At 46.1% G+C, this 244,460-nt stretch overlaps 4 protein-coding genes across 6 annotated transcripts; 1 reads left to right on the top strand and 3 right to left on the bottom strand.

Annotated features, from left to right (window-relative positions):
• Window positions 1-16,042: 16,042 nt before the first annotated feature.
• LOC135377694 (5-hydroxytryptamine receptor 4-like) lies at window positions 16,043-148,648 on the bottom strand. 2 transcript variants are annotated; one of them, XM_064610292.1, is made up of 3 exons: window positions 148,589-148,648; window positions 133,508-133,590; window positions 16,043-17,362 (listed from the first exon to the last, which is right to left on the bottom strand). In XM_064610292.1, the coding sequence occupies exon 3, from the start codon at window positions 17,221-17,223 to the stop codon at window positions 16,060-16,062; it is 1,164 nt and encodes a 387-aa protein (XP_064466362.1). In that variant the 5' UTR covers window positions 17,224-17,362; window positions 133,508-133,590; window positions 148,589-148,648; the 3' UTR covers window positions 16,043-16,059. The 2 variants fall into 2 exon arrangements, with proteins under 2 accessions (XP_064466362.1, XP_064466363.1); XM_064610293.1 differs by lacking the exons at window positions 133,508-133,590; window positions 148,589-148,648 and adding an exon at window positions 26,274-26,357.
• LOC135379931 (carboxypeptidase M-like) lies at window positions 32,335-33,693 on the bottom strand. Its single transcript, XM_064612487.1, has one exon. The coding sequence runs from the start codon at window positions 33,691-33,693 to the stop codon at window positions 32,335-32,337; it is 1,359 nt and encodes a 452-aa protein (XP_064468557.1).
• LOC135377693 (T-box transcription factor TBX20-like) lies at window positions 60,134-168,638 on the top strand. Of its 2 annotated transcripts, none has more exons than XM_064610291.1 (6): window positions 60,134-60,153; window positions 143,729-144,086; window positions 163,332-163,605; window positions 166,546-166,710; window positions 166,970-167,046; window positions 167,802-168,638. In XM_064610291.1, the coding sequence occupies exons 2-6, from the start codon at window positions 144,064-144,066 to the stop codon at window positions 168,355-168,357; spliced, it is 1,095 nt and encodes a 364-aa protein (XP_064466361.1). In that variant the 5' UTR covers window positions 60,134-60,153; window positions 143,729-144,063; the 3' UTR covers window positions 168,358-168,638. The 2 variants fall into 2 exon arrangements, with proteins under 2 accessions (XP_064466361.1, XP_064466359.1); XM_064610289.1 differs by lacking the exon at window positions 60,134-60,153 and adding an exon at window positions 118,929-119,367.
• A 66,748-nt stretch (window positions 168,639-235,386) lies between these two features.
• Window positions 235,387-236,421, bottom strand: LOC135379773 (uncharacterized). Its single transcript, XM_064612480.1, has one exon. It carries the CDS (start codon window positions 236,419-236,421, stop codon window positions 235,387-235,389), a length of 1,035 nt encoding a protein of 344 aa, XP_064468550.1.
• Between the last annotated feature and the right edge of the window lie 8,039 nt (window positions 236,422-244,460).

Raw genomic sequence — 244,460 nt, 5'->3', positions numbered from 1 at the left:
TGTTGAAGCCAGGTAAATCGCCATCGCAGCTCTCCTCCTTTAGACCAGTGAGCCTTGGAAAGTCGATGGACTGCATGGTACTCGCCAGACTGGAGTGGTGGCTCGAACATCGCTGCGTTTCCCCGCAAGAAATGTCAGGCTTTCGTCGGCACAGAGCAGCAGTAGATTCCGTTCTGGATTTAATCACTTCTGTGGAAGGGGCAAAGGTGCACAAGAAGACGGTGCTGGCAGCCTTCCTCGATGTTAAGCGGGCGTACGGCACTGTAAGCCACGCTTCTGTCCTCAGTGGTCTTGTTGATGCCGCCCTACCTTCCGGAGCACTCTCATGGCTTACTGATTTTCTCCATGGACGCGAACTGTTCGTCCACACAAGCCAGGGTGATACAGACCTTGTCACGTTGGCCCATGGTGTGCCCCAGGGGAGCGTTCTGAGCCCCATCTTGTTTAACATTGTTATGGCTCGTCTTCGAGGTTGCGTCGGCAGGAAAGTGTCTATATCCATCTATGCTGATGAAGTTTTTAATGCTCCACCCTCTCTTCACCGACCATATTTGTTACTCTTATTCATTGTCACTGGTCCGCCTAGCGCTCGAGAAGAAGCCCGTGGATAGGCCTACGTACTCCATAACGGGAATTATACCAAACACATGTTTACACCAGCGGCAAATCGCGTCCTGCCCTCCAGCGACGCCTCCAAATCGATCTCTACGCTATTCAGCAGTACCTGTCACTGGCGGACTTGGACATCTCTACAGAAAAGATAGTAATACTCCCTTTTACGAGGCGGAACATGCGGCCCTTCCAGCTTTCGGTTGCTGGCATACCATTGAAGCACGTGTCTCATCATAGGTTCCTCGGTTTTACTGTTGATGCTGGGCTCTCTTGGCGAAAGCACATTGCAAACTTGGAGGTCAAGATCCACCGTTGGATTGCGATGATCCGTCGCTTGACAGGCATGAGGCAGTGACACGAGCTCTCTGTTGGCCGTCCACAGGGCTTTAGTTCGAGGGTCGCTTGCGTGTAGTTCGCTGGTGCTTAATGGCCTCCCGACATCTTCAGACCATGGGTTGCAGTGGCTCCTGGCGCGAAGCGTTCGTGTGTGCATTGGCGTTCCCCGAGCAGCAGAGACCCGAGCATGCAGTTATTGCTGAAGCGAAGGAGACCCCGCTGGACGTTCTTCGCTACGGTGAGACCTGCCGACTTTTCCTCCGCCTTTTATCCCATCATCGGCGGCACCCGCTCGTATAGAAGATTTTGAGACGCAAGCACTGCAAGGTCCGCCCGGTGATTGCTCAGCTGAAGCCTAGCGTTCCGCGTTTCGTGATGAAGACAGTGGCTCGCAGTGCCCCTCCATGGTCTCTGCAAAGCCCAGTCACCCGCCTAACTGTTCCTGGCCTGCATCCCACACAACCATCGATGTCCAGAAGACGTCCTGAAATGGTCAAAATATCTTTGTCAGAAACTGACATAAATAGGATATCTTCTGGATGTCTATTAGCGATGTCCCTTGTGACAATAAAATCATACGTCCTGCAGATATCCTACAGTCATCCTGTGGCCGATGTCTCATGTCATACCCGAATTTGAATTTGAATTGAAATCATGTGGTATGAATTCCCTAAGCACGTGGTAGGTGTAATTCTCTTCCGTCTTTCATGCCACATTAAAATACAATGTACGGTATGTATAGCAAAAAGACAAAATCGCTTGAATAAATGAAATCTATCCACAAACAAAATTGTATGTGTCACATAATGGCTAAGCTCTATTGACATGCTACAGAAATATTTTAATAATTAGCCAAGACTCATTTTATTTCTGATTACTTGATTTTATGTTTTTACGTAGTCTTACATATGGATCTCTTGGACGATTCATTCTTTCTGGCATAGATCACGGTGTCTTGCCTGAATCGGATCGCACTGATAAATGATTTCACACTAATTGTGTGTCGTTCCAGACAGCACAACACACGTACGACAGCATATTACAATGGTTAATGTCAGGTGCATCGTCGTATGAACTGCGGTTGTACAGTTCATTGGCAAATTTCACTGCAAGATTTCTGCAGTAACATCTAAACAGACAAGTCGAAGTTACACGGGGAGTGAAGCGTTCCTCGTGTCTCATTGTTGGCCGGCGTATTGTGTGAGATGAGACAAATAAAAGGCTGTCAAACACTCTTCAGCACAGTTAGACAGCTCGGATATCAAGTGACTTCAGTTTTCCACAGCCTTAGGGGAATTCAAATACTGCAGTGATTTCGCTTTATCAGGTTTCTGTGTACTCAACACACTATTTTCGAAACTATCTAAGTTGCGCAAACGTGTGCAAATAATTCATGCACATAAAAATAAATAAATAAATAACGTAATAAAACAAATACTATAATAAAATAAATATACAACCAAAAGTTCACGAAGTTGTGCACGCAACTCCACGTACCTTAGTAGGTTGCAAAAAATGATTATGCAATAGTTCCTACGAGTTGTGAGCTTTCCCGGTCTTTCAAACCGAAACTAAACATAGCCACAGTGCTCTCATAGTTATATGCGACCAAGTAGCATCGGCATCAACTCGGAGTCTGTTTTCATCTTGAAAACGTCCGAGCGTGTTGGCGTCTACGCAGCCTGTTGAATTGTGTTTCCTTCTGTCTTGCAATACCTCAGACCTACGTGCTCTGACCGCACAAGAATGTGAACGGCTTTTTATTTCTGTAGTGAGATGCTCCATTATGCATTTTGTTCCTGAAGTCTTGCACGGGCTATGTTACGACAATGGGCAAGCAGTGTGTGTAGGACAGTTGAACTTCAAGTCAGGTGCAGTAATCACCAGATACTTCTGACTCTGACTTATTACAAAAAGACCTCGATACGCTACTAACATGGTGCTCCACGTGGCACATGGAACTAAACCTCGGAAAGTGTAAGCACATGAGAATATGCCGCAACAACGAACCTTGTCATACATACATGATTAATAACACTGCATTGGAACGTGTTTCTACATATAAATATCTTGGCATTTTCATATCTTCTAATCTATCCTGGAAACCACACATCGAGTATATAACCAAAAACGCCACACGCACTCTAGGGTACATCCGCCGTAATTACAGCCTTCGTCCACTAAATCTAAAACTCATGTTATACCGAACCCTCGTGCTTCCGAAGCTGGAATACGCTGCTTCTGTGTGGGACCCGGGGCAGGCGACACTCATTGCTCAAGTGGAAAGTGTACAAAACTGGGCAGCACAGTTCATTCTCGGTAATTATGCCAGGACAGCCAGTGTTACCTCCATGAAAGCTAGTCTTAACCTATCTCATCTCTCACTTCGACGCAGTGTTACTCGTCTTTGTCTATTTCACAATTTATTTTATCATAACGATATCCTCCGACACTCTTTAATTTCTCGTCCGTCACATATCTCTTCACGGCTGGACCTGGACCATGCACAGAAGGTTGGCATTCCCTTTTGCACTACTAACGTATACTTTCAGTCATTTCTGCCCAAAACCTCTCTCGAGTGGAACCACCTTCCCGGCTGTATTTCATCCATTACTGCTCCTTCATTATTTAAGAATGCTCTTTGTGATCATCTGAACGCCACATAGTGATTTCTTCTTCTTTTTTTTTGTCTAATTTTTCATTGTTTTGTGTTTTCTGTATGCATCCTCTTATATTTGAACTTATTGTTACATACGCCCCTCCCATCGCTAATGCTAATAAGCCCTAAGGGTACCATAAATAAATAAATAAATAGATATTTATCTATAGTTGTAATCAACTGCATTCATGATGTGTAGTCGTGCACCGCTCAGAGCTCTTAAAATCTGTAGAACTTCCAACATTATCTTGCCATGTTTATCTGATGCCATTTGCATTAAATGCCCATGTTCTGTGTACACACTTAGGAAATACTGATTTGCATCGCATAGTTTTAGTCCAACTCGTAATCTCTGGAACAGGAGCATTGTGGTACTGGTCAGTTATTTCTATTCATACATTTTTGCTATGCAGAAACTGCTCGAACTATAGGTGCTATATGATTACATGAGCTCAAGTCCAGCGCCAAAAGTTTTCTGATTTTTTTTCTTTTTCAGATTAGGGGGTAAAACTATTGGTGTCATTAAATTACATGAGCTCATGATGCCGAATACAATAGATGCAGGAAACCTCATCAGACCGCGAGGACACCATCAGTCGTCCGCATAGAACAGGAAAAGTCTAAATTTTGTGTTGCATGAAGTCAGTGGCAATCTTTTTTGGTTAGTGCGATGAGCTTTTGGAACATTTCCAACTTTCAGGTTCAAGAGCTTGCTCGGCTTGGGCGCAGTGAAGTAAAGCAATCTGCACGAAAAATACTTGAGCACCTTCTGACGGACTGCGTTGCTGCAGAGTTCAGATGGGCTGGTCAAAAGGGCAAGCGGAAGTTTGTGTGCAAATTTGTTTCAGTACAATTGCCTACTTAAACTATGCTCTCAACATTCCTTGGTGGCAGTTGCTGTTTATATACTACATGTCAGCTCTACACTGTAATATCTTCATATTAGGGTGGGAGCAATTTTCATATTTTTTGGCGTACCGAAGTATCTGGGCTAGCTTGCTTCTATATCCCGTTTTGTTGCTTGTAACTTAATTATCCTCTTGCGTTTCTCAGGGTAGTCACACATTTGTCTCGTAGATCTAGTTGCTCATTCAACGAACTGATGTTGACATGGTACATAGCTAGCTCGTTGCCAGGTGATATACAGATGAGGTACTTGTGTGGCAATGCAGAATATTCAATAAAATTACTATTCACTGTGAACAGGCTTGTGTGATGGAGTAGTTTGCATTATAAGATGTGCATACAGGGTGCCCAGAAAACGTGTCATTGAATTTTAATTAAAAGAAAAACTACGCCACATAGAATCATGCGGTCAACGGCGTTTGTTCTTACTAGGTTTTTGCCACCTCCTGATGTGCATGTCATGTAACCTAAGTTTAATTATATAAATTTTTGCGAACTGAACTCGGAAATTTGCCAAGTAAAGGTCACTTTTTTACCCCGCCAACGCGAAGAGCGTGCTACAGAACATACACGGCCCTCAGGATGTCCCCACAGTATCATCGTGTCCTCGTCCTTGGAGGTGTGTCCACAGAACGTCCTGAGGATGACACTCGCGGAGTGTCCGTGAAGAGTCATTCAGGTACGTCCTGTGCCCGTCCCTGTGGGTAGGTAGCGGGACGAGAAATATTACTTTCTTTAGTTTACCTGCTGAGACTCCCTAAACACATTTGTTTTGTTTTTTGGGGCCGATCCTTGGACCCGATTGACATTCTTCTGAAATAAAGGGTGGTCCAGCGTAAAATTATCTGCCTCCAAAAAGGATGACTGCCTATGATACATGGAGCATTTCTCGTGGAAAGGAGAGAAACGCGCGATTCTGTCGCACTGCTTTTGACTTTCAAAAGTCCTACCTGAATGCCTCAAACCAAAAGGAGTAAGAAACATAGACTTTGCAGTGATACAGAGCTAATACTTCAATAAGTTCCTCGCTTTTAGCATTTTTTTCATTGTGTAATCGAAGGAAACATGGACAGCTCACCCATTGTTTTGTGACGCAGACGAGGATGGCTCTCGAATTTACGGAGGGTCGCGTAATAAATAGTATCTGTTTCTGCTTCGGAAGAGAATTCTATTACCTTTCGGAGTGGGTTTCTTGGACTTTTCCCTGTATCTTTTATAAATCTCTGCTTTCTTTTTAAGCCGCCGCTCTTATTGTCCGTTATGGAATGTACTAGAAAGGAACAGCCAGAATTATTGTGACAGTTAACCAAGATGTATGGAGTCAGTATGCAACTGTTTTCTGTGCAATAAAACAAAAAAGACATTGATATGGGTTCTCTGACGAGTTAGGAGCTATTTTATAAGTGTGCATACTGAAAAAGGGATATCAATATAAAAAAAATAGTGCATCCCAGAAGTCATTCTTGGGTTTACCAGACTCGTGCTTAAAAGAATCCACCTGCACTATCTCATCTATTTCCCGTCGCCTGGAACTGGTGTAGATGCGCCGTCAGACTTAAATGGAATGCGCTACCGCGTAGCCCACGCCGGCCTTAGCCTGGGGTTTGAGACCCGGTCACGGCGTGCATGCACCGCCTCACGATAGCATGCCCACTGACGCCCATATCCAAACGGAACAAAACTTCCCGTGGTGTTCCTGGAGATATCCTTTCCCGGAAATGCGGATCTCCGTGGGAGACGGACATTTTTCCGACAGACGTCCCCCGCATCTCCGAGTGGCCACGGTTTGGACTTCCCACAAATATCTGTCGTTTGTCCTCACAGGAAGTTACACGTAGATGCCGGGACGTTTGACGGACTTACTTGCGTACGTGCTCAGGGCCCTGTATTTTCTCGTTATTATTGATACTGTTTATTGAGCTGCTGCGTAAGTGGACAGATTCTTACTAGGCGTTTTTTTTTTTCGGCCACTTTGCTTCAGCTCCGGCCACTGCATCTTTCTTTCTCAGTTGCTTCTCTTTGTTTCTGTCTAGTATTTCCGTTACGGACAATGCGCGCGAAGTTTTAAGAAGCAGAAAACCATGAACTTAGAAACGCAGTGGCATACCTTTCCAAAGCGAAAACGTACTATATAATGCTTGTCTCGGGAGCTTCCACAAATTCGAGAGTCATGTTTGCCTGCGAGTCAAACTAAAGGGGTGAGGTGTGTAAGTTAAATGCGATAGCGGGTACTGATAACACTGGACTGAAGAACAGCTTGGCGTATTAACTCGCTATAACGATAACGTCTGTGTTTCTTACTGCTTTTGATTTGAGGCATTCAGTTGGTTCAGAGAAAGTCGAACTCACGCCGCGACACACTTTGCTATGTTTCTCTCTCTCCTCTGATAATGCTCCATGCAACATCCCGTCAGGGACCCTATTCGGACAATTCTTCAAACGAACGTTGCGGTACATCCTGCGGATGTATATGGTTAGGGACGTCCATTCACGTAGCTCCCAGAGATGTCCATCTGACATTCATTTCAGGACATGGACGTTAGGATCTATTTCGGACGTCTGCAGGAGATAGTGTTCTGTCTGGGTACTAGTAGTATAGTACAAAGGCGTCATAGTAGTAGTAGTAGTATAGAGAGTCAGTGGGCATATCCGCTTATCTCATATGCAACCATACTCGGCTGTGCACTCCCTTTCGGTGGTGCTACATGCACGATCTCACACCCATCGGTAGGCGAATCGCGGCGCTAGCGCGTTACGGACAAGTCTGACGGCAGCTCTACATTTGCGTTGCCTGTTGGTCTCATTACATTAGTGGCATACATTGGTGACAAAAGCAAATTTAGCCACCATTTCAGGCATTATTTCATCAGTTGGCAGCTTACCTGTCTAGTCACGTGATCTGTTTCTTTTTTTTTTTTTTTGCGCGCGCGGCTTGTAGAAATGGTTGCATAGAGACACTCGGGTGTGTGTGTGTGGGGGGGGGGGGGGACATGTATCGTGCTATTTTTCTCGATTCTCCAGCCTAGCAACATTCCGGCACAGCGGCATCCTCGATATGTCTGGCTCATCTCGACACCGTCCACTTTTCTCGGTCAATAGAGTTCCCCGAGAACTACGTCATTGTGACGTGATCTGCCTACTGGGGGGCAAAACAAACACACGTGATTATATACGCCAGCACACGCGAATAGTTCTACGTGCGACCGACGCCCACCACTGTGACGCTTCAGTCGCTGCAATGTTTACATAACACTGGGTGGTCTATTCTTTCCCACCAGCTTCCGTGGCATAGTGGCTAGGATGATCGCTTTCTATGCCGATACTGGGAGGTGAGGCGGGTTCGAATCCCAGCACTGGTCTGAGGTTTTCCCTGGATTTTCAGGGAGACTTTCCAGACGAACGTCGGCACAGTTCCCCCTGAAGTCGGCCCAGGACGCATACTAACTTTCCTGTCCCCCACTCCTTCCTGCTGCCCTCTCTCCATCTGTCCATGTCTGTATGTCACTCGTAGCCACAGTTGCTTCGCGGCGCTGACACGGAATTTAAAGAAAAAAGATAATTCTCATGCGGCGGCTAGTATGAACCCTTCCGCTGTCTAGAGTGCACTTGCAAGAATCCGCATTTCGTTAGAGAGAACAACAAAAAGAAGAAGAGAAGACGAGAACAAGATGGAGTATGCAGACCAGCCCTTGAGCAGTAATTAAGTTACTTGTAACTTAATTAAGGAGGGAAACTATAAAGCTACGTTCCCACAATGGGCGACCGACCGCAACGGCGCCAGTAAAAGCAGAATCGGCGCTTAGTGGTCACTGGAGGCCTGCTTTCCTGCGCCGTCCAAGCAGTCGCTCCTTGCGCGACTCTCTCGCTCTCGTTGGTATATGCTATACAGGGTGTGCCAGTTAACTGCGAACACATTTAAAAAAAAATATATATATCACTTTTTCTTAGATGCAATCAATTGCAATATAGCATATGCTGAAGGGCACTCCTCAGGAGGGCATTAGCAAACTCCTAAGGTAATGTCTTAATTAACTTCCAATAATTAACTTTTTAATTATAAAAGCTACGAAGTTGTCCCAATGAGAACATCTGATCCCTTCGGTTACCTGATACCGGAGCCGTTTTCAGAATAAAAATCCGTTCAATAGATCGTCTGCAAAAAATTGGTGAAGGAACACCATTCTTTTCTTTATTTTGTTCATTGCGCATCTTCGGAGACGCGTCTTTCCTTCACCCCCAATGTGAGAGGGTGAAGGAGCACAGTGCCGCCTACGTATATACGCAGCACATACGCATTTGTCTCATTCATGTAAAGACAGCTAGTAAGGCAGCGCGGGACAGGTCAGATGCTTATGACAACCAATGAGAATGTCCGTATCTCTCGGAATATGACGTCAGAGCTTGACGCGTACGTGTGTTCAAGGGTTTATGTGTATCTTGTCAAGTACGACAGGTGGAAGAAATAATATTTCCACAATAATCTGCGCGCAATAAAATTTGCGCATTATGTTCCGAAGCACATTTATCGAAAGTGTTCTTTAAAGGAGCACAGAGGGCCATCCAAAAAAATTTCAGATTAAGACATCTGATGAAAGTGTGTGTGTCATTATACCGAATAGCGCGAAAGGTTTTGATGTGTGCAATTTGTTTCCCAGAAAAAAACTCACATAAACATAGCTTCGCGCCTTCACCCTTAACTCGCCACTCCAGCTATAACGAGGATGAGGAGGTATGATGGCACGTCACCGATGACGGCATAAGGAGACTCGTTCTGGTTTGCCGGTCAGTGGGGGTCAGCGCCTTGTCCCTTTGCCGCCGTAAACCTGTTTTGCCAGTTTTCCCGGAGAATTGGGGAGAGAAGGAGAGGCCGAAGCATTACCGAGCAAGGAGAAAGGCTTTATCAGAACCCCGAACAGCCGAGTAGCAGACGACAGCGGAGTAGCAGACAACATTTCTCTAGGCCAATCAGCGAGCGTTCTCCTTATAGCGTCAGCGCGAGGTTCCAGGCAGATCACAGGCTGGTACTGCTCTTCACCAGGGTTGCGCACGGTCACTTTTTGCGGCGTATTTTAAATTCAATTTCTGCGATAATTATGACTCCGTGGTGTAAATTACTTCGCATGGTGCATCTTACTGGCCTACTTAACAGTTTTATAGGAAGAAAACTGGGTCTTAAAAATGAATTATGTGCTACTTTAAAGGGACTATAGCATCTGGAAACGTGTATGAGACCGATGCGGTTAATGTTCGGCACGGCTTCACAGTCTACTTGGAACGTGGCCAAGTTTCTCTTCCGAAAACAGCTCACATATTATATAAACGAGTTTTAAAGTTTCGCACTGGCTCTCCAGCTAATCCCAGCGATAGTAACATCATGATAACGTAAGCCAGGCACACGATTGGGAGCGCAGCTCAGGCGATTATCTCCGAGCTCGTCTGCTTCGCCTTCACAGCGCAATATACTGTAGTCGTGTTCAAGAAGGAAAAGGAATCTAGTCCGTCAGCTCTCAAAATATTACATTATTACATAAGAATGGCTGGACACAGAGAGGTCACGCTCCCTCCTGTGCCAGATAATGTAATCCATCATACTCACTCTGCTTCTGTATTCGCTGTCAAGACTGGTTACATGACGCTACGCTGTGGCAGAAAGTGCGCTTTGGCGGCTGATGGCGCATGGTGGCGATGCAGTATTTGTGCTGGCACGCTATAGCATCTCCTTATCTCCAATGGCATATGTAGTTGACGGACTAGATTTCTTTTCTTTCTTAAGTTGAACACGAGTATAACTGAAAAGTCCTCGGTAAATATGCTGACTTTCGCTTACCAGAGTTACCAGTGAACATGGTGTTGTGCTCCTGGCTCGTACGAACACGTCCGGCGCTAACCCACAAGTGACATTCCACAAGCTGATCACAGACTCTCCGCGACCTGCAGACGCCCTCCCGCACGCCCGCCGGTCGCCAAAGACCCTCCTGCCGCTCCCTGAACGCGTCCGCGCCAAAGGGCGCTCCCTGATTGGCCTTGTCTGAGTGACGTTTTCTCCGATTTCCAGAGAGGGAACTCTGGCATACTCTCAACATCCATCTTCTGCTCTTGCCATGCATTACAACAAATTGCACAGAAACTGCTCCACTAATTCGCGTCGGATTTTCGGCGTTATTGTCGTCAGTGATGAACGCGGAGTAAAATGGCACTATAGTTTCGGAATGGACCGGGACGGGTGCGACAGTCTGTTTAAGAGCACTATGTAAGCAACGATAAACAGGAATTTAGTGTTGGGATACAACCCTTCAAATCAGCAGTACAAGATACCGGTAAAAGAGGCATGAGAGAGCTATACCAGGGCTGTTACGGGATCCGCCGTTTTACTATTTGCGGTTACCGGTAACCTTACAGTTGAACTGGTATTTTTTTGGTTTTCTCTAGGATGTGTCTGCAGGCTGCGTGGATGTCGCAAAATGAGCTACAAAATGCAAACAGGTAAAAATGAACATATTTATCTGTTGCGCTTCGAAAGGTAGGTGCAGTGTTATCTGCCAGGTCGAAGAAAGAGTGACCTCTTTCTTCGACGCACTTTGCCCGTTTGCACCATCCCCCGTAAAATAATTTGTTGCGGGCTCTAATATCTTGTGCACATTCATTTCGCTTGTGCTGTAACAAGCAACAAGGCAAGAAAAACTGCATCCGTTCAGCGGTTAAGCAAACAGATGTGAAACAAACAACGTGGAATGCTTCGTGTCTTAAATGATCACAATAATACAGTTCATAACTCATAAGAGACGTACGCAATATATGTCATACGATGCGTATGTCATCCGATTATGAGTCCAAGTGCATAAGATGGTATGTTGTCTACACAACTTCTGAATGAGAGACCAAAGGCGAAGGCGAAGAGATCTACTTTAACAGAAACACGTACTACACCACTAATCAGAGTTGTAAAGCGATACAATATCGCATCCAAATTTGTTCGCGTTCACGTTTGAACCGATTCATATGTACCGGTAACCGAAATTACATTTTACAGTTCAGGTTACGGTTTCAGTGAATTACCGATGGTGAATTGCGGTTACGTTCCGGTTACGGTTCTTGAAAAAAATTGGGTTCCAGGCGGTTTTCAGTTCCGTTCCGGTTTCAGTCCCTGCAGGGAACATTGGGGGTGTTGTTTACGACGCAGCCCCCAATAAATGGATCATTAACAGGGTTCTTCGGCGGCCTAACTGTTAAAACTATCGGTTTTAAGCATTATGAACTATTAAGTGTCGGATAACAACTAACTGAGCGCTAAAGCACTCTGACAGAATCCCGATTGTCGCCGCTGCTCCTACCAAATCAGCGACCAGGCGCAAATCAACAAAAAACTACGTGTATCAAAATCGGCACCACCATTACATGATCTTAATGCATATGCAGTTACAAACGTTTTATTAACTGCCGTATCCCCAACGTTCAACACTTTGAGCTCACCATACCAACCATACTTCGAGCTGCTTCGAGAGCTCGAAGTCGGGCCGCCGTCACCGCGAACGTATCGCGGTCACGAGGGTCCTTGGTTGCCGCCGCCGTCGCCCGCAGAAGAGCGCTCTACTTCGCATCTCTATTTCCCTTTCTCCCGCTGTCTCCAGCCATGTTCCCCAACAGAGCAGTGACGTCATCTGGGGAGTGCGCTGTTAGCGCCGTTAAGTGGCGGCGCGCCATGTAGTGATGGACCCGACACAATGGCTAATCCTTCTATTCATCGGAGATAATCCATCTTTTGGGGGCTGCATCCTAAACAACACCCAAGTGTTCACCAACCCACGATTGGATGGTGACAGCTACATACGCATACCTACATAATAAGGACACAAAAGACCATGTAATTAAATGAAAAACGAAAAAGAAAACAAACACAAAACTTGCAGCCATCCGTGGATGCTTTTTAAAAACTAATTTGCTAAGTCTATAATGCGACTTCTATCTGCATTCATTTAATTGCCAGCTGCACGATGACAATGTATTTGGTTGTCATGCACTTTATTTCACTTTCATATGTCAGTGTGCTCATTGCATGGTGAAAGAAGCACTGGCTAGAAAGCCCACTACATTTGTACTTGAGGAATGTAAAACAGAAAAATGGGCCCTAATCACGCAATGCGAAATGACTTTGCAAGCCAGTAAAGTACAGGGTGGGGTGATATTCCTCTCGGAATATTTAGAAAGCATATAGGAGTCGTGGCCTCAGAACACATCATCAATGATCCTCGAAGCGCGTACGACATGCTAGGTGCCATTATCTCCAATCAAAATCACATATTACACTGATTCAGCAATACATCTCCAGCGCCAGGGTTTATATTCTTTGTCTGTGACGAGTTTGTGTAGATTAAAATTATGAGTCAAAGTTAATTAACAAAGTTATATTAAATTACTGTGGCGATTCTTCTTATTTTTTCACGGCAGGGTACTTTCCCTTATAGGGAATCATTAGAGTTAGGTACTTCTTACGGAAGACCTTTTTGGCTGCATATGACCAAAGGTATGATTGGAATTACGGTGTTGTACACGCAGGGCGACTTTCATAATTTCAGCCACTTCGCTATATCTAATAAACGAAGGAGCAGGAAATCAGTTCGCACACACAGCAGTTTGTCCGTAATAAGGGTAGGGGTGAGTCAACTTTTCCTGGGAAATACGAAAACGTATCTAATTAGTAAAGATACGTGACATAACCTTCTAAATAATTGATAAACATAATATGAAGATAAAACAAAACTGCTGCACGCGATAATAGAAGTTCTAATTGCCAAAGCGAATTTTCGACTGCCTCAGTCTTTTTTCTTCCGTTTCCTTAGAGCGTAAAATGTCAACTTTCTGTGTTGAAGGCAGTCTTGTGCAGTTGTATGACTGAATATATACTAGCATGTTTGGGCATGTAGGCAAGTTTTATTTTCATTGGGCGCTATAGCTTCGTTTTTGGAAGCGAGGAAATGGTGGACAAAATGTCGCATGCACATAGTTGTTTGCTTCTACAAATGGTGAAGGGGGTCCTCTCATTAAAATGACCCTGTATAGTAGTGCTATATCATCCAGCAGAAAATCGCTGTTGTTAATGTACAACTAACTCCGTGGATTGGGTCATCATTGTCTCAGCTAGAAAAAGCTTGCTAACCTAAGCCCAGACTTGTACGTATCTTGAGTACGTACTCAAAATACAGTATTTTAAATACTTTTTCCGGTATTTTGGTACTCTACTCAATACTTTTTTGCGACAAGTATTTTTAATGTATTTAAAATACTTTTTTCGGTATTTGCTACTCAGTACTCAAAATACCTTCCTTCCTCGTCAAGCCATATCCAGCACGCTTCCCGCCGTGCCGAGATTTTCAGCTCACTGGAATTTAACCCCCTTTTTCTTCGTTTTCTTTTTTTCGGGAATTCGCGAATCTGTCATTTATCCTCTTGTACAATAGGCTGGTCCCAAGCCTGGCCTTGCTTCTCAATAGCCAGCTTTGTCAGAAAACCGTTCCTATTCATATTTCCAGGTGAATCACCAGGGGATTAGGTACAAGATAATCCCGGTATTTATTTCCTTGGTCATCAAAGCAATAAACACGTGCCAGAGGTTGAAAGACCCGAACCGACATACAGGAGGGATTACGAAGTTTTGGGTCAGAACATATCAACAAAGTTTACTTGGGTTCACCAAAGTTCACCAAACATTACTTGACACCAAGACGTTGCAAATGAAAGATATGCATGACTGATGAAGTTTATTCCTTTCATTTGTAAGGCCACGTTCAGAATACGCGTTTCACTTACTGCTAATACTAAAGTAATTTAAATAGTATCTTAAATACTTCTTAGAGTATTTAGTACTCTACTCAAATTACTTTCAGTTTTGAGTATTTTGTACTCTATTTTAAATACTTTTTCCGTAGAGTATTTAGTATCTTATTTTAAATACTTTTGCGCAGTATTTTGTACAAGTCTGCCTAAGCCTGAGTAAGTCACGGGTGTAGTATTCCTAATGTTCCGGAATTGGGCTTTTAGGTTTTCTGTTCCTTATTCCCATGGTTTGCTTCCTTTCGGTAAAACAGATTAGTCATACCTTTCTTTCTTGTTTTAGTGCAAGCAACAAGTTGATTACAGCATTTTAGTAACTCTTGTCAGCCATTAACACTGTCGATGAATTACTCTCATTACTTTTGCCCAGAGACGTTTCAGCTGTGACGCTCCGCAGTAATCGATGTTTCATTTGTTGGAAGCACACACCATCGGGAAGTTCAAATGACTGCGTATCATCGTTTATGCATCACACTTTGCATGTAGGCTATTTTCAGCGCACCTTTAAGTTGTGCTGTTCGATATATGAAAACCAAAGACAGTTTTAACTGGACGGTGGTTACGTCTCGTACCGGATAGGTTTCATCGCCGAGCCCGAGCGGAGTGGTGGGCAGGAACAGGAGCCGTTTCGAGGGGGCGCAGGACGGCAAGTCGAAGGCGCAAAGTCGGCAGTAAAGTTACTCAAGGCAATCTAAGGGCTCTGGAAGGCAACTGATTCGCGGCTATTGTTGTACCGTTTTCGTCTTTTTTTTTAGACCGTAGTCCCTAAAAGCGGGGGGTTGGGGGGGGGGGCACTTCACGCTTACCCTGCCCCAGGCGGAAGTTCTCCTCGGAACGGCTCTGTGCAGTAAACAGCTTTTTGATGCGCGTCCCCGTTCGCACTCGTTCTCAGCTGAGCGTTGTGCGAATCCACATTCACGCTCTCATTAGTCCGCTTAGGGGAGCCAGCCGTAGACACGTACAGCTAAAACTGTCTATTCTCAGTGAACGATGAAAATAAACACGTTGTTCAAAAATTTGCTCTCGTAATACGGAGATTGTCTCCTTCAGTCAAGGGTATATACCAGGACGACAAATACAGATGTATTCGGAGTGACAGCACACGTCTAGACATTACAGCGCCGTTCGCAATACAGCACATATGTAAATTGGGAGGGGGCGAGGGTAGATGTGAAAAACGTCGTATAATGCATGAAATGAGTTGGGTTGAAGCTATGCTCTCTCTATTGCGGACTATCGTCGCGGGCACGAAACGTCACCGATGATAGTCAAAATGCTACTCCCGGTTGGGCAACGAAAGATGCTTCCGAATAGCTTCAGTTCAGCGTATAACGATAGTCATAGAAGACGTGGCTACATTACAGGCTCGTTTTATCTTGGCTTCACAATGCCACAAATGCGTTGGAGCTTTCACAACTCAATCATTGTCAATAATAAGGAGCAATCCTAACGTGCACCACTCGGAAGCTACTGTTCAACGTAATATTGTGAAACGAAGAAATTTGGGCTTGACTGTGTATATTATGTAGTCTGCTCCACGAAATGACCGTGGCCAGTACTGCGCGCTGGCAATGTCACTTGCCCGTGATTTACAGCGATTGATTTTGAGGTTTGCCATTCGTTGGTTGTCTTGTTTGCCTTCTAGGTCTTCTAGGGTATCGACACAGAGGCACAAACATAATATTTTGTACTCTCCGGAGGTACAGAAAAGCGCTAAGTCATAAAAAGTCTTCCTCGATGCGTGTCCTACAGGCTTCGCCACCCGCGGCAAAGCTCAAAAGTCCCATTGTTGCTGTCTTTGCGTAGCGGTGCCTACGTTCCCCAACGCGAGAGTCCATGCCGTGCACACGAACGGAACTGCGTTCCCTCATATCCCCGACAGGAACTTTGCTAAATTCAGGATGGCTTTTGCAGCAGAAGTAATGGAGCAGGTACAAGAAGCCTTGCCGGAAGGCATCGTGCGAAAACGCGTAAACGAAGCCACACACAGAGCTGAAGCACTGAGCTACGAAGATGATGCTTTCTAGAGCTGAGCTCCGCGACGTTGCATTTCGCTCGGGTGGACTGATAATAACAGTTAGCAGGAAGGGAAGCCAGAGGAGGAGAAACAGTAGGTAGGCCATAGCATTCGTTCTCAGCAAGCTACGCTGCAGAATCTCTTCCCGCGTGGCAAGGCAGTTTCGTAGTTCCAAGTTGTAGGTGTAATCTCGTTGCTCGTGCATCGCCTTGACAAAGACGACAGCTGTCAGGACAAACGGCACAGAGAGCGCTATGAGCATTTTACTCTCACGCATGTCCCATAGGCACACGTCCATGCCTCCAGTGACCAACATGACTACTAGCAACCAAGCTATCGCAATGGCCCATATCACTGACACCAGGAAGACTACGAGCTTTGTGCCACACACTGAAGAGTACATGTTCGAGTCCTGGCGACAGGTACGCACATAGTTTTCCGCAGCAATAAAAAGAAAATTGAAAACAGATGCATAAAAACCTAATAAAGTAGAGTACCACTGCCAATGACACACGAACGTCTCCTGTTGGGTGTTGGCGAGGATGGCCACAATAGTCACTGGGAAGCCGACTGATGTTACAAGCAGATTGGCAAGGGCTTGATTGGCTAAGAGCACGTTTCCTCTACGTCGCAGGTTTTCCTGAATCATAAGCGCAGAGATCTGGAAGATATTAAGCATAGTACCCACGAGCGAAAACGTTCCATATAACAAGATGCTGATGATACCGTTGTTCTGATATGGCATCCACAAAGGTAGAGCATCCGTGGCATTGACGAGCGTGCCTGTGGGCGTTATATTAGCTGGCTTTTGTGGAACGCGCTTCAGCAACTCAACAAAGAAGGATGCTGGAGAAGAGGTGCCCATCCGAGTTACTGCGGTTGCGGGACCAGGCGGGGAAAACGACCCAACAACGAGCACAAAGAACTGAAGAAGCTTTTCCTTGCTGCTGGCCACTTGGATGGGTTTTCTCGTGCCGTAACTGCTCGCTAGCACACATTGTGACCTGGAAAAGGGAGAGAACATACACTCATCAAACTTTCGGTTGCTTTACGCTCGTTGGACTCATCAACAATCACTGCATGTAGTTAACCTACTTTCATAAGATACGCCTAAATGCTATAACTGCAACGGGTACTTTGCAGTGACGAGATTTGAGGAAGCTTTACGTCTGAAGACAACAATGCTCATGAGCTACAGTGGTCGATCCCTGGATTAATTTTGTACAGCTGAGAGTTGGGTCAACACAGGGGTGCCGTGTGAAAAAGAGAGGAATACAATATCGTACTTAGAATTAGCTTTCCTATAACACTGTTCTGACCAGCCCCGAACGGAAGTTTTCACAGCTCCTTCAAATATTTGCAACGACATGTTTATTGAAGGAACAAGGCAGTGACAATTAGCATTGCTCGAAACCCTGTTGCATTCATCAAGCATTCTATCAGGAGCCACCATGTAAAATATTACGCTGTGCAACGTATTATTACCGCGCAATCAAATTTACGAAAACACCCGGAGAAAGCAGCAATCGGCACGGCCCGATTTCCTCGCATGATGTTAGCAGTGCTGCGTGGGGAGCAGAAGGGATTGCAAGCGTCATAAAGTGATGTCGACTTCCCTTGTTCACTTGCACTCTCTCTGAAGGAGTGGAGGGTTTCTAGAGGGTGTGCACTAGAGCCCTGCACGGGCTGGGCCGGGCTTGTTATTGGCTGTATGCTCCAGGCCGGGCCGGGCCCGGGCCGACAAACATGTTTCCGAGAGTCAGGCTCGGCCGGGTCACGCAGCTAATTCCGCACAATGAAGGACTTCATGTCATCACGTGCTTGCGTCATTTCTGCGCATATATTTGCAAAAACAAGCAAAGAACACTGCATTATGCGTATGACTCGACCCTTTCGCGGACTTTCTCAAAGCCACTTCACATTGCTGCTGACTCCTCACGTATTTCACAATCACGTTCGGAAAGCTTGGTTAGTGGGGTAGGGATTTGGAGAAGTAGTTTGTCGACAGCACCCTCTAGCTAACCTCCACAAAAACTTTATAGTGTAACAATAACGCCCTTGACCGCGTGTGTTCTGGATTTTATTTGGGCTCGTGCTGTTGCGGTTTTAAACCGCTAGCACTTATATGTTTGTGGCCTTGTCTGCTGTTATTATAAATTTACTTATAAGTTTATTTGATTTTTTTTTGCTAGAAACGCGTACGTCACGGCTGGAAATACTAAGGCAGGATCTACTCGCCGCCTCACCGGCCCGGGCCGGGCTCTATTCGCTGAGTTACCGGGCCGGGCCGGGTTCTACCCACTGAACCACCGGGCCGGGCCGGACCGTTCCTCATAAAAACATGAAGGTCCGGGCCCGAGCCGGGCCGGGCCATTTTTCGATGCGCCCGTGGCGGGTCGGGCCCGGAAAAGTCGGCCCGTGCAGGGCTCTATTGCATAGCAGGGGCATCTCTCTCTCTCTCGCACGCGCTACAGTTCAGCTGCTCTCGTCGTTCTTTCGCAAGAGCTCATGTTATTTGTTGCACAACACGTCACAGCCAAATATGAAACATTTATTGAGTGACATTTGTCACTCAATGTGCCACTCAATTTGTCACTTGAGTGTTTGAGTGACATTATTGATGCATTTCACTGTTCTTTTAAATACTCTCAAAACACCCGTAAGATGTCGCCTCGCCGCTGCGCACTGAAACTACACTCTGTGCTCACGCAAGTAAAATCTAAGCTCATCAAGACTTAAATGTCAATAATCAATTCCGGATCCATTCCTTTTCGAAGAGAATGCTACGTTTTCAACGACAAACAATGAGAGCAACTGTATCGAATTAGAATATCGAAAAACGCATGTTTAAGGCGTGTAGTGAACAATGTGCGTCTGGAACAATTCTATGTGAAAAATAAAGATTTTGTGTCATACATATCTATAAGAACAACAGTGTCATTGATTGCAAGTGCAAAATATATTGCAACAGGAAGTAAGTACAGAATAGTTTTTTTGTGTGCAGTGCCTACGTGCTATAAGGGCTCGTTGCTAGCTGTCAATCAATACAGGAAGACTTCAAATCGCAAACGGTTCTTGTCGACTTGCGAGCGTTAGTAAAGTTTGTGACTGTACTGTATACAGAGGAAAAGATGTGTGATACCTGCAGGAAACGCGTTTATAAATTTAAGGATGCATACACATCAGAACATTAAATGAAGTAGACTCCTTTAGAGCTATATTTAGGTGTTATAGATTGGCTACCTCCTTCCTACCCTCCCATAGACGCGAAGTAGTCGCCATGCCAACCGCAAATATTGTATGTGCTCAGTGAAGGTAATCATGAGAGGCGGGTGAACCAACACATTTGAGTGACACGTTTTTTCTTGTTTTGCAGTGATATGCATATGGTACATCGAAAACCGTGCACTTAACATATTGTAAGAGTTCGCAATTTTACTGGTTTAATAACTGGTTACTGTTGGAAAATACCTTGGTCAAATATCTGTTAGAATAGAAGACCACGAAGTTCTCGTTACATTCACCGCGAAATGCTCTCCGTTGAAATAGGAAGTCGGATATGTGAATCGATTCACAAACGCTCTGTGGTAATCGCGTTGAATGCTTTGCTTTCTCCCCGTGTTATTTTAGACAGCCTTTGTGTATCAATTAAGCGACTCACATCGAATTTCGACAGCAGTTTTTTATTGCGAGTGTGACATTATCTTCATAAGCCTTTCTTTCCGTATTTTTCGCCGGGACATTTTCCCCATAATTTGTAGTGAAAGTTCTTGAAATGTTGAGTGTTGCAGTGCAACTGCACATGTAAGGATAGCTTCCAATATTGCTTGATCCGTAGCTCGGATGCGTCGTGTCGTGGACGGCGCCTCAGGCCGCTCCACTTCACTCGGGGAATGGTTGTCATAATCCCAAATAAATAAACACACAATTCAAGCGCAGCCATAGATCCTCGATCGTTGTGCCGACCCCAAAGCGTGTCACATTTCTGCGCTGTGCTGAAGAGCCCCAAATAGGACGAAAGGACCGCCCACAGCTGGCACTGTGGGCGCGCTCGATAAATAAACACATACTTCACTTGCAGCCATAGAGCTACGGCTTGCCTTTTTCTTGCTTATATGTACTTTCCGGCTTTGCACTGGAGCCTACACAGGTGGTGTTAACACCGTGGAACACCGATATCTCGCTGAAGCACGCTGTTTGTGTCGACCCTAAGGCTTGCCATGGGGTAACTTCGCCGATAATCCTGGCGGTACCGTGGCACAGGGAGCACCCCAATGAAGGCTGCTGAGGGATGCTCGCATGTTTTCTGTGGTGGGTAGTTCTCTTGGACTACCCAAGTCCCAGAGCAAGAGGGGCTGCACATCGCTCCCTATCGTGTGTCACCATCATCTCTCCCCTCCCTCTTTCACCCTGCCCTCATCTCCCTCCCCTGGGTGCACCGAGCCGCCACTCTAGAGCAGGCTGACCGCACCTTCCCCCTACATCACCCCACCCCACCCCACCCCACCCCACCACCAAAGCTTGTCACATCCCTTCGCTGTGCTGAAGAGCACGGAATAGGGCGAAACAGTTGTACGCAGCTGAGTTTGTGGCACGCTTGATAAATAAACACATAGTTCACGTGTAGTCATAGAGCTTGGGCTTACTTTTTGCTTGTATGTACTTTCTGGCTTTGCACTTTGGCCCCCACAGGTGGTGTTAACACCGTGGAACAGCGCTTTCTCTCTGGAACACATTGCTTGTGCCGACAGTAAAGAGTGCCACATTCCTGCGCTGTGCTGAAGAGCCCCAAATAGGACGAAAAGGCCGTCCAACAGCTGGGGTCGTGGCACCATTGACAAATAAACACATATTTCACGTGCAGTGATAAGGTTTTGGCTTACTCTTTTGCTTGTACGTACTTTCTGGCTTTGCACTGGGGCCCACACAGGTGTTGTTAACACCGTGGAACAGCGATTTCTCGCTCGAGCACAGTGAACACAGTGGACACAGTGAACACAGTGGTTTTCTCGAACACAGTGCTTGTGCCGACCCTAAAGCGTGTCACATTCGTGCGCTGTTGTGATGTTTCACACACATTGTACATATTAATTAAGAATTATGATCGTCATCCACTGCCAGCTTACGGCTTATGTGTGTGCTCTGGCTTACTTGTGGGGCACGGATCCGGTATTGTTTCGCCCCACGGGGAGGATCAACGACGGTCGACGAGCAAGGTTGTCTGTCTTCAGGGAATGAATGGAGACCCGGGGCCGCGAACTTCGGGCTTACAACAAACGTGCACTAGCCAGAGCCTCCGGCACCAGACAGTAATACAAGATTTGAATGACAGCCGTCCAGCTGGCGTCGTGACGGATCGCTCGACGAGGACACGAAGCAGAGTGGACAATTAGGGAAAAAGGGAGAACCCGTTGAACCAAAGTCGACCGCTGTTACCAGAGCCTACAAGAAGGTCCGGGGCCGACATCGAGGGGAGAGAAAAGAAGCAGCGACAGAGACAGCGGCTGCGTTCCAATACCCCGGTTAGTCGACTGCCTAGCGGTCTAACCGGAAGTGCCGCCATGTTACGTCTCGTTTCAAATCTCGCCAAGTCCACTATTCAGTCGGCTACCGCCTAGTGCGCATCGATGCAGTCTAGTTATACGCCTGACCATCTGACAGCCGGGATGGCTGACAGCGGGAAACGCTAGTACCTGCTGCGCTTGCGCCGTACGCTTCTTGCGTGAGCAAGCCTGTTCCAATAGTGACAAGCAAAGGGCTCTACTTAGCTGCCTAGTCAGGCGGCTTCGCGGGCGCGAGGTATATTGGAACGCAGCCAGCGTTATATAGTCTCACGACGCGGTGGAGGAAGAGGCCTTGGTTTGTTCGGCTCGCATCGGAAGAAGCTGTCCACGAGTATCCGCAACCTAGACTTGCGACGTGCAGGCCCTTGGATCGACCCGGACACCAGCCTTCCCCCTTCTACTTCTAAAGACGCTCGCGGCGACAGCAATGAGGCATCAAAGAGAACCAGCTTCCGAGTCAGCTTCCCAAGTACCAGGGAACCACGGAACAATCACCGGAACCAAGTTCTGCTGGTGAGTCCAGAGCGCACTCTGAGTCAGGTCTGGTTAGGGCGACTAGCATTGTAAATAAACAGTTCAAGTTTACGAACTGCGTTGTCACTTACTCTTGGTCTTACTCAAAGGCGGATTCACTAAATGTTCTAAACTTCTAAAATGGCTCAATGCACTCGGGATTGGCGACCTTCACACTGTGCTGAAGAGCCCCAAACAGGACGAAAAGACTGTCCAGCAGCTGGGGTTGTGGCACCCTTGACAAATAAACACATACTTCACGTGCAGTCATAGAGTTTTGGCTTACTTCTTTTGCTTGTATGTACGAGGGGCGTTCAAGTCAAACCGGGACTTTTCATTTTTCGCAAAAGTAAAATGAGCTTACAGGCGAGAAATTAATTTTATTTTTCAACGTAATCTCCAGCTGGCACTAATCCCCTTGTCCCAGCGTTTCACGAGGGCTTGGATGCCAGCAGCGTAGAAATCCTTACCGACGCGTAGCAGCCATGATCGGACTGCATTCTTGACCTCATCGTCGCAGCTGAAGTGGCGGCCCCCAAGGAACGCCTTCAGTGGCCCGAAAGGATGGAAATCGCTGGGGGCGAGGTCTGGACTGTAAGGGGGATGTGGCAGCAACTCCCAGCCAAGTTCCTGTAAGGTGCGTGTCGTGATATGCGCTGTATGCGGGCGTGCATTGTCCTGTAGGAGGAGGACTCCTTTGGTGATGAGGCACGGCCGCTTTTGCTTCAGCGCCTTATGCACATCCCTGAGAACCTGGCAGTAATATGCACTATTGATCGCACTATATGCACTATTGATATCGAGACATGTTATCCGTCGGTCCTTGAGGATCAGGCGCTCCACAAGTTGGATGTTCTCAGGAACTCTGGGCTCTGAGCCGCCCCGGGCGGGGTCGTCCTGCACTGATGTACGGCCGTCTCGGAACCGTTTGCACCACTCAAACGCTTTGTTGCGGCTACGTGTATCGTGGCCATACTGAGCCTGAAGTCTTCTGTGAATTTCAGATGACTTTACACCTTCATTCACGAGAAACTTCGTGACAATTCGCTGTTCGATGTGCGTGCTCACCTCGTTGTCGGCCATCTTGTCCAGCACGTGCCTTCTGTTTTGCACAAACTTTGGACCACCACATGGTGAATGCGGAGGCCTGTCGCGTGTGAAAATGACGAAAAAGAAGTAGCGCAAGTCATTTGTACACTCAGGAGACAGAAAGTCCCGGTTTGATTTGAACGCCCCTCGTACTTTCTGGCTTAAGGCACAAGGGCCCCCACGGGTGGTGTTAACACCGTGGAACACCGATATCTCGCTGAAACACTCTGCAAACCCTAAAGCCTGTCACATCCCTTCGCTGTGCTGAAGAGCACCGAAGTTTAGGGCGAAACTTACCAGAGCTTAGGGCTTATAGGGCTTACCACACGGGACGTAATTCGTGAGAGAAAAAAAAAGACATAAGAAAACCTCCTCAATTATTTCAACTTGAAGTTATGTTTTAAAATCACTACGAGGCGCCTCAAGATGAATCACGAAATACAATCTGTATGTAAAAAAAAAAAAAAAAAAAAAGCACCATTGCTAATCATGACGTGTATTGGGGATCTCGTAGAACAGTTTCCCCTGGACAGACCGTCTATTCCCCGCCCATATATTGCAGGGTAGAGTTAGGATCAGCTGTTGGAACCGCAACCTGTTGTGAACCATAATTATGGGCTTGTCTTCATGTACTGCTGCATCATGTACCAACTAGTCTGCGCTCTCTCCCTTCTATCGAGTACTGTCATCGACGGAAAAATACTTACGTTTTATTCGCCATATTCCTCAAGTTACCTTGATATGTCCTCAATTTGGGAAATTTTATATATTCCAGTCACGCACTAAAACTGTATACTTCTTTGATTATTGAAATTTCAGTTCAGTTCAGCTCAGTAAGAGTTTAATTCAATGCGGGTACAAAAAAGAAAAAAAGAAAGAAAAGCAAAACGGTACAGGAATTAATAAACTTGGCTAAAAAAAAAAAAAAAACTAAACCTGCCAATAATACGTCTATTTGTATGCTCCCACATGTTAGGGGAAGTTCATGTAGAGGCAGCACGCGTGCGATACTACGAACGTTCCTCCGAAATGTCCATATGCTCGAGATGGTTCATTATGTATTCATGGCGCTTGGATCCTTATACCGAAGAAGGAGGACGTGTCACTTTCGTTGTTCTCGGCCATTTCCCTTCTTATGTACGTGTCAGACAGAAGTGAGCACGCAGTCAATCTAATTCGCATTTGAAACAAGTTCCGAATGTGATCGAAAACGGTGAAATAAAGCCATTTATCGAACGCGGGACATCTGCAGCTGTACTGAAAATAGTAACAAAGCGCGGAGAAAATCTATAACGTCAATAGGACGCGGTCACGACGTTTCCCTGTCCTTTATATTTCGCTGAATGCCAGCCGTCTCTGTCGAATCTTGGGATGTCGACTGCAATAGACGATTCGTTTCATGCGCGTATCTTGCACAAGGCGTAGAATATAAGGTTAGATGCTTGCATAAATAGGGGTCGAAACTAATATGATCCGTAGACATTGGGCGAAGTGGATGAAGTGAACGTGTACATTTAACAGCTACACCACTGATTCCAGGGCTCCAGTTTTGAACAAAACCGGCGGGGTCAGCATTTTGGCGACATGGTACAACTTGCTGAGGTACGTCCCCGTCCGCGAGAGACACAGAAATGCTTGGGCGGAGCGCCAACGTCTCACCATTACAGAACTCTCAGATGGCAAACATGGAGTTGGAGTTGGGAATTAGAAAAGAAAAACAAACATAATTCATTTATTCACTAACCATTGCTGTAGTTGTGAGAACCTATCTGCCATCGGCGGACTGTTCCCTTGGGAGCTTCTGCGCCATTTTCTGTACTAGGAACCATACCGTAACTGCGTATTGCTTCTTTTTGTAGCAATCATAGCGACTCGGAAATAAACTGCTACAGTATACACCTTCAGTACACGCTGCTATACAACAGCACGTCTGGTACCGTTGTGTAGCACCGCGCAATCTCGTTATGTATTATGCGCAACCACATGCATATTAAAATACTGTATTCAACGCTGTGCGTTATGGATGTATAAATGTTAGGGCCATTTTGTCCCGTAATCAACCACCTTCTGCAATAGAAGATATTGCTCCAATTTCTGAAGGCCGCGGGCCCACAGTGCTCTCATGAGGCCTGCACAACTGTACATATCCCCTAGTGGAACATGTACAGTTGTACCCCTTTTCTAGTGGCTATATCTTCGGTACAGAGAGTATTCAAATTATCCTGTCTTGAGACAGGGTAGGCGAGGCGCAGAGGAAAATTTTTGGAAAGTGACTTTCTTGCAGAACAAGGTAGTCACCAAAACGCCGCCACGAATTCTCTACATTTCGTTTATGTCCAGTAACACTGAGGATGAGGGAACGTAAGCTTAGAAATACAGGTCAGTTTAGTAGAGGAAATTGCCTACCAGTATCAGGGTAATATGAGTTACACTACAGAGATGTTCTTCAGTTGTTCAAACTGTATAACATCGCTAAGCTATATTTCTCACAGTGTCTGCCGTCGGTATACCCCGGAAAATCACGTCACAAATAGAGCAGAGGGACAGATTTGTTTAAAAAAAGTCCGAACATATTCTGGATATACAAGTTTGTGTAGAATTAACACAAGTACCACACATATACACAGAAAAGCTAGAAAGCTTGTTTACGTAAACCCACGAACGCTACAAGTGGAACTCGTAACAAACTTGCTTGCGTTATGCAGTGACGTCGTTTCTAAGCGGAAGCATGGTTCACGGCGTCGCTTACCCTTTCCGAAGCACCAGGACATAGCTCCTACGTCCGTTCCAGTGCCCCTGGGCGGTGTCAGACCTTGTTCTGGGAGCGATCGTAACGCCGGCTCTGTTCCGCACGCGCGTGCGTGCGTGCTGCCGCTGAAAGCCTTGCCGAGCGTCGTCGTCACGGCAACAGATAAACAGCCTCGTGGCACTTGCCACTTCAATAGTTTACATTTTGCCGATGCTCCGGCTTCGAAGGCCTTTTCCCCCATGGGTGCGACGACAAAGAAATTGATCTCGCTAAAACCTCGTTAAGCATCATTACTTCATTTTTGAAACAACAGTCCGACAGCTATATACATGGGTCCGTCCAACTTCTGCCGATATCGTTAGCCGAAATAAAAAATACGCGCAAATAAAGAGGAACATTTTGTACGTAGACGACGCACATGCCTCTTGAAGGAGCCTCGAGAAGCTTGACTCATAGTACTATATCATTAATTCTGAGTGAAAATAAAATATAGAAACTACGTAATTACGTGTCGGCATTGTGAGAATGGCCTTCGTTTGCAGCAAATGATTAAATCAGCAGTACCATAAACCAAATTCCACGGCAATTAATTATCATTACCACGCAGGATATAATAAAGTGGTCACGAGAAACTGTTATGTACGTACCAATCGACATTAGCACTGTCATGTGTGAGCAAATGACGTTTATGGGATGTTAATCAGACAGTAACCGCCGAATTTATAACGGCACAGTGGTTCGAAGCAGGATTTCAAACTCTAAAATGTCAAACGCGTTGCTGGAGTATCATCATGAATTGATAGAAAAATGGGCTCTTCAAATCATTGGCAGCGTTGAGGTCCCATCCTCCCACTTGCCCCTGCTGCGCCGTAGAAGACATAGATATCTCCCATCGACTCCTCCACTGTCAGCGTCACCATCATCATCGGGCTGTGCTCTGGCAACGCCCCTCAGAGCTTGGGTGCACCGACGTGTCCCTCGCAACACTCCTTGGCCACGTGCAGCGAGCTAGCCAGTGGAGTGTCACAAAGGCGGTGCTCCACTTTCTGCGTGATACGGGCCTCCTGGGCTCCCTGTGAGCCGGGTTTCTTTTTCATTTATTTTTCTTTTTTCTTTTACTTGTTTATTTATTTTGTTTTATTTTTATTTTTTGCTTAGGGAATAGCAAGCCGGGGTGCTGCATGGCTGACCTTTCCCCTTTTATCTTTCCTTTTCCTTTTTTTCTGTCAATAAATCCCCCCCCCCCAACCTCCCAATAAGTGCGTTCGTTGTGATGAAAAAGTACTTTTCGCTAAGAGCCTAATTTTTTAAAATTCTGTGATAGCCCCGCGAAGCACCTGTGGCTATGAATGGCATACAAACATGGACAGATGGAGAGAGCATAGCAAGGAGCGGGGGACGGGGGTTACTATGCGTCCTGGGTCGACTTCAGGGGGAACTGTGCTGTCATTTGTCTGAAAAGTCTGCCGGAAAACCCAGGAAATACCCCGACAGCAAAGCCGGTGATAGGATTCGAACCCACCCCTTCTTAGTCTTCAGCACGACCTTGGCTACCACAAAAGAGCAGATGCGTATACCCACTCGAAGATGCCGCTGGTGATGATAGCCAAATTGGTGCACTGGTTACTACACGCTGGGGAACCGAAGCAGGGAGTAAACATTGGTCTACAGAGTGAAGGATGAGAAGAAGGCGTTGGCAACAGTGCAAAACTTCTTATAATATTCTGCATTCAGATGGAAATGAGAAAAAAGACCGCCATGAAGTTTTACGTTTAATTCCAGTTTAACAGACCGTCGAATGCATCTTCTTAATTTCGCCAGCTCACAATTTCCTCCAAGTCTCACTGCAAGCCATGAGAAACAAGTGATAGAAAGGGTGAAAGAGAAAACCCGGCGTACGCCCACAACGTCGCCGGTACACATGAACTGAAAGTTTCGTCTCGATTGCAAGTTGACAGTCGACTGACGTGAAGTTGTGAACATGGACATATTTTCTAGGTTTTCCTGCGGAGGGTCACCTCGAAGTAGATGATGTCGTAAGCGAGCGTAAAGACTGAAGAGAGAACAATCAGAACAAGCGAACGGAAAATGTTTATTGAAAATCACAGAACGAGCTCACGGTCCGAGCCACGGAACGCGGTCACGCTCGTCTTTACCCTGACACCTCCCCTCCTTTGGAGAAGCGTACCAAACCTTCTTGCACCTTAATGATCTGTACCATGTAGTCCAGTTTCCTTAGTCTGCAGAAACTCCATATCGTTGAGGTTTCATAACAATTCTTTCTAACTGGCCTTCACGAGGCGATTGGGTTAGACCTCCCGCAGATGAAACCTTTGATGTGGATATGCTGGCTCGGCCTCACGTTGCCTTGTGTCTACTATATGGAGTGCTACAGGCTATATACAGGCTATATATGGCTACTGGTACACCTTGTTGATCCTTCCATTGTATGAATGAGGTATGACCTAGGGGTAGAAACGCGCCCCGTGAAGGTGCCATATGTCGCGGCACCTGCCAGGATTCTTATGGTGGAGCTGCTGGGCATGTTGAGCGGCCGTTCAGAGACTCTGCGCCGTGAGTCGTACAGGGACGTTTCCGCTGCCTGCATCCCGCGATACCGCTTCATATCTTCTGATATGGGCCCACAGTGGGGCAAGGCTCTGGAACTTGCAGCGACGTTGGACTTAATCCGTCGACCCATTAGAAGTTCCTCTGGAGAATATACTCGCCCAGCCCGGGTGTCAATCGGTGTGCCAGCAGCAGTGACGGATCCAAGAAGGGGGGGGGGACGATCGCCCCCAACACGCTAGCTTACACGTCAGTTTCCTCCTGTCCCCTTCCTAGTTACGCGCTTCGACAGAGAAACCCCCAAACCGAGGGTCTGGATCCACTACTGGCCAGCAGTGCGTCATGGTTGTCGGGAACCTTCGCCAGAAACGCTTTTGCTGTTTGCACTGTGCGCTCGGCTTGCCCGTTGCTCTGCGGGTAATACGGGCTTGACGTGACGTGCTTGATCCCATACGTGGACAGGAACCGATTGAACTCGTTCCGACTGGGAGGTGGTGGGTTCGAAACCTACCACCGGCTGTGCTGTCTGAGGTTTTCCATGGGTTTTCCGAAGACTTTCCAGACGAATGTCGGCACAGTTCCGCCTGAGGTCTGCCCAGGACGCATACTAACCCCTCTGCCCCCCACTCCTTCCTGCTGTCCTCTCTCCATTTGTCTTCCTCTTTACGCCGCTCATAGACACGGTTGCTTCGCGGCGCTAACATGTAATTAAAAAAATTACGGCAGAAATCGCTGTGCAGATCGTCATTGAAATGCGATAGCATTTAAGAGCTCATCGCAGACGTTCTCCGACGATGGACAGTAGAGGTCTATGGAGACTGAAGTAGCTGACGTACTTGGCCACCACTAGCTTGTCTATGCTCTCGACGAAGGCATAACCTATAGCACTTTGCGTACGGGTTGCGATAATGTTATCGTCACTGGCTAGATGCAAATCGAAGCCTTCCTTCATAAAGTTTGTGAACCAGTTGTTCCGGGGCTTCTTAATGTCCATATTGAAGTCTCCCATGACAATCATGGGCATATTTTGCTCTTTCAAGTTGTCTGCGAAGTTGTTGCTTGCAGATTAATTAAAGATGTCAGATGTAGGCTAGAAGGAACCACTTGATATTGCCTTTAGAGGATCCCGGTGTAGTGTACACCAGCACGATGGGGGTCGGGACATCCATGAATAGTCCAGTTCTACGACGCATAGGTGGGATGTATAGAGCCCTGCACCATCCGCGGATGGAAGCGGATATCCGCAAGATACATGCGAATTCGAATGAAAATTTAGCGCTTTCTGCGGTGTGCGGATCGGATGCGGATGGCGCGAGGTCGGATGCGGATCGGATGCGGATATACCGCGTGCTGTAATTTTTCCACCAGCAATTTACTAGCTGTCAGCATTAGCTGCTGAGTCTGAGAATTTGTCGTCCGTCCTTCTTGTTCTGTGACTCTCGGTCCCCGACAGCGACCGCATGCTCGGGTTCATTTCATTTCATTTCATTTCATTATGAGGAGAAGAGAGGTTGGCCATGCTCAGCTTTGACGATGCACGGCAAAGACGGGAGAAGAGGCATTCTGGCATCTCGAACCGCGCGAGCACCGACGAGGTAGCGTTCCACGCGTTCCAGAAGTCTCTCTTATCGCGTTTGTTGAAAGGTTTACCTTTGCTTGTTGTCGTGAGTCCTTCCATGACAGCATGGAGACATCCGAAATTATACCAACATGCTTCCGGCGGTCTTTACGCATCCTTCGAAGCGTGCGGATTTTGCGGATCGGATGCGGATGTAAACTGTTGTGTATGCTGCGGATGCGGATCGGATGCGGATGACGTGCGCGCGGATGCGAGTCGGATGCAAATGCCAAAAATCTCATCCACGCAGGGCTCTAGTGCGATGACTTCGCCAATCATCCCGGCGGTTAATTACCGCGGTACAGAGAGCGTCCCAATTAAGGCTACTGAGGGATGCTCGTACGTTTCCTGTGGTGGGTAGTTCGCGAATGTCCTATTCCCGGAGCAGGAGAGACTGCACACCGTTTCCCTCTCCTGTACCACCATCACATTTCCCCTTTGTCTTTCACCCTTCCCTCTTGCCCCTCGCCTGGGTGCATGAGCCGCCATCCACGAGCAAGCTGACCGCACCTTCCCCAAACATCATTCCCCCTCTCTATGCCGCATACGTCACCAATTTCGTCTGCAGCGGCTAGGTGTTCTACCTTGTCTACTTTGAGAGTGACTATCTTGGTTGCTAAGACAGTTTCTTCATTTCTCGGGTAGGTGGCGGCACCGGCTCTTCGGCTGTCTTCTCTCATGGCAAGGGAAACGCATCACAAGCCTTCATATGTCTCCCTTTCTTTTTCTTTTCTAATAAATATATCCTCCCCTTCCATATGTCGCGGTAGGGTGGTCCAGGCCTCTGAGAGGGCGAGGATGCTTTACCAGTACCGGGTCAGTCGCTATGTCGGTAACATGTGCTTGAGGCTCTGGACGTTAGGGGCCTCCATGTTGCCGTTCTCCCTGGCCCGCTGCACCCTTTTTTCGGAAATCTCGAGAGTAGTAGGTAGCTTTTTGGTTGTCTACCGCGCGGCCCGCTTGCATTGTAAATGGAGCTCTTCGTCGTTTTCGCGAGACATTCTGTCGTTCTTAGCTTGTCGCATTTCACACAAACGCGCTTTGCGCTGGTCTGAAGTCTCCCTCGTACGCAGTTGTCGCTGCGCCTCGACTCGCTTGAACTGGATAAGTTCCTCCGCCGACAATTGCTTCCACCGGCGTGGCGTCGTTGCATCCACGTTATGAAATCTGAAAGCGCGCCCTCTCTGATTGCGGCTTTGTAGCCACGCTTGAACACGCATGGGAATTTCCACCCCAAAATCCCACGTGGTTCCCATGCCGACCCGTCTTGCCATAGCCGCAGCCCCACAAAACAGAGCGGCGTACAAGTAACGAACAACAACATGTTTATTTGCTTATATGCAATTCTGCCGTGCTTGAGCCGTGCAGTGTCCTCTGTCTGCTCCGCGCAATGCTGCTCTGTTGTGAATGGGTCACTTCTTCTATACTGCGTCTTCGTGCTGCCGCGTTTAACGGCGTCGGAGTTTTTCCACATTTCGTGGCCACGTTTGTTATCACACGGGAACATTTTGGTGTTATCACCACACACGTCATCTCCAAGCAGCAGTCAATGAGTGCACGCTTCGAGATACCCTGCCTCAAGAAAACTCGGTGGGTTCGCTTATAAATGCTATCGCATTTAAAAGTAACCAAATCTGCAACTTTTTACTTCGCTTTGCGGTCATACAGACGGGGCAGGGCTGTATCGTCCCGCATTGTGTACACATAAGAACTATTTGAGTTGATGTCACCATAAGATTGGCGTGATTAGGAAACCCAAACTTCGAAATTAACACTTAGCAATCTCACTTTAATTGATCAAACGACAAACAGATTCATTAACCGATGCAGAGGCATTACGCGGTGAAATTGGCATAGAATCAAAATTTAGACACGTCAATAATCGTAGTCCATTGATACAACCAGCTGCAGGAGTGCGATGACAACGATAAACTTACGACGAACGACGAGGAAACCTGCTTTAGACCCCGATGGTGAGGGATCATCTTTTTCGGTCGCAGTTGTGGGATCCAGCGCCATCTGAGGCGCAGGTTTTACGTTCACAGGAGCGTAGGCTTCAACAAGAGTAACAATTACGGGTTCAGCCCACTTCTGACTGGGCACTCTGAAGCTACTTTTTGCTGGCAGATAGCCTTTCGAGGCCACCAGTGCGACGTAGTCACCCGGGGGTAGAATGCGAAAGAACTCTCCTTGGTCCGACGTCCAGAAGGCCACGTTTCTGCCTTTAATGGTGATCAAAGCCTTAGCTACCAAAGTGCCATCCGTTGTCTTCACGTAACCGCGGACGCCGTGGTCAGCTTGCAGGAGAGAATTGAGTAAAGACTCTTTGTTTTCCTGCCAAAGTGCACTGAGATTGGAGGGAACAATGCAACATGAAATCGATAGCAATATTTCCAATGTCCCCTCAGAGGTGTATGTGTATTCCTGCATGGTCATGGAAACGTGCTTTCGCGATATTGGTGTCGATGTTCGCCCTCTAGGGCAGGATTTGTTCGATTGCCTCATGGCTTGGTTGCTATCGACGTAAGCGCTCGAAATTTCCGATAGCACATCTTCGTCAGGGGCCGGCACTGGTGCTCCATCTTTCTTGTTGCTAAAACCGTAGTTCACCGAGAGTTCATTTCCTGCGTGTAATGCCGCACCTAGGAGAAATCGCTGACTTCGAAACCAACGCTTTAGCAAACGAGCTTCTGGTTGGACGGCTCCCTGCGACGCTTCGTCAAAGTCCAATTCTAAAAATTGAACGTGATAAGTTCCGTCGTCTTTCACACACTCCTCATTAGATGCCTCTGGTATTTTATAACCATGGAGCCAAAATAAGACATGAACTTCGGTGGTATTCAGCAGTTTGGCGACCTCTTCGCTTTTGCTATACTCGAACAAAAGCGAAGAAGCGAAGTGGATTAAAATTTCCGAACCTGCCGGAAAGTCCGATGCAAGACGCACACGTGGCATGAGAAACATCCTTCGGTGAGCCTGCTTCGACAGAATGAGGGAATACACAGTAGCACCGCTGACGTTTCCTACGAATTCTAGCCTGGCAAGTTCTGGAAAAGCTTCTACAAGGCCACGTAGAGCATTCCACATTTGAGACAAGGTCTTGTACTGAAATTCATCAGAATTAGTTTCTGTGGTTCCAGCGGAGGTTGTTGCAAACACAACCACCCAGAAGTGCACGATGACGTGCAGGAAGAACACGACACTGGAAAGTCCATACCTTCTCCCAGGCTTCATTAGAGAAAATGGTCCGAAGCAAAGGCGCTGTCGAAGACGAACATGTGGACAAAATTATCAAGTATCTTTTTCTCTTCTTCCTCACTCTCTAGCCATTATCCTCATTCATCATCTTTCTTTGAGACGCGGACACACACTCAGACGAAAGGAAGAAGTACTCTCTCCGAATCTAACTTTTCTTTGTATAAAATGGAAGGTAAGTAAGACATTAGAAAAACATGGTAATACTAGCACTATGTTATTTAATTGACCTCTACCTGTTTACAAACAAATGACGTCAGATAGTACAACAGCGCCACCAACTTGGTAGACTGGTACTACTATATCAAACAATCAGTAAGTCACAAGAAAGCCACGTTTAAATGTGGCTCCTCATACTGTAAGATTTTTATGGAATTCCTTACACATTATTGTTTGTATGGCCTTGTTCTGCTGAATTCTACCGGTAGCCCTATCTTTTCGGTAGCCCTTTCTAAAGATGGCTACCGGGCTCTTCCATCTTCTGGAGCCTGAAGGGCACGAGTTTCTCTCGGAGAGCACGTGGTGCCTCTATACAAAGCAAGCGCGAACTAAGTCGTAGTAACAATTGCCACCACAAGCAATGACATCAGAGAAGCTTGAAACACCATTCCCATTGGTTCTCAGAAGCACGCGTTCTCGTCACTGGCGGAGCAGCCCGCTCTGATCTTACAGATGCATCAGTTTCGGTATTCGCGCGGTATTCTGCCTTTTGGTGGTGTTAAGCGTGACTTGAGTGCCTTTTTTGAGGAGCTACCCTGTTGATGCGCGCTCCAGATTTTTATAACTCTTGTCCTTTGTGTTGTGCTGTTATGTTATATAGTTCAGTGCACCATCCAAAAGGAACATTTTTCCGTCACAGTCAAAAAAAAACAAAAAAAAAACGTAATGTCCTATGCACTCACAATGCACGATTGCTATGAAAAGTAAGCGGATACTTACATCACAACCCACACCCTTTATTTTTTCAAAATAACTAAAAACTTGCGCTAAATTCCTTGGCTGCGATGACGATAACCAGGCTTCGTGGAATGCTCACCATTATTCCTGTAAACTTCATTCGGAATCTTGCTCCATTCATCTCGCAAAGCAGCTGCTAACACAGCCTTGTTTCTGGGGCAGACCTTAGTTACCCAAAGGTCCAGTTCTGACGTGCTCCATTGGACTGAAGTGAGGGCGCTGGACTGGCCAAAACAAGTGTAGAATGCTCATCTCATGAGACATTCACGACATGACCTTTGTAGCATGGAACGTTTTGTCCGCTGGCACTATAGGTATAGGCCTTCTCCGAAGTACTGCCACAGTGCTCGCGATGTCCCGCTCTCTAGAGTTTGAACCGTCAGCATTAACTCTCTGATCCAGAACCACTAACGGTCCTAGACCATACCACCAGGAAGGAGCCCTATATCATCAAACTTCACCAAACTTGGATTGGTTATTCGGGAACGTCGCGAGACAACTATACCATCCCGTATGAAAATGGATTTTTCCTTTCTGCAGACTTCTTGTTTCCTGTCTTGACAGTATGTTTGGTGCACCAAACTTCACTGTTGAATCAATGCACGCCTGCTGGTGGATTACCCTGGCATCCGTAAGACCCGAATGCACCAGACCGACTGAAAAATCGTGAACCAGAACGCATCACTCCAAAGGACAGGCCTCCATTGTTCTCGAGACTAAACAAGATGCGCTCCTTCCTTGCTGCAGGCGACGCGACGGCGAGCGTTGCTGGGTTTGATGAAGGTCGCTTGTGAACATATGCATGGCCATAGGAATTCACGTATTATAAAGTCCTTCGCAGTGTGCTCAGTGACGGCCCACAGGAATCCTTGAATATCTCAGCGTGCTTCCGCGCATCGTCGTTCAAGTAGCAATACCCTCCGAATGGTCCTCTTGTCACGCTCCGTCAACTTATGACGTCTTCCAGGCTGCTCTGTGACGGTTTCAGCGCCAGTCCTCTTCCACTTCTGAAACACGTCGCTCACGCTCAACCCAGGGAAGAGCCATATATTAAAAGGGAATCTAGCCATTGGGAGCCTAAAAAGAGGCTAGACCTGTCAATCACAATTGGTTTGCTTGTTGTTGGCTCCTCTCATTGGTTTGCTTTTTACCACGGGGGCCGCCATGACACCTGACTGCCACCCAAAGTGGCGGCGAAGGCAAACACGGTGAAGCAGGAATTTCGTGACAATTTTTTTTTTAAAGAACTACTCTGATTTTGCGCCAGCAGATGCACATCCTCTTATAAGTTTCTCGAAAAACAGTTTCAACTTATGCTCGACTATCTATATTTAACAGGAAATAATATGTTTTGTCGTCGTTGTCAAACCTCGTGAACACTCTGGTCACAATGAAATAATAAGAAAAACGGCACAATTTTGAATTAAATTTCTGAATTTTATGGATGTAAACATTCTTGCCTTTTTACCCGATCTAGTATTGGTGTTTAATTTAAAGAATCGTACCGACGACAAGATGTGCAGCGGAACAACGACGGATGACAGACGGCAAGTCCCGACGTACCTTGCGCCGTCTAGGTGGCGTCCATCCATTGGTACCAAAATCCACTAGTTTTGCAAATCGCAAGATGTATCCACTTCAATCCTATCCAATCCATTTGCCAACTTAAACTACGCTTATTTAGTGACTGCCCATGTAGGATAGGGGGACAGACAGTAAGGATGAGCTGATTGATAATGACCCGTATTCCAAGACGTCATCGATCAGACAGCTCAAAAGGCGGGTGAAGCTTTAGGAATAGGCAGCTCCCATTAATGGCCAGACTTCCTTTTAATATATGGCTCTGACCCAGGGCTTACTAACGCGTTTGAAATATGACGAGCGGACTGGCTGCTGATGTGACAGCCGATGATCACCCATGCCGGAACTCCAGGCATTTCGCGCTTACCACCTCCATAGAATGGCGAGGGAGGCATGCAAGTGTATTTATCAAGCAACGTACGTGAGAATGCTGGCAATTCCCTTGCCAAGAAGACGCACCGAAGGTGTAACCAGGGTAAAATCCGTGACGCATTCGAATGACGGTTTCCCCGAAGGTTTTTAACCGTTTTAACCAGAAGGAATTTCGGCAAGTCGCTCGCCAGGGGATTTCATCGGCTACGGCCTAACCTTCCGCTGCCACCGATGCATATACTACGATTAGACTTTCAATGAAACTTGAAAATACGGAACAAGAGGGGAGAAAGCAACACGTTTCCATTGGGAAAGTTCAATCAAATTTCGCCGAGTGTACATTGGATGGTCTTCAAAGTTCGACCTTGGGCCACTTCTGTTCTTAATATTCATAAAATGGTTTGTCAAAAATCTTATCACAGAGTACACCCTATATACAGAGGGCATTAATATATTTGTCGATGCTTAAATACCTGAAACTCTATTTTCGGAACCCCCCGAACCTACACTCTTAAAAATGAACTTCACCGCATAGCACGCTCCTAGCCAACCATCATCTCAAATGATATCGTTATCTGCCCTAATTTGTTGAAAACGGGAGGCGTACGCCTTTTTTGTGACACTTATGCTGTTCATAATTGTCACAAAAAAATTGTCCCGTTTTCAACAAATCAGGGCAGATAACGATATCATTTGAGATGATGGTTGGCTAGGAGCGTGCTATGCGGTGAAGTTCATTTTTAAGAGTGTACCCAAGCAGCACAATGTACTGAAAGTCGAGTGCAATAGGGGTGGACGGGTAAGTGGAAGGCCTTGAACAGACTCGTGAGACTAAAGAACATTGGTAAGACACGTACCGTCCACCCCTATTGCACTCGACTTTCAGTACATTGCGCTGCTTGGGCAATTCTTAACAAACTACAAATCTGGTTGTCGTTGAATAAGTTGGCATGTAACTTTACAAAATCTATCTACATGTTGCATCATTCCACCCCTCTCAGAATAGTTCAATGTAGAGGATTTGAACGTCTACTTTTGATCACACGTACAGCCACCGTCAGACGTAACCATAACGATCGAGCGCGTGGCCTGCGCATCCCGCCAGCTCCGCGGAGCGTTGGCCTCTGGGCTTGTGTCGTTTGTAGCTTTGTACTGAAAGTACTCTGATGTAGTAATTAATGTTAGTTTTTATTAAACATATCATGTTGATAGATTTTGGTTGACATACACTCATTAGATGAGTTTATTTTGGTTTTCGTATATTATACGTAGGCATATTGGACTAGAGCACTGCACGGGCCTAATTTTCAGGCCCCTGCCCGGCCCAGGCCCGGCTGCTACAGCCCGCACCCGGCCCGGGCCCGATTCCGCCGGCCCGTAACCAGCCCGTACTCGACTGTTTCCATGCTCTGGCACGGTCCCAGCCCACCTCTGCTCTATGTGTTCTCGAGGCCCGGAGGCGTATTTAGATTTATTACAGAGCACAGCGCAGCGAGGAAAAGGAGGCAGCTAATTGGTGGAGAGTGAGGAGGTACACTCGAACGGTGTGGCTCTGTTTCTCTGCCGGAAAGTCGCCTGTGCCTGGTGCTTGCTTGCTTGGGAACTATGGGAAGGCAGCGCGCAGCGACGCGTGGGCGATATGTACCTTGCGGTTCAAGAGAGATTCATCTCCGCTCTATTCGCTCAGAGATCGAACGGTGTCGGCGAGCAGCGGAGAACGGAGAACTACAGTCGTATGGACGCGTCGCCTGCTTTTACACGTTTATTCCGCGTTCAGTGCGGTAGGCGGTGGAGCATTGGGGAACCGAACAGTATCGTACCATCGCGGCACAAGTGATCTTCCGGTGAATATACACAAGAATTACGGAAAAGAACCATCAACTCCGAACATCGGCCCGCGTGTTATCCACACTAGAAAGGTGATAGTGTCGCACCCTATAGGTCGATCTCGCAGCGAATTGCGCATGCACCGGTGTTAGTTCCCCTTTCTCGAACTCTCACGCGAACGAAATATGTCAGAACACCTAATCTAACTGACCTTCGTGCCGGACTTTCACGCGAACGAAATATGTCAGAACACCTAATCTAACTGCCCCTCGTGCCGGACTCTGACGGGAACGAAATATGCCCCAACACCTAACCTAACTGACCCTCGTGCCGGACTCTCAGCGCTCCCGCCATACCAATCGTCCCCAAATGTGTGTGAGTGCACGTGTTAAATCCAGACTCATTACACGAAATAAGCATGATCACATATAAAAAAGTGATAGTTCTCAGATGAGAATACGATGACATCCCATACCCAATGAAAAAAAAAGAAAAAGTGACATGAAAATTCAGCTGTCCAGTCTCGTGAAATATGTTCGCGTACATGGCCGACCATGGCCGGCGTTGTCAAGCCCGTACCCGGCCCGGGCCCGGTGGCTGAAACCCGAGCCCGGCCCAGGCCCGCATAAAAACTCAAAGCCCGGCCAGGCACGACCCGCGGGCCGGGCTGGGATCGGGCTTTCGGGTAAGCCCGGGCCGCTGCAGTGCTCTATGTTGGACTGCCTCACAGGCTAAAAATCGCAGTCCTACATACAGTGCAAATGCGTGCCTTCAATAAATTTGATAATTTTTTATAATATAAGTTTGAGGAAGGAAATGAGGAGGCGTTCGTTCAGCAAGGCAAGCAGTCTGACGTTATCTCTAGTTCTCTTGGTTCGGTTTTGTCTGCATAGCCATTCAAAGGGTAGCTTCAAACACGGCCACGTGGTTTCGGAGTTCCTGGACAGATATGCCAGTGTCCTATCAATGTGCCCCCCCAAAGTGACGTGTGCAAAGCGCCCTCATAGGCCTCCTCAGGTAATGTGACACTTGCAAGACCCCAAAAGAGCAAAAAAACCTTCCTTATTCCGTCTCTTCCCCCACGCTTTTCCCTCGAACGTTCACGGCACTCTATGCGGACAGAGCCATTTATAGGCTCTGTATGCGGAAACATCGAACGGCCATCTAGGTCCAGCTTAGGAAACGAAGGCACGTAAGCGCAAACGTGCCCCACAGATGGCGGGATGAGCCCAGACTGGACTGCGCTGGATGTTCGTCAGCGCCGTTCCTGCCCATTCCCATACCCCGTACAGTGTTCTGTACAGCGTTCTGTGCCTGTAAGAGTAGCAGGCCTGCTGAGCATGGCCAACCTCTCTTCTCCTCCTAATCAAACAAACAGTGTTCAAGAGAACCGAAGGTAATCAGGGCTCGAACCAGCGCCGGCTCTATTGTTTGAGATTATCCGTGGTTTTCGTCAGAACATTTGCGGTATAGTTCCCTATTAATAGGAGACACGGAGCTTCCCCAAATCAGCATGCTACAATATCGACAGGCATCTACTCGGATAATATGGCTATGCCATCACTACCGGCAGCGAAGTTGTTCGGCGGCGCGTTGTACGTTTGCTACGAGACGTACCGCAGTCAATGCTTTCTTGAAGAACGAAACAGCGATGGAAACAAAAGCCCGGTTCACGAACTCACGGTTCACCATCCAGCCTGCATTTTATGTTTTCTCCGTCTGTATTTTCACGGAAAACACAGTTCTGATTAGTTGACGGACACACAATTTCAAAGAAATTAATCGAGACGCCACGTGAATTAATGCAAACACAAAAAATAATCCACGCACCACATGAATTAATCCGTGCGAATTCGATTTATCCCGCTTTTACATACATGAATCGTTAGTGGAGCTAGCTTCATCGAACATTTCCGTTGATGGAAGTATAGCCTTACGTTTTCATTTATTCATTCATTTCATTTATTTCACCTTAAGTGCCCTTGCGGGCTTTACATTTTGGAAGCCTAGTCACGACTACTTTTCATCTATGGGCAACACTCACATTTTTCGCGCTTCTCTCATTTGCTTTAACGATTTTGTAATCCCTACATTGTAAAACTTGACATTTCTCGTTAGTGCCTGGCGCAATATGCTCAGCATAGACCATATGTGGTGTAGGTGCTGTCCTATTTCTTCTACTGGTAATACCACTGGTAGCAATGCAGGGTTATAAGCCTGTATATTATAAATTACACCTTTGCCGATATTTCTGGTACAGTAGTCTTCGTTTTTGTGTGTTTCGATGTGAATTAATGTGATTAATTAGATTAAATCTCCATTGGGATCTCCTTGGCTTCAGCTATCACCATGCGCATCACAGCGCTTCGCGGCACCCCAAAGCAGGCCCGCAAACTGCGGCAGTGTTGTACATAGCGCCTCTACCGTATTCGCTACGGAGTAGCGATCCCGCTACATTTTAAATTGGTAACGGAAAAAGTATTTCCGCTGCGTACGGGTAGCGGCGGACTCTTTTTCCGTCACCGCCACTTTTCATAATATGGAAGACGTGGAACACAGAGAAAAAAGCGAGGTAACGGCGAATCCTATAGTTGTTCCTTTTTGGTTACTTATTAATTAGGCATTACTGACATGACGATCTTCCTCAACTCCAGTAGCTCTCATATGCTAAGCGCAATCGAATATTTAGGAATATAATTTGTATTATTCTGTGCATTTTTAAAACTTTTCTAGCTCACTTTTAGGAAACAGAAACAGGTATGTATAACCAGTGATTTCCCCAGAAATTCACTGTTGGGGGGTTGCGGAGCTTTCAAGGGGTGGGGTGGGGGGGGGGGGTATGCTTGGTGAAGGTTCCACTTAAGGAATTTTTCTTAGACACGGAAAGGATCGTGGCACAATGGTGACACCCCTGCACAGCTTTCCAGTTTTATTTGTACATGTCATTACGTTAGAACAATACAGATTCATTCTGAACGGCATTTCCACATTAAGATGCATAATCACACGACCGACAAAGAAAAAAGACTAGCACCTTGTCTCACGAAGCTCAATGAATACCTAGCACACAGATTGGACAAATGCATTGGATCATCTGCATGACTGTGGTCCTACAGCCCAAGTGTGACAGTACAGGATATAATTCGCTGCGCCGGACTCTCTACCAGAACGCGTTGGTGGCCGAGTTGGGTGGGGTCACCTGAGAAATTTCAGGGGGGGTGTTGCAAAAATGCAAGGGGGGGGGGGTGTAGGGAAATCCCTGCGTATAACATACCGCATACTATGGGCTACGAAGCTTGTCTCCGTCATATAATCAGTTGCAAAACTATAGTGTGAGCGTGTTCATATTGTATTTTGCAGCTTTATTGTTCGGAGCAGATAAACAAAGCGTCCGGTCACTTGGAACAGGAATACGAAATATATATCGGAAACGCAACGAGATATCGCCATGTGGCCATTGCACTCGAAACGTACCGCCGACTTTGCGGTTTTGGTGCTTGTGTGCCGACTTTGGTGTTTGTGCCGCAGGTGAAGAATGACTAGCAAGATAAAATTACCTTAGCTGACACGGGCTGCCGAACGCGATTATTTTCTACGTTACACTGTAGGTACGTGAGACACACAAAATTAAGAAATAATAATATTATTCGGGAGTCAGTGGGTGGCGGTACACGGGCGATTAACTTAAAAGCAATTGATAGCATACTGCGTTTGACATGTTTTGGGAAAAGCTCTATAATATATATTTTTTTTCCGACGACGGAAAAATAGGGGATGTCAAGTTGCCGGTGATGAGTAGATCAAAGAGTGAAATTAAATGGTAGGAGCAACTTATTTATTTACACATGGTAACAAGACTTTCGTGCACGAGACTGCACTTCTTCAGGTTACAAAAATATGAACATCGTACAGGAACATATATACAGTTGACGAAGGAGTTTTCGTATGAGAGGGTAACAAGGTGATGGAAAGCATGTAAATACCGGTAAAAATACAAACGAAGGGGTATCAGAAGCGCAACATAACGCGAATCCAAAGGCTTTTACACGGGAAAACCCGTGTACCCGTTTACCCGTGTAAAAGCCTTTGGACTCGCGTTATGTTGCGCTTCTGATACCCCTTCGTTTGTATTTTTACCTGTATTTACATCATTTCCATCACCTTGTTACCCTCTCATACGAAAACTCCTTCGTCAACTGTGCATGTGTTCCTGTACCATGTTCATATTTTTGTAACCTGAAGAAGTGCAGTCTCGTGCATGAAAGTCTTGTTACCATGTGTAAATAAATAAGTTGCTCCTACCGTTTAATATCACCCTTTGATATTTTTTTCCCGTTAACGCTTCAATATGAAGGGAATGTCACACGGGTATATTCTGAGAACTCATACTCTCGGAAAAGGCGTATTAAAAGTTGTTCGCATATAGTCAAGCGCTTTGCAAGAGAAGCCGTCGTGCGACTGAAAGAATGGAAGAATTGGGTAGCCAACAACAGGAACTCCTACTTCCTGTGAGACCTACACTATATATATATGGAATGGTGCAGTATGCCAACAGCACTCAGAAGGGTGCCTATTCTGCTTGGAGACGTTGCACCTGGCGAAAGCATGAGCAAACATTAGGTCATTCGTTTGATATTTTTACCACCTGGCAGCTACTTATTGATGACTCCATGAGTGGTCGCTTATGATGGCAGTTGCGCCACTTGAGCACAGTGAAAACTGATCAATCTGTTGACAGTATAAGCAGACGGAACAGTTTGAGGTTGAGATTTGCGGATATCTCGAACAAAATACTGTTGTTGCAGAAAAACAGTCCGAAAAACATACTCTCACGGGAAAATTATTAAATGCACGTTTGCGCTACGTGCATTAAATTATCTCTTAAATGCGTATCATCTCAAGGCTAATATCAATGTGAAATACTATATCTTGGCTGTAAATAGTAGTATGCTTTATGCTGCATGCTAGCTATGTGAGGGAATATAAATATTGCACCGTCTTTAGACACATTCGGCAAGGTGATGATGATGATGATGATTATGATGATGATGATGATGATTCGAGTTTTTGTGGCGCATGGACAACAAAGGTGCGCCAAAACATTGGTTAGGATGCAACTACAGTGAAACCTTCCTATGTTGGACACCTGCGGTGCAGCAGAAGCGTGTCCTACTTATAGAGGTGTCCGAGTTACAGAATATGAGGGAAACAAAAAATGGAAAAGATCACAGCTGTGTTGCCAGAAATGTCCCCCTTCTTCAATTTATGGTCCTGAGTGGTACCTGGTGGCAGTGGTACCTCTACCCACTCTTCACTGATAATTATTACTGATTTTAGTAGATTCAATTTTGTTCAGATTCCACTCAATGGCATTACCTCTGGAGCTTTTTGAGCAGCGATGACTTGTCTCTGAAGCGTCAGCCCACTTTTCGTTGCTTTGGTGCAGTGTGCGTTCAAAGGCTCTAGACAAACCGAAGACAAGTGCTCACACAAAGAATTACGATGTACACTGACAGCACTTGTTTTTGGACTCGGATAAACTAAATCAACAAAATTCTGAGACCAGTACAGGGAAAAAAGGGGCGAAAGTCAAGGCCACTGGCTCGTTTTGGGTATTTTTGGTGCAAAGATGGGCCGATATGGGCCGGTAATTTGGCCAGGGTTTTGTCCGACTTAGCAGGGAAAACCCTGTCCTACTTACGAGATAGGGAGGTGTCCGACATAGAGAATTTCGTCCCCGTGTAGTTTCAATGGGAGCCTGCCCGTGCAATGAAATCTTGTCCGACATGGGGAGTTGTCCGAGGTAAGGAGGTGTCCGACTTTGGAGGTTTTACTGTAGTTAAAAATAAAGAAATGCCTACGGCAAGACGTTGCCTAGAGAAGGGTGAAAAGCAGCGGCATAGTATTTACGTTACTTTTATTTGGTAGGAGTATCGCGTTACTTTTTCAAATTTGTAGCGACACTAGTATTGCGCTACTTTTTTGTGGAGTAGCGGGTAGTGGTATTCCACTACTTCGTTTCGGTAGAGGATACGACACTTGTGCCAGGATACATCGAAGTTTGCACTCGAATGCCTGAAATATACCAACAGGTCAGCTATATATACAGGGGTGGACTGGCCGTAGACCTTACCGGGATAGCTCACGGTGGGCCGCCACGGTTTGACACGCGTGGGCCGTCCAGTAAGGTACAGACCAGTATGAACCGCTTGTCGTCTATAGCTCAATTATAATCAGTTCAGATAAGCTGTCTCTGAGCTCTACTAACTTTCGCATAGCTGGCATGCACCCAGGTCTAGATGACACCTAGAAGATAATAATAACAGTAAATGGATATACGCTAGTGCTTGTATGCAGCAAAAGCACCGTGGTCCAATATAAGACACGTGCAGTAGACCAATATATACAAAAACACTTATTTGCAAAGCTTTATGACTAACAAAAAAAAAAAAAACGTACATGAGCATACAGTGCTACTCAGATTGCTCTTAATCCCATCTCTGCACTTCCCAGCAGTATACATATGAGTGCAAACAGCGACATCACAGAACGAGGCAGAAAGTTGCATGCAGGGGCCGCAGGAACCACATTTCAATCACGTTTTCCCCGCAAAGCTTATCAATGCGCCTGCGCCCAGTGCCACAATTCTTATTGCGGCTGAACTTCATCTACATCGTGACAGTTGATGCAACGATGACACAGTTTGACGAAAATTGCATCGGCCCAGTCGATGCGGTAATCCAAATTCGGCAAATTTCTCCTACCCCATATAAGCCTCCTGTATCAGAAATACCGGGACTGGTCTAATTTTTAGTTTATGGGCTGATGAAAGCGCATTGGTAGCAGTGAGAGTTTCAGATCGATGACAAGCATGTTGTGACGAAGCTTCCAGAATGCAAAGTGATTTTGTATCGGCATCAGCGTACAGTCACAGTAACGATAAATTCATGTCGTAGCCAGATGAAATCACATAGCATTTAAGTTAATTCACATGACACCCAGATTAATTTTTCCGAGTTTGGATTAAGTTGCGTGACACATGAATTCAAAATTTGGCCTCTGGATTAATTAATGTCGTACCACATTAAAAGTAACATGCAATTGAATTAAAAGAATCACACAGTGATTTTTAAGGAAACCTAACTTATTTGCATCGCATTTTAGCAAAGTTTTTCCCGGTAACTTTCCTGCTGGTGGGTCTTATCTCAGTAACAAATGTTTAGGTGATCATTTTTCTGCGCACACTATCAACTTGGATGATGTGTTAATTGCAATTAAATCGCTGGTTCAGACGGAACCCCTGCTTTCGTTGTGAAGGGATGTGCTGATGTGTTTGGGCAGCGGCTTGTCTATATTTTAGAGCGCAGCTCTTAGGCGCTCGTTCCTGCGTCCAGCGGCGTCGGCGTTGTAACCGGCAGAGCGAACGAGGAGCGAAGCGAAGGATGAAAGTACGGGAGAGCGTGAGGAGGAAAGCGAAGAAGGAGGGCACGCTTGGGAAGCCGGAACGCATCTTTCTTTCTTAACTTTCTTTTTGTTTATTTTTCAGTTTCTTTTTCGGAATAGCAAGCTGGCAATCCTGGCTGACATTTCCTTTTTTCTTTCACTCTATTAAGCATATCCCCCCCCCCCCCCCCCGCGGAACGCATCTGGTTGCATTTCGGTGAGCTGGGCTCCAAACTTGCGACTGGAACCGTGGCGGCCGCACAATCGGGGCAGTTACTTCACGAACTGGGATAGGAGTGCTACCTGAAGAAAGTACTGTGTGTGGAAAATAAAAACTAACTAAACATCTGACTATCGTAATCGGCCAGTAAATTTTAAATTTATCTTTGAATAGCGGTGTTTATCCAGACGTTGGAAATATACCATAGTGCTCCCAATACTGAACGATGGTGATCCGTGTGCTATAACTAACTATACCGACGTATATCACTCTTGTGTGCCTTCTCTAAGATACGAGGGGTGTTCACGTCAAACCGAGACTTTTCATTTTTCGCAAAATTAAAATGAACTTACAGGCGAGAAATTAGTTTTATTTTTCAACGTAATCTCCAGCTGCACTAATGCACTTGTCCCAGCGTTTCACGAGGGCTTGGATGCCAGCAGCGTAGAAATCCTTACCGGCGCGTAGCAGCCATGATCGGACCGCATTCTTGACCTCGTCGTCGCAGCTGAAGTGGCGGCCCCCAAGCAACGCCTTCAGTGGCCCGAAGACATGGAAATCGCTGGGGGCGAGGTCTGGACTGTAAGGGGAATGTGGCAGCAACTCCCAGCCAAGTTCCTGTAAGGTGCGTGTCGTGAGATGCGCGGTATGCGGGCGTGCATTGTCCTGTAGGAGGGACTCCTTTGGTGATGAGGCCCGGCCGCTTTTGCTTCAGCGCCTTATGCACATCCCTGAGAACCTGATAGTAATATGCACTATTGATGGTGGTACCACTGGGCAGAAAATCAACATGAACAACGCCAGCCTTGTCCAAGACAACCGTGGCCATGACCTTACCCGCAGACAGGGTGCTTCGGAACATCTTGGGAGCTGGCGAGCCCGGATGCTTCCACTGTTTTGATGCGTGTTTAGACTGAGGAGTGAAATGGTGCACCCACGTTTCATCGCACGTGATGATCCGATCAAGGAACGGCTGTCGTTCAGTGTCGAAATGGTACCTTAGCTCTTGGGAGATTTCCAGTCTTCTTTGCCGGTCAAACACGGAGAGCTGCCTCGGGATCCAACGGGCACTAACTTTCCGAAACTGGAGGTGTTCATGAATGATAGTGTTTAACGTTCCCACAGAAAGGTCCGTCTTTCGAGCCAGTTCGGGACATGTTATCCGTCGGTCCTTGAGGATCAGGCGCTCCACAAGTTGGATGTTCTCAGGAACTCTGACACTGGGCTCTGAGCCTCCCCGCCCGGGATCGTCCTGCTGATGTACGGCCGTCTCGGAACCGATTGCACCACTCAAACGCTTTGCTGCGGCTAAGTGTATCGTGGCCATACTGACCCTCTTCTGTGAATTTCAGATGACTTTACGCCTTCATTCACGAGATACTTCATGACAATTCGCTGTTCGATGTGCGCGCTCACCTCGTTGTCGGCCATCTTGTCCAGCACGTGTCTTGTGTTTTGCACAAACTTTGGACCACCACGTGGGGAACGCGGAGGCCTGTCGCCTGTGAAAATGACGAAAAAGAAGTAGCGGGAGCCATTTGTACACACAGAAAGTCCCGGTTTGACTTGAACACCCCTCGTATTTGAGAAGGTATAATCTTCGTGTCATTATGTCATTTTATGCAAACTAAAATTTGTGAGACCCAACATGGATTTTTGAAAAGGAGGTCAGTTAAAACGAACTTGTGTTCGTTCTTGAACAGTGTTACGGCACATATGGTGGACCGATCTCAGAGGACGTAATATATTTAGAATTAACGAAGGCGTTTCAGTCTGTAAACATTGAATCATTGCTTCATAAACTTTCGCATTTTGGTCTTTGCCCTAACTACATAAAGTGGTCTCGTAATAATTTAGCAGGTAGGACAAATGTTGTAAAGCTTCGTGGTGGTGTATCGGAACCTTATCCAACGTTATTAAGTGTTCCCCGGGGATCTATCCCTGGCCCCTGGCTGTTTCTTGTGTTTGTCAACGATTTGCCGCAATGTTACTAGGCACAGCAAGGTACGGCTTGGAACAAAAGTTTACGGAACAAAGCACTCTCGTATTTCTTCATGGGAGCGGTCCCCTGCTAGCCATCCGGAAGAGATCAAATGAGAAACGCGTGACGGGCTATTCATATTCTATCCATCTCCCAGTATGTGTGCCCGCTCCTGTTCGCTGCTAGGATGTCGCACCAATGGAGAAATGCGACACCCCGGTGTTCCGTAAACTTTTGTCCCAAGCTGTACTTCAATACGCGGATGATTTAATTTTTTTTTCGTTCAGTTACGTGTATTGGCGATTGTTGTCTATTGCAAGAAGATATTTCTTCTGTACAAAGATAGTGTGAAGCGAACACCACCTGCCTGATAGTGTGAACCGAACATCGACCGCTGTGCTACCATTCGTGACTTGGGAGTCATAGTCGATACTGAACTCAATTTCAAAGTCAATGTTTTTAACTTAGCGAACAGCAGTATGAGACCATTTGGCGTCATATCGCGAATTACTCGTGATTTTCGCATACCTTCCTGTTTTATTCGGATGCACTCGTTCGACCTAGGATTGAGTTTGCGACCTAGGTTTGAGTTCGGGGGGGGGGATATGTTTATTAAGAAAAAGAAAGGAAAGGTCAGCCAGGTGGAGGTCGGCTTGCTATTCCAAATCGGTTGTCTGGAATTTTGCTTCAGAGACAAAGTTAATTAGAATTAGAAAAGGTGCAGAAGAACCATGAAGAAGACCGAGAGACACGGACACAGAAGACGACACACGTAGGTTCTCAGAGAGAACCTACGTGAGAACCTACCTGAGAACCTACGTGTGTCGTCTTCTGTGTCCGTGTCTCTCGGTCTTCTTCATGGATCTATACCAGCTAGCCTGCACCCTTTCCCTTGTTTCTTTAGTGCAGAAGAAGTTTGTGTCAATGTATTACGATAGGTATGTTCATCGTAGACCTTATTACACTTATGACAGAATACTTAAGCATCTTATAGGATTCAAACTTTGCATTGGAGATCTATTTCCGACCTTTTGTTTTTATACAAGCTGTTAAATGGTGCCATTAACTGTCCTGATATTTTGGGGGACATTACTTTCGGTGTCCCAGTTATTGTAACTGTCAGTCCTTACTATATTTTATCCTAGTAGCAAGTTCACCCTTTCTGCCGTTATCCGAATGCAAAAACTGTACACCAAATTGGTTGCTGTTAACGATGCTCTCGATATCTTCTCTAAACGTTACGACTTCACTCAACTGATATGCGAAATGCTTTGTTAGTCTAACTCGTATTTGTGAATCCCGCCTGTTCATTTGTTTTGCGTATATTGTATTAATGTTGCCGGTGGGGGCTCTATTTAGCAGGCTATGCCGTTAATAGGCCTACGATAACAATAAAGGAGAATAAATGTACGTAGATTTCATTGTCCCGAAAACGTATATTTTACAATGATTGGTGAAAACGAAACTTGCACGAAGTAATTGGTGCAGATAGCGGATATTTGCTTGCCTGTTTGCTTGTCCATAGCATATTAAAACTTCCTTTCTGAAAGTTCCTGGAAAGAAAGTATTGAAAGTATAGCGAGATTATAAGAAACTAATCCCGTTATTCAGACCGCTATAACGCGGCAGGAATGAAACGCGCTACTCAATAAATACTTGTGACAGGGAAGTTCTGAAATTCCCGTGCATCGTACTTTGTCTTGCCTGTATTTTTGTAGCTCAATCTAGTATATAGTAGGCCAAATCCCATGGTTTGGTTAGTTTTTTTTTTTTTTTTTTACATTTCTCACTAAAAGACGCCGTTCTACTTCTTTGCCGTATAGAATGCCTGCGTAAGACAAAGCTCTTCTCTTGATGGTAAAGGAAGTGACACCAGTGCACCCGATGACCCCGGGGACAGCAAACAGAACTGGCACAGTTCGCATACGGTCACTTCACATTCATTCCAGACTCTTGTAATGGATTACACACCGAGTAAAAACATCAAGGGTGCCCACTATACTGTTATTTTTACGCAACTTCGCTAACTTTGGCCATGGAAACAGTCGTCGTTATATGCATGATGTCTGTGAACTATAGGAGATGGAGCTTCTTTCTTATAAAGCTTTTATATACTCTCTCTCCCAGTCCCAGATCTGCTCCTAGCCTCTCTCGTTAGGATTTCCGTACTACGGTATATCTACGTACTGCCGAGACAGGCACAGTATACAGGACGAATCGCAATACGATACCTACCAATACGCGAGATCAAGAAAGCCAAGTTCTCATTCCTCGAATACTTATTTCGGGGAAAGAGAGCTGAAGGGTAGAATCCACGATAGAAATAAAGAAAACAGTACGGGGAACGAGCCACGGTAATTTGGACGGAACATCGGTCACTGCTGCATTTTGACTCACGACAAACTTTTAGAACCAGTATTTTTGCAAGCTCGTCCACACCGACATCCGATTCTAACCCCCCCCCCCCCCGGCCCGATTCGCTGGCCGCCTTAATCGACAAATATATCTATGCAGAATGTAACACCAGAGAAATAACAATGAGTACTTTAAACCTTTCCAGTAAAACGTACCTGAATATTAATTTCTTAAGTAATTCAGAATATTACCACCAGTAACGGGGTAGAGTATCTCCCCTAGCGATGAAACTCCCACATCATAATTATAAAATGAAGTTGTCGTTGTTAATACGTCAATTTAAACCCCCATTTTCTTCTTCTTCTATCACATCACATCAAATCCATTTTTGCTGACGTCGCAGAGTTAGTTAGCCAAAAATGTGTGACTCGAATTATCATTCTCTTCAAGAGCGGAAAGAAACCCACGATATCGGGCATTATCGTTCGGCGACAGGAAGCATTTTACCCGATATTATACCAGCGGGTTTTCCCACGGTTGAAAATGATCGGCTTGAGCAGTGCCCAAGGCCTGGAGCGCTTAATGTGCTTTTTTTTTTTAGCTCACTGCGTTTGTGCCGGCCAACCGCTGCCGCATTTTTCTGGGTGCAGGTACGTATGGCTGCCGTCAGACTTAACCGTAACATGCGAGGGCTTCGATGCTGCTCAACCTGGTCAGTTACCGATAGAGCTGTGAAGTAACTAATTACAATAATTAAGTAACAGTACTTACTTACTTTCAGAGTAATCAACTATCTACTTTCAGGAGTGAGTAACTGTCGCTGTGATTTAATTATAGTTTGGCTGTAGCCTGTACTCATATGGCACAGTGACTTTCCGCTGTGTTTCTACCGAGTTAGCTGTAAATTTCTGTTTGCAGTACTTCTTTACAAATACTTTTCTACTGCGTTCATTGCATTTTTCTTGTATCTGCTGGATTTGCATGCATATTTTAGCATTTATTTAGAAGATGTAGTATACTCAAACGAGGCGTGAACAGCGTAAGTGGACAGTCATCTCACCAAGTCAACGGTGCAATCCTTTAACTCCTGTGTTCTCATAAATTTAATTTCTGAAAATCCCCCACTCTCGGAGTGAAGCCCGTCCGTTCCGCCAACGAGAAAGGCGCAGACACCAACCAGCTCTGCGAAAACTAAGTTTAATGAACTATTACCAGCATTATTATTAATGCAACAGCATTACCGATCCGCAATTCTCTCCTCTTGGAACAACCAGAGATCCTGCACGAAAATTCTTCACCACCGCTCCCGAACCTAAGAGAATGAGAAGTCCCTCAAGCTGCGGCTTGCTTTCCTTGTTGAAGGAAATTTTACATTACAAATTACATTTTAGTTTCACTAACTTTTCCTGTACCTTTAATACTTTCAGAGTCATGTAACTGTAAGTTCATTACATTTTTGGATCACAGTTGCAAGCAACTTATTAAGCAACAAGTTAAAGCAACGAATTATGATTACTATTAAATACATTTTTGCGTGACTTACATATATCTGGTTACCGGTGGTCTCTGAAGAGGTGCATTTGAAAATGATTCGTGGTGGCCTACGACTCGGCCATTGGGGTCATGCCAATATTTGAAATAAGAAAAAGCTAATTAGCGTGAAATTTAATTAGGCAGGGACTCATATTTTCTTAGAAGTCTTTCCTTCTACTTGACCCACACTGACAATCTAAAATCTATTTTTCGTTAGTCACGTTCTTAGAGTTTTAAAAATTTTCTGTGGCGTTCCCTTTGACGCCATGAATAATAGAGTCACAGTAAGTTGCAGAGCCACTTTTCTCCATTATTGCGGAATTTGCAGGACATTCTCTGCACGTAACGCGCACGATACGATGCGAGGTCGTCATAAAGTGACGACATCTTGGTGCAAACGCCGTTGACCGACTCGAGAAGTAATATAAGCCAGAAAGTGATGCCCCTGTCACACGGGCAGTTTTCAATGACCATTGAAACCAACGGCCATTGAACATGCCCGTAGCGCCACCAAGAGTGTAATGTGTCAACCTGTCACGGAACATTGGATCAAACGCTCTTTGAGAAGTTGACGCGCTGTGCGCTTGGTGGCGCTACATGTTCAATGCCCATTGGTTTCAATAGTCACGGAAGATTGCCCGTGCGAAAGGGGTATAACGACTACAAGACGAACAGCTATGTGATATTCTATTCGCTTCGTGACGCGGAGAGTTGTACTGTTTCACTCATATACTAGTAAGTTCAACATTTCGGAAACAGAGTAGTTTCATATACGTATAGGAGAGTGGTCTCCGCAAAAAAAGAAAAAGAAAAGAAAGAAAAATCACAGGACGGTTGCGTAACGCCAATTTCAGCGCCAGCATCGTCGGGATTGGGCCGTCATTTTAACCATGCAATTCTAGTCGAAGCAGTGCATGGCAAGTCAACGGCAGCGCTGTAAGATCATCCTTGAACCACAAGCGATCGCATACTGAACAACTGTACCCAAATGGGTTCTCCCTGAATAGCCTAGTGAAGCCCTTCGTGGCTCCTTCGGCGTTCGCTTGCCTCTGACGCCGCTTTGCCTCCACTTCGGCGGCACGTATTGCAGGTTCTTGCCGCTGGATCTGCCTTGCCTCTGCTTCGGCGGCACGCACTGCTGGGTCTTCTGCGTCTGGGTCTACTGCGTTGTTGTGCCTCAGCTTCGGCGGCACGTACTCTCTTGCTTGCGGCCATGGCTGCACGACGAGCTGGGTCTTCGAGGGCCGTGCACTTCCGTACGCGTTCTCGGGAATGCCGTAAGCCTTGTGTGTCAGCAGCACCCGGTATCATCTCTAAGGGCGTTTTTTTTTTACTCAAACGCCATAGCCATGCTAACATTGTCCTCGTCGTGTCGTTTTGTCGCTGCGCGGCAAAATGCACTGACCAACCAACAGTGCAAAAGTAAAGACGGTGTGGAAGAAATCCTAATTATTATGGCAAACTATAAATGAGGTTGAAATGGGCATTGCCCTGCACTGTCCAGAAAGAGTAGTAGTGCTTTCAGGGTAGAGCGTCGGTGGGATAGATTTGACCATGGACCAAGTAATTTTGTCATAGTGAGAGGGCTATTGTCTATAGCTGATCTGCAGATACTGTGAGGGTGTGGTCCTGGAAGGTTGTTCGCGAGGGCAATGGAGAAGGATGTGTTCCAGATTTTCGAAGCCCCCAAAATGACGGCATCTTGAAGGAACTACTTGTCACAAGCGGTATCGACACTGAGTCGCATCCGATGGATGACGCATCCTGACGAGATTGTATTATGTAAGGTCAAGATATTTGTCTGTTAGCGAACCATCTTGCCGCAGCGTCACTTAAATGACTTGGATGTCCCCAAATATTGCAGCGCGTTTTGTAATAGTAGAACATATCTGGCGTAAAAGCTAAAGTGAATCGGAACTCCGTTGGCAACGGGGGCAGATCCAGATCCTCGGTTTAGAGGGGGGGGGGGGGGTTTCTTTGTCGGAGCACGTAGTGGGGGGGGAGAGGGGGAAATCCCATGTATAAACTGACGTTGGGGGGGGTGATCGCCCCCCTCCCCTGGATCCGCCCCTGGTTGGCAAACAGTTCGCTTGTAAAGCACACAGAGTGTGTTATGAATAAAGTTATTCTACAATATAATGTGAATACCTTAGCATATAACGAAATTTTGTAAACTGCACTGTAATATAGGAACACTATTATTATTATTATTATTATTGTTATTCATAGGCAGGGAATAGGATTACGGGATATGAAAACACATAGGGAATTAGCATAGGATGAGTGGCGGCAGTTTTAGAGAAAGAGAATGACACGTTTCTGGTAATTACATCTGACACTCTATCTACTGTAATGCCAGCGGCACTATAGTTATATCATCAAATAAGTACACAGAATGCATAAATAAATAAACATGTTGGGTGAGGGGATAAGTGTCATTATTACGGAGCTATTTGCCTGCACGGTATGGCGGATAAGAATACATAGCCTCTCCTTTTTACCATGACAGCAAAGAAGTCTCTCCACAATACAGTCGAATCATTTCTCTGCGCTCTTTTGTAGAACGCCTTCAAAAAAAGAAAAAAAGAAAAAAAAAAGAAAGCAAAAAAGAAAGAAAAGCCCCTTGGTGCGCCGTGTAACATCCCTTGTCGCTCCTTAATCGCTACGTGTGCTTCAGCAAAGGGACATGGGAGATCATAAAAGGGAAACAATGGGAACGAAGCACGCGAAGGTGAAACATGCTTTTGAGGAACATGAGCCGTTGTCGCAAGTCAAACAATAGCAACTGAAATTTTTTTTGCGATGCATGGCTAAACACGCCAAAACTGGGTGTTACGGTGGTGACTTCAGGCGTCGGTAATCGCGCCTCTGTGGTAGCGTAATTGAAAGAACCTCATTGTATTTGCTCAGGGAGGAAGTCACCTCACATGTGATGCTCACCTCTCTGATGATCGTTGGGCACACGACTTGACGTGACATACATCAATTGGACTGAGATGCTCTGACTGCAGTAATTGAATTAGGAAATAGCGGTTTCGTGTTCTGTATTGGCTAAGGTCTTCCACAAGAGAGAAAAATGGCACGATACATTCATTGGCCAGTTGATGGTCCGGGAAGGTAAGTGGGCGGGAGATTATTTATACAACCTCAATATTTCCTCCCCGTGCAAAGGAAGTGAGCAAGATGGAGGAGCAAGTTTTCAACATTTCAGTCGCTGATAAGGACCTACTTTTTTTTTCTGGCCATGTCTTCAGAGATGCATTGAAAATGAATCACGCAGGTTATTTTTTTAATTAAATCCGCCTGAGTTGCAGAAAAAGGTGAAGGTGCTACTTAGGTAGCGGAAAGCTACTGATTGAGCACTCGGACGGTAGCCGTACAGAAATAAAGAATTTCACTTTCATGTTTCAGAAAAAACCAGGGTAGAGTCGACGTCCAAGAGGTAGTAGCACAACAAGGTAAACACAGTGAACTGTGTGTACCTTGTTATGTTTCGGAAAGACAAAAAATAAAATAAAAAAAATCCTGGAAGTTATTTTATCTCGAAAAATTAACCAACCTTACTTGTTCGGAGGAAGGTCTCTTTCCAAAAACAACGGAAGACTGTACATCCTTAAAACAGCGGAACATTGGTTTACTCACCTTCGCGTTTGACAAGTTACGATCAGACTTCTTGAGCGTGTGCTTTGTCCTCTCTTTACAGCTAGTTCACGGAATCATGTTCACCAACTACCGCCCCTCCGAGGTCCTGGTCCCCACTAAAGGTACACAAGACAGGAAAGGCTCGACTTGGAAGTCGTGTGGGGTCTGAATAGCCACTCCACGGAGTCAACACTCGCACAATGAAAGAAAGTGGACAACAAAACGCCCTCTCCGTATTACTGAATGTTATTATTCGCGGAGTGTGCTCGAGAGTCAACTCCCTGCTGATACGTTTTCCTTCCTGCAAAGAAAGGCTGATACCCGGGAGTCGTCGCGCCAGGTCTGTTGCCACTATTGTCCCCCTAGTACGTCCACAAAGACGCCCATCGTCGTTGTGGCGGCGCCAGATTCTCATAGAATAATGTAAACTATAAAATCCAGACGCCCAGTAGACGAGGGACAGGAATGGAAGATAACGTTGGGCCAGAAAGCGCTCGCTGATTGGTAAATCTGATAGATTTGTGAGGAGTCGCGGAAGAAAATCAGTTTTACTTCAAGGGCTATAAAGGTAGAGCTCTCCTTTCAGCACACAGGCGTGAATCCGAGCCGGACGGTGACGGACGGGTAACGATTTTATGCATGGCGTCAAGTCGTGGACGTACGGTTTACTACTTCACCGCTGCGAATATTGTTGAGCTGAGCAGATTATAGGTGGGACGCACCTTCTCTTTTGCGTGAAGGGTTTGGGAGAGGGTTCCAAGAGTATTGAGGAGAAAAGTTGTTATTTTGTTATTTTCCTGTTTTTTTTTTCTTCTTCACGTCTATACATTTATAGATGCAGCACGATAGTCAGTGGACTTTTCTGCCGTTTAGATTGAACACTAAACGCAACTTACATCTATGATTGATTGGCTTTTCATCTTCTATTTACTGTTGGTATCGAACCGCGTAACATATAAGTCAATATTCGGAGTCGTATACTGGAGCGGATAGGATCAGAAATCGGTCTTCGATCCCCAGCATGTGTCACACCTATACGTAGCCCTGTTAATAAACTTTTTCTGAAGACGCTTCGCTCGACACCGAACACAATCTGAAATGGTCGGCCACCGCTTGCGATTCTCCGCAGCCCTGGACTGCTGAAGGGGCGACAAACAGCACATGCAATAATCACTAACCTACTACTAGTACGGCAGCTGGTGTATTGATTGCCTTAGCTTAGTTACTTTGTCAAGTTATGGGGCACCATCCCCGTACTTTGTTTGAAACCAGTGCGTGCACAGTAGCCCCCGTACTTTCACTTTGATACCAATGCGTGTACAGTAGCCTAGTCCCCGTACTTTTACTTTGATACCAATACGTGCACAGTCCCGAGGAACAAGTTTCTCCTCTGCTGATCATTCTCAACATCGCAATTTTTTTAAAATTCCGTGTTAGCGCCGCGAAGCAACTGTGGCTATGAGCGGCGTACAGACGTGGACAGATGGAGAGAGGACAACAGGACCCCAACAACACTGAATATCCTCTGGATGTACGAATAATGTCCTGACAGATTTGTACGTCCGATGGATATCTGAGTGATAACCATCGGACGTGCGAATCTGTCAGGAAATTATTAGTACATCCAGAGGATATTCGGTGTTGTTGGGGGAAGGAATGGGGGACAGGGGGGTTAGTATGCGTCCTGGGCCGACTTCAGGGGGAACAGTGCCGACATTCGTCAGGAAAGTCTTCGGAAAATCCAGGGAAAACCTCAGACAGCACAACCGGCGACAGGATCCGAACCCGTGTCACCTTTCAATCTCGGCGTGGAAAGCGATCATCCTAACCACTATACCGAGAGAGCTGGTCCAAATCGCCAATGATTCAGATATACTTGAGCATACTTTCACTCGACCCATGACATTCCTCGCCGATTTCCACGCTACGCGTAAACGCCAGAAATATTCGTCGCCATTCCTGATACAATTTACCGCCCATACACTATTGGGCCACAACGAGCCACGGAATGCGTGCTCCCCGCAGAGCAACTGTAACCCCCACATACAGAGACAGATAAAAGAAAGTAATATCTGTAGTGTACGCGCTTATGCAGCATACGTCACGACATCTGGTGAACCGCCACGCATAAGAAGCAGAGTGTGCATTTCGTCAACAAAAGCGGTCCCTACTATGGATGGCCGATGAATATCTACGGTCAGATCGCCCCAGAGTGGCAGACCTCGATGCTGACTTTTGACACGTTTAAATGGCACTAGCGTAGCGATGGGGATCCCATTTGACACGGAAGGGCCCCGCAGTTGTGACTGACAAATAGCGGCGACGCCTTTGTAGTTGACTACGGGGCCGATCGATGGCTCCGATAGAGGGCGACTTCCATGCGATGTTTATCGCCATGAAGCGCACTGAACAATAATTGACAGTCACCAATAGTTCGGTGTGGAGAGATGGAGCGAGCAGATTAGCTTCACAGACCTTCTTTTACGTTGCTTTTGCGCCGTCCTATGCTAACGCTAGTTAAACGGTTTTTGACACTCTTCGAGGACTTCTCTTATCGCCTTCGCCGATCGAGAAGCTACAAGTCGTGTCACTTCTAACGTTGTTAGGACGGCTGAAAGAAGTTTATGGAGCCCCCAGAGGTGTATTTTTCGAGGGAAGGGATTGCGAATAGTCGAGAGGACAGTAAATGAATTATTTATTGGCTGCTGGGCTCAGTTTCACACAGCTTAACGTTGTTTGCCTCTTCTGTGCGTAGTATTTCTTATTATCCGTTTGATATACTGCACTGCATTGTACGATTTACAATTTCCAGCTGTCGTTCCACGACAAAAAGAAGTTTGTAACTGAAGTAAGGACTCCTCCTCGGGGATGTTCATCTGAAATTACCAGCGGCATGGTCAAGCGGGTTAAGGCGCTCGCTGGTGGTAGCCAATGTCGTGCTGAAGATTGGGAGGTGGTGGGTTCGAATCCTATCACCGGCTGTGCTGTCTGAGGTTTTCCCTGGGTTTTCCGAAGACTTTCCAGACGAATGTTGGCACAGTTCCCCCAGAAGTTGGCCTAGGGCGCATACTAACCTCCCTGTCCCCCACTCCTTCCTGCTGTCCTCTCTCCATCTGTCCACATCTGTACGCCACTCATAGCCACAGTTGCTTCGCGGCGCTAACAAGGAACAAAAAAATCATATGAAATGCGTAAATGTAGTAGCCGTGCAATGTTCCGTGGGTTGCAATATCAACTAGCAATCAGAGCTTTAAGATCCATCTCGGTATTTGCCAGTTGCTGATGGCATATGTGTGGCTCATATGCATGTCTCTTACCGCAATGCTTTCTGAGTTACCCGGCTTTACTAAACGTATTACAGGAAATACGATTGCATGCGCGCAACCAACGTGGTAAAAAGACCATAACTATTTTTTTCGAACAAAGTCTTAAACTCGTGGGCGGGCGTCTTTCAGATCGTCGCCTGGGGCGTCGGTGAAGCTTAAATGGTGGGTCGTACTACTTGCTGTTCGTTCTGCCTCTGAAAAATCTGATTTATTTCCAAAGTAGGGTACCCTCCTTCGACGATATTTAAGCCACCAGTATTTCATTTATAGGATATTTTATTTGTTTTCCGGATTTCCGGATTTTTCGGAGTTTCCTATTCCTCCTCACAGTTTAGGCGTTGCGATGAAGGAAACTTTCCATCAACAACGATGAAATTGTACGAAAATACTGATGAAGTTTTCCAAACTCGAAGCATCAGAGAGATCATCACATATTGAAAGGAAAAATTGCACTTTCCGGGACCTACATGCAGTCATGTTTGCGTGAACGTTTTCATTTGAGATATATGTATTTTACCTCCACGACAGTTTCAATTAGATAAATGATAATGAGATAGCGTCCACATGTCGTGGTTAAGAGGGAGCTTTCCAAGGACCTGGACTTGTAGTCACCGAGAATTCTACAATTTCAACATTACTGTTTCAGTAGCCTTTTCGCGACGTCTCCATAGCAGTCTTGTTGCAGACAGGACATAGTTACTGTCGCAGCACGACATACACGTCCACAACACACATAAATTACCAACTAGCTTAAAAAAAAGATGGAACAACCAAATGTTGCTTTTGACTTTCATTCCTATATTTTTATCACGTCAAGTCACGATGTTTGTATTTCAGAGGTTCGTTAACTGTCACGAGTACTAACATAATCACGATCAAAATTATCGACTGCACCCAAAGGACGGGGCACATAAATGGCAATACTAATCCTTCGTTTCGCGTAGCAGAGGCAGCGTTAGTCGGGGAAATCGAAACACGCCGTTCCCCGCTGTGCCAGACCTTTCCAGAAGTCTTTCGAGTGAATTGAAATCAGTCCGAGTCACTCTGCGGGAGTCACTTGACAGCAGCGAAGCACCTTCTATACGCAAGCCCGATGATACCACGTCGACAGCTTTCGAACTCAGTTCACGCAGGGACATTCTGCCAAGAAGGAATGTGGCTGTGAATTTTATTCAACGCTGCTTACACGTGTGACGATCAAGGTTAGTCGTTCTTGACGATTTATAAACGATTCGCGTACAATTTGCGCACGCTATATAATTAACTCAGTTTTGTGACTTTGTGACATTGCGAACGTGTGACGACACGTAGTTCTATGAATATATGTGCAATTTAATAGAATAATGCCATTGGAATAGCACAACACGAGTGGGGCTTATGTTGCTACACCCTACACATTTACGTGAATGCTAAAAACCTGACATATGATGTACCGATTCAGTTTGAAGAATGCACAATCAGATTGTCTGAAGCTTATAATACTGGGAGCCGTCACAGCACTGTTCAGAAGCGAACCGTGTGCGTCCTCGCGATGCATCAGGTTTGTGTCTACACAAAACAGCACGGCGTATACATAAAGCGGCGTGAAAAGCGGCGCGGCAGCACCAGCCTGCCCTTCAATTCTCGACGCGATTAATTCCTGATGATGCTCACACGTGTAGACATGCGCAGAATAGTTATACAAATCATTTCGCGGAACCTCAAAGGAAGCCGACGCCGCTCTTGCCTTTTCATTAGCACCCAAGCACCGCAAGCCCTTCAGGCATGAGTTCACACTTCTTAAGAGTATGACCCAGGCATTAAGAAATAAAGCCCACTCTCACGTGGAAAAAGAAAAGAAGAGCACAGTAATGGACCACGCCTCTTTTTTTCACCTCCGGCCGGAACACACACAGGCACTGGCGCTCACCAAGCGGAGAGATGCTATACACCTGAAACGCATCCTTGTGGGATAGATTCCTGCCTAGTGACTCAAGTGGCGGATCTCCAGACATTCTTTCTTTTTTTCGTAATGGGACTCGTTTACTATTCGGCGCGGTGGTGTTTAATGGATCTTCCCGTCTCTTTAGCGGAAAGAAACTAAGGGACCGATAGTTTACTGTTGGTGGAAATGCGGGGATTTCACAGCATCTGATTTAGCCGGCCGAAGAAACAAAACATGTCGGATACTCTCTGTTGTATTCCTGCTGGTGAAACTTATTTGAAGTGCTAATCGCGCGAGGGACGAACTTTCGGAATAGGTGCGGTTAGATGTGCACCTGTGTGTTAATATGCGACTGATGCGGACCAAATGGCGGGTAGTATACTCAAGTCGTTAAATGCCTGTCCACAACCTTAGCATGTTTTGGAGGTGAAACAGTCCCGATCCCACATAGGTTTTGAACCTGGAAGCTACAGTCGACTATCGCTTGCTAAAATGTAAAATAACACCACGAGGATATGGTATAGTCGCTGTATCTTCGGCTGCGTTCGGGTAAAAGGACTTTTGAGCATTCTTTCGAACTTAGTCTGATCGACACCTATAGAGGGCGGAGAGCAGCTGTCTTTCACGGGGCTTGCATTCACATTATTATAGCCAGCGGAATGTTACATGCGTTGGAAGGCGTGTTGTGTTTTGAACATGTTGCAAAAGTTCATAAATGAAAAGATACTGTCACAAAAATGCGATATTTATCGGTCTGAACTTTAGCGAACGCAGTATGTCATGTAATCAAGCAAGAACGATAAACAGTCACGTCTAATCTAATCAACTCTCATTGCAATTCGCAATAAATCTGCGTCACAAATCGTGATGACCCACAAACACATTTAGTAATAATCGCCGGTCGTCTGCACGTTTCGATGTGATTATCTTTCTTGCTGCATACTTGTATTCTCGGATCCCGTATGAATAACCACGGTTTGGTAACCAGCGTTATAGTCAGACCAAAGAAATCCACAAACCCCACAAACCCGTGCTTAACTCTTTTAACTGATCAGATATCTCGCAAACAATTACTCTTCCATAGGTTTCTTTCGCTGTTTGTGCTTATTGACGATAATTATTGAAGTGTGAAGGTTGAGATGCAAAGCCGCCATTAAGGCGCATAATCACATCGCAATCTTTACCGTTAAGCAAATATACATAAAGTGTGCACTTTGTGATATTGCGTGAGCTATGATCATTAATTCGTGATTTTTCCTAGTCCAGTTATTTTTTTTCGTTCATATCTTCATAGGCGGTCTTATAAAAGACAAATGAATAGATCGGAATTTCGGGTCGCGACGTGAAGTCAAATTATACCTGATATATCTCGAAAGTACAAGGCCGTTTAGTGCCGCAGGCTGTGCGATACGCATACTCCTTGCGTCTCGCTAATTGATAATTGGTCAGTTGATAGGTTGATCGGGTTTTAACGACGCCACACACGTAAGGTCATGAGCAACGCCTCAACGCAGGTGTGGCTCAGCAACTTGGCCACCACAGGTTTTACCAGAGGTACGTTGGTGTGCGGACGGTGAACTCTGTGCAACGTCCCAAATCCACCAACAAAGCTTTGGTGGTTCCAATATTCAACGTGATGCTCCAGCTTGTGTTCGTAACAAATGTTATGATCGCTCTCGGTAAGTGGGCTCGACCAAACGCGACTTGTATACCGAGAAATTGATGACCCAGGGATACAAGGTGCTACACCACGACCAAAGGATTTCGGGGCAGAAAGAAAAGCCTTTATTTTAAGGAATCCATGTGGGAATCCGTGGACCATGCGAGACAACAGCACGGAAGTTCAATTTCTTTCCCCAGTTTTGGGCCTGGATGAGCCATTCTTCTAATACAGTTCTGCCACGGCAAACTGTGACTAGACACTTTGTGAACCAGCCAAGGCTGGATTTCAGCGGCTTACACCCGCATTGGGTTCTGCGTACACACTGCAATTTTATAGCCAGATATACTGTCAACATGTTAGAGTCGTGGATTATCTGACACGAGAGATACCTGGAAACAATGCTTATAAAAGGCAGAACGGCTTACTTCTGTATGAGTAGCTGGAATGAGGAGTGGCCGTGCTAATGTTGGCAACAAACTGATTGCACTGGGTTTAACTATTGAATTATGACGCTTTGAATCATACTTCTGATGCGGTAGCACGGTGTCGTGCTCCTTGGCATAGTCCCGTGCCAAACATCCCGAAGGCGTAGCTCATCCCCTTCAAAGATCCACGAAAAAGGCAAAGACCGCCGTAACCTCGATATTGTTGAGCAGAAGTCCCGAGGTTCAGTTAATTATAGTCGCGAGCCCACTGAAGTTTTGCTAAGCGACACAAACGGTGTTTTGCGTATTACGTTTCTGCAGTTACATTAGGAAGTGTAGCGATCCATCAAATATCATCATCAAAATAAAGTTGCAGTTGTAGCAGTGCTATTTTGTGTATCATGTCAGACCTTGCTCATATCTGATGAAATCGTACAACACGTTTTTTTTTTTTTTTTGTTAGCCAAAAGACGATGCAAGTGTCGACGCGATACGATCTGCAACCGTCAGCATTAGCCTAGAGCGGAACAAATCCCTGTGGACGTTTCTCATTGCGCATGGACCAAGAGCATGCAATAAAGGCCGAATATCAAGGTGTTCTTTTGTCCCGCAAACATTGATTTAGTCTGTTCCGGCAAAAACGGGGATCACCATCTCCAGCTGATTGCTACGTGTAGTTTGTGCACAGAGCGATGGTAGAGAGGTGTACCGAGAGGGAAGACCTTTTCAAGTAACGCAATGATTGATCATTGAAGGCGCTTTTGTACTCCGCGGCCATTTTCGCATCACTCGTCTGTCTTGCGAACATCTGACAGAAAATGACTCCAGGTAGTCCGGCACGCAACGAGCTTCCTGGATACATCCTGGTATCGCAGATTTCTTTGCAGAGAGCCAATCATTTACAACGTCCGTTTGTGTGTGGCGCGCCTCAACACCAGTAGCGGAAAGCTCCAACTAAAGAATCGATGGTTGGGAATTCGCAACGGGCGTGCGTGTGGTGCATAGCTCTCTTTTTCCGTTCGCCCCTCAAACCGATCTGTGTGAACGCAATGACTTAATTCGTCAAAAAATCTTCGACATGATAGCAGTCGTTCCTTTGTATACTGGCATGAAGACATTTTTCGTTTTCGTGGATGAATCGAGGAGCTTTGCGTCAACGGCTTTTTGTTCCCACTACAGTAATTTTACTCGTAAAATTACCCAGACAGCGCACCAATATTGAGAATTTGGATTCTAATATATTATAATGCAATTGTGTAGTATGATCTTTGTTGCTGTTACCCTATACTACCAAGGGGTATACGGGTGTATCGAGGTGCTATATATATGCAGCTTTTTTCTGTACTTTCTATTTCATTGGAAATAAAGAATTGATTGTCATCTATGACTCGAATATTCGACCATTCAGGGACCGATATCCGGGAGCCGCCTAAAGATCGACTAGACTGGTGTGAGTGTTACAGGGGCTACGAAACGTTACGTTGAGCACAAATTGAAAGCGGCCACTCTCTAACCATGTGAACGTTTACATGCTTTATACGCTTACAATAGAAAAGCGGCATCCACTTTTTCTTATACTAACAAAGACATGCCATAAAACGGTAGTAATTTCACTGATAGCATGCATGACACAAAAAATTATCGCAATGCGGCTTCTGATCGGTTATAATGTTCCTTTTTTTTCTTCAACCTCCAATATTGGAACTGCGGCTTCTGATCGGCGATGTTGTTCCTTTTTTCCAATTCCCAATATTGGGACTCCCACCCCGAGCAGCGAGGCATCGTCTGACAGAGACAGCGCCTGGGAAATACGTACCAAGAGTCACGTCCACTGCGAACTCTGCCTGCCTTGTGCGGGTTCGTAATCAAGTAGGCGTTTTGTCGTTTACCATATAAGCCGCTGATAAACGTCATAAATTTACAGGTTTGTTGCATTTTTGTGAAGGTTCATACGTGCAAATTACTTTAATAAAAAGGTTTAAGTGTTTCATAGAGGAAGATGGACTGCGCTTTGAAGTTACTGCGCAGCAGTAGGACATTGTTTCAGAAACTATAGCAGATGGGCTGGCCTTCTTTAGTTGCCTTCTGAATAATTGAAGAATCCATTGCAGAGAACCGTCGTTTTGGTACTTCTAACGTAGACTACGCTATTCTACTCTGGGAGGAGGGACGTAATCCATATGATTTGTCCCGTCCCGTAACAATCTTCTCTGGTGCGTCCACCCCCAAATGGTACGTGGCGTAATCATAACGAGCAACGTCATGCCTTCGCTCGTGTTCCCATGCGCTGACACGTGACTATTAGTGGGGTCGTGTTCGCTTCGGCAAAACTTAGAGACTAACATTTCAAGCTGTGCGTTGTAGTGAATGTACTTCCCCTTATGAAGTTAGCAATACACAGTTCGTTTAGCTGAAATTTTTGCACCTTCAAGTTAGACCAAGAAAAAATATTCGGGAACGCTAAGCGTTCCTAGAGGTCCCGTCCGCGTGACGTGGCCGGTTCCTACTAATCATAATAACTGGGAGCAATGACAACGAGTGTCTCGTTAAGTATTCTTGTCAGTTCGACTTCGTCGCGTCTCACATCCCCATTTTTCTCTGTATTACATCACCATCACCATTGAAGATTAGTCATGGGTGAAGAAAGATCACAACCGAGCTCAAATATATCATGGCGGCTTCGATGATGTCGCAATTTGCGATTTTCCACTCCCTCACTGTCTACAATTTGTAAGGCTAATTACAAGACAAAGTCTTGTCTACCTTCTTCCTTTCGTGTGTATGTGACACTTGCTGCGTTTACATTTGTTACTATGACGTACCAACTACCCCGCTTCAGTACTTCGGTTAATTACGAAACTTCCGTGGATTTTCTTGTAATTGAAGAGTTAGCTTAGCTGTAGGTCTGCCTCGTAGCCGCTACCGGAGCGAAGTAACGAAATAGTGCTACTTCTCACTTCAATCGAGAGAAGCAAGGTGTGCCAGGTAGGTACATACTCCTTCTGTGGTACTCCCGATGCACTGCGACAAATGTACATGCTGCTCAGTTTGTTACTTTTTCACATTTGCTCGCGCGGAACCCTGGATCTGGACAGCCCCCCAAATGTTTTAAAGCACATCCTGATTGCAATGTCGAAATCCTCAAGTCGTTCGGTTTGCTTCGAAGTTATCATGACAAACAAGGAAACGACGTTTCTTCGAAATGAAGTGGTAGCAGGTGAAGTATCTCGTCTCCAAAGAGATAAAGTATCTCAGTTGCTACAACTTTTTCTTCGTCTTTTGGAAGGAGGGAAGGACAGGGACATGATGGCGCCACAGGTACGCCGTTGGCGGCTGCCCAGTCTGGATGGTCATAGGTGGTGAAGCTCGGTGTCAAGATGTTTTGCATAGAGAGGAAAATCCTTGTCAATGGGCGCTTTAAATTACGTGCCACATACAATATGTACCGGAAGTTTACAAACCCACTGAACTATTCGAAATGCTTGACCATCACCTCCTCCACATAAGAAATGTAACAGAGAAACTAAAGCAGGTACTGTACACTCTGAAAACACAGTTCTGGCGCACTATAGCCTTAGTTGTTTGTGCGCCATAAAACCTCAATCATCCTCATCCTCATCCTCATCATCATCATCACCACGCACACACACTCTGAAAGTAGAACTTCACCGCATAACACGCTCTGCGCCAAGCATTGCCACGATAGATACAATTCTCTCTTCTGACTTGAGGAGATAGAGGGGCGTACGCCTGTTTGTGGCAAATAACGTATATCTAAATAGCCACAAAATGGCGCACGCCACCCCGTTTCAACAAATCAGGAAGTAGCTAGAACGGTAGCATTCTGAATCACGGTTGGTTCTTGGCGTGCTATGCGGTGAAGTTCTGTTTGTAGAGTGCATGCACTTTTTATGCTTTGACGCGACTTCAAGGATACCGTAGGATAATTTCTTCGCTTCGACATCCGAGCAGACTGCGACGGCATACACCCAAAGTCTTACATTACACCTAACCGCATTTGCCGAATGTCCAGCGACCATTAAATCACCACCACAGGTGGTTGGCTCGGGGCGTCATGGGAAGTCGTCTCTGCACAAATATGCTGACCTGTACAGCAGTGTCAAAAAATATATGCTGAGTACTGTAGCAACGGTTCAAGGGGCACCGCGCAATTTAAGAGCTTCGCACTTTGCAAAGCAGGTGTGTAGTATTTGCATGAGCAAACAGACTGAACGCGAAAAGACTGAATTATGGATGGAGAACTGACGGCCAGAATGCAACTAGGAAAAAACCGCTACAAAGTAAAGGAAACTCACGGTCATGGGTTAGCCATGAGGAAATATGGGGCGTTACTGGGAAGACAATGTATTTCTCTCATAATCAAATCAAGCATCACGACAGCGCATGGGAATGAGAGTAGGTGACTCAGCACTCAGGAACGCTTGAAGACATGGCAAGCCAAAACATTAATATAGAAATTAACTACATGTAAAAGCAAAAACAAAAAACCGCTTTATTCGATGCGTGCAAAATCACGTGAGTCCTGGGGCGGTATAAGGACGTACAAACGTCGGGGAAATTTAGCTTTTGAGTTTTGAGTAGATTTACAAACATACAGTAAACCTCGTTATAACGAAATCGTTCTTTTTCCCGAATTATCGCTTTATTCGAAGTCTCACGCTGTCCCGACCGAAATACATGCGTTTCAGACAAGATTATTCGAAGTGGCCTATCAGTCGACCCACTTGAGTGCGAAGGGCGAACCGGGGGTAGCCCGTACAGCGAAACCAACTACCTAGTTATCAAGGGTACCTTCTCTTTTTCTGTTTAAAGGTACTGTAAAGCATCAGGCTTACAATTTTATACTCCTATTTTAACTGACAGCATGGGTGCTCAGTGTACAAACGCCACAAATTTCGTTCAAATCCACGTCGTAGTTTTTTAGAAAATTCAGATTTAATATTACGGGCCACCCAGTGTGTAAGACCAGACACGAACTCCGCAGTTCCCGCCATGTAGGGCGGCGAACATAAACATGCCAATAACAATGGGAGCATGCAGAGACATCTATAGACCGCTACCATCACCCCGCCGGCTCGCCGGACGTGGTGCATTTTTGCGTAGGTGACTCTCATAATGATCCTGCTGACAGTTTTGTTACTCATTTCCACGATGTACCAATGTTCTTGCATTTTGAGATAATATATGTCAGGAACTCTCTCGTTTGAACAGACTTTTCAAATAAAGTTCAAGGAGCCGGCTACTTAGCCCATGACCCCATGACTTAGCCGATAGAGGGTTGGGGACATGTAACACTGTTGCTCGACGAATGGGCGATTGTTTCCCACCAGGCGTCGCCCTGCGTCTTTTCACCGCTCCTTTTCTGTTCAGTCATGATTAAAAAATATTCAGAGTTTTCTGTCACGCATAAAATTTGCAGTGTGGGTTTCTTTCGGGAATGAGCTTTCAAATGCCGTTGCCAATATTAACAGCTTGCCCGCTGCTTTACAGTACCTTGAACTAAAACGTTGCGAAAGGTGCTCACCACCAAAGAATATCACATTTTTTTAAAGGCTGCCGCGGTGTTTCCGATCCTATACTCTCACTGTTTTTGTGGAACTCCTGCTTATATCGAACGTTTTTCACGTCCCGATGACTTCGTTATAAAAAGGGTCTCCTGTAAAACAATGTAACGTGAAAATCACAGTCACAACGTGCACAAACACTTTTTCATCAGGTGAAAAAGTGTTTGTATGTTAGTAAGAAAGGTAAGAGAACAAAAAAGTAAGAAAAGTACACTCAAATATTTCAAAGTAATACAACGTACGTAAAATGTACGGAAGTCTCGAAGTTTGACTGAAATTTTTGAAAGTATAAACTTCAGCCTGGGATCCCAATGACACCACACGATCGAGACTCACTTTCCGCGTTGTTGTGCTCGGACCACAGTGACCTGGCGCGGGCGAAACTTTGGACGTCTCAAATATCTTTTGGATCTTCCACTAACGTCAAAGGTGTTTAGGACCTACTGGGTAACATGATAAAAACAACGCAGTACGTCCATCTAGAGTGCTTCACAATTTCGCTAATTACACCTTTTAGTCGCCTCACTTTGATGCGGAATGAAGAAATGCTTCTTGCTCTCAAGCCCGACCCTTATTACATAAGCTGTCTGAAGAAAGTGCTAAAATAATGAATCGCACACCTTGCCGGGATAGAAAGACAGAAAAGTTATTCTTAGCCGAGCTGTCATTTAATTACTTTATCCGGCCTTCTAAAACATCACCACACCGCGGAGGTTGGTCTGAGGGGGAAAGGGGAGGCAAGATGCACTTAAGAAGTCGTGAAGCATTAAACCCAGTAGGATCGACTGTGCTAAACCAGTCCTTTTGATAATCTACCAGCGGTGGTCGCCAGAGGGCGTTGCCTTGCCCCTAGCGCCCCCTATAATACCCTCCTTATGTCGTCACCGCGGCGGCAGATCAAAGGAAGGCGCTGCTGACTAACAACCTCCCAATCCCGCGGGGCCTTTAAAGAAAAACAGGAGATTGAAAAAGAATGGCGGCTGAGGGAGAAGGAGTACAGAGTAGTGGCCAGAGGCAGCCTGGCCAGGTTTTACATTTTGATAGCGAGAAAACAGTGAACTACTAGCATTGTTCCTATTACTGTCAACCCTGGAAGATGACGTCCATCATGCGGGCTTGGTATACGCGTGATAGCTGGTCGCTGAGTCCCAGGATGCGAACACCTGCGCAGTTACGTATTGTTGAGAAGACGACGGAATGTCGAGGGAAGAGGACGAAGCAACTCGCGAATTTTTGTTTACTACTCCATACAAATGTGTGCATTTCAATGCCAAACTGTATGTACGATTCCAAGTGCGATATTGAATATCACGTATGCAAAGAAGGAGACAGTTTGCACTTGTTACCCGCAACAATTTACGATCATAGAGGAGCTGCACTGACACCGAGCAAGATTTTCACCGCGCACATACAAAGTGATGGTGGTAAGATATCAAACCTCTAATGTCGAATACGTGCAGCGACGTGAACATCGTAGAATTTCACTAGTAAGTTAACTGACCGCATTTAACAAACGCTAAACGAACGAACAAGACACTATGAGGGTGCTTATCGTTCCTAGCGAATCACCATTTAAAATTTTCTCGATACTTGGGACCCCTTGTAGCACTCTGATACTTCGGACATTCACTTTTCCTAGCTATATGCGTGAGAAAGATGTGACTTATCGTATTATTACTTCGAATTTCATCGTCAGCTGACTGTCGGTCCAGACGTACTGCATTATGATGCTTCAACGACACGCATGAGTCAAAACTGACCGCGAGTGCTGTGGATACCTTAACGGATGTTCAACAAAACGAAACAACATAGAACGCGTCAGGGATGCTTCTTAAGTCAAGCAAATACCCACCATCAATTCGCTTCGCTGTCGCCTGATACGATAGAGGAGTGCTGTCCAAAACTGCCAGTACAAATCATCATAAATACGCAAACCTGATTGATGTGGAATGGCTGAGGAATTCGCGAAATGTTCATGCTGGTCTGAAAGAGCATCCAACAAAGAAGGCGGGACTCTTTACCTTCCAGTTACTTTGCTACAACTGCACGCTCAGGAAAGAGTCAGCTAAGAAAGGGAGAACAAAGCGCCGCTAATGGCATCCCCGTAGCGCTCGCCTTGTAGAGTCCGGGAGAAAAAAAGAAGAGTCTTTGAGGCAGCGACGATAGCCCAATTTGTAGCGACTTTCACACCTCTAGTGGATGCCCTCGACGGGGTGATTCTCCAGGTGTGAAGTCGCATATCTTTCCTTCGCAGCTCTTTGCGGTGGTCCAAGTCGGCGAAGGCGCAAAATTAGTAGACCGCAGACAGCACTTGGCATCTCAATGAAGATATATGAGGAGGAACGGGGGCAGCTTCGGAGAGGGGTCGAAAGGACGTTCGTGTTCAGTGCCCCTCCCATTTCTCACCATCACCGAATGCAGTAACAACAAAACATATCTAACAACAGCTCTTTTGCACTCACCTATGTCCTTCTCTCTGCCACGTTGCCACTGCGTCAGGCGCACTTTTGGGAGCTGAACGTTTGGAGGCGTTTAGAGAATTGACGGGTCGGAAGATGTGCATTCCTTCGATGGACAGATGTTTCCTTCTTTTTGTTTTGTTTTTTGTTTCATATCTTGCGGAATGAGCCGTCTTCACTACACACTGCTTCTCTGTCATTATTTTGTTCGTACGACGTCGAGAGCTTGAAACGCCATTATTACGGCTTCCACTGCACGATGGATGACAAAATGTTCGGTGCCTGTTGTAATGCAGTTTTCGTTTGATAAGGAGGGTGGAAGTTTGGAGTATGTGTACTTGCGAGTGTATAGACAAAGGTGACGCTTCGTGTGACAGAAGAACAACCTGGAATGAACTGAGGCTTGGAGCATGGATGTCCGGGTGTCACACACTGTGCTGCCTATGCTAGACACCAATTACTAAAGTTAACGAACATAGCCGTTTTAGATAGGGCGCTGTCCAATGGCAACACTACACAAAATGAGATTAATGTAATAAATATCTAATTTGATATCTGACATTTTTTAGCGGGCTCTCCGATTTACCAACCCTGTAAAAACAGGTCGCACTAACACTGTTTGGCGACATTGGCGGCTTCAGCGTTCAGGGTACTTACCAGGGGTTTGCAATGATGCTCATATTTTGCACTATAATGCTTACTGGAAATCAATTGCTGATACACAACCCGCGGGTTACCAAGGAAGAAAAAGCAGAGATACATACAATTTGTGTACTACTTGAGACCGTCTTTCTCCAATCACGTTTTGTTTTACGTGAATAACAAAGTAGTGATTTGTGATCAAATGCTTGTGGGACACAGGCTTGGGAAAACTAGCAATAAAGTGCACCGGTGACACTCGGTCACAGACTTTGGGAAAGTACTTTTATTTTGTAATGCATTACCATTGCTCAATGCAATTTTGTAAAGTAATGCGTTGCGTATTACTTTTTCATGCTTAGTAATGCATTACTAATGACATTAATTTGATCAAGTAATGTCATTACTTTTGCATTACATTTTTCCCCAGAAATCTCTAACACAGTCCCATGTGGTGTATGAAGTGTGCACTGATGAGTGCAGTAACGTCTAGAGATATCTATGTGCAGCGGCGTAGCCAAAAAATATTTCGGGAGGGGTTCTATGAGACTTTACATGGGGGGCTCGGATTTCCCTTCGTTTCCTCTCCCAAATGCACTACCAAAGGTACCATTTCGGGGGGAGGGGGTTTGAACACCCAGGACTCCCCTCTCGCTACGCCAGTGTCTATATCTATCTATGACCTATAAACGTTGCTGTAATCAGACGTGATTAGTATTTTGCTTAGTTACACGTTACCGGTGATAGTAATTATAATTTCTGCAAAATCGCTACTTATGAATGATTTCATCGAGAAATAAAAGCAGTATTTATATAGTATAATCTAAATGAGCAACTATCAGTAAGATTAATAGTAGCGTAGAAATTGGTGTTCAGAGACTCCACTTGGACTCTGTCATCCTTCTTGGTGACCTGCTCGGTGACGAAGGTGACCGGGAAATCCAGCTTGGGGATTTTCTCTGACTGTACCAGGCACGATTCATAACTGTTGCTTTTAGACAATGCTCGAGTTTGCAACCCAAGTAATGAGTAACGTCATCATTCAAAAAGTACTGACATTACATTATTGATCCACAAAATGTAATGCATTAGCATTACGCCCCACCTCTAGCTGCTCGGCAGGTAGCAGTTATAGGACCTCTCAGTAAAGCATTATAATACATGTAATACTTCAATATTCTAGCTGTTTTATAATGTACAGACACTAATACATTCAATACATAATACAAAAACTCAAAAGTATTACAGAAATAATATTATAATACAAAGCATTACTATTACTGCCCACCCCTGGCATTTGGTTATGAGTCTTTGAGGAACAAACCACAAAAACAACGTGGCGAGCACGAATTGAAAACATTCTACATGAACGATTTCTTTTTTTCTCTATACCCAATGCCAAGTGAGCACCTAAGAAATTAAGCAATTACGATTTACGTCTGTTTCGTTGCAACGGTTTGAGGAACTGTCAGAATTGTACAAAAATGATCAATTCATCAAGTCTTCCTCCAACGACTCGACCATGTTCCACATTCCTCAGCATATATAAGTGAGGTTCAAGAAAGCGACCTTTGTACTCGAGTCTAGTTACAACGTTTTCTGCAACCAAATATAACTTGCTGGGCCATGGTCACCCGTGGAAAACAAGGTACGGGGAGTCTCAAGGCCTCATCCCCGTGAAGGAAGGAGATGTTGACATCCCTATATCATCGATTAGATGCGCTTTGAGGCGACGCTCTCGTTTACGGCCCGGTGATCCTCTGGAAGCCTAGAGGAAGTTCTAAGAAACGCCGTCCTACCTGAGACGCGTCTGAAGGATTCTCTCACGCTGCTATTTTGAACTCTGTCTACCAGAAATATACCCCCAATATCATTTTAGCGCAATTGAAAGAACAATCGGTGCGAAACATGAAATCAAACATGGCAGGATGATAAGTGCCTCCTTCCATCGGCTGTCACTCGGACATAGGGACTGCGTACCTTTGAGAAAGTCGACGTGAACTGTACTAGGAGAAATAAAAAATAAAAAAAAGAAAGAAAGGAAAAATAAGAAAGGAAAAGGTCTTGGGATTTTCCGCACGATGCTGTTACACAATAAATCGCCATTAATAATGAGTTGTACTCAAGTCTACGCAAACGTCACACAACTCATGATAATCCCTAGAATAGCCGCCGTTACAAGCAATTTACACAGCCGTGCTCAACCTAAGAACGGAACGTTTAAGCCCCACTCTACGCTTGTTCCTATTGGCTGCAACAACCTTTACGTCGTGACAAGTATAGTGCGCAAACACGAAAACAACGGGATAACTAGTGGTGGCACCTGGTGGCGCGGTAGCATAATTTCTCCGGCGGAGTAAGTGTTTCGGTTGATGAACTACATTTCGTGCCGTTCTTAGGTTGAACACGGGTAGAGTATTACGACCGCTATTTGAAGGTAACTGCTATAATACCCCTACATCATCGCGTTACAGTACTCTGCTTTGGATTCGGTACCCTTGGTAGCCGCTATACCAGCATTTATTAAAATAATTTTCGGTGAGTCTATAAGTACAAGATTCCTCGCACATTATTGTTTTTGTTTGTGTTTTGAAGACAGAACAATGCGTAGAGTGTTAACCTTCGCGTGGGTCACGACGAATAAAACGTCAATGCGCTATACTCGCTAACAGAGCTCTTCATAAGGACATGTGTGATATTGATGTAGGAGGTAGCCATTGAGGTACCAAGTACGATGCACGGGATATGGGACTGTTCACTGTTGCTGTGGTAGACCTTCACTGAAATGAAGAAAAATAGGAAAATAAGATACAACTTAAAGTCTACCGAATCAGAAAACGTTTTGTCTACCTGCCTTATCTGGCATCGACAATGACCCTGCAGCGCGATTTATTATAGGGGTGCACAGTCCAGTGCAACTGTTGAATGTAAATCCCCCAGACACAGGAGTTTGTTCTGGTGTTAGAAGTGACCCAGGTTTCGTCCATAGTCACAAACCGGGCACGACCGGGACCCGGTCCGCGGGATCTGCCCTGAAGAGCTGGAGATTGTCCGTGGTTGTGGTGTAGCGCGTGTGTTTTCGATCAGGCGTGAGCAATCTTTCGACCCACCTGGCAGAGACCTTGTGCATGTCAAGATATCCAGTTAAGATGCTATTTTGGATATGACTGTGACCTGAGCTATGGTCTGGATGTCGACTCAGCAATCTGCAATGACCTCATCGTGCACAGGGTGAATGCTTACTTGTACGGTCACTTCCGCAGGCCGGTGAGGACGTGGACATCTTCTAGGCTGTCCCGACCCGCAGCTTGAATTATACTGCCCACATCCTAGCCGTCCTCCACTTCGTCACCATGTCCTGGTGCATGCCTGTCGGAGTTCGACCCTTCCCAGACAATATTCAATGAACGCATGAGCCTTCACTTTGTCCATTTCAACTCAACTGCTCTGATCGCCACCTTCCTGCTGCAGCCACAGCAAAACCGTGTAGCGTGCACGCATAATTTCTAATTGCGTCAAGCTTGAAGAGTGCCTATACGTCCTATGATAAAGTTTGGTGTCTGTGCGCGCACTTATACGACTCCCCTCGTACAGTTGGTTGAAAAGAGAGTTGCACTAAACATGCGCATCGACTGAAACCATGCATCAGAACCATGGACGCAACCTGCAGCATCGTTGACACGAAACACAGACTGCCCACCAACGCTGTTGCAGTGGATGCGATGAAAAATGAAAATACGACGCGAAAGTATGACTTCAGAAAATCTGGGAGAGCATATTGCCGCTTTGAACTGTGGGAACTTCGTTGGAGGAGAAAGTCACCAAACTCTTTTCGATCTCGATCAGACCACAATTCACGAGGTGTCATGTCAGCGAAAACGAAACGTGAAGGGCTATTCTCTCATTTCCCTGACAATAAGCCATAAGAATGTAAGGCGTGCGCAAGGAGGACATGGAAAGTTTTAGAAATATTACGTGGACGCTGTAGCTGCTGATCGTGGATCCTCGAGCTGTTGCGTGGGCTCCCGACGACTAGTGTTCTGCGAGTCGAAGGCCAACGAAAGACACACTTCGATGTTTCCGAAGACTTTACCGCATGCGCTTCTTATTGCATACGCCTTTGGTCGAGTGGGCCCTACTTCTACACCCGTCGCAATACAGTTCTTTGGGTTTTGTTTTATTGTCACTAACTTCGATGACGGTGACAACTTCTCTAACTGACCACATCGCCTAGCCTTGCTTGTCGAGCTCTTACTCTTGCCAATCTTTCCCCCCAAAACTGAGGCTCCATATACCATGCTTGTGAGACAACGAGAGACGTCCGGACGTTTCTCAAATGTTGCACGTGCAGCTGCTGTTTGGACTGCTACATATGTTCAAGGAACGTCCCCCGTCCGGTACACTGGATCGTTCACGGTGAATCTATGGACAGTGCTCTATTACGACCCAGTGCAATCAGCACAGGTCGTTGCAAATGGGGTGATCATGATGTTTCGGAGTCTAGAGGTCTCTTCGTAACCTCCATGACTTCTATAGTTCGTCGACATCTCCGTTCAGCCTGTCGGATCAGGTATTAACACTCAGCATCGCCCTCGCAGCTGTTGTTCATACTTGATAGCTTTCAACGGCGACTTAATGCTGTTCATCACAGCTCTGCAGCTAAGTTTTGTAACACAGTTCATGAACGATGTACGCACCTAGCCTGGCTCGACGGCCCCGTGGAATGAAGCGAACTTCGTACATTCAGAGCGAGAGCGCTATTATTGCGGCATACGGACGGGTTCTCACGTGTTATTTTTGGTATTTTGTTTCGTGGACTTTCTTTTTCACGAGGTCCAAAGACCTACGGAGCAAGCAGCACCTCCTCACCAACATTTTCAAATGCAGCAGATACGGCATATCTGGTTGTAGAACAGATCTCATGCACTCCTGTGACAGCACCTTTGATTATATTTCGTGATTCCAAGTCAAGCCATGGCCCTTGGGTCAGGGACGGCTGCTGATAGAATGCCTCACCTTGTACGCGACATTGTACGTTCACGCACAGTTGCAGCCTTGAGAGGGCATGAAATCATCTGGCAGTGCATAGCAGTACACGTAGTGTTTCAAATACTGAAGCAGTGCACGCAGCAGCCAATGTTAGCAAGAGCCACCAGCCACTGGATGCAGCGCTGTGGGCTCACAGCAGAGTTCCACTACGTCGCCTACGCTTCATGGGCTAGGATCAGACGCCAAACTGTTGAGTACCGAAGTATCAAGTGAGAAGAACGGCGCTACGTGCTTTACTGAGAGAGCGGTGTCCTTCCTGGTATCCATAGCCGACCTCGCTCTGACATATGTCGTATCACGACGTGTCTTTCATATGCCTTTGACCTTGTAGAGGAACCTACACTCCACTTCCTTTTCTGTCCCGCTCTTGAACTGAACTCTTACCACATGCGACCTGCACTCGGTGCATTCACCAAATTCCTCCACGGCACAGAGGCAGATAGGTTATTTGAGCTTAATCGCACGATAACAATATGTCAGGAATAGCAAACCCTTATGTAAAAGAGCTAACATCTCGATGTTTTTATTTCGGCCTACCACTTACCGTTATGTCCACCCAGCAGAACGTCACATCTAAGCAGCTTGAATAAGTGCCGCGCCTTTAAGGAGCAATGAAAGACCTGTGTGGTTTTTAGCTGCGGATTGTTGTACGACAAATACCATGCACAATAATAATGACTGTAGCTAACCTCGTATTGCGCGCGTCACAGGCCTGTGATCTGCAGACCCTCTAGAATCTCCCGGCCTCCTTTCGGGACCTCACAAGAGAATGAGTGAAGCTGACGTCACTCTGGAGAACCCGACGGGAGTGCGGATCAGGAGGCTCACTCCAATCGCGGATCCAGGGGGGGGGGAGGGGCGATCGCCCCCAAAACGTCAGTTTGTACATTGGATTTCCCACTCTCCGCTCCCCCACTACGCGCTTCAACAAAGACACCTCCCCCCAAACCCAGGGTCTGGATCTGCCCCTGGCTCACTCACGGACGCTCGCGGCCTTTGGGGGGTCAGGGCATTTCAGGGGAGCCCAGGGGGTCAAATACCGTTCAGGGACAATGTTTTTTGCGCTCGCTCCTGGTATACTGCTCGATTAATTAAGGAATTTGTCGAGCAATCCTAAATGCCACTTCCTCGCTCCTTTAGCAATGCCTGAGAACCGGCGTCGAGCCCTTGCGAAATAAAATTCTTCAATGGAGTACTGAAGCACCAGTCACCAAGCTTTGTGTGCTCCATGTGCGGGTTGTGTGTACTTCCTTACCTTAATCAGTGAGCATTGCACGCCTGTTCACTGATACAGGTGGTACTTATGGCTGCCATTAGCAACCATAACAGTACCTATACTTAGCTACCTTGTATTCCTGGTATACTGGGACTGCAGAAGTTCAAATATCAGCGTAGGTGGATGACATTGTTTTATTTCGAAGGGACGGTAACCGTGTAACACACACGTTCGAGATTTTTCAGCAGTATCAAAAGCTGTCACGAGCCCATAGATATAGTTCGGTCATGTTTGGTTATGTTATGCACATTTCATAAACAAGTGAAAGAAATATTCTATTCAGAGCATGGTTACGTTTCAAAACGGCACACGACAAACTGAAAAGTGTATCCAGTGGAAGTGTAAATAATTGAACCAGCAATCTTTTCCGGGATGCACAGTAACGCAATGCGAGATTTCTGGGAATAAGCGTTCGCGTCGTCCACAGATGTTTTATTAGTCACGTGTAGTTTGCAACTGGCCAGAAAAGGATGATATATCATTATCCTGCAGTGGGTCTTCGGCGTCCCATGCGCAATTGAATGGACAATTGATTCGTGGAATGCTATGGAAATGCACCAGGAACTAAGTGAGTCTGGTGTCGTCTACTTCGTGTCCCACTGGACAAAATTTTAGGGAACACGCCCCGGCACATTCCTTCCTCAGAGTGGCACGCTAGCAGCGAATGGGACCGTACGGACACACAGACATGTGCTTGGGTAATCCGGTCACCTGTTTGTAAGTCCGTACGGCACCATTCGCTGCTAGCCGTCTCACTCTGAGGAAGGAATGCGCCGGAGCGCGTTCCGCAAACTTTTGTCCAACACTGTGCATCTTGTCTTCATTTGGTTGGAGCCTGGTTGGAACTGTCGTGCGGCTCTCGTATATGTGACAATTATCTACGCTACTTTGTACAAGTGATCCAAATGCAACTTGTCCGCTATTCCTATTTGTATGCCTTCGTACATCAACCCCATTTCACATCTGTTCTGCGGATCGGATCTGACTAAAATACACATGCACAAACTGGTGCAAAAGCACACCATCGGCCGCTGTTACCTTGCCGATATTGAGCATGCCTATGACACACGTATCGCTTGGGTTGCATGGTGTGCCTCGTGACTTTGTTCGTGTGTTACAAATTTGTTATTTGACGTAACTTTGTGTTGTGGACATAGTGAACAATCGGTGCACATGAGGCTTCGGCGAACCTGGATTCACTTTTCTTCTTTCAGCAGCTTTCGCACAGTGACTAGTGAAACACTGGACACAAAGTAACAGTCTGACACAAACAAGCATGGATTCCGCTGCCTTGCGCAGCATTCCAGGGCGTTGTTTTATCCCCCTTTTAGCGTGGTATTTGTGGTTTCTATTTCGTTGGTCACACATGGTCTCTTTGTTCCTATCATCATGAGAGTGGAGCTAGCTTGACGAAGGTAATCTTGCGCTACTCATCATTGTTCTCTATCTCTTCATCTCCATCGTGTTCCATGTGGGCGCTCACTACTGTGTGTGTGTGTATTTCTGGCAGTATGAGCACAGATAGGCCGAGAGGAAAATGTGTCGACGTAATTCCTGTGGTCTCCAGGAATGCACACGTCGGAACTGCTCGTCTGTCGCACATATTTGTGTACGCTTACGAAATAACGTATGTATAACAGCTCATTCGAATAGGAATTTGTTGTATTCAAATGTTATACAATTGTCTAGTTGTCCTTGGAGTCATGTGTTTACCTTGTCACTTGCCTTCTTGCGTGTAATTTTTTTTGCTACGAGCAGGTGCCACTTGGAACAGTTAACAAACCATCAATAAAAGAATTGAGATGGCCATTTAGACAACTCTTTGGAGTTCTACATACTTGCATATATAGGAATGCCAATTATGTTTAATGGCTCCGAGGTCGGCTGTAGCATATTGGGTACCTTGCTTGCCAGAGCTGTACCGCCCTCACACCGAACCGCAACATAGAACTTTTACCGTGTTCTTTCCTAACGTATTGATGAGTCACAATTGGTAAAGTACTTGACATATCAACATGGTGTTATCATTCTAATTTCATTTTGCCACCTGGTGCTGGGAAGTCTATCACGAAATTTTAATTCACGACTGCACGGGTTGTGACGTATACTCAGATCCCACTGCGGCCCTCAGCTAGCACAATACAACCACCTATATGACTGTCATTTGAATTTGTAGTTCCTCACACCGTAATTGGAATACGTTTATAGCCACAGTCATTGAAATGTCGAACAAATGAGAGTGGCATGTCGGAAAAAGTATTTAATTTTTTATGTTCGGGTTCTTTTTCCTTAAATAGTTTGTCTTTTTCCCATAGCGACAAACCCGAGAAAAGGTGATGGCAAGAACAAGGTACACGTCCTTATAGTCTCCGGTTTGCATTATGGATCTTCGCCAGTAGATCACTTGCTCTTGAGCAATTCTTTCATTAAGTTTTTTTGTTTTCAGTACCTGCAGCTGATCGGCCTTACTATCACATATCCCTTCCTTAAATTATTTTCACTACTATTTTTCTATTAGGTCTACGTCTTTATCCTAGCATTCAGCTTTAAGCGATATAGAGTAGCCGGTTATCCTGCTAATAGAACCTACTACATCTCCGTGTTTTTCTTTTCTTCCATTTCCATTTCCAGAAAGGCAACTTGTTTGACGCGCTGTTGAAAGATGCCCACAGCTCTCAGCAGCTTGTCAAACTCTACTGCCAGATGTGATCGCAGTAAAAGTTTGAGGGCCCTCGCCACCACGTGTCACTGTGGAACGAACTGTCCTCTCTCTGCAACTGTTCCAGCAAAGGGAGCTACGGCACAGCGGGAGTCATGTGGGGCCTGTTGACAAGTGGAATGCGGAATCCCCTCACCCACCCTCCTGCGTGAAATATATTTAGAGTATGTTACCTTCAGCTTTATGTACAAGAATCTATGAAAGGCAGAAAAGTGCTCAATCACACGGTTTACTTTAGCTTGATCCCTTGTCTATGGATCGTGATAGCCTTGCATGTTTTGCTCTAAAGAACAGAGCCCGTTGAACGCATTGCAGGGGTGCTCTTTTTTCGCCGTGGTGTCACGGGGTGCATGTGCAGGCAGCTCGGTTCGTTGACACATCGTCTTATACCCTGTCGCATTTGCAACACCACTGTGGACCAATTTGTAGCTACTGAGAGTTCCCTGGGTACCCGGGACAAACTGAAGCGGAATGTACGGCTCCGATTATCCAGTTTCACTACTGTGTGTTAGCGGGGCAGAGACACCGAAACGTCTCTGAAAACATTTTGGTAGATTGGAAGCCTTCTACGAAAACGATACAATAAAGGAAGCTGGCAAATCAAATATCAGCAGAGTCATGTCAGCCACTTCAAAGGAATCAGGAGATCGACTATGGCTAGACATGTTTCCAGAACCGTTATCCTGAACACCTACTACTCTACTAAAGCTCAATTTCGAGGTGTCTACGCAACCAGCAGTCCAATGCGAACGGAGCAGGCAGCGAAGCGTGCTGTTAGTCACTTTCCTGGAACCTAGCAAATAATCACGATTACACATGCTACGAATTTTCTCCCCATCAGTGTGCAACAATGCGACATTTTCGTGACGAGCTGATAATTTATGCCACAAGGCATGGCTATTGAGAGACGCAACAACACATTCTTTTCAAAGCTCTTTGCAAACGTTTCGCTCACTATTGATGACGCCCATGTCCTAAACCCTGCGATATGGTCGCTTCAGTGGAGCGACGAGCACGCTTGCATTATCCAATGGAATGTATATGCAATGACTCCAATGCCACACTTGTGGAATCAAGCGGGTTTGGCCTTGTATGTGTAGCCGGACGCTGGCTATATATCCCAGCATTTCCTTGAGTCTGAGGTGTAAGGAGCTTAGACAACAGAGACAGACGACGGACGAAGTAGAGAGCCACGGAGTCTCCGTGTCCACTTTGTCCGTTCTCTGTCTCTGTTATCCAACCCCCCTACCTCGTAGACTCAAGGAAATGCTGACCGCCTCACGTATCCACAAGCTCGCTTGCATTTTAATGCTGTCTTTTTCGATGTATTCTGCACTCCTACAGACATGTATGCATTTTTATGATAACTTCGAACTAAGTAAAATCGGTCGTAGGATGTAATCAGCCATACAATAATGTTCATCCCACGAATATCGTATCGCTTCTTTCCTCATCGCACTGAACTATAAACCTCGTACAGTGAAACCTCCCTAGTATACGGACACCCACGGGATACCCAAGGGTTCCTCATGACAATTTGTAATGTGGGCTAGCTGCTGCATCTTCATTTGGTAAAGGAGCGAAAAGACGAGGAGCCTTGTGTGTTGTAGTGTTTGTTCGTCCGCGTCTTTTCGCTCTTTTACCAAATGACCAGGGTTCTTGACGGTGAAGGTAGGTGCCCGTATATGAGAGGTACTGAAGTAAGAACATCGAAGCTTGCCAGGGGAAATCCCCGAAGTAGGGGAGTATCCGCCCAGGAATGGTGTCCATAATTTTCAGTGAATTTCACATTTTGCTTTCAGTATGGAGACGGTCATACGAGTGACTAGTTTTTCTAACGGGCCAAGGTGTTAATCTTCCTTTATGATTTTTAGCAAGAGAATGCTGCATGCCCCAGAATAAGGGCGCATACTTTTGATGTTTACTCATAGGGCCCCGTAAAATGAGCACGGTAAATATTATCATTGTGCTTGCATTGCGGTCAATAAGAACCCGTTCTTGCAGCTGCACCACAACTTCAATCCACGTTCTGTTTGCGGAGTGCACGAAGTGCGCACACTTTGTAAAGTGTAAGTGGATGAAAGAAAATCAGGATCGGATTTTTGTAGCGAGAGACAGGAGAAAATCGAAACAAACTAAAACAGTTACGTTTTACGTTATACTGAAGCAAAAGCTCCTGGTCGGGAGTTGCCGAAATTTCGGACAGAGTCTTTCAGAGTTTTCTTTTCGTACATATTTAAACAGAGTCTTTCTGTTCTTGTACTGGCTTTCCTAGAGGGGGGTGGGGGATCTATTTATTTGGCAGGAAAAGTCAACAAGAAAAATATTGCTTGCTAATCCTTAGTAAAACATTCCTTAGGTAGCAATCAAGCTCATAAGGGAAGCAAAGTCAGTCACCGAGTCAATGTGGGGTCTCCGATCTTCCACCGTTCCACTGCTTTCGTAGAGTTCGTATGCTGAACATTGAGAGTGATGAAATGCTTTGTTTAAAGGGACAGCTGCCTTCGTCTTGTTTTATACACCATTACTTCTTTTGTATAAATATACTCGTATAAGTATATTACATATCCTCTGAGCAGAAAATTGCCAGTTTGTGAAGGTTTACGTAGTCTCTGCGGTCCTAAATTCGTATAAGGGTTTTCTAAATACCTGTATTCTAAACAAATGGACCCTGGAGGCGCCATGCGTGCACCCTGCATAACTCTGCATCCTTTGCAATCTACCCTTCACTAATACACAAGGAAAACATGGTAAAAAAACGTCACATAGTGCCGGCAGTAAAACGTATAACGTGCAGCCGTCGCAGATAATCGGGCGTCTTTACATGTATGCAATGTATGCGCGTAGAACTATATCGCCTCCTCGACATGCATCTTCCAATAAAGGAAGCCGACAGAGGAGTGCAAAAAAAAGAAGCCGCGGATTTTCCTACCGTGGTGCGAGCCAGTCGAAAACGCTTCCGTTCGGTTGTCCTCTTTCAGCGCTCATCCTCGGATTCTTCTGGGACTTTACAAATCTTAAGTGATCCGTCATCGTGCCGCGCACAGAGTCTTCATTCCAGAGAATTTCCCTGCTGGCTGCTCCTGACCTTCACGATTAAAGACAGCTTCGTTCAGCGGGATATACGCTCCAATCTGACTACTATGCCAGAGAGCGATGTGCTTCCCTTGTGAAATCTCGACCGATATGTTGCGCTGCGAAGAAGGTATGCATGACGGAGTAATTCTAAATGCATCGTGCGATGCAATGTACCAATATATTCCTCGTACACGTTATCATTAGCCGCAAAGAATAGTTCGTGCGGTTGGTTTCGAACTGTTCCTAACATGTGTTTGTCTTCGGTTGCTTGTAGGTAGTGCACGGTACCGTGGATTCAAGGCTTTCAAGCATATGGTGAGAAGGAAAAGAATGACACGAAGAGTTAGTGGCATGGTTGCAGTAACCAAACAAAAGGACAGGACATCACGCGGAAACTGCTTGATGCTCGTGTTTGTCAACAGATCTCCCACACAGATCTCCTGTCATCCTCACCGCTTGCGTTTCCTGCAGTGGTTCATGAATCCGGACGTGCGGTGAGTGTGACTGCTTCATCGTATCAATCTCTGGAAAATACCGGTCGAAAGACCGTCGCAGACTCGTGTGCTCGCAATAGTGTAAAAATCTTATTCCAATAATTATAGCTTGTGTCGTTCTCTAGTATCCTCTTTAGGAACTCGCAACATTTCTAGGTGTTGTCTCGTGACGTAAAGCCACGAATTATTATCGTTATCATTACATTTCTAGGTTCAAAGCAAGGGAAATTAGAACTGGACCTATTCAAACGTTGAGATACGGTAACAGCCGCCGTCCCGGCCAGTGGCTTAGCGCTGCATCAAGTCATCTCGGAGATAAATCTGTCAAGTAGGGCCAATACGAACCGAGGGTCTTGTGCAAAGGGTTGAAGACCCTTTGCACAAGACAAAGTTTCACAACGTTTGCAGAAGTCGAAGACCCTTTGCCGAGGCGCTATGCTGAGGGGGGCGCCATGCGGCGTAGTGTAATTGGTAGCACCCATGACTGGCAATCAGAGATGTGTGGGTTTGAGTCACGCCATCGGCATTCGTTGACTTTTCCTCGAGGGAGCGAGGCATATACCCTATGTGCGGCCCTCTCGCTCGTGGGACCATCGGTGACCGACGCGTGCAGCAAGTCCTTGCATATGCGTATACCAATACTTCCCATTATCAATGCGTGCATTATTTACTATGTCTTCCATAGTGGCATTGACATTCACGTACCACAGCCTATCAATCTCTGTTCCGTAACAGAATGCTCCGTTACGAACGTGTTGAGCGATCCCTGTGACAGGAGTTACGGAAGAGCTCCCTGAACAAGAAGTACTCTCAAGGGCTATGAGGTATTGTCTTTTCAATGGGCGCTATACCTTCGTGCACTTGTAGCAGGGCCACTGAGATACTTATGCAAACCATTTCTTAAAGGAATCAATGCAATGTACAGTGCCAATGTATGCACCTGCTGCAATTACGAAGTCCAAGTGAGCTGGAGTCGTATAATTGACGTCGTCCGAGCCGCAAAAGTATAGTTGTCACTCTTCATACCTACGAACAGTTTTGCATTGTCGTGACAAGAACGAGAGGGAAAAGAATAAGAAGCGACAGAAAGAGAGAAGCTGCTCTGAAATATTGAAATGAGTATCTAAAGCCCTGAATAAGAAGGGCTACTCACCCATTAGGGGAAGAAACTGAAAAAGAACATGCTGTGCTTGCAAACAGCATTTCCTACTCTCTCTGTATTTTTTTTTTAAATTCACCAACATGTGTCGCCAATCGTTATTTGGACACGCGTGGACAGTCTGTGTAATCATTACGAATGAAAATCCCGAAACGGCTGATATGTCACGACTGATATGTACAGTGAAAACGCAGTGACTGTCCTCACCGGCTGTTCCATGATGAGGTAATGACGAAATTATGATGTTTGATTGGCAGATGGTCCATAATACTACAATCAATTTTAGAAGCTGCGCGCGCAAATCAAATTGGTTCAGTGTGCACGCCCATTAAAAACATTCTTCCTCGGTGTCTTTAAGTCCTACCCCAGCGACTTCTGGCGCTGCTGCAACGGTGCAGAATTTTCTCAAGTGAGTAGTTTTTCAAGTGAGTCTCAAGTGCCGCTCAAGGTTGGTCGAGACTTTTGCTCGAAAAAAATTAGTGAATAAAGTGAATAAAACTTTCGGAGGACGAAGTGCAATCCTTCTCCTGTCAGCGGCAGATGCAGCACGTGCAGCAGCGGCAGCTATCATGGCGGCGAGCAGTGTTTCTGTACTGTGGAACAGAGATGCATAATAAAGTTCCTTGTGAAGGAGAACGTCAAACCAGCTGAGATTTTGCAAAGATTACAGGAATAATATGGGGAACGAACGATTGTCAAGGGGAAGAGTGTACGAATGGTGCAGACAGTTTGGCGAAGGACGGGATATGGTGACGAATGAACAACATGGACACGTTCGTCCGACTGCGGCCAGTGAACATCGCAGGGGTTGAGCAAGCTGTCCTTTAGAATCAGCGAGTAACCGTGCGGGGCATTGCAGCCCAGCGTAAGATCAGTGTCGGCAGTGTGGAAACAATCATTCAAGCGTACTTACCGTTCCGCAATGTCTGTGCAAGTGCAAGATGGTTTCCCCGACCTTTCAGTTGTGACCAGAAGGGAGCGGGCATGGCAGTCTCTGAGCAGCTACTGAACCGGTCTCAATCCGAGGGGGACGTATCAACAATCATATCACATGTGATCAAACGTGGATGCAACATTTCAGTCATTAAAGAGCACCTTGAAGGAAAGACGTTCCACGCAAATGAAGCCCTTCAGAAATATGTCTTGTAGTGGCTACGACAGCAGCCTTCTTATTTCTGCGCAAAATGCACCAAAGGGCTGCCCCACGATGGCAGCGTGTCTAGATGCGCACGGTGAATACTTTGAGAAACTTACGTAGTTTGGTGCTTCCCAAATTTTCCGTTGTATTTAAGGAAATAAAAATCTCAGTCAACCTTGAACGACCCTTGTATTTGCCTTTTCATACTCTGGCGCCGGGCCCTTAATTAACTGGATCGTTCAAGTGTCCCTGCAAGGCTCTGGTAGCGTACACACGTAGAGACGTGCCACAAGTAGCAAAATTCCTTCTCTGAATTTGTGTTGGGCGTCTGTGCGTGCCCGCGTGATGCGAGACGGTGAGATGACAACGCGAGATAACGGCCGGTGACAGACCCGAAACGCCATTTGACCTCGAGTCGAGTGGAGCACGCGAACAACATTCCGAGATTTCAAGATTACCTACACATGCGCTATGCCATGCGCATGGACGGGTAAGAGAGATTGGAGTAGATCTGTTACGAAGGGCGGAAGCTGTAACGGTACGAATAGAGCTCGAGAGTGCCTGGAAGGTATACAGTTGTGACATGCAGCACTGGGTAAACAGGAAAAATGTTAATGAATATATGTGCACACCCGTGCACTATTAGTGCAGTGCTGCAGGGATGTACGCCGTCGGTGTCCGTCACGTATTTAGGCGTCCCGGAAGCATTTCAACGCAGGAATGATGTGGCGAGGCAACCCCCGGCATGGTTTCACTGTTGCCAACTTAGAGGACGATCAACGGGTGCTTCGCAATTTTATGTACCATTTAAGGTTTGGATTTGACTTCCCTTCATAGCTACTTGATGAAGCGATCTTGATGATAAGATGGCATCCATACAGGCGAGCTGGTGGACGAACTCCATCATGGACACCTGAGTCCGAGCAATGCAGAGACACAAATACACACGAGACTCAAAAGCGTCCCGAGTATCGTGTGTGTATGTCACTGCGTTGCTCAGACTGTGTCCATCGTGGCGATATTTTTCAGATTCCGTGTTAACGCCGCGAAGAAACTGTGGCTATGAGCGGCGTACAGACGTGGACAGATGGAGATGGGAGAGCAGGAAGAAGTGGAAGACGGGGGTTAGTATACGTCCTGGGCCGACTTCAAGGGGAAGTGTGCCAACATCCGTCTTAAAAGTCTGGCGGAAAACATAGGGAAAACCTCAGACAGCACAATCGATGGTAGGATTCGAACCGGCCGCCATGTTGGAGGGCCCATTGGCGCCGGCTGCTCCCATAGGAAACAATGGGAAGCGATTTGATTTGGAGTATTTATTGCGATTTAAACGCTCCTCATTGCTGATTGGCACGCATATTTCTTAGGGGTCAGTGTGCTGATGTATTCCAAACGTGCTTTAGCCGTGTTCCTGTAGTTTTTAATGGTAATTGCCTTCTTTTTCTTCTCCGCTGTCTGTATTCCGAATAGGGGGGTCGTAACTGTCGTGCACAGGGCGCATACGCATGAAGGAGAATTTGGTGAATGTCAACCTATAAAATTAATTATTTTTGCTCAGGAAGGTTTCACACTGTTTGTTATTGTAAGGTACTTCCGTTTTTATATTTTTTTGTTTGTTTTCGTTTGTTGTTCGGTTTTCGTGTGCTGTTCCGTGGTTCTCGTTCGTTATTATGTGGTTTGGTATTGTACGGTTCTCGTTTGACTTTTTCCTTTATCGTATTATGTTCTACGAGTGTCTCTGTGTGTGTTCTGCAATAAGACCTCGATCCTTATTCTGAAGGGGCTCATTATTTTATTCACCACATCACCACCAGCGATGGGGTCGAGTATAGACCCTGGCGATGAAACTCCCCATTCCTCATCTTAAAATAACGTTATTGTCTCGAGTGCTTTGCAGTTGTTCAGCTGTCAGCGTATTTCATTACAGAAATTCGAAGCGCTGTGCACGAAGAGCATGCACATGCATGACTTACCACACACGCTGTATAGGAGCGACTGCACATACGAGGTTAACACAGCAGCTTATTTACTTTCACCGTAACTCACAAATTAAAAGAACAGTGGAACAAATTGGCATATATTGGCACAGGTTCTGCATCCGCTCCTTCGGCACAGCTGAGCGACTGTGAGGGGAACCTGCAAGCACAAGCGCATTGTTTATAGAAAATACATGGTCTTGAGATTTGTAGGAGCAGCCACAAATACTTTCTTAGTATGTAATGGCACCAGCGAAGTAGCAGTGCAAACAAGTCTGAGTTGTCAGATGCATGCGATAAATATAAAGATTTTTCCTCAAAATAAAGAGCTTACCTGCGAAAAATTATCCCTCTTTCTCTGTCCGTGTGAAGTGTACTCAAAGCTGCAACAAACTGGCATGACATGCCCTTTAGTTTAACGTAAATTTAAAAAAATACGGGCAGCCCCGCTTGAAGTAAATGCAGACGACAGAATGCGTTGGGCCCACCAATATGGCGGCCGGTGACCACGCTGTGGAGCACCCTATGCGCGATCCAGCCTATACTATAGAGATCAGTGGGCGCGACCTTCGGTCCTACTTTTCTTTCAGTGGGAGGTAGCGTAGATAGTGTCGTTAATTCAATATCACGTTTTATGGCAAAAAATGCCAAGAAGCAACGGGAGAGAAAGCAAGAAAATATGTGGACGTGAGTGAAAAGCGAATTAAAAGTAACTTGGAACGTAACTTAAGCTAGATACTTTGGCAAAGTTACCTGAGAAAGGAACGAGTTCTTCTGAAAGTTACCGAGGCGCAAAAGTACCGAGTTAAGTTACAAGTTACCAAAAAAGGAACTGAGTTACAGTAACGAGTTACCTCGAACTCTGATTCACAGTATAGAGCCACCTGCATTTCCATGCTTCTCCCGCTATACTCTCTATACAATTTACGTCACACTATCCCATTTGAGATAATTTCCTTGTGCGGCAGACAGTTTCTCATTAAAGGGGGATATGTGTATGTTCAGTACCACGTTACAAGCCCAACGTTGTCTTACCGCAGATTACGTAGTACAACATTCCGCGTTACGCGTTTGCCGTTGTCATCAGTGCGCTCACTAAACTGTCGGCGTTCGAGTAAGACGACAGTGACGCACTATACACAATGTTCCACAGTCGCGACATTGTGGTGGACCTAGCCCATTGCCAGAAAATTCGTCTCCGAGGTTTCGTCGACCCCTCCGCCGAAAAGACGCGTTTGCACGGATGAAAGATCAGGGCAGCAGCAGGAATTGGCGATGTACAAATTTAGCGGCCATCCCTCATTACCCCGTTCCTAATGACTGCCGTAAGAGAAACCTTCTGGATGAGATTCCAGCCGTCCTCGGCTCACTTCATAGGGAACAACGGTCCCACTTGTGCGCAGTCATGACCCGAAAATAAACGCAGAGACAATGCTCGGGAGTTGGTCCACGTATTCACCTTGGAGAGCATACTACCTCTGACTGAAATGCAGCTTGTTCTGTTTTAAGGAATCCTTCGACGGCATCGGGGTGGTAAATTAGTCAAAGCGAGATGTTTTGGATTCTTGAAGACGTGCACTGTTACTTTCACAATGCATCACGTGCCGCAACAAAATATTCGCGAAAGACAGCCTGATTAACTGTGTAGCAACATGCTTGATGTATTAATCGGCGGCGCAGAACTACGTTGTTGATTCAGCAAATGAGAGTACAATGATACCAGACCCTTTACTGGCTTGAGGCAGTAGCGCTGTATAATGTGTTCCTTTAAAGTTGTGTGATCTGGATCAACATCTTTTACTGTAACTACCACATACTTGCAGCTAGAGGTATGTAATGGCAGAAGTGTCATTGCAACCACAAATTAAGGGGCTTAAAGTTGGAGTTTCATGACCGATGTTTCGGTAACAGCCCGCATGTGGGCAACACCTCCACTATGACGCGTCAGCTGTTGAGGGGATTATTCGTATTGGCAACTGACAGGGACTAAACTGGGTCTCGTGACAATTGCATGTGGTATATGTAGTGTTCCGAGCCTTTGAAATTCTCCGAAAAACTCCGCTTTTGACGGTTCCAGTATTCGAATGTTCAGCAAGGAAAGCCATGCTCTGATGACTGGTTGACAGGGTTCGTTGCATTTTGTGTCGAGATCGCCTCGCACCGGCAGGTTATCATCCCCCCCCCCCACACACACATACACAACAACGAAGGGTGGATCTATTGACCCAAATCCGCTATGCGGCAGCCTTTCGCATAACAATACGCGAAGCACCCGTGTAATGCAGTTGATCTCCATCCTTGCCAAGGGTCACCTCGACACTGGTGCCACTCAGCCACTGCATATAGGATGGCCGAAAGGGGTACCATATTTAGTGACTCAACTCGGCATGAGGGCATTTGAGGCCATTTCTCAGGTTTACTTGGAAAATGTCCAGCGCCTAGGGTTTTCCTTTCCCTTTTTCTGTGAATCATGCTACCGCTCGTTCTGAAAGTGCACAAGGCAGCATAGATGTCATGCAGGTTCTTGAAAGATTTCCTGAAAGGGCAGCTATATAGTTGTTGCAACGCGGACAATAGGATGGCACACAAGCGAAAGCTGCCTTGCGAATATGTCAAGGGATATTCGATATGTTCTCGTCGCCAGGCGATCGTGATAGAGATGTCTGTCTGCAAGTTCTGCTGCATTACAGTAAGCGCTTCTACAAGGCAGCGTGTCATTCTTTTTGTGAGCACGTCGTTTCACAATCATCGCTTTTTCTCCGAATTTCATCGGATGTAAAAAATGAACGACGAAAGACTCCGAATTAATAACAAGAGGAGAACAAGGAAAAATAACAAACTTGGAAAAGCGCTCTCCGAATATGCCCAAAAATAAACTCCGAAGACCTGGAACCCCAAGTATGCGAGCCTCCCCCATTTCTGGCACACACACAGGCTACACCACTACCGCACAGGTGTTCTTTCGCCAGAGGAACGCGACAGATCTTTATGCTGCTTCATGCTAAATATCTGGTGTAAATATTCCGCGATACAGAGCGAGATAAAGCGAACCACGTTCAATCAAAGCGAAACCCTACACTCTTTATTTGTCTTCCTCCGAGGTGGTTTGACGTTTTGTTGAACGCTGACGTGTGACGCATTATGGGCTCACTTCGTATACGAAGCAGTTTGAAGGCGAGATGACATCAGGAGCGTCACCGTCGTCACCGCATTGGAATGTGCAGGTGCCTCCGCCACAGGGAATCCCTCCTATGTCGCTCAAGGAATGGAGTCGCTCGACCAGCGCAGGGCCGTCGAATCGTCGCCGTTATTTATGTAGTTTTATTTGTCTATACTTGTATGCAGGTGCATGTAACAAGAGTCGAACGTCGTCAATTGTACTGCTGTCTGACGTCTCACCGATTCGTCCTTCTGCATGCACCGCACGGAAGCACACGAGGATCAGACGAGCCATGCCGCGACATACAGCCATGGTTGCTGACGCTCTTACGTTCTATTGCAGAACCTCAAGAAGAAAGGAAATGTTTTAAATGTTTAATTCAAGAAAAGAGATATAAAAAGGAGACACACAGTCACGCGATGAGAGAGAGAGAGAGAGAGAAAGAGAAGGAATTAGTGTTGTCGAGTGGTTACCGTACCGGCGCATTTAGGTCGTGTATCTGCGTTTATACAATCTAAAAGCGAAACTACACCACATTGTACGCCCGTGGGAAAACAGCACTGAGAATGGTATCGTTATCTCTCCTCATTGTTCAAAACGCGAGGCGTACGCCTTTTCTGCAACACTTTACATGTACAGTTACATTTACAGTTACATATAGCGCTACAAAATTGTCCTCGTCCTCAGCAAATCAGGGGACAAAGCGATATCATTCTGAATCAGGTTGGCATTGAATATGTTATGCGGTGAATGTCTGTTTTTAGAATATATTGCTGAAGTCAGTAACCTGTGATAAAGCAAATACAAAGGTTATACAAAAAATTAATCCGTGCATTACGGTTCCATATACGCACTGAAAGCGAGAGGTGAGGTGGAGGTACAGGGAAGAAAATTATGGAGATGTTGGCCCCCTCAACCGATGGGCCGGACTGTCGGCTGGAGCGGGGCAACACAGACGAAGTCATCCCGAAGAATGTCCGAATGGTCTGTGTGAATTATTCTAGCTCGACCTGTAAAATATGCACCGCGCACATGTGAGACTGATGCGGCGTTCCGCATGTGAAAGTGCATGAAGCTTCGTTTTTAACATTTATTCGGGCTCTATCACGTGCAAGTACACTCAGGACAGAAAAAATGGTCATCGTGGTCTTGCAGACCTCAAAACGGTCCAGCAAGCGGATTTTCCATCTGGTCGGGTGTTACATACCCATCAGAATTCCGCAGTGTGCTAGCAATATTTTGCCTTCTGGCGAAATTTCCTCACTCATTGTCACGACATGTATTTGCTGTTGCCTTCCAGCTGTGGCTGTTTCATGACCCTGGCTTTTGTTCATTCATCGTTTGTTTTTAAGTCAATTAGCTAGGTTTGGCTTCTCACACCGCATACATGTATGCAAGAATGCTAAGCTATTCCTCCACGCTAAAATATTCAGTACTGCCGAGCTGAATTAATTCGCTGTCATACTTTTTTCCGCTCTTGCACGGAGATGAGAAGGTATATAGTTTTTAACCGATTTTTTTGATCGGCAGTAAGGTAATGCGAACGCTTGTACGGCGGGGTCTGTGGACAAACGTAAAGAAATAAAGAGAGCTCTCGGAATAAATGCGAGCACACTGCAGAGAGTCAGGCAGAAAGGTCGCCGCCAGAACTGGCGACATGCTGAGTGTGAGACCTTGAATTTGTGGTGGACGATATGCGCCCCTGGCGACAGGAGGACCGACGCTACAAGGTCTGCAGATGGACCGCGGTCGCCAAGAACACCTTTCTCCTGTCAGCAGATCTTCACCGAACGACCGTAAAAGCCTGCGTCTGGCAAGCTATTAGTGTCGACTTTATCTCTCGAGCCGAAACGGGGTGGCCGGGCCGCTGAGTGTTTTCGTTCCCCCTCGTCTCGCAACACATTATCCTCATTCCTGCAGAGCGATGGAGCCACACGGCACCCAAACAAAGTCGCCAAGAGTACCTGTGAGGCCATAGGAGTACGACTGCGAGTTTCCGATGCTCTTGCATTACTCCCGGTCTCGTATTACCCGCCTAAGATGCCCAGTGGGCGGAGTGTCGCCAGGTCGCGCGCTGTTTCTGGATGCCCAATTTGCGCATAAAGGCAGATGCCACAATATGACAAAATGGCATAGATGCAGGCGAGCTGGTTTTTGAGCGGTACGTGTCGTTTCCTTTCTGTGTTTTGCTCACAGCTCAGGCTTCTTCATTGTGGGGATGCCACAATGTGTCTGTTGCGTTGCGCTATAAATTATTTCTGAACACATTTATCGATGTCACCATGAGAGGCACCTATATTTCTGGACGAGTCTCACGGAAACACATGTAAATGATTTATGAAGTCGCCCAATATACGAACCTTTCACCTTAATCTACTTCGTCCAGTTTGTCACGGTATGAAAAAGGGCGAAAGTCGATCGCGTAAGGCGCCAGTGGAAGCACATCCAGTCTGCTCAGGCGAAGACCACCCGGGCAGCAAAGGACGCACCGTGTCGCGCAGCACGCGATAAAAGCAACGGCTCACTGACTGCCAAAGGCTCTTGCAGTGACCACTTTTGGCGCCGCAGGGCCCGCCAACCCACTTTCCGGAACACCTGCCAATACACGGCGTTCGCTGCTACCAAAAGTGGCGTGCTTATAAAGCGGAAAATAGCCGACGATTAGGGACACCATGGGCAATCATGTCCCTCGGGTCGCGTGCTGGCCTCAGATTTCGTATAACTGTCATAATAGTCAATGAAAATAATACTGGGAAGTTTCAATCGAATATTTTGCGAGCGAAGACACGGAGTTTTTTTCAACTTCAATCCTCCATCCATCGCGATACAAATCCGAAGATTTACCACGGCAGAAAGTTGAGCAGTAAGATGAGGCTGAGCAGGAATTTTTCTCACGCGGAACCATAGTGGAGCCCGATCAGCCTTGTACAGAAATGCCATTCTACAAAAACGGATAAAGAGCAAAATCGAAAAACGGTGAGACCAGTTCCGTCTTCATTGAACCAAATATGTTGTCGCAAGCAGAAAAGTACGGGCTAGTCAGTTAGCTGCTCTTTGAGTTAGGGCAAACATACAGGGACTGAAGCATAAAAAGAAAGTACCCGACCCCGAGGAGTCGCCGAACGGACGCATGTGGATGATCATCTCCACTGCATTTAGCGACACGAAGTTTGATCATTTTGATCGGCGAACAACTCTGTTATTTACCAGCACTATTCCAAATGTCATAACGAGTTCGACACTTCCTGCAGATGACTTCGGAAGCGTACCAGAGATGTTGCGTTCCATCGAGGACTCTTCAATGTATGACGCCACACGCCCTTCCACAACGACCGGTCACCTTATCGCACCTCTCTCAATTTACCGGTATTCCGTGGTCACTACCAATGTGTGGTTTTGTTGACTCGCACTCCACACCAGTCCTTTACACAACCGCCCGGGCTGGTTGCGGTCGTACTGGGTACTGTTCGCGTGACCCCCTTGGAGCTGGTGCTATACTCACCAGTTTGCCAATTTCCAGTTTGGTACACTTTCCGTCCCTGTATTCCTGCCCTCAGAGCGCTTCTAGCTGCATTATTTACTTCTGTCTTGCGAAGGAAACCAGAGACTTTCAGCATAATGGCGACTACTCCGCTTGCCGAACACACCGGAGCTGTCCCGAAACCTGCAGTTCTCACCATGTGTAACGGTTCGCGCTTAGTGGTCGCGGTACACCGCAAAAGGACGATGACACAGGCTGCTAGTATATCAAGCAGCACCTGCTAGTACCTTCTGTTCTGGTTCCGAGCCCCGCAGTTGTACTACGTAATTTGATTACGATTATTTGTATGTAAAGCCCACTTGAAAGTTTCGTTTTTTTTGTTTGTTTTTTTATAAGCCGGGTACCTAACGAAGAGCAATAGAAGCCCTGAGTGCTACAAGAGTGCAAGAAGGTGAAGAGCAGGTTGGTTGCCAGTAAAGATGGTAGAACGGACGAGAAACTAGGTAACAGACACGGACAGCGTACAACTATAGCAACTGGTTTAACCCTCCAGGGTGGTCCCTTTCCCCATGTAGATTGCTTTTGTCTCACGGGACCTTCCTGGCTATAGGGTAATTTGTGATTAAACCAGTTGCTAGTTGAATACTGTCCGTGTCTGTTGCATGTGTTTGTCGTACGTTCTGCAATATTTATCGAGTGCTACTATGGATGTGGGAAACCTCAGGTGACAGTGTTGGAGTATTAAGCTGTAATAAGAGCGTCTTGTCATCAGCGTCTTTCTTAAGCGCAGAAAATGTTGATCTTTAAAATTTTTGGATTTGCTAGGACCACTTTTTAGGAAACATGACTAGCGCGCAATTTCTTAATAGTCAGAAAGTAAACATATACTTCAGATGGAAACATCTGAAGTTCAGTGTTACGAATCCTGATTAGTGCTGCTCAAGTACACTTGCATATCCTTTCCCCATGATCATTTGTCGCAAATCTGCTGCCCTACTCCGCATTGTTTCTCTGAATACTAAACTGCAAGTCAATAAACGAATGCAGGCGTGCGAGAAAGCGAAACAAAATCGCGTCACCATGTTTTCTTTCTTTTTTGCCATTGAAGCCCCCTTTATTCTTGGCTTAATTTTCTAAGAACGTAGTGTTTGCATAGCGGTTAAGTAACCCTTGTTCCTGGGAGGCCACCTCCAGCTGGGCTGGTGTGACATCAAGCGAAGTCACAGCAAGCGAGGCAGACGGGCCGAAAAATGCGGCGGACCCTATCGCTTAATGTTGCAATTGGCGCCTCAGAATTTTTGCCGGCAATATTGTTGGCGTCCTGTTCTCTTTCAACGCTACATTAGAGGGGACCAGACCCGCCACCTTTTGCATTTTGCCTGCTTGCCTTTGAGTTTTAAAGTGCGTCCCGCCATAGAGATAAGGCCGAAGAGGGGCAGAAGGCAGATGGTTACCGTAGGGCATCGGCAACACTGCAGCTCTCCGTCGCTCAACATTACGAGGAAGGAAGCGATGCCTTGAGTGACTTATTAAAGAGCAATGCTCTTCAATTGGCCATGTTCTTCAACCAAGTGACCGTGAGAACGGTGGTGTTACAAAGAGAAATGCTACAATGACATATAACGCGCTTAGCATTTAAGCAGACGACGTGCTTGCTGTCTGAGAATAAGCAAACTGGAGATTTCCGGTCTCACTTTGGAGAATACCTTGACCACGGAAGATGTTGGGCTGCCTGAGAACTGCAGGCCGTTGGAGAATAGAGAAGAGGAAGAGGTGTGCTAACTGGGTTCGAGTCCTGGCGTCGGCTGTGCTATCTGGCTGCTCTCCCTGTATTCTCCTCAGATGCGTTCTGGCAGATGTCGGGACGGTTTCCTATGAATTGGGCCCAGGCGCACGGCCCTCCGTGACAGATCGATCGCTCGGTAAACATCCTGGAGAATCCCTCGGAGAATCCTGACTATAACATCACGCAGGATCCGAGACGGAAACATCTCTCATACATTCCTACACTCTTAGAAAAAAGAGTGGAGGAATTAGACCTTTTAGGAGGTAATAATTGTCGCATATGTTGTGCATAAAATGTTGCAAAGTTCTACCTGCTACCTATTCGAATGATAGGGTTACCGCTTCTGATTCGGTGAGTGAGGGGGGCGTACGCCATTTTGTAACAATTTGGATATGTGATAATTACTTTTGCCACCCTTTTACATCCTTTATCAGACACGATGTTGACCTAGCTGGTAACTATAGAAGTTACCACCTTTTCACACCCTTTCTCCTTATAGAGTGCAAGAGAGTTAATGTGCAAGAAAATATATTTAGCCTCCGTGAGTATTCAGGTTTTACCATCACATGACGAATTACTTTGTGCGTCTGTTCATTCAGCACTGAAATAACGGAATGATCTATACCACTATGCATGCGATGCATGGTGGCCTCCTACAAAATTCTAGCGGCACCATTAACAAGACCAACTGTTTTCACTTTTTTTTCAGATACTAAAATTACGAAACGCGGTAAGAGAAAAAGACTTGATTCACTCGAGAAGCAGACGTTGCCGCCAGGAGCACGAGCTCCGTTACAAATGAAGGAGGGTAATAGGAAAGAAGGGCTGCTGCATGTGGCTGCGTCGAAGTCTGGAGAATCTTTGGAATCTCCTTAGCTGTTCTGAGAATAGCAGAACGCAACAGCCCAAACGCCCGGTTCTTTGAAGCCACATGCCGTGGTGTGTATGCACAACGGCCCACATGGCATTTATTGTATTTGCCTGATTGAGTGCCCTCATGCAATATAGAGAGTGGTCATCCCAAATATGCAATAAAATTTACTTCCCTGCAAGGCAATGGAGTATAGGGTACGCACGGTCTAATAGACAGTCCCGCAGATAGGGCTCATAGCTGCGCGAAGATTAATTGCGCAAATGACGTCAGACAAATAGCAATTTGGGATTTGGTTCGTTTGGGAAATACATGCATATAGCAACACCAAACAGCAATTTGTTTATTTGTTTTATCTGTGAGACCTATACGACGACGAATTAACTGCGAGCAATAAATTATTTTAGCCACTGACTTTGCGTGGGTGTTGTAAACACACCGCAAATATTGAAACGTTCACAGACTTACAAAACTATGAGGCAATGTTTTAAAAGAAACTACGGGTTCGCAATCGTCTTTTCGGGATAATTTCTTGTGTAATTAAAATAAAAACTTACTGTACTGTTTTAATCTGATGTAGTTGTACGAGAGGAGGATCCCAATGAAAACCGCAACTTTTACCCACTACATATTATATTCGTTTATTTATTTATTTTTTCAACATAATCACCCCGATCTCAATGCATTTGCGCCAGCGGTGCACTAGAGCGTGAATACCTTGTGAAAAAAAAAAAAGTCTTTCGGACGCGTGCACAACCAATCAGCACCGCATCCTTGACTTCATCGTTGTCTCCAAACTTTGTGCCACCAAGGCTGTGAGATAACGGGGAGAGCTCAAACGCAGCTTAGGTTAGGCTAGAAGGATGGTTATATTCTCTTATGGTGTGGCATTCGACACAAATGAAAATGGCAACACTTAATACTTCAAAAACTATAAATAAAACTAAAATAAGCAGGGAAAGTAATTGTACCAGACCCAGGCATACCTTGCCATTGCGGATGTTCCTGAAATCAATAGAAACCACATGTAAGATAGGGCGTGTCCACCAAACACTTATTCCGTAGAAACCATCGTTGTTCAGACTCTTCTAAGTAAGTATATACCGTACCCATATATATGAGAAAAAAAAGTGTCTCGGAATCGACACAAAACGCTGCTCGTTTACTAAGGCAAGTACCATAAATGCGATAAACCGACACATTTAGTTGTTTATTTTTCACTTTCATAAGAAAGGGTCCATGGTAACTTCCATAGGATCATGAGCGCACGCACACACTCACGTATACGTTGGATGATGATGGTTGGTCGATTCACCGCCGTTGTGGCTGTACACTGCGCCATTGCTTTTTGGGAACGAATGAGGGGATGATGACAGAAATGGTACTTTTAAAGATGCGTCGCCAGTCCGGTGGAGCGCAAAGACTCCGCAAGAACACGAAGGCCTTGCTTCTAGTGGGTAGCCTTCGACAACGGTCTGAGAACCTTGGCGAGGTCGAACGACCGTTGGTCGATACGTCGGCGACCAGTTTCCAGGCGTATACGCTCTTAGCGAAACTTTCCACAAGCCAGGATGATGTTCTGGAGGTCGCCGTGCACTCCACAGGTGAGGCAGAGGGAAGACGAGGTGGAGCCGAGACGGTGTTTGAAGGCAGGTGTAAAGGCAACGTTCGGCCTCATACGTTGGAACAGTGCTGCAAGAGGGCGCGGTAGTCGCGGAGGAACTTTAGAGCGTGGGGTCTACAACAGAGACAAGAGAGTGGGCTACGTCGTGTTGCCATTGGGCCTGCATCTTGGGGTCGATGACGGTCGAAAGGAGGTATCTACGGTCACCCGAAGAGAACATTATCGGGGAAAGAACTGCGTGCTGCCATGCAGATGCCGCATTCTTGTAAACTTGCAGGATGTTAGAGACGACAGGACTGAGGGAGCCGTGTATCCAAAAGTTGGCCACACACTAGACCGCGGGCCTTGACTCTGTAAAGACGACCCAGGACTGAGCAGTGCTGGCTGATGCATAGCAAAGAGAATGGTGAGGAGTTCGGCACACGTAGAACATGCCTGTGCGAATGATGGTAACCACAGGAGTCTGACTCAGAAGGGATGACAAAGGCTTAGGACGAACTATCCCGAGTAGATGACCCGTCAGAGAAAACCGCCGTTGACGTCGTGTACCTACCATTCATCATGCCCAGGGTAAGCTGCGTGGCGACGCACGTGGCAACATCCCTTTTTCTTCCATACAGACCAGGAACAGATAGGCAGATGACCGGGCTTGGGAAAGACCAAGGAGGGGGGAGCCACTGTCTTGATCACGAAACGCAGATTGCTAGGCTTGAGCTGAGCAATCGGCTGGCAGATCATGCAGCGCTTGCGTCTCCAGCGGACCAGCGGGTGCCGCCGATGATGGGCTAGAAGGCGGAGGAAAAGTCGGCACGTCTTACAATAGCGAAGAACGTCCAGATGGGCTTTCTTCGCTCCAGCAATTGCTCGGTTCTCTGCTGCTCGCGGGATTCTGAGGCACACACGGAGGCTTCGTGCCAAGAGGCACTGCAATCTATGGTCTGAATTAAAAACAATTAAAAACCCCCAGTGCTGGGTAGGACAAGGACAGAGGATAAAAGGACAAGGACCGACACTGACCGTGCCGGTCAGTGCCGGTGCACAGCACTTTAGTGCCGGTCAGTGCCGGTGCACAGCACTTTAGTGCCGGTCCTTGTCCTTTTATCCTCTGTCCTTGTCCTACCCAGCACTGGGGGTTTTTAATTGTTTTTAATTCAATATGAACCAACCAGCCCAAACGCTTGCTCTGCTACTATGGTCTGAAGATGGTAGGAGGCTATTCAGTACCGAGAAACTATACGCAAGCGGCGTCCACACCAAAGCCCGGTGGACGGTCGAGAGAGAGTTCGTATCACTGCCCCATCTCATGCCTGCCAAGCGACAGATCACCGCAATCCAACTTTGCTAGCATATGCTTCCACCAAGAGAACCGGGCATCCACAGTAAAACCGAGGAACCTATGGTGAGACACGTACTTCAATGGTGTGCCAGTAACCGAAAGCTGGAAGGGGCGCATGTTCTGTTCTGTCTCGTAAATGGGAATAGCACAGTCCTTTCCGTCAAGATGTCTAAGCCTGCCAGTGACAAGTACTGCTGAATAGCGCCCAGGGCGAGTTAGAGGCGTCGCTGCATGACAGGACGGGACCAGGTGGGAAAGGGAATGATCCCTGGCTAATTCATTAGGAGTACTCCGCCTCAGGTTGGTGAAACTCTAGCGAGATCTTTCAATAATAAATTGTATCGGTCGACTTCACGGACACATATAAGGGCTTGCCGAGAAGAAAAAGGACGATTCGCAAGACCAGCAGAGTGCCAACAGAGGCGACCGGACGTCGCTTCAGCTGAGATGACCGCCAAGTTGATGCCAAGAAGGACCAAGAACGCAAGACCATAGAGCAATATAAGCCGGACTAGGTGTAAGCATAACACGCAAAGAGTACTGTTGCCGACAGCGGAAAAGCCGGCGGCTTTTCCGGTATGAATGCGTATGAGAAATGCGCTCCTACGACACCTGGGCATCACCGCATTCTAATGTTCCCCATTAAACTAATTCACAATCGACCTAGTCTTCGTGTTGGAGAGGGAAACACGGCTTCCGCAATGAGGTTACTCAACGACATGCGTAGTTATGCAGGGCACGTGCGAGTGTACTGTTTACAAAGTAAAGACAAATAAATTAACACCAGGCAGCCAGCCAACGACCAACCTACTGGAGGGCCTGTTACTTGTACCGTTCGTAGTTGAGGTAGACGCGACAAGTCTTCTGGTTGAAGTTGCATGTTGACTATCCCTTTGATTAGCTTTGGCTACTGACACTAATCTTATATGGCGGTGACTATCCCTTTGACCCACCCCGGAACTCCAAATGCCCTGTGACGCTCAATGTGGTCGTCATGGGGACGCCGCCCCAAGCTCGCTGACGTGATGGTGTGCTGACTCTTGTGGTCACAAGGTACCCAGCAGAACGTGTTATTGATGCTGCACATTGGTAATACGATTCCGTGCTGGAGTGCGGGAAGGAACACAAAGGACTACAAGACACAAGTGACGCAGACGAGCACCCTGACCGACTCTAACTGACGAGTGCTTGTCTGCGACAGTTGTGTCTTTTAGTCCTGTGTGTTTCTTCCTGTACTCCAGCATGGAATCGCACCCAGCACATTAGTGTTGGCTACTGACACTAATCTGATATGGCGGCGACTATCCTTTTGACCCATTCAAATGCCCTGTGACAGCTCTTTGTGGTCGTCCTGGGGCCGCCGCCTCAGGCTGGCTGACGTGATGGCGTGCTGACTCTTGTGGTCACAAGGTACCCAGTATTACGTGTTATTGATGCGGCACGTTGGTAATACGATTCCGTGCTGGAGTACAGGAAGAAACACGCAGGATTAAAAGACACAAGTGACGCAGACGAACACTCTGACCGACTCTGACTGACGAGTGCTTGTCTGCGACAGTTGCGTCTTTTAGTCCTGTGTGTTTCTTCCTGCACTCCAGCATGGAATCGTACCCAGCACATTAGTGTTGACTACTGACACTAATCTGATATGGCGGCGACTATCCCTTTGACCCAGCCGGGAACTCCAAACGCCCTGTGAGGGCTTTCTGTGGTCACCATGCGGCCGCCGCCTCAGGCTGGCTGACATGATGACGTGCTGACTCTAGTGGTCACAAGGTACCAATCACATTAGTGTTGGCTACTGACACTAATCTGATATGGCGGCGACTATCCCTTTGACCAATCCCGGAACTCCAAATGCCCTGTGACGACTCTTTGTGGGGGTCACGGGGCCGCCGCCTCAGGCTGGCTGACATGATGGCGTGCTGACTCTTGTGGTCACAAGGTACTCAGCATTATGTGTTATTGATGCGGCACGCGTTGGTAATACGATTCCGTGCTGGAGTACAGGAAGAAACACACAGGACTAAAAGACACAAGTGACGCGGACGAGCACACTGACCGAATCTGATTGACGAGTGCTTGACTACTGACACTAATCTGATATGGCGGCGACTATCCTTTTGACCGAGCCGGGAACTCCAAATGCCCTGTGACGCTCTCTGTGGTCGTCATGGGGCCGCCACCTCAGGCTGGCTGACATGACGGCGTGCTGACTCTTGTAGTCACAAGATACCCACACATTAGTGTTGGCTACTGACACTAATCTGATATGACGGCGTCTGTCGCTAATTCTTGTTGAGTTTAGTACAGCTGGCAATTGTGTTGGAAGTAAGAGAAGTGGTTTCCGACTCCACCGCAAATAAATCTGGTTAACCATAAAAGAAGAAGACGAAGATGAAAGAATTGATGCCTTACGTGCGCAGGCAAAATGGTACAACGAAAGGTTATAACTAGGGAACCAAAAGGAATGGAACAAGTTACAAGGCTACGTTAAGGTACACGTTAAGATACAAAGAACAGGGAGAACACCACGTCATGTCAAGGTGGTAGTACGCTCTAAGAGTAAGGTAAGGTAATTGGAGTAGATTTACACGTAAGAGTAGAACTTCATCACGTAACACGCTTATGCCCTGATACAGCATAGAATGATTCCTTTGTCATGCCTGATCTGAAGAGAAAGCAGTGCGTAGGCCTTTCTTGACCATTCACATAACTGAAATGTCCCACAAAGGCGTATTATCAACAGATTTCAACAGATCAGGAGGCAGAACAGTATCATTTGGAATAATGGAGTATGTTATGTGGTGAAATTCTGTCATGATCATGGTGAAGTATGAACACTCTACGTTGACGTCCAAAGACTCCCGAACGAGTTGCTCAAAGGGGTGTTCACGGACTGCCTAAGCAAGGGTGTCTCAATGGGGAAGTCAGTATACAAGGCATCCGACCCCCTTAATAAGCTAGCACTAATTAGCGATATTATGCTTCATGACGTAAAAGAACAAGTGCATGGTGTTTGCTACAGAAAAGGGTCATTACCAATAAAATTTTCCCTTGCTATCCAAACTTACGAAGGCGACGCCTTATAGCGACGCATTACAGCGACGCAAGCGATCGCGATAAGAATAACTAACGTTATTGTTTCGTGGGTTTCCTTTCGGAGGAGGTGTCGCTTCCGACTTCTGTGTCTTCCTTCATGGCTTCATGAGACGCATTAAGCTCGGGTACAGTTATTGGTGAACTGTGCATCGTGTATTGCGAGGTAAGACCCACAGGGTTTCTACCATGCTTCGTCCTGCACTTTGTCAACAAGATCACAAGTAAGGTTCTCTTTCCATAGGGATATCAAGTTGTTCGTTTCGCTCGGCAGTCAAGGTCGGTAGAGTAGCAGGGTTTTCGTTGGCAATTACATGTGGAACTGGGTCTACCTCTGCCGCTGTGGACGAGGTTTTCGGCGTATGAATGATGTCACCAAACGCTCCCTTGCTGATGCAGTCACCTATGGCTGTCCTGACATCGGTGGCAAAGAGAAGTGCATTCGTCTACTAGGAGCCCGAACTTTGAGCAGTGTGAACAGAAAGGTGTAGTACAGGTGGCTCGGTAGTGACCTTCCCGTTTGCATTTGCTACATACACGGTGTACAACTGGATAGTCTCAGCTGACACGATGTCCGAGGATTGTGATGAAATTTAGAACTTGGTTGTTCTTGTACTTGGTTGGGGTAATCCCAGGATTTAGGGTTACCTCAGGACCTAGGATTACCCAAGGACCTAGGGTTATCCCAACCGTCCCATAATACCTTGAGACCTCAGGCTCTGGGATAACCCCAGGAACAAATTTTCAATAGGGCTGGGGTAACCCCGATCCTGTGGCCTGATCTTCTGCGGGACTCCTCGCGACCTTTGTCATTGCAGAATATGTTGAGGAATATGCCAGGGACTTAACGGGTAAGACCCCAAGGGTTCCTACGGTAACCGCAGACAGCCCTGGGTAGACCACAGAACATTTTAGGGTAACGACATGGTTTGTTGGGGTATCCCCAGGACGTCGTTGTGTAACCGAGGACGTCTTGGGGTAGTCCTAGGGTGTCTTGGGGCAACCCTATGACGTCTTGGGGTAATTCTAGGGCGTCTTAAAGGAACCGTAGGAGTTGCTGGGTTTACCTCAGCAAAGGCTCAGGATTTCTGAGGTAACCTCAAGATTTTCTGAGGTTACCTCAAGCCTTTTTTCAATAGGTACCTAAGGTTAATTGAAACTCTATGTAACAACAGAAAAACTGAGGGGGTCAGGGCATCCGCCCCCCCCCCCCGAAATCCACTCCTGCTCCGGGGACACCTCACTTGCACACGCTTAACGCAGGGGCTCTCTGTACTCTGTTGACTCTTCTTGACACGAGTGGATGGCGTACAAAATGTTTCATAAATCATTTCCAAACGTTATTTTCGCTGGCGTTCCCTTCGTCGGTGCATGTACTGCAGTGCGCTGAATCAACACAGATCTTGAAAGACGGCACTTCATGCTGCCTTCAGTTTGCTTTTTTAACTCCTGTTTCATCTCCTGTACCATCCTCTCTGCCTGACCATTTTTGGATGAATAGTATGGGGCACTGACGACGTGACGAATTTAATTTTTGCTGAAGTAGGTCCGTTGGAAACGAGCGTAGTGCCATTGTCGTTTAGTATGAGTCGAGGAAGACGAAATGTGCGAAGATAGATCGCAGCGCGTCGAATGCTGCTGAACTTTTCACGCTGTTGATATCACGAACCTCGAGCCACTGCATTTGACCGTGTATGAGTCTCGGGGAGTCCATGTGGGTGACTGACCAAGATTCTTTAGCACGTGATCATATCGGTGTAGTGTATTAGTGTTTAGCGTCGTGTAGATGTTGCAGCCGCGTACAGTGTTGTCCATGGCGATATGCAGGTTCGGCCCCCAGAAGTCGCTTCTTGCAGCATGCTCCATAGCAGTCATTCCTCGATGACAGGCGTGGAGCTACGCAAAAGCTTCAGTGCGAAGATTAGATAGCATGACCAGTCTTGATCCCCAAAGGATACACCCCTTGTGTGTATAGACCTTGTTTTTCGTCGTTTTTGCCGCGATGAATTCTAGTCACCAGCTCGGTTGCTTTCTAGCAATTATTGCACTATCACAAGGGAGCCAGGGTGGTAGCAGCGGATTGTAGTGTACGAGGACTGTGTGAGACATAATAATTGCCTTAGCTGTTTGTTGGATCCACTTCCCCGTTGCAGTTTTCTCCAAAACTGTGTACAAGGGTCAAAAAGGGTTTCCGCTGTCCGGAATAATTTTTCCGTAGTAGTTGATTAGTGCAAGAAAACAACAAAGCTGGCTGACGTTTTGTAGTGCTAGAGCCTAAAGTACAGCACGAATCTTGTCTTGGGTTTTGTGTAGACCTTCGCTGCGGGTGTTGTATCCGCAGTACAAAATGATATCCTTGAAGAATGAGCACATTTGCAGGTTTGCCAAAATTTCAAAAGTCCAAACGATTTTAGCCGCTTGAGGACTCCCGAAAGATTTTTGAGATGGTCCTCTTCAGTAGTACCACTCAGCAAGATGCCGTCTTGGGTTCCACGTGGACGTCATGTGGATGGCGACATGTCATGGATGAGCGATGTATATGGATGGTGATGTGTCATATGGGCACCCTGTAGAACTTGTTCGATGGTGCGTTGCCGAATCCCAGGTGCGGGAACAATACCAAATACCAATCTGTTGCACCAGAAGAGTTTCTCTTTGTATTGACGGTTAGCAAAGTCTTGGACTTCTCATCCGTTCCCACTTGAAGGAATGCTTTCCGCAGGTCAATTTTTTGCATATTTTATAGCGACCAGTGTAGGAAGGTTTTGCGGCGTTGACGGTGATTATGGCGAGCATAGCAGAAACGAAATATAGCGAACGAAATAGCAGAACGCGTCCTGACGTCACAACTTCATGTGGTACAGTGGATGCCACCAATGAAATCACACACACACACACACGATATCACACCACCTGCAGCAACACCGTTGGCCGGCGCGGTAGTCGCAGCGCAGGGAGAGGGAAATAAACCAGTTCTGTGCGCTTGTCAAAGTACATGGGAAGAGCGCAGATCCATTTACGCCATTAGGAACTGTGCTGTGACGGTGTAGAGGAGCGCGCGGTCGCGTACGCTGTGAAGACGCCGAACGGTGTGATAGTCGCCGCCGTCTACATATCGCCCGGAACCTCGCAAGCGAGCGTCACAAAGTTTCTGCGACAGGCATTTCACGCAGTGTATCGCGAGAACGTACCTTTAGTAAATCGCTAATAAAGAAGAGATGCGACTCATGAATATTGCCGGAGTAAAAAGGAATGATTTTTAATGACCTGGCGAGTCACGAGGAGAATATCATGATGACAATGGTGATGGAGACGCTACAGGCTCCCTCCTGAAGAAGGGAAGCTGGAAGGTAGTTTCCGGTGGCCGTGTCTTGGTTGTGGCAAGGATGAGGTGGCGGGTTTATGGTTTGATGTTGAATCGGAGTGGAGTGAAAGGTAGACTTTGTTCTGCTCCTGAGTGGGGTCGAGGATGGCAGGTTTGAGGCGGTCTCGGGAGACTCTGTGGGACCGAGAGTGAATGTCAATCTCGAACGTTTTTCCGTGCTGCGGAGAACGAGGTAGGGGCCATCGTAAGGACGCTGAAGAGGAGTAGGAACGGAGTCACGGCGAAGAAACACATGAGTGGATGTTTCCAGCTCTTTGGGGTTGTAGGAGCAGGGCTGCGGTTGACGCCTGGGAGGGGTTAGGTGATATTGCGTATCATGTTCTTGAGGCGGTGAAGAAGGCTAGTGGCATAATGAGGGAGCGAGGAGACGACCGATGACGAAGGGAGGAAATCTCCAGGCGACTTAGAGGCATTCCATAGACTAGTTCAGCCGTCGTAGTCTGAAGGTCTAGGTTTAGGGAACACCCAGGTAAGCCCAGAAGTACAGCTGGTAGAGCGTCATACCAATCCGTCGGATTCGGTTGTCGCACCTCTCCCTTATTAGCGATTTGTTAAATTGGTGACCCGGACGTGATACGGATGATACGTGGTGATTGAGACGCTACATACCCATTGTAACCACTGGAGACTTTAACGTTGACATCGGTGGCCGAAAGAACGACAGGTTTCGAAGTAGTTTCGTGCATTGACCTTGTCCTCGGGAGGAACATTCCCACGGATTTGCAGTGCCTCGCCTTCCTGAGATACTTTAGTGATCATAATGGTCTGTTGTCGCCTTTTGAACAAAGCAAGTGTGAAAACAGTTGTCTATGTGTGCGTGGCGAACACAACCGTCACTTTTTCGCACATTGGGGGCAAATTTCGCAAAAATGACCTCAACCCGTGGTATAGGGGATGATGGTCCACAACTAAGAGCTGGTTGATGGTGCTGTCAAAATGTCCACATAACTTGAGTGTCCCATAGGGTTTTACAACATGAACTGTGGGAGTAGCCCATTCACTGACATTTACTTTGGCCAGGATAGCTTCCGATTCTATACGGTCCAATTCGGCAAAGACTTTTTCTTCAAATGCGTGCGGTACTTGGCGAGCGCGAAGGCTGAACATTTTCCTTCACAATTAAGCTGGCCTTGATTTCTTCCGCATTTCCTATGGAGTCAGCTTCTGCTCGTCAGATATTGCCCAGTTACTGTACTGAACCACGGATGCTGAACTTATAGGCAGCGATCATGAGTAAGTTTTTATCTTCCATCTGCTGGTCACACATTGCATTGGGATGGCACGTTTGGCAAACGGGAGACTACTGGATTATCTGAGCAAAAAGCACATGGAACTGGAGATCCAGATGTCTTCACCGCAGTGCACTCTACCTGTTTCTACGCAGCGACCCAGGAAGTTCTTAAATCATGACGCCTTGCCGCAGTGGACATAGGGCATGAAAAGCATTGAGCTATACGACGTCATGCACAGCACCACGTCCGTCGGTCAGGAGGCCTAGACGACTACGTCTGTGTTGACGAAGCCTGAAGATCCGACGTGCTTTACGTCGCCATAAACAACAGCTGGTCCGCTGTAGCTGGCACTCATTCTGCGCATCCAACTCTCCGTACACACGTAACGGGCGAATCTGGCGAGTATGTCAAGAGTTAAAGCGCTCCAGTGAGCCATCTGAAACTTTCCAGGGCACTGGTATTTTTGAGGCAGCTAGCGAATCGACTGCTGGAGACGGATTCTCTAGGCTGCTGGCAGAGCCTTCCGGCTGTCGTTTCAGCGGAGTCATATTGGTAGTTGTTAGTAGACATTGCCGACATGGCAGTGCAGGTTTAGTCGTCTTCGCCTGTTGACCCCATTAGCCTGTGACGTTGTCACATTGTTTTTTTTTAAATAGCCAGCCAGCTCTTTGCTTGTCTAACCCTTCCATTCTCGCTTCTTCCCACCTACATATGCCCCCACTAGTGCAGACTTTAGCATGAAATATCTTTCTGTGGCCACTTCTCGTTATCGGTGTAACTCTGCACCAGGACCAGATGGACTGATCGAGTCTCGAGCTGGCATCTCCTAGCAGGCTGTTGCAAATCGAGGCTCATCAGTCATCAATGTTATTTTAAAGCATATTAACTGTTTGTGGAGTAGCCTGAAGGTTCCTGGCATACTGGACCCCGCTATGTATTCCTCTGTTCAAGCCTGGTGAAACTCCCAGGGTCTTAGATTCTTTCCGACCCGCCAACATCACTAGCTGTTTGTGCAACATGATGGAGCGCCTAACGCTGGTCCGAGTGGCATTGTTTCACGAAACCCATCAATACAATGGGTTTCGCATCCTCTCGCGCAATGACCGATCATGCAGTGACCCTCTCGCATGCAATGCTCGGTCTTTCGGACTGCCAGTTGCACAATGGATGCCATACTAGACCTGGTTTTGTGCATAGAAGTTGAGTTTATCCCAACCAGACACATTTGTGTCAAACGTGTTCACCTTCATAGAAGACGAATGAGCGAATCACTAGTTAACCTCTGTTCCCTGAAACGAGCATATGACACAGTAAGTTGTGGCGCCCAAACTGCAGAGACGACGGAGTCAGGTGCCTCCTCGAGGCACGCTTTTTGAATTCGTAGTTTTCGTGGCTAGCTGCCGACCGAGAATAAAATTAGTTCGACCGGAACTCTTGAGGTAGCCCTTCTGGCTCCTCATTTTTGGTGACCCGGAAACGAACTCCTACCCATCTGTTCTGCATGGATCCCTCCGGCGGCCACCTCAACCCACATGCCCCGGACATTGGTCAGCATGCAATAGGCCACGTCGCCGTTCGACTTCCTGACTTCTGTGTCAGAAACCCCGCCATCTGGTTTCTACAAGCCGAAGCCCAGTTTCTTCTTGCGGGCATCACCTCCCAACTCACCAGGTACCGGCACATCGTTGCTTGCCCACCGCCTGAGATCCCCACGGACGTCCTTTCAAACCCTCCTGCGCACGAGCCATACGACGGCTTGAAGATCGCTATCCTGCAACCTACTATGCTGTCGAAGCGCAAGCGGCTTCAGCAGCTATTGACACCAGAGGAGCTTGGCGATCGCCGCTCTTTCTAGTTACTGCGTGCCATGCAAGCCCTCCTGGCTAACGTACACAACAAGCCCTCCTGGCGAACACTTTCGATGAAGCCTTGTTTCGAGAGATATTCCTGCAACGATTTCCACCTACCGTACAGATGGTCCTCACGACGGCTGCAGGATTGACCCTCTCCGACCTTGCCCAACATGCCTACAAGGTCATGAAAGTCGCTGTTTCAACAGTAGCTTCTATGACGCAAGACTCGCGGCCTCGTTAACCATAGCCTCCCCGTCCTACCCATCCACTTCCACGGCGTGCTTCCCTCTCAGCGGCGAACTTTCCGCCATGCGAGCTGAGATCCAACGACTTTCGGAGACTGTTGCCGCGCTTCGCATGGCTGATGAAAATCGCCGCGCTACCAGTCGCTCTTCGTCGTTCTCGTGCGTCTCATCGATCTCCCATAGAAGGTTCCATCGCCGGCGCTCTCCGTACCTCAACAGCGACAACGTACCACCTTGCTGGTATCACGAGCGATTCGGTGACGCCGTTCTGAGACGCGCAAGGCCTTGCGGTTGGTCGGGAAACACTGCCTGGAGCCGTTGACGGGGACCACCGTTTTCTCCACCGAAGCAACGGGTCGCCTATTTTTCGTCATTGACCGCGCAACCAAGACCCGTTTTCTTGTTGACACTGGCGCTGCTGTCAGCGTTTTACGTGCCTCTTCCCGCGACCGTCTCAATCCGCCGCTGTTCCATCTCATGGCCGTCAACAGCACCGCTATTCCTGTCTACCGAGAGAAGCTTTCGAATCTGAACCTTGGCATGCGCAGGGATTTCCTTTTGATTTTTCTATTTGCCGCAGTCAGCCAACCCATTCTTGAAGCAGACTTTCTGCATCACTTTGGCCTTGGTGTCGACGTTGCTCACCGCTTTCTCGGCGACGCACAAACTCGTCTCTCCATCCGCGCACTTTCCACCGTTTCTACATCAATTGTTGGCCTCAGCGGAACGTCGTCACCCGCCTTACCACCGCCCTACGCTGAACTCCTCAGACAGCACTCGTTGTTTACACAACCACCCGACTTAACGAAATCCGTCAAGCACGATCTCGTCCACTATATCCAGACGACTGGTCCTACAGTTTTTGCCAAGCCGCGACCTTTGTCACTGAAAATGAAAATGACAATGAGAAAATGAAAGAAGCTGAAAATTACGAAAGCGGAATTCCAGCACATGTTGGACATCGAAATCGTTCAACCCGGACTCTTGAGGTAGTCACTTCTAGCTCCTCAAAGTCACATCCATGTAAAGTAGACTCTTGGCATCGTTGACATCAAAGGTCGTACTTTCTGTTGGATTTTGGACCATATCCAGGGAAGGTGTGTCTTCGTACGCACGGGGAGTGGGACTGTACGAGTAATCTCGTCCTCACAGCTGGAGTTTCCCAAGCAGGGTTTTTGAGTCCAATACTGCTCAGCATCGTGCTGACTGCCCTTCCTTCCCTATTACTGCGTGGTGTCAATATCAGTTTGCAGGCAGATGACGTCTGCCTATGTGGAGTTCAGGGAAACCATGGCCAACTCTGCAGAGAAGGTTGCAAGTTTCTCTCAATGTTGACGGGTGTCTCCACGGAGAGACTGTTTTCTCACTCTTCACGCGGAAGCACCTTTCGAAATTCCAGCTCAGTCTGTGTGGCTATATACTTTCCGCAAAGTGACCCATGCACCACCGTTCCCTTGACTTCCTTTTTGATCGAAACCTGGAGTCCAAAGCAAAGGATGTTCTGTAGCTCGCATTCACAGACTGCGATTTCTCTCGAGTATACCCGCTATATAGGGCACTTCATGCCGTCATGCCGGCTGCATTGTTTGCTTGACCATCAAATTGTGGCCTACCACACGCCCATCCTTACTGATGCCTGTCCCTCGCCAGAAGCAGTTCTTCAGGGTATCTGGCACGAAGCGTGAAGGTGTGACTATAGGGGTTCGCGAAATGTTACAGCCTTGGCGGAAGCGAGGGGACAGCTTTTTTCCCCCCGAGAAACCTGGCCTAGTAGTCTGTGAAGCGGTGCCGACCATTACCGTATCGGTCTCATACACACGTTTCCTGATGAGGTAGTACCTTTAATTAAGGAAGCTTTTGGGACTGACCGGGTGAGCTAAGGCGAGGAGTGTTCGATGCCTTCTTGAAATTTCTCATGGACGTCGCGCCCCCCATCCATATATTAGGAAGTTCTAGGGAACTACAGAAGCTTACTGTCTTCCCACCACTATCGTCAAACCGGAGCGCAGTGTGTTGAGTCATGGAGGGATACGTTTTACGGACGTACGACTTACGGTAGTTGAAACGGGGGTGAGGGGTTCTTTTCGTACGCCTTGTTCCAGTGTAATGTAATGTAAGCAACGCGAATTATGTACAATCAGCAAAGCATGCAAACAGTAGCGTTACGATTGCTTGCTTTTTTGCCGAAACGATTATGCTTTTTAGTTTGTCAAGATATCGACATATAACATGTTGAAAGATGAAAAGGTTAGCCAGCTGTAGGACTCGACTCCTACAGCTGGCTAACCTTTTCAGTGACTTTCATCTTTCATCGTTAATTTCTTAGCTAACTTGAGGCTTTGTATGTGATTGTCCCTTCTGTGTTGTTCCGGCCTCAGAACATCAGTTTTCTCATATAAAATGTTTTGCAAATTTTTCCAATCCCAAAATTTTCTTATAGCCAGGTAGTGCACACAATGACACCGTAAGTATTTTCTGATTTGAGAACTAGGAGGGTTCCAAGCTTATCCGCGAAAATTACAAAGTGCCACAAATCGGGACAGAGAACAATGTGGCTCCGAATTATAGTTGGCTATAGGTGCATGCGTGCTATGTGTTGGAACTATCCGTTTATAGTGTATACCCTCTAAAAACAGAACTTCAACACATAACACGCTCCGAACCAATCTCATCTCGAATTATATGATTGTGTCGTTTGGTTCGTTGAAAATGGTACGCACATAGCCGCCGTCGGATCGCTTCAATGTAACGTGCGAGCGCGTGGCCTGCATATACGTCAGCGTCACGGAGCGTTAGCCTCTGGCTTTGAGGCTGTGTCCGAGACGTAGGCCCGTGATTATGTTGAGCCATACATCGCCTCACGACGGCGGCTCGGCATGCTCGGTTGGGCGGTTATCACATTAACAACCAGTCTCTGCTTCACACTCACACTCACGGGCTGTGCAATACGTGCAAACCAGTGACGGACGCTTCGTGGCGCTGGAACATACGCGCAGGCTGCATGCTCGCGTGTTACGGTTAAGTCTGTACGTATCTTTGGGACGTTTTGTATCGATGGTAATGGCCACATAAAGGTGTACGCAGGCTTTCTCCTGAAATGAGAAGTAAAAACGCTACCATCCAGTGCAGTTGATGGACTTGTGCGTGTGGCACTGTGAATATCGTTTGTTCTTGGAGTGTACCCCTAACCATGACTTCCACCTTGAGGCACATTTCTTGATAGGTGGCTTGAGCTAGACGATTAGCGTCTGAATCCCCCATTTTCCAACGGCTCCCCATATAAGCAATGCTGACTCTGTTTTGACAGTCGTATTTACGAAGGTGTGACTCTCCACACATGTTTGGATGTGTTCTTGAGTATACCGCACGACACTTGATACTGTTATGTGTCTCAGACACACTTTGCGAAGTTATTCAACACAGTGAGACACAAACTTGGACGAGTGTAGATTGCTGTGTGTCTCGTATTTATGATGTATAATGATTGTGCAATATGTATGCAACATTGTACTACCGTCTTTGCATAGCATCCTACCTAGGCTTAGAACTTATTCAGCACCTCTCGTAGTTGCTTTGCGTAGAACCAAGGTTCAGGCAAGGTATAGGAAAGATATGAAGGGCTACATTTGTATGGACGACGACAATGATGATAATAATGATAGTAGGAGCAAACAATAAGATGATATAGGTCCATACCTAAGCATTGGTGCAGGGGTATGATTTAAGCGCACGTGACTTCCCGGATGACGTTGTTAAATCACTATACTGGACATAGCATCGATTGTTGATGAGCCGTTTGAGAGCCTCCCAACACCTCCACAGTGTGAAATGGTCCGCTGTCCTGCCTGTCTAGTGTTTTTCGCTGTGGCTGACGGCTCGTACGGAATGGAACCGCTCTGAAGCCGTCAGGATTTGTTCGAAAGCTCTCGTCACGCCGCAGATTGAGCACTCTCGGGGAGGTTGCGACGTGAACCTTCTGCAGAAACGCTTGAGCCAATGGAATGGACAACTCCATTGGAGAATTATCTGACCCCTTGCAGAGCTGATACAAGAACGAAAAAAAAAAAATCTTATTGAGATCGAGACATGACTTGATATCCTGTAAGTTTTGCCTTTCTTGGGCGCAGCTATTCGCTACCTCGGAGTTTCTCGCCCAGTATCTGCTAACTCCTTGTCGGAGACGTCCGGAAGCGAGCTCGCGGACGATGGAACATTTTTGGGATTTTTTCATTTCATTTGCGAGCTCATACTCGAAACGGACCTTTCCGAGCTAGTGTCCTTGTCGTTCCACACCATGGTGTTACTCTCTACGCGGGAGGACGAGGCAGTAGACAGCACATCGGCTGCCTTATCTTTTGATGGAGGACCACCTCTGTTTTTCTTTTGTTGTGGTTCTGTCCGTGTAGAACTATGCGACCATTTCGGGCTTCTGTTTTGCAACTTCTGCAAAAGATTTGCCGAAAAAGAAAGAAGGTACTTTTTTTTTCTGGCTTCATGTTAGGTGAGGTTTTGTGTGATCTTGAAAAGAAGTATTTCCTTTTTTCGGGTTTCCGCTTGAGACAAGACCTGGAGTATGCGGGGTGTTCACCCGAACAGTTAAAACCATGCTGGGAACACCATGCACAACAGGGTGAGTTGTGGCACAAGTCTGCTGCATGCCCAAGCGGTAGTATCTAAAACAACTTATATGCGGCTGCGCTTAGCGGCCAGATATCCTACCTTCAGTTTGTCTGGCAGCGCGAGACGGTCGAATGTAAGTATTGTGTATCTAGTAGTTATGTCCTCACTATTTTTGCGTATTTTTATTTTCCTTAGGTCAATGCCGTCTTGATGTTTCAAATTTTCTAGGATCTCTTCCGTGTGTACATCAATGAGCTCATACAGGGATATAACACCTCGACATGTGTTCAGGGTCCTGTGCAGGGAAGGAGAAATTTTCTCCCCCGTCGCTTCACGAGTGTTCAAAAGTCTTTCACAATCAGCTTCTGAGGTGCACTTTAGCAAGATGTTTCCAGATCTCATTCGTTTAATCTCAGATACGCTCTTAAATAGGGAAGCCACCGCTTTCTCAATGAAGAACGGTGACATCTTACCTAACTGTATGCTTTCTTTGTCGCTGCTAACACTAATGAAAACAATGTTTTTTGTAGTGATGTTTTTAGAAGCTTGGACAACTTCGGTGCGGAGACGCTTCGCGCCCCCGATCATAGAAGATGAATAATGTTTAGCCATGAACGAGTTAAGTAAAACGGTATTGCTAACTTTCGCCCACATTTCACATTTCATACCCATACATGTGGGAAGGTCCTGGAGTTGTAACGACCCCCCTCCCCCCTCCTACCGGCCAGGTTCCGGCCAAGACCCCAACCCCACCCTTCAAGGTTTCTATCCTCCTTCTTACATGCCCTTGGTACAGTACGGTGACACCTTGGGACTGGGAGCTGGAATCCGTGGTGGCGCCACTCATCGAACACCGGCAAAAGCCGATTTCCTTTGCAGGAGAACATCCAGTATAGGAGCCGGTGCTGTAGAGCTTCTACAGGTTTTCCCGCTCATTTTAATCCATTGGTCACTCAATTTAATCCAGTGCTGAACCAAATTAATCCAGACACCAACCAATTTAATCCAAGCGCTACCGAACTTAATCCAAGCAACACATGTAAATGCATTCCGTATGTATTCAGTCATGTCATGACTGAATACACAGTCGTACACAATTGGATTAAATTGGGTAGCGCTTGGATTAAATTGGTTGGTGTCTGGATTAATTTGGTTCACCGCTGGATTAAATTGGGTAGCGCTTGGATTAAATTGGTTGGTGTATGGATTAATTTAATTTAATGAGCGGGAAAACCTGTAGTAATTTAGCCATTCGTGAGAAAACATTGTTTGTTAGGCTGTCTATGTGGTATAGCAATATCGTGGCACCGTCATCCGTTTGCTCCTAGTGATACGACACTTGAAAACTTAATTTTAGTGTAGACAAAGGCATGCCTCTGTAGAAGAAAATGCCTTCACCACGCCTATACAAGCTCGGGCCCAGAGTTTTATATGTCTAACCAAAAGAAGGCATGTGGAATACCCATGGGCGTGCAGTCGAAGTTTCCGTTGAGGCGCGACGAAATGTGCATATTAAAAATGTGCGCACCGGTACCAGCGTCACTGATGATTGGATTCAATGTTGCTGCTGAGGGTCGTTTCTTTAACGCGCGGTAACCATAAAATTGGGCACGATCTTGCATCCTAGAAACAGAACTTCACAACATAACACACTCCTATAGTCAACAATCATTCGGAATGTCATTGTTCTCTCTCCTGATTGGTCAAAAATGGGAGGGGTACGCCGGCCTTGGGACACATTGTATTTCTATCACAAGGTGGAGGTGGTGTTTGGGGTGGTGATGCGTTCGCTTGCCGAAGTTAGCTTTGCCACGTTGGCGGGCAACATCTAGACTCATGAAGACGATCGTGATAAATTACAATGTACGCGTGCGTCTGAACAATACGCCTTCCATCATTGAGGAGTATTAAGGGTATTATTCTGCCCACTGGTTGGTCTTGGACGTGCTATGTGGTGAAGTTCTGGTGAGCCCAACACGGCAAGCTGCACCACCACCACTACCACCACCACCACCACCTCCTCCTCCTCCTCCTCTGGTTTTAGAGTGTAGAACGTCCAGGACTCAGACGACTAAGTTTCCTCTATAAAAACAACTACCACAATTTTACTGAACCGTTACTTTTTTTTTTCTCTTCAGTTTTAAAATGGCTGTCGTCATTTTGCAATGTTGTAGTGGATGAGGCAGTTAAAGGTCCTACCGTGGCTGGTTCGTTGAAGAGCCAGCATGGTGTATGGTAGCATATCTGACCGGCAATCAAAGGGTGTGGGTTCGAATCCCACTGCTGCCTTTTCTTCAACTGCCATCATTCAATTGAAGTCATTTTATTGTTTCATTTTGTTGTGCTCATTTCCGGTTTGTTTACTTACTCTTCTCGCTTTATTGCGGTTTGAGTCCATGTTCAGGGAAACACAGTTGAATGTAGCTGCTGGTATTTCGAATTAAAGCGGCAATATGCAGAAGCATAAAGCGCCAGGAAGACCAGTAAACGAGAAAGGTCTGAGAGCCAGCGTAATCGTCACATTGTGATAAACTATGGGCTCGAGTGAAAACCATTGAAATAAATAAAATGGTGTTGACCTTCCAGGAATCGAACGATTATTACTTTCAACTGCACAAAAGCTTGGTTGAGCATGGGTAACTCCGTGGATACACTGCCTAAGTTACGTTTCCCATCGAACATCACTTCAACCATACGAATATTCTACTATACAGGTCCCCTTCTCTGCCCCCGAAGAGTCCTTGCTGTTGTTAACTTGTTAGTGAGCTATTCTTGCAACGTAACGGTATTTTCCGAGTGACGATTGCTTTGTTTGTGTAGCTCCATGTGTCTGGTTTTCTTTATGAGGTTCATTATCTCACATATGCAACACTTTACAGTGCTTGCTTTACGTTCATCTGCTATCCAACAGTTCAGTTGAGCTGTGCTCAAGTGATTTCTTCACTTATGCATTCCGAAGAAAGATGTAATATATGTACTCAGCAGTGTCATATGCTTGCTGAGTTACATGCTCTTCAAATATTTCACGCTTATTGTCGGGCTAGATACAAGGCCTATGGGAGGCTCTTGCCAAGGGCACGGAACCAGGGCAGCCATGCGGCTTCTACTCGGATATGCTAAGAGATGTTCAAGGAGATGACCACAAAAACAGGGTGGCGAATTCTTAAACGCAACATGTGAGGCATCTCTGCGCCCAACCAAAAGCATACAGGTGAAACCTAAGAAAAGCTCGACGGCCTTGAAGAACTACCTGGAGCTGGCAGATATGAATATGATGAGTAAGCTATGAAAGTTACGAAGGAGGTCGTAGGGCGCTTTCAGACAGATAAGCAGCGAGACAATATTGTGAGAAGGAAGCACAGAAATCAGCGTTTGCATTTGCGCCCCCTGTGTCTCTGCGAAGGAAAGGCTTGGGCGGCGAATATTCCTTCTTGAGAGATGAAATGGCGTAAGTGCTGTACGAGAATCCCTAAATAAGGAAACAAGTAGAAACCCCCATGGTGAGAACCGTCAACGTGACACTGGAAGCCCCGCCTTAGGAACACAAGCCAACCCTCCCGCATCTGCGCAACGGGATGCAATATCGAGGTGTTCATGACGGCAGTGATGGCAAAGCGGGAGTTCGTTGGTGCGTCGACCGCCAGGTGTCGTGGCCTTCCTTTGTATGGGGTGTTGCTGAAGCGCGTGGCGGGCCACCCCTGCAGAGCTCCTCCTCGGCGCGGAGGCGGCCCTGCTAACTGGACCACCTCCTCGTTGCCTCAGCCGAGCGCCCTGCCGTGAGTCAGACAAACTTTTTGTTGCGGCCTGCTCGAACGTATTGAGAAAGCGCTCTAATTAATAGTTGACGTCAACAACCGGACGAAACGTCACTTGGGAGTAGGCAGAACTCAACAGCTAGTTTCCATTTGTGTGTTTGTGGGGTTGGCGATGCGTGCCTCACCGTGAACCTTCTCGTGAGCGCCCAGCGGGACTTGATCCTCATGCTGTTGTCTGTTGAGCGGGACGTTCTCATGATGCAAGAGGAGGCTGTCAAGCCTCCGCCGTCAACGGCCACGGGTGGGCTCCGCGCCACGGACTTTTCCATCGCTGCCATCATGGCACGCGAGTCGCCCGTCCAGCCAACTGGCTCCCCACTCGCTGGTGAGTGTACCTTTTTGCACGCTGCTTCTTGGCGACCGCGGGCCAAAGTGCAAATAGGGTGCTTGCAGCCTCTTTGGACTTTTCCTGCGGCACCAAGAGGCCATTCTGTCAACGTATCACGGTGTTTGATGGCTTGCAATGACCGGCAATTTCACCAAGCACATTGAACTCCGCACGTAGCGTTTACTTTGTAGAAGAATCACGTGGCGGTAGCCAACTGGTTACCAAGCATGTTATAGGAGCCGTGATAACACAAGACATATGTGCCAGTGTCATGGCGCAAATGACATCGCGACGCAATGCAGTCGTGCAGCACGCAGATTTGTTATTTGCAGTGAGTCAACGTAATATTGTGTTCTTGCATTAGCTTAGGTTACGCAACTGTAGTGCTCGCATGAGATCTTCGTCCTACATCCAGTACATAGTTCATATATGACATCCGGTGCAGGATGATTGACTGAGCAGCCCCAACTGTCGCATTTCTATAAGAATCATGTTCAATCGAGGATGTGACCGAATGAAAAAAACAAACAAACTAATATTTGTTTTACACACATAAAATAAGCATAGCCCAATATGTTCCGTAGAACAGTAAGATACTATGTGAATGCATAGACTTTTGTGTGGGCTTTGGAAGTGTATACAATCATAACCGCGAAAAACCACCGCAACAATGTGTGCATAAGCATATGGACTAAAAGAGATTTTGCTGCTAATAATATCTGAGGTGTTACACTCGAGAAATCATTTCACAATGTTGATTTGTACTGAAAGGCCGTACACGTAGCATGCAATGATCATTGATGAACATTCATACTATAAACGCATCCAGACAAATAGCAACTTTCGGGGGTCCTTTTATTTAAATTCAATCTCTATTAACAAACTAATGAACTAACAAATATGAGTCTGAAGTATGCCTACGCGGTTCCTTACAACTGACGCCTTGTATAGTGTACTGCTTCCTTAGTGATACTTGTCTCCCTCATACAGCAGCTTAATATACATAACGTAACCTCACCAATGCAGTTATACGGACAACGAGTGGTGCTCTTAATTTCGCAAACTGCACCACATCTATTCGGCAGTAACAAATTACGCGTAGAGATCCCCTTTGCAAAAATACGATCTGTAGCATTGTAGAGCTAACCTATTTCCTTAATGAATTGTACAGAGACGCAACGCACATTTTGAGCGTGTTAACATGACTGCATGTATATATAGAGACAAAATAGAGCTAAACCGTGAAATATTGGGCAAACCACAGCTTTTGCTCCTGATGCGCTGAATTCTATTCAGTCAACAGCAATTTATAATTTACCACCCTATTTATGACCGCCTAAGATAATGTCGCTCAATCCTCAGGGCAGTAAATTACATGCCAGGGTATGGATGCGTGAACTTTGTCAATACAAACTTCTTCTCATTAAGTGACTGGCACATGTAAATACTTAAAAGATTTTAATTTAGGATAAATAATAATAAATCGTAGGTTAACGTGGCAAAACGACTGTTCGTTGTGCGACGAAAAATGAAAATAAATAGGTAGGATCAGGTTTTGTCATTATTGAGTAAGAGACAGAATTCGGAAGTGGGTGGTGCATGGATGTAGTCATTTACCGGCAATTAAAAAATTTACTTGTGCGATGGATATTATGCAGTGCATATATTATAACGTAAGAGAGGGTGCCAGGATGCGTCACACACAGCGCTCACAGAACAAAGCGGGAGGAATCAGCCGTTCATATTTTTCCATTTACCATTATGACATGCGTGGAAAGGAAGTGGTAATAAACTTTGCTACCTATGGACCCCTACCAAACTTGTGAGAAAAACCTGGAAAAGAAATGACACAAAGTGTCTCTTCTGCTTCTGTTTCTTGCTCTCTCTCTCTCTCTGTTAGTTCACGTTCACATATCACCGATATATGCTGTACATACCCTGTATAATGTTGCTCGGTTTTATAACTATTCGCTTGCTTCGGATTTAAAATGACTCTTTGCACGTCCCCAGAGCACGGAGCTCACATTGCATTATGAACAATTACACATTACACTGTGTAGAGCCATTCTTTTGACATTAACAAGAACTGCTGCTCTGCATCAAAGCCTTTGCGATCCTGACAGGGTGCGCCCGTACATGGTGCAACTGAAGCATTGCAGCAACCGTAGCGCAAGCCTTGCGAACGCCTTCATCAATATTCACCACCTCATGCTATCACTCACATCCGATCAAGCGGCATTGCAATCAATACCTCCAATAAAAAGGCGGGCAACACATCCGCTCATGACAATGATACGAGGGTGAGGCATGGAACCATGCAACGACGCTGCGTTCCTGTCGGTTGCACAGCGGTCGCATGTGATTATCCTGCGTTGGTATCGATGCTGAGCGAGCGTTTCCAATAGAGTCATACTGGGAAAATGACCTTCGAGTCTCTAATAATCCAGCACCCGCAGCACCTGCACTCAAATATGTGTGTATAGATTGCAGTAATTGTTGGTTTTGTTTCAATGGAACTTACGCAGTTTATGTCTACAAACAACATTACATTCCGTATTCTAATGTTCCATGAACTTTTCTGTATCTCTACCCGTATCTTGACCATACTGTTAGTGCGAACTCGTACGAACTCGTACATAATGCAGCACCAACTAGACCAGATCAGAGCACTGTGGTAATGTTCCATGAGAACATATCCGCAAAGCACTGTTTACCTCCTGCACCTTATACTTCAGCACTTATGGTCTATATCCTGAGTGGTGCACCCTGATATACAGATGGGAAATCGTGCGCAAATCTTGATCATGTCAAATACTGAATTTCACTACTTAATACTTACTTAATACTTACTACCCTGACTTAATAGCAAAAAATCTTCATGATCACAATAAAGTTGTTGTTGGCGAAGAAGCTCATTTTTTCCCCTATCTAAATTACGAATTTTCGCACATCCCCAGTTAAAGTACCAAAACCTTGATGATACTAGTTGACAGCACACTGTTTTAACGGCAGGGATGACCATAAAATTACGCAAAACAACATATTTCCGTGTAGATTCTTCACAATGCCGCGGTTCACTTAACTCCAACCAGAGGCTAAAGCCTGACAAACTTGCGGAATATTAAGGCAAACAGAGCAGTGAGCAAGATGGATGAAGTCGTGCAATAATTTCTGCCAGAGGGAGGGGGCATGTTCGCGGTCTCAGTGCTGTGTTGCCCTTATATGGTAATCATGTAGTTAGAGTGAATGAATACCGGCGATCTCTGCCGTTGTACCAGCGCATAGGAAAACTCAATTTGGCAAACAGCGACCACTGAATTTAGCTTTCTCTTCAGTGTGAAGATTGCACTCCACGGATACGGTGTAGGTGTCTTAACTTGATTAATGTTCTTGTTTATTTATGCACGCCCCATGGGGTCTGGGCGGTAGGTCTGCAGGCTGCATCGATGACATTCGGTCGCGTTTGAAGTAACCCCCTGTAAGCTAACCTTATTAACGTCAACGTTGCGCTCCGATACTTGTCGGCGAAATAGCTTCAACATGTATAAATTTAAAGCACCGTGCACTTGGACTCCTTTCATCCTATGTGTCTCATTTTCCCCATTGTAGATTGGATAGATATCCGTAGCGCGAAACAAGCAATTTCCGGCTTCAGTCGTGTAGGATGGCTAGATGATATCTCTGAACTGTATATAGTTAAGGCGGAATAGTATTACAGATCATTCCATGATACTATTCCATCCACGCCTGATCTACGCGCAGGCTTGTCAGATTTGGTTGCTTTGCGCCAAATTGGCCAATTCCCGACTGCTGTGACGCAAAACACAATGGCGATTTAGCTATTTTCCGGCTGCTTTACGGATACTTCTTGTTGGTCCATATGACATTCCTGTCTACCTAATTCGGGAATAGTTTGTTTCATTGTGGTGTTACATCTAACGTCCAAGTACAGTATGTTTACCGCTCACTCTCCCCTTGATGATCGGCTAGCTCTCAGTCGGCATGATGTCCTCTAATAACTTGCTGTTTGTCTGCAGGGATTCCAGCACTGTTTCAAGAACACTTGGGTGGGTGAAATTAATACACTGACAGTTACTGCGTCCCTCATGATCATTATGCTGATTATCATCAACTTTCTCTTTGATTTGGCTGTGGCAGTCACATTTCGTTTTCTAGTCGTGGTTCGCGTAGAAACTAAAACATGTCGACATATCCCCGCCCATGGTCATGTCGGTCTTTCCGAACATGCTGTGTACTTTAATTAGGGACTCGAGCCCATGATTTCGCGGCTCATTCGTCTCTGTGTATCCGATATGTTCTATAGTCTAAACCCGCATCCGCAGCATTCTTAGCTTAGTGGAGCTTCTTCCATGTGGTCTCTTGCCTGCACGCACTGACTACAAAACATGAATTAGCTATACACCCAAGTGAAATTGGCTACTTTTGGCTACTCTCTCAGATCGCGCTGGCGATTTTTCAGGACTTTGTCAGGGCAACCCCGTCTTCGCGTTCTAAGTTACAATAGTATATATGGACTCCACATGTCGTACCTGTGAATATTTTGCGATTGTGGTTCAGGAGGTGGAGTTCGGGGCGCAGTTGGGGTGGCATCGAAAATAGGCCGGTATTGGCTACGCATCTTTGTAACGCTTTTTCCCGCCTACATCGAAAATTGACCACAAGTTCAGTTTTAATTCCAGGATGAATTATAAGATCCCATTAACCTGTAAGTATTATTAATAATGCAGATAGGAAGTGAACGACGTCTACTTCTTAATCGACAGCAACGAAAATCACTGAGATTGATCATGACGTATCCTTGTTACTACTCTTCACTAGTCTTGTTAGAAATCCAAGCAATGTTTACTGCCACGTATAGAAGCACTCGTGGAGTCGCCCGACCCCAAACGCTCACCGCTCCAGAATTATTGCCAGCAATACTGACATAAGAGGAATAGTACCTACAACTTCTGACAAAGAAAGAAAATAATACAACAACATTAACTAATTTATGATGATGATTGGGGAGCTATGACTGGGGAGTTGTTGATGATTGAACTCTACCTCATTGCTTGGTAACAACAACAATAACATATATACGTAATGATGATGACATGAGGTGTTCCACAACAGGAGTTTCCGTGCCCTATCCCATTACATGTGGGTTATTATATGAGTGAGGTGAGAATCAAACGGATGAAACGCGCACATACAAGTAAACATGACAGGCGATGCATACAACACAAGGTAATGGCACGCAACATTTACTATATTCAACACGAGCGAGACATTACGACAATATTGCAAAATGAAACTACAGCCCTCCAAGGTCAGAGAAAAAACGCGGAGGTTTTGCTGAATTCGCTGTAACCGTTTATTGTTCACGCACATGACTGTTACATTAACATTATGGCGACAGCAATGCGTATACGACAAGGTTGAACAGTCAAAGAACATGGTAGAGAGATAAGCCACATGTCAAGGATTGTTGCGAACAGAACATACTACGACACACGTGGCAGAGGTGCCGACCATTAAATCATCACAAGGTTTACTGTGTACTTTAGTGTAACAGTGAAAGAATCGGAGCAGTAAAAAGAAGTTCCTGCTGCGAAATGGTGCATGACTTGTGTTCGTTGAAGTTAGCACTTCATACGACTACAGCCACACATGCTTATTGTAAGGGCAGCTGAACGCCCACTGCCTGTATTGTCCTGTAGTCATATTTTTTCCACTCGCTTTAACTTATTTTGTAGATGCCTGCGCATCTACCAAAATAAAACACAATAACTCATTGAGTCTTTACCTGTTCGGACACGCCGCGTAGCGGTCGTTGTTATTAGCATACGATATTTTTAACGCTATATTTACGAATTGAAACACGGTTAAAACTTGGACTGGTTGGTACATGTTAAAAGTCTATATAAAAAAAGAGAGAGGCAGAGTGGATAAGTAAAACGGTAAAAAATTGCGTCAGCAAAGCTTCACTCGATTACAATGTTTCGATCAGGAACTTTCTCGATGGTAAGAACTAGTTCATAAGCACCTTCTGGAAGTGTCTGCTACAGGAAAGGATTCAGTTTTGGATATAAATAGGACTGTTTCGTCAATAAAATTGCTTTGGTTGAAGCTCAGGGCCTGTCTTGTGGCGTGTTGTCTTGTTTTACCGCTCTTACCGAGCACTGGAGGTTTTTGTAGTGTTTTAATATTCACGAAGCTTTGTAAACATCTGCATCTCGCAATATAATAAGAGTCAGGGCTTCGCCAAAAACAGATCTATTCACTAAACTATCACAAATAGTAGGCAAATCACCTCTGTAACAGCACTGTTTCTCTACGATCTCATGATTCTAAAGAATCGGTCTTTATATAGATGTAAATTTGTTGGGCAATTCTGTAACCTTTTGTTACACTGTACATAAACTTGCTTTCTGGGCAGACAATCTCATATTGCAATGTACCATTTCCTCTATGTAACAGTTGGCGATTTGCTGAACGTATAGGGGCTACTATTATACCAGGGTCCGGGAAATCCTGCACAGCTATCGGCTCTAGATCTTGCCATGAAAGGACTTCCCTCGAAACATCCAAACCATATGCTCTACAAGTCGCGAACAGTATCAGCATTCACTAAACTGCAATTACAGAAGATCGACTCTCTGGATAACGCAAGTTGCAGACAACAAACTGAAGCAATGGAACACATCCTAAGCTACAGACGCGTTGCGTGTGTATAAGGTACGGGGGAAGTACCTTGGGCATCGCAGAAATGGTACCTTCGACGATATCCTCCATCTCAGAGGCTCTCTCGCCAGAAGGTACTCGAAAGCACGCAACCTACTCGGCTTCCTCCAGAAGCGGGCCTTGTGCACAGACTCTGACTCTCCTACTCGTTGCACAAACCCTACCCCTACTCATTGCACAAAGGACTTCCTATTTTGATCCCGACCCATCTCCTAATCAACTTGAACCTTTCATCCGTTTTCTCCTCCCTTCTCACCTCCACTCTAGTCGTGACGCTGCCCACATAAGTGAGGCCAACAACGGCAAGACGCCGTCACCACTATCACCATCATGATAACACACAGTGTTGCTATATTTAGGCAAGAAAAAGCGCATGAGTGCGCAGTATACCATACCTGCTACAAGTACACCGCAGCTGCCTCTGTGTATAGGTTCAACAGCAACAGATATATGATGATGATTCTTGTTCGTCTTGCGACGTAAAGCCCCGAATTATTATTATTATTATTGTTATTATCATTATTTTTACTTCTTTTTCCCTCGCTTTCGCATTTTCTGCATTGACTTGTATTTTGTAGATCCTAGAATCGTAGTACAATGATCCTGTGTCATGTTATTTTTCATTTTGCCTTGTATCTCACCAAGTCATATTGCAGCCCTATACAGAGCTCAGTATGGCTGAAAACCTGAAATAAAAAATTGGGTCGGGCCCAGTCGTGTCCCAGCCGTAGTGTTTTACATGAAAACGCCACGATCTCCGATTCCTTTGCTCCTTTGCGGGATTTTAGTGAAAAAATACGAGTCTTTATTCATTTATTCAAGAGGGTAAGGGCTCGCTGTTCGCGCCGGCAGTCGAATTTGCCTCCGCCGCTAATCTTCGGCGCTCCCGTATATAGCTCTCTCGATCGCTCGGTGCTGGACTTTGGGTGCTCTTTGGGTTCCTCTCGAGCCGCCCTTTCTTCTGATTGCCGTTTCCATCGATTCTGATCATATTTTAGTTTCATACTGCGCATTACTCTCCTGTGACTCTGCCCAGTGCGCCTCGTTGTATTTACATTTATACTTGCATTCTGTATTGTTCCCACTGCGCATTAAGTACTTCATTCAATAATGTTTTTGTATCCTCTCGACTAGTAACATAGCCTTTAAATAATGTTGTTCTCATGGAATGTATCAAGCCCCTCCCCTCTTTTGTGCCCTCGTGGCCCGGAGGGCATTGAAAATACATAAAAAGATTGCCGACATTCTGGCAATATTTTGATATTTCAACTTTGCAAGCTTATAAAATTTTGGTTACTATCGTTGAAGCCGGTATCGCTTAAGGTCCAGGTAGAACCTATTAAGCGCTTTCCAACGGCACCTCGATCGGCGTCCTAGCTTCGCGCGTTCGCGAGATAGACTGCCCGCAAGGTACGCGTACCCCTATATTTCCGTCTCTCTCGCACGCGCACGCCACACCAGGAGATTGCGTCAGCCGCCGCAATGACCTTGTTAGTAGAACCTTGCACGTGTAAGCTATCTGGATTTAGCCGGTTGGTTTGTATTGGATTACTGCTCACCGAGTTATCGCGTCATGAAATTCGGTATAATTTCGTTGCATCGTGACTTTTGACCTGGCCACCGAACCGAACTTCACGTCAATAAATAAAATAAGATAAATGATGTCATGAGCTGTTTCACTGCAAGAATTGCGGCACCCTATGCCCTATTACATGCGGATTGTCATATTAGTGAGATGTGAATTAAATGAATGAAGCACACACACACACACATACACAGGCACGCACATATGACAGTGAGAACACAGAGGAACATGTTGGAAATCCCTCTTTGACGGACGCTTGTGCAGCGGCCATATGGAAAGCAGATTACCCCACGCTCCAACATAACTTCACCATTACTTCACGCTTTGTAGTATGCGGGACCGGCTAGTTAGTGCGGGAGGACTAATCAAATCATTATATGCATGCAAAATAAGAGGGCAATGAACAAGGGTGCTGGAGCTGAAATGGCCGTGCAGATTTTCATCAGACTGGGATATCGGCGACGTGGTGGTTCGAAATATCAGTTAAACCTTTACAGTCACACACACAAAAAAAAGAAAAGGGAGAGAGAGAACAAGAAGAAAGTAAAGACAGGATGCTAGAGCAACGGGTGGTGCGTGTATCCGGCACAAAAATCAATCGGGTACGACTAGTTGTAAGAACGTAAATGTGACACTCGTAGATGAAAACTCTGGTGCTGGGATGTAAACCTGGGATATTAAAAAGTTACGACGGTAAATGCTATGCAGAAAAAATGTTTGTTTATCTCGTCTAGTGACTCAAGTCGGGAGATCCCGAGGTCCTGGCTGGATCAGCCATGCACCCAGCTCATTGATGGGAGAAATTAGGTGGTGGTGGTGGTGGTGGTCTGCCGTTGGCTTCACTCTTGTGGGCAGCGTCACGACTAGCGCCGAGATGGGACGAGAATAGGGATGAAGGTAAAACGTTGATGAGGAGATTGGTCGACGTCGCGATTAGTAGGAAGTCCTTTGGGCAATGAGTAGGGGTCAGCAAAAGCACAGTCAGTCTGTGCGGAAGGTCTGCCTCCCGAAGGAAGCGGACTAGAATGCGTGTTTTTAGAGTACCCTTCGTCGAAAGAGCGGATGGAGGACATCATCTAAGGTACCATTTCTGGAGTGACCAAGGTATTTCTCCCGTACCTCATTGTGTGCACGGCAATCTCTTAGAATGGGTTCGATAGCTTCGTTTTGTTGACGGTGCCTGCAGTTGGCGTTGTCCAGGTAGCCGACCTTCCACATTTGCAGTTAGTGAATTTTGATCCTGGTCGCAGCCTATAATACATGGTTTGGATCTTTCGGGGAAGTCCTCTCATATAGGAAATCTGGTGATAAGAGAGACCGCAACGTCCATTTAATCTTTTGCTGCTACACCAGATTTCACTTCATTGGTTACGCGTATAGATATATGATCGCAGTTGTCTCGCCACGGAAAGTCACGAATTATCATTGACGTAAATATGTCCACTTTATTAAGCCGTATAAACAGAAAAAGACCAGTACAAAAACAATTCGTTACGTCGTGGGGCAACTACGATCACGAGCGACGCTATACAGTGGCCGGTCTGTAGACTAACCTTGCTGACCGAAGGTTTTCCTTAACGCGCCGAAATTTCACCACAGAGCACACCGTATTTAATGTCCCTCGTGGAAGACAGCAAGTGTCTAAGGAACTTGTATCCTGACACCAGGTTACTGCCGTGCTCAGCCGTGTTCCAACCCGCGACATTATCAGCAGGGTCAGTATATAGGCGGACACTACCGAATGATCAGACAAGGCTTTTCTTTTCGTTTTTTTTTTGTCTGTAATACATGTGCGACGACGATTGCTACAGCAGCTCTTTACATTACCTGTCGGTTTTAGAAAAAGCTGATGCCACTGACCTCACGGAGGGGACACTGGTGCCTCGTCAGGACATGGTAGAATCAGATTATCGCATCACAAAAGGCGTGGAATATTTTTACCAGAAAGATTACGTAAACATGATCCATAACAGAAACTTGCGGTAATGGAGCTTAAATATGAATCCATGCCCTCGTGAAAATGCGTTTCTTCATGAAATTGGTGCTGCAACCTCTCCAATGTGCTCAACCTGTGGCATGAGAGAAGATTCCCAGCATATTCTTTTAGAATGCGATAGCTTTCGCACGAGCCGGCAGGTGCACCTGAGAGCCCTGGACAGAACAGGCAGAGAGACCTTTTGACGTGTCGTGAACGTCTTGGGTGATTGGCCTGCTTTTCATCGACAGACTGCACAACGTTCACTTACTACTTCACATATAGGAGGAGACATCATTTTAACATTTTCTAGCTATGTGCTTTCGCATAATCGCTCTGGAGTAGCCGGTCTCGCGCTTAGCGGTGCCTACCTCTCCATATTTTGCTCTACCGCCATCGTCATCATTATAAAAATGAGACACAAGAGAGAACGAGACAGAGAGTTCGCATAAGACGCACAAAAAGTGTCAGCTGTGCGTCTAAAACTGAAGGGGCGCCGGTGGCGAAAGTGCGCGATTGAGTTACCCAGTGATTTCAATAGATCATATCACTGAAAAATACTGTAAGGCTAGCTACCTCAAAATTAATATGATGGCAGTGTGAAATAGAAGAACAAGAACTGGTCATAGTTTCAACGCTGTACTCTTTGTGATGTGTACAGGATCACGGTTAGTTTGTAGGACACAAACATTCAAAGGTTAAAAATTATGATGTGTGGTTATAGACACAGCGTTACCATGTCAGCCAAAACGCATCTGCCTGTGATGGGTTTTCTAGGCTGTAACACGTGATGTAAATACAGTGCTCGAACGGTATGATATGCCACCACTCACACACACATGTAGAAGGATGACGTGAGGTATCACAGTTGAGTGATCCGGAAGCAAATTAGCTACGGTGAGGCAAAAAACAAAGACGGACTTTGCTTCAGTTATGTACCAAGCGGTCCATTTTGTGAGTGATATACCAAACGGCGTATATTGACATTGCAATTGTAATGCCTATGGCCTTCGGGTGCTCTTGACTGAGGTGGAGGGAATATGGTGGTGTATGGAAGATGTGCTTGAAGGCAGTAACGCTAAGGGACACAACAAAGCACGCTTCTTCTTGAGAGAAGCCTTTGTTTTAGATTCCACGTTAGCGCCGCGAAGCAACTGTGGCTATGAGCGGCGTATAGATGTGGACAGATGGAGAGAGGACAGCAGAAAGGGGGGTTAGTATGCGTCCTGGGCCGACTTCAGGGGGAACTGTGCCGACATTCGTCTGGAAAGTTTGACAGAAACCTGCGGGTATCCGGGCGGTAGTGATCCACGGATGGACTTTGGGAGCCACAACGCGGACGTTGGACAGTGCTAGGATCCATGCTGCTTTTTTCTACTCTTAGTTTTACGGTGTAAATGAGTGTCCTCGGAGGTCGCACCTTTTTGTAGTATACATATTACAGTTTTCTCCATAAATACACAATTCGGAGCAGGTGCAATGAATCGTTACACCCGTCGGCATCATGTTTGCTGTCGATGGGCCATTGGAAGGCATTTGAGAACACCAAGGAACAGCAGTAAATGAGCCCAACAATACAATATTTTACTATACCTTCGTCTACTCTTCGCGAACAAAAAGGAGAGCACTCAGAGTGTGGACACAAGCACTTTGATTCGGCATTCCACAGGGATTCTATGCTTGTCCCCCCGCTTCTACGGTTCCACGCTTACTTTGACCCTATCGGAGAAAAGCAGGTGCGCATTCCCCGCGACGAGTTCACAGTCAACGAACCAGAAGATATTTTCCAATGTCAAGCAAGTGCACGCAGCCTTTAGAGTGTTGCCATACCTGCAGTTGTAGAAGAATATTAGTACAACATCAGTTCTTATCAGAAGAAACCGCTCCGCCGCGTCCGTCACTCTTGGAAACGCGTAAACGACGACCGATGCTGACAACGAGGATAAATGTTGGGTGCAGTCGTTCCTTCATTCAATTCGTGTCCCGCTTGGCATCAGTAAGACAGCTATTTCTTATATATATCTCGTCGTAGTACCAAGAAAATATAGCGATTTCATCGGACATATTTGTAAAATTAATTTCGGAGAAGCAAGGATAAAAATGGGCTGCAGTATCACAAGGTTTTCTAGCCACAACACTCAACCCACAAGATTCCCTGGTGTTTTTTTTTTGTTTGTTTTAAAAAGCTCACACCAGCACAATTTGTCCGTTCCTCATGAGCACGAAAACTGCGAATAGTGTACCAAACTACTACTTGTCTACACTTTTTAGATACCTTCTTTTTCTTCTAGCGTTGTTTGTTTAGGACAATATGACTCACTGTCGCTGGTGTTAACATATGTAATATTATTGCAACATACACCATGCTGCGCCGACACGTCTCATTTCATATGCAGTGTTACCAGATATGCGGAAACATGCGTTCAGCACTTTAACAAGCAACACTGTCATAACGTACGTAGCTTTGTCTTCCAACAAATAGCATTATGAGAGCTCGCGGTTTGTATAGCTTGACTAGTACACAGAGAGCAGAGCTCAACTATATTTACAAATCATGTTGTTGCTGTAGAGGAGCAAGTATTAAGAAAACATAATGAGAAAGCTTCACAAAATGAAATATATATTACCTCATATAGAAGCAGAAGCCTCAATTGAATGATGAAAGGCATCAGCAGTGGGATTCGAACCCGCACTCTCTGATTGCCGGTCAGAGATGCTAGCAAGCTGCCAAGAAAGCTCAGGTCGATAATATTGGGAGCCGCCGAATCTTCGAACTGATTGTGTTCTTCTACTGGACCCAGTTGGAAGAACAGACTCTGTTTGAAATACCCATTATATTCCATTTATATATTATACCCTACTTTTCGATATACATTACCTCAGTAATTTAAATGCGAACAGCATGATTTGACATATTTTTATGAATCAGTAGGGGTTGTGTTCGGGTTTGTGAATATGGGGTATTATTTATCGTATCTTATGTCCTATCGTATATCTATCGTATCACAACGTTATGCCTGTTAATACCTTGGCGCCTTAAATTGAAATCCTGATCCTCAACTGTAGTACTTTTTTCGTTTTAATATGTCTCAAGTTCACAACTATTCTTTCTGGTCTCCATTTTTACCTTCATGCTTTGTGCCACCCCCATCCGGTCCTTTAACCAAAACCATCACACTTCATTGGAAGATAAATAATGCGCTTTCAAATATGTCAGATAATCAACTCCGCTAATGAACAAACGTTGCATGGGAAACAATAAGTAAAGCCGTTTACATGTGTTAACTCATTTGTAGATCAATTCAAGTAGCAACAGCATCTTCGTCGACGACAACCCGTGAGACCTGCGTCTCAAACTGGAAAGCTGTCTAGCGGGAACAGGAAAGAGTTTTTGGTGGTGTGCGTTAAACTGCAACGTAGCCCCCGTAAGATATTTTCCAAGACAACGAGTTCAGCATCTGGTACGTATTCCAAAGAACAGCTGCGTAACGTTAACACCTTCATAAATATGTGCTGGCATACTTTATCGGCAGGTAGACGACTGCCAAAGCGACACACAAACGGCAACAAGGGGAATTTAGTAACACACGTGCGGCAACTTATGTACCGTCACAAAGCGAGGCATTCATCATTTGTGAGTCGTGCTCAACGTGCACCGTCGCAAAACAGAGACATTGCTCCTTCGCTAAAATGATAAAATTTAGCGACTAGTTGAAACCATAGAGAACATTTCTGTTTTCTGTAAGGACTTCTATGATTAGCATCTTCAATTGGTCCTGGCTGAATCCACCACCAGCGCTTCCATGAACGCCTTTGTTGTTCGCTGTACTCACTTTGATGGTGCCGCCTAATTACCATAGAAGACGCTGCACAAGCCCTGGCTGCACTTGAAGTCACGTTCATCACGTCGAAGAAGCTAAAAAAAGCAACGAAAGAACAGATGTAGCAGAATTCTCGTATACACGGCGGTTTATGTGATCACCACCTTTGCGAGCTATATCGAAGACATGTAACCGAACACTACACATCACATCAGGCTGGGGGACAATAATATTCGCGTCACTAAATGTGGTGTTGCAATTTCAATCAATTCACGCTGTTCATATTTTCATGTTCGGTATGCACTTCACAAAAGCGCACTTTAGCTGTACCAATGTAAAGAATACTTCCCTTCTGTGTTTGTGAGTGTGTGGAGAAACTGACTCACTTGAGGTAAAGCAGCAGTGGCCGGCAGCTCCATAAGATAGGGAGATCGGTGTCTCCTTAAGTGTTCGGGCGTGCTTGAGGATACACAGCATATTATGATGTCGTGTGTGCGGTATACTCTGTCGCAAGGAATCGCCTTCAGTCCCCGCTCGCGGCACTGGATAGCCGTCCCTTTAATAGTTTGACCGTTTTGTGTACTTGATCACCCCGCAGGCGGAATGCCCGGGATGCTCTGATATCTTTTCTTCAAGATATCGGGGCGGACACTGTATTTTGACCCTTTGGCTTCTCTTGCTCTGTCTCTCTTCCTTAAGTGACTTTTTGTCAATCTTTTCGCAGTCAGTTTCTCTCCACAGCCATCTTGCTACACTTATTTTTTATTCTTTTTGCTTCATTACCTTTCATTAGAATGCAGCAAGCAGCTATAAGTGCTATGGAGTCACCGGCAGCCATGTTGACCCTGCCTGCAGCTTCATGTTTTGCTTTTTTCCCCAATACCAGCAGTGCGGCACGATATAGAGAAGCCACCTTTCTCGACACATTTACAGAGGGTCGGCAACATGCAACACACAACATAGCACAGAATAGTTGTCAAATGGATGTGGGTAAAAAAAAAGTTTGTTGGAGAACCTGGGAGGGTCTGACTTAGTTGAGGCAAAATGATCACGTTACTGCAGATGTCAATTAGTGGATGGAACATGACGGTTACCCACGTTAAAATTTGCGAGGATGGCCATTTTTAACAGATTCTTTAAGATTAATATTCTGTCGTTGGGTTCTATATATCGGAGGAGGGGGGGGGGGGGGGGGGCGTCACATCGTGTTGTTCGTTTCATCGTGCGTTTGGAGTATTCTATTTCGCTTTTAACGCCGCTGTGGTATTACAGGATTATCCCCTAACAAATGGTTGGTAACGTTGGTTTGGTTTGGTGGGAGAAAAAATAAAATGGAGTGAGTGTGCTCGTGAAGGATGGCCGGCTACCCGAGTTCTGAATTGAGGAAAAGAGATAAAAAAAATCGATTGTCACATGAGGCCCAGAAATAACATTCAAGGTCACAGTAAATTCACTAACTCTGTGTGTGTCGATAATGCTAATACTGAAGAACAATAGCCAGCTGCTGTTCGCCTTTAACCTCGTACTATTCTTCTTCTCAATCTAATCCAATCCATTTACCTCAACCAACTGCATACAATGCCGTTTTTTTTAAACATATATATTGATCGACGCAATCGTCACCGATAATCTTTTCCTTTTACTAACAAATACCCTTTTGGTGACTTATTTATTACAGTTATAAAAATACACGAAACTGGGATCATTGCGATGGTCATGCACTCAGCCAATAAATTACGGAGCGGTTCCACACAATGATGCCCACTTTCCGAAAGCCAGTTTGCATCAAAATTTCACAGAAAGCTTCAGCGAAGTCTAAATGCAGTCCACTTGCTGCTTGCGATTTAAAGAAGACGTCATATAGTTGTATAATTGAAATCTTGTCTGCGTGGCAGAAAGGGTGAGGCTAACAATTGACACAAGCCAGGCGGAAAATTTTCTTATGCTATGCATATGATCCATCATATTTCAGCCTGTGTGGCAATGCTCTTCGGACGAATGCCACATCTTTCCGTTTCTTCACATTTAATATCATAGCTCTTCTACGTCCTTTCATAATTCGAATGACATGATTTTGTATTTTTGCGGGAAAGACCTAAGAAATAATTCATGGCCAGACAACCCCGCACCGGACGCTATCCATACAAAGCAGCCAGAACAGGTTGGCCGGTGGTATGCGGTCGTTAATAATGGAAATAGTTTTATTTTGCGCGCTACGCAACAAATGTCAATACAGATGACATATTGGTACCATTTATCTATTCTAGGTTTCGGAATATTCAGTCGCCAACCTGTGAAACGGGAGTTTCCATGGGTCTGAACGTTTCTGATAGAACCCGGATGTGGTAAATGCACTGAGGTATGCACATACGAGCCTTTCGTAGAGACCTATTGTAAACATAGAAGGAAGAAGGGCAGAATTACGGAAGACTAATACACTATACTATATGCTACATGCTATGGCAATGCACTTGCAAAGCACTATAGGGACGACTTCCACAGTCAAAAAATAGTGAACTGGTTTGGTTTGGCCTGGTACATGGAGAAAATAAAATGGAGATATGGTGAACTGATCTTGAAAGAGCGTGTTCTTTCTCAGTTATCGAGCATTCGACAGAATTGCATCGGCAACATGAATGAGCGCAGATTGCCTGGCTAGATATTTTAGCAGACGACTTGTCACACGAACACGCTACATACAGGATGAATCTGCGCTGTGCTTTCAGAAGAGACGCATTCGCAATACGCAATTGTGTCTTCTGTTCTTTATTGGATGCGACATTGGATGTGAAGAGTATTTCACGTTTGCGAATGTTTTCATCTAAAAAATCTAGAGGAGTACTCTTCGTAATGATATGCGCAGATAGCATACAGAGATACATCAGAATAACACCACCCTGCATGGGGTCTGAGCATTCCCGCAAACGCAATAGATGACTATAGGGAAGAAAGGGGGGGGATCTATTTATTTTGACAGGAAAAGCCACTATGGAAGACAGGGAAGACAGGTGCACGCCAACCCCACATAACAAGCTAATGACAATTCAGCTGACCTGCAACTGAAAAATGTATGTCGATGACCGGTTACTTTCAGGCGAGACTTCATGGTGACGTATACAACGCCTAGTTCATATTTTCCCACTTTTTGTTCCGGTTGTTTGGCACTATAATATTCAGCCCCTACATGGTCCCGGTGTGCGCATGAATATTTCAGCAACCGTGTTACTCCTCTGCAATGAATAAGACGTGGTTTGACTTCCTCAAAGTGGTGCCCTCCTCCTCAATTGAGCCTCACTATCACACCGCCATTTTTCTTGCAATTAAGCAACTACTAAAGCAGGTGGCACCGCACAAGACCAAAAGAGGAAGTGGAAAATCAAGTGGCGCAGAAAGAAGAACAGCGGGTTCCTAACTTTGTGGCATGCGTGAGAAGACACAGACGGCGGATTGAACTAAGATGCTCGGTGACCCTGAAAAGTCAATTACTACACAGGCTGGTTGGACACATGTCATGAGTTTCTTTGCTATGAGAGATTCTCAGCTGTGACTGCATTGATATAATATATACCTGCTACTGGTGTTGACATATCGAGCCCAATTATCTTGAGCTTTTAGCATTTTTAGAGAGAGAAATAACGACATATCCCAACAATGAGAAAATAGGCGCCGTAGGCAAATGCTGGAGCGTATCGAATGTTTCTACGAATATTAAGACGCTTGAGACTTGTGCACTTGGCTGATATTCAGCAATGCGATATTCACTAAGTACGTATATGAAATATCGGGAGGCTACGGGACTATTTGACGCTCAAACTACTGACTACAAACTCTGGCTTCAAACTATTTGACGCTCGATTGCGCGTATCCTGATAATAGAAGGGGAGTGGGTGATAAAAAAACAGGCACCGATATCGAACATACTATCCATTCGAATAGTTTCGAAGGCATCTCTCCAAGTAAATGTTAGAAACAGAACGTTGGGTTAAAATAGGCATGGCTATAGTTACAGAAATGCGTTTATCTCCTATCTCTTCCAACAGTCAGTATGAATATCATGGCGGCGGCCTGGCGTGAACACTGGAAACTGAATAAGGGGCTGTGCCGGACGGAACTTTCACAAGCCAGAACTTTTGCCAAACATAATCGATAATGAACTGCTGAAAGCGTTTACGAAGTGTCACTTCCCATAGATTTTCGCCGCATGCTATAAGAAATGAGCTGTTTTTACTATCGTTGGGCACCTGAAATAGGAGATACGTGATATCTCCGAACTTATGGATGTCTATCGTTGTTTCAAGAGCAGGGATTAATCTGTCCACCACAAAAAGAAAAATAAGTAGTTAAGTAAGTAGTTATTAAAAATAAGTTTATATATGTGTGTGTGTTATCGTAAGCCAGTCACATGACAGGACAGGCTTTCGAGCAGAATCTGCACTTCATCAGTTCAACTGATGAGAGCTTGTCACTAAACACTAGATGCTCGTGACCGTTTGAATTTTATTCTGACAACCTCTTTCGTGGACTTGACGGCGTCTTTATCTTTTTTTTTTAGCCAGTGGAATCTAAATATTAGAAATTATTTCAGGAATATGAATTTAAAAAGAAGAAGAAGTCAGAGTACGTCTTGATCGACCGTTGTTCCTTGCTAGCGGAAATGTACCCAAGGCAGATGGTCTGGCGAATGCCGCATTTGAGCATCACTGTGCGAGATGTGACAGACATTGTCTGAATACGAGATGTTTCAGACGACACCACAAAGTCCCATTTTAAAATCCATACACGTCAACAGTTGCATTACCCAAATGATAACGCTTCAAACAGATGCATTTCCCTCGAGAGTCTTTCACCCCTCCGTATCTCACCGAGGCATTAGGAACTACTGATAACGTTGAAACATGGCCGAATCATTGGCGTTGCCGCAATTCACGCTGTGGAGAAATCAAGTTCCAATAGAAAGTAATGCATTAGAGAATTAGAATTTTTTTGTGTTGTTGCGGCACCGTCAAAGAGGCTCCTTCGGTGATACAAGCACGATAGCAGATTTGCAGCGATATTTTTTTAAAACGGAATGGTAGTAGAAAATTATTTTCCGCGAAAGGAGGACGTGACTCGCGAGACTTTTCTTTCTTTGTTTTCAAAGAGCTCGTATTGAACTGGAACGAATAATAAAGGTACTACGCTGAAAAAAATTAGCGCATATGGTGGCTCCGGGCAGCTATTAGGGAGTTCTAGTAGATCCGAAGGTGTTCACGATAACGGTTCCGAAAATACGGCAACCAATAGCGCTATTTATTTCAACTGGCTGACATCATATCGCTGAGCTTGGATTTGACAGCGACCTTTATCGCATCTTTTTCGTAGAGCGCTTCCGATGCACTAAAACTCCGTAGTGCAAGGGAGGAGTTCCAAGATGGACAACGGGGGCCCCTCGATATTCCTATAGCCCCCGACGGTATATAGTCACCTTCGTTAGCAGGGGACAAAGGGAGTCGCTAAGGAAACCCAGAATGTTTGGAGCACGAAAGCACCCTGAATATGCGCGATCACATCGCAAACTGGATAATGTTTCTTCATAACCCCAAAGTTATTCGAAATAAAGCGGCGAACATTGAGAACCATTGCTATAGAGCGCGCCCCAGGCTATGCATAATGTATAGCTGCGACCATAGTTTGGTTCGCCTGTAATTAAACACCTCGGGCCCCGCCGTAAACTTTGACAAAGTTCGACAGAAGACGTTTTGGGCGAGGAACCGAATAACGCCGAAGAAATAATTCAAAGCTTTGCCGGGAAACATTTTCAACAGCCTGCTGTATAATACAGAAATACACAACGTCGTGCGAACGGAAGGTAGATTGGAAACATTTCGCGCTTACTTTGTCTTATACATTGCAGAGCATGCGGGTTTGCGTCCGCGAATGCTATACCAACCAGACAGTGCTTACTGCAGACAGGCCTCCCACGTTTTCAACGCCTTTACGGCTTGCTGAATGTGCACGCTAGGGTTATAAAATGCAAGAATCGTGAAGACAACAAACAAAGAACTGTCTCCGAGACTTGGTGTCAGAAAAAGAGACTCCTGCTCTCCGCTTTAGGGTTGCGTTACCCTCACTTCTGCCGGCGGAATCCGCGCACAACGCTACCAGTGTAATACCGGGAATGTGAAAACCGAAACCCAGGAGCTCCCGTTAACAGCACACACTTTCAACCCAGCCCTTTAAAAAGAAAACGGACAATCTAAAGCAAGCACAACGTGATAGCTGTGGCACACGCGCATCTGGGTGTGGGTGGTCCTCCTTTCTCCCGGCTGGTTTGAGACCCGGCTGAAATTTCGGAAGTCGTTGGCTCGGGGCGGCGTGCCATTCATCACATGGAAACCAAGATATGATCGCTTCTTTTTGAAGGGAGACAAGCAATAAGGTGTTTTGCTTCAGGCTTTATGACTGTCTCATCGCAAGAGGCCGCTGAATAAGGAGGTGACAAAAAGGAGAAGGTTTTGTAACAAGATGTGGTATTTTTAATTTCGGGATCCTCTAGGGGTCTGCGTTCCTTGCTGAATTTCTACTCGACGGATACGATTGAATTTGGTACCAAGTCTGCGTAGTAGTTGTGTATGGAACAGAATGGTGGGACATTTACGGCGAGAAATGAGGCATATTCCACGCCATAATTTCCTACTTCCGTGTGACTGCGCGCGACTACAGTTCGCTATGCGGTTCGTTCACGTTCTCTAACTTGATAGAATGCTATAGAACCCCTCGCTTAAGAGCGCATGCAAATTCACCGTAAATGGCGTACTCCGGTAGTGCTACAAAATCGTAGCGAAAAAAAAAAAAAAAAGAAAAGTGTTGCTCGTTGTCTGCCATTCGCTGTTCGCTTACTTGCATTGCAAACATCCAAGCTGCCTTCATTACAGATGCGGCAGCAATTTCGGAATCATTCTTTATAGAAAGAGTTACTACAACGCTGAGTTAATTACCTCTAATAAATGGCACACAAATGAAAAGAGTAAGCGGTTGAAGCGCACAGAGAGAGTTATGAAGCCTTTGAATGCGAATAAAAAAAAAAAAAGAAGAAGAAACGAAGCAACATCTAGTCTCGAAATGTCAGGCGAAAATGAAAGACAAATGAGGGGGAAAGAAGCATAATAGCAGCTGCTACATAAAGCTCAATGTAGAAGCAGTAATGCTCCCACTGTGCAGAGAATTACTGCATCAAGCAACAAAATCGATTAGCAAAATGATATATTCTAAAATGTTCGAGCTATAGATATCATATGTCCGAAACAAGCGAGAAAAATTTAGCAAGTTCGACGGCTCCAGAACATGTATTTCGAAAATCAATGTCAAGCGAGTAAGTGTAGGGAACAACATCAAGTTATATGAAAAAAAAAAGAAGAAGAAGAAAAGAAAAGCAGATGTGCAAACGAACCTCCTGATACGAATCATGCACACCAGAAAACTGTTAAGGTAAAACACCTTTAAGGATGTTAACAATACCACGCAGTTTGAAACAAACGAGTCGCCATGTTCATCACATGTTTTGTGACGCTGTTCTTCGTATCACCCTGGAGCCGTGTTACTTGTGTATTCTACATCGTAGATCGTATCACTTCTCAACCCGCCACTACAGGACACGAGTGACTGGCCCAGTCACGTGTATCTATCAACGGCAACATTCATTATCCAGATGCTGGCAGCAGTAAATTTTAAGTTTAAACGCCCCCTTATATAACGGCAGACGAATCATGCCCGAGAGATGCGTCGATCACCTGTGTCCAGCATGCGCGCAACAAAAGGCGGGGAGGAATCATTATTCGAGCAAGTATAGAATGGATGTTATTAGCAGGGAACGTAAGCGGCCGTATCGGTCGCGACTGAAAGTGGAGGCTTTTCACGGTTGGCGGTTGCACGCTTGGTGAGATGGAACGATAAGGACGCATTGCGCATGCCGTGACGCTTCCTCGCATACGCCCTGATAAAGCTTATAATTTCTGCTGAAGCAACTCTATCGAAAACCTTCAAAAAGAATAACAGTCGAATGAAGCGTTCCTTTAATGGCATAATTCACATATAGGAGTCGCCCCTCTCAAACGTGTGGGCGGTGAGCGGACTATAAAACAAACACCATCATCATCAATGCGCGCAGTGCTGCTTTGAAAACAGGCTCCGCGAAAAATTACCGGCGCACACCTTTGTGAGCTTTTGTGTGTGCACGTTCCAAATTGCACGACGAAGAAAGGTGTCTTTCGCGGCTATACGTATATTGGCAGCGTTGAAACAGCAGCAGACTCCAACTTCGGAGGTTGCACTTCTTCTCCCACTGCGACATTCTGAAGCCCAGTTTGTCGCCGTGGTCGAAAAACGACACCGCGTTCCCGTGTCTGCGGTAGGTCACCAGATGTTGAGCTGCTGCTGCGCCTCCGTGCGGGAAACAGGATTTCTGTCCATTGCGCTGCCTGCCGCGCATACCCGACTGCAGGAAGCGCCTTTTTCTGCGCATTTGCTCTTTTAATCTGTGGGACCTTCTGTTTTAAAACGTGTCACTGGTTCTTCGGAAACTTTCTGCCCCATATTTTGTGCATTACCCGCCTCGGTTCATAAATGCTGTTTGAGTCGAAACGTTTTCATGTTCCGCGAGAGAAGGGGACCGCAGAAGGCGGGTCCACATATAGCCAGGGGAAGAGAGAGAGAGAGAAAGAAAAACTAGATGGCGGGGATATATAACATAGTTTGCTGTCTCACTTTGCACGGATCACGCCACGCTAAGGAATTACAGAAGCTCGGGGAACGTCTTACCCTCTGAAGGAACGGCAGGCTTCGCAAGAAGTTGACTTTGAGTTTGATACGGAATACATGGCGGCTATAAAAACTCGTAACCCGGTAACGTTTTACATGACACGCAAAGACTTTCATTTGGGAACACATATTTCTTGACCTTAGAAGTGTAGTTTGAGCTTAGAACTGTAGTCATCTCGTTTTTAGAGTGATGTTTCCGAGGCGCGCTTTGCTGTAACATCTGAAATTATGCATACAGAACAGTACGTGGAACCGGGGTAGTTAAAAAGCAGATCCCTCAGTTCCAAAGTACCACTCCCATCACCAAAGTTAGAAATGCAGAAATCCAAAGTTAGAAATGCAGGCCACCCGAGAACTGATCCAACTGTAATCACCAGCATATTACTAATCAATATTCGTCCCAACGCCAAACTCCCATCTTGCATGTGCCCAGTTGTGTTCCATCTCGGTTTACCAAATAAGCCTTAAACTAGTATCGCAGGGCAGGCTGTCTAATATTTGTCGATTTTGCAAACCTAAAGCAATGTGGGGGTATTCCGAAATGCCACCGTTAAGAATCCACCGTTTGAAATCCCAAACGGCGCTAGCGTAGCGTTGCGCGCGTGTCGGAGCCCCCAACCGCATAGTGAAAAAAAAGAACTAAACTCACCTAACCTAACCATTTCTGCTGATCTGATGTGGCCGCCATGCTAAACCTAATGGTAGCAACGCAGATATTGATGCATGTATCAGTAAGCGAATATATCATTACAGTTCTGCCCTGTTGATTGAAATAACACGCATAAAAGGACGTATAAAAGACGGTTCCAGCATAAAGCCCTAGTGTCCTCGTTTTTCCCCGGTAGCATGTTGTCTTCGGATATGTGCACGACACAGCACGTAAAGTGTGCGAATGCATTAAAACGGTCCTCCCTGTTGGTTCCATTTCGTTCTGTCCAGTCTCCTCTTTTCATTTCATCCTCGTCGTGTTGCTCCTCAGATTCAGAGAGACCAGCTCGCGTGGAGTAGTGTTTAGGATGATTGTCTACCCCGCCGAGACTGAGTGGTGACACAGGTTCGAATCCCGGTAGCGGCTATGCTGTCTCAGGTTTTCCCGGGGTTTTCCGGCACACGTTCCAGACGAATGTCGGAACAGTTCCCCCTGAAATCGGCCCACGACGCAATACTAACCCCTCTGTCCCCGACTCCTTTCTGCTGTTCTCTCTCCATCTGTCCACGTCTATTCGCCGCTCATAGCCGTAGTTGCTTCGCGGCGCTAACACGTCTCAAGGAGATACTAGGTTCGTACTATTAGGTCGCAGAGTTGCACAACAGCTGAATATTTTGTACCACTTAGGAGTGGTTTAACATTAACGAATTAAACAGTGATGTAAGTGTACAATTCTCTGTTTCTCTGACGATAAACATAGTTGTACGTATCCATTCCGTTTTCTGCAGATCAATTTGGCGACGACTCAGAGGACACCTCATGCGGTGCCAGTCATCGGCCACCGTCATCCCCTTTAAGTGAGCCCCCAACTAGTCCAGCAGAATCCCGATCTCCATCCCCTGTCCGAAGCACCGTTTCTCCGGAGGCCCCTGGAGAAGATGGCTCCTCGTCCAGGGACTCCGGAGGCGTCGGTGGCAGCAGCGGAGGTTCCTCTTCAAAGTCCAGCAACAACCCTTACGCCCCGGGACTCAAACCACGATGCAACAGTGAAGAACTCCTATTAGTCGACTGTCACTTGGAAAACAAGGAGCTGTGGGACAAGTTCCACGAGCTGGGTACCGAGATGATCATCACAAAATCTGGAAGGTATGGACTCCTTAGCACGACAGTTTTACCGCTGTACCATTTTAGGAGGACAAAATATACGCAGTAACGGCAAAGAAAATCTCGACCAACTAAAGGGGTAAACACGCGAATGGCATGCACGTCGAATACACGAGATGCTTGTGCTGTCGCCCCTCCAAATATATCACACGTCCATACGTCGCTGCGATCTACGATCAAGCTTCTCTAACAGCTGCGAATTATAACGCGGCGGCTCTCTATAAAGCGTGTTCTCCGAGAGTTCTGACTAAAGCGAAAAAAGTGTTCGTCTCTGCGAGACCACACCGTGCTCGTGCTTAATAACAGCTCTCTTGCTCGGGGTAGGCGTTATAATGACCACAAATGGCCAAAGGAGAGAAGGAGAATGAAAAACGGTGTTCGATGTTAATGGTGATGTCGGAAGGACTTCCTTTCTTCGGCAGCTCTAGGTGTCATAATTGCCGGGTTGCTGACACGTCTCCTTTATTTCGGGCCTTATATACGTTGCTGCAAATCGGTGAAAGTGTAATTGTCTAGCTTCGAAGCTAATGAGACCAGTTTTAATGCACGACGATCCTAAATGGCGTTTTTCGTTTTAAGCGCCTCCGCACACCGATGCCTATAGTGTGATAGTTGCTGACTAGTCACATTCAGACATGTAGAGTACAAGGTGCTACGAAAATGTATTTAAAATACGATGCTAAATACTGAAGCGAGTACGTACTTGAGATACAGTACTGATACTCGAAAGAAAAGTAATAAGACCAGTGTAGGCAATACTTCACAAGGTATACATTGAAGATCTCAAATAGGTGCATAGGATACTTAAGTACTGGGCACGAAACTGATTACCGTCTTTTTATTATTATTTGAAGGTAAAGCAGTAGAGCAGCATAGAAGGTGCCGTATAGAGCAGTATTCTCCTCACAGATGCACTCGTAGTTTCTTTAGAAAATTAAAATTGAAAATTACGTACAACAGCGTGTGGAAGTGGGTCACCAACTGCGTATTGCCTCGTCAAGTATGGCGACAAAACTACATTGCATGCGGACAACACTGGGTCGGCTACGTAGCCATCAGAAGCATCAGCAAATCGTTCGGGAACATAGATCATTGTTGCTTGACGAATTGGGCATTATTTCCCACCAGACGTCGCACCGAGCCGTTTTTGCCGTAGTTCTGCTAGCATATTAACATAAAAAAAGTGTTCTGTGTCACATGTATAACTTATTAAAGATATATAAATATATATATATATAAATAAATAAAAATTGTTGTGCTGGGTTTGCAAGCAACAAGCTGTCAACATAAGGTGCCTGTTTGGTGCTTACGGCCTTTAAGCACAAGCATTAATAAGCATACTCGCTGGCTGTAGGAGTTGCATTTCACAGTGTTCGTCAGTCAAACCAACCTCTATTTCTTTGAAAAATAAGACACAAAAAAGAAAAAGACAATGGAAACAGGGGTACCTTGTTGCGAAACTGAACATGGTGTAAAGACAAACGAAAAGTAATTAGGGTATGAGTAGAAGATGCTGAAAAAAAATTGAAATAGAGTACAAATATACTTTTACGAAAAAGCACTGACGAATATACTAAATTACTAACAAACGTATTTAAAATGCAATATTTTGAATACGGTACCCAAGATATGTACAAGTCTTGCATTATCGTTTTCCATGTAGCACTTCATGGATCCAGAGGGCATGGTTGCACCGCATGCGCATAATGCCCCCACATTTGCTTGGTGAGAATATCTTAGGGCGCGAGTCAGCTCATGTTGAGACAAAAGCCGACATACTGTCAGTGGCGATGTTATAGTGTCAAACAATAAAGTAAGGTGAGCGTACGCCGTGAGTGATTAAATGTCTCCAACTAGAATCGCCAACACGATCGCCTGAAATGTAAAACAAGGAAGCTAATAACGTCTCCAGTTCAAACAATGTAGGTATGGCTATCCTTCAGTTGGTATAAGGGCGTATCAGAACCTTAGTTTGCACAGGATGTCAAGCAAATGCTACCTATACCTGATATGTAAGGAGAGAGGGAACGAGAAAAGCAAAATTCATTTTCAGCATTACGTAATTATTGTAGAATATGCAAATCGTGCAGCGGCGAAAACAACTTTTTATTTTTTATTTTTATGCGGATCGTCCTACCTGGTTCACGCGCTGTGGGGTAATGAGCCGGCGAAACCTTTCCTGCGAAACCTGACTGCTATGCACGCCATTATATACGGTCTTCCCTCACTATCACAAGCTGTAATTGCTCTTCTTTACAGTTGAGAAGCTTCCAGTATGCTTATCAGTTGGATGCCTTGACAGATTACAAATTGTACTCGAAAGGTCGGCATCTGCTTGGAGGCATCGTATACGAGACAATGCGGCGAGTATTTTACTAGGTGAATAACAATTTTGGGATTAAGGGTCCCTCGAAAAGTGTTTCCGGCTGACACAGTAAGTGCGCTTCGCGGTCCCCTGCTGAGTACGGCTTTAGGACACTTGGCTTCACACGGCAAGGCAACAGACTTAGGGCCTCCCGTGGACGGCCACGTAGAGCCATAAAAAAGTGCTCCGTAAAAACGGGCACACTATAATGCGTAAAGCTCGCAATTATTTCGGATCACTAGTAACCCTTTGTTGAGACTTGCTCGCACTGGAAAACCAGCTTCTGAATGAAGTCGCTCACCTTGACGGAAACATCTGCTTAAGATATTTAGCGCGGGTATCAAACCTATGCGCTTAGAAAGGGCACGCAAAGACGCCAATGGTCATACAGCTTAGTACTATGTGCTGTTTGGTTTTGGGAAAGAAGTAAACGAAGTGTAAAACCGTGATCCCAGCCGGTGTGCATAAGTTATCACGAAGGCGAATCTCATTATACTCTGAGACTAACCCATAAACTTACTAAAGCATAAACAAACAAATATCATTTCCGCGCTATCGACGTTCCAGACAGATCCCCCAACTGCACAGATGCGTTCGCACCGCAGCGTATATCAGTTGAGGAATTTGCGAAATATAATTTATACCGAGGAGTAATGCCAGCAGAAACAAACTAGAGTCGATATAAAGCGCAAACAGAAAGAGCAGAAGGCAAATGAATGACCATTTGCAAACTTTCTAATTTGTGAAAGTCTGATATCGGAGAGGGAGGAGAAAGCGAGACTCATTTGTCAAAATTCACTCTCAAGTTGCTGTCTCGCGCGCTCCCATTTTCGCGTATTCGCCGGGCGAACAAAAAGCGTTATAACTGTATCGCTGAAGCGCACGAAAACAAACACAACTCCAAAGTCGGCAGATACGAATTTGTAATAAAAAGAACAGACTGTATAAAGAGAGAGAGAGAGATATTAGCATTACAACTTGAAAAGATTCGCCGCCAGCGAGTGTTGTTTCTTTCCCGCTTTTTCATCGAAATCTGTACGGCTGCTGCATCCGTTCCTCGGTCCAGTTTCGCGGTTTCAACTGCACGTTGGAAAATAAATGGTCCTTTCAATCGGTTCCGAAGCGCTGGCGCCTAAAACTTAACAGATCGACTTGACGGTTCTTTGTTGCGCTCACACTGGGGGTTTCTGATGCGTTGCACGGCATATCTGTTGGATCAGTAGGCCTGCTTTAGTTCAAAGCGCACACTGTTTATACAAACGAACAAAATTCGCTTTCTGTAATGTAGAGGCGGCTTGCAGCTGTATGCCCACCGATTCCACATAAAACGTTTGTTTTGATTAGAGAATTAATGTGCACCGTTTTCTTGTCTCACAAATCGCGTGTGCTTTTCAATTTGATTTGCTTGTTTTTGTGCTTGAACATGATTAATTCAACGCGGGTGTGAATGCCCTCGCGTGAGTGTTTTTCCTTCCCCAGTGTTGTTCTGTTGAATATCGAATAACATTATAATAGTGCAACATAACACAAGTTTAGAGGGGCATTTCCTACACACGGTGCCCGGTGCCATTTTTGGAGCCGCTTTTCCTTTTACAAGAAAAGCGCTCGTAAGAAAAGCCATACCGCATCAAGAAACTATGGGTGGGACTTCAGAAGATAGGGGAAATAGAGCAGGCATTGTCAATCTCAGAATAAACAGTAGTCATTCACGTGTGTGTGTGTGTGTGTGTGATAAGCGCCAGAAGAAGGGTAATTCGATCACACTATCCTTTGTTCCGATCAGTGAATATTTCAGGGGTGGAAAGCTGGCAGGTGTCGCAATTTAAAGGAAATTGAAGGAGGTCACAATGATGATGATTCTGCTATGCCACAACAGGACGTGATGACAACCTGTCGGAGTCAGAGAACCTACTGCATATATGTAGACGTGGAGGCTTGGTATTTACTCAATTATCGAGCACGTCAACTGAACCCCTGATTGAGCGTTGATGTGAAGCAATGACACGCATAAGGAATAATGTATAGCACCAAACAAAAATTCACATCAATGATAGATATGCAACGTACATAGTCATCAATAGAAATCAAATTCACTACAAAAAGTGAAAGTGAATATTACCTGCTCAGAGTATCGAGTAGTGGTTGGTTGCTAAAGCCTCTGTGGGTTGCAAATAAAAGAAATAGCCTGTAATATATAAAAAAAAGAAGCGTAAATTAACTTTATATTTGGCTTAATACCAGCAAAAATGTTACGTCAGCGCTTGACATTCCACAGTAGACACGGTTACATGCATGACGGCGGGATGGGTTATTTCACCGCAGGAATTATTACGATACCCTACCACAGTGCATGTGGGGTAATAAAATAGTGGGATGGGGATGAAACATACAAACTCCCACGCACACACGTTATAACACATGACGAGTGAGATACTGCACGTGGTGAGGCACCGTAACTGTCACAGCAGAGACAAATGTCTGCATGCGTGTACTCGTGGAGATATGAAAAACTCTGAATTCATGTAGCTATTTTGGGATGGCGAACATTCCTGGGATATAATGAGGACACCATTATGAGGCAAATCAGAATTATCCCCTGCTGTCAGTCCTTTTTCTCTTGCTACAGAAGTCATAAGTTGGAACAACGGTAAAAGCGGGCAAAAGGCCATCTTGCTTGCTTCGTACTCTTCTTTCTTCGTCTTTTCTTTCTTCTTTTTTTTTATGTCGGGACGCTTACGCAACCTGAGGTCGTAACGCAGTGGTTGCACGCGTTAAATCGCGTGCTTTTGTTTGTTCGTTACTCGGATGATTTCTTTCTTCTTTTTTTTTCTTTTTTTTTTTTGCTAAGCAGAAGGACAGGACGGTACCCTAGTGAGATGGTCATTTCGGATTTATAGCTTCGCGTAGCACAATTACTAAACTGGTGACGCCCGTCTTTCCCCCTTCTCTGCTTTTTCTAGTTTAGCGTTTTATTTGTATATCTAGATAGCATCTACGAGTAGTGGGCACAAAAGTGGGCGCACATCTTTTCACTCACGTTAATTGACTACTTGCCAAAACGTTTATGCCAGTTAAGCAAAAAGTTATTAATGCAGCCGATAATCACAAACCACAAACTGAGAAGCTTAACCCTTGTACACATGCTCGCTATAATTATACACCTCGTGTCAGAAAGCGCGCACGTAGAAGCCCGAAATGGGGGGGAAACATTAAATTCTACGGCTCCGTTCATGTATTACCGCAGCAAGCGTAGTTGTCATACCGCGAATGCTTAATATTTCACTCAGACTCGGGTCCCATTAAGACGACCTGACTCTTAAATGTTTGTTTGTCCCCGCGAGCACACGAGCTCGTTGGAAGCGCGTTTCATTAAATTAAAATTCGTACGTGTAAGCCGCATGTAAAACAAACTCGGCATTCCTAATTGCTGTGCCTCTTATTTGTGCTGTCTTTGTTCGCTGTGGTCGCCGGCAGGACACCTCGCGAGGCTAATTTTAAGGCTTCGCGCGCGGGACACATTATAATAATTTCTCCCGATTACCTTTTAATGTCCCGCAAAAACTGCAAACCTTGCTTCGCCGGTAGGGGGAGCCTGTTATGTTAATTGCGCGCTGTACGCGCACAACGCGAGCGCAAGAAAATAAGAAGCGCGGTCCGGTGAATAAGTAATGCACCCTCACTGTTCCTCGCACAACACACAAACTATACTCCGAATCTTCCGTTGCACTTTTGTTTCTGCTTCTACGTGCAAACATAGAGATGTAGATGGAAGGGCGCGGAGTGATTAAACCAGCCTCAGTAACGATGATCGCACGCAGAGAGGGGAGAAAAAAGCAATAAAGAAAATAATATGTATTCATACGGAGCTGCGTATAATTTGTCCCGTTTATGAGCTAGCGCTCTGTGGCTGGTGATTTAATCATAATTACCCGCATTGTGCGAGCGGCGTTTGCAGGATCGTTTGTTTTGCATACGCCTCGTCTGGGGAGCATCGCCTCACATCAGCAGCAAATTGCCACCATTCACTGTTGAACCACCTGTCTGGCGGTGGGAAGGACTAGCAACTATAAGGTGGCTTGCAACAGCGCTCAGGTATAGTAGCGCGTCAGATTACTCCGCAGGTTTGATTAATGGTATCGTTTAAATCGATAGCTCTTTCTCGTTTATCCTGCGGGTCACCAAACATCCAGTCCAATTCACACAGTATCGATTTCGTTTTGTCCTCCAAATGTAACTGCTGAACGCAGTACATACTTAGTGTGGCTAGAAAAGAATTCGACTTGGGCCGAATTTCATAGGCACAAAGGATTACTTCGAAGGCGTATTTGGTGGGACGTATATACTCCAGTTGTCCGAGCAGGCTACGCTGAGCGTTACATTGCTCAAACAAAGCAGTGGACGCTTTTATAGGCGTAGAACATTGCCATAAACATTGTGCTAGTTTATGGCTGTATCGCGCTTGGTCCATAGTAGGAAAAAAAAAGCCGAAAAACATCTTCGCTGATAAGGTATGTGCGGCCCCATGTGGACCCGCTACATTCCGCGAGTTATCCACAGTCTCTGATTTATCTCGTGGACCAATAAAAATACGGGCACGAAAACGTCGGCTCTGCCTCTCGTGTTGAGAAACAGAGCTTAGGTAAAAGAACCGGTCCCAGCGTGGCGTGTTTCTACCTGCTAGAACCTAGGGGTCAAGTACGATTACTTTGATGAACACTTTATAGCCCCAGATGACAGCGATCGAACATCTTGCTGGGACATACAGCAGGAAAAGGAACGGTGGCTGCTGACAAACGGACACGAGAAAATGACCTCACAAGGCAGGGCCCCACGATATATTGCGCCCAACATGTGCGTGTCTCTTTTTACCGTAAAGAAATTACCGTCGACCAAGGCGAGTCATGTCGCCTATAAGGATTTCGTATTGAGAACCATAGGCAACATACCTTCTCCCCGTTTTATATTGGCCGAAGTTCCATACGACGAATTTTATTTTTATTAAAGATGCATCGCGTTACTTGGATCCGCTCGTCCCCATAACGAAATACTATTAATTCGAGCTGATATGCTTGTGCAGTTCAATTTAACGGTGCCTCATTTATTGTAACAAAACTATAACAAAAATGTGAACCACTTCAGAGTTATTTAAACGGTCATAAACGGTTCGTAAATACTTTCTTTCGGTTCGTTTTCCGCCTCTTGCAAATTTTCTAGTATAACTTTATAGTCGGTGAGCAAAATAAATGAATGCTAATTAAGTACACTCGAGGCTATGATTTACACGCTGCCAAAACCTGATATACCGCTCTGTGCCAATGTGTCCCCGTTTCGCGACGCTTACAACGTGTCACCGATGTAATCTCTCAGTGAGTTGTACAGAGCTCATCAAGCAGTCAGTGATCAGAGTTATTTCCACCATCACGCGACATTTACTGCAATACACGTACCGAAATCAAAAGCAACAGTGCGAGCAGAAAATCGCGGCTTCTTTCTCAGATTTTGTAACAAAATCACCGCTTTGGATCCGTCTTTCTCTCTCTCTTTTTTTTTTTTTTCCTTTCCCGGCTCCCACCCGCAGCGGCTCCCAGCGATGTGTTAGATGTCAGTGATGTTGCCAGAGGTCAGGCTTCCCGCACTGCGGGAGCGATGGTGGCGACCACCTCAGCAACAGCGCTGCCACCGCTCAGGGTGGCCGAGTTTCTTCGTGCTTCTTGGACTTTCGCTTTTCAACCGTATTACATTCGGTCGAGGACAGGAAGTGGAGAGCAGCAGGTAGTAAAGTAGTGGAACTTAGTGGTGAAAAACGTTCTTATACGTATTCTAATACGCTTTTCTGAGATAATATCGTGTATACAGAGATCAATCAGTTGTGATACTCAACCGGAAATGAACGACAATTAAAGTACGTGATGATGATGGAATGGGGTGTATCGCTGCTGAAGTGTAGGGCACAATACCCCATTACATGAACAGTTGTTTCGCTCAAGAGAAAAAAAAAAAAAAACAATCTGCACGTGTGTGTGAGCGGAATCTGCAATGCTTGTTTTCGTCCCGTCATGCTTCATTAACCTCGCGTAATATTTGCATAGGTTACTCTTCAACCTTTTGATACTCTGCTAAGAACAGCATCCATGGCAAGACAGGTGTTCTCCAACATTACCCCCACTGCATTGGTGTACACGCAACATTGCCTGTTTGCAGTTCACCCGTTTGCTATTCCTAGCAGGGAATAATCTACCGGTCATATCAAACATATCATTAGAAAAGCAAACGTGTAGGATGGGTGGAAGGCGCTAGTATATCAACAACATTAACGAGGGAAATGTGACAGTCTTAATTGACTCGGCTAGATGATGCCTTTCCTGCCAGGTGCTTTCCTTTTCCCGCACGATACGATGATACCACGACAGGAGCTGCATACGTACTCTGTTCAGTTTCAACGGACACCTGCCCGTATATGTTGGTGAGAAGAGGTCACACAAGTTGGTCACTCCTCGCCGCGTACGTATACGCCATTCATCTTGAAAGAGGACTGAACTAAATCGCACAATCTTCTACCGTCACCCAAAACTGAACAAGAACAGAAAGGAAGTCTCCTTCATACGTGAGCGCCGAACACTTCGAAGACAATATAAATGCATACATCAACAAGACGAACGTATATTATAGGTAAAGGTAAATAGCAACGCGAGACCAGATATGAATTAAGCAGCAGCAGTCCGCGAGAGCCATCTCTGCGACTCAAATGTTCCATAAATGTGTATAGCGCGTAAATGGTTTCTTTCAGCAGGTGTGCATCGTTAACTTTCCTGTCGATATCATGAAGACAAGGAGGGACAAGCGCAATATAAGCGCCTTTCGTGGGGCCAGCATTTTTATCGCGTTATCGCTGTCCTATATGCGTGCAGTCATATTTAGGGGCATCCCCGTGAAGGCGCCTCACACGGCTGGCGGTCTCAGCACGTCTCGCACCTGGGAGGGATGGAACCCATACATGCATTGTCTTCTCAGGAGCGACATAAAATACTCGCACATCTCAAGAGAAGAAGTAAACCGTTTTCTCCGTCGAATTTTTTTGCTTTCTTTTTTTCTCGTTCGCGTATTCACAGCTCGACTGTTGCCGCGAGAAACGGGTTTCTTTGGATGCCCACCTGGTGGAAGAAATCCGAGTCACGCGATCCCTGAGGACGTGCTCCAAAACGTAACGATGGAGGAAAATTCCACCTTATTCCGTATTCACCTCGTGATGCCACGTCATAACTCTAATGGCAGTTTTTATGAACGTGAGATAATAATTCCGTAGGTCACTAAATGGCGTCAATTGGGACGAGAGGTGCAGTACACGTCGGACGCAGTATAATCAAGACGCGTCAAGTAAACCTCCTAAGATGAGCGTGCACCGAAAGGGTTGAGCTCAACCATCAGCAACCCTTTACTACAGCAGGAACCAGTAATAGAAAGTAAGACATTAATAGTTTCCTCTCGTTCTGCCTGTTATGCTTTCGACGATTGATTTATTACCTCAGAGAAGACAGCAACCTCAGAATCGCTGCGTACAGTTATTAGCCCCTTAAACTGAAGCCCCCTTTTCCGTGTCTACTTGCTTTCTTTCCGATTTCATGACTACAAAGCTATTCCATAAGTTGAGAGCCCTGCTGCAAGATTAAGACCTTGCGCACGTATACGGCTGATGTGCGGAGGAGCCGAACGCAGTATGGGCTCCGTTTTATTGCTCGCATGGGAAACCTTGATTATAAGAGAGATCATAATTAGCATCGCAAGAAGGTCGGTGTTAATGAGCTTCAACGCGTTTCGCGACTATCAAGAGTGAGACATCCAAAAGTGCCGCTGGTAGTTTCACACCTTCCTGTGTGTAAAGCCATTTATTTGGACACGGGTCCGCCACCTGTTCGCGTTGCCTGGACGCCATCTATCACGACGCGCAACAGGAAATTATAATTATGCAACGTAGCTTCTCTGCGTTTACTGGTACTGGGAATGATGACGAACAATGTGGCGACAACTGCAGCACTGGGACCAGACAATAGGCAATTATGGAACCTAGGTCGTTGATTAAATCGCACGCACGAGTCACGCTGCCACTTTAAATGCTAATGACGAGAAAATTTCCTCAAAGTGTGATGACCGCCTCCTCACGCTGTTACGCGCTCTGATATCAGACGAGGGACACCAGTTGCTCGAACCTTTTTCGTATTCCTGCTCGCAATATTTATTAAATGTTGTGCAGCCATATGGGTTGCACGCGGTGCCAAGCAAATCTTTGTGCCGGTTTGTGCACACGCTGAACGCGCTCAAAAGGCACGTAACTGGCAGGATGAAGAAAGTTGTTTAAAGACACAGTCCGCAGCATCGTCACAGTGTCACGTGCGGGAACAAAGATTGCACTGGTCAGTAGCGTGCTGGCTTGCTGAGCGCACGATCGCGGGTTCAGCCCACGTCACTGAAATTTTCCGCAGCCCTGTATTATACCTCGCGGCACGTGCAGCATGTAACCACACAAGTGTAGGCGGACTCGCCTTATGTGCATATCTACTCCCAATTATCATTATAATATGACTTCTCTTAATGACAGCACTGGCTCATTTCTGTTAATTGGTGTCCCCCATTAAGTCACAGTACTCAAGTGTCCACATTTTTAGATAGATGGGTAGAAATCCAGCGAACCGGTAGAATGTAGGAAGGGAGTTGCCTCAGGACAGAAGCCGCCGATATTTCGAACAGAGACTGTTCTTCTTCTGGGCCCAGAAGAAGAACAGTCTCTGTTCGAAATATCGGCGGCTTCTGTCCTGAGGCAACTCCCTTCCCACATTTTTAGATGTTCGGTATATTTGTGCATTCCTGTTTGTAGAGCACGTATCATATACTTGGGCGGTTAAGCGTTTCAACATTTCGTCGTACTCGAACATCAATATGTGTCCTCGATAAGAACGAAATTCAAGTTCGTACATGCTGGTTCACATTAGCGCAATGGTCGAGGCACATGACTGCAGTGTGCAGTATTTGGTCGTGCCTCCCTGTAGGCGTATTGTCATAAAATTATATGCGCCGGGTACAACATTTGCAATCCGAGACAGGACAGCGCGTCAGCGTCATTGAGTGCTAGACCTCACGTCGAGTTTCATGACTGTGTACAGAATCCAGGCGGGTGAAGGTCTTTTGAAGTATCACACGACAAATCGATATGTATATTTCGAAAGTTGTTTTGGGGCTGTGAACTTGCCATCGTAATTCTTGAAATACTAAATTTAAAAAGTTGGCTAACTGGCTACCTCATTTTAAAATATACATATTCCACTGCACGACCATACGCAACCGGCCTCGGTGGCTCAGTCGGTAGCGTGTTCGCCTTCTGATCGCGGGTTCGAACCCGGCCGAGGACGCCAACAACTTGGTGGCAGGGTACAAGTTGCTTAGACACACCGTCTTCCGCGAGGGACGTTAAATACGGGGTGCCGTCTAGTGAGCTTTCATCGCACGTTAATGAACCCTCAGGTGGGCAAAAGCAATCCACAGACCGACCGCTGTGGCGTCGCTCATGATCTCAGTTGTCTCGCGAAGTCAACCCCCAGTTACGTATTATTATTAAAAACGACCATAAGCATGAAGTGTTGAGTGGCTCCAGGAGCGTACACAACTATGCCATGAACGTCTAAAGCATACACCGATGAGCTACGAACAAAACGAGGCAATTTTACGTCTTTACTACGCATGTATTTCACAAAGTATACATATTGTTGGCTTCATAATTTCCGCAGACCCAAAGCGTTGTCCGACAGAAGCTCCACGGCGCACGACCTGGGACTCCATAGAGCTTATATTCAAGACGAGGCATAGCGCATCTGTTTCGCACCTAAGCGGTACATTGTGAATATGAGGGGCGTTTCATGAGCCTCATCAGTCGTCCCACTTGTACGCTTGTCGTCCCCTAACATCCGACCAACACAACAAAGTCGCCAACAAAGCAGGCTACTTCTGTCAAACCGCCAACAATGCACGCGAGGAGGTGTGAACGTCCACAATGTCAACCGGCGCTGAATGCGCTCGGCGCCTTCAAAACGGCCTGTGTTCATTAAGCTCCTATTGTGGGATTCTTTGCTGGATGGAATGTGCCACAGGGGCGTAACAGTTGACGATTGCACTCACGCCCAGCTGAACAGTAGAAACGTTTGCAAATGAGAATAGGCTGTCATTGTGATGGTCCTGCTGATTCGAGAATGGGGAGAAGGATTTGTCTCGTAACCTGCGTGTAATATGATAGTCGAATGGTGGTTCCCTTCCTAGCTGGGGCGTAGAAAAACGTGGCTGATTTACACCAGGGTGCGAATGTCTGTAACAGGGGACCGTAGTATATCGTGTGGAAAATGAAGGAAGTGGGTTCGTTACACGCTGTCGATATTGTGCTGTCGAGATTTGAGACCCGAACAGGCGGCTTTTGGAGACCGTGTATGACTTGACGAACGTCATCGCCTCACTCTCTCGAGCATTTTGACAGGCAGCCCAAGAAAATCAAAACAAGAAGCACGGTGACGGAAGCTTAGGGGATGTGTTTCACAAATTGCGTCGCAAAAATAGGTTAGCCGCACGTCTTCGCTGCTTCGCGCACAGTATTCCAACAGCGAAGACTCACGACAAAATCCTAATGTCATTTTGAATTTGCTGAGTGCAATACTGCAAATACTAATTAGACTTACAGACGACGAAAAATGTGTGAGAATAACGTGGAAGGTCCTTTAATAGAGCTACTTAAATACATACATCTAGCCGCTTTACGAACCCCGTCCTCAGTTGCATTAATAAGCGGGTGCGTGACTGCCTGTCCCAGCAAATTACGGTGAGAATGAGCACGGCTAGTGACACAGTGATGTGCAAGATGAACACCGGACGACCACATTTCGAGAGCGGGTCGACTCGCCAGCACTTTTAGAACCTGCTGTTTATTTAATCAGCGCTTCTTTCAGTCAGCCTCCTGTCACTGCCGCGAGACGAAGAGCTGGACTTCATCAGCTTGGATTGTATCCTCAGTCCACACTGCATTAGACGCGCTTTCCACGGAGTTGTAACTTCACGCATGCATCATGTCCAGAAAGAGGTTCTCTGTGGATTACAAACATCTTTCGTCCTCGTTGGTTTCTGTATGGATTTACTTTCTCAAAATAGGGCTTAATGTAGTACTTTTTCTTTGGCTACTCGTAGTAATGTTACGCGTGGTGTAGCATTTAAAAGTATATGTAGAAGGTTACATCATTTCCCATGTTCAGCGTAAATGCAAGTTCAATGACAGAGCAAAGTGTGCAGGGAATGCAATATCATTTTGTCCTACTGTTTCGCCATTGTTGTTTGATGTTAACCTGCAACAATACTCTTGGAATGTTTTTAATTTAGTTACCGTCGCTATTTAGGAAGGCATAGTTCGTTCTAAAAAAGTGGTTGGCGTTTCTTCCATCGTAGGGTATAGGATACCACTTCATGTTAGAAATTATTTCCATTGACTACTTTGCTAACGAAACGAGAGCATCTTTTTCGAACGAGGGCAGTAAAGTCAAGTGAGCTGTATTACATATTCCTCTATATTGAAAATCAGAAATTGCGAGAATTTTACGCATTTATAATAATACGCGTATAACCTCGACCTAGCAAAATCATTGTATCCACGTGCCATGATGTCATAAAATAAGGCTACCTAACACGTAACTGCCATTTGTGCTCGTATTTGTTGGCTGTGCTGCGAGTCAGTCAACGCCATTCAACTGATAGCGCCTCAAGCGCCTACTGCGACATCATGTCGACGTCCCTCTTCCAGACGTGACATCTTGATGTCATACAGGCGGTGTCCGTCTAGGTATACACGGCACAGACAGCAGCCCACAAATCATACAAAAGAATGAGTAACAAAACCAAGGAAAATCGTGACATCAGCCGACACTATAGCCGTTTTCAACCAAAGAACGCCCCCTTCTATATTGTTTAATCGTATATTGCAAGATGGAAATAGTGCTGTCAATAAACAAATATCAGATTAACAGTTGCTATTTCTTGGATAACTTGCTATACTATTGAACAAGACCGTTTAGGTGACTTATGTCGGGGAGCCAGGTGCACTTGTGCTGATCGATGTGGAGTGTAGGTGCCGGGCATATACACGCTTTACAATTTCACGCCAGGAACACATTCTTTTACTTTTTGTACCCTTGCAGGTAATCTTTTCTATGCTGCCGCCGTTCAACAATGAGTAGAGGAATGCCATATGGAGGTTAGCTTGTCGCAGTTGGTACCTGGCATGGGCGTGGGCGCTATTCTCTGATCTGCTGCGTTTTTCCTTTTCTTATTGCTGACAAAGTGCTTTATGGTTTTAGATCACTTTTAGACAACTATGCACAGCGACTTGTCAAGTTGTCAAGCAGCTTGTCCTGTCAAGCTTATAGCTATGCATTTACGGCCTCTTGCGTAACAGCATCTCGCTTTGCAATAAATAGGATCTTGTAGAAAGTTTGTGTTACAGGTGCAAATTATCAAGTAATGTTATATGCCTTCGCGAAGACGACACATCTGAATACACTACATGCATCGCGTTTCGATATCAGGTTCAGCATGGGACGCTTACGGAGGCAATCAAAGAATGTATCCGTGTTCCCTGCATGCCAGCGGCGGAAAATAGGATGTTTGCAGGAACAGCGATACTCCGTAACGGGCGCGGTTAAGAACGATGAAAAACGAAGCAACAGTGACGGGAGAGAGGGAGGATTAGGTTCCGAAAGTAGGCACCGCCTAGCACCCTTGGTGGACCACCCGGGAGCTCACGTGAACACGAAAAAAGCATTCCACCCCCGCGACTAAAAAACTTACTACGGCACAGGAAGCGGCGGAGACGGAACCTCACCGCTCAGATAATATAGAGATACGTGTATGTCGGGATGCCCCGTTATTTGATGCATGTTTTGCTGACCAGCTTAACGAACGCTGTTGCGTTTGCCTATCGCGCTTTGCACGCCATCGTGTACGCTCTATATCTCTTAACTTCTAGAATAGCGTATAAAACGTCATAAATTATTTTTATGTTCTTTTTCCGTTACACAATGTATGTTTTGTTGTGGTTGAAATAGGCTGTCGTCATTTCTTGCGGCCCATGAATAGAGACATCAGCATAGCAACAAATAACATTTTTTTGTTAAAGAGGAGTGCACGCTGTAAACCAAAGACAGAAAAAAACATAAAGAACAGGAAGACTTAAAATATGGGATCGAGAACTTTCTCTTAAAGGACTTACTTACCTTTTTACCTTTCATATTGACGTTACAAAGCTGAAAGCTTGTGTTGCAAGTGATATCATGGTACATCTTTATTATTATCTACACATTGCAAAACAAAAAAAGCCACTGTGCTTGAGCTTCTTTCTTTGTGCTCGTTCCTGAATTTCAGGCTTGCGCATTGAACGTCCAAACGTGGAAGAGGACATGTTGCAGCCGCCTTCAGTATACAGGACACCATGGTACACGAATGAACAGCCCATTTTCAAATTATTTTTGAATTTAATCTGTCGTTTAATTCAGCCGTGTAACTTGGGCTTTTTTGTACTTCGAACAGAGAAGCAGTGGGACACGGTCCCGGCACGCATCTATTTTAATCGGCAACGGGCTTGTATTTAAAAAACATGGTAATCCCACATTATTATTTGCAAAAGCTTGCGCCTACAGCATGTGATAGGCGACACGCCTGAGGCGACGCTGCGAAGAGCCCTAGCAAAAATTCCCGGTATACCCGGTATACCCTGTGCCACTTCCAATGAGCTACAGCAGAGACCAGAGAGTCCTTTACATGTACTGGGGACGCAAGAAAAAGCACAGCGCACAGAAAGCGCACTACGCGTCTATGCACGAGGCATCACAAGCAACCATCTTGCACGTATAAGGTGACACATTGAAAGTTTCAATTCTTCAAAGCGATCGCTCCTTGCCACCAAGCTCTACTGAAAAACACAGGCGTCAACGGCCCTGCATCCCTCGTGGACACTAACGCATTTGTATGACAGCGCATGGTGTGTATACCATCGAAAGGCAGTTCCCATCTTGCCGTACAGCAACAGTACTTCCTATCTGTGATGGAGAGCCACCATAATAGGACATAAATTTTAACGGCTGGGTCGATGAGAGCGTCTGGGTCTGCGTCTACATTTGTTGTACAACAGCACATCAGAGAAGGAATGACACGGCTGTCCCACAGAACATCAACGACGACAGCGGAATTGGTAACCCCTACAGCTGGCAATGCTGTACGGCCACACACCAGTTACCACAGCCCACAGGCCTGCGCAATGGGTCACATACTGCTATTCAAAGGCCAGTCGCCAAGCCATAAGATCGTTCTCGGGAAGTGGCTGTATGGCGCCAATGAGTACGGAAATCCTCATAGAATATAAGAAATCTAGATATGTAGGCCGTGGCACATTAATTCAGTGGATTCCTGGACATAAAGGCATAAAGTGTAACGAAGCTTCGGATGAAGCGTATCTATCGTGAACGAAATGGCTAGGTGACATAGTTCCAAGCCAAACATGAATAGCCTGTTAAAATCGCTGACAGAGAACGTACGCTGAAGGCTATGATTGCAAAGAGACAGTCGCTCATCCTTGCTACATCAAAGCGACCTGGAGCTTAAATTCGATGTTGCGTCCAGCTTACCTCAACCTATATGCAGACACTTCCACACCGGATTTCCTTGAACGTCCCGTATGGTGAACGGTTTCTCCAAAGCTGGGAGGGCTGGCTCTGCAAGCTGTTCAGTGTGTGGTGGAGAACACGGAGCACATCCTCATGGCATTGCACAAGATACGCCTCCAAAAGGGCTAGACTGAAATCTGCTCTCGACCTGTTGGACAATGCAAACATCGACATATAGTAAAGGCGCTCGGTGTTTGGGAACCAAAGAAGAGGGACGCGGTGTTCTTGGCATACGTAAACATCACCTTGAGTTGTGCTATGGAGACAAACTATTAGGCTCATGTGCAATTCCTGTTTAGTTCCTTTTTTTTTTCGTATTGTTTGTTTGTCGTTTGTTGCGTTAGCGCGTTGCGTAGGATGAGATAGGTTGTATAGGATGCAGTTACATGCAGTTCGGGGAGGCGTATTTATAGTGCGGGAGAGGGTATGGTTGTTGGGGCAGCCACGTGGAGCAGTCATGTAGTATTTTTTTTTCTTCTTTTCTGTGTTAGTGAATGTGAGGGAGTAGCATTACGGGAGTAGCACAATTAGTCGGGTGACGATTTCAATACCTCTTTTTTAACACTCAAATAGCATCGAATAGCCATGCAAACGCTCCCCTGGAGAAACGTCTAGTAGCTCAGGAGTGTCATCTGCCAGGGAAACAGCGACCTTTGATAAGCATCACACCGTCAAACAGGAACACCTACAGAGTAACATGTCTGCCGGTAGTTTGAATACCGCTCCTGAGCCGTTTATCTCCAATCTCGCATTCCCAGGTGCGGAACGCACATGCCATATAGGAACTTCTGGTATCTTTTCTGTAACAGTTTTTGCGTGCTTGTCAAACGGTGCACTGGAACCGTTAAAGAGAGAGAGAGAGAAAAAAGAAAAGAGAATGAGAAAAATAAGAAGAAAGTCGATATCTTTGTAAACTTCCCCCTAACATGTTTTAAGTTGTTCAACCCTTAATAAACGCCCTCTTTATTAGTAGGTTAGTAGCCCGCATCTAATTTATTTTGTTTTCTTGTGTATCTAGCTGTCGCGAAGGCCAACAACATCGCACCAGCTATCACCACCGGTATACTATGTGCTCTCGAATCTAATGCGTACCTATACGCAATCAGTAAGTCTGTCACTGGATAGTGGTTCTTAGAGTTAATTTGAGAAAGGAACACTAAAACTCTCGAACAAGAGAAATATTTGGGTGCATGCTCCTTATATGCGGCGAGACATATAAGCATTTGGATTCAAGACATGTATGACAGCTTCTTCGTTTCCTAGAATTATCAAACTGCAGATCCAGCCCATATGGTCTCAGTGAGAGTTAACCGGTGCATTTCTAGAAAACAACAAGACGCCATCCGTGGGTACGTGTCGCCTTCTGAGTGAAAAATTGTGTTACAAATACGGTCGCCCAGGTCGCTGCATTCAAGATGGAGTTGCCATCCTACAGAGCAGAGCACTTTCGAGGGAAAAGCAATATTAACAATATTACATCATTATGTACAGTTGTACTAATGCTGCACTGCTGTACATCTGTTTCCCGGACCCGCGTTCCGTATCCGACTCGTCCGCTTCGTAACGTGACATACCACTTTCTCTATATTTCATGGTAAAGAACACTTCATTACAGCATATCAATGTACTCATGTCTTCGACACGTTAAGGCATTATCTATTCATTACTGTACGGTGAGGTGTACAGGCAAATGACTTTCCTTGTCCTGAGCTGCCCATTATTGCTGTTGCAATTGGTGTTGTTTGCGTTCGAATATCAGTGGCTGCAAAGTTTCGGCTTGCTCCTCGAGGAAGGGGCGCTTCCACCAAGAGGTTGGGGTTCGAAACACAAGCTTTATTGTGATGTATTACTACCTGGAGGATGGGACAAGTCGCAATGCTTGCGTTACAAAATAATACTGCCATCGCCCTAAAAACGAAGAGCAGGTGCTCATTTCGTTTACTTTTATTGTGATATTATTATGCTTTTTGCATAGCCATCTGTAGGATGGGACAAGCGCAATAGTTGCCCAAGTAACATTTAAAAAATACTACTGCCGATCGCCCTAAAATAGAAGAGCTTTATTGTGATGACGATGAGGATGGCGACGATAAAATCCCTCTCACAGCATTTCATTATTTTTTTCAGGCGAATGTTTCCCACCGTGCGAGTTTCATTTACGGGTGTGCAACCCGACGCCAGGTACATTGTCTTACTGGACATCGTTCCCGTGGACAACAAGCGGTATCGGTACGCGTACCACCGGTCCTCATGGCTGGTGGCTGGCAAGGCAGATCCACCTTCCCCTGCCCGCCTCTATCCTCATCCGGACTGTCCTTTCACTGGGGACCAGCTGAGGAAACAGGTCGTCTCCTTCGAGAAGGTCAAACTGACCAACAACGAGATGGACAAACAAGGACACGTAAGTGCTCTTTAACAGAATAGCCAATACTTCGTCGGGATCTTCATTTGTTAACGTGCACAACGTGTGCAACGTGAACAGATTTTAGGTAATGCACCAAATGTCCCACTACCGCACACGATCTGACACGGATCTGGATGTATCGCGAACGCCGGCACTACAGTAAAGTAAAACGAGCACTTATTCACTAAATGGCTGTCTCACACAGAGGAGTGAACATACCACGTCTTTGACTTAAGCTACTCACGTGCAAAAACTACGAAGCGTGTTTCGTATTTACGTGCACAGATCAAACTCAAGGCATCTAACGTCGTTAAGAGGAATTCATCGAGAACGCGGCGTGATTTACGGTCTCAGGTGTGATTTACTGATTGCGAGTGGTACATTTTGTCTTTGCGATAATACGATCATAAATACAGAGGACAGTTACTCTTTACAATGGTCTTCACAGGAAGTAAGGTGCTGTTCGAAAGACATATCGACGCTGACACAGAAGTGCCTGTTTTATGATTCCCAGAATGTGTTAAGCTGCAACCGTGCACGATACTTCTCTATAGACCTGCCATCAGGGTCACTAAGCAAGCACACTAACTCCAGATGTGACAGTGCTGTTGCCTCAATTATCAGCAGGGTATAAGTGTGAAATTTTTGTAGCGTCTGAATTCGGCAGAGGAAAGAGGGAAGCTATTAGGAAAAGGAATGCTTTTACAGAGACAGTCGATATTTTTCAGTCACTTAAATGTTACGATTACACAGTGCTATTCTGTGAAGAATGAAAAATGCGAAGCAAAATACAGTTTTCACATTCGTGTTCTCTAACTGGCAATGTTGTATATCACCCCATGTCATAGTCACGATTTATCTGTTGTTGTTGACGATGCTGTTTTAACAGCCCCTGGCAAAGTACAAGTGTTCGGTGAAGCGCAACTATATAGTGCTGATGTTCTTCGCTGCCTGCTGGGAACTGAATCCTATAGAAAGCATTTAGTCCACGCATCAACATTGCAATTGCACTGGGGATTAGATCGGGTAATGCGCCAGAAAATGGAATCAGCCAGCGTGGAAGGTTCTTATATGTCGGCCATTTTCAGCTAATACCTCCGGAACGCGTCTGCGCGAAAGCTTAGTTCCTGATTGCGCTGGCATTTCAAATATGTTGACCAAAGAAAGGACGCAGCTGTAATGCGATTGTCACGCGAGCTTTTCCGTCGGAGGACGCGTTGTGGGGTGTAATTCCCAGTTTGCATATTTATAAGCGCCTGCCACGAAACCTATTATCCGAGGGTCATTGCAACGCTAGCTGCCTGACTCTCTGACATGCCAGAACGAGCAGAAGACGACCGAGATGACTTGGAGACGTGACGGAGCATGCGCATTCTCAAGAGTCCTCCTTCCTGTGACATATCCGAAGATGATACAAGCGACGCAGCGGCGAACAACAAACTGTCAAGAGGAGCGACTTTGACGAAAATGGATGCTCGTCGGAGTCGAATTCCTGCCGATTCATGGGACACGCGCGGCACGTCGCCTGTCCGCCACGCAACTGCGAGAACAATGCCCAAACGCTGCCCTACAAACACTGAAGGCGACTTTGGTGGCACGCACCTCAGCTCGGGCTGCCACGTTCCAACACCGAAGCACTCGCTTAAAAAAAAGAAGGAAAGAAACAAGCCAGTAACGACTGTTGTCCTTTATGGATGAGCCTGTTGTGGTCTTCGTAATTGCCCGAACGCCCAGTACACATACGATCAACATGGATTTATTGTTTTTACCTCCGGTGTGCAAATGGAAGACTTAAAGAAACATTATTTTACAAGTTTTTAGGGAAACCTCTTTCGAGGACCAAAACTGCTGTAATACTACTCCACCACCGCTAGGCCGCGTTCCAAGACACGGTCCAAGGCAGACTGCGTTAACGAAGGTGCTCTCGCCCTAAAAAGGAGAGTCAGGATCACTTTTGACCCCCTCCACCGCGTATGCGAATTTGAAGGAAAAGTAGCTCGCAAACATGATAAGGTAACGGGATGACCTTCATGAGGCAATAAATTTCATCCACCGTGTGTATGTGTATCGTACGTGATCGATTACTTGAAGGGTGACGTAACACAACTGTCCAAGAACGGCAGTGGACGAAAAGTACAGAGACGAGACACGAAGAATCAAGTGCACACACAGAGCGCGTCTCTGCGCTGTTTTTACGTAGTTATGTACCAACTTGCAAAAATCTCCGCCTTAACGAAAAGTAAGCCAGTGCCGCGGTGGCGGGAATCGAACCCTCACCTCTGTCATGCTGCCATTACACCACGCCGACTTCGTGCTTTCATCAACACACCCCTCGTCAGAAAGACACACATTCACTTTGGTACACACATTCACATCCTCTCTTACATTTTATTCTCTGCGCTCTCATATTCACACACAGACTTACAAACCGTGGCATGCGACAATTTCTCAAAGGGCTCGGTCACCAAATGTTCTCTGCCAAGGCACAACCGTTAAAAAAAAAAAAAGAAGAAGACCCGGCATGATTAGCTTCTGAATCTCACAGATACCTGGCACGTTATGTGCGTAACTAAAACTGAGCTCCTGTTACCAATTTTTAATGTACAACGCCAGCAGCACGACCAAGCTGCTGTATAGAGCGCGCATTGTGGTGCTTAATTAGCAGTTTGCGTACTTATGAACACCTGGTACAAATATACTGCACAGCACTTGCAAATACGTACCAAGTTTCGTGGCTTGTCACTTCATAGCCCCCATGCTGTTCAATGTGCTCTCCTCATTGCACCTGTCGGCAGAATGCGAGATAGAAAGATAAGAGATGTTCTCGCAGTCGTTGTTACACATGTAGAAAAAAAGTAAAAGAAATGTGTCGAAATATGATATCAATGGGTTTTCGACTCTAACAATACTCTTACTGTGTTCCCATTTTCCCACCAGATTGTACTCAACTCCATGCACAAGTATCAGCCTCGCATACATCTGGTGAAAAGGAGGCATAGCGCTCCCAACGCACCTGTGACCGATTTGGAATCGGAACAGTTTCGAACTTACGTTTTCCCGGAGACAGTCTTCACGGCGGTCACTGCCTACCAGAATCAACTAGTAGGTACAACTTGACATGATGAATTCTGCCTAGACGCACGTAGGTGATGACATACGTTAAGCAGAAGTGCTCTAGATATTGTTGAGTATTGTAATGGTTCTTTCATGGCGGAGTTCTTCTTGTGTGGTGAACATTTATAAAGCCTCGAAAAATATGCATGCATGCAATGCATGTTTGATGTGTTGTGTTGAAAAGAAAAGAAGAAGAAAACACAAATTACACTATCTGTCTCATTATTATTTCTATTATCCTTGACAGATCACAAAACTAAAGATAGACAGCAACCCTTTTGCGAAAGGGTTCCGGGATTCGTCAAGGCTAACTGAACTCGAAAGGTGAGATTGACGATGCCGTTCTTGACTTCGCATAATTATTCGTGAAGCCTGTATCAGTTATTTTCCCGGTTAATGTACTCTTTATCTCACGCACGGCGTTTCATTTTCCCTTCAAGTCAGTCACTTAGGTAGCCCTCGAACACGGTATGTCGGTATCTTCCAAGGCGACTGTTGACTTTAACGACTCGAGATGCGGAGATATCGTACAGATTTTTTTAAACGTAGCCGGCGCGGCTTAACGTTGAAGTGTAGTTGCCGAAGACATACATGAGGACCTATAAAACGCAAACTATTTTGAGGAAAGGTTGAAGCTATGGTGCCTCTAGTGGGGCTGTAAAATAAATCACAGAATAACACGGTCGAAGGCAATCGTGTGAAACACGGCGTTGACGCCAGTTTAGAGAATGCTGGCTGGTCTATCAAAGTGAAATAAATTATAGCGAACATCTGTTCTAAAAGGGAGTAATTATTTGTGTTGTGCCGTCCTCCTAGATTCTTTTCGTCGTGCTCAGTTGCAAGCTGTTTAAGTACTGTCCTGGGGCCCCTGACAAAACGGAAAACGGAGGAGAGATCGGTTCCATGATAAGACAGACCTGTCGAGGCGACATGCTAGGCTCTTTCAGGGTTATGTACAACATAAAGACACATGCCCCCTGGTGCTGCGACGCTTGTTTGCAGGAGTCTGTGCGGGGCACTGCTATGTGTGTGTTATCAATGTTGCATGTTGAATACATGCCTTCTCTTCGTATTTTCAGGGAAACTATGGAGTCGCTGATCACGGACCATCCCTTCGCGCGGTCACCTTTGCGGACGTTTCTCGAAAATGGTGGCGATCCAGAGACGGCAGCATACCTCCACGAGAAGGGTCTGTTAAGCGGACTAGGGCCTTCAGCAGCCGTCGCTGCGAGGGCATCCTTGCTGTGGAAGCCGCCTGGACTGGAGCTGTATGGCCAACCAGGTTCCCTGTATTCGCTGGCGGGCGTTCGTGCTGCTCCAGCGGCTGGCACGATCCCACCGCACTTGTGGTCACAATGGGCGGCGGCAGCAGCAGCCGGAGGTGCCCTTCCACCACACCTGGCTGCTCTTCTGAACAGCACAGCGCCGAGTGCCAGTCTCTTCCACCCTGTGCTACGACCGGCCACAGCAACGCATGGTGACGCACTGCATCCGCTTGGCTTGTATCGCTATGCCCCTTACTTCTACCCTAAGAAGGACAGTCCATCGGCAACAGCATCCCCATCTTCAACACCCGAAGCGTCAGATGCCGCGCCCAATCCTCCGCCCACTTCATCAGGAGGGTTTCGCTCCTAACACATGCTATTTATGGACTCCAGCGAGTTAGGGATGTTAAGGGTGGCTGTCGTCTTGCTTATTTATGGACATTGTCTTTCAGCCACGAGTGATGAGCGAATAGCCCTCTAAGACAGGCCACATATCTAACGCAAGAAGGAATCTCACTGCTTACACCCAGTGCAGTGGCATGCCAGAATGCAGTTCATCATGTCCTTAGCAGAGGTTACTCAATCTTCGCGGTATACCAGAGTACCAGACGCACTACTTGAAAATCTGTTCAGAGTCGTTTAGCTTTCTATCATCCACTATGGAACTTCTAGAGAGGCCATTGAGTTCTGTTGGATGACCATGTGAAAACTTATTTATTTCCCTGTATGAAACACCTAGGTCCTCACGATAAATTCCACTCCATGTTCGACATGACGCTAGTTGCTTGTGAGTGTGCAACTGTACATATTACTTTCGTATCGTACGAAAACTGTGAAAAGGCATGCTATTTCTGTAATTTATTTGCATTTATTGAAATATGCATTAATTTACTGTATGCCATATGTACATGGATTGATGGAGTTGTAAAATGTTTGTATAAATAATTTTAAAGCGTAAACAATAAATGTGTCTTTCTTCGCAAGGAAATGGAAGCATCCGACATATTCCATGGATATGCATAGAGGTTATACCACATGCAGAATTATCGACGGTAAACGCGGTATCTGTTCCTCATTTCGCGTCTCCAAGCCATGCAAAACAACATCGCAAGTATAGGTACGAGTCACAATTCAAACACCCATTGTCGTCATATGTAGCTCCTTCCATCTGCTCATGTGTAGCCCTCAGCGGATGAGCTCTCGGGCGCTTTTTCCCATCATTTGTTACAACCGCAATTGAGTTTCCGTAATATTTTAGCGGAACGTATTTTATGAAGGCATGAAAAGACATTTGAAAATCCTTCCTTACCGGTATTTCGCTAGGATTTTGTTTTGCCGACAGTTTCCACGGAAATGGCAAGCGCAAATTCTTACTGTGACCTGAACCAACCTGAACCAACCTGTGACCTTACCAAACCTGAACACCTATGTTTCGTTAACAGATATCAGTAAGGTGGTAAGCTATAGCTTACCACCTTACTGATATCTGTTAACGAAACATAGGTGTTCAGGTTACGTCAACACCCGAAACTTCTTGGGAAACGAAAATTATACTACATGCATAGTTGAAAAAGAAGTGATAGTAGTGGTGAAAGAATGGTTAAAAAGCAAGCGAGCTGGTGACGAAGGTCGATAACGAAAAACCCGAGACTATATATATAGCGACGACCTTGTTTCGTGCGCGTTTTTTCTTACCGTCCCTATCTCGGGTTTTTCGTGATGTAAGTGTGGTACTTGTCTTGGTGTGGTGGGAATAAGCTTGATACCACGGAAACGAACGTGCGACCAAATATGTCATGCCAGAAATGCCACAGGGGTGAGAACCAATACATGAAGACCCGAGAAAATATTTTGTACGTGATCCATGATGGGACAAGCCTGAGCGTGGGCTACACGAAATACACAACGAAGCTTTTGAGCTTCCTCTTCTCTTCGTCCTCTTCTTTTGTTTTGCAATGCACAGCCACCCAGGACTCTTCAATTGCTCTGTGAACTGCTTTACCCATTTCACTTCGTTCTCATTCGTTCTCTTCCGGGTTTTTTTTTCTATAATCAAACTCAAACTTCGTTCTCACATCACTCCTCTAATTTCTCATACGCGATGGGGTTTGGCACTGCACCCCATGTCAACGTCATCATGTATTTGTTGTTGCTGAGCCCTTTTGAAAGTTGAAGCAGTGATCCTTCTTCGGTAGGTGGCCTATGATGCGCTTTAAACCCCAAATAACTTTCTGAAAACGCCGATGTAAAATCGGCCTCTGGTTGGAAAGCGTTGTATTTGATGGCGGATTCCATTGGGAGAGCAGAATTTGCCCCACGCTTGGTGGGGTTTGAGTGCATGCTCCCGGCGGGGTCACATGGGTTTGCTTCGTCAATGGAATCTCAGGCAGAGGTGAGGAAATTACTTTTATTTTGTAATGCACAACCGTTACTCATTACGTTTTCAAAAGGTAACGCGTTACGTTACTCATTACTTTTTTGGTGGTAAGTAATGAGTTACTAATGACATTACTTCTCATAAGTACCACATAATAAGCACCACACGTTCAGCTGAAGCAGATGACGAAATAGCGGTGTTATGTTATACAGACATCTTCCTGATTGTGGGGTAGCTACCTAGGGATTCCATGCTTCGTATTTCCAACGTTCGAACTCGTCAGAATAGATGAGACGCCGCCTCTTCACTTTGAAAAAGGCATCATCGGAGGCCTGCTCATCGGACACGTGATCCATGTGGGACTACGGCGGCGCAGGTCTCTCGTATTCTTGTTGGTGACCTTTTATCTTTTATACAGTGAAAGTCCAAAACAGCCGGTCACCTGGTACTTTGTCACTTGTTCCAGGCGTAGAGGCTATTTTATGCTACCTTCGCATACCTCAGACCCAAATGTGCCAGAGAGAGAGAGAAAAATTAAAGTGGTGGAAAAACTATACGTGACACCTCAACAGCTTGTAACCTACAGATGAATAATCCTTCCTTGGTGTTCTCCGGGGTGCGAGTGTGACTATCTTGTTATTGTTAAAGACGAATAGAAAAATCCAGTTTCTTTTTTTTTTTTTTTTACAGCTTCTACATGGCACAATTCTTTGGAGTTTATACAGTGAAGGAATGGCTCTGAATCCTGAGTAATGCGTAATGCCACTACGCGTTACTTGGTAAAAATGCAATGACGTTACGTTACTCATTACTTGTATCCAAAATGTAATGCGTTACCATAACTCATTACTCAAATGTAACGCGTTAACAGTAACGTTATACGCTACCTCTTGGAATGCTAACAATCGTTCAGTGTGCGAGGCGCGCGCTGTGCAATAGCGCGTGATCCCAATGCTTTCCCGGGTTTACTTGGGCCTCCGTGGGTAAAAGAACTATTGCTCTTTCGAGCAAACGTTTTGCCCCTGCTCCGCCAATGAAACATTTAACGTCTGACCCGGTTCTGCCAATGGAACAGTTTTTGTCCCTTCCCGGGGCAAAACTTTGACCCAGCTCTGCCAATGGAATGTGCCATCAGACACCCTCTTTCTCCGGCGCTACCATCTCACTGACCCCACCTTTGTCGTCATGAGGCTCTGTCATAATTTTCGTAGCGAGGTTGCTGCTGCGATTACAGCATCGAAAGCAATCGCGTTTCTTTCTTCCGTATTTTCCTCGCCTAAAGAAACGAGGCTGTCCCAACTCCCAGTATGCTTTGTTTTCTCATCATCTGTTTGTGCTTTCTGTGTGTAAGCGTACTGAGGAAGCCAGTTCAGCTTCGTCGAAACTTACATCCCCATTTTTTTCTTTATCACGTCACCATCACCATCACCCAGCATACTTACAACTGCAGTGATACGTATTTCAGATATCGCGCGTGCTCTGTAGAGTTCGGCGTGTTGCGACAGAAGATGACGACGAAAATCTTCAATGAAAATATCATATTAAAGGGGCGCTGAAGTGCAACGATTTGTATGCTTTCCATCTTTCTCTCCTTCTCAAGAAGCGTGACAATGTGGAGAGACCTCGGATTGGCCACCTCAAACGAATCCTGTCCCTTTTGTGTTGGCGTTAAGGTAACATCATCTCTCATTGCGCGAGGAAAATTCTTTGTCGAGATTCAAGAAAAATGTTACACCTTTGGCCATTCGCCAGTGTGGGCCCATCACTGGTATCTAGTTATGTCTGCAATGCACGAATCACGATGTGTTGAGCAGCAAGCGACGACGAAAACGTCCTACCGCCAAAACTGTTTTCCAGTTGGCTAATCTGTACGTCTTGAGGTGAGCACGTCTTTTGCTATACTGAACGAGAAAAAAAGAAAGAAAGAAAGGAAAAGAACAGGAGGAGATATTTGTTGGATTGGGCGACATATCATAGAAGGCCTGCTGTCAGGGCACAAGAAGCTCTCAAGCAGCGCCGTACACGTAGAGATTCTTGTCACGTAATGGTTTTGCGCGTTACACTGAAGTCTTTCAACTGATAACACAACCACTCGGCGAGTTTGTAAGGAATTCTGAATGATGTCGTCATACAAGATTGGCAAGTTTGATATGGTGACGGCATAGGCGACGCAAGCTGCAGAACACAGGGTGTAGCGCTTGACGTGTCGAAAAATGTCACTGCGAGGAACCAGTGCCGTTTGTTAAAAATGTCGGCCCACGGGAGAAGCAAGAGAAATTTTGCGCCAACTAATGGCCATCAAACTGCAAGTGCGTTAAGGCGGAGTAGCCGATACATACACCATACTCGATTCTTAGAACGTGCACTTGACGCAACGGGTATAAAACAACGCAGCTTTCTGTGTTATTATGAACAAGCCCCCCCCCCCCCCTTTCATCTAGCAGTCTACATTTCTTCAGGTGCGTTTTCGGCACCTAAAAAATGTAGACATAATACATGTATCATACACATAGAAACGACGTACGGTGGTGTACTCGAAGGATAGATTGGCATAGAGGCAGACAAGCTGTTGGACGAAATTCATTGAAGGTGAAGCCGTTCGCAGAAGCTCAGGCTTCATCTTCAATGTATACGAATGTTTATAATATATTCTTAATAGAAAGCTCCACTGTCCTACCATTGTGCCTACACCATTGGGGACGTGACTTCCTCAATCCACATCTCTCTGAAAGTGCACTCGACTAACAGAACTCACGACTTCAATTCTAAAAACCACTCAAGGAAGGACAACTGAGTGTCCACTGCACGCATGATGGTCCTGGATGGAACGTCCTGACACTATTGTTGATGTGACAGGAACTTTACCACATCCGAAAGGTATGTAATCAAAGGGGACATTACGGCCCATGGAGTCAGGACCTACTACTCCATTACCCCCAGCAGAGAAAGGTACAGTTAAAAAGTAAACAGAAATGAAGCGATAACAGGGAGTGCGATGAGGATTGCTAGGTGTGAATTTATGCACTCAGTAATAGGAGTACATACACAGGGTCAATACTTTAGTAGAGGGACACACGACACTCCTTAAAAGGTATGTCCATTTAATATGCAGCACGACATCCTCTTGTTGCCAGAGTCGCCTGAATATGTGGAAGGATAAACTACATAGATGTCGGCAGCGTACCGGATGCATGTTACCTTATGACGATGCAACGGCGTTCTGCAGATCCTTCGTCTTTGATGGTGGGCGCACTCAGTGCAGGAACAACAGGCTCTGCCACATCCCAATCGTGTGTAATGGGCTTTGGGCTATATCTCATATTGTTCGATAGCTGCACCATTTCCTTCGGATTCGTTACGACCTTCAGAGAGGCTCATTTGCAGAACTTTTAAGTGATCGATACCTACCAAAATGGTATTCTACATGAAGCTTCTTCAAAAAGGCCTTACTCCAGCAACAGGCAGTGCCCCAACAAGAAAACGGAAACTCTGTCGGTGTCCTGCTTGATGTCACCGCATGGAAAGAAACGCCGATATGAACGTCCACGTTGTGGGCTCCTCAGGTAAACCGCTTACGTGTCCAGTGAGAGTGAGTGAAGGCATCTCCACATCTCCATGTTTTTCTTTTTCCAATTTAATGGTGAATGAAGGCACTATTAGGTCTACTATTAAGTCCATCGGTGAATGAAGGCACTATTAGGGGGTGTAGTTGAGATACGTTTCCGTGTCGTTTGGAGCGCGCTAACTTCAAAAATAACCCTGTCGCGTTATCCGCCAAATCAACACAGGGACGCCAGGGCCTGCAGAGGCTAACTCTCGAAGCTCCCCCCTGCACTACGAAACCATGTGGAAACGATGTGACCTTTGTAGCATATTACACACTGTATTGCTCAATGTCCGGTGACTGGTAGACATAACATGAAGGGAGGGATTTGGTACGGGACGATACTTAACAGGGACGTGACATTCAAATGGTGGCCTATCGGTAGTGGACCTAATGGGTGCCAAGAAACCGGTTCCAATACCATAACGATAACACAACCGGTGTTCAGATTTGCCAGGAAGGGATCCATGACTTTCCGTTGGAGACTCCACGTTCTGGCACAATCGTCCGCAGAGTGCAACACAAATCACGATATGCTGGACCCAGCTATTGTATTGCAATTCGATTGTCCGGTGTCACAGAGGCCGTTCCAATACCAACCTCGTGCGCAATAGCCCTTTAGTTAAATAAAGTACATTAGTGTATCGCCAATCACTGTGGTATTGCAGGCAACGAGGCTGCGGATGCTGCTTCACGCCGGGCTCTTCAACTCAGGCACGTCCAGCTGATACTACATCTACATCACCAAGGGTGACGCGGGGCGAATGCTGATCGAGTGAACTCAAGTCACATGTGCAGTACCTCCTGGTTAACAGGATCTGCTCGGGATTGGCTCCTTTACAATGGTCGACCCAAAGGTGTGCTTTCGAGCACCACCTTCCTTCTCGGGACAAACGAAGACTGTCGTACATAGGCTACGGCTCAATGTACCGTACACGCACGTCTTTACTTCAAACTGGGCAAGCGTGATTCTCCGAACTGCAGTAAGTGTGGTGTTGTAGAGGACGCGGAACACATCATTCTCAGGTGTCGAAAACTTACGTTAACACTTGAAAGTGTTAGAGGCGAGCTTGTCTCGTGTGGACTCCCCAGCTTTCGACATCGCGAAACTTTTAGGCGATCGGTCGTCCGACAGGGCGCTGAGGGCACTTGAAGCTTTTCTACGCACATCTGGGCTAATGGACATTCTATGACTTGCTAAGTGTGTGCTTTGTGTGCACTCACTCGTTTGAAACTTTTTAACTACACTTTGCACCCCATCACTTTAAACCGTTCATTTTAGGTGCGCCAACGTCTGTAGCCAATCCGACTGGGGTAGCCAATCCGACGTTGTCGCCACTCACATCCCCCTTTTCTTTCCTTTCCACATCACCATTACCATCTAAATAAAGCACGTTAGTCAGTCTTTTCAGGTTAAGGAACCAACGCGGCATTGGAGGGACAGAGTAATACAGAGTAACAGAGTGTGTGTAATAGCAGCGATAGCATCGAGGAGGGAGTCCGAACTACTGCGACGCAAACATTCCGACGTGCTCTCGTTCGAGTAGAATGTGACGCTTTGTTCTCACATCATGTTCCTCGCAGGCATCATACTTGTTTATTTGTATTGGCGGATCAGGGGTTCCCGAAGCTATGGGACTGGGTTCCGTCCCCTTCAACAGTTTCCAATCGAATTTACATAAAATTAGGTTTCACTGTTTCACTGATGTTACTTGGAGCCTTACTGCAACACAGAACTGCCACTATGTGAAATATTCTGGATTTCGCAGTTACACTCTAACGACAGTTGATGATTGATTTGTACCAACATGTCCTTCTTCCAGAAGACGACTCGCTGCTCACAAACGCTCTTTGAATGTCCGACTAAAGGCCTAAGGGCGTCTTGTGGTCTAAGTTCGTCATCGACGAAGAGGTCTACGGAGCTCTCGACGAAGGTGACGAAGACCTCTCGAAGTTGCGCGGAGATTCTGGAGTCGATGATTTCCAGTAGTTCAGAAATGTTCCTGGAAATGACAAAATAACCCCGAGTTTGGGAAAATCAAGGTTAGTTCCTAGGGTCAGCACAACTGACGACCAACAAGTGTCACAGTGTGCAGACCATGAAAGAAGGGCTATCGCAGAAGAGCTATCGGACTTATCAGGCTCCAAGTGAAGTAGCGTGAGCCCTTTACTAGACATTGTTAGTGTTAGAATCGTACAGAGTCGCAGAAATTACTGTTCTCCCACCTCGTACAGAAATTTCCAAGCGCGCAGTTCATCGTGCGAAGGCCTGTTCCGACATATAGCAGAGCGCCAATATAGCGGTACAAAACAGCGCTTATTGTCATCGGACGGTTCTCACTTGCAAAGCGTCGCAAGCGCTATCATTTAGCGGAAGTTCGGTGGTCGTTTCCGGTCTCTCCCATCATGGCGCCTCCGGAGTTCGACAGCATGCGGACGAACAGGTTCGATCAATTGACTGAACGGAAAATTACCAGTCATTTTGGATGACAAACTCGTCGATTCCAATGCGGTCGCCGTACCGCGGAATGCGGAACCAAAACAACTTCACGATTTCCACGACGTCATCGCTGAAGGAGCTCCTCATTGGCCAACACGAATCTAGTGCTAATATTAGTGCTGAATGCGCTTTCCCTTAGAAGTCGGCCCAGGACGCACATTCCCCAACGTGACGTTGCCCACTTCTGTGAGGCCAACCACGGCGAGCCCTTTCACCAGCAGTGCTGAAAAAGTTGACACTCCGGCAAGCGCCATATTTTTGCACTTTGCAGCACTGCGAGGAAGAAAATATACCGCTGTTTTCTATCGCTATACACCAAATCTCGATATGTTGGAACAGGCCTTTACCCTGTTTCTTTTTTTCCACCTCTGCGGCCGATAATAAAAATACCCATCATTTTTTTAGCCCTAACACTCGGCAACGTCAGGGAAGAGATAATCACAAAGCAGCACAACTCTGAATTCGAATGCCACTGTTCGCTCTGCGTCACGATCTTCAATATTCAAAAACATACACGTACATGTACCTTCGTTCTAGGACAAAAATAAAATGTAAAATGAACGTTTTCCTCGTGCCTCTGACAGAAGGGACCACCACGTCTTTCGCTGAGGCGCATTTTGCGAAAGAAATGCCTCGACGGTGATCGGAGCGCCACTTTTCGGACGTCTCCCGTCAGCGTCGCAACGGCGATCCATTTATCACGACTCACCTTCGAGAAGGCAGCCCGGCGAAAAGTTGCGCACGGAACAGCAGGTAACCAGCGTCTTGGTAACAGCACAATCCGTTACTGTCAGCAGCAGTCCCAAGGTCACCATGCGGAGGTCACGTCTACGCGCTGCTACCTTCCACCCGACCAATGCTGTCTACGTGTCGGCAGGGATTCACGACCAGTCACAGCACCAGTGGCCAGGCTGAAGAATCGTCCGCGGTCGTTCCTCCGTGGCCACCACCTTGCAAGTGTGCTCAACCGTCGCCACTTTTCACACGGCTATCAGATAGCCCTTCGGGCCAGGTCGCATCCTTATGGCCTAGACCATACGATTTTAATCCTTTTAGCTCGTGTTGTGAAGCATACAATTTTGTTTGCGCTCAATAGAGCTAGTCTGTCACTCACGATATTGCGCTTTTCTCTATCAGCAGAGCACATTTGACCGTTCCAATGCGATTTGCCCAGAGAGTTAGCCCGTCACTTCACGATGGGTTGTAACTCTCGCGGGTGCTGTCATGTCGAAGGTGAATGCTGCTGTGCTTTCTTTTTAACTTTAGCACAGATATAGGCACAAGTTTTATTCCGTGAAATCATTCAACGGCTTAAATGGGGCCAAAGCGCAAAATTGTGCGGAAAGGTCAAGTGGATGGAGGTGGAAGAATATTACGAGTCCTTTACCTCACCCCATATCCCCGGTACTGCGAAACAAGCTGAACACGAATAAAGTGACAACCTGCGCTTTATACACTGTTAATACTTCGTGCGGCCTGCTGGGACACTCGAGTGAATACCTGTACTTTTCATGCTCCGTAGTGGCTGGGAAGATTGGGTGTTCCGAAAAGAGAAAGAGAGGGAACCGGAAACTTCGCAGATTTGTTTATTTCCAGCAATTTTTCGAAGAAACTCGCGCAGCATCAGTTTTCACGGCAGGGAAATAATCCTGTGAGTTACTTCCACCAGTTTGAGTGAGAAAGAAATCTTTTTAAAACGACGTAAGATTTGACGAAAACATCTGCTTGGATCAATCAATTCAACAATCAATCAACTTTAAACTGGCAATGAAACTCCCTTCTCATGATCTCGAAATAAAGTTGTTGTCAATCAACTTAATCTTTGTACTGAGCACTGAATGTGCTACACAGAAACGACGAGAATTATCCGAGGAACGCCACGAATACGGACGACACAAACACGTAAGCCTCGAAAGCCCAGAAATTAACGAATTGAAAAATCTTCTAATCTAATCTTCTAATCTAACGAAAAGAAAAATCTTTTGATTTCTGGTCAGATATCGCTGTAGCGGTAGCATATCTGACCGGGAATCAGAAGACCCAGGTTCGGTTCCTGGCGTCAGCACATTTTCCCTGAGTTACTTGAATGTGCTACACATGTTGTAAGCTGCTGCGTAGAGATCAAGGTCTATCTACGTCATCAGATAGACCCAGTGCACTTGACCGTGATGAATCGAAGTGCGCCCGTATTGCATAAGGCAAACCGCAACACAATATCAAAGGAACGTGCTACACCTTCTAATCTCTGTTTATCGGAGTTTTTTTTTCCCCGGCTTTTTCACTGCATAAATGTACACTTGCTTCGGCTCCAACGTACACATATTTGCAGTCATTGCCGCATACTACCCACTTCATCGAATACACCGCAGTAGATGGTCAATAATACATGGTTCAATATCACGCGCTTCCTTTCTCCACGTCTGAGATATTTCTGGCGACGTGATACGTGTCTGCGGGCACAGTACATAATCTAATCTGTTTGCTTACATCGCAAAAATCTGTCGCTGGGGGCACGAACAGAGCAGACATGTGTGAGCTTCATTTAACGAGTTTTTTTTTTTTTTTTTGTCAGCTTTCTTTTTTTCTGCTTAAAAGTAAAAAGCCAGCTCGGAGCAAACCTACCAAAGCAGCAGCGCGAGAGTTAATCTAGTAGCATTTATAAACGGGGAGCGAAAAGCCGAATCGTAAACATGGGGACAGAGCGTCAACCACAGGCCCAACACAAGCACCATCCTTCACAGTCCGACAAGCTGGGGGCTTCCGAGCTGACGATCGAAAGTCCGCTGGCCCGCGTGTGAGGAAGATAAACACGGTGACAGCGCTAGAACAAACACATGCAAGACAGCCGGTAGCGAAATTCAAAGCCGCCGAAGATTTTTTTTTTTTACCGTGATGAAATATATTCGACCTGTACGCGTCCAAAACCACAAGAAAATTAATATCAAAGGACGGTGTGCTGGTTTGATCCAGTCTATGTCATCCCCAAACAGGCTCGCCACGGGCACTGTAGGTTACGCGCTTTCTTACACTTACTTTGGAAATGACGAGTATTGTTTTTGACGAAATTGTTTTTAAAAACCTCGGACGATATCCTACTTCAAAGTATCTGACTCTGATGCACCAGTTTTGCACTTTAGTGCACCACCTTTGCCAAGTACGAAGTGCAGAGCTCGCACGTGACTGCAAAAAGACACACATCCACAATCTTACAATTGCGTAAAAAAGACAGACATAAAAAAAGATATATAATATCACTAAAACGCATACATCATCCTTTCTCCATACAAGGGCATTGCTTGGAAGAAAAGCAATACCTGCCTTTGGAAGCAAACAATATCGCAGTATCGCTTATTGTTTTACAAAGATATGCGTGTGTTTCTTGTTAAGTAACAAGCGGGGCGCGTCCGACTCCAACCGGCGGCATCCCTGCTGGCCCTACCTGATGAACCAATCAGCCGCCGAATGATTGATGATTGTTTCTGCAGAGCTTAGCGTTCTAGCGTAGGTGGACATCTCCACGGGGTGGCCCGTATATATTCTTTGTCATGGCAGAAGAGATGAACTCAAGTTGCAAACACCTACCAGAAATGTGTACACCCTGCAGTCTTTGGTGATGAAATATGGTGCAGTCACCGCATACAGCCGAGCACGATGTGGAGGGTAATTTTATTTTCGCCTTGGCATCTTCCAGGTTCTGAAGTACGCCACGCGAAAGGCTCGACGCCAACAGATTGAGACCTTCGTGAACTTGTTCTTTGAGTTGCTAATTGTCCGTGCGTAATTTGTTCCGCATTACTCTTTTTACTGCTACAAATGAGCGTTAGTTCATGTCGGGCGCCATATCGGTCGCTTTTAGTCAATTTTGCCAGTGAATAAAAATATCCAAAGGGGCTTGTGACGCATGCACTTCGTTGCACAGAGTTTATTACTTCTTGTACTATATAGTGCTTGCAGACTGTTGTAGAGCTAAAGAATCGTCTAAACGATGCTGCCTACATGAACCGCCTGAACAATTGAAATATGGCAGTCGTCGAAAAAGCCAAAGAGCGGCGGGACTCGAACCATGCACCTCTCGATTGTACGTCGAGTGCGCTAACCAACTGCGTTACGCTGGCATCTGCTTTCCTACGACTTACCAAGGGGCCTCATTGAACTAACGGGACACGCACTCACTATCTTTACATTCTCTCGTACATTTCTTCTCTCTCTCACACACACACATACAACACAAGTACGAGGGAGCGGCATCTGATGAACACGATGGAAAGTAACGGCTCTGAGGCTGCAACACGCAATAGACGCACACAACACAATCCTCACGGTGCCTATAAGAACATGAACAATTGAAACATGGCAGTCGTCGAAAAAGCCGGAGAGCGGCGGGAGTCGCCTGCTTTGCCGCACCTTTAAATGTCGCGAAGAGCAACATTTTTTGGCAGCCACAACACGCTTGACGTGTCGGCGCCTCACAGAATTTGCTAAATCGTAGCACGACGCCTCTAAGCTGCGACATGATAAATGACCCATAGGTCGGAAGCCATATTATTGTGATGCTGAAATATGGACGAATTACGTAAAGGACGCTGTCCCCGAGCTAACTCCCTCGTATTCCTGACGACCGTCTTCCAAATGTGTATGCCGTTTATTTCGACCCGCAGCGCTATACCATCGCCCAGGCACTAGGCTTACAGTGCGCAGCCCGAAAACAGGGAGGATACCTAGGCAAGACTGATGAAAGCCCTCAGTTCGGAAGGAGGCTATACAGTTGTGATCATCATAGAGCGAAACCTCCCATTACGGACACCTTTAGACGGACATTCCCCTATTGCGGACAGCTGGATTTCCACCAGCAAGCTTCGACGCACTTGCCTCAGTACCTCATGTATATACTGACACCTACCTTCAGCGAACGAGAACCGTTGTCCCGTGGGTGTCCGTACAAGAGAGCTTTCAGTGTACTTATTTTCTGCAGTGTACTTTCCTATGAGAGTAAAAAGGTAATTTAAAAGACGCAATAATCAGAACGATAGCACATATGTGGTACAGCGGGGCACACAATACATAACCCCTAAGAACAACTTGTGCTCAAATGAAGTCTTCGCTCCGCTGTTGGCACTACTGCGTCGTAAAAAGTGGCTCTACTCCTCTATACAGCAGTCTGCCTGCGCCTGGTCCTTGGCATTACGTCAAACTTTCCTGAATCAACAGCAGTACCTCACTTCAGCTCTCTCGTCCTTAACGAAACATTGCTATCTTCTTCAGTCTGTAATATCCAACTGCACTGTGTCCTTTCTCTTCGTTTTCTTGTGATTAAATTTTTTTAGAGCTAGGATACCCACGTAACACAAGGGCACTTGGGGTACTGGGATATTAAAGAAATAAACTAATCAATCTATACCACCTGAGGTGGCCATTCTTCGGTTGAACCTGCTATAATGCTAATAGGAAATGAATAGAAGATCTAATAGAATGAAAAATAATATTATTATTCGAGATTCCTAACGTGAATTTATTATATATATATATTATATTCCAGATTACGTCTATCAAGTATATATATGGCCCAAATCTCGTAATCCAGGCTTATGGTTTATGGTCCTGGTGTCCGAAGCGTAGGTTTACGATCAGACATCGGTCACTTGCTGATATGTCTAGTTCTTGCAGATTTTATGTAATTTTCCTGTACAAGTAGTACATATGCCTGATGCTTTGACGTTATTATCCAGTGCATATTGAACCATCATCCCACGGTTCGGCAGCCCCACGTCATTAGAAAAGAACAACAACTCGTGCATATTCGTCCGCTCTCCTTAATCACCAAACACCAAATAAAAGCTACTAAGCACGCGACCTCTTCTCATCGTCCTTCATCCCGCTATCATCAAGAGAAGATACGCAGAGTTCCGGAGTAACAAACAGCCGATCCATTCAAAGCGTGGATGGAGTGCAACGAAGATCTTAGTGGTCTTGTCAAAAAGGAACACGCGCCACATTTGGTTTTCCCGCGCATTAAAAGTAGCAATCCCTCAGAGTCCTAATGACCGACCACCTACAACGCCACATGCTGGGGGCTCACGGAGTCAGGAAATTGAACCCCGCCAGACCGCGCGCACCCCGGACTCCCACGACATCTGTTAGCCCCCCAAAAGTGCAGTAGTGCCACTGCCGGTTCCGGTGTGCGGGGAACGTTCATTATGCAATTCTAATCTTGCTCAATGTTGCCGTTCTTCGCCAAGAGAGGGGTCGTGATTAGAGCTGTAATTCCCGGTATACACGCGTGGAGCGGGTATAATCCGTTTGTTGAAGGAGGTATCAGTACCACAATGTCCGGTAGCGAGAATTCGTGACAGCGTATTGATTCGCACACGGATGCGTCTTTCGTGGTGCATGCCCCGCTCATGGGTTGCATATAATTGGAACAACAGGATTCGGCTCATTGTTTCAGCTGTTCTCGATGAAGAGGCGTCATGCAGAGAAGCCCTTGGTTCTTCGGCACGTAATCAAGGCACAAGTTTCGACCAAAAATCGTAATGGAGTTATTTATACCCGGTATCTGTCCTCCAAGAGTATAGAGCGATCGATTCCATGCATCTATCTATTCGTTCATATCGTGCAGAAGCAGAGTTATTGGGTAGAAATTACAGCTTCCCGTTCTATACACCAATACAGGTACTCTAGGTCTCGTGCAAAGTCATAATGGATGAACGTGAAAAATAGAAAACTCTACCTTGCATGGTTGTCATTATACAGGATATCACAGAATGAAATATCACGACTCAGTCAAACAAGTCAAAGCCCTTCAACCCACCTGAGAGAGCACCTTTTGGACTTGCAGCTATACTCCACCCCATTTCTAATGTAACGATGACTGGTAAAAGATCATGATTTGCAAAGAAAACCAATATCGCAGCGTTTTTAACCATAATCATAATGCAGGGCCTTGCGCCGCGAGACAACTGTGATCATGCTCGACGGCATGGTGGACGGTTTTACGGGATTAATTTGCCCACTTGAAATTTCTATGGGGGAAGATCTTTGTACACGGCTCTATCTAACGCCGTTGTGTCTAAATAACTTTTACCATGCCATCAAGTGCTGGCATTCTTGGACCGGTTCTAACCGGCATCTTTGGGGTGAGTAAACCATGATAAATCAGTAAATCGTAAACCATGATAGTAAGTGTCCCCGTGTGCCTCGTATAATTTCAGCCTCCCTATCAGGTAAGTACCGTTCTGTGAAACTGATGATTATAACTGGAAGTTGAGTGGTTTCTCTGTCGGAGTGAATCGGCATACTATATACCTCAACAACAGACCATGAAACCTTCCTAAGTTCCACACTTTTATTATCTGCCTGACAACACAACGCAACTAACAGAACAGGCATTATGTTACACAGAAGCGAGCGAAACTATCTAGTCATCCCGGTACGAGAATACATAACAGCACATGCAACGTCAGCACAACACTAATTCAAGCTCAATGCGAGTCGAGAAGTACGCTGCTACGCATTCAAATTATCCCCATTGTGCGAGAACCGCACAAGTGCGTTGCGTGCTGGTACCCCAGGGTGACCACAATGACTGCCTCGCGTTGCTCACTTTTCCGCATAAAGTGCTTCCAACGCTACACCGAACTCATGATGACCGCGGAGAAGACGATTTATGGTTCCACTGGGAACGAAGGGCGTGAGTACCACGCGTGATGACTTAGTTCTTGCCGGTCCTGATTAAGGCCAAGTGAGATGCGCGTCCAGAGGGAAGTCAGGTCCCCAGAGGGAGATTTGTACCTTGACGTAGTGACATGTTAATCGAAATAGGGGTGCAACATTCAGCTTCTGTCCTTAAGCAGCGGCAATTAGAGGTCGATTTTTCGACGCGGAGGACCTTGAATGCCGTCGGTCTCTGGAGGCCTACATGTTATATATGTGACTTTCGATAGCAGGGGAAGGTTCTTCCACTTCGCTTCCCATTCTGACCCCTGTTGTGATCATCCCTAATACGACCCGGCTATGCGGGAACAACAGATGGATATGCTTGCGACGTGGATGTTGCGGAAGCAGAATCATGTCACTGCACGCGTTTATCAGCATTTTGGTATACCCAAAAATACTCAGAACGCTTCCAGTGTTACGTGTTCACATTTCGGAACGGCAGAGCGGTTTTTCAGGCAGACGAAGCAAACTAAAGCAGACGGAAGCTATTCCTCGTCGTCATCGGAACCTACACATATATATGTGAATGAAGATCTCAACGTGCACAGCTGTGGCGCAAACGCACAGCGCGATTTCCACTGCCATGCTAACTGTAACTATAGTGCGCACCTATAAGACGGATGTCATCATATCTCAATTTTTTTCTTTTACCAATCAATCAAGAATGTAATCAAAGCCGGCGCTATGGTGCAGACAGAAGGGAATGCTTCACTGTCGGAAGAGTGATCCGGGTGACTGTTGTGACAGCCTTAAACAGGCGTACATAAAGCGCTTGCTCTGAAACGTTCGAAACTCACTTATTTGGGAAACAGATAGGAATTATTGTATGTGTGATGTTAGATGCTGTAGTGTAAGCATCGATGACATCAGTATCGATACAAGGGTGGTTTTGCGTGGAACACACAATTCGGGATCATTCTGTTCGACAACACTGAGCGCAGGGAATATACTGTTTGCCGTGCAGCATCCAGCCAATCGGTCAATCATGGCTTGGTAACACAACGTACACGGTGGCAGTGGTTCACATAAACGGCACAAAAGCTATGGCATAACCTGGAGACGGCGGCGGCACGTTACCGCACCGCAGCATCGACGTTAGATTATTCAACCCACTCGCAGTACAGCTTCCAAATAAGCTAAATTTGTGAAATTCCAACGATTGGAGATGATTTACAAGGTGGGATACAGGTACCGCATAACTTATTGTCTCAGTCCCTGAGACGAGGAGATCAAGACCAAGGCCCTTCTCTACGCTGCAGGCTCGAAATCAGAATGTATTTTCCCACGAGCGTCTCGAAGCTGACATAGACACCTACAGGACTGTCAGAGAGGAGTTCGACGGTCATCACGTGTCAACGTCATATGCGAACAGGCAAAGTTCAACGAAAGACGGCAAGGACCGAACGAGACAGTGGGAGTATCCATCACAAATCTGCACAGACTATAGGTGACACCTGTGATTAGGGAGAATTGAAAGAGAAGCTTATCCGGGACAGGTTGGTGGTCGGACTGAGCGACGAACGACTCAGTGAGAAGCTACGGATTGACGTAAAGCTCACCCTAAAAACTGCGATATCTCAAGCACGAAAAAGTCAGCTAAAGAGGTACGTGTAGCTTGTCAACAAAAGCACAAGGTGGCTGCTTCGAAACCGCACTGGAACAAAGCACCTCCACTAATCAAAGCGAAGGCGCAATAGGTCACGAAACGCAAGTGTTGTGGTAATGCACAACACATCTATGGGAACAGTGCCTTGCGAGCGGAGAAATCTGACCTATATGCAAAAAGACAGGTCATTTGAGACGGCAAGACTATCATGCAACATCCAGCAGCCTAATGGGTGAGTGAAACAATTTGCGCCGCAGCTGTGCTCATTGAGATCTTCATTGTAGATGTACGCCGGACTAGGACAAGAAGCACTATAGTGTATCACACCTTTGGTGGCCGAGACAGTCAGTTTCAGAGTTGACACAGGTGTCGACGTAATAGTCTTTCCAGTGGAGAGCTACCGGAACGCCACTAGAAAGTTTGATACTCTGGCGAAGAAACTCCCGAGGCCTGGGAGGTCGCCCATCCCAATGCTAGGACAGTTCTCGGCTACGATGGACTGGAAAGTTCGTATTACGGAAAAGCGAGTGTTCGTTGTCAAAGGAGTACAGGAAGCTTTGTTAGAACGTGCAGCTATGCGGGAACTTCATGTCCTGGTTCACTCACTTCAGGTAGCACGTCCAAATGACAATATCATCGCAAGATCCAAGTCTGTTCTCTGGCCTCAGATGAAAGGAAGACACAGTCCAAGATGGCCATAAGAGCTGACGGCCATACACAGTGTCTTAGTCTCGACCCGTCCCTATACCACTTCTGCCGGCAGTACAATAGGAACTGCAGCGTAAGGAGCAGATGGGCATCATCAGGAACGTGGAGCACGTTACTGAGAGGGACGTTCCAATAGTCATAGCAAAGAAAAAGGAGTGGCGGAGTGACAGCTGAAAATCTGTTTTGACTATGGTCAACTGAACAGCCAGGTCACCCGCGAGAAGTGTCACACACCAACTGTCAGAAAGAGACTTACTAGATTCTCGGGCGCGAAGATTTTCAGCAAGTTGAACGCCAAAGAAGGATGCTGGCAATTTCCCATAGATTCAGAGTCGGAAGAGTTGGCGACGTTGATGTCCCCTCGGTATCGCCACAGCGCCAGAAAATTTTCCTAATCCTGCAGGAGCTGAACAGCCCGATGTGTCAAATGGATGACGTCATTGTCTTCGGAAAGGACAAGAGAGACAACGATATCTGGCTGGCAAGTATTGCAACCCCTGGAGAAGTATGGCATGACGCTGAACTCAACCTAGTGCGAATTTCGCAAAACAGGGACACTATTCTTGGGGGACATTCTCGATGAACACGGAGTTTCCACAGATCCGGCGAAAGCAGAAGCTGCTTTGAAAATCAAACTTTCTGAGAATACGGCGGAGCTGAGGTCTTACCCTGGGATGATAAACCACGTTCCCAAGTTTTTGCCTGTGGGCTACAACAGTTGCTACAGGCTTTGTCTGACATGCTTTAACGCATAAGAAAAGAGACAAAGAAAGACTCAGTCTTCACAAGGATCTTGGAGCACTGTCAGAGTCAGTGTCCAATGGCAGGAAAGATGGGATGCCCAGAAGAAAAGGGTTTCTCGGGCATGGCTGCCGAACTGCCAGTAACTCACGGTCTACTAATGCGAGGCTCGAGGATAATGACTCAACAAAGTCTTCGCCAGGAAGTACTCAAGCATACTCACACAGGACATCAGTAAATCGTGCGATGTAGAGCAAGTGAACGAGAATCGGTGTGATGACCAGGCATAAGTCAGCATATACAGGACTGAGCAGATGCCCGACATGCCAGAAGTTCAAACTACCACTGACAGGTGACGCCAACTCATTCTGTTTTATGGTGCTCGACTGAGCGTAGGGAATAAACTGTTTGCTATGGATCCTCTGGCTCCGGTAACAGTACAGATGCTAATGTACACGGAATTTCCTCGACGAACTAAAATAACCAAATTGAATTACATACTGAAGCTGTAGGCAAGCGACATTTAGACGCAATTGTGCTTGTAACGTAATTACGCTTGGAGAGAGATACAGAAATACATGATGACGATGACATGGGGATGACTTCCGCTCATTGAGCGCTTGGAGACTCGCAACTGTAATAATATGAAATAATACACAAGACACTTGATGCTGCGATAGTTTTCCAAGGGGTTGTTTTATTCAATGCACTACGAAGTGACTCTCGGAGGCAATACATCCGACCATTATGCTTGTCCCGTGCAAAACTGTACTCACGCGCGCAAGTTTCTTGCAGGTCGCATACGGACAGGGCTTTTGCGGTTAGCGGATGATGTGTGGGAGGTCTTGTGGGACATTGCTTAACTCAGAATTCACACATGGTTCATACCCCAAAATTAAGCGCTAACGGAGCAAGGACAAAGGGAAGATGACGGGACAGAACGCATCGCCTTGTCCTTCTTCCGTTAGCACTTAATTTTGAAGTATGAGCCCGAACAAACCAGCCCAATTTCTTGTTCCTACTCGTGAATGGTAGTTTTTCCTCGGAGGAAGCACACATCTAGTAATGGGAAGTTTGTACGTGCACAAACTGATAAGTGCAGGGCCCGTATTTGCCCGCGACCATCTTGCTAGAGAAATCCGGGAGACAAAACATGGAAATAGGGCACTGATAGGGGCGCACGTATATAGTTTGTCAAGTATCCAAGTATGGTTATTTAAGTTCGTGAATTAACGTTGGCGAACCGAAGCCTAAAGAAACCTAAAGAAATCTAAAGAAATGTCGCGAACAGCCACGACATGAAAATCAGAAGAGTGCAAAGTTTTCAAAATCTCACTTCTCCGAAATCTCACTTCTCCAAAAAAACTTCTCCGAAGATAACGTTATCGCCGATAGATATCGCCAACGAGTGTGAGCGATACATACGTAACTTACAATAGTGAGTTTTAGTATATCGTACGCTGTCGTATTTGCGTACTTAAGGGATAGCGTGATGGTTCTGCGCAATGCGCAAGCTCTGTTTATGTCTTGCGCGTGCGCAGAACCACCAACGCTATCCTTTACGTACGCAAAGGCGATAGCGCACGATATGCTAAAACTCACTAATATTAGTCGGAAGAAGGCAAATTTGTTGTCCGCACTGGAATGTGCAGTGCATTGCACTGCTGGAGTCCTTACGGTTAGCAAGTTTGTACAAGTATTCTGATATTTTAAAACCTCCATGTACTTCCAACATGCTGACCCACAATTTGTAACACGCTACTTCCACGAACCAGTATGCCACTGCTTTCCTTTACCTGACCAAATTCGCCGTTTACGAACAGCGTCAGAATGGAAAGGCTTCAATGAAAAGCCTACATTCTGACATCTAATTAAGGTAAACACGTCACGCACCGTCTAGTTCCGTCATTTTCCACACAGCCAGTTGGAGCAAGTTCGATCGCGCCGCTGGCACTTAGCTGGAGCCTCTTGAGCACTCTTGTTTCCACCCCTCAACAGAGCATAAAGCGCAACATATACAGAGAAGGGGCGCTGATCTTCGCCGAGACAGGCTGGCAGAAGGAGGTTCCGCGACGGCTTGTTTCTAATTAGGCTCAGATTGTGAGGCCCACACACACAGCGACGGAAGAGGAATGAAAAATGTCACCTCGGCGCCCGTCGGTGGCCCCGTTGCGACCCCCCACTTGAAAGTAGCCCACTCAGGCTGAGTTGCTAGCGACAGCTACACATCATCGCTCAAGAACATACATCAAGCCTCCTGCGCCACAAGAAATAAAAAGAGCACGTCGAGTAGGTATTCGCCGACGAAGCTGGCGACCAGGGGGTTTCAAGTCGCCCAGTATTTTAGAACATTGTCGAAGCGCCGTTCCGCAGCCAATTCTCGTTCTTCAGGCTGAGTGATGTTCGCGCACCAATTATAATTCTCGCAACAACGCTGTATAAAGAGTTTGATGATTAAATGAACGAGAATGTGATGCTGAAAAAAGCAGGCTTAGGGGAGCAGGCGTAGAACGGAAGACAATTTAGAACTACTACTATACTACATTTTGTTGTTGTTGTCGATGATGATCATTGGGGCGTTTCATCTCCAGAGGCTGTACTCTACCCCGCTGCTCACAGTAACACAGTAATTTGGTGAAGATATAATGATCAACCTCACAGTGAGCCTTTGAAGGAAGGAGGATGCACGTAAGCAATCTGTTCTCTATATGGTCGTGTTCACCCTAAGAACGCCATGTCCGGCGCTGAAGTAGAACTTTATAGCATATTGTTATTACATTTAGTATGAAAATAACTTTCGTCAAAAGTAAATGCGACCCGATGAAATTCGACATACAACGTTTCACACGCAATGTTAGTTTGCACACGACTATAGTAACTTATGATTCATTTCGTCCTTATATGAACGAACTACATTTTTACATCGAATGTATAAGCCTGGTGGTGTAACCAGGCGTTTTTGCAAGTGATTGAATAAGGATGGTTCGAACTCTCCATATCGTAATACGTATTTTACTGACGTTCCTATCGAAGCGATTCTTCGCTGCACCGAGAAGCTGACACTGAATTATTTTTCAAGATGTGACAGTATTCTCGGATGCACGGTGCCGAGTTCCACTATTCCCGTAAAGTATGCAGGAGGCGTTATGACCGTACCGCGAGACACTGAAAATGGCGACCTTCGACAAGTGCAATAAATACGCTGACAGACTTTTTACTCTTCCTTTCTGAATTTATTTCTTTTTTTCAAAAGTTGGTGGTGTCGGTACTGCATCATTGATAGAGCAGCGCACTTCACTCAAATCAACCGCCTTTGCATATTGCATCAAGCGGTATAGGAAACATAAACGACATTGTCGAAGTGGAGCGCTTGCTTGCCCCGCTGACAAATGGCGCGAGGACTGCTTAGTGACAGTGAATGTTTTCCATGCCGAAATGTTCCCGAAGCGACTTTTACGCCGGAAGACGCGCTCAGTGGCCACGTCGCGATACCAACACCCAATAGCGGGAACGCGTCCGTCGTCCTGCGCTTCGAATGAAGCGACTAGACGTTGACACGTTTAATAAGGCTGTTATTTTACGCCACCTTTAGCCGTTGTCTCGTCCTTTTAAGCCTCACGATGTCTTCTTTTAACAATAAAGCTATTTGTCGGGGGCACTCCGGAGACGAAGTTTATCTGCGGTGCTCTATGATGTCGCGTCGCAGGAAGACGGTAATATGTCTGCGCGCTGCCTTATTTTCGCAGTCCCCGTTGTGCTTTTACCCGTGGGCTGTAATTGAGTGCCTGTTACAGCTCCCTTCGCTTGCCCCTTTTCGCGCAGCGAGCGATATGAAGCGGACGGAACTACATCCTCGCTCGCTTTGCACCAGAAGTGAAAGCCAAGCGAGGCAGGAAACGTTGAGACGAAAACGAGTTGTATATAATCATAAATCTCTATACCTATACCTACGTTGTTTCTGTCTCTTGTAGGTCCCTGTTTAATTTGGTGGGACGCTCGGAACGTAACTCTGAATACCACACGTGTAGAGTTCGATAAAGACGGTTGTTCTTCCTCCTATATACGTAACAGTTAGTCCATATTTGCTTAGTAATAACATTGGAGCCGTTGTCAAAATAGAACAAATTTTGTGACGTTACATGTAAAGACAATCACCTTACAGGCTTCAAGACCCACGGCAACTTTAGTTTTCTTCGATACAACATACACCCCGGAGAAGAAAAAAAAGTGTCGTCACAACTCCTTTAGAGCAGTAAGTAGCTTGCCCCTATAAGAACAGACATTTGGGAGTAAAATCTATACCTTACAAGCGCGAGTTCCATTTTACCCCATTTTCCAGGAGTAACCATGACAGCATGTTGACACCATGGAAAGAGTTCATGTCGGTATCAGCATTTGGTACTTTGAACCTCCAATGCATGGAGCAAGGGGGGCGAACTGACTGAGAGAAGGAGTGAAAATGGAGTGAAACTTGGGGGGGGGGGGGGGGTTACTCCACCATTACTCCTTTTTTTCTCAGAGTGCAAGCTTGAACGCCATTCATGTGGCCAAGATAATTCAAGCAGAGCAGGCAGCTGGTTACTAGGATGATTATAGGCGCACGTGAAGGGGCAACACGGTTGCGTCTGGCAATGCTTTCATTTCTTCAACGCAGATTGTCTCAAAGGAATCAGTTTGCGATATTTATGTTAAGGTTGACAAATTTTCGTCATTCATACCCCTCAGCAAACATACTGTACATGTCCAATCTACAAGAGAGAACATGCATGTTAGAAGAGCCTAACACGCTATCAGGATAAGCACCCGGAGGCTAAAAGACTAGTTGTACAAACATGCAAAAGCCGGCGTTATCATTCTGCACCGGCAAATACACATGTTTTAAAATGAACAATGGTGCACTATCTGAACGCAATGAACGCTACGGCCAATATGAAACAGGGTCCTTGTGATTTGAGATGTGAGAAATGCCGGTTGCATTTCATTACCAGGGTATGTACAAATAAAAAACGAAAAGAAAGGCAACAGCATTATCAGTATAATTGTAATCACATGTTGTGAAGGAAGCACGACATGACGTTTGAAAGTGCGCATGTATTGCTCCAGGTATCACACACTGACAAATATTTCTCAAGGTGTACTCCGCTCTAGACACACAGCTTCTCTTTCATGAACGCACCATAAGTGTGACCGCCACGTACGCCTCACATATATTTAACTGCGCTTCCCGTTACGATTATAGCTTCACCTTAACGTGTCACAGGATCACTGCTGTATGTTTTATTTTTATTTTTTTGAAAAATCTCCGCATATCATAATGTACAAATCGACGGTGGTACATCATAGATATAAAAACTTGAAGTAAACTGTAAAAGTTGCTCCGCTCCCGGCCATTAACTTCGAGATGGCATTTTCGGCTGACGTAATAACTCTCGCGTGAGCACTCCCGCCAGTCATTTCTCGTCGTTCCCTCAAAACTTAAAAAAAAAGTTGAAAGCTGCTTGGTAACGCGTACGCAACGTACGTGCCATATTTTTATAGTCCTTTAAGCCACACGCTTCAGATGTGCACGCACACACACACTTGAGCTTAGAATGCGCGTAACCAATTTATATTTGATACTGGAGAGTTCGACGAGCGGCGCTTCAAACTCGCACTTAATTGGATTACTTCTCAATCCCCAAAGTGATATCTCGGAACTGAAACATCGCCCACCAGGTGTGGGGGCGAGAGGAATGTATAAATACAGTCACGTTATTTTTCTTCGGGTCCCGTTGTATAATATTCGCGGCGCTAGGTGAGGCAAAATGTCACGAACGTGCTGGGGCTGCGCGATGGGACAAAGTCACTCTTCAGAAGCATTACTCGCTCTGCAGAGAAGTTTTCGCGAAAATTCCGAATTGCCTCGACAGTCGCGTGTTCACAGAGTAGCGTTGCAGTAAGACTCATCACGTACATGGCGGGCATCAATTTTGCAGACGCGTGCTCACGTTGCATGGTACAAGCAAGCTATTGATAGGAATCTACGCTCTGGCTATTACGTATACGTCCACTGATAAGACAGAAACACGTAAATTCATTTCAACGGAGACACGCTTCGCATATTGGCCATACCCCAGCAAATCATACTCAACAGCCACAAAGTAGGAGAAACCCATTTGCCAACATGAAATTATAATTCGGTGCAAGATGAGGATGTCGATTAGTCACGCGTTGCATAACGAGTCTTTCTTCTGATACGGTGGCGTATCTAGGAAGAACGACGCCTATATGGTAAGCAGTGCGATTGCGCACCTGTCAAAACATCTGGCACCCATCTCAGGAACAACGTTACGATATTATAAACTCAGAATGCAACTCAAGCTCGCTAATCCTTTACTTAACAATTTGAGTACATTAAATCCCATGAAGGTCAATGATGACACTACACAACATTTATAGCTTAGCCCTCCTGTCTTTTGCTGCGCAAATTGGTCTATGATGTCGCTCAAGTTTCTTCTATACACTCAGTAGTGTGAGATAGTAGAATCCATCTTAACAGATGGAGTCTTTCAAATACGAAAGTATTAGCTATAGCCTGTTGAATGAATGATCGCTCACACCAGCCGATAGCAACAGCGATGGTTAGTATTATCTAAATAGGAATGAGAAGGTAGGGGAAGACACTCTCATTGCCATAAGAAGGGATATCTCTCATAAGAGATATCCCTTCAACAATATCCTATTCGATATCCCAAGCGACAAAGCGCAAGTACATCGGCCGGGCGCAGTCGTCCGCCAGTTCTCTCCAGTATGTAAGTTCGCTCGGTGCCTTTTCAAGTGGCGCTCAATGCGAGTGTCACCACTTGCCACACCCTATAGATACGCCTCTGTCCTTATATTATTATAGTAGTTGCCCAGAATTCTGCAAATTGTGCTCCATTTTGGGCCAAACGAGCCGCAATCTATTACCGCGCACCTTTGAGCACCCATAGATTTGTCCCGTGCCTCTCGCTTTTCTACCATGTATACCAGAACTAAAGCTTACCTACACACTCTCCCTCCTTTCGCTGAAACGGCGTCATTTTATTATTATGGTGTCACTGCTCATAAAGGTAGCCTAGCAAGACACTCGTACGCAGTTACGAGCGAATAATGATCGAATGGAGGAATTTCGTGATCAAGCTTACAGAAGCACGGCACCGACAGTTCTTTTGAACAGTGGCAGGTTACACAGGTAACACACAACGCAGAAGTGCGCTGGACAAATCACGCTTCGTCCACAGAGTGGAGCGCAGAATAAACGTGACAAGAGTTTGCCCTCAAATGTCATCGACTGACGTTATCCTAGGATCAGACAACACAACACTTACAGCGGCTCGAGGCTGCATCGAGAGACTGTCACTTCTAATTACTGACTATTGCCTTCGTCTTGTCGAAGCTCTCTTCAGTCAAAGGGTGTCCTTCACCTATTGTACAATAGGCGTCGCTGCCACATACAATTTCAAACCGGTAGCATCTTACGGCGAAAACGATACAACGATGCAGGGAGGAGGTGACACGCAAGCACGAGCACAAACAACATTATTTATTCACGAGAAAGAAAAAAGCTGCACTGCGAATAGAGCAGCAGGCAAAACTTACAAAAAACGACGGCCAAAATTTTGAGAACAATTTCCTTTATAAATTTTGAGCTCGTAAACCGGTCTTTTGTGGTTCCAGAGGCATCACTGTGAAGTAGTGATCACCATCGTCACCCGCTGTATGTGATGATGACTATTAAGACAGTCGCAATACTTGGGTTGACAAGACCGCAAAACGTGAGGCATTATTCGTTGCATATGAAAGAAGATAATGCAAAGGGGAAAGAAGATAATGCAAAGGGGAAAAAATCGGCTACATCTTTGAGCATTGTGTCAAACGCGTAAATACCGAATAATTAATGAGGGTGCTCGAATCAAAGTAACAATGGAAGCTATCCTGCGTTGCAGCTACTATTCGCTCCGAGATCAAACGGTGTCGGCGCGCTGCGGAGAACTACCGCAGTGTGGACGCGTCGTCTGGTTTTACACGTTTATTCTGCGTTCAGTGCAGTAGGTGGAGCATTGGGGAACCGAACAGTATCGTACCATCGCGGCAAAAGTGAATATACAAAAGAATTACGGAAAAGAATCATCAACTCCGAACATCGGCCCACGTCTTATCCACACTAGAATGGTGACAGTGTCGCACCCTATAGGTCGTTCTCGCAGCGAATAGTAGCGTCATTACCATATTCAACGTCTTCCCTTGGAGTAGCATCTCAAGAGGAGAGGAAGATCCGTATGCGGTAAAAATTAACAGGGCATAACGACTGCAGTACTGTGCTGCTTAAGGGAGTGAAGGTATAGATGCTTTCCAATTGGCACACAATATTACCAGTATTTAACCTATTATATGCTGATTGAGGCAAACTCAATATTCAGGGTAAGTAATGTGTTTTTTCTCCTTGCAATCTTGCAGATGTGGGAGTGCGATGCAGAACACTGGAATCACTGACGGGATCTACCTCTGCGCGCGATCACGTTGTGTTGGTTAGTGTCTGAAATGCTTGCGTGTAAATTATAAATAATTGTATGCCACCTACTGGATGGAATCTTGGGATTGAAACTGCGCTCTATGTAACCACATTAACCAAACAAAACAAAAAGAAAGAAAGAGAGAGAGAATGTAGGCTTGGAAATGCCGCAAAATCTCGACGTACAATTACGTTGGCCTCTGCAACTTCACCCTAACTTAATTTTCCACGTGGCCATACATCGTGCCGGTAACTCGGCACAAAAGACAAGACTTCCAAATCCTCTAACCTTATATATACAGGCATAAGGGATACAAACTAAAAATACCATCTCCCCAATCGCATTGTAGCAAACGAAACAATCTCAACTTAATGCAGTTCATATTTTAGAAGGCGGAGGAGCGAAGAAAAAATGCTGCCGGAATTCTACAGATGAATCCCCTCGAGGACAAACGTGCACATCGCTCTCAGTGAAAATACAGACGGCATCGAGCTTTTATCCTGATCAAAGCTCGAACAAGCGAAGATGAGAGAGGGCGGGCGGGAGGGAGGGAGGCATCCCTCCGTTCTTGTGGTGGCGCATTTGATGAAAAATATGCGTCTGCCTCCCATGGTTTTGGCTAGGGAGTTCAAACTCGTAAAAGAAAAGAAAGGAAACTGCAGGGCCTGCAGCTTCCCTCTTTCCAATGTGCTACATCACGGTATATACGAACAGAAAATTACGCTTCTTCAATGCACGCGCACACGGGAACACATCTTGCACATATTCCTACGGACGCCTTCCTGAATGCTGCTAAGTCCGTCACCGAATATCTGTTTCCCAAAGTTCACGGACGCAATGACGTCGAAGTTCCGTCGATGCCGTCAATTCGTAAGCGTACCAGACGTAGATGCCCTCTCTGGTACGTGCAATGATATTATAGAAAAACATGGTATCGGGAAACGAGATAACGTACTAGTGTACGTTAAGTGGGGAGAACTAACTCTAACTCTGGGGAACACTTTTTCGAAGCCATCGTTCATTACGATAAAGAATAGGTATTCCATCGACCCGCAGAGAGTAAATATTCTGCCCCATATTAGAATCGGGAAAACAGGAGGCAAGAAAGGAAAGGACAGATTCCATTGTGAATTGGATACGATCCGCAATTGCTTCTGCATTTATGTCGTGGAAATCTTGTCTCATATTCCACTGGTTTTGGTTCCATTGGTGGTCCACGCTTTTGGGCACTTGGCCATCACTCACTTGCGGCGCTGTGCCGGGACGGACAAAGTATTTTGACCCTTCGGGTTTGGGTTCCATAAGTATCTTGACTCTTTTTTTTGTTTTTTTTTTGGAGGTACCTATACCTGTAATTGATCTGAGACCAAGTGTTACAAATTTCTCTCTTCACTTATTTTTTCAACTATTTTTATATTGTTTATTTATTTATCTTAGCTTGTAGCCAGCATCCGCGTTGATGGAGCTACATCTCAGTGTTTCTCTTTCTTCCACTTCCATTTCCAATTCCAGACGAAGTGCTAGAACGCAAGGCTGAAATACACCCTATCATGCCATGCTTTTTCATTCGTATGATTTAGCTGACGGTACGGTATAGTTTGCGCTACGTACAAGGTAATGATGTCTGCACGAACAATGTGTGACGAGCAATCCTCCTCAAAGCCAGACAGCGGCGAGAATCGAACCATGCACCTCTACGTAGTTTCCGTGTATGGAAGCTCTTTATGCGTCTTCTCATATTAGTGCGAGAAAAGGTCGGTCGAATGCCTTCACTTGTTGTGAAGTGTTCCTCAGCTGACACATTCAATCAGTAGAGAAGCGATGACCAAAGCGCCAAGGGCAGGAAAGTTACGCTACGGACGGCGGGGACCACCGACGTGGAGATGGCGGTCTCTGCACGTGAACGAGAATTGGGCGGGCCGCTACAGCTCGTGATTCTCCTTTGCTTCCTCGCAACCTAACTTCCTTGCACCTGTATCGTAGATAGAGCGTGATTACACGATCTTTCAATAGAGTGCGACTCCATGGTGCGTTACAGTTTCCCAAGCCTCCGGCCGTTCGTAAGGCATACGGGCGGATCTTCGCAAAAAGGCACGTCGTACGATTGAATTAACACGCTGGGTACTGGAGCAGTCGATCGCATATTTTGGACATCGATAGTGTGTGTCTAACTAGGCAGTCACTGACGGGTTTCCCGTTTCATTTATCTTTTTATGTAACATGAGCAGAATTGAGCAGGCGCAAGAATTCAGAGTGCTGAGCGAAACCGGAACCGTGCCCAAAGCAAATACAGAGTCTCAGTGAATCGTTTTCTGCTCAAGCGGTTCGCGAGCGGCGTTGCGGGGTGACCAATGACAAGGGGGCAGAGATTCAGAACGGAATCCTCTGGTTGGGCAGGGACAAACCCGTTCGCGGACAGTTTGGTCAAATACGATTCACTAAAACTCCTTAATGATTTTCTCTATTGCCTGTTAGCGCCGCGAAGCGACTGTGGCTATGCGTGGAGTTCAGACGTGGACAGATGGAAAGAGGATAGGAGGATGGAGTGGGGGATAGGGGGCTTAGTATGCGTCCTGGGCCGACTTCAAGGGGAAGTGTGCCGTCCTTCGTCTGGAAAGTCTACCAGAAAACACAGGGAAATTTTCAGACATCACGGCCGGTGGTGGGATTCGAACCCATCATCTCCCAGTCTTCAGCCCGACCTTGGCTACCAGCAACGAGGGGATGGTTTTACCCACTCGGCCGTGCCACTGGCGCTCCCTGGAATCGGGAACATGCTTCCGTATACGGAAGCATGTTCCCGATTCGAGAATGCAGCTTGATAAGAAAACAATAATTACTACACACTATAAAGTAAAATAAATAAGATAAAATAGCACGGTACTTCTGCTCGTTGTGTCTGGGACATGAAATTTACCGTAGTTAACAGATTTGGGCTATCAATAGAACCGTTTACTACATATTGTAAAAGCCTGAGTCTGGGAACACAGACGGACGACACACAACACACGGTTGAGTCGTGAGTTGTGTGTCGTCCGTCTGTGTGCCCAGACTCAGGCTTTTACATCATCCCGCAGCCAGCCTGCATCTACGCCATTTTGTCAACTGTTCACTACCATGGGAATCATACGCTATTTCTTGACAGGGAAGCCAATGGTAGTACTGGTAGCTAGAATCTGTTAACTGCAGTAAATTTTCAGGTCCAAGCCATAAGAAGTAGAAGTAAGACAATGATAATAATAGGGAGTATAGATGCGCCAGAAGTAACGTGTGATTTTATCATTTTACTGTCTGTAATACAGCACCAATGTCGTAAAGATCAGTTGTTGTTACCGCCATGTAGTTCAGGGTGAGAGATAACATCTACACATGTTTGCATTCCGCACTTCTGGATATGCCATCAATATGCTTATCCCACGCCCGAACTTTTATTTCGAGGAAGACAAAAGGAATTTAAGCCCTAATGCCGCAAACTCAGAAGACTGAACTCACATGCACATCGCTGCAATTCCTGATTCGTATTTTCTTGGCAATAGTTAATGCCAATATTCTATCAATATATGCACCTATCCTCTATAACACTAAATCCTACTTTTCTTTATTTCAATATTTACGCATTGCCAGATATGGAACACACTTGCTTTGATCGCGCTTTCGTATAGGATGGATGGCTGGAATGACAGGACATGTTCATCAACATCACGTGCTAGGGTGTTGATTCTGCAGGAATTAGGCCAGGGTATAAAAGGGTATAATGGTATAGGGGAATAAGTAAAACACTATTCATCAAATCAAATCAAATATACGTATATCAAATCGGTGTTCTAATCGGGCTCCTCTAAAGCGAAGCCCCGTACATATTTTTGTCCTGGGCAACTCACAGGCGAATTCGCACACACTTAAAAAACAAAAGGAAGACAAGTCGCTGAAGGAACGCTTTTAGTTGTTTGTTTTTGATTGTGTAGGGGTTTGGTTTCGATTGTGTGTGCGTGAAGGAACTGTGGGCACAACCGGTGTACAACAGTGGACAGACAGAGAGAGTACATCAGAAAGGAGTAGAAGACATGGGGTTGCTACGCATTCTAGGATGGCTTTAGAGGGGACTGTGCCGACATCTGTTTGTAAGCTCTGCGGGAAAATCCAGGGAAAATCTCAGACAGCTCAACCGGTGACCACGCCGCTGATGCAAGACTAATAAGTGTTCATTTCTTAACTAGGCACTGACGGACAGGGTTCCTACTGTTAATTACGCTATGGCGAAATACCCGTTCTGGTTCGAATTCTTCATTTTAAGGTAGAGAACTCTCAATTAACAGTTATGAATAGACCGACCTCGGTAGATCAGCTGGTAGCGAGTCCACCTTCTCGTTCCAAGGTTGCTGGTTCGAACCCGGTCGAGGATGCCAACAACTTGGTGGCACGGTACAAGTTGCTTAGACACCGTTGCTGACCGTCTTCCGCGAGGGACTGGGAATTAATTCACAGACGTACCAACAACTGTAGCGTCACTCATATATGATCATAGTTGTCTCGCGACGTAAAGTCACGAATTATTATTATAAAACGTTATGAATAGAACATATTTTCTCGGCCTGGGGATTTAAATTTAATTTTAAGCAAAGAAACGCAAGCGTAATCTGGGCAGTTACTTGTGTAATTAGATAATTATGTTAATAAGATATTCTGAACAGAAACGCAACAGTATACGGACAATTCAAAAGCATTGTGAGAATTGTAAGAATGACCGTGGACAAAGAACCACATAATAGGCTTTGAAATACAAAAAGGGAAAAGAAAAGCGGCGACACTGGAAAAACGGAACGAACAGTAAAAAATCATAGTATGAACCAGTGCAACGACGAGATCACCGAACAACATTTCTGTTAGACCGTTGACGCAATATGCATGAACGAAGAGAATCCAACTGAAAAACGACAAAGCTGAAAATTTTGAACACCGTCCGCCCACGACACTCTAAGGAGGTTTTCTAATCACGCGTTGGCTAGGCGTGCCCGGAGTAACGCCGAGACGAATTGACACTTGTATTAGTCATCAAGCAGGCGTGCAACTTCGACATAATCGAGAGACGAGGCGAAAAATAAAATGGTTGGACTACAATTTCTTATGATTCGGCTCACTTCATTTACTTAGACACGAACTGGGTGTTTCCTGTGTTCTAACAATCCACCTTTCGAGAAACGGAGGGTTACGGTTTACACGGTACGAGTGGAAAACGAAAAGGCATGAACGAAGCCATCTCAAGAGAACCATGCTGCAGGTTGCGGTACTACGCGATGATAGGTGGTCAGCGGGGCCAATCTACAGTCGTGTTCAACCTAAGACCCTGGGTGCCTTGCCTTAATAACCTAGGGGTTGTATATATGTCTAGAGTACTGTATGAACAATTTACAATGTCTTCTATATCTCCACAAGCCATTTAGACTTATGTCCGACGCGAACAAATGACACTGGCCAGGCTTCATTCAATCGATTGATTTGCACAAAATAAATATAGAAGGAAAGGGCAGCACCAGCGGTCCCCTTCGTAGGCTGAACGCGACTATAGTACAAACTACCACCGATAGACGAGGTATCTTACCAAGTGCATGAGTACATGACCAAGGACGATGCAGATATTCAACAGACTTTTCGAATTGGGGATGATTTCAGCATACCTCTACTTCTCTCATGGGAGTGCCAACTGTGCGCTTTTGCTAAAAATGTGATGCCGGTTTGAGGTTACAAGAACCCGAGGAAGTACACAGGGAAGACAAATAAAGCACAAAGGCAATGGCAGTTACAAACTGCACTTCCATTTGCATTTGAAACGCGAGGTGTAACACAAGATGCTTCGCCGCAAACTGAACCACGGTGTTTTGCATACTGAGAGGTGTTTTTACAGAGTTCGCCCTTGGGCATATATATCCGGAGACGCAGGTCTAGCTGCCCAGGAGCAGCAGTCAGGGAGCGACTTGGGTGGCAGCGCCCCTGGGCATTTTTTACGCGTCGTAGACGCGACAAGAGGCAGAATACATGTTAGGCACGCGAGGGATGCCCTGATGAATGTAGCCTACTTCAAAATTGGGCACGCGCGCCTTGCAGAGGTGGAGAGAAAAGAAGAAAAAGGAAGCAGAATTCGCCGAAAATATTCCGCGGTATTGAATGTCCCCGCCCCTGCAGCATCATTTGGGCGAGACCAGGAAGTGCAGCAACACCGGGACACATTGTCTTTTACTATTTTTTGTGTCTTTGTTTAGTATAGCCTGATTTCACGAGCAGCACACGCTGAGGGTATTTGTGGGTTGCAGAATCCACCCAGCCCTACGTAAGCCACATTTTTTTCTCTTCTTTTGACCGGGATTATCGCGAAAATTACACTCTAAAAACAGAACTTCACCGCACAACACGCTCAATGCCAACCAGCATACGGAATGATACTGTTCTGTCTCGTGATATGCTAGGACGAGGGGCGTACGCCTCTTCTGTATCACTTTACGTGTTTATAAAGCGTTACAGAAGAGATGTACGGCCCAGTCTTCAACCGCCACCGGACAGAACGATACCACTATGAATGTTGATTTGCCATAGCCGTGCGGTTAAGTTGTTTTTAGAGTGTACCTTGAGACACCCACTGAAAGTACATGGATAAGACGGTTCCGGGACATTTCATCGAACGCGGTTTCGTCGGAAAATGGACGTTTCATCGAACGCCGATTGATCGAACGTCGTTTCATCGAATCGCTTTATTCGTCCGTGGTGGTGGGTGGTAGGATGTAGGGGGGAAGGTGCGGTTAGCCTGCTCTGCAGTGGTGGCTCGGTGCACCCAGGCAAGGGAGGAGAGGGGAGGGTGAAAGAGGGAGGGGAGAGATGATGGTGGCACAGGAGAGGGAGGGGTGTGCTAGTCCTCTCGCTCTGGAATTTGGATAGTTCAAGAGAACTATACCCACCACAGAAAACATGCGAGCACCCTTCAGTAGACTTCATTAGAATGCTCCCTGTACCACGGTAACCACCAGGATTACCAAAGTTGGCAAAGATGGCAAAGTTACCCCATCTTATTTCGTCCGAATTTGTCACAGATGCATTCGAGTTACCTCTTAAAACTTTCAGAATAGCAAGCTGACATACCGTTTGACTTACCTTTCCTCCTTTTTTTCTTCTCTCTTCTAATAAATATATCCTCCCCCCTCCCCCCCGGTTTGCAAAGAATACGCCATTAGTTACTGTGTTAGTTGACTGCTGTGAGGATTTTGATTCAGAGTGTGTAATAGCTATATAGTTTTTGCAATGGAGCGGACAGCACCCATGGTGGGTTGCTGAAAGCTCCAAGGTTTACTTAATTTTACTAATTTATTAACTAACTAACTAACTACTATCACGAAGCAGGTTCTCCGTTCATGATACTATCCGTTGATATTATGACAATAATGTAAAGGTAATGCAAATGCTTTGGGCCCGATAGGGAATGTGCAAAGAAATGAAGGCAAGATATGCAAAGATGGTAGGCCTTATTCAACTGAAGTGTTTTTGGAGGGGTGCGGACGATAGCGCGCTGTCGAAGCGCTGAAGTCGAACAATAAAGATCACTCAACTATAGCACACAGCCCCCCCCCCCCCCAGCAGCACATAACAACACATTTTCCTGCCACCACTGAAAACGGCTAATTTTCTGATGCTTAAAGTTACTGCAATGATGAATTTCTTGCAATAAAATGCCTGAAATGACATACGCGTATCATAACATTCATGAAATATACTAAATTTTATTGTTAGCCTGGTTATTTGCTGACGTATGCGGGCGAATCCAATCATTCTTTACAGTCATTATGACGTACTCGCACAGGAAGCTTCGCCATCACCCAGGTAACGGCTTCAATGAATGATACCTAGATATCAGCTGTTTTCTTCGTTGATAAGTCTGGCGAAGCATTCGTTATCTTTTTTGTTGCAGTACCACGGTCCCTCGTGGCAATACTGAGACTAAAAATTTCGGAGGCCATCTATGGGGCTGTCACCCTCCTCAAGAAACAAATATTTCGCAATTGAGACATTCATTTGTAATATTTGAATGTCATTACCGTATAGATGTTACAGAGGGAGTGCTTCTGCACCTGGACAATGTGAACCGTGCAGTAGACCTTTGTATTTTCTTTATATTTTCGGACGGCGCTATTTTATGGATCCCAGACTGCTGGTACATATATTCCAAGGAAGACCTAATGATTTAGATTCAATTTATTTCATTGCTACAAAGCGGAATTACCTTTTTCACGTCCATATTCGTTCAGTAGCTTTAGAACACATGTGTTAATATGGCTATCCAATTTTAAATCATTTCTAATCATGACACCTAAGTATTTATAATATTCAACGTTCTTCAATAGCTTACACCGTAGACTTCAGTCTATTTTCAAAATACCAGTACCAGTTTTTTTTTTCTTTTGTAGTCTGGCAATTGATAGTTTGATCAGAACCAATTATCATCTACCATTCTAGGCACCACTGGGTTATGTTATGAAGGCCGCTACTATATTTGTTTGATAAGACACCAATTTGACTGACGAGTAAAATAGATGTTCATATGGAAACGATCACACAGTAATTTACTCTATCGACTACCCTCCCTACACTAGATCGTAGCAATGGTCAGGAACACCGTTATGACTAGGCAACAGCCGGTCAAATATCAAAGTTATCGTGCGGAAACACGAACATTTTCTGCTCACTGAGGCCCTTAAACATAAATGCATATGCATCATGTAAAAACCCCGCGACCATATTTAGTTATTTTAGCCATTTTTTCATAAATGCATATTTTTCACAAATCACATGGCGACGTGGTGAGTGAAGCGGCATTCGATGAAATGGCATGCAATAAAACGGCGTCGATGAAATACAGCATTCGACGAAATGAATGACATTAATATTCGTTAATTTAACATAGTTTCAACATGCATTTTCCATTGCAAGCTGACAGACTGGAACGCCAGAGTCGTATGATGCAGTTTGGTGCAGTATGTCATTGAGCTTTGAACTTATCCGGAACGGTGTAGGCATGTGCATATTTAACTGTACGACACAGGTATTATTGAGCTTCATCATTGCTGTACCGTACTAGCTGGTTTCGACACGAGACCAGAACTGCGAAAAAATAAAATAAAAAAAATTAAAAAATCGATGTATCAACCATATAGCACTACCACGTACGTCCCTTCTAATTCAACAGCACAAAACAGAAGTGGTCGGCGTGTGTCGCGGATAAGGCGAATATTGCTGCCCTCCACACTTGGAGAACAGGGCGCTTTCGAAAAGCAAGAGTTCACGCAAAATGGGAGAGTGAACACATGCGGTGCCCTCTGTCACCAGTGCCGCGCACTCAAAGCGGCTGCTCCACCCGATGCTTCGTGCCTCGCCGCGTGAAGTGCATGGCTACAGCTGCGGAGCCTCAAAATCTACCCGGATGGATCATCATGCAAACTCTGCTGTCACGATAGAAGATATCCACTTCCCGCAATGTACAGTGTGGTATACGGTTCATCCAATTCTTGCAAGAAATAGCCGCTCCAGTGATTTATCACTGCAGCCGAAAAAGGGGACACACAAGATTTACGGCGAGGATATATTTCCTCACAAAGACGGAGAATCGCATAAAAAAGGACGTTAACGACCCAAACGTAAGCCACCAGACAAAGGAGAATAGCTGTAAATGTTGCTCGCCTCTCTTCCCTCATAGCCTTTCGAATTACATAAACATACCAACGTCACCAGCAATTTTCCTTATTAACATGCCGCTCCCGGATGCCAACTTTAATACCGCACAAAGTGCACTTTCTGCTTGCACCAACACAATGAACAGCTTTTTTAGGGTTCGAGCACAACCGATCGCCATTATGACAACCTGAAACCGATGTCTGGCTACAGCTTACGCACGGCAAATCCTGGAGGCCTTGTTCTTCACTTTCTCACGTTCACATAGTGTTTTGTGACTGTGACGTGCATTTTTTTTTCTTTCACTTTTGCACAGTGTGTCATACAGGATGGTTTTCTATCCTTCACAGAATTTTTATTAAAAAAGGTATAGAGCAGCATAGATGTCGGTTATGCGGCCAGGCGGACATCCTCTCGAAGAGAACATGTAACTACAAGATGACTAATTGCCTAAAATCAATTAATTGACTCTTTAATCAGGGGATTTCTGGAAAAATCTAGACAGGAGTATGGGAGACAACCCTCGTTCAAATCCGCTCTATCTTCTAAAAATCCTGAAACCCATGACCGAAACCATGAGCCGGAGCCGAAAAAGCGGCGACCGGGAGCGCAGAGCCCTGCACACAGCTCATTTCACGTCAGAGGGCCACGTGCTTTGGAGCGATGGAGATGATTGGAGTAGGTGCTGATGTAGTTGGTGGCCAGATCAACCTATTTCCAGCCCAAATACGATTCCGCCGGCGTAGGTGATGTGGCGCGCTGTCTCGGTTTCGGCTCATTTGCATATCGAAATTCGGCTATGGATATTTCACGGCACGCGCTCGTTTCAGGATTTTAAAAAGATTTAATGGCTTTCAAAAAGGACAGTCTCCCATTCTGCTATCTCGCTTTTGCCAGAAATCCCATAGCTAAAGATGTAATCAATCAATTGTGTGTAATTAGTCACGTTGTAGTTACATACTCTCTTCGAGAGGATGTTCGTCTGGCCGTATAACTCAACTGCAAAAACGACATCTATGTTGCTAGCTTTTTTTTATAAAAAGTTTGTAAAGGATAAAAAAAACGCCCTGTATAATAAGCCTTACAGACGACCGCAACCATTGCAGCCAATACCACTTAGATAAAGAAGGCCTGCTTTAGGCGCACCTGAACCTGCTTAATGCCTCCCCTCCTCCCTTCGCTACGTTGACATATAAAGTTGGGTTGTCGTCAGCTTCAGAACACAAAGGCTTTCTGTGGCTACAATGTGGCAGCACATGTGGCTGATGTCGGCTCGTCGCCATAACTTCGGCCGCCGGAAGCCCGGACGTGATTGGCGGACTCCTAATGACTACGTCATGTCGTTTCAGCGATTATGCTTTGTTTACTCAAGGTGACGTTGCTCCGACTCGTCAGAAGCACGTTGGAATCTCGTTGTCATAGTTTGCCAACACAGGGTAGGGGCTGTGAATAGCGTCTTCAACTTCGAGAACGCTGCTGCGCGTTCCAATTCCTCTGGCCGGCTCCACGCCGTCCAAGTGTCAGGGATTTCGCCGCCGTCGCCAAATGTTTCACGAAAAGTGAATAAAGATCTGTCGGTGCTAAAAACAGGACCATTGCTTTTTCAGGTACGGATGCGTACTACGCAGCTTTCAGATAAATATGCGAGGCGATACTAACGCACAACCGCATGCGTTCAAGACGGTGAGATGGTCGACCTGTACCGAAAAAACCCGAGACTACGGCCCGGTTTGACCAACGCTGGTTAATTTTGAGCCAAGATGAAGGGTTGCTAAAACTTGAAGTTAACACTCAATTATTTTTTACAAACGTTAGCTAGTTACGCAGTGAATGTATAAGTGACAATAACTGCCTTTAGTGAAGCAGAGTTAAACGTTAAATTCAAGTCAAGAGACCGTTTGTCTCGGTTCAAATGTTAATCGGCGTTGGTGTAACCGGGCCTACAAGGACGACAAGAAAGTGCACACGAACAGGTCCCGAGTTTTTTCGTTAGATCTATGCCACCTCGCTTGTTTTTTAACAATTCTTTCAGGTAGATATTCGGCATCGTCCCGTAGGAAGAAACTCTTGCTTCCTGACACAAACGCCCATGATTCGTGAGTCGCTTCATTACTTTATGTCAAGACTTGGGTGCCCCTAACAAAACATTCCACGGGCATTTAGGTTAAGTAAGGTTATTACGTTAGGTGTAGGAAGAAAACTATGAAGGTTAGCTTCCTACAACCGAGGATCCATCTACCTCAAATCACTTATACAGGGTGTCCCAGAAAACGTGTCATTGAATTATAATAAAAAAACTACACCACCTGGAGTCATGCGGTCAACGGCATTTGTTCTTACTGGGTTTTTGCCACCTCCTCATGTGAATGTCGTGTAACGTAAGTATAATTATGTATATTTTTGTGAGCTTAAGTCGGAAATTTGCCTAGCAAAGGTCACTTTTTTACCCCACCAATGTAAAGAGCGTGTCTAATTTAGTCAAATTAATGATAATTGACAGCGATATTCAGGAGCTATCCCATCGGAAAAAATAGCCGAACATCATGCACTACGGAGGTCGCACAGAATGGCGCACGATGATTTTTTCAGCGCAATCTTTGTCAGTCCGACGAAAGGAGGTTGGAAACCCAGCCCTCCCCGACATTGCAGAAAGAGATAAAACGTGCACGGCTTATCACGTCCGACTTTCGCTGGGATAATGCTTTCCCTCTCCCAATTTTAGGAACTGTTGCTTTTTCTACTATCACTCTGTGGGCTGGCTTCTGAACCTCCTTTCGTCACACTCAGAGCGATTGCGCTCAAAAAGTCATCGCGCGCTATGGTCCGGTGCTCCGAAAAGCATGATATTCGGCTATTTTTTCCGATGGGATAGCTCGTGAATATCCCTGTGAATTATCATGAATTTGAGTGAATTTGGCACTCTGTTCATATTGGTGGGGTAAAAAAGTGACCTTTACTTGGCAAATTTCCGAGTTCAGTTCGCAAATATTTACATAATTAAGCTTGGAGTACATGATATTCACATTAGGAGGTGGCAAAAACCTAATAAGAACAAATGCTGTTGACCGCATGATTCTAGGTGGCGTAGTTCTTTTATTATAATTCAATGACACGTTTTCTGGGACACTCTGTATGTGAAAGCAAATAAGTACGCATGTTTGCATGTGTATAACAAGAACACTCGTCGCTGTATAGCTCAACCGGAAAGTCCCCCAGCGCCTTCTGCGAGTCTAGCGGACGAGGGTCTATAGTTGGTTCAGCCTAACGTGAAGATCACGTTGATGTTGAACCGGACGGACGGACGGACGGACGGTCGGTCGGTCGGTCGGACGCACGCACGCACGTACGTACGTACGTGGGGCGATGATGTGGTGTGTCATTCACCGCCGTTATGGCGGTACACTGCCCCACTGCGCTTGTGGAAGGGATGAGAAAGGGATGAGAAAGGGATGATGATGGAAAGGTGGCATTTTAGAGAGCAGGAGCAGTAAAGCTAGATGTGCAAAAAGCAAGATGTGTAAAGTGCAGGGCCGGCGATAGGGGGGGGGGGGGAGTAAGGCGACCGCCCTATGCCCCGCGCTTGCATATAGGCCCCGCGCACGAAGCCCTCAACCAGGGATTACTTTTTTTAAGTATCAAGTATGCACTTAATCGTGTGAAACAGGCCCCGCGATGTGCCTTTGCCTCAGGCCCCGCACGCCCCTAGCACCGGCCCTGGTAAAGTGTACTGTGTTTCTCCGCTTGTTCTGTGTTTCTCCGCGTGTGTCGTGGTCGGAGTTTTAGCATCCGGTCTTAGCTCAGCACAACGTGAAGGCCCTTGGAGCACCCTATAGTTCCCCTGGGAAAGTCCGTCACACTCAGCAAGTCCTGCAGTCTTCAGCTCTTTCCTACAGATTCGACCTCAGAGATGTCATCCAGCTGGACTCAATTTCTTGCTATCAGGTGTGTCCCCAAAGTAGAACATTGGCCCGTTCAAGGACCACGGGCAATCGCACTATGCGCTCTTCTGAGCACGCGTTGACAACAGACGATCAGCGAATCTGACGTCGGTCGCTAGAGCGGTTGTAACACACCAGCCAGTTGTGGGCCAGCACAGTGTGGAGCGACTAACGTAATCGTTAAAGCAGCTCCGCGTGTCTATCATAATATCTATTATAACACTTCAGCGTAGCTTTCGGTTCGCATACTCTGGTACTGGTAGACACCACAATAGCGCCTAAAGACATTTCCTTTCTTTTTCCTTAATAAACCTATCCCCTCTCCGCCCTAAAGACGTATCACATGGCTTACTCGGGGAGCGTGGTGAGAGCTATCGCGAGAGAGCCACAAATGGACCATTTCTGCTTCGTCTGTTGCTGTTTAGGCAGTATAGATACAGGCTCTGTTAATTTACAAACAAATCGAAAATTATAAATATAAGCTCTGTTTCTCGTTTCACTTTGTTTTGAACATTGGTGGTTACGAACTTATGCACACGAAAACCCACCAGCAATAAGCAAACAAACCCTTAACCAACGTGTGGAAGCAGTGCACCAAAGTTACGCCCTAGATGTCGCCTTCACCACATGACCAGTAATGATGGAGAGAGGTAATCTGCACCTGTAATCTGCAAAGAGACAAGCGATGATGTTACCAAACGAATGTCGGGAAATATAGCCAATATTCAGCTCGTAGTGACACAGACGATTGGCCTAGTTCAGGAGCCTCAAGCTCAAATCTATAGTCGCGGGGTATATAAACGATTCAAGAAACAGACGTGGTTCTCACAAACGATTATGACAGTGTTCAGGTGCACTGAAATTATCTATTTACATACTGCATATTGTTGCCCTTGCTCAGAGTTTCATCCTGAAAAGGTAAATAGAAAAGTCAGAGAGAAACAGCTAACTGACATTACTGACAATGGATGGGTTTTGCTACTTTAACGTGACTTCTGAAAAAAAGGAAAAAAAATAAAAACAACAACAAAAAACAATGGCCTTTTTACAGAACTGTTCTGTCTCTACTGTTTAGTGTGCAACTTAGTGCATCAGAATTAAGATTAGCTCTTCTTGAACCTCACATTAGTTGCAGTGGCATCTTACAAATGCGGCAGATTATACGAGCAAAAAATAAAAAAAATAAAAAACGAATAAAGAAAAAAAACACACACACACAAAAAAAACGCGGATATCCGCCGATATGTACCCACTAGTCTATACAACCACTCTCGTCAGTTCACTAAAGTGCACGCGAAGACCAGGTTGCCCTCCGCGGACTTATCCCGGGGATGCGTCCCTCGTGTGAACCCACCCTAACTCGTTGGGGTTCATGATCCACGTACTGACATGGACAAGAGCAGCACCCCCTACGGCAGGCAAGGGTAAAAACAATAACTGAAATCTAGTTTTATTCCTGTCTTCATCATCATTATCATTTTTGTTATTATTATTATTATCATTATTATTATTATTATCCTGAAAGAGTATATAGCATTGTTCTGCTTGTGGTGAAGGGCCCTCCGGCCAAAGAATAGGTCATCGTGGGCCCCATGCGGCCCGCGGGCTTCGTGTTTGAGACCCCTGGCCTAGTTAGTACGGAATCATAGCAAAACAGCGCAAAAACAAGACGACGACACAGGACTAACTTGTTGTAGTTTTTCTAAATAAAATTTCAGTTAGAAGTCAGCACTCGTCCTCGTCGGTTCCGTGTCCTCGTCGTGTTTGTGTACTGTTTTGCTATGATAGTGACAATTCGTCATACATTTTTACGTTAACCTTAAATTCCACTTAACTAGCGTATGTTGACGTGTCCATCTCAAAAAAGTAAAAGCACTGACAGAGTGCAACCTCTATGCGTACGTCGGCAGCGCCTGTCTCCCTCCAAGGCCACTCTGTTCCTTCTCGCTCCTAGACGCTCTCACCGTCACCGCCTGCCCCGCCTGCTTTCTCTAGACAACGTCAGTGACTATACGTGTCATGTTCATCGCGCTCAGTTTAGTTGAGATTCTCATTGAGACGTGACTTGTATAGGAACATTTTTCACAGACGCGTGAAATCTTGCGCACAACTATATACATAGATAAAGACTGCCCGCCAGTCCTAATAACATACCTTCTCTCAGATTATTGTGTACTCAGTGTTTTATGGCATCTTTAGCACTCTCTGGGCCACAGCGAGGACATTACTGTCAACGACAGTTTACTGATTTCTATATCAGTTTTTCGAAGTAGTAAAGCACGGCCAGGTGAACGACGCCGAAGCGGGCAAGGAGCGAGGCCCCTGCAGTCGTCAGCAGTCAGTCTCCGCTTGGACATAGGGCTGACTTGCACGAACATTGAGGAGGTGATGGCAATTCATGTTCTGAGGCTGGAACACATAGAAAGGACAAATACATATATAGCTACGGCAAGCTAACCTTTTCAGTGACTTCCTTCTTTCATCATTGAGGAGGTTCCTCAGTGGTGACCTCGGTAGCTTCGGTAGTGCTTCAGGGACGCACTATTGCCGTCAACGCTGCTCGTGTGTAGAGCACTGCTAAAGCGACCGAGGACGGCACTGAGGTGTCTCCTCAACGTTCCTCAATGTTGCAAGCGCGCCCAGATCTGCTGGCAACGAAAAAGAAACAGCTTCCACAGCCCCATGGATCTCATCCCTCGATCTGTCTGCCTTTGTGTAGTATTTATGTAGTGTTAACGTTATCGCTACAAGTGGTGATCAGGAACAAACTGCAACGGGTGGTGGCAACAACTATAGCACTTTCCCGCTACCATCACAAAGCGATGGACCACCCGTTGACCCAGTGCTGTACAAGATCCCAATGTCACGGCTTCATTTGGAGACTTCAACTACCAAGGATGCTTAATCAATTCCAGTGAAACCTGCACTCTCTTTGCGATTACCACCCTATTGGACCCTTATATACAAGAGCAATAGTGGCCTCCAGGATGGAGGAAGATACCAAAGTGCTACCAACACCAGCGTTTCATGATCGACATCGTTCTGAAACAGAGAGAGACTACCACAGACGAAACAACACAAGCGCAAGAAACTTGGGGGTAAACACCATAATCAAAAAAATGTGGGTTTTCTTTGTCATGGAGTTGGCAACTTTGGGATATTTAGTAATTCCTAGAGAAAATCTGGGACCGATTCAGCAACAAATTCGACTGGTTCCTACAACCTTTTGAGCGCATTTCTTCCACGGCTGCTTTTCATTACAAATGGAAAAATTCCGGTCTTATCAGGTGACAGCCTGAAGAGTTCGAACATTGTGTGATGCTGATCATGGGTGTTGGGCGGCTAGTTCAAAGAGTTGTTATCTCTCTACATCCCTTTTAGAGGAACGTCATCTTTGGAATATAGAGGCTTTTCTTTACACATCACAAAAGTAACATGAACGACTTCAACATCAAACTTCGTCCCGATTGCGGGACACGAGGTGGTTATGTTACTGAACTCGCAGGTAAGCACTTACGTATGATATGTACTGCAAGACAGATATTTCATGAAGGTTTCAACTTGCCACATCATACCAAAAAGAAGAATGACACGAAAGAAGGAGGCAGGAAAAAGAGAGCAGTGAAACAAGAACAAAGAAACAGAACAGTTACAAAATATATAACAGCAGCAATAACAACCCTGAGGTGAATGGAGTAGAGATGTTGTATCACGCAACGTCTCAATTATTGAAGGCAAGTGAAGTCAACTTCAGATTAACTGAACTACATTAAAACGATAACATGCAAAATGAAGCAGAAAACATGCATGTGGAATGTTAATGAATGAATGAATGAATTTATAAAAGTTTTTACGAAATAGTTTTGTAGAAAATCATGAAACCACTGGTTGTTCTAACAATCTAAGAACGTACCTGCCTGCGGCTCGTGGCTGATAGATGACATATGTCGGATAACAAGCCAACCCGTCTGTGCCTAAGATGCCATCGATAAACATTTCAGAAAAACCAAAGAAAAGGCCGCCTGGAGGTAGTTAGAAGACATACTGAATGAGCAACCACATCAGCATTCTGATAATGAAAATTCGTGTCTTTACGTCACGAGACAACTATGATCATGCGCGACGCCACAATGGTCGGACTACGGATTCATTTTGCTCTGCTGAGGGTTCTTTAAGGTGCCCAGAAATCTCAGTAAATGGCCGTTTAAGTGATAAAATGGCATAAACGCAAACAAGCTGGTCGACGAAATCCATGGAGAAGAAGCCTGTGTCTTGTGCTCATCCTTGTTCTTGTAGCCCACACTCAGGCTTCGTCATCATGGATGTCATGTCTAAGTAAGCTGTACACTTGTACTCTGTCGCCAAGTTGCCGGCGTCCTCAGCCGGGTTCGAACCCGCAACCTTGGGATCGGGGATAGAAGGCGGGCATGCGAAGCATTTTGAAATATAGTATTGGCTCTTGTAAACAGTCCCTTGTACAAGTCCCTTCGTATATGAATTGCACCCGCAGATTACATTCACGATCACAAGGAAGAGTGTTAATAATTAATAATAATAATAATTCCGGGCTTTACGTCGCGAGACAACTGTGATCATGAGCGACGCCACAGTGGACGGGTCTGCGGGTTAATTTTGTCCCCCTGGGTGTTCTTTAACGTGCGGCGAAATCTCGACACACGGCACACCACATTTAACGTCCCTCGCCGAAGACGACGTGCCTGAGCAACTTGTACCCTTCCACCAAGTTGCCACCGACCTCGGCCGGGTTCGAACCCGCGATCTTTGGATCAGTAGGTGGACACGCTACCGACTGAGCCACCGAGGCCGGCACAAAGAAAGAGCCGTGCAAAAGTAACTGGAAACATAGCAAGATTTGCGGGGCGGGGCGGACATACGTTTTAAATATCCCACCAGTAGTTTCCTTTTCTACCACAGGACAGTCAGTGACCCAAGGAATGTAGAATGATATTTGTAAAACGTGAAACTGGCAATATTTCCTCGGACTCGGAAGAGGACTCGGACGACACACACAAAAACTTCGTACTCTCTGTGCCAACAAGCGTTTGTATGGGCTACCAGCTTGCTGGTATATCTACCTGGATATATATAGATAGCTGGATATCTACCAGCTTGCCTGCATTTATGCCATTTCCGTTGTGTCCACTTCGTTTTTGTGTGTGTCGTTCAAGTTCTCCTCAGACTCTAACGCTCTGCCCTCAAAGCTCTTTTGACCTTTTTCGACACCATAGGACTTCGATCCTCATTGTGACGGGGCTGATTATTTCATTCCCCACATCACCACCAGCAATGGGGTAGAGTATCGCCGCTGGCGATGAAACTCCACATTCATCATCGCAAAATAAAGTTTTTGTTGTTGTCCTCAGACTCAAGGAAATGTTGTCCGTTTCACGTATATCCGCCAGCTGGCTTGCCTTCTAGTGTTTTGTTCATCGATATTTGTAAACATCCACAGACACATCTGCGTTGCATCAAAAGGTGGCGAGTAGACTTGACAGCGTCAACGTGGTGTATGTACTGTACACTCGAGAGCCGATATCTTAAATTCCTTAGAATACCGACTTAATTGGAGTCTTGCGCTCATTACCTTTCAATATGGACATCGCTCCAATTCCAGCGCCATAGGCCTTCAAGAACAACTCACAACTACTGAACGACAACAAGCGAGTTACACGTACATTACAGCAAGTATATAGTTACATCGTACGTATGGAAGGCGAGTTGACGATTCATCGTACGTGTCGTGTGATTGTTTTGTCTACTCTTGCGTCGTGTTCTTCTACGTGTTTACTTGGTGCTGCGCCCTGAAGAAAGTTGGTGAATTACGGTGTGCCAACCTTCAAAACTTCTGAAGTTTTATTCAACACTTAAAACACAGCCTGTTCTTCTGTCCTGCATTCGTTACATTTCATTCATTATTATTATTCCGTTATAATTTCATATGACCCGTGTGCCAAGCCAAATTCAAACTGTTGCAAATTATGCCCCTAGAAGTTGAACTAATTTCACCTACTGTTATGGCAGTCTGCTGATATAGACGAGAATATAGCGCGTACTAGTGGCAGCTCATGATAACAGCCATCGCGTATGAACAGAGTCCTGCGCGTCGCTTTGTGAAATGTGCGGCGAGCGTGATGTTGGCGCTTCCCTAACGAGACGGGCAAAACTCTTTCACACAAGGCACATCAAACAATTCAGGGACGTGCCTGGGCGACGCGGCACGGAGGTGGCGTCGGCCAATAGGGACGCGGAAAATGGGTTTCTACGCTTTTACAACGCCATTCGTAAGGCAGGTGTGGTGCAGCTTTGCAAACTCTGTTTCCTAACGCATTTGAGATAATTTATTCAGTCGTTCTTTGAAGCGAACGTGATTCTCGAGACTCTACGACCGCAGTCTGCATATTTTTACATTGAATCACGTGCGCACTGGAAACGATCAGCGCCCTCTCGGGGTTGCCACTCCGGTTCCACACACAGAGCGGGTCGAAACGGGTTGGCGTGCTCCGGAATCCAATTACGCTCTGCCAGCGCCACCGTGTCATTATTCTTATTCACATTCATAAACGTGCTAGATTTGAGTCTCCCACCGCAGGAAATTACCAAGAACGCAAACGCTTGTAACACCTCCGCGCAGGAAACGCAGTTAAGATTTTCTCTGCAGTGGAGCAGAGGCGCTAACGAAATCCTTCCGGGAAAGAAAATGCACTCATCTTATTACGTCAGTAATGCAGGCCTAAAAGGCACCAACGGGTGCAGATGGTAGTCGTCGATTTGTTGTGTACGTGTACACCCCTACTGTGCCTTACTGCACACCCTTACTTCAAAGACGTCTTTCTTTACCTTTTTTTCAGTTCTTCCTCCCTTCGAGGAAAGCTATGGTGTGAGCAAAATATGTACTTATAGTTTTGAAGCATTCACTTTTTTTCACGACTTCTGAAGCCATGACCTCTAATTCTTGAGAAGAATTGTAAAAGCGCGTTACCTGTTTGTTGCGGTGATGGTTACTCTGTAGAATGAAACCATGTTTGAGAAAATATTACGAATCGCGTTGGGGTCTTTTCAGCCACACTTACAGACTTTTCTTTTCTTTCTCAGTGTTGTCAGAAAACATAAAAGTTCTCCACACGACACAGTTTCACCCTGATAACTTTTTGCCTCTTCAATGTCTAGGGACTTCCTGTGGGGACAGGGGATTACTTAGTAGAACAGGTAGCAAAAAAGAAGTTGAAATGAATGCGATTATAAAAGAGCGAACAAAGCAGCCTGACGAACGTTCGCTCTCAGAACTTGACTGAGCTGTCAAGCGGTAACGGCAGAAGAACGCATACGTAGTTCTTCAGTTGTACGCAGAGCAAGGAACTTATCTGACGCAATCACTTGATTGGCACATGACTGCTCGGTGATGTCACGCGAGCGCATAACAGTCCTTTGCTCGGTACGAACATCTACGGACTCTTTCTCTACAACCTTCGATAAACATTTGCTGCCACTTTTTACAAAATTACGTCTAGGATCTTTATCTTTGCCTTCTTGCAGAGTGTTTCATTTCAAAAGATGCTGCGAAAGAATATGAAGCTTCTGCCCACTCCCCGGAAGTCAATCTGATGAAATCGAAGCATCTCGAAATCGAAAAAAAAAAATCCATTTCTTTTTCAGCGTAATGTCTGGCTGGTTAGCATCCAGTTTGGGGAAGCTAATGACGCGTTTCGTCACTTCCTATCGACACTGATCGTACAGGTAAACCTCAGTAAAACGACGGACCTTCCATATTAATGTTATGCGAAGGCGCAAAGAAAACGGACAAGATGAAGCTCTCGCCGGCATTTGTAGGCCACCACCTCGAAGGCTGTCTGCATGACGTAGTGTATATTTAATGTTGGGAGTTTTTTTTTTTTTTTTTTTTAATATACTATATAGCTGCACCAGATTTTACAAAAACCCACGAGAGTAGCATAGATACCTGGACCGCAAAGCGGTAATAAGCAGGTAATTGGAGCAGATTTACACGTGCACGTTTAATAAATAGGGCTGTGCGAATATTCGACATCTAGAATACGAATAGAATATTTTCAGTATCGTATTCGATTCCATTCGACGATTCTAATCGAGGCTAAGTCGTGACTTTCGAACGAACCGAATATCTTCGAATATTCGAGATTTCCCGAATTCACGAGTATTATACACGCGAAACCCATGCAGCGTCTTCCCGACGGGTGCTGTAAAGGTGCGTTCCGTGCTCGTGACGTCAGCGTGACGTAAAATCATCAAGCGCGACCGCAAACGATTTCTCGACGACTTCTCGCCAGTCCGGCAGGATGCGCCTTGTTCGGATCCGCTCTTGGCAACGAGCCTCCACTATATCGAAACGCAGCAATAGATGGCTGAAATTTTACGTGATAAATCCATACACAGAGAACACGTAGGCGCATGAATAAGACTTCTACGATGCAGAACTGCGCAACAGCGGCGCGCGCGGGTTGCATGCGCGTGTGCAATCGCTATCGGCACTACTAGCCGTTTAGTGTAGAGTTGGTTTCGTTTCGCCGTCCTTGTGCTTGCATGGGTTCGTGTTGTGCTCGCCTCTCCTCGTCTGGTTGGGATATCCGAATACTGCACCTGAACAAGGAATCAGTGTCGGGATAGTCCAATGACATGCACACCGAGGGCTGCGTGTACGTTGCGCAGCGTGTACGAACTACCAGTTGGAGAAGGCGCCGCATGGGAAGGAGTACTCAACGCGCAAATCGCCGTGACGGCGGAGTGCAGTGCTTGCCATGAAATTCTCCAAACACCAGCAAAGTAGCGCATCTCCATTGCACAACCATATTGAACTACACCCCAGTATCTCGAGCGACGGTAGTTGTGAATACGACGGGAGGTGTCCCAGCCATCATATTTGTCACGAAGGGAAAGCATCGCTTTCACGTGCGCGAGCAGCAGCTCTGACGCGAAAGATAGCTGGAATTAAAGTACTCAATTTGCGTCCTTTCAGCAACGCGGAAGGGGGAGGTTCACGCTCTAATGAGAGCAGCGGTGCTTGGTTACAATTAGCCATCAAGGACGTCGTTTTCAAGAGTTTCGAGTTTTCGTTTTCCGCGTCTCTACCACCTGCCACGACATAAGAGGGCTGGTTAAGCCGACGGGACCAGCGCGATAGCATCAGAGGTGATATGCGGACGTCGCGAGCAAATATTCGCTTTTCGAGTCTGACCTGCCACCTTCTTGCATCCAGGGCCGGCGAGAGAAATTACGGGCCCCGGGGATGGGTCACGCCCGGGCCCCATCCTCACGTCTCGATAACACAGTCCAAGTATTTCTTCTTTATATTTTTACGACAGGCCTTGGGTCCCGCGGGTCCCTGAAGTGGCCCGGGCCCCGGGGCGCCATCCCCGGCTGTCCCACCCTCTCGCCGACCCTGCTTGCATCCACCATCGAGCTCAAGATGTTGCTGCTAAGCATGTGGTACATGACTTAGAGTCGATAACACTGCATCAAATACACAGTCCTTGAGGAACTTTATGAGTGGGGTACACCTAAAACTGTATCAGTATAACTTGTCTTGTGGAAGTGACAACCTTTTCTTCATCCTTTCATAGCTGACGCTTCCCTACATATTTCTGTAATTATCAGAATGTGGTTCTATGTGCTCTATGTGCACATTGCAGTAAACAGGGTAATTTGAAGGCATTATTCGATATTCGAAGTCAAATATATTTGCAATATTCGTTATTCGATTCGTATTCGACATTTTTACTATTCGCACAGCTCTAGAAATAAATAATAATCACAATAAATTATGTAATAAAATAAAATACTCAAAGCGGTAGACTCTGGCCAGCAGATTGCGCTATGGAAATGAGCCGAAACCAAAACAGCACGCCTCAGGAGTATATCACCTTCGCCGACGGAGACATATCTGGGCCGCAAAGCGGTTCATCTGGCCAGCAGATCAGAACCTATCCAATCATAGCCATAGCTTCAAAGCACGTGGCCCTCTGACGTGGAATGAGCGGTGTGCTCCCCGTTCTCCTGAGGCGTACAGCTTCGGTTTCGGCTCATTTCCACACCAAAATTCAGCAGTGGATATTTCAACGCACGTGCTCGTTTGCGGATTTTTAAACAGAATGGCTTTCAACGAGGATTGTCTCCCATCCCCTAGGTAATTAGAGAATGTCCGCCTGGCTATATAACTCAACTGCAAAAACGGTGCCTATATGCTGCTCTCATAGCCGCCATAAAAAACAAACAAAAAATGCATAAAGACAATAAATAAATAATATGCCGCAAAAAGGAAAGCAAAAACAAAACAAACAACACCTTGCACATATTCATGCGTATAAGCATGTAAGCTTTTATAAGGACGAGGAAGTAGTACTTGATGCAAGTTGAGGGTCATCAGCAAGTCAAGCCGGAATACTGATCAACTAAAACGGCTAGCCTTTTATTTCTCATTTGATTAATTTTAATTCTGCAACTTTTAATTACACTATAGCATTTTAGATTTACACTTGATATGTCGGCACCTAACGTCAACAAGAGATATAAGTTGTGACAATGAGATGGGGGTGATTCACCGCTGAAGAGCAGTACACAGCACGACGCCTAGCAGCTAATGGTGAGCACACAAACAGAAGCACGACGAACATTGGTACGGTGCAAGGACCTACGTATATAAACGAACCTCGCAATAAAAAAAAAAGCGAGAGGCCGGGATAATATTAACAAAATTCGCAAGCATTATTATTATTATTACGCCCGTTATAGGAAGCGAAATTGACAGGAGTCCGCACGGCATGTCATTGCCATATCACATAGTGTGCCCCCCCCCCCGTCCCCCCACAACGTACAGCGAGCTCCGTCCAATACTAATCAAATTATTTTGATTGACGTAAGGATCCCTTGAATGAACGGCACTAAACGGAAGCAGCTTGAGACTCTCACCTGTAGGAATGTGTGAAAAACGACTACGGCACGCATTCGGCCAAACCGTGATAGCAACAAAATATGTAGCGTTTTTTGTCGTCCGCACACAGAACTTTACCGCATACCACGTTCCTATCCAAGCATCATCTCGAATGACATCTGTCTCTCCCTAACTTGTTGAAAACGGGAGGTGTGCACCTTTTGGTGACACTTATGCAGTCGTGTTAATTGTCACAAAAAAGGCGTACGGCCCACGCTTTCCACAGAATCAGAAGTGATAACGGTATCCGCATTCTGTGGTTGATGATTGATGGTTTGATTTTAAGAAAAAATAAAATGGAGACTTTGGCTTCACTAGCATTGCATTACATTCTGTGGTAATGGATGGCTTACAGCGTGTTGTGTGGTGAAGCTGTTTCCAGAGTATGGTCGAACGTTTCTAGTTAGTCCTGCGAAAATGAAGAGAATTCGCGAAATCACTTAATATGTATTTGTACCGACCTAAAAAAAAAGAAAGGAATCTGCGAAGCACAAACACAGCTACTTCCTTTTTCTATTCTTTTTTTTTTTTTAGTTTCTGCTCTTAATAAGCATAACTTAGTTATTAGTGAGTTATATTAGTTATAAGTATAGGTGGTGGTGGAGTTATATTAGTTATAAGTATAAGTGAACCACATAACACGCTGAGGGCCAACCATTGCACAGAATGATAGCGTTATCACTCTCGATTTGTGGAAAGCACGGGGCGTACGCCTTTCTGTGACAATTAACACGACTGCATTAGTGTCACAAAAGAAATACGTCTCCCGTTCTCCAAAAATCAGGGGAGAGAACTGTGTCATTCTTGTCGATGGTTGGCTAGGAGCGTGCCATGCGGTGAAGTTCTGGCCAACAACACCCTTTCACCATCACCACCACCACCACCACCGGTCTGGCCAACAACGGCGAGCCTATCCTGCCATCCCACCCCCCGTTTTAAAAGTGTACAAATCTGAACTACGTAGAGTTTCTTTTTCATATGTGGCTTTCCAGTGGTCATTGCAATGTCGGACCTTAGTCGTAGCCCCGGGTTGCCAGCACACACTTTTTTCATCCCTCACAACCGACGCGCTACATAATTACAGACTACTCAAATGAGCACTGAATATACCATTTTAAAATGCCAGATCTCGAGTGTTGCAAGGATTCGAAAGCGTAATCTCCCTTCGAGCCTCATTGTTGTAATTCTTTCCTCGGCTTGTCGCACGCTAGAGGAAAAAACCCTCGAATCAAGAGCCCATCCTCTTTATCTCCGCCGAGCCTATAAATGTAGTCGTTCACAGTTGACAACGCATGTTCTTTTTCCTCACGGAACACCTATCAACCTCTGCCATTATCTCTCATTTCGATCGACACGCAGCCCTACGACGACTCCTACTTTCAGCTTGTATGCTTGCGAATGGGAGCATAAACAAGTTTCAAAGATTCCAATCTGAAATGGACGTCAAAGACTCAGTCACTTGACCTCCTCCTCCTCCTCGGACCAACCTCATCGGACCAACTCTGGAGACCGACCGACAAGAGATAAGATCACGCGGCCTTTTGTTGTTGCTTCTGTTTTCATTGGACTTGTATCATGGGGGTCACAAAAGAAGCTCCCTGTCAAGGAGCGTGTTCTATATACTTACTTTCGGGAATCTAACTGTGATCCAGCATGCACGAATGACCGTGTCGAACAACAATGAAATAAACCGGAGAATCTGTTCTTTGAGTGATATGGAGTGCTGCCGTTGTAGAGATAGTCTGATGTGCGCGGCCTGCATTGGTCAGTTGTAGTTTTATCCGCAACTGATATAATATGGCAAGAAAACCGATTCGTAAGGTGTCTGCAGTTCAAAAAGTCTTCCACTCGTGTTCGTCCTAGCGTGAACCGTGTGACGTACAGCTGCGGTTAATTTCAAGGTGTTAGAACATCCTATAAGTAGGGTTCCGGGTTTTCGGAGTTTATTTCTGGGCGTTACCGGAGGATGTTTTTCGGGGTGTTTTCTTCAAAAACGGAGTTTTTCGGAGTGTATGATTTACAGCTCAGTTAACATCCAAAATTCGGAGAAATCTTGACGACGCACGCACGGTTGTGCAGCGAAAACGCAGTTGCCACATTTATTGCTCCAACACTAAAGAGACACAAGCTTAACAATACATCTCGTGCGACGCACACCGAGGTGTTCCGCAATTCCAAATGCACCCTTTCCGTGTGTAGTGCTCACTGTTATGCGGCAGTACTTACATACGACAACCTCTGCATCGCGATCGCGGGACGATGTGAACTCCTCGAAATAAGGGTATTCCTTGACGTAGTCGCAGGGCAGCTTTCACTTGCGTCCCATCTTGTCGTCAGCACTGCAACTAGTTGCCCTTTCAAAAAGACCACTCCGTTTGACCCCGGTTCGATGCTTATTTTAGTGCTTAGGTCACGTGTAGGACAAGGAAATCGGGAAACAGACTGGGGGTAAACCCGGGCGGTGAATCCTCAAGTGGTCGAGATGACCGCCGAAGAAAACGCTAGGTCACGGAAACCATTGTTATGTTGCGGTGAGGCCGGTATGCGATATCAGAAGAAACCCGGGGCACAAAACAAGGCCAAGAACATTAACCAGGTTATCTTATCAGGGAAAACATCTACCAAGCGGAGTTTTCCGGATTTATCCGAATTGCTTAAAATTTTATCGGAGTACGTTTTTCGGACTTTTTCGGTTACAGCCGAAAACCCGGAACCCTACCTGTAAGTCGCGAGGCGAACCAGTTTAAACCTTGGGAAGGTCCAGCTGGCAGTCGTTCCAAATGTGTCTTACGGGCCAGTGTCTTGCAAGGGGAAGGTGTTACACCTTTATTTCCACGAATTTCTTGTACAGGGCTGGAGCGTTCGCTGTCGTGTAGATGATGCTTGCATGATGTACGACAGTCAATTAGCGATGCTTGTGTACGTTTTGTTTGGAGAAACGAGTATTTTCGTTAAAGGGTGATACGCATGGACGGCTATCATGCTCTAAATAAATGTAGAGTTGTTTGATGCATGGTGGGTGTCCGTCTAGCGTCGTAACATACGAGGGGTGTTCAAGTTAAACCGGGACTTTCTGTCTCCTGAGTGTACAAATGGCTCGCGCTACTTCTTTTTCGTCATTTTCACACGCGACAGGCCTCCGCGTTCACCAGTGGTGGTCCAAAGTTTGTGCAAAACAGAAGACACGTGCTGGACAAGATGGCCGAGAACGAGGTGAGCGCGCACATCGAAGAGCGAATTGTCATGAAGTTTCTCGAGAATGAAGGCGTAAAGTCATCTGAAATTTACAGAAGACTTCAGGCTCAGTATGGCCACGATACACTTAGCCGCAGCAAAGCGTTTGAGTGGTGCAAACGGTTCCGAGACGGCCGTACGTCAGTGCAGGACAAACCCCGGCCGAGGCGGCTCAGAGCTCAGTGTCGGAGTTCCTGAGAACATCCAACTTGTGGAGCGCCTGATCCTCAAGGACCGACGGATAACATGTCTCGAACTGGCTCGAAAGACGGACCTTTCTGTGGGAACGTTGAACACTATCATTCATAAACACCTCCAGTTTCGGAAAGTTAGTGCCCGTTGGGTCCCGAGGCAGCTCTCCGTGTTTGACCGGCAGAGAAGACTGGAATCTCCCAAGAGCTCAGGTACCGTTTCGACACTGAAGGACAGCCGTTCCTTGATCGGATCATCACGTGCGATGAAACGTGGGTGCACCATTTCACTCCTGAGTCTAAACACGCATCAAAACAGTGGAAGCACCCGGGCTCGCCAGCTCCCAAGATGTTCCGAAGCACCCCGTCTGCGGGTAAGGTCATGGCCACGGTTGTCTGGGACAAGGCCTGCGTTGTTCATGTTGATTTTCTGCCCAGTGGTACCACCATCAATAGTGCATATTACTGCCAGGTTCTCAGGGATGTGCATAAGGCGCTGAAGCAAAAGCGGCCGGGCCTCATCACCAAAGGAGTCCTTCCTACAGGACAATGCACGCCCGCATACCGCGCATCTCACGACACGCACCTTACAGGAACTTGGCTGGGAGTTGCTGCCACATTCCCCTTACAGTCCAGACCTCGTCCCCAGCGATTTCCATCTCTTCGGGCCACTGAAGGCGTTGCTTGGGGGCCGCCACTTCAGCTACGACGACGAGGTCAAGAATGCGGTCCGATCATGGCTGCTACGCGCCGGTAAGGATTTCTACGCTGCTGGCATCCAAGCCCTCGTGAAACGCTGGGACAAGTGCATTAGTGCAGCTGGAGATTACGTTGAAAAATATAACTAATTTCTCGCCTGTAAGTTCATTTTACTTTTGCGAAAAATGAAAAGTCCAGGTTTGACTTGAACATCCCTCGTATAAGTAAATGGTGGAGGTGGCGGCGGTGACAGCAGGAACAGTTTGTCGTTGTTGGCCTCACAATACAATACGAGGTTCTGGCTTTTCATTGTACAATCATTACCCATCCCCAACACAAAGAAAAAGAACAACCTAACTGAGTCACTGCCATAAAGTAAAAAAAAAAAAGAAAAGGAGGGGGAGAAAATGCACATAAACGCGGTTGTTTACTTCCCAAAATGAGCTTTGAGAGGCTCATAACTTAACGAAGGGAAACAAAAAAAAAAAAAAAAAAAAAGAAAGAAAAGAAAAGAAGAACACATCATAAGGCCACTCTATGTAGAGGGGGGCGGGGGAGGTTGCTTTCCTTAGGAAAGCCTTATCTGTGACAATATTATATAGCTGTGGTATTAATTGAACACATTCTGGCTGAGATGTATTGTGATTTCGACAAAAGTAACTGGCATCAGCCGTTAAGAAAGGTTTAGGAACAAGCCCATTCGAATAGTACTTAGAATCTTTGCTGCGCCTTTATGCATTTTCGACGCAGAAACAGTCAATATTTCTAACTTCGCGTGTCGAACCTGCAAAGACAGAAGAATGAAGATACCCATAGGATTACACAAAGTACCCCAGGAAAAACATTACGTCCCTCTAAGCGAACGGTGCCACGCCCTAAAAATCGATGTTTACAGCCTCTTAGGTGTAAGAACTAATAGTTGTAACTGTAAAACGTTATTTGCGACGCTTCCTGCAGTGTCTCTACCGTAAATGAAGCTGCATCGCGTAGCTGGTTTTACAGACGATGGTCGTTCCCATAACACATGGCATCTCTCCTGGGCTGGCGCCCCCAGGTTCCACAGCGATGCGCACGGGAGAACGCCTGGGAGAAGGAAGCCCCCAAAATTGAGATAGCCCAACCAGCTGTCAACAAGGTGCTCGAAAATTACAGAGCACGCGCCAACCGAACTGTATAATTTTGACACTTTGCAGAGCTACGCTTTGTGCGTCTCCAGAGATGGATAGATTCTTGAAGGAAATCGCCCTGGAGAAGTGTTTTCGCCCCATAAATACGAACACACCTCGTCTGTAAAGTGGTTCACCGACAGGAAAGTTACAAAAAAGAAGAGGCGGGTATACAACCCGGTAAGCAGTAAACAACAAACACTATGACGATTGAAACGGACCTATGTACGTTTCAGTATGGGCAACACAAGTTCAGGTTTTCGGCATTAAGTTTCCTGGAACTTCGGGGGGGTTATCGGCATTTATTCCGTTTCGAAAAATTAAATTTTTGGCAGTAATATTTGGACTAGAAAATAAATGCCCGAATTCGGATGCTTATATAGCATTACTGAAGCACGGTAATACGTGTAATGCTAAATGTTAATGCAAAAATTATAGAACTGGGATTTTTCACAAATTTTCGTAGGTATTTTCACATAAATGAATAAGTAAGCAAGTAAGTTTTCAGCGCTCTTGCCCTTGCGACCCATCTAGAGAAGCGAATCGCTCGAATTGTGAATACTTTCAACAGGTCAACAGAGGGAACTGATCGGGGCAGTCGAAGCAGTGAATGCCTTCACTGGGGTTCATTCGCTGCGTAAGCAGTGAATGGGGAATGCGATTTATTTGGAGTACAGTTCCCAACTCAATGGGGCATACTCGGGTTTTATCGGAATATGGCGAATTTGCCAAAAAAAGGAAACAATCGGCGGGTGTTTTTTGGCATATTTAGGAAAATGCCGAAAACCACAAACCCTATTCATATAACCTCAAAATCAGCTGTTTCAAATGCCGATTACGGGCTCTTTCTTAAAGGTGCGATGCTTTGAAGTCTGTTACACATGTGACAGCAGTTTGCTTCGTTAGTCACAGAAGAGCCACACATTCACTCGCTGCTCCAGGGTGCCCGGAGTTCGCCTGCCTCCTCGGTATAGGCAAACATATTTTGCCACTAAGCCACCTTGACTTATTTATATAAATTAAGCATCGTTCGAGTCACTAAATGAAATCTGGCAGACAGGTTTCCGACCGATTCCAGTGAGGCACGGCCCAAAGTTGCCACAAGAACTGCGGGGTGTCCGTCGCTACTTTTTTTCTTTTTTCGCTCTTGTCAGTCCTCGGCCGTACACGAAACATTCCTGCCACTCTTGTCCCCTGCGAGACGAAGCTCTTAAAAGAACTCGGCAAAAAGACTGGCCACCACATACACGCGAGAATGGCCTCCAGGAACGGAAAGCATTGGGACGTAAAATCGACTTTTCGACTGAGGAGTGCTACTGGCGGTATCGGGAACAACTTTTCCTGTCACTGTGACGGGCAAAAGAAGCAAATGCCACCACAAGGGCAGAATCTTGAAGGTGACTTGAATGGGTCACGTAATTGGTGGAGACAGGGATCTCGTGACTGGAAGCTTACGCAGCAAGCAACATAGGTGGGGCGACACACACGCGAAGAGCAGTGACGACGACGTTGGTGACGCACACCACAGGGAAACTCGGGTGACGCAAGCCATGGCATTTTCCTCAACCCCGCTCAGAGAGTACATGTCTAAAGTTTTATTGTTTCTTCGAGTCACGTAGAGCGTAAACTGATACGAAAGGACGCATGCATGCGCCTGCGTTGCTTTACGTAAGCGATTTATTTAAATCGGAAAATATCAGTCTGCTCTCATGTTTGGCAATCATGTTTGTCAACGTTTGTGATGTTTGTCAATCAAGTGTACCTTCATCAGAAGAAAAATAATGCTCGTTACTCCTATAGAGGCATAGAATTACGAAAGCAGCGAGTATGCGTGAGTATGGCTTTGCAGTGTCATATTTGAAGATGCACTTAAAAAAAAAAATCTGAACTTCACCGCATAACACTCTCAATCCCAACTGGCATTGAGAATGATATCCGTCTGTCTTCTGATTCTCGAAAACGGGAGGCGTTCTCCTTTTCGATAACACGCGCCGATATGCAGAGGTAAACCAGGTTCGAATCCCGGCACCGGCCGTGCTGTCTAGCTGTTTTCCCTAGGTTTCCCTCCAAATGCTCTAAGGCAAATACCGGCATAGTTCCCCGTGAAGTCGGCCAAGGACGCTGTCCAGGTGTTCCTGTGGCGGCGTTTGGGTGAGAAACATTTGAACTACGGGACAGCCAGTGAGCCGCGGGTTACACATCTTCAAATACATTTCACGTACCGCACTGAGGTATCCAGCACGTGCGTCTCTCACCGTCACAGTAAACCACAAATCTCCTAGGGATGTCCCAATAAAGTTGTAAATGCCCTATACGTCCGGGACGTCCGGAGGACGTCACATGGATGGATAAAAAGTTTGTTGCATTTTGGACATCGCAGGAATGTCCAAAAATTGACGTTTAAGTTTGTCGCATTTTAGACGTCACAGGGATGTGAAATGGATGTAGAGAACGAAACACTGCTATACGCTTTGCTTTTCACCTTCATTTTGTCGTCTCGTTATTCCAGAAGCATTCTAGCGTCTCATGATGCAGCTATAGCACCAATCGAGCAGCTACAGAAGGCACTAAAAACATTTATTTGCCCAGATATACCACCTCTCGTGTATCATAAATGGACCTTATTACAAACAATGATCCGGACATGCTACGCATGCTTCGAACCTATTTTTTATTTTATTTTTTGTCAACATCACCTTCGACGTAAAGAGAACCATCGGTGCCATTGTGAAAAGTGCATGCAACGACCACTGGCGAAGAAGCATTCCACATACCTCACTCTGAGCTTAACTTTCGAATGCCACCAGGAGTTCAGGACTGTCTCGGCCACATGCACCCATCATCTATATAGGCTGTGCCTCAATGTTTCCAATACACTGGCCGTCTCCTGTTGAAACTAGGAAAGGTTCCCTCGCCCGAATGCGTCGTCGCAGAGGATGCTGCAAACGTCATTCAAGAATGCACTAAATACAGAGACCATCGCCGTATCTTAGAATCATTGCTGGCCCACCTGGATAACCGCCTTTTCAGCACCGAAAAATTCTTAGGTGCTGGCCTGTGGGGCATTTGTACACATATGCATCTTTACAAATTCAAGATCAGTGTAAAGTACTAAAGCCAGCTGAAAAGTATAACATCAAAGTGACTCAAATACACTGAACTTTTTCTGTGTCTAGAACATTGCAATAGACGGCATTTCGGGACCATCCTACGTGCAAGAGTCCGTGATATCTCTAGTTTTCTCATAAAACGGCATCGAGCCAGGGTGACAACGGTTCGTTGATGGGAACGAGCGCTTCGCAGCTTTTCACATAAGCTCGCAAAGCGAAATTTTATTGCGAAAATCCTCTCAATCGCAAAAATTCTCCGCGTTACGAAGGGTACAGCTTTTAGTGAACGCTGAAATGACGTGGGAGCCCTCTGTACACTGTTCCGTATATGTGATAACTGAGCCCCCATGAGAAGGAAGACACACCCTCCGAACGTTTTACGGTCTATATGTCCCGAAAACGTTCATCAACAATTACTCCTATTCCCTCTTTTTTTTTTACTCCGAACGTAAAAGAAGCTGTTAAGGTTGAACGCTACTGTCATAGTCGGCTATAATAATCTATCCATATTTCTCGTGCCGGAGCCCTTCCTTTCTTACTTCCGAGAGAAGCAAAATGAAGTGCTCAAACAGCCGAAGTTGTTGCTCATGTCCTTCGATCTCCTACTGCTGCCTCACTTGTAGCTCAACGATGACCCGTGTATGGAATTTCACCTTGTCATAAATTTACCTCCTCGCATGGAAACCCTCCTGTTCGATTGCACACAACACAGGTACACACAATACGCGCATAAATCACACCACGTGAGTAGCGGCAGCCCCTACTGGATCCGGGTTCCGTTCGCCTGTCTTGAGATTTATACATGCCTCTATTAATCGCTCAGAAATACCACCTGAATCTGTACTTCCTCAGGTTTTCTGATTCACAAGATGCAGATACACGCGTAACACCGTGTACAACCTGTTACACAGAAGAACCTGTACGGAAGCCTTCGTTAGGTCAGCACAGTGTACCTCCTTAATAAAATTTAGGGTGTTTTTTTTTTCCTATGCATTAGTTTGTATTTTAATTCTAGGGCCTTATCTTTCGAAAGGTACAACCTTATTTAGATTGATTACATTTCTGTTTAAATATTCTGGAGTGCTTCGTGCACAGTAATTTATTTTCCACCTTTCGGGTGTAAATGTCCTGTCCTGTGGCACACACCTTTGTGGTGTAAGTTTCACACCATACTGAAGGGTGTTCTGTAAGACACCCTTCCTAAATTGTGCATTAAAAAAAATCACCACTTCAAATGGCACATCCTACAGAAAACGCCACTTCAGGGGGGGGGGGGGAGGGGGGATGTATTCTGCACTGTTTCAGATCGGTGTTTTGCAGGCATCTTTTTGAACACTGTTGTTACACTTTTCGGTTGAACGTCCGCAAGAAAAAATAAGGTATTTATTTACAAAAACACCCCTTTTACAAGCTGAAATATGCAAAAATACTGTGTGGGGTGGTCCTGACATCGTTTCCCTGTATTCTGAAAATGCACAACTCAACACTAACACTTTTAATATATTTCTCATGAAATAGGAACCACGACTCCCTCCGTAGTAAATTATTGCAGCTTTATCTCTTCTACAAATTATTTCTAAACTCATTATTACATATCTCGCCAGAAAATTATATCTCACACGCAACGACCATAATTACAGGCGTTACATATGTTGAGTCCTCCGCTCTTTCTGCTGGCAGAGGTGGAGTCGAGTGCCCTTCACCAAGCGCTGGTCGTGATACATGACCCAGTCATTGTTGGAAAAGTGTCGTACTAGCACAGTTTTCTGAAATATCATTGCGTACGTTCCGTCTACTGCCGTTGCCATGTTATGTTGCAATTTTGGGATACGTACGTTTCTCATGTGACTACATGGAATGTGCGTATTTATTTTACAGTCGGAAACCGATGTTATTAGCCTCTGTGGTCCATTGTGGTATGAAAAACCAAATATTTAAATGAAAAATACACAACTGTGAGTCTGAGATATCTTAATTGGTAAGGCCATGAATTGTATGCAAATACATATTTTTCTTTACATTTTGCTACTGTTATCATCATAATCACGTTTTTTCATGACGTGATTGTGATCATGCATCAGCTGATCCATGCAGGCCTACTTTTGAGCACAAAACATGGTTATGCTTACGAAGTTATAAGGGCTGTACATATTGTTGACATTTTATTAAATGTGTCATATTTCCATATAAGAGAACATATTTGCACATTTCAATATAAACATTTCTCGAATACTGTATAAGTAGTAATTTTCGCGAGGACTTAATTTTCGCTAATTTCGCGAAACCTATTTCTCCGCGAAATTGAAATACCACGAAGTAAGTGACCCCCCTAAGAACGCTGTGGTGCAGAATCAACGTACCGCGAAATCACGATCCTGCGAAATATTCCCCAAACGCGCGAATTCCCGTACATTAAGACCGCGAAATTAACCACATATACAGCATGACTTTTCGTTGTTATTAGTACGCAAAAACATCTAAACAAACACGAGCGACAACAAGGAGGCGACGTTGTGCTTGCGGTCACTTCTCGATGTGATCGTAATGTCCCTGTGACCACTTTGGCCCTCTTGAAGAAGACGTCAAGGTGCATAATGGTCTTGTAAACGAGGCCATGTCAATATTATTTTTTGTGGTGTTTTCAGGTAGTTTCTGATTGGCACATTTTCGTTTTCATTGATGTTGAGCAGAATATTAGACATTACTGCCAATTTCGTACAGCAGCCTCTCCGTCGTAAACCGTAGACTAAGTGTTTAACTACAATCACCAAATATGTCTTCTGGGACGACCACCGGTGGCATCGTACGACGTATAGAGACTTTTTTCCAGCTGCAAAAGTACACTACCGCACGTTCGACTTTTGAACATTATGGACATAGTTGCAGACTGCTAGCGAGGCTTGGGCCGGCTGGCATTGGAAAGTCTACCTGCTTAATCTATTCTTTCAAAATTTCGAGGAATGCCCTGAGGATCACGTGCTACATAGGTATGCACCATCTGCCATTGCAAAAGGTGTCTTTATAATAGCCTCTATCTCCCCCCGAGCCCTCCGGGTCCGCGGACAGTCCAGGAGGAAGTGCGCGGCACCCGCCTCATCAGCCCACACCCACACCGCGCGTGCTCAACCAAGTGGGCCAATATGAACGCAGGCAGTTATAGAGTTGTTAGCCACTGGGCGCGTTAAGCAGGCTCCCGAGCGCTCTTTCCCGGGTTCTCAGGGGAACGTACCCATGGTGTCTCCACTCAAAGCCTGGTCCGCACTATTGCGTTTCAATGCGTCCGTCAGCGTTGCGTCCGTCTGGGAACCGACGCAAGCCCCTTCGAAAGCGACGGACGCATAGGTTCGCCAAGTTCAATTTTTCGACGGAGCGACGCAAGAAATGCCGGTTGTTGGCCCGGTAACCATGCCGCCGCGCACACTTATCTTCTTTTACTTCACTTCACTTAGTCGACTGTAAAGCCTGGTCCGCACTATTGCGTTTCAATACGTCCGTCCGTCAGCGTTTCTGTGTGACGGACGCATGGGTTTCCAATTCACGTCCGCACTTTTGTGACGCTGCTTTACGAGAAACAGCTTACAGTTGACTACATGAAGTGAAGTAAAAGAAGATAAGAGCGGGCGGCGGCACGGTTACCGGGGCAACAACCGGCATTCCTGGCGTCTCTCCGTCTAAAAGTTGAGCTCAGCGAACCTATGCGTCCGTCGCTTTCGAAGGGGCTTGCGTCGGTTCGCAGACGGACGCAACACTGACGGACGCATTGAAACGCAATTGTGCGGACCAGGCTTTAGCAGTTTCTCGTACGTTATCGTTGCAAAAGTGCAGACGTGAATTTGAGACCCATGCGTCCGTCACACACAGACGCGACGGACGGACGTACTGAAGCCGGGCGCTGCGCATGAGCGCCATATATTGAGCTTTCTTCTGTCGTCTGCTTTCTGTAAACATGGCGAAAGGCGGGGGTATTGAAACCCCCAACCAAGCCAACCAAATGGCGCGTACACCGGAACATGCGTCGCGGCCAGAAGTGATACCGCTTTTCCCTAGCATGAGACAAGGGGCTCGAAGGGTTCGCAGGGGCTCGCATCGGAAGTTACTTTGGACGTGTTAAGTGATTCCGGGAAAGAGGGAACGTTCCCGGAGCACCAACTTAACGCGCCCACTGACAACACGGGCGTACAACGATCATCCGCCCCTGTGGTTACGGCTGTGTTAATGGCCTACCGCAAAGTGTACGAAGTAGGCCGCAGGCTAGTTCCCTAGTGGGAACCGGGCCGCTGTGAAGACCGAGTCGCAGAAGCAGATCCGTCTTCTGCCATGCGGGCGACTATCGCACTGCTTAGAGGTGACCGTCGTTGCATTCTTCGACGCTTAGTGAAAGCCTTAATGAAACGCTTAATGAAACATGTTGCCTCGCACCAGTGGGCAATTGACATTCCTTCCACATGCAGGCTTGCAAGAGTTGCCACTCTCCGAATGCCACGAAATATTTCTTGTCAGCACAAGCGTGTCTTGTCGCGCTGACTTGATCGAACTGCGCATGTGCGCTGCGTGCTCTCTCCTATACCCACTCCATCGGGTCCCCCCTCCCCACCTCTGTTCCCGTCGCTCCGCCGGGTCGTCTGCTAATATTATCGGGAAGCAGAAAAGGAAAATACAGAAGACGAAGGAATGCACATGTACAAATTTATTGACACGGTAAACATATAAACAAGAAGCAACATTTGAATGAAAGTAAATCTACACGATGATTACAGAATACTGCAGAATAAATAAATAAAGAATACATACTGCAGAACAACAGAAAGCGTGACTATCATATTGTACAATCTTTAAAGGAACCTATTCGGTTTGGAGAAAGTAGATATCATTACGCACATAGCACGTAATGAGGCGCATGAGCAATTCGCTTGATCCTAGCACAACTGTAGAATCTTCAGGTGACAGGGGCTACATACTCGGGGATCGCAGGGCCACGAACAGCTGTCGGTGTCTGAATGAAAGAAAAAAAGAAAAAGAAAGAAGAACCTGTTAACGATATGGTAAAGCAGAGCATACGCAACGTTAATTGGCTGAATACGCTATCTAAGATATGCTATCGGCCTTAGGCCCATACGCACCGACGTGTCGACTAATGACAAAATTCGGGGAGCCAGGCGTACGCGATACATGCTGTTTTCCTTTTCATGGACATCAGTGCATCACACACATTCAAATAGCAGAACAAAACCCAACTAGTAACGCGATACAAAATAGCACATGAACCAGGTCATGACTCATGACCGGCAGAAAGTGACGTAATACGGGACAAGACGTACTGTTGGGGACACGGTTAGCTAAAATCACCTGTCAGTACTTCGGCGTCCCATATTACCTCGGTTGCGCTTGAAAGTGTTGTGCCAATATTGTATTTGAAGGTGGACCTTCTGCAGCACGTGTTTACTACTCGAAAGAAATAGTCTTGCAACATCTGGAGCCTTGACAAACCACAAAGTGCTGATTTTAGACAACCGTGTCCCCTACAGTACTTCAGTTACGCACACTGTTAGGCGGCAGTATTAAACGTCTGATCGCTGATATGCATCATACGTTTGTCTGCTTACCTTTCATTCCGGCGTTCGTCTATGGCTCGAACATCTTCGAAATCCACGAAACGAAATCATATCGTCTGCCCACACGGACGCCAGCTGCACAACGGTCAGACGGGTCGGAGCCTTGGAGGAAACGAACGCGAGTGAATCCACCGGTTAAATGAGCCTCAGCCAATCATGATCCAAAAAGATCACGTGAGGGACTGGAGCCAATGAAAACCACAGTGCCGGAATTTGGCGGGAAATGCCAGTGGCGACACTATTATCGCAGCGGCGAAACCCGCTCACTGTGCCTCCCCTGCTGACGACCAGGGAAAATGTGCGTCCTGGGCCGACTTGTAAGGGAACTGTGCCGACATATGTCTGAAAGCGTCTGAGGAAAACCCAGAAAAAAACCTAGACAGCACAGCCGGCGCCGGGATTCGAACCCGGGTACCTCCCAGTCTCGACGTGACATGGCCAGTACGCTAACGACTGAGCACGCGAGCTGGTTTGCGAGAACTGGGCTCCCCAATCTGCCGTCACGGTAGTGACTAGCAAAATCTGGAACGCATCCTTCTCTATTGCACGTGCTACCAGCCTTTCAGGACTACACTTACAGCTAAATCAACTAGGTTTCCACCCTCTCACTACGACGCAATTGCTTGGTTCATGGTGAAATCAGACACAATAACGCGCTGCCTTAGGACTTTGGTGCTCACTGTATTATAGTTTCACCAACCACAAGTAATGAATAAGTCAGAGTATAGCACCAGAATAGCCTGTCGCGATGAAGCACCCCAATCGTCGTCGACGTCGTCGTCACCATCATCATCATCCTCAAAATAAAGTGTTGTTCGGAGGGAAATAAGTCATGGTATTGTTGGAGTAGGCGTAAAGAAATGAGCCGAGGACTGTTCTGGTTGCGAGCCTGGTTACAACTGATCTTTATTTCGCGCGTGCTAAACCCGTGCGTCTCGAAGTGGCATTGCCGATGGCGCTGCTACATGGCCCTCCCCCTAGCGAGGTGCTGGAAACAGTGAGTGGTTGGTTGCCAGGTTGGGAGACCAAGAAACGCGGGGGCGTTTGACGTGTCCAGGTGGTAGGAAAAGATGCGAATCAGGAGGGACGGGTGGAAGAGGCTCAGACATGAGCGAGTTGTGCTTTGCATTGGCACAGTGGATGGACGGTGGCGCAGGAGGAATGTCGGAGTCCAGGTAGGCGGGCTTCAATCGCTCGAGGGAGACGGTGTCTGGACGTCCCTTGATAATCACGGTGAAGTGGTGTGGGGTCCGGTGGGTAACTGGGAAAGGTCCGGAGTAGGGCGCCTGTCCAGATGGCGGTGCTGGTATGCCTTGGAGAAGGTGGAGTGGCGAGCAGAGCTCGGTCGAAGTGCGTCCATGATGAGACGGAGGTAGGAGACGTAGTCGACCTTGCTGGCTGGTGGATCGTCCGCTGGTGGTGATAAGAGTTCGCCTGGAAGGCGGAGAGTTGTGCCGTAAACAAAGTTCGGCCACAGTGCACCTGAGGTCCGGCTTGAAAGTGGTGCGGATGCCCAGGAGTGCGATGGGGAGGACTTCAGGCCATGGTGTTTGTGGTGCTGCTCTTAGCGCCACTTTGAGCTGGCGGTGTAACCGCTCCACAAGGCCGTTGGACGCCGGATGGTATGCGGTTGTCCTGATACGTTTTTTTCCTATACAGTTAGTGAGGGCAGCAAAAAGTGCGGACTCGAATTGCCGACCCCTGCCTGTAGTGATGATGGACGGGGCGCCGAATCGGGATATCCAGGTGCTCACAAGGGCCGTGACAACAGTCGATGCGGTTGAGTCAGGGATTGGGACTGCTTTGGGCCAACGGGCGTAGCGGTCAATGGACGTGAGAATGTAGTTATAGCCTTGACTGTGGGGCAAAGGGCCAACGAGGTCGATGTGCAGGTAGTCGAAACGACAATCAGGCGGCAGAAATCGTGACGGGGCTAAGTGAGTGTGCCGGTGGGTTTTGGTACGTTGACATTGCACACAATTCCGAACCCAATGCTTGATGTCAGAATGCATCTGAGGCCAGACGTATCTTGTGCCAACACAGGGATTCACCACGTAACCGGGGGTGGGGGGTGGGGATAGCTTGCCGTTGCTGACCGCTCGCGAATGGACATCGTCATGAGATTAGCAATAAAAGAAAGGGGGGGGGGAGACATGGTGTGGAAGTGGTGGAAAATACGACGACGAAGCATTAAGGGGACGAAGGGTTGAGGCGAACCCTGTGAGGTGTCACATGCCACAGGAGTTGCTGATGCAGGGAGGAGGACATCTTCGAGTTTGAGGTTAGATGTAGAGGTTCTGCGGCAAGTGGAAAGTTCATCGTCAGAAGACTGCGCGGCTGCCAGAACTTCGAGCGAGAGAATGTCGAGCGGCTTGCGGAGGTTGTTATGGAGTTGACTCTGCTGAGGGCATGGGCCACAGGATTGTTGGCTCCGCTCACGTGCTGAATATCGGTTGTGAATTCCGATACGAATGAAAGCTGACGTATTTCACGGGGAGTATATGCGGTACCGGAGGAAGAGAAGGCATACGTCAAGGGCTTATGGTCCGTGTAGATAGTGAATGATCGACCCTCTAGGAACGAATAGTCCGAATGGTGTTACAATTGCGTTTTTTTGTTTGTTTTGGGATATCCTCTTCAGCCATTGGAATTTGATGATAGGTGCGCACCAAGTCAATTTTTAGGACGTGGTAGCCCCTTCGATGTTGGCCGCAAAATTGAGGATGTTGGGGATAGAGTACCGGTCTGGTGCAGTTGCACGGTTCAAGGCGCGGTAGTCTCCACATGGGCGCCAGTCCCCAGTCTTCTTAGGCACCATGTGGAGTGGTGAGGCCCAGTTGCTGGACCATGGCCTAATGATACCCAGCTCGAGCATGTGCTCGAATTCTGCCTTTGCGATGGTATCATTTTCAGGTGCCAGGCGACGAGCACGGAAATGGATGGGAGGACCATGGGTAGTGACATGGTGAACCACGTCGTGCTTCACTGGCTGGGTCCAGTCAGGCGGTTGTGTAATTGCAGAGTATTCTTGCAGGATGGAGGAATATTTACATTCTGGTGTGCAGAATGCCAGAACCCGGCAAGGTGTTTGGGTGCTTCGGAGCCCGTGGAGAGAGAGGTTCGTGGTGCTGTCAAGCAGACGTCTGCGAGATACCGAAGGACAAGGAGACCGAAATGCTTGAGGAAATCTGTACGGATGATGGCGTGTGTGACGTTGGCGACGTGAAACAGCAATCGGAAATCTCTGCGAAGACCCAAATTTAAGGTGATAGGTTGCTGGCCATTACAGGAATGGTGGTAGCGTTGCCGAGAACGGTGGAGTTTACTGCTCGGAATAACGCTAACTTCAGCTCCAGTATCCACTAGAAACCGCCTGCCGGAGACACGGTCGACAGCGTAAAAGAGGAGACCGCTATGAAGGCCTTGTCCACCTGTCGCCACTAGTGGCTGGCCGGAGCTTTACCCGTCCAGGAGCACGGCTGTAGGTAGTGGTGAGCCTCTTCACCGAACCGACGGTGATACCAACAGAGGCCGTTGGACTGAGCACTGCTGGACCTTGATCTTGAACGGCGGGTTGAGCCTGATCATCTACGGTAGTGACGTGGGTTTGGTGATCGACGCGTCGTTAGAGCTGCGACAAGTTGAGTCAGGTGGATGACTTGCAGGGCTAAACCGTCGATGGTAGACGGGCGCGGTGAGTGTTCTTGTGCAAGGACGTTGTCAACTGGTGCACTTACAGAGATGAGCTCGGAGCCAACGCTTAATGATGTAGGCGTTGCAATCTCCATTACAGCATCGGCCAGTCCGGCTAGCTCCTCCGTGGAAAGGTTCGATGCGGTAGCTGAATCCATTTGAACGTTGCACGGTCTTGATATTAAAACCAAAATAGCCTTCCATATCCATTGTGGATACGGAGAGAACATGCTCACGCGCTGCGCTCATGTGCACCACTTTATTTTGTGGGTTGGCCGCACGGCGGCGCCAATCTTTTCTCAAATGGCGAAATTCGGTAGCTTTCAGTGCATATTCTTTCTTACCCTAGTGATCAGTCGCTTATCAAGAACGGTTCATTTCATTCAGTGTTGGCCCTTGACGCGCCAACTATATCACTGCAACAGGTTATTGTGTTAAAACACTGAGTGGACGATACACTGCACAATTTATAGTCCTTTCAAAGAAATGTACAGGGGAAGCCATTTGCCACGCAAGCAATGCTTTTCTTCTACGAAGGCGGTCAGGACGTCCCAAAGGTTGCTTTACAATGTATTACAAACACATGCTCAACATATTTAAATATTATATATTTAATATTTATATTGTATCAACGATACTATTTAAACCCCGTACGCATTTACCATCCTTGAAAACGTGCCATTCGGAAACCGATAATCAAGCCTTCATTAAAAGTGGAGGACATAAGGAGGTACGATGCTACGAGATGGAACGGTACACCTAGAGGCGAACAATAGTGCTACAGTCTATTCATCATAGCACCAAAGCCGAGCGGTTTCATGTATTTCGGGAGTCCGCTTATTTTCCTTAAGTACAGGTTGCTGAATAAAGCAGAGGAAGGCAATTTTAACGTATTCCTTTCCCACGAAGCCGTACGCCTTTCGCTCGACGATTTCTCCGAAACCACAATCTTTTCTCAATTCGTTTAAAAAAATGACAACAAATGGAGCAAACAAAGCAAATGCACATGCGAGCGAAAATGTACGGGATCTCATTTGTAGCAGCATCCGCTTATTCACTCTGGGCTATCTCGCAGCTTGTCAAGTTGGGGAACCCCCCGCCCAACGAGCGCTATTGTTCTTTCGACCACCTCGACCTCCCCAAAAACGAACTTCCGGGAAAAAAAAAAAAAATGAAATAAGGTATTGAGTGCGCGAAGACGTCCCGAGAACAAATAGTTGCAAGTTGAACAAGTTTGCATACACGTACGCAAGTTTGCGTGCCCACGCTCGCCGCGAGTGTGGCACGCAAACCAGCCTAGTGCGATGTTCAACACAAAGACGCTGCGAGGGCACCACCACTCATGCTGGTCCACTCTCTGGTCGGCGGCACCTAATTACAGGGCAGGTGCTCTGGCCGTCCGCGGGGCCACGATTTATGGAGGGCAATTAAGGAGCAGACCGCCTTCATGCTGGTCTCCACTTTCATCGGCTAATTTCTATTGCCGCTTTTCACGCTGCTTGTCTTTTCAACCGCCGGCCAGTGACTCGTCGCAGGGACTCACGGATGCGGCCAGCGCTACCGCTTCGCCGCTAAATGCGCTCTTACCCACTCCCGCCCGACAACTGGAGCTACCTCGAGCCACTCATTATCACTTCGATATGTTCTTCAATCACGGAACTCCACATTCGAAATAGAGACATCGACGGAGTATTAATCAGCTTGAGCCAAGTAGCAAGGACATTTATGGGTTCACTAATATACGACGCACACATCGGTGGAATCAGAGCAGTAGCCTCCGGCGAAAGGTAATATGTTGTTGCGTGGAACCCCTGCTCGCATACAGGACAATGGCACGTACATCGAATGATTTGTGTCACCGGGTATTCTATTATCTATGTATACTTCCAGTTTACATTCCCCGTTAGCTTTAATTCAAGTGTGTGTCCTGCATTTCGTTTAGAGGAAACGACGTATGATATATCTTGAGTGTTAGCAACAATTAGGGCTACAACATAGGCCTCATGCGCCGGACGCATCGGGAAGGGTAGCGAAGGAACAGCCAGCGATATTCTTGAGCGATGTCGTTTTTTTATTCCGTGTTAGCGCCGCGAAGCAACTGTGGCTATGAGCGGCGTTGCGGTGTGGACTGATGGAGAGAGGACAGCAGGAAGGAGTTGGGGACAGGGGGAGACTTCAGGGGGAACTGTGCTGACATTCGTCTGGAAAGTCTTCGGAAAACCCAGGGAAAACCTCAGACAGCACAGCCGGTGGTAAGGTTCGAACCCACCACCTCCCAGTCTTCAGCACGACCTTGGCTACTACCAACGATGATGATGATGATTATGATAATTCAGCTCTTATGGTACAGGTGAGCCAACACACCAACGAACTCCATACCACCCATCCACCCTACCGCCAGCGTACTATGGCTCAGCGCAACAGCGGAAAGTCATTTTGGGCTCTTTATGGGCCTACATCCAGTAGTCCAGTCGCCTTACTTTCCTTTCGTTCCCTATCGCGTGCACCCATTCTTAGACCGATTGCTCCCTTCTTTCGTCGACTCACATGGACATTGGATATCAAAGGACGAGTGATACAGTATAATTATTGTTATGAATAACGGTCTATGACATGTGGCAGCTGCGGATGCCGAACAACATTCATGACGAGCCTTTCCGCGTTAAAGTCTCTGTTAACAATGTCCATGTGATATTAGAGCTTGACTCCGGAGCCAGTGTGACGATTGTATCAGAAGATACATTCCGAATAACGTTCCCTTCACGGAAGTTCGACTCTTCAAATGTTTTTTTGAGGTGTTACAATGGAGAACTCACTCCTGTTTTGCGGAAGCTGACGTGCACTGTCAGTTCAGAGGAAGAAAGTCAGTTCTGCCTTTGTTCGAGTAGACACTGGATGAAGACACTCGATATCCCTTTCTTGCAAGACACAAGATGCGAATACGCTTTCATCTGTTGAAGTCATTACTAAGCAGCACAACGACGTTTTCTCTTCGCGGCTAGGAACATTTAAAGGAGTTCAAGCAAAGGTTCTCCTAAAAGCCGGGGCTCAGCCGAAGTTTCTTAGGCCGCGGCCCGTTCCTTTCGATCGCGTCAATGAGGAGCTGCAACAGATGCAAAGAGAACGTATTACTTCTCCTGGGAGACTGCTGGTTGGGCTGTACTACGCGTATATTGCCTGTCCTCAAGAGTGATGGATGCGTTAGAATCTGTGGAGATTTTAAGCTCACGATAAGCCCAGTCACTGAGTTGGAAAGGTATCCAATTCCCCGAGTGGAAGAACTGTTTGCAAAACTTTCTGGTGGAGTTAAGTTCAGCAAACTAGACCTCAAGGATGGATATTTGCAAGTGGAGCTGGATGAAGAATCTCGCAAGCTTGTTACAATCAATACCCCCAAGGGCCTTTTTCAGTACAACCGTTTACCTTTCGGCGTTTCTTCGGCCCCAGCTATTTGTCAGAGAGAAATTGAGAAACTTGCTTCAAGGTCCAAGGAAAACCGAAGTTGTGCAAGCAGCACCCAGGACTACTGACGTTAAGTCACTTCAAAGCTACTTGGGGCTGGTAAACTTTTATCGACGGTTTCTGCAGAATCTCTCCGTCGCAGTAAGGACTTGCTTTCCTCTGCAAAGTTTCTGAGCCACTACGATCCTGCAAAGAGCGCTGTACTCGTTTGTGATGCATCCCCCATAGGCGTAGGCGCCGTTCTTGCCCACCGTGAGGCTTCGGGTGATGAAAGACCAATTGCCTTTGCTTCGAGGAGCCTCCTGCCAGCAGAACGCGACTACAGCCAGTTACTTACAGCCAAAGAAGCCTTATGCCTGGTTTTCGGTGTTTTGAAAGTTTCGTCAGTATTTATGGGGACGGGACGTCGTTGCTGTCACAGACCACAAGCGTCTTCTTGGTCTGTTAGCCGCAGACAAAGCGGTGCCGGAGGCTTGTTCGCCGTGTGTTCTAAGATGGGAATTGATGCTTTCGGCGTACTACAGGTTGATCTACCGGCCAGGGGCCACCATTGTTCATGCTGATGCGTTGAGTCGTTTGCCACTGCTAACTGATACGGTTACCGTACCGAGGCCACCTGAAGACTTCATGCTTGAAGGCGTGTATCCATGTGTCTTATCAGCTGAAGTCATTGCTGAGGAGCCTGCCAAGGACACCGTTCTTTCAAGAATATGTGAAGCGCTCTGGGCTGGTGCTGGACTGCCTGCTGAACTACAGTGGAAACCATTTGCCACGAGGTTAACGCAGCTAAGTCTCCAAGATAACTGTGTCTTATGGCGATCTAGGGTTGTAGTTCCCGCGTCATTACGACCTGAAGTAAAGTACTTCGCTTACTGCATGAGGGTCACCCGGGAATCATCAAAATGAAATCTATAGCAAGGGATCACGTGTGGTGGAACTCCATTGACGACGTTATAGCTGCTACGAAGTTGCCGCATCTGTCAAGAGCAACAACGATCTTCTTGGAGCGTACCTCTGATGCCATGGCCATTTCCTGAACGACCGTGGTCTTGTCTGCACGTGGACTACGCAGGGCCTTTCAAGAATCGTCACTTTCTCATCGTCATCGACGCTTACTCGAAATGGATCGAGGTTTGTCCTATAGTATCGCCGTCGGTTGACACAACAATAAGCTGTCTGCGGAAGCCGTTTGCTATACCCATGGACTGCCTGACGTAGTTATATCTGAAAATGGCGTTCGTGAGTGAGAGATACAGGGATTTTTAGAAGCGAAATGGAATACGGCATTTCCTGGTTCCACCTTATCACCCTGCTTCGAGTGGAGCTGCTGAGCGTGAGGTACAGCTTATCAAGAACAAGCTCAAAAAAGTTGCTTCAGGCGACATCAGTACCCATTTGGCACGAATTCTACTGAGCTACCGCCGCACGAAACAACTGGCTGCAAGTCCTGCGGAGCTACTCATGGGACGGAAGCCCAAGTCGACCATCGATCTTTTACACCATCTTTTTCAGGTCAGCTGTTTTCCAGAAGCAGCTGAAACAAACTTCAGCACGATCAGGGATCGCGACCGTAGCTGATGCTGTCTGCAGGCGACAATGTGTACACTCGCAACTTCAGACCGGAACCACGATGGGTTCCCGCCACCATCACAGAGTCTTTAAGTGATGTTGTCCCTGATGTGCAACTGCCAGATGGGCACTGCTGGAGACGCCACCAGCAGCATCTCCGCCGCGATCTTTCGAATGGTGGACAGAATGCGTTGCAGCCGTCCCTCCCTCCCATTGGTCGGATGGTCCTGGCACTCCTCCGATTTGTCCCTCTGCTGGCACGGGTACGGGACCGGATGAAGCAGCGGCACAGGCTTTCACCATAGGTTAGACATCCTACTTTGGAGGACCCATCACCAGCACTGCCTCCACCGGACAACGCTGCATTACCCGCGCCCTGCGCAGCTCGTAGTGATGCTTCACCGCCGTTACGACAGAGTGCAAGAGTGAGGCGTCCAATTGTGCGTTTTCGACCGTAGTGTATTTGAAGTACTGTGATGTTCGCGGGACTATTGTCTAGTTATGATTGATAGGACCAGGGATTTCCTTACACCCCCCTCAGTGGGGGTGTACACCCTCCCTGCATTTTTGCAACACCCCCCCCCCTGAAATTCCTCAGGTGACTCCACCCAGCTCGGCCACCAACACGTTCTGGTAGTGAGTCCGGCGCAGCGAATTACATCCTGTTCTGTCAAACTTGGGCTCTAGGACCACATTCATGCAGACGATCGTACCATGCATTTGTCCAAAATCATTTGAAAGTGACTGTGCAATGCATATATTGTGCGTATGTACGAGCAAAAATGCGTGCGGGCACGCAAACTCAATGTGGATCATCAAGAGCCATTTGCGCCGAACTCAACCAAGCGAGGTATTCTAAGGTTTTCACCGTTGATTGCTAGGTGTTCGTTGACAAGATGGTAGTCTCTTATCTTTGTCGGTCGTGTGATTATGCATCTGAATGTTGAAATGCCGTTCACAATGAATCTCGATTCTAATGTACTGTGTTCTAAAGTAATAACATGTACAAATAAACCGGGAAAGCTGTGGAGATATGTCACCATTGTGCCACGATTCTTTCCGTGTCTAAGAAAAATTCCGTAAGTGGAACCATCACCAAGCATGACCCCCCCCCCCCCCTGAAAGCTCGGCACCCCCCTAGTAGTGAATTTCTGGGGAAATCACTGGATCGGACGCACGCGCCTCGTGACCTATTCGAGAATATTATTTTCTTGGCTATATTTCCCTCAATAAACACATTCGGCTGCCAACGATCAACTACCTTGGCTTCTCTGGTCATTACAACCCATACAGTAACAACACACGGTGAAAGCTAGTGTGCCACCCG

The sequence above is a fragment of the Ornithodoros turicata genome, chromosome 1 (genome assembly GCF_037126465.1).
Source record: "Ornithodoros turicata isolate Travis chromosome 1, ASM3712646v1, whole genome shotgun sequence".
NCBI lineage: Eukaryota > Metazoa > Arthropoda > Arachnida > Ixodida > Argasidae > Ornithodoros > Ornithodoros turicata.
Note: the sequence above shows the minus strand (reverse complement) of the source record. Positions and strands in the feature narration are given on the sequence as shown.

Bases quoted from the DNA above. Each gene is read 5' to 3' on its own strand.
- LOC135379773 (XM_064612480.1), bottom strand. From the start codon at position 236,421: ATGCATTCTGACATCAAGCATTGGGTTCGGAATTGTGTGCAATGTCAA.
- LOC135377694 (XM_064610292.1), bottom strand. From the start codon at position 17,223: ATGGGCACCTCTTCTCCAGCATCCTTCTTTGTTGAGTTGCTGAAGCGC.
- LOC135379931 (XM_064612487.1), bottom strand. From the start codon at position 33,693: ATGAAGCCTGGGAGAAGGTATGGACTTTCCAGTGTCGTGTTCTTCCTG.
- LOC135377693 (XM_064610289.1), top strand. From the start codon at position 119,208: ATGCTGTTGTCTGTTGAGCGGGACGTTCTCATGATGCAAGAGGAGGCT. The intron at 119,368-143,728 runs GTGAGTGTACCT...CGTTTTCTGCAG, and splicing joins AACTGGCTCCCCACTCGCTG to ATCAATTTGGCGACGACTCA. The intron at 163,606-166,545 runs GTAAGTGCTCTT...TTTTCCCACCAG, and splicing joins AGATGGACAAACAAGGACAC to ATTGTACTCAACTCCATGCA.